The sequence below is a fragment of the Lethenteron reissneri genome, chromosome 27 (assembly GCF_015708825.2).
Source record: "Lethenteron reissneri isolate LAM-NWPU_2019-01 chromosome 27, ASM1570882v1, whole genome shotgun sequence".
Taxonomy (NCBI): Eukaryota; Metazoa; Chordata; class Hyperoartia; order Petromyzontiformes; family Petromyzontidae; genus Lethenteron; species Lethenteron reissneri.
In genome coordinates this window covers 2437616-2665934 of record NC_083805.1, presented here as the reverse complement: position 1 = coordinate 2665934, position 228319 = coordinate 2437616, and the positions used below count along the sequence as shown (strand labels likewise).

At 49.5% G+C, this 228319-nt stretch overlaps 13 protein-coding genes and 1 long non-coding RNA gene across 21 annotated transcripts; 4 read left to right on the top strand and 10 right to left on the bottom strand.

Moving 5' to 3' along the window:
- Positions 1-233: 233 nt before the first annotated feature.
- LOC133348348 (CAP-Gly domain-containing linker protein 2-like) lies at positions 234-31232 on the top strand. Its single transcript, XM_061561094.1, is given in 22 exon segments — positions 234-903; positions 4221-4403; positions 5893-5910; positions 6629-6958; positions 7696-7964; positions 11347-11471; positions 13506-13716; positions 14127-14324; positions 14746-14849; positions 15844-15904; positions 16511-16640; positions 17474-17652; positions 17655-17809; positions 17811-17931; positions 17933-18307; positions 19750-19810; positions 20047-20130; positions 20985-21226; positions 21946-21995; positions 27360-27471; positions 27585-27700; positions 28367-31232. Coding segments are annotated over 22 exon segments (3549 nt in total). The 5' UTR covers positions 234-797; the 3' UTR covers positions 28686-31232.
- Positions 6823-9696, bottom strand: LOC133348349 (uncharacterized). 2 transcript variants are annotated; one of them, XR_009755796.1, is made up of 3 exons: positions 8319-9696; positions 7733-7901; positions 6823-6965 (listed from the first exon to the last, which is right to left on the bottom strand). It is a non-coding gene; the product is annotated as an uncharacterized LOC133348349 (long non-coding RNA). The 2 variants fall into 2 exon arrangements; XR_009755797.1 differs by having other exon boundaries at positions 7733-7868.
- An 11905-nt stretch (positions 31233-43137) lies between the features above and the next one.
- LOC133348250 (uncharacterized) lies at positions 43138-49197 on the bottom strand. Its single transcript, XM_061560964.1, has 3 exons — positions 47382-49197; positions 46280-46335; positions 43138-45121 (listed from the first exon to the last, which is right to left on the bottom strand). The coding sequence occupies exons 1-3, from the start codon at positions 49192-49194 to the stop codon at positions 43175-43177; spliced, it is 3816 nt and encodes a 1271-aa protein (XP_061416948.1). The 5' UTR covers positions 49195-49197; the 3' UTR covers positions 43138-43174.
- Positions 49198-52424: 3227 nt separating this feature from the next.
- DENR (density regulated re-initiation and release factor) lies at positions 52425-58675 on the bottom strand. The gene is made up of 8 exons (XM_061561093.1): positions 58472-58675; positions 56633-56822; positions 55624-55643; positions 55397-55481; positions 54768-54896; positions 54550-54666; positions 53684-53823; positions 52425-52892 (listed from the first exon to the last, which is right to left on the bottom strand). The coding sequence occupies exons 2-8, from the start codon at positions 56697-56699 to the stop codon at positions 52848-52850; spliced, it is 603 nt and encodes a 200-aa protein (XP_061417077.1). The 5' UTR covers positions 56700-56822; positions 58472-58675; the 3' UTR covers positions 52425-52847.
- Positions 58676-59562: 887 nt separating this feature from the next.
- FBXO38 (F-box protein 38) lies at positions 59563-75430 on the bottom strand. Of its 3 annotated transcripts, XM_061561090.1 has the most exons (20): positions 75262-75430; positions 74657-74729; positions 72951-73067; positions 71882-72015; positions 71097-71260; positions 70377-70542; positions 69557-69694; positions 68592-68729; positions 68365-68458; positions 67675-67805; positions 67056-67226; positions 66625-66767; positions 65827-66265; positions 65171-65238; positions 64946-65048; positions 63925-64094; positions 63356-63501; positions 62791-62879; positions 62421-62519; positions 59563-61617 (listed from the first exon to the last, which is right to left on the bottom strand). In XM_061561090.1, the coding sequence occupies exons 3-20, from the start codon at positions 73064-73066 to the stop codon at positions 61514-61516; spliced, it is 2613 nt and encodes an 870-aa protein (XP_061417074.1). In that variant the 5' UTR covers position 73067; positions 74657-74729; positions 75262-75430; the 3' UTR covers positions 59563-61513. The 3 variants fall into 3 exon arrangements, with proteins under 3 accessions (XP_061417074.1, XP_061417075.1, XP_061417076.1); XM_061561091.1 differs by lacking the exon at positions 74657-74729; XM_061561092.1 differs by lacking the exons at positions 74657-74729; positions 75262-75430 and adding an exon at positions 74226-74365.
- A 1930-nt stretch (positions 75431-77360) lies between these two features.
- CCDC92 (coiled-coil domain containing 92) lies at positions 77361-90097 on the top strand. The gene is given in 6 exon segments (XM_061561088.1): positions 77361-77596; positions 84344-84534; positions 86068-86112; positions 88691-89051; positions 89520-89853; positions 89855-90097. Coding segments are annotated over 5 exon segments (996 nt in total). The 5' UTR covers positions 77361-77596; positions 84344-84392; the 3' UTR covers positions 89969-90097.
- A 1016-nt stretch (positions 90098-91113) lies between these two features.
- On the bottom strand, positions 91114-155896 carry DNAH10 (dynein axonemal heavy chain 10). The gene is given in 83 exon segments (XM_061561089.1): positions 91114-92579; positions 93307-93452; positions 94112-94292; positions 95039-95206; positions 96062-96273; positions 97315-97446; positions 98853-99024; positions 99559-99654; positions 100333-100542; positions 101439-101639; positions 102224-102407; positions 102836-102990; positions 103419-103573; positions 104099-104203; positions 105437-105587; positions 106099-106221; positions 106742-106971; positions 107665-107944; positions 108789-108936; positions 109915-110136; positions 111233-111450; positions 112207-112343; positions 113031-113212; positions 114262-114436; positions 115045-115206; positions 115807-116004; positions 116825-116905; positions 118035-118238; positions 118623-118794; positions 119595-119783; positions 120361-120528; positions 121381-121474; positions 121877-122049; positions 122557-122817; positions 123435-123587; positions 124837-124982; positions 125602-125721; positions 126121-126343; positions 126915-127046; positions 127292-127414; positions 127757-127892; positions 128805-128963; positions 129309-129438; positions 130109-130286; positions 130793-130939; positions 131691-131879; positions 132003-132155; positions 132269-132403; positions 132572-132755; positions 133476-133763; positions 134216-134442; positions 134572-134805; positions 135410-135532; positions 136125-136358; positions 137189-137345; positions 137744-137955; positions 138431-138609; positions 138880-138982; positions 139349-139465; positions 139788-139946; positions 141438-141692; positions 142108-142332; positions 142581-142737; positions 143020-143227; positions 144382-144546; positions 145248-145399; positions 146040-146200; positions 146433-146612; positions 147100-147276; positions 147623-147796; positions 148121-148186; positions 148188-148316; positions 148913-149111; positions 150448-150638; positions 151128-151358; positions 151891-152048; positions 152809-152854; positions 152856-152891; positions 152893-152982; positions 153440-153556; positions 154210-154318; positions 154554-154705; positions 155789-155896. Coding segments are annotated over 81 exon segments (13347 nt in total). The 5' UTR covers positions 154267-154318; positions 154554-154705; positions 155789-155896; the 3' UTR covers positions 91114-92432.
- A 2326-nt stretch (positions 155897-158222) lies between these two features.
- TCTN2 (tectonic family member 2) lies at positions 158223-170459 on the top strand. Of its 3 annotated transcripts, XM_061561085.1 has the most exons (18): positions 158223-158435; positions 159318-159428; positions 159552-159637; positions 160757-160907; positions 161939-162039; positions 162511-162713; positions 163166-163328; positions 163591-163729; positions 164016-164126; positions 164855-165001; positions 165131-165214; positions 165341-165430; positions 166012-166129; positions 166607-166725; positions 167935-168082; positions 168581-168724; positions 169483-169571; positions 170310-170459. In XM_061561085.1, the coding sequence occupies exons 1-18, from the start codon at positions 158360-158362 to the stop codon at positions 170408-170410; spliced, it is 2181 nt and encodes a 726-aa protein (XP_061417069.1). In that variant the 5' UTR covers positions 158223-158359; the 3' UTR covers positions 170411-170459. The 3 variants fall into 3 exon arrangements, with proteins under 3 accessions (XP_061417069.1, XP_061417068.1, XP_061417067.1); XM_061561084.1 differs by having other exon boundaries at positions 164861-165001; positions 169483-170459; XM_061561083.1 differs by having other exon boundaries at positions 169483-170459.
- On the bottom strand, positions 169587-175570 carry LOC133348341 (uncharacterized). The gene is made up of 6 exons (XM_061561086.1): positions 174436-175570; positions 174020-174073; positions 173501-173703; positions 172127-172740; positions 171015-171088; positions 169587-170679 (listed from the first exon to the last, which is right to left on the bottom strand). Exons 1-6 carry the CDS (start codon positions 174506-174508, stop codon positions 170669-170671), a joined length of 1029 nt encoding a protein of 342 aa, XP_061417070.1. The 5' UTR covers positions 174509-175570; the 3' UTR covers positions 169587-170668.
- Positions 174812-179614, bottom strand: IFT22 (intraflagellar transport 22). The gene is made up of 5 exons (XM_061561087.1): positions 179158-179614; positions 177766-177848; positions 177212-177301; positions 176384-176586; positions 174812-175728 (listed from the first exon to the last, which is right to left on the bottom strand). The coding sequence occupies exons 1-5, from the start codon at positions 179194-179196 to the stop codon at positions 175577-175579; spliced, it is 567 nt and encodes a 188-aa protein (XP_061417071.1). The 5' UTR covers positions 179197-179614; the 3' UTR covers positions 174812-175576.
- A 1912-nt stretch (positions 179615-181526) lies between these two features.
- Positions 181527-185398, bottom strand: SNRPD3 (small nuclear ribonucleoprotein D3 polypeptide). The gene is made up of 3 exons (XM_061561082.1): positions 185172-185398; positions 182447-182639; positions 181527-181933 (listed from the first exon to the last, which is right to left on the bottom strand). Exons 1-3 carry the CDS (start codon positions 185295-185297, stop codon positions 181872-181874), a joined length of 381 nt encoding a protein of 126 aa, XP_061417066.1. The 5' UTR covers positions 185298-185398; the 3' UTR covers positions 181527-181871.
- Positions 185399-186623: 1225 nt separating this feature from the next.
- GUCD1 (guanylyl cyclase domain containing 1) lies at positions 186624-194632 on the top strand. Of its 2 annotated transcripts, none has more exons than XM_061561081.1 (6): positions 186624-187124; positions 190515-190599; positions 191345-191453; positions 191970-192061; positions 192609-192991; positions 193670-194632. In XM_061561081.1, the coding sequence occupies exons 1-6, from the start codon at positions 187094-187096 to the stop codon at positions 193759-193761; spliced, it is 792 nt and encodes a 263-aa protein (XP_061417065.1). In that variant the 5' UTR covers positions 186624-187093; the 3' UTR covers positions 193762-194632. The 2 variants fall into 2 exon arrangements, with proteins under 2 accessions (XP_061417065.1, XP_061417064.1); XM_061561080.1 differs by having other exon boundaries at positions 186648-187124; positions 191345-191510.
- A 223-nt stretch (positions 194633-194855) lies between these two features.
- LZTR1 (leucine zipper like post translational regulator 1) lies at positions 194856-208998 on the bottom strand. Of its 2 annotated transcripts, none has more exons than XM_061561078.1 (20): positions 208730-208998; positions 208337-208399; positions 207298-207354; positions 206367-206446; positions 206083-206191; positions 205523-205606; positions 204977-205034; positions 204295-204434; positions 203745-203964; positions 203204-203314; positions 202262-202354; positions 201109-201204; positions 200454-200646; positions 199549-199718; positions 198895-199054; positions 198317-198443; positions 197475-197624; positions 196904-197009; positions 196506-196586; positions 194856-195870 (listed from the first exon to the last, which is right to left on the bottom strand). In XM_061561078.1, the coding sequence occupies exons 1-20, from the start codon at positions 208873-208875 to the stop codon at positions 195751-195753; spliced, it is 2364 nt and encodes a 787-aa protein (XP_061417062.1). In that variant the 5' UTR covers positions 208876-208998; the 3' UTR covers positions 194856-195750. The 2 variants fall into 2 exon arrangements, with proteins under 2 accessions (XP_061417062.1, XP_061417063.1); XM_061561079.1 differs by having other exon boundaries at positions 203763-203964.
- Positions 208999-210817: 1819 nt separating this feature from the next.
- Positions 210818-226758, bottom strand: LOC133348335 (uncharacterized). Its single transcript, XM_061561077.1, has 12 exons — positions 226430-226758; positions 224000-224111; positions 222940-223033; positions 221531-221585; positions 217937-218077; positions 216552-216712; positions 215944-216042; positions 214143-214288; positions 213730-213901; positions 213461-213573; positions 213062-213146; positions 210818-212503 (listed from the first exon to the last, which is right to left on the bottom strand). The coding sequence occupies exons 1-12, from the start codon at positions 226542-226544 to the stop codon at positions 212447-212449; spliced, it is 1350 nt and encodes a 449-aa protein (XP_061417061.1). The 5' UTR covers positions 226545-226758; the 3' UTR covers positions 210818-212446.
- Between the last annotated feature and the right edge of the window lie 1561 nt (positions 226759-228319).

Genomic DNA, 228319 nt, shown 5'->3' with positions numbered 1-228319 from the left:
CTTGTGGTTGAGCAACGTTATCAGAACTTGGGGGTGGTGGGCAATAGGCGACGGGGAGTGAGGCAGCGAGAGCAGCGTTGTGTTTGCGGCGTTGTGTTGCCCTGTGCTTATCCGAGGTAGGATGTTTCTGTCGAAGGTTGCAGTGGGGACGCTTGTTTGTTGTGGATTCTGGGTTGTCACGGCTGTTGGAATTCACATGAGAACATGCGTTGCTGTGGTGAGGGAAGGAGGGAGAACGCCGGCATTAAAAAAAATGTTGCTTAGTTTTCAGTTTAAAAAAAAAAATTCACTTATTATTGGTGCTGCTCCGGGCCAGCGCCGCTGCGCTCTGTTTTCATGGATTGTAACAGCGAGATCTCCTCTGTTGTGAAATAGCGGATTCCTTTTCAGCGCTGCCAAGAGTGATGTCATAACAGTCATTTGGCGGTTGGGTAATTGCCGTGAAAAAAAAATAACCGGTCTTTAGAAACTCGTGCGAGCTCGAGCAGCTCCATCTCTCGCTCTCAGCAGCCGCCCCCTTGTCTGCTTGCCCGCTCGCCCCATTTCTCCTCCGCAGGGTGATGCCTAACACTGCGTGGAAGCCACAGAAGTCTACCCCCACGGCCTCTAAGTGGTGGCACCAGCTTCCTCCTCCGCCCCCACTTCCTCCTCCAACTTCACGATCCGCAAGCGCTTGTGCCCGGCGTCTCCCCGAGCTGCCTTCCTGCAACCGGCTGCCGTCGCTGCCCTGCCCTCGCGGCGGCTCCTAATCTCGATCGCCCCCCTCCCGCTGCCGGCGGCTCGCGGTCGCGGCGACCATGATGAACATGCTGAAGCCCAGTGGCCTCAAGGCGCCCAACAAGGTCGGCCGCTCCGGCTTCTCCTTCGGCCGCTCTCCCTCCTCTTCCTCCTCGTCCTCCGCGGGTGAGTGCGGCTCGGGGAGGTTGATCTCTAAGTCGGTTGCTGTCAATCGTTATTGATAGTCATCGACCGCACGCCTTGCGTTCAGTTGCTTAGAGGCAGGAGTCGGTGGATTCATGAGATGTTTGTGGATCTCTCAAAGATCCGCCGGGCTTTTACGGTGTCCAGGAGATGGCAGTGTAGTAAGTGGGATTGTGTGACCCATCTTTGTGGACGCTTGCATACTCTCTAGCAAGGTTGTTTCATCATCATTAAAAATTAATTATACCATGCCTCCCATGCAGTATGCCTCGAGGTGCCAGAACAAAGGGGAATTTGAGATCATTACTCGGGAAGTGATTGTAAACCATTTCTACGTTTAAAAAATAATCTGGTATCGACAAGGTACACAACAAACGCTGTTGAGGTCACTCCATTTCATCCACTTCATTTCAGTTTCTGGGTGTGCTGATGCTCGCTTGCAATCCATCGCTTTGGGAGCAAGGGTTGATGGATCCTGCACACGACAGCTGCCTCGACAGCCCGGGTCCGGGATTTTCTAAACTCCACCAACATTCAGCGCCCGTGACCAAATAATTTGTAATCTGTTCGATCCCGTCGGATCTCAGAAGCTGAGCAGGGTCGAGTTTGGATAGCTCTTGGATGGGCAACCACTGCCCAAGCCAGGTTGTTATCGGTGACACCGGGGTTATGCCACGCCGTGAACAGCGGGGGCCAGTGCAGCAATATCATTCGCTGTGCTGCACTTCTATGCTCCCCCGCCTCCTTCTCCAATGTGCACTGGCCAGCACGGTGAAGTACGCTCAAATAACCCCCACCTCCCCCCACCCCCCACAATCCGCACGCGTGCGGCGTGGGGAGGCCTTCATCCAGCAGTGGATTTACAAAAGGGCTGTACATTGTTCATCACTCTATGTATGCTGAACTTCTTTCGCACCGTAACATAGCCAGCCAACCGTGCTAATCGGAGGTGAGGGGGGGAAGGGTAACGCTCCAAATACAAAAGGGGCAGTTCAAAATCAATCTCGACTGTAGCGGTGGCTAGGGAATTGTGGGGTGAAAAACGGGGCCCCCACATTCATGATTATTCCGGAGCGACCACATCATTTGATTGGAATCAATCGCAAAGCCATCAGACAGCGCCCGTTTATGGCCAGGGGGACAGAGTGCCGCACTGACGCATTCCGCCCCTCGAGGCGGAATTGAAGTCACCGCGCGCAGATCGTGGTTGGTGGGGTGAGCCGGGGTGGTGAGGCAGGGTGGTGATGGGGTCAGAGAGTTCAACCCCTCTGGCCATGTGAGCCAACAACAACAACTACTGTACTCTCTATTAATGTGTAGAACACAACTGGGCTGTCTGATTATTTAGATTATTTTGCTGCTGTAAAAGTCCAAATGATGGGCCACTTTGTTGAGCTATCATTTGTGGTGGTTAGGTCGCTTTTGAAAAATAAGTTAATACCTCCGTGGGCTTTGTTTGGTAGGATGGGGATGGTTTAGTTGTTGTATTTGTATGTGTTTGGGTGATTTGTTTACCTTTCTTGTACTTTACACTCCGTGTTTTTGTATTGTTTGTTGGTGTAACGTTCTTACCCAGCCCTACTGGACATCTGTGTGAAGAAGCTTTATCGCTCATCGGATTCCTTAAGTCTAAATAAATATTCTGATTTAAATACAGCAATCGGCTGCCATATCAATCACCAGTGACTGTACACACATGTCTTATAAAATTTTGTTTTACATTTGGTTTGGCTACATTTGATCTCGAAGAATTGAAAATATCAGTTTGAGTGTCATACAACGACAGTATTCTGCCGTCTTTCATGTAGGAAAGTGCTGCCACCCCGGTGTCGATACGAGGTCACTTCACTGAACGGGATCTCAGAAGTAGGTCTGTGATATCAGATTCTGTGGAGCATCCTCTAGCACAAAGGAGCACTGCTCTGCGCAATTTCTCAATTGATTCTTTGTCTAAGGACACGACGACGATGGCACAATTCCAATAATATTTGGGATGAAGACGACAAAAACTTTCTTTCAAAATCTATCTCTAACAAAGCCCTCGAGGCTCTGCTTCTTTCATCTCAAAAAGATAAAAGTGGCAGAAAACCGGGTCGTCTTTTAAATTGGTTCCGCCAGGAATCTAGGTCAGGGTTCGCCAATTTGGCTTCGCAAATTCCATGCGGCGATGGCACGACCCGTGGCCAAATCTACACCATGGCATTAGGGGGACCGGCGCGGCGGTGCTTGCGCCGGCCCGCTCAATCCGGCGCTGTGATCCTGCCTCGACAGGATTAATCCTCGGGCTCGTAATCCCGATGGGATCAGCATGTCCAGCGGCCCGGGGAATTCCGGGGGGCCCACACGTGGCCTCTCCAAGCCGCTCGCTGCGGTCGCCACGTCGCGAGCTTTCCATCGCACTGCCGTTTAAACCGCCCGATGGCTCTAGATTTTACTTGCGTTTTTATCTTTGTTGATACCCTTCACGAAAATCTGTCTGGATTTGGACCCCCCCCCCCCCAAAAAAAACCTCATTTAAAATCTCAAACATCGACATGCTTGGCATAAAAAATATCTAGGTATTTGTGATTTACGAATTTGTATGATTGAAATGTTTCCTACGCCACGGTGAAGACAGCTCTGAATAATAAACAGAGCACCACCGCCTCTCGGGGCCAAACTAGGTCATGTTTACTGACCGTTTAATTAATTCTAGGGAGGTTGCATTTATCAGTCGGTGTATTCAGGATTTCGCCAAAATATTAAAATGATTATTCGGTTGTAGCGGTGACTGCCGCTGCTTGTTATCATTATTATTGATGCTGTTGAGCGTCCATTGCGCTGGTTGTGGTCGTTATTGAACATTTATCACCAGGGACACTACCAAAAGACAATAAAGCACTCTATTTGATTCGCTTTACCAATCACTATTTCCTTCAAATATGTGTCTAGTTACCTTAATGTAGGCCCATTCACTTACATAGTGGTCTATTCAAATCGTATAGAAGCATGTTCACTTTCCTCCCTGACTGTTCGATTTAACAAAGGTCTTCTCACTTTCATAGAGAGTGCTATTGCAACTAAAGAAATACTAATTCAGTCAAGTAAGTGTCTCTACCCCTCAAATGAGCATGCACCACTGCTCATCTCCTTCGATGACCCTACGCCAGCTGTGGAAAGTCCACGTTCCTCTGGTGGGGGGCAGGGGGGATTCCCATGTTCTCCACCAGAACCACCATTATTATTGCATCTTCCTCCAAGACGTCGATCGTTCTCTCCCTCGATGACGTTCAACGTCCCTTTCTCTCGCTCCCGCGCAGCTGCAGCCACGGCCCCTGCTGCTGCTGCCACTGCCACCACCGTCTGTGCCGCAGCTGCAACGCCGGCGTCGCCAACGACGACGATGAGCGGCACCTCTGCCAAACCGCCGGCGGCGGGGCACGTCCCGGGCACGTCGAGCCCCACGCACACCGACTCGACTCGCGCCAAACTCAGCAAGGCCGGTGGGCACTGACTGCGGGCGAGGCAGGGGGGTGGTGGGGGGGGAACACGCAGGGGACGGTTGGATTGGTGGGCGAATGGGCACAGATATTTGTGGCGGAGAATCGGCCATCACGCTATTGCGGTTGTTGTTGGTGTTGTTGATCGACTGGTTGGTTGGTTGATTCCCAGGATGTGCAAGGTTGAGTGGAAATGCCACTCAATGTTATCCACACCGTGCTGTCAGCCTCAAGTCATGGGACAATTAAACCGTTTGGAACCCTGTGTGTAATGGGAAGATTCACAGAAGTAGATGTCGCAGAACTGCTACTGAGATCACTTCAGGTCACCTCCAGTCGACAGTAGGGGGGCAGCACTTTTCCACTCCTGCTGCTACTGAGAGGAATGTACGTCACGTAACAGTCAAACTGATACTTTTAGCAATCTTAAGAGCTGGAATTTCAACCAATTTATTTGCCAATCCCAATTTTACGTGATGGGTTTTGTGCAGTTATTAGTGACCGAGCTGGGACAATCGTCGCGGGGTGAATGATGGGCTGAATCGATCCCCGTATTTCTTGTCATTCAGCTGCTCGGACGATCACGCCGAGCAGGCAAATTTATAAACAACCAGCTCGCGTTGTTGTTGTTGTTGTTTTCTTCTGCCTGTCGGTGGCGTGCTTTTCACCGTGAGCAATCGTGTGGGGGGTTTTTTTGTTCGCTTTCAAATCGATAATATTGAGCAAGTCTGAATTTGCGAGCTGCCGCCCATGAAATTAGGCGTGGCGTGCGAGCCTTTTTTAGCGAACGCAGTGTACAGCGTTGACGGCCGAGGTCACGTGGCGATCGCGTTGACAAACGCACGATTGAATCGTTTTCCGCAGGAGGGAGGAGCTGCCCGGCAAACGTGGAACTGTTGGGCCAACGTTGGGGCAACATTCGGCTAACATTGCACGTTTACTGGGTGGCCGGCCTGTGGACGAGGGTTGGAGTTGAGGGCGGTTTGGTTGCCGGCTCGTTGGGGGGCGTCTATTGGTTGGCGAAGAGGAGGAGGAGGTGGGGGGGGCACATGAGGGCTTTAAAAGCGCGACACCAAGGCCGGAGCGGCTCGCATGCGGCAGCTGCGTCTGCCGGAGCCATCGCGCAATGACCACCACTGACCCGCGTGGTGAAGTATGGTCAAGCAATGCCCTGCCCGTTCATCCACCCCTGGATTGACAAAGGAGGCTGTCAATCGTTATTAATATTATTTTTAATGAGGCCATTTAAAGGAGAGCTTCGATTAGGCACTTTTGCACAATTAAGCCAAATTGAAACCAAAAATTTCAATTGGCAGTTGAACTCGGCTGGCCTCCCGCTGTAGAGGCGGTCGCCAAGGGAACTTATGAAAGGGTGTTTGAGTGCCCTTCGGTTTATTGGCCGTTACGTGGCGTCAGGATGTAGCTGCGCTGCTGCCAGTGTGGTGGTGACGGGTGATGTAACGGAGCCAAAATGTTTTTTTCTCGACCCTAGCACCCACTGACGACGGAGGTAACGTGGCTCGTCCCACAAGCATTTACTTCGTGAGCAAATATTCACCCATTGAATATTTGCAATAGTAATTGCATTGTTTGAAAAGTGTTTTGTGTGTTATGTTCGTAGAGTATTATAATTATTTGATAATCGTGTTAGCTTGTCACCTAACCTGGCATATTTCCAGCTGCTAGGATTACAAACGTGCCCGTTTGGATTCACGCGGCATGCACTTTTGTAGCGGGGCCTGTGAATGAGAAGGAGCAGTGCCACTCTTAGCGTGGATAAGAGGCGATTGAAGGGACCTCAGAAGTAGTTCTATGACGTCAACTTCCATAGAGGTATTTGTCTAACACTGGGGCAGCGGCGGAGGGGGGGGATGTTACACTGCTCGACAAGAATGTCAAATGCAAACGTGCATCGTCCCGTGGCGTGACGGTGATAGCACGGTTACGAGACCATCGTGTAACTGGGAGAAAGAACAAGCTACGTTTTTCTCAATAGCGCATGCAGGAGGTGATTTCTAGGTAAAAACATTGTCTCTGCTCTGTATTCGTTCGCAACGCACACCTACTTTTCTGTCCAATGCGTTCCACATCGTTTACAGAATTGTTAGCACTGGTCATCAATCGTTTCCTCGCTTTTGTTATTAAATTCCTTCTCGCGAAACTGTAATTTCCTTATTTCGTCTCTGACCCGCGTTCCCGTCGCCGCGACCCCGCGACCCCCACGGCAGACTCGGAGGAGCGTGATGCATTTATCGACGACTTCATCATCGGCGAGCGCGTTTGGGTGAACGGCAGCAAGCCTGGCCACATCCAGTACCTGGGCGAGACACAGTTCGCACCGGGCCAGTGGGCCGGCATTGTCCTGGACGAGGCCACGGGCAAAAACGACGGCGCCGTCTCCGGCGTGCGGTACTTCATGTGCGAGGCCGGGCGCGGCATCTTCACGCGGCCCTCCAAGCTGTCGCGCCGCCCGCTGGCGCCGGGGTCGGCGGTCGACGGGCGCTGCGCGTCTCCCGCAGCGACGCCCCCGCTGCACGGACAGGCGTCGGTGGGCGGAGGTGAGCTCTAGCGACGTGGCGGGAGTGGGGGAGGGGTGGGAAAAAGCAATATACAAACGAGGCGGTAATTCATAATAGAGGAGGTTTTTGTGTTAGATCGCGTAAATATAAATGTGCCGTTAAACCCGCCACCACCCAACACAGCCAATTAGGAAGGTTTTTCACGTTAAAAAAAGTTACTAGTTCAGTGCACCGGTGTGTTGGAGAGTAAACCCTACAGCAATATTGGAATTGTAAATGTTGTGGGTTTACTCTCCAATACATCAATGTGCTGTACTAGTAACGAATTGTAATGTTTTGTTTACGTGACAAACCTTACTAATTGGCTACGTCGGATGGTGGCGGGTTTAACGACACATTTATATTCACGCAATCTCACCCAAAAACCTCTTATGGATAATATTGATCACGAAAGCCTATGCGTTAAACCGAGGCGGTAATTACGAGACAAAAACAATCAGATTCTTGAAATCGAATGTTGACCCCCGGTCATGAAGTTGCATTGAATCTCTTGGGGGGCACAATTTCGATTTATACGGCATCTAAATGTCTCAACTAAGCTGTACACGTCACCCACGACCGGACATCCCGAGTCGGATTTACCAGCCTCCTCAACCCGGAGCTACGAGCCACCGCTTGCAGCCGAAAAAATTACATTGAAGGCCGTTGTGGGTTTCTAAGTGTGATCGCCACCGCGTGGTTTTGTCGTTTGTGTGTTTTTTGTTTTTTTACGAGAGGCGTAGGAGCCCGCTCCAGCTCCACGACGCCGCTCACCACGCCGCGTTCCTCCTGCTCCGCCCTCTCCTCGCGCGACGCCGGGCTCCTCTCCTCCTCCTCCAACGTCGCCGCAGCCGCCGCCGCCACCGCCGCCGCCGGCGCCGCCGCGGCTGCGGCGTCGGGCCCTTCCAACCTGGCGCGCACCGGCAGCCAATCGGTGGGGAACCTGTCGGAGAGCGGCTCCGCCAAGAGGGCGGAGCGCGACCTCAAGATGGGAGACCGTGTGCTGGTAAGCGCACTCCTCGTGCCGCTGCCGGGCCCAGCCTGTCTCTGTCGGCCTCTGTCTGTTGCCGTCTCTCCGTCCGTCTCTGTCCACCTGTCTCTATCCTGCCCCGACCTGTCTCTCTGTCGGGCACCGTTTGTCTCTCTGTCTCTGTCGGGCACCGTCCGTCTCTCAGTCTCTGTCTCCCGCTGTCTCTAAGTGTGTCCCTCTCTGCCCCTGTCTGTGGCTGTCTGTCCACCGTCGTGGCTGTCCGTGCTATTTGCTGTAGACCCAGAATGTCGTCTCTGCCGGATCCGCGGTGCTCCCCTGTCGGTCAGCTTTAGGGGCAAAGCGTGCATCGCACAATGGCGGATCGCTTACGTGAGGGTTTCTTCAACTGGCGGGCCGGTGGGCCACGCCTGGCCCACGGGGGGCCCTCGGAGGAGTGGTCTGCTAAAACCTTGACCTGCCGAGAGATACAGCTCAAAAAGAATTCGAGATAAGATGTTTGCAGAGAAGAGAGATACGGATTATCCAGATGAAAGCAAATAAACAGGAGATAAATACAGGAGAGCTGTAGACAAGAGGCAAGCTGTACCGCGCTGAGATAAGAGAGAGACCTGGAGATAAGAAGGTATGGGGTCGGTGGTTACATGCACATATGTTACAATGTGACGACGTGATGTGACGTCATGCCGATGAGCCAGCATAGTGTGACACTCCCAATCTGATGGCAGTACAGCAAGTAGGTGGCCGACCTATCCGGCCAGATTATGTTTGGAACGATATCCCCTTAGTACGTGTGGGGTTTCCCCAGGTACTGTACTTCTCTCCGACATGCAAACTCAGACAAAAATGCGGTCGCCAAACGGCACAAGTGAAAATTCCTCTTGAAAATGTATCTTGAGGGCTTTTCTGAGTGAGTGAATAAATTGCCATCCAAATAGCCGGTCGGTGGCAGTGCACGCCTCTGATTTAACGCTTCATGCGAAAGGGTTGGCGGATCACGCTCATCGCTCGCAAGAGTGAATTGCGCTATCTCAGGTTGACTGCGATTGAAGCAGAATCAGAATATTTATTTATGCTGGAAGAATCCGATGAGCTTTCAAGCTGTTTTTTTCACAGATATTCAGTCGGGAAACGGGGGTCCTAAATCTTACAACAACAACAGCAAACAATATAAAAACCCGATAGGAAAGGTAAACAAATCACTTACAAAAAATACATACGAACAAAACGAGGCGAGGCGGCCGCTCCGTTGGGAAGCACGAGGCGGCCACGTTGCAAGCGGAGGTAATTCCCGGACTTCGTGTTTTGGTCCGTTTGCATCCCGCGCACCCTGGGGAATTCAATCCCATCTCGCGCTCAACCAGCGGATGCATTTGCCGGCGTCCACTCCCCGCCCGGAGAGATCTCGCCGAGTGTCTCTTTTGGCCTCGTTCCCATCGGTAATGCGATGCTGTGGCCGGTAGCGCGCCGTCTGCATGTGCGTAACGACGCCGCCGCCGCCGCCGCCCCTTCCGGCGCAGCTCCGGTTATGCTGCGTAATTGTTACACGCCGCTCCGCTGCAGGGTTCTCGCCGCCCGCGAGTTCCGGCCTTGTTTATAAAAACCGCCCGCGGGGCGCGGTCCGCAGCGCACATGCGAGCGAGCAGTCGCGAGAGATGGACACTTCGAGCCGTGCCGCCTTTGAGGCCTCGGCCAGCGCCCAGGGCCCGCGCGGGTTCACGCGTCTCTCTGGTTAGCGGCGGCGGTGGCTGCGGTGAGTTAGAGTGGTGGTGGGTTTTTTTCGTCTAAATATGATAAAGGTAAGTGCACAGTCATTTTTGACGTTTAATTTCATCCATTGGCTGTTTGTTTTTACTTATGTTCATGTGGTTTGTGAGCAGCAGAGGGCAGTAGAGTGAGATGAGAGGGGAGAGGTAGGAGAGTGCATGGAGGGGAGTAGAGTGAGATGAGAGGGGATAGGTAGGAGAGTGCGTGGAGGGGAGTGGAGTGAGATGAGTGGGGAGAGGTAGGAGAGTGCGTGGAGGGGAGTGGAGCGAGATGAGTGGGGAGAGGCAGGAGAGTGCGTGGAGGGGAGTGGAGCGAGATGAGTGGGGAGAGGTAGGAGAGTGCATGGTGGGGAGTAGAGTGAGATGAGAGGGGAGAGGTAGGGGAGTGCGTGGAGGGGAGTAGAGTGAGATGAGAGGGGAGAGGTAGGGGAGTGCGTGGAGCGGAGTAGAGTGAGATGAGAGGGGAGAGGTAGGAGAGTGCGTGGAGGGGAGTGGAGCAGGATGAGAGGGGAGAGGTAGGAGAGTGCGTGGAGGGGAGTAGAGTGAGATGAGAGGGGAGAGGTAGGAGAGTGCATGGATGGGAGTGGAGCAGGATTAGAGGGGAGAGGTAGGAGAGTGCGTGGAGGGGAGTAGAGTGAGATGAGAGGGGAGAGGTAGGAGAGTGCATGGAGGGGAGTGGAACGAGATGAGTGGGGAGAGGTAGGAGAGTGCATGGAGGGGAGTGGAGCGAGATGAGTGGGGAGAGGTAGGAGAGTGCATGGAGGGGAGTAGAGTGAGATGAGTGGGGAGAGGAAGGAGAGTGCATGGAGGGGAGTGGAGCGAGATGAGTGGGGAGAGGTAGGAGAGTGCATGGTGGGGAGCTATTTTATGCCGTGCTGTCGCTCCGATGCTGTCACTTTGGGCGTCAAATTCGAGAGACAGGGGCTGCGAGAACAGTGGCTGAACAACCACAACAAAATGTATATGGCCAAAACAAAAACATTGCCAACTTAATATTCTATGGGGAACTAATTGCCGTTAATCAATTGGATTCTGCTTGTAAAACTGGCGTTTTTTTATTATTTAGTTTTTCAGCACCACGGGTCTCATTAATCTGGATAACCGCTGGTTCAAAAGTCACCACTAATGGTGGGCGGCGGTTGGAGCCGTAGTGCCGTGCCACCGGCTTGGATTTCCCCGCTGCCGTTGTCACAGCAACGCGAGCCGCACACGCTTCAATTTTAATCCTCGCCGTGAAATAAAATCTAATCTTCTCGTGCCGGAATCCGCACGATTCGTGATCCTGAGCAGAGAGAGGCTGGGAGAGGGGATGTCTCAATTCAGAGAGAATCTCTCAGTGTAGAGGGATTCTGTTAACCGACCTTCAGGATCGGTCAATCAATGAGAAATCTCAATCCATAGAGATTCTCTCAGTCCAGATAGAATCTCTCAGTCTAGAGGGATTCTGTTATGCCAGGTACAACCAAAGGGATATTTCTCAACAACCCACGCCGACAACAGCATTTTTATAACATTCCAACCGTGACGAATTCCTCCAATTCCTAGTGAAGAGCGACCGCCGCCACTTCGCGCGTCGCATCGCCCGCCGCGTCTCCATCAACCCTGCCGCGTCTCCCTGCCCGGGGCGTATGCAGGTGGGCGGCACCAAGGCGGGCGTGGTGCGCTTCGTCGGAGAAACGGACTTTGCCAAGGGCGAGTGGTGCGGCGTGGAGCTCGACGAGCCTCTCGGGAAGAACGACGGCGCTGTCGCCGGCACCAGGTACCGCACCAGAGAGAGAGAGAGAGAGGGCGAGCGGGGAGAGAGAGAGATCGAGAGGGAGAGAGAACGTGGCGCCTGCTGGAGATGTTCTCGACTGAATTAAAAATAACATTGAAACCGAGAAAGGTAAAGGTGCTTTGCGGAGAAAATGTGATCATGCAGAGATTGCAGCAGCAGCAGTGGTGCCGCATGCCTGGGTCTAACAGAATCTGCATTAATTTCCCGATTGGGTAGAATTTGGCACCGGTTCAACCCGTGGCTGCTGCTGCTGCGGCCTTTCTCGCTCATTTGTGGTTTCTCCTCCTCGAGCCTCTGAGTCATCCTTTCTCTCTCTCTCTTTGAGAGCGAGCGGACACTGCGGCGGAGATGGCGGTGATGCGAGTTACAAGTTTAAATTAAGATTTGGCGATCATATTGGAATCCGTTTGGTAGTCCTGACGTTAACCAGGTGAGAGCAACATTACAATTTTCATACTCGAGTTGGATATGCTTGGCTCAATCTGGATGACGCTTTGCTGGGATAACGCATCTTTGTTGCAATGTTGGTGACGCTGATTTTCCAGGACGAGGTTTAAATCCGTTGCGGCAGAAACGAGCAGCCACGTCGTTATCTTGTCTCGGAACTAATGTGTGTTTTTTTACGGTCGCTGCAACTTTATACAAGATCGTAATACAAATATACAAAATAGTGTACGCTCTCCTTGTATGTGCTTGAACCGATGCAAGACCTTCCGGTGATTGAAGCGTAAGTGCCTCACGCCGCTTCGGTGCTGTGCTCGCTCCAATATGATGACACCGTCCGCAGACCTGTCCGGTGTGTCTTCAGTGCGACTGCATCTCAGTGCACTCTGCGGAGAAAGCGGCGCGTATCAATTTTGCGAGTCGAGCAACCTGTCTCTCTGCCTCCATAATAGAGCGGGGTTTTTGCCTCTGCCTCACCGTCGCAACAAGATACGAAATTATTATTCGCCCACATTTGGTGAATTCTCACAAATTCGCGACCGTGCGTCGATTTCATGCTTGATTAGTTTGTTCCGTCTTGTCTGTACAGTTTCTCGAGATGTTATTGCCTCATTCGTTTTGCTATCTCATCCGTTTCACTTCGCGCTAAAGCCACATTTGTGTACATTGTGAGTTCGTCATAAATAACCGATTTACATCCGTCGTAATTTAGCAATGAGCCTAACCATACATTTTTAACCAAAGAACCGATCAATATTTTACATGCCTACCCACTACCTCCAAAGACATAGGTTCCCCATATAGCCTTAGCATACTGTTGGGGCAAGTGCTATTAGTGAGTATCTACGAAGGCCGGCACAGCACAATGAGAGGGTGGTGTGGCTAGGAGCACATCTGGCCCCCTTCGTCTCCCCAGTGCTGATGGTTACACATCGCACCAGCTACTCTTTTAGGGCTGAGTCAACCTAGCGGAGGACCGTCACTCATATTATCCATGACTGGAAATCAAACTCAGGTCACCGGGTTTATAGTGCAGTTGTGCTAACCACGGTGCCATTGTCACGGGATTACAAGTCGACCTAGGGGAGTCCCAGGGACCGGTTAAGACATTCATCGCCTATGTTGGCTGCGAGCGGCAATCAAACTCGCCGCCGTGGCACATAACTACCTCGCCTGGTGTACAGGAGGTCGTGGGTTCGATCCCGGCCCTGTGATGCCTGCTGTATATTTGGAGTTTGCATGTCTCTCTCCCCGTGGTCACGTGTTTTTTTTTTCCGGGTCCTCCGGTTTTTCCCTCCACATTGATAAACATGCGTGTAGAGTATTTGGCTGCTATAAATGTCCACGTGATGAGCCGCTTGTTTGAGCTATCATTTGTGGCCAGGTCGCTTCTGAAAAAGACTTATATAGCTCAGTAAGCCTGACCTGGTAAAATAAAATAAAAACTTTTTTATAGCTTCAACTTGGGACGCTGGGTTCGTAGAGCAGTGCAGCACGCTAACCGCTGTGCCACGGCTCCCCGCCTCGCGCCCCATGCGATCTCTCGCCACGCACGTGCGCGCACACGCGCAGGTACTTCCAGTGCCAGCAGCGGTACGGGCTCTTCGCTCCGATCCACAAGGTGGCGAAGATCGGCTTCCCGTCGACGTCGGCGCGTCGCAAGATGAAGCGAGCGTCGGCCTCGGGGTTCTCGTCGCTGCGCCACAGCCCCAGCAGCTCGACGGTCAGCTCGCTCAGCTCCGTCGCCTCGTCCGTCGGGGGGCGGCCCAGCCGCACGGGCCTGGTGAGAGCGGGGCGCTGACACGAACAGCGACGGCAACGATCAAAATCTTTCATTCGACTGTGGAGGAATCCGATGAGCTATGAAGCTCTTTTTCACAGACGTCGAGTAGAAAGACGACGACGACGATGCTAGTGATAATAATGATGAACGTTTTACGCGCAGGTTTTGGCAGTCAGTGTTTGCGATCCGCGATCGATTTTTGAGGTAGCCCAAAGGGGGAAGAGAAAATAAAAATCATAAAGAGAAATGTAGAATATAGATTTAGGTCATAAGTAGCCAAGCAATTAAAATTGTCGCACATACCTAGCGATTTACTATTGCTCCGGCTCACACGCCGGTGAGATTAACACGAATCCCTAATGGTCGGCCCTCCCTCACTCCCACCCTCCCTCCGTCCCTGCCCGCGACAGCTGACGGAGACGAGCTCGCTCTACTCGCGGAAGATCGCGGGCAACACGGCGCTGCAGGAGGCGCTCAAGGAGAAGCAGCAGCACATCGAGCAGCTGCTCGCCGAGCGCGACCTGGAGCGCGCCGAGGTTGCCAAGGCGACCACCACCGTGGCGAACCTCGAGCGCGAGCTCGGTGCCCTCAAGACAACGCACGACAAGGTGGCGACGCGCCCGCACACGTTGCGACGACGATCTCCCGCGCGCGTGCGCACAACACGCGATTGTCCGTCCATCCATTTGTTTGTTTGTTGCAGCCCGAGAAAAGGTAGCAGGCAGGCGAGGTGCACGCACATCTCTGGCACACGCGACAAACGCTTAGTTGTTTGATAGTTCGTCCGTCTGTCCATTCATTTGGCTCGTTACAGCACTTGGCGAGCTAGGGGCAGGGCAGGTGTCCTCGTTTGTGCAACGCAACCAACCGTTCATTTATCGATTCATTCGTTCATTCATTCGTCTGTCCAGTCACATCTTTAATTTTCCCATCTCTCTGTCCATTCCAGCGACACCGTCCAGATGTGAGTAAAGGCTACGGTTGTGTCAGAAAATAACCCCCGTCCGCCCGCTTGCCCTTGCCCGACAGTCCACCGCGGAGATGGCGATGTGCCTGTGCGAGCTCAAGGCGGCGCTGGAGGTGACGGGCAGGGAGAAGGGTGACCTCATCTCGCAGCTGGAGGAAGAGCGAAGGTGAGGAGGAAATCTTCGCCAGTCGGTCAGGTGTCGAGACTCATCACCAGCCGTGATCCATCCACCGCCATACGTAGGCCTCCCCGTGCCGTTGTCATACCTCGTAGTCTCGCGATGGCACCATCCGTCTCGCTCCAACGCATGAGCTGATCTCGCTGATCTATCGCCCCCTCCCCCCCGCAAGTTCTCTCCTTTGGCTGTTAATGCAGTAACATGATTCCTTGTAAAAGGTTTCAGTTTGGTGTTTTAACATCTTAACGCAGCTGTTTGTTGCCAGAAAAAAGGGGAAAACCTATTCTCATGGCTGCAAACGCTAAAGCCGCTCTCCTCTCTAGCTTCTCTCTCCAGTGCCAAATGTACCGATCATGCCGTCCTCTCCACTCCTCTTTTACCTGCCTTTGGCGTTTCACGGTCGGGTCGGTCGGAGGTTCACAAATCCGCGTGAACCGTCGGCCCTTGTTTGCCTCCAAAGCGTCGGACGGCAGGCGCGCGCCACCACACGCCGTTGCTTTTCACTGCGTCGGTGCTTCGTGCTGCGCGTCGTTTGGCACGACGTCCTGGCGATTCGCTCCTCGTGCCGGGAGCTTCGTCACGAGCTGAATTGTAGCGACTCACTCTGTCGCACAACGACGATCGACGTCGCTGTCTCGCCGTTGCCGATGTTACCAGTTCTGGATGTTGGCTCGGCTCGGCTCTTTCCCGACGTACGCCGGTGGACCACTGTCGTTATTCTCTGTCTGGGAGGAAACTGGAGCTCCCAACACGTGGCGCGAAACGTCGGACATCGTGCCGTACAACGCGCAGTACCACCCGAAAACACATCGGAGAGCACCTCACCTTCTGTCACCTCTGACCCGATTAGAACGTGTAACCATTTGTGGTGGCGAATAATCTTTCCCCACGGGCATTGAATGCTCTGTGACTCGTGTTGTCCAGTTGTAAAACCCCACCCCCCCTTCTTTTCTTGGTTACATGGAATCTCCTGGGTGGCCAGGAGAGTGGAGGACCTGCAGTTCTGCGTTGAGGAAGAGTCCATCACGAAGGGGGATCTCGAGGTACGCTTTGCGACGCTTGCTGGACGTGTGTATGCATGGGCCAACAGAAAAAAGACTTGAGGCATAGATAATGTGCCTTGAAATGTAATTTCTTCATGTTCACTCCAAAACATAGAAGCCTTTGTTATTTTAATGCGCCGAAGTAAAAAAATACTCTGAACTCTTGTTAACTCCGTTAGGGAATAGGATTTGGGTTTATGTCTTTGATGCTATACTGAGCAACTCGTTCACGAAGAAGTTTGGAACGCGATCTGAGAAAAAAAATTCAATTGAAAGATACGTGGATATGGACTCGTGCACAAAGAGAGATTGCGTTGTTGAAAGCAAGCGTTGTAAATAACAATTCGCAATATTACGTATTAATTTCTTAATCTTTCTTTGCATAAAAGTCTCTATCAGGAGGAACCCGCACACCTGAATTTCCCTCTCCTTGGAACGGTTGCGCATTTTGGGGGGATGAACTGTACATTACCCTGACCCCACCCCCCCTGCCCCGGCGTTCACCGCGTGGTGCCATCCTTGGGGGCGGTCGCGCTAGCCGCGCGGACGCACAGGTCGCAACGTCAGGCGGCTACTCCACCGCACCCACTCTCCTCCTGTCCGCAGGCGCTCACGATGAGGGAGAGGTCTCGTATGCGGGAGCTGGAGGCTGAGCTGGCGCTGCGGAGGTCGGAGGTCGCCGAGCTGAGGGCGCGGCTCGGGGAGGGCAGCGCCACCCCGTCGGCCCGCACCCCCGGTCAGAGGCCCCCCCACCCTCGATTGTTTTTGCCCTCGAGCTCCCCTCGTTAATTCCACGCGTAGGCCCGTTTGTTCCGCGCCTTTTTAACGTGAAAGGTCCGTTGAATGGGGCGGCCGGGTTGCGTCAATAGAAACTGATATTACTTTTTCAAGAAATTAAATTTTTTTGTTAAAACCAGGTAAGGGCCACTGAGATATGTAGTTCTTTTTCAGAACGACCTGGCTATCACAAATGATAGCTCAACAAAGTGGCTCATCATCGTGTGGAAATGTATTGCAGCCAAATACTCGAAACGCATGTTTCTAAATGTGGAGGTGGAAAACCGGAGGACCCGGAGAAAAATCCACACGACCACGGGGGAGAGAGAGAGACACGCAAACTCCAAATATACAGCAGGCGTCAGGGTTGGGATCGAACCTGCAACCTAGAGAGATCGGCATTGTATGTGGTTCAAGCCGTGTTTGGCCGCTTTGGCAGCTTGCCCCACTGAGTGCTCGGCGTATTACCAAACGCTAAATTGTCATTTATCGTTGTCGTTTCTCTTCCAGTTTGTAAACGTGACGGACATTCACAGAGCTGGATGAAGGTTAAAACTAACAAGGTCTTCGGCTTTGTTTCGGCACATTACTGGTAGTCATACAGATAGTGTCGCTAAGACCGTAATTGCCAAATTATTGAAGCAGGATATATTTACTTGTTTATTGAGGTGTAGGGAGGGGCGGGGGGGGGGGTCCTTCAACATCAGCGGCAAGCCCCTCAAGGGCTCCCTTGCGCTGGCCCTGCCTGCGAGAGGGCGCCGTCGATCAACCGCATCCTTGTCGCCTTGACAGACGGCGACGGCGTCGGCGCGGACACCGGCGGCATCCTGAGCCTCCAGCAGGAGCTGGACGGGCTGCGTGAGCAGCTGCATGCCGTGAGCCAGGGCCACCAGCAGGAAGTGAACGTTCTTAAGGAGCACCTGCTGACCACCCAGCGGGACCACCAGGCCGAGCTGCTCAAGCTGCGATGCCGGCCAACGAGCAGCTGTCGGAGGAGGCCAAGATCCTGCAGGCGAGGTACGAGCGCGCCGGCAGGGAGAACCAGGAGAACCTGGAGCAGTGGAGGGGCCGGCTGGAGGCCTTGGCGCAGGAGCACCAGAAAGCCACGGAGGATTTGAGGACCTCCCTAGGTGTCCGGCTGCGAAGGCCACCGCAGGGAAATTGCCGAGCACAGGTCCGTCGTTGAGAGCTTGAAGGCCGAGGGCCGCCAGGAGCTGGAGCTCTTGAGGGCCAAGCACAGCGTGGAGGCGGGCGCCTGTCGCCAAGGAGAGGGAGCAAATGCGTCGCGAGCTCGAGGAGGTGCAGGAGGAGAAGGAGAGGGAGATCGAGCGGCTGAGGGCGCAGATCGAGCTCATCACGGACCAGCACCTGGTGGAGCTGGAGGAGACGTTGAGCAAGCAGCACGACGCGGAGGAGAAGCTCAAGGAGCTGGAGGAGCAGCAGGTGGGCGGCCAGGAGGACGGCGACGTCCTCATGTCCCTCCGCGCCAAGCTCGCCGTGGCCGAGCAGAAGACCAAGGACTACGAGAGCCTGCGCGAGGCGGAGGCCCGCGGCCGCGAGGAGGTCTCCAGGCTGCAGGAGAAGCTCCATACGCTGGAGGACATCAAGGTGGCAGTCAACAACAATGTAAGTGTTCTGGTTGTTTTTACTCAAATCGAAAGCTTCTCCAGTTCTGAGACGTGTGTGAACGCTTCGGCTTAATTGCCAACGGTCTGCAAGAAGCGGTGAATGCCCTACCACAGTACAGCCTCGTGTTTGGATAAAGTAGCCTGTTGAAGTATGAAAAGTAAGAGGAGGTTTTACCCTTTCTAGCAATTAAACAGGAGGTGTTAAGATGTTCATGCACCAAATAGAAACCTCTTGCAAGGCATAAAGTCTGCAGTCTGCATTAAGCACACGTACTTGCGGTGACCATGCAAACAAACTCTGATCATATATAAGCATTGTCTTTGAAACTGATTGGTCTACTCCAGAGGCAGCCTTGTTCTTTAGGGCCTAGTCTCACCACCAGTGTCAGACCAGAGAACAACGCCACAAGGTGAACAGCACAAAGACAATGCACGTATCAGAGCATTCATAGCTCGGGGTGAGTCATTGCAGACATCTCTCTCTCTGTCTCATAATGTATCGGGGGCTGTTCTCTGACACTCGGTGGAGCCACTGTTCAACGTACGTTGAACTTCTTTCGCGCCGGACGTAGCCAACCGTAGCGAATTCCAAATGGAAAGTCGTTCGTCCGATTGCGAGAGCGTTTAGCGGACCGTGCGGGGTCACGTTGCGGCGGGGTAAAGTGAGAATACTCCCACCAGTTGCAAGCCATCCGGCCGGCGTGAAAGAGTGGGCCGAAAATACCCTCGAAGTGCCCCCTGTCGTTTTGCGGAGGCCCCTACCGCCAACAGTGGCAGTGAGCAGGCAGTTGCAGGGCTGCGCTTTTACCTCCACCCTGACATAGCAGCAAGTGACATAATTGGAATGTCGCTAGGTGGAAGGGTAAGGAAAGGATAATGTAAGGATAATCATCTTCACTTATCCGATTCTGTTCCTCCCTTAAAACCCATCTCTTCCCTCTAGCCCATCCTACTGCTACTCGCTGTCCCCACCCCACAACAACGACCAGGACCTACCCCTATCACTACCCCTATTACTACCCTTACTACTACCCCAAACCCTATCACTACCCTTGCCCCTATCACTACTCCTATTACTACCCTTACCACTACCCCTACCTCTATCATTACCCTTACCACTACACCTATCACTACCCTTGCCCCTATCACTACCCCTATTACTACCCTTACCACTACCTCTATCACTACTCCTATCACTACCCCTACGACTACCCCAACTCCTCCCACCCATTCTCCTAACTGTCACCATAACTACACCACCACGCTTAATAAACCCCAACTATTTATCTCAGCCACTGTCACCTCATGTACCAGTCTATAACCGTTGCAAAGCGCCTTGGAATAAGGCGCTCCATGTGCACCTACGCAAGATGTAAGGAGACGGGATAAGACGAGAGAACGCGCTCCGTGCATGGACCTTGGCTTGCGCGTTTGCCGCAGACGGAGGACATGAACGGGACTCTGGAGGGCGGCGACCAGAAGCTGGAACACGCCGTGAAGGGTCCGACGCCACCCCCCACACCCCCCGACGGTCCCTCCGCAAGCACGCATGCCCCCACGCATGCCGCCACGCACGCCCCCACGCACGCCCCCCCGCAAGCACGCACGCCCCCACGCACGCCGCCATGCACGCCGCCACGCACACCGCTCCACGTTTGGCGCTCTTCTAAGGACGCGCTTTGCATTGTCGTTGGCGCCGCTGACGGGAACGCCGCCGTTGCGTTGTTCTTCGTGTAGACCTGCTCTCGAAGCTGAGCAGCAAGGAGGAGGAATGCAGAAGCCTCGGCCAGCAGCTTGAGAAGGCTCAGCTGCAAGTATCAGGTACTCGGGAAACAATGTAATTTCTCTTGCATTTGAAAAGCTCCGGCTTAGCTTCTCATTGATTCATCATGGATTTGTGGGTTAGGCCACGTCATAATCTAGGTAAAGATCTGGCCAAATTTGTGTCGTGTGACCCTCCACCTCCTGACAGCACCAAACAAGTTTAATTGTCACGTGCAGAACAAATCTGACATTTATTTTTAGAAATCTGTATCTAATAGTTAAATATAATTGTGAGAATTGTTATTCAACTTACCGATGAGGTGAAACAATAAAAACTGGTGCAATATTCAATGCTTGTACAACGTGTCAGGTGATGGAGGCTTTCACGACAAAAATCTGGCTAGAAATCGTTTCATAGCCAAACCCCTAAAACAATAGCGAATCATCATATTGCGGCTCAGAAAATCTATGTATTAAACTAGCTTCTCATTAATTTGTTTGTTTAGATTCACGAATAACACTCCTTTCATGGCAGGCGCAGCGAGTGGTGAGATTTAAAGAATTACCCGCGAATTTGGAATTCCCAACGATCCATACAATTCCTTCGACTGTGCGGCACAAATTGTTTAAGAAGAAAAGTCTACGCTTGAGACGTTGACCGTTGAGAACGGCTGCTGTCACCTCCGCATGGCCGGGACACTGGGCTCACGCATCGTCGTTATCATTGTCATCGTCATTGTCGTCGTCATTGTTGTCATCATTGTCATCGTCATTGTTATCATTGTCATCATCGTAATCATTGTCATCGTTGTCATTATCGTAATCGTTGTCATCGTCGTCATTGTCGTCATCGTTGTCATCGTTGTCATCGTCGTCATCGTTGTCATCGTCGTCATTGTCGTCGTCGCCAGACGTGAAACAGAAATCGGCGGCGGGGGCCAACGAGCCGGCCAGCCTCAACGGCGCGGTGCCGGAAGCCGCGGTGGCCGAGCGGACACCCCCGCCGCCCCCCACGGACGGGGACGCCGCCGGGGACGCCGCCGTGGACGAGCTGGGATCGGACCTGAGGCTGCGGCTCTCCGAGGCGCAGAAGATGCTGGAGAGCTCCGAGCAGCGCAACCAGCAGCTGCAGGCCCTCCTGGAGGCCTTCCGGGTGAGCTCCCATCGCGGCACGCCAATCACGTTCGCCCGCTGTTGCGAGATGTTAACTACCTCGCCTGGTTTACAGGAGGTCGTGGGTTTGATCCCGACCCTGATGCCTGCTGTATATTTGGAGCTTGCGTGTTCTCCCCGTGGTCATATGAATTTTTATCCGGGTCCTCCGGTTTTTCCCATCCACATTTCAAAACACGCGTTTAGAGTATTTGGCTGCTATAAATTTCCATGTGATGATCAGCCACTTCGTTGAGCTATCATTTGTGTTGACCAAGTCACTTCGAGGGTTTCTCCACGCCGAGTGGGGGTTGCGGGGTTTATTTGACCGTGGCGTCCACCACGCTGTTTGGTGCCGGTCGGTGAAGGGAGAGGGCAGGGGCCCAGAACCGGTTCTGGTAAGCAACCAGCGTTAGCCGTGGGCGGCAATTGAACTCGAGTGGCCGGATTCGTCGCTCCAACCGCCGAGCTTGTCAAAAAAAAACCCAGCTATGAATGGTGTGGGGAGGCATTCATCCGACAGTGGATTTAGAAACGACTGAGGCTTGTAATTTTTTTGCTAGTGTTATTTGATAACGTTTGACTAAACCATGAGCTCTGTCTCATGCCCGGGGTTATATTCTCTTGAAGCTTCTGAGAACCTCGCATAATTGCAGTGTACGCACACGAACAAACACACACAAGTTTCATTGAAACTCGGCTTTGTTGCGATTTTCCCAGAGTGCCAAAGACAGGCAAAGCGCTGCCGACTTGGAAGACGGCGTCCGAAGGTAAGCTTTTTGATGTTTGTGTTTATAGCACCTGCACGTCACTTGTTGAATTAGCGCGATGCGTTGCCGGACGGAAAACCCGCGGGGGACTCAAAACATTCTCTTTATAGCTTTCCAACCGCAGTCGTTGAGTGCAAGACAATGTCCGCGCAAAAGGTCATGGCGTTGGAGCGTGCTCATGGCAGGCCATGAGAACCGTTCACATATCCACTCGGCTCCGCCACCCAGGCGTACTGCGGTGGAAAGATGTTATCTCCGTCGCCTGGTATACAGGAGGTCGCGGGTTCGATCCCCTGACACCTGCTGCTGTATATTTGGAGTCTCTCTCCCTCTGGTCGTGGAGATTTTTCTCCGGGTCCTCCGGTTATTCCCTTCACATTTAGAATCGACATCGTGCATTCAGAGTATTTGGCTGCTGCCATCGTTGAGTTATCATTTGTGACCAGGTCGCTTCTGAAAAGGAGCTTAGAGCTCAGTGGGCCTTACCTGGTAAAATAAAAAATAAAAAAAATAGTTAATAGTTTTTTCTAACAGCTGGCACGAGCACTCTCCCTTGGCGCCGTCGGCCACCGCGCATCGCCACGGGGAGCACTGCCGTCGTACCCGCAGCACCCATCACACCATCACAACCGCAACAACCACCCAGCATGCACCACTGCCGCTCCCACACCGCTGCCGTGCCGTGCGTTCTGAAGCCAAATGCGAACAAGAATCCCTCGCACACCTGTGTAAAAGACATAGGTAAAAGCTTGGGAAAACAAACTTGTTGACCTGAAGCATTTTGTTCAAATGTCTTTTAATTAAGCGCAATGTACGAGGGCACTGCAAAGATAATGCCGATCGTCATCGCTGTTGTCATCGCAGCAGCGAGGGAAGCTACTGAACTAGAGATGCTGTCGGTGGCTTTCAAAACTTCGGCAATCCCTCAAAGTAACTAAGTGTCCCACCGCACGCCGCCCGGCAAATGTGACCCATTGAACTTGACACGTTTTACTGTGTCACGACCACTCTTTAGAATTTGCACGCTCCCTACACAGTGCTCGCCGCGCCATCCTTCCGAATTAATCCGTGTCTTTTTCCCTCTCTTGTTTTACGTCGTGTTTTCTTTGTTTGGCTTGCACTCTCTCACCTTGCGATTCCTCCACCATGGTAAGAACGAGCGAAGCAGACCCTCACTGACCCCGCCACCCACCCGCCTCCCGCCCCGGCCACCCCGGCTGCCCCTCACCTCGGTCGCCACCCCACGTCTCCCTCGCGACTCCCTCCATCTCCCCCCCCCCCCCACGCACGCACGTTACAGACGAACGGCTCCTGGGCTGTAGCGCGTATAGTGCCAAACGCTCGACAGAGCACCACCCTGCCACCCCACCACCATCCCTACTTCCCCCTTCTTTCGTCTGTTTGAGTAGGCGCCGCCACAAGTAATCGTGCGTTTGTTGCAATTACAATACAATTTGTATTTATATAGCGGTGTGTCTAAATGCAAGCGTATTTCAATACACTGTACGGCATACAGTGTGCGTATTTATTTTGTAGAGAGGGGCAGTCAGTCATATTGCAAATGAAACATGGAAGGATCTTGAGCTTGGACTTGAACAGAGGCAGGGACTTAACAGCACCAACGGCTGGGGAAAAGGAGTTCTACAGTATGGGGTTGCAGCAAAGGAGAAGGAGCGACCTCCCATCGAGCGACGGTTGAGCGGGAGTATTTTATAGACTTCCTCGATTGTTGGAACGGAGAGCTGGCCCGTTGTCCTTTTGGAGTCATCTGTGCGTCTTTCCTGTCTTTGCCTCACTTCCTTGCCTGGCTCCTCACTCACTCATTCACTGTCTGGTTAGAGGAGGTGGTGGTGGTGATGATGATGATGGTGATGATGGTGGCCATCATCATCGACTGAGCAAGGCCAGAGTTGCCAAGTGGCCGGGTTGAATTGTTCGTAAGCACAAGTGGCCATCGTGGGTTATAAGCTCACGGACACCAGTGGCAAGCGCTTCTCATCTTTGCCAAACTGTTCATCAACAAAACAATGCTCTGTGCTCAGCGTGCGAGTAACTAAGAGATAATTGCCAGGCCTGATGAGAGGGGATGGAAAGGGGGTTGGATACAACTGCACCAGGGCCGCAAGCACATGATGGCGGGGGCAGTGGGGGGTTGGGGACACAAACATTACAATTATTTCTTTGTCCAGGTTTTACGGGAAAGAATTGGGACCCATAGCCAACATTCTACTGGCAGGGTGGCTTTGCGGTAGAGCGAGCCGCTCGCAATTGGAAGGGCATGAGTTCAAATCAAGGTTTGTGGATGACTCCTCCGATCATCCCTCCGGGGTAGATAAAATTCTTACCACTTTGTGGGCGAAGTAACCGTTGGTTGTCCTATGGATAGAATCGTCCCCTGCCATAAAGTGTGGAATTTCCGACCACCCGCTCAGGGCTGTGAACAGGAGATAAGCACCAATGCCTCAATGCTCATTAAGAGAAAGGAATCAGGTTGTTTCTTTTTTACACTTCAGCCAACATTATGCACCGGGGAACCAGATTTCTCTCGAAGGGACTGGTTATCGCCAAGTTGCTATCGTAAAACACGAGATTTTCGAGTCGAAAAAAAAACTCGATTGGTTTTTTGCCTCCGTTGGGGAGGCCGGGGGTGGCTGCCCAGGCAAGACGTAGCGCCGATCCCGTGGAGAAAACCCAGACGCCAGCACCAAGCAATGTGAATCGACATCTCGTAAACGGCGAGCGTGGTTTCCCTCGCTTGAACCATTCTACTGGCGCTGCTTCGTGGCGTCGGCTGCGTTGATGCCGTCCGGTCGTCCGGACCGAGTGTTTGCAAACGATGGCCTTAAATGATAATTGTTTTTTTACCCTTCTATCTGGCAACAAAACTGACACCTTTTTTACAAGGAGTCATGTTTACATAGACCACACGCCAAAAGGCGTCATCTGGTCCAACCCATGTGAGACTAGGCTCTAAGAAAAGCTGTCTCGGGTGTGGACCAATCAACTTCAAGGACAGTGCACATTATCAGAGTTATGTTTTTTGTTTGCATTATGACTGCAGGTATTGTGGTCTATGTAAACATGACTCCTTGTAAAAAAGGTGTCAGTTTTGTTGCCAGATAGAAGGGTAAAAAACCAATTATCATATTTTTACTGGCAAATGAGGTTCCAATGGTGATGGCCTTAATTCTTTTGAAAGTGCTTGCGGGGCCTGGTCGTGCAGGCTCGCAACCATAGGCTGTCCCTCCATGCGCAGCACTTCAGGTTGGACTGCACGTTGGCGCATTTTTTCACTCAAGCTTTCGCCACGCACCACTGAGGGCATCTTCATTTTTCCGCTCCTGGACTTGAACTCCCGACGGTGCCCACAGTTGCACGTGGTGAGGACCTGAGAGATGAAAGGCTCGGCACATAACCCAACCTGGAAAACTGCACCCGGACAACGTACGGACAACGTGTGGCTGAGGGAAAAAAACCTTCGTGCAACCATAGGTTGCTCTGTTAAGCAACTGCGTTCCCCCGAAAATTGCCTAATTGTCACGTGCCACTTTTAAATGAGCAATTAAAAAAAAATCTTTTAATATTTGCGTTACGAAGAAGGAAGAGAATTTGCGGCACAGCCGTGCCCCCGATTAGCATGCTTGACAAGTAAATAAAGGATATCATCCACGAGGATCAGCGATGCAGTGCATTGAACGCCTTCGCCCAAGATGCGCTGAGACTTGTCCGACAGTTCAAATGCAATGAAACAACACAAAAACAACAACCGATTAAAATATTCGTGCGAAGCGAGTCGATCACGAACAAAATCGGCCCATTTTTTTTTTAAATAAACGTTTTAAAATGTTTCTGTCGTTCGCCGACGCGCCATGGAGCCCGCGAGCATGGCGCCGCCGATCGCACGGCCCCGTCCATGCCGCTGGCCGCGCCGCGTCTGGTGCCGCACTGAGCAGCGTCTTCTAAAGACCGCAATGAGGTTGCAGCGTCGTCGGGCGACCGACGCGGGTAGAAAACGCGTCGACTGTGTAACCCCCGACCCCCGACCCCCGCCCTCGTTCGTGCGAACCCTACGCCGCTATGACGCCCCTTGCATGTGTCTTTCTGTCTCTGTGATCCAACGGTAAAATATTATAACGTTAGTCATTTATTAATCAAATAATAATCAGAACGGTAACATCATCACTGCAAGACGCGGTAACACGTTTGAGCGGTCAGCGGCGGTTACATGGCCCATGCCATGGATGCTTGGTTTTCCTCTTACCGTCGTAGCGTAAGGGAGCATGGGACTTTGCATTTGTACAAGGCCCCCTGGAAACTTTGGGTTGGTGTGTTGCTGTGTTGTGTGAGAGAGAAACTGTGTGCGAGTTTATACATCTCCAGCCCACCTTGTTACCAACACCACACCTGCATTGTACATTACATCACAGTCGTCACTAATTTATGTTGTCCTTGAGTTACTTCATTACTTTCATCGCATTTTGAGTCGTCAGCGAATCCTTCACGCGCTCCCCGCGCGTTGTCGTCAGCCACCTCGCTCGCGCGCTCGCTGCACTTTCGTGCAATTGTAGCTGCGGGTGATCGACGCTCGTTTACTTTTAAACGTTCTCTACGCGCTGCAATGCATGTATCCTCGCTATATTATCTGCTCCTCGGTAGTAAAGAGTAAAAGATGATGATGAAGACAAAAACAACGATGATGGTAAAAGGTAAATAAAGGCAAATATTTGTAAGGACTTTGGTGGCGGTGGTCTCTGGTTGCACGGCATTGTGGTCCAGTGTCTTGACAGCTGTAAATGTTACAAAAACACCATTGTGTACAAAGCGTTCACGACCTTTAAATGTTTAGAGGAAATCTTCAAGTTTAACATTGGCTACAAGCGGCGGGGTCAAGTGTGGGCATCCCCCACCTCTTCGAAGATGTCTCGCCAGCGTGTCCCCACTTGAGCAGTCGTTCTTAACGTTTACTGCAGCCTTGCACCCCTTTGGTTCCCAATCGTAAAGAATTATAATGTTAATATGTACATAGAGTTTGATGAAACAAAGTAGTTGTACTTACGTGCCTCTGCTTAATTTGTGTTTCGTTTATTTACCTTCTAACAAAAAATCTGGCCACGTCTCCCATCCCCAGAAAGGGCATCTCGCACCCTCAGGGGGTGCAGCGTGCACCTCAGGTTAAGAAGAAGAACCGCTGCTGTAGAGGGGGGGGCTCTCTAGAGCCCCCCACTCATGGTGGCGAGCTTGCGCTGTGTGCAACACCGGGGTAGGCTGCCTCGAGTGACTTAGTCGGTGGTCGCCCGCAGGTGAACGAGGCGTGCTAACACGACGCGCGTTGGAACGTGCCGCTTGACCTCTTAACCCCCACAGTGAGGTGGTGGTGAGACAGGAATCGAACGAGAACTCCCACAATGCATCGCAACCGACGGATACCCCGAAGGATGCTGAGACGGATGCGGTTCAGAGTCCCACACGTGGAGAGGTAAGGACGTTTAGTGATGAAGCTGGCGATTGTTGAGATGTTGGTGTTTGCCGCACCCTGGACCTTAACGCGAATCTGGTAACATCCCCCCGCATGTGCCTCGTTGACTCCAGGTTTCATTTCTCAACGCCGTGATCGTGGGACTTCAGCAGAAGAACGAGGAGCTCAAGGGTAAACTGGAGAAGCTGGTGGAGGCGTCGTTGAATGGAGATGACAAAACTTCACCATCGTGAGTCTTGCTGTCCATTACTGGGTTTTCTGTCGAACTTTCTATGTCAACGTTTGACACAATGCATATATTGTTACCATTTAAATTTTCCATTCGTGATGTTGTACTCCCAGCTCAAAGGGTGGTGTGAGAATTAAAACTAGAAACAAATATCATTTAGCAATTGAAACAAAATGAAACGAAGTTGGGCAAGACGTAAAATGACAGTTGCGGGTTAAATTAACAACGGCATGGAGGCCGATGAAGAGAAGGAGCAAGAGAGGTGGGCAGGAATTGAGATGGTGAGACAAGGTTAGACGATTTGGAGGTGCACGTGGCATAGATGCAGCAACTGATCGTGAAGAGTAGGAGACCCGGAGCGTTGCCATTGAGAGGTATATTTATAGCAGCCGTGTGCTTCGCAAATGTCACGCACCCAAGGATCATTTCACAGCATTACATAAAACTTTATTTGAATTTCACTCGGATGCTCATCCGTAAAATTATTAGTTGCGATCCTGGTTTGGCGTCACATCCTGCATCTTGCTGGTATTGGCCTCTTGTCGCGTCAGCCGTGGCTCAGCTTGCATCACTTCTCAAATGCTGGTGTCCCCTCCTCTCCCCCACCCCCCCCTCGAGCGTTCAATTCCTTCCCGATTGCCCACACCCCCCCCCCCCCCGCCGCAGGAAGTCCAAGTCGCGCTCTCGCCGGCCGCCACCCCGAGTCTTCTGCGACATCTGCGACCGTTTCGACCTTCACGACACCGAGGAGTGTCCCACGCAGGGGCCGCCGCCGACCCTGCCCGCCGGCCCGTCTCCGGCGGCGTCGCCGTCGTCCGGTCCGCCGGCGGCGCGGGCGGCATCGCCGCCTCCGCCCTCCCCGTCGCCGGCGTCCCCTCCACACTCGGCGCACCGAGGGCCGCGCAAACAGAACCGGCCCTACTGCGACGCGTGCGAACTGTTCGGCCACTGGACGTCCGAGTGCAACGACAACCAGACCTTTTGAGAGAGGGAGCAGGCCGCCCGCTTGCGCGCCGCGTCGTCCCACTTCTTGTACTGCTGCTGCTGCTGCCGCCGCCGCCGCCGTACGGTCGCGGAGAATGAGCTAAACCTTCTTCTCCCGCTTGAGCGTGGCTCTCTATAGCGAATCTTAAGCCCATGTCTGGGCCCGATAGCCCGAGCCCAGCCTCGGTGAAGCCGAATGGATGTCTGTGACGCCTCCGCTGAATTTAACCGAGGTGCACAATGTTCTTCGCTCCGGGCTGGTCAGGATTTCCACGGTCGTATGCCGCCGGAATTTCTCTGATTATTTTTTTTGTTTTTATTTCCGCGTGGATTGCCGGTGTGGCCGCCGCACCGGCCGGTCCAGCGTACGCCGTTGCTTTCGAGGCAGGTCCAACCCGTAACGAGCTAAACCGAACAATTATCACAAAACTTGAATCGGCATGACCCAGTCGAGTCTGCCCTGTGGTCGCGCGTAATGGCACCAAGCCACCTGCCAGGGGTGAGGCTCCCAACGAGGTTTAATGCCTTTTCTCGAAACGTCTGGCAAATGTGCTTAGAGTTTACATTTTTAGTTTTATTAATTTCATTTCTGATTTTTTTATTTTGATAAAATAAACTTCACTTGTATCAAAGTGGTAGGCGTTCCTTTCTAAAACAGAAGCTTGTTAAGGTGTATTTTTTATTTTAAAGACGTTAGCCAGTACTAGTATTTACACTCTCCCTCCCGAATGTTCGTCACACGCTAGATGTGGTATAGAACAGGCTCGTTCATATGCGAGTCCAAAAAAACATTGTAAAAACATTCACCAATACCAATACCCTCTATTCGCCACTAAGTGACGGTGACGTCACCACGGCGCCTATGCCAGGCCAGGTGCACTTTGAGGCCACTTGAAATGTCGAAGGCATCACTGACAGGAGGTCTCGGTACAGACCCAGGTGCCATGGGTTGGCTGACTGAGATGACTGGTAGATGCACCAGCTCTACCCCCTACTGTGCCAAATTTCTGCATTTTAGCCACTGGGTGCTCTGCTCATTGTTATGAGCGTCGCTCCTCTGCCTTCCATTGTTGCTGGAGGACGACTGCCTCCAACTGCCCAGTAGCGTCCTTCACAAGCCTCCTCCAAAGAGACCGATCTTGCCACCGCGGACACTAGTCGTTGGCAAGTCCACACAGCTCCACATCCTCCTGTACCGCCATCAGTCCATCTCTTCTCCAGCCCATGTCGTGCCCGTTTAGCCCCATCTATGCGGCCAAACAGAAGTTGCTTGAGCATGCGGTGGATGGGCATGCGGGCTACATGACCCAACCCACACACACACACACACAGCCGCAGAATGCTCTAAGTGTGAGCTGACCCCGTGGAAATTTGATCGTTTCATCGAACGGGGATGGCTGAGTTACTGAAAGAACAAATCAATGCACAGTGCCGTCGTGACACGGAGACCACGGAACGCTCGCTTATTGTGCCGCACTGCTGATGCATCCGGCCAGGTCTCCCTCCTTCATTGTTCTCCTCGTGGCCTGCCACCACTGTCCTGCCACCACAGTCAGCTCGCTCTTCCGCCGAGTCACCCGTCATCCTGCCAGGTGGCTCGGCGCCAAAGCGAGCGGCTCGCAATCGAAAGGTCGCGAGTTTCGAATTCTGGTTGGCGGTGGCGGGGAAAGAGGGAGGATGGGGGGGGTGATTTAGTTCATCATTCCGTCAGGGGGTCGATAAAATCAGCACCAATGAGAACCGCTTTTTGGGGAAAGTCCAGCGTGGTTGTTCTATGGATTGGACTCATCCCTGCCGTGGGTACGTGGAATTTCTACCACTGTCACAGGAATCGCCCCATTTTTTTACCGACACAGTGGTCCTCTGTGGCATTCCTTCGCCACTACAGTATTGCCCAACCGTTCCCCCCCCCCCCTCGCGACTTCCCCCCCGGCAATTCTATGACTTGCCATGAATCGAGTGGGGTCATGATTTTTCTGTTGTGGTGAATGTAGCGGTCTCTAGTGGAAAGAGGGTCACGTGCACCCATTATAAATAAGGTATTATTACAGTCAATAAAAATTGTTGACATTCAGCTTTCGGTCGACGATCCACTGCTGGAGGAAGGCCTCCCCACGCCAGGTCAGTCAGCAGAGGCTGTTTGACCATACTTCACCACGCTGGCGAGTGTGGGTTGGGTCAAGTTGCGCCACACGGAGTGATGCTGGTGCTGTGACTCGTAACTGTATCTCTAACGGGGGTGATATTCACCCCACTCACTCCGTCTGCCGCAATCCGTCTCTCCTGAAAGTCCGTGTGTACGCTCCTGTTAAGTTTCATTAATATTTCCGCGTCGTTTTGGTTTCCTCTCATGTGTATAAATGCTCGTTAAGTGGCTGGAAATATCTTAATATATATAGCGAGAGGACTGCAGAGCTTTGGCAATTGTTGGTAGTGCCGGCTCACCGCCTGGCTGCTGCCTCTAAGCTTTGGCTCCTCGGTGATCGTGAGAGATGCAGTTTGCGTGAACGGCAAATGACGCCGTAGATAAAAACTAACGTGTACAAACTTACAGCGCCTGTTTTTTTTGTGAGCGCTGTATCCAGTATGACGTATAACAATAGGTTTGACCCATTCTGGCAATGAAACGGGACATGTTAAGATGTTCAAACACCAAATAGATACCTATTGCAAGGTATCAAGTGTGCATCAACCGCACATACTTGTGGAAAAACATGCACACAAACATGCTCTGATCATATGCGCATTGTCTTGATTGGCCTATACCAGAGACAGCCTTCTCGATGGCCTTGGTGAACACTTCAGTGTAAGTCTCATTCTTTATGGCCTTGTCTCTTAACTTGGTGAGCACTTCAGAAATAAGTCTCATTTTGCAAGCGTGACCTGGGCCACCAAAATGACAAAGCAAAGCGAGTCAAGCGAAGCGAATAGAAATCGGAACAAACACAAAAAAAACCAGACAAAAGACACGCTCGGGCACATTCCCGGTGACTTTCCCCACCAGGGCCCTCCAGAGCTGCCCGAGCGGGACTGGCACCCCCCCGCGCCCCACCCTTGGGCCCTGGATTGGGTTCGCTAGAGGGTGGGCGGCTGGTGGTGGCAGAGGCCCTCTGGACATGGGGAGTCGGAGGGCCCGAGGTGCGGTTGTGACTGGTCAGAGCTGACCTTAGCCCAGCTCGGTCAATCTGCTGACTCCACACCACCAAAAGGGTCGTGGTGGAAAGTTCGACATGTCAACGTTTAAGGGGGTTTTCAAGTGTTATGTTTTTTTTTTATTATCGTGTTGTTTAAATTGGCTTAGTTGAAAAGCTTCACCTGACGACTTTGCCTGCCGCCTCCGCCGCTGCTGTGGTAGATAGAATGGCGAGTGTCCCGGTGAATTTTGATAACCCACAAGAGTGCATCGGAGGTCAGGTTTTGTTGAGAGTGGGGGGATGAGGTCGGTGAAAGTGAAGCCGTTAGGTTCACCGTGTGGGCCTGCGGTGGGTTGGGGGGGGTCAATTAAAACGAACACTAGTGGATTTCGATTTAAAGCTTTCGTGACTGCAGGGATTCATCTTCTTGGTTCTTTCGGTAAAGTCACGTAGAATGGAAATAATAAAATAATAAAAATATAACATAATTAAATAATTCTCACGACGTTTCGGCCACAACGCAAGCAGCCGTCCTCAGGTGAACAACAGGGCTGTCGATAAGACAAGAGTCTGAATGGATTGTCATGCGGTTCAAGGAAGACAGCATTAGATGTTTAAAATGTTGATACTGCATGTGGGTTATCGAGTTCATCCAAGATAGTCCTCAAATTTTAAGAAATGGAATTACACCCCCTCCCCCGAGGTCTGTAATTTTGCACTTTTTCTGCATCTGTCTGGGGTAGATAGCATTGAACATGGCAATGAAAATGGTGAGGGGTTTTACAGCGGAAACATTATCGGTGATGACAAACGCCTGTCTGTTCCAGTTGTCATTGATGCTCTCCCTTGAATTTGTAGAGTTATTCGTTGTTATGTTTACGCTTGTTTGCCCAGGAAATCCTCACTAAGTCTCAGGAACGCCGGAGAGTCCTGCCAGGTTTTCAACCGAGTAATTTGCGACGTAATTTTTCTCATTCGACAATTTCTGACCGTGACGCCAGCACACAATGGCCGACCCTTGCCAATGACGCCACATGATTTTTGTTGTTTTTAGATCCACTGTGAAGCAGACGGCAAATATGTTACGGTTAATACAGAACTGCAGTAGTATTAACCAGGGCGGCCGCTGGATTGGAGCCGGGAACCTCTGCATCAATCGGCGAATGCGCTGGGCCTTGTTTATAATTACACGGAAGACGGACGACAGCAAGTTGTTCTTTTCTTGGAAAATATGGTCACATTTCTTCTGCGGCGAGGTGGAAAATGTGGCTTGAATTTTGATGTTATTGACCCTTGCAGTTACGACCGCTGACAGTGGCACACCAAGCCAAACATTTCAGAGCGGGCAAAATCAGCTTTCTGACAAACAGTACTGTACCAAGTTATTTCGATCAACAAAGTTCATTGCATGTGAAGTACATTTTTATAATATAATATTCCATAGATCTGAGTTGAAACGTACGTGCGTAAATCTTAATTTATTAATTCATCATCTTTTTACATTCATGAACAAATCTAAAAACATTTTATCAATGACATACAACGGGGCCTGTGCGCCTCTGACCGTTGCAGCAGCCGGTGGCGTTTGCCAGGTTCAAGACCGATTAATTTCGTCGTCTTATTAATAACTAACTCCCCATCCATGCGCGGTTATTAATTCCGTCAAGACGATGGGCCCTGTGTGTGCGAACTGTGAGCACCACAAACAGTCTCCAAGCGAAAATGTAAAAGTCTCTGCGTAGTAATACGGTGTTGAAGGGGGGTAAGCAAGTGTAAGGACGGAGCATAGTGTCCACCTAAACTCTCGCACCAACCCTGACCAGACAGGCAACTGGCCACTAAACCGGCCCTCGCCCTGATCCTAACTGATCCTAACTAATCAACGCCAGCCTTACCAGTGACCCCAATCACGCAACTTTTGAAATAACCAGCCATTAGTCCCAGCCCTCTCATCCACCCTAACTTTTCCTTGAATTAAGCCATCCGTTCATCCACTAATATGTCTCGCGCTGGCCATAACTCCCTACCCCGGGTTCAACTCTGGAACTTTGTCAGAATTCATTTTAAATTTTGTTCGTTTTTCAATGATCTTGGTGTTCACAGCGAATTTCGTGGTACTGGGAGCGGGGGGGGGGCGATTTCGTTTTTGCGTATGCGCTACCCAGAGGGTCCGTGACTGCACGGCACGGCAAGTACTTGATAGTCCATGGGTCAGAGCAGAAATTGGTGCCAGGTCAGGTGGTACAAAGGTCAAAAGATCATCACTGCCATTGATATCGCATTCCCCCCTTCCCATAACTTCGGCCAGTTCTTGTAGAGTTCACCCCTGACCTCAGGTCGTGGGCGGGGAGGGGGTGTCTGGTAGAACACTAAACAGTGACTACTTCTATACAAGTGTTTGTGGTTGGAACGTTGGATCAACGTTGTCCCCACATACCATGTTTGTTGGGAACCTGCTTTTACTAGTTCTGTGACACAAGTGGTCCCGAATCCCTAGCTCCGTATTTCACAGTTCCAGGTCATGAAAGTCCGCCTCGGGTTGTCCAGTCGCAGGTGATGACACAAGCAGTTGGATTCGGTGAGAAATCGGAATGCTCCGGCTCTGGCCTCATCGCACACAGCCCACGCAGTCTTCAAGGGGAACCGATCCGGTGGAGCTCAGCACTGGAGGCTGCCTTTGTGCTCTAATTGTCCATTAGTCCACGTGCATGCGACATTGTCAACTGGGACTGGAAACCCCGAGGTGGACTTTGTAGCCTCCTCAACCCGGAGCCACAATTTCGCACTGCCCTTGAGCCTCGACTTGCCACCATACCCACCTCCCTCTATGATGACGATTGGGGTTGGATGCCAGGCAGAACCACCAAGCGGAAATGTCTGGTCTGGGCTCATGGACTCTAACTCGTGCCCCCCCCCCCCCCCCCCAAGAATATGTAAAATATTTGACATGAAAGGGCGTCTATAATTGTTTTAAAAGACCAGTGCCAGGTTGCCTGTAAATTAAATGTAGTGTGTACAGTAAACATTAATACATGCAAAACGTTGATTAAAAGCGTCAAACTTATTCATGGGGGTTTCTTTCACTTCTTTGAGTTTCGTTCAACAAAAAACGGTGGGCTCTATTTTGTCCGTGAGAACACCTTAGGAACGGCCGTGTTCCGAACAACGGGGCGGACCACCCTTATCGTCTGTCGGTAGGATCATTGTGAAAGCCGCAGCGAGACACACACCACCACCCGTAAAAAGGGCGTCGTGTGTGCGTATGCAAGGGTTTGTTTTTTACACTTAATAAGCACCCACTTTCGTACACGTGCAGACACAATTGGATCTCGGGCTGGGTACACCCGCCCACCCCATTTAGTCACCCCAATTCACCATTGTGCCTCCAATGACACCCAACGTAAATTGGCCACCGGCCAAACACAATCGACGCAGCGCACGAAACGATGTGGTCGAGCAGCTGCCAATTGTTGCGAGGGCCCTTGTTTGTTCGCAGTTACTTTATTTAGCACGCACAGAGAGAGAATTCGTGACACTTTACAACAAAATACACGATAATAGGGGGGGTGGGTGGAGGGGTTGAGGGAGAATTGCAGACGTTAGGTGGAAACGTGGGTTGTTCGCAACCAATGCAGAGTGCGTGACGCGGTGAAGCTCGGGGCAGTTTGAGCGAAACTCCGTCTTGCGTTGATGTTGCATTCAGCCGCGAGGAGTCTCAATTCACCACAGAGGGGAAGGAAGGAGGAGCTTTATCGGACAGAATTTGATCGATACATTGACCACGTATCAAGAACTTATATATTTGTTATCGTCACGATCTTAATTTGTGGTTGACGGGGTGGTCAATGAAAAGACGTTTGGCAGAGAACTTTTACCAAACGTGGCCTAACCCAGAAACAAATGTGGACCATCGCTTTCGTGATGCCCACTCACAATCACGAAGCCATGCGAGGTGTCCTCACATCCAGCTGGTGGGTGGTCACCTATTCCAGGTAAATAGGGGAAAGTGGCCCCATTATCCCTGTACAGGTGTAGCGATTGGTGTTGGGATCCTCGCTTCCCCCTGCTGCAGCCCGCTACCTGTCCAGCATGATTGCATTCGTTGATGAGGAAGTGAACTTTATCTTGTTGTGTCACACTCAGTGCTCTCGCTGGGTACTTTAAACCTGAGCCCTTTGTGCCGAGCACACGTGCATGATTCACGCGTGCATGCACAATACAACAGCCACGTTCGGTCGCCATGTGTCGGACCACAAAGCGTAGTTTGGAAAACATTCCGAACTTGAAGTTACTGCTGATTACACAGATAAAAAAATTAGTGCACGGCGACAGAGGTTAAAAGACATCGTTCAACAAAGTTAGTGCCCTGTATGTACTGTGTAAGGTGTGGTGGACATTGTTGAGCGTTTGGCCAAAAGTGTATGTCCATGGGCCACGATGTCGATTTTCAGATGGATGGGATCCACTGTGAATATTTATTTCACATCTCATACGATGGAAGGTGTTACTCCGAATTAACAACGTTGGTATCCTGTAGCCAATACAAATATGCAGCTTTTATTTGTTTGTGCCCGTGTTGTCCAAGCAATCCGGGCCATTCATGCACATCGGACGTTTTGCAATTTGCAAATGAGAGTTGCAGATTGGCAATACATTGACTCGCCACGTACATTATAACCGAACCTTCGAGTCCTTTCAAGGTTGGGTGGAATGTGTTATTGTCGTCTTATTAATCGGGGATGGGGGAAGGATGTCACTGATACAGTGGTTCTTTATCTTTACTACAGCCTTGCACCGCCTTTGGTTCTCAAGCGTAAAATTTGTTATAATGTTAACACATACATAGGTCTGATGAAACAAAGTAGTTGTACTTACGTGCCCTTGCTCAATTTGTGTTTAGATGATTTACCTCCTTAATAAGTATAACCAGTAAAAACAAAATTTTTCACTATAAATCCTTTATATGCGTGGCGGCTAGAGTCCTCTCGTCCTCTGGCTTGAGATGGCTGCCACCTATGGGTCAGATGATTGCATTGCACCATTAAGCAATTGGTAATTCAATCTAATATTTTTGTCCTAAAAAGTGTAAAATTTTGGAAAAAATTTTTCACGAACATTAATTGTCACGCACAACGAGTCTGTGTGGAAAATGTCAGCTCGATTGGATCACGGGAAGTGAGTTAAAAAACGACCGAAAGATTTGCACGGTCCTAAGCAAGCAAGCGAACTTAATATAAAAGATTAAAAAAATTAACCCGTAAAAACAAAGTTTTTCATTCGAAATCCTTTATATGCGTGGCGGCTAGAGTCCTCTCGTCCTCTGGCTTGAGATGGCTGCCACCTATGGGTCAGATGATTGTCTGCCAGCATTAAGCAATTGGTAATTAAATATTTAAAAGAAATTCCCTAAACAGTGTAAAATTTTGGAAAAAAATTTTCACGAAAATTAATTGTCTCGCACAACGAGTCTGTGTGCAAAATGTCAGCTAGATTGGATCACGGGAAGTGGGTTAAAAAACGACCGAAAGATTTGCACGGTCGTAAGCAAGCAAGCAAGCACACAAGCAAGCAAGCAAGCGAACTTAATATAAATGATTTAAAAATGCTGCCCATGTCTCGGCACCCCCAAAGGCTGCATGCACCCCAGGTGAAGAGCCACTGCTCTAATACAACACGCGTGTACAACTCGTTGGGAATTGCGTTCATACCGCTTTCAGAAAGTGAACTCAGCAGCCGCTTTAGATTTTTCATAAAAGTGAAAATAGGGTGAAGGAAATGGATGAAGGTTTTTCATATTTCCTTAAGCTCTCTGTACATCACCGACACATTGTAGTGCGCCCATATAAGCTGTTGAAGAGCCCGTCACAATATTGCAAGAGATAACATGAAAGCCACCGCTGGATGAAGACCTCCCCACACCACGTTTGTTATGGCAGTTATTTGACCATACTTCACCACGCAGGTCAGTGCAGGCTGGTGAAGTGTGGGATGGGGGCAGGGGACCGGTTCAGATATCACTCGGCCACTCACGTTGGTCGCGACCAGGTACAGAAGACGTTAGGTCGACGGATTCGTGCAGCGTTGTGCGACAACCACTGCACCACCGCTCCACCTCGCAAAGCAATTACAGCATTCGGGCCTGACTCACATCTCGACAGAAGAGCCGACTGAGCCACGCGGAATCGGACGAAGCAGTCGACCGGTGAAGATCAGACGATGCCTTGGTCATCTGATCCAGCGTCGTCTGCTGGTTGTCATTGATCTAAGTTTGGTCTGATGGACACAACATTAATTATGGAATTCTAATCTCCGCGCGTAAGGCAGAAATACGTTCAGAAGCTACATTCCAATTGTTGATTTTTGTTGCTGGCCAGGAGACAGAGGGCTTCAGGAGTTATTTTTGCTGTTCCTCCTGTTAAAGAGAGCCGTGGTTTATTGTATACCAGTGGTTCCTAAGCTGGAGTGCACGCACCCTCTGGGGGTGTAAGATGTCCTTTCGGGGGTGCGAGACATGGACAGATCTTTTCAAAAGGTAATTGATCGAAAACACTAATTCAACACGGGCACGTTAAGTACAACTACTATGTTTCACCAAACCCCGTGGTATGTATTGACATTGTTCATTGTTTTATTTCGATTCAAAGCTTTCGTGACTGCAGGGATTAATCTTCTTGGTTCTTTCGGTAAAGTCACGTAGAAGGGAAATAATAAAATAATAAAAATAAAACATAATCATTATGTTTTATTTGTATTTGTATTATTTCAAAGTCACGTAGAAGGGAAATAATAAAATAATAAAAATAAAACATAATCCTTATGTTTTATTTGTATTTGTATTATTTCATTATTTCCCTTCTACGTGACTTTACCGAAAGAACCAAGAAGATTGTTCATTGTTGTTTACGACTGAGAACCAACGGGATGCAAAGCTGCAGTCAATGTTAAGAACCCACCGCTCTATTGCGTCCATAGTTTGGGTTTCATGGCCACAGTCGCAACGCCGTGGCCCGTGTCTTTGATTTTCCATTCATGAAGGAGACGTGACCGCGCATCGGGTCCGTTGGATGTTCTGGTGCGATTGACGGTTCCACCTCCAGGGTCTTCGACGATGAGGAGGAATCTTTTTGGTTCTTTCGGTAAAGTCACGTAGAATTCTACGTGACTTTACCGAAAGAACCAAGAAGATGAATCCCTGCAGTCACGAAAGCTTTAAATCGAGATGAGGAGGAAGTCAAATGACAGAATGGACGAGTGACGAGAAATTGGAAAACTGAAGGCAAAGCAATCACACGACAACAAGGAATAAAAAGACTGATTTAAAATTACGGCAGAGTCGTTTTATTTTGATTGCTACTACAGTATTCTTCTAAAGCTGCTGTTAGGTTGTTTTGACATTTGGCCGAAGCGTACAATGTTCGACTTGCTACGAAGACTTTGTCACAACCGACGCACGAAGGTTCCAGAACAAGGAGACGCAATAAATAGCCTACAATGTCACTGTTTCAAAAACGAACGTCAAATATACACACTTTTACTACACGGGTACGTAAACTTGAACTATAGGTGATAACTGAAAACAAATATAGTGCAAATTATACGAATGTTAACATTTTTTGTTAATATTATATAGTCGCGTTTACATAGAAATAAAGGTGGTCATAGTGCACGATTTAAGAGAACAAGACGCGTGGACACATTTCAAATGTGCGGTTGGAATAAACATAAAAAATGTAACCCTGATTTATGCCAATTCAAATAAAAATGACCAAAGGGGGGGAGGGGGGGAGTGTGGATTTTGAGTTCAACTGCCGTGCCCGCGAGATTGAACCGGCGTGGTCCGTGAGTCCAGGTTGCTGACCACAATATCGGCCACCGTGACTTTATTTCGGACTTGCAGTGATGCCTTCTTCGAACGGGGCTAGGACAGTGCCGGATTATCCCAGTAGCACAAGTAGCTACTACTGTAGTAGCTACGGGCCCCGCACTTTCAAGGGCCCCGCGCTAAATGCTTTCAAGCTATCAATTCCGGTTCAGCGATTCTGCACTTGCTCTATTACTATAGCACTATACCGCCTTGAACTTTTATGAACGACTGGGTGTTTAAGGTTAGCGATTTGTCGTTTTAGGCTGTATAGCAAATGAAAAAATACAATTACTTTACTATGCAAGCTAAAAATTTGTGTTTTAATATTTCTGTGGTTTTTTTTATGTTGGGCCCTTTATAACATAATATGATACAGGCCCCACAATAGCTTAATCCGGCACGGGGCTTGGAGTATAACATTTGGCACACACATGCAGTGGTTCATGCTTTTCCCTACACCAATCGACGGTGGCTAGGAGATGTTAACTACTTTGCCTGGAATGAAGGAGGTTGTGGGTTCGATCCCAACCCTGACGCCTGCTGCTGTATATTTGGAGTTTGCATGCCTCTCTCATGTGGCCGCGTGGATTTCTCTCCGGGTCCTCTGGTTTTTCCCCTCCACATTTAGAATCAACACGCATTTAGAGTATTTCGCTGCTATGCATTTCCACATAATGACAAGCCACTTCGTTGAGCTATCGTTTGTGGCTGCCAGGTCGTTTCTGAAAAAGCGATATGGCTTAGTGAGCCTGGTAAAATACGTTTTAAATAGTTTAAATCCAAAAAGAAAACATTTCCGAAATTACACCTCCCCCGCCCACCCTCCAACCAATACAGCCGGGAGGGAGATTGCTTCCACTCGTAGAGATTATGGTTGTTGTTGTTGTTTTAAACGGTAACCGGTAACCATTTCGGGAGCCCGTAATCGATTCCGGTGGAATTTTAGTCGGGAAGAGGCGGCCGTGGAGTCCACAGACAGTGCACGAACTGTACAGAGGGGATATTCGGGCTACCCTCCCACGCCGGTCATTGTGCCTTGATTATAAGATGTACCCACACTTTGCCCCACCGCGCCGGGAGATGGAATCAAACCGGCGAACCGCTGGATCGCACACGCCGCGCGTTGCAAACAAACCATTGCCTCACGTGCGGCACAGTGTTAATATATCTCTCCGCATGGGTCTCGTTCCAAAGGTTTAACATGTCAACGTTCATTTCTTAAGACGTTTTAACGTGCTTTGTACCGGTTTTAACCGATTAATTTTTTTGTATTCCTAGCTGTTCGCTGTGCTAATGTAAAAAGAAAACGATTCTAACAAACCTGACAATAGGGATACCGGGTTGACCGCTTAAAGTCTCTTGCTCCAAAATGCAGTGCAGTATGTACAATCCCGATACGGTGGACCAAGTAATTCGCCTGCAGGGACATATGTGACGCCGAGACCCCCCCCCCCTTCCCAACTAGTGAGAACGTTTCGCGAGCAGCACTTGATGTTAACTTTTGAGAGGTTTTATTTGGACCAGAACGACTATACCCAGTAACCATGCCAACGTTTGGCCCAACATTGCTGGGCATCGACTAAACCCAAAATAAAAAAAAATGTTAGAAATTCGATATATAAAAAAACATTGACTTAAAGCTTTCGTGACTGCAGGAATTCATACAGCAGGCGAACTGCTGAAGAAGAAGAAATATGTCATATTTCTCCTGTCTCAGAAGTTCACCTGCTGTATTTTTTGTACCTGAAACGTTATTTTTTTTTTATTCTATCTATGTAACTTTACCGAAAGACCCAAAGAGTATTAAAAAACATACCTGTCGACCCATACGGTTTACCCGTATTCTTGTACAAGGGAAATTGAGTTTTCAGGTCCATACGAGCGTACACAGTCGTTTCAATAAGGGCAAAATATGTCTATTTGTGTGCGTTTTTCCCTTGTGATGGGACTTTGTAGGATGAACGTTGAGATGTATAAGGGGCACGGGTGACCAATAAGGTCCGAATTGGTCGGTAATCAGGTAGGGCACTGAATAGGGGGTTGACAGACATGAAAACAAAGCCCTCAATATTTCAAGAGCCACAATGTGAATAACGTCACGGAGCAGCTCCAGAGCCACAGGTTTGCGAAATGACTCGCAGAGTTATGGCGCACGTCCCGTACTCCGTCATTTCGTTTTTTATAGTCAGTCCCCATTTTATGTCGGACACTCGTTCGGTGACGGACGCCCCACGAGTCGGCTGAGCAATCAAATCTTCTGGTCGTAGGCATTTTTGACGACGAAAGTGCCCCTGTTGACGAGCAACAGCAAGACCAGCCCTGCAATGACAGCCAATGTCACCCCGGCCACTACGGCCATCGAAATGGCCGCAATCTGCGCAGGGGAGAGGGGCGAGTTCCTGTCCGACAAAGTGGATGGCGGCGACGACGATGGTGATGATGATGGCGATGACTCGACGGACGTTAACGTGGAGGAGGGTGGAGGAAGGGTGGTGACGAACGTTGTGGATGATGAGGGACTTGAGATGGAGGTGGGTGATGAGGGACCTGAGGTGGAGATTGGAGAAGGAGAATTGAAGCTGGAGGATGTGGGACCTGAGGAGGAGATTGGAGAGGCAGAAATGAAGCTGGAGGATGTGGGACCTGAGGTGGAGATTGGAGAAGGAGAATTGAAGCTGGAGGTGGAGGATGAAGGACCTGAGGTGGAGATTGGAGAGGCAGAAATGAAGCTGGAGGTGGAGGATGAGGGACCTGAGGAGGAGATTGGAGAGGCAGAAATGAAGCTGGAGGATGTGGGACCTGAGGTGGAGATTGGAGAAGGAGAATTGAAGCTGGAGGTGGAGGATGAAGGACCTGAGGTGGAGATTGGAGAGGCAGAAATGAAGCTGGAGGTGGAGGGACCTACGGTGGAGATTGTAGAGGCAGAAATTAAGCTGGAGGTGGAGGATGAGGGACCCGAGGAGGAGATTGGAGAGGCAGAAATTAAGCTGGAGGATGTGGGACCTGAGGTGGAGATTGGAGAGGCAGAAATGAAGCTGGAGGTGGAGGATGAGGGACCTGAGGTGGAGATTGGAGAGGCAGAAATGAAGCTGGAGGATGAGGGACCTGAGGTGGAGATTGGAGAGGCAGAAATGAAGCTGGAGGTGGAGGATGAGGGACCTGAGGTGGAGATTGGAGAGGCAGAAATGAAGCTGGAGGATGAGGGACCTGAGGTGGAGATTGGAGAGGCAGAAATGAAGCTGGAGGTGGAGGATGAGGGACCTGAGGTGGAGATTGGAGAGGCAGAAATGAAGCTGGAGGATGAGGGACCTGAGGTGGAGATTGGAGAGGCAGAAATGAAGCTGGAGGTGGAGGATGAGGGACCTGAGGTGGAGATTGGAGAGGGAGAAATGAAGCTGGAGGTGGAGGGACCTACGGTGGAGATTGTAGAGGCAGAAATTAAGCTGGAGGTGGAGGATGAGGGACCCGAGGAGGAGATTGGAGAGGCAGAAATTAAGCTGGAGGATGTGGGACCTGAGGTGGAGATTGGAGAGGCAGAAATGAAGCTGGAGGTGGAGGATGAGGGACCCGAGGAGGAGATTGGAGAGGCAGAAATGAAGCTGGAGGATGTGGGACCTGAGGTGGAGATTGGAGAGGCAGAATTGAAGCTGGAGGTGGAGGATGAGGGACCTGAATGGAGATTAAAGAGGCAGAAATGAAGCTGGAGGATGTGGGACCTGAGGTGGAGATTGGAGAGGCAGAATTGAAGCTGGAGGTGGAGGATGAGGGACCTGAGGTGTGGGTGGAAATGTAAAAGATGCCACTCAGCATTTCGATGGATGGTGTCACGACTGTGGGATATGATGCTGATGACGACGATGAAGACAGCATCCCAAGGTATGAGGTCTGTAGCAGAGATGATGATGGTAATGATGATGATGATGGAGAGGAGTAAACGGTCACTTGGACGGACGACGTGGATGTGAATGCCAGGACACTGTTTAAACTATTGCTGTTGTAAATATCCGTAGTGGACACCGTTGGAGAAGTTATTGAGGACAGCTGTGGTGTAGCAGTGCCCAGCGTGGCAATACCCATGGAGCTGGTGATAGCCGTGGAGCTCGTAATGGTCACAGCCGTTGGGTCAACGGTGCTCGATGCCATCAGAGAAGTAATGGTGGACGTCGAGGTCGTGCTGACTGTGGAGACGGGAGAGAGCAGAAGAGCACTTGCCGACCCCGCTACTGACGTGAATACAGCTGAGATGATCGACTGAGATGGCGTTGGCACCATCGGCGCTGTGGACAAAGACGCCGAAGTCGCTGGACTTTGGGATGAGGTCAAAGCCAGCGGTGGTGTTGAGGATACCATTGTTGGCGGAATAGACGAGGTAGAGGAGATGATGAGCGATGGGTCGGTCGATGATGAAGCCTGCAGGCTTGAAGAACCCAACGGTAATGCCGGGCTGCTCGATGCTTGACTCGTGGAGACCCTCGACTGAAGGGCACTGGGGAGAGGGGATGTGGCGAGATTGGGAGAAGTAGCAAGCGTCGGTGTCGGCATCAAGAGCGTTGAGGTGATGCCCACGGAGCTGGCCGCTTGAGCCAGAGCCACAGATGACGCGGACACTGGAGATGAGGTGATGGAGCTGGCAGCACTCGTCGACGTTAATATGGACGGGAGACTTGACGTGGCGGCGGAAGACAATGGCGATGATGGCGTTGTTGACAACGATGGCGACGACGGACCTGGAGATGAAGATGGTAACGATGAAGATGTCGCCGCTGGCGTAGTAGGAGGAGTTGTTGGGGCGACCGTGGGGGCGAAGTAACTGGCCGGCTGGTCTTTCATCTTGGTTCCACGGATTGAGAGCGGCAACATGCAGATGACGTCCTGCGGCACCGTGACGTTGGTGTTGTTAAGCCAATTCCACAGGTAGCTGTTGGAGGAGTCACACGTCCACTGATTGCTGTGCAGCGACACGAACGTGAGGGCTGGCAGAGACTCGAAGAATCCCTCTTTCACGCTGGACAGCTGGTTGTTGTTGAGGTACAAGCGGCTCAGAGATTTTAACTTTCCCGAGGCCCATGGGTCGACGCTCAAGATCACGTTCCTGGTCAGGTCCAGCGATGTGAGGCTTGGCGGCAGCCCCACGGGGAAGCCGCCGAAGAGGTTCGTGCTCATGTTGAGCGACAGGAGGGTGCTCCAGTTGGCGAACACGTTGCTGACGTTCACCAGGAGGTTGTTCTGCAGCAGCACCTCGCTCGCATTGGGCACGACGCCGCTCGGCGCCTGTCTCATGCCGAGGCCGGCGCAGTTCACTGTCGCGCCCAGGCAGTCGCACTGCTTCCACAAACTTGTGCTGACACATTTAGTAGCTGCGCCGGAGTCTGGCAGCAGCAGCAGCAAGATGCACCAAGGGAGAAGCAGGGATCGAGCCATGGGTCCTTTCGTTCCCTCCTGAAGCAGAGATTTGATCATCGCACCGGTGGCAAGTGAGAGGAAGTGCGAGTGATTCGGCAGAGTAAAACTTGACAGCAAATGTTCTCGTAGTCAATAACAACGATGATCCATCCACGCAGTATTACCTTATTATGACGAGCCATGCTTTAGAACGACCCCCCCCCCCCTGTCTTTTTTTTAAGACCAACGTACCCAGTCAACAAGGAACATTGGTCCAACATTAGCCCAACGATTCCAACCGCATGTCAACGTTTGCCCAACGTTGACATGTTTACTGGGGTATCAGCGGGAGCGCATATTACCGTGTGGATTTCGACCTCCATACGGCGATCACGCTACGGTGACGACCCCCGCAGAAAACGTTACAAGCTGACAAATAGACAATCATCGTTCGATGTTTCTCAGTGTACTATGCAGTACACTGTGCTGTGTGGTGATAAGCGTGCAAGTGTCGTGTACCTGTGTGTATGTAAAGTGTTCCGTTGCCGTGTAACTGGGAGTCCCACGCAAATATAAATGTGCACGTACGAACGAGTGACACGAATGGGGAGGTTTTCATTCATTCACACAATCGCTGAAGATTACTATTGTAGCGGTGATAAATGACTTTAATTACAGGCTTAGGTGATATTAGGTAGAGTATAGCCAAGGGTTTCAATGTTATTTTCTTCGCGTTCTTACTTTTTTATATTTAAGCCACTTGAATTATTTTTGAATCAAAAGATGTATTTAAACTGGAGGAATCCAATGAGCGAAAAAGCTTTTTTTTAATATAGATGTCCACTATTGCCTCTGCACGATGTGCAGTGTCTACCTTGCACCCTGTGACGTGTGCTTTCACCCACCCGATGGTCCCACTCACAAATCTACTTAGCCCAGCCACTCGCCGGCTCACTGTTGTACCACTCACCCACTCATTGGTCTCACCCACTAACCCAGAGAATCACCCTCTCACTGATACCACTTCACCCACTTGCTGAAGCCAGCTACCCACCCTGTCACCGGTACCTCATTAGTCCCACTAACCCGCTCACTTACCCAGACATTCATCCTCTCACTGCAGTACCACTCACCCAATCATTAGTCCCACTTACGAAACAGCTCACTAACCCAGCCACTCATCCACGCACGCACTGGTCCCATGCACTCACTCACCACTCTCGAGATGTCAGGACGCGTCCCTTGCTGGCTCCGAGGGCTCCCTTGCGTAGCTCACGTGGCAGCAGTAGTTTGTGGCTGAGCAGAGTGAAGTTTCACCCCTTTTTCAACGCTTGCTCAATCTTGCTCGTGCGACAATCCCATTGAAAACTCGGACAATGACATGACAAGAGGGCTGGGCGCGGCCGATGTGCGGCGCTGACCCCAGCCCTCCCCGCATACCTTCACGGACTCTGTGCTCCACGCACATTCAACCTTACAGAGCACCACCCAAGCCAGCCATCGACGAGAAATGGCAACAACAACAACATCAGAAGTAACCAACACACTCTAAACCGGATAACATTATTTTTTTTGTAGCCCACTCATGTGTGCAACAAACCCACTAATGTCTCACATCCTCTCAAATACCCCAGTGCGCATGACAACGTGGGCCCAACGTTCGGAGATGGTTTGAAGCTGTTGGACCACCAGTTCCCTGTTTACGATTATGGGACCTCTTGACCAGTGACACTATTTTGTTATCCGTTCGAAAATAAGTAACTTATGTCTAATAGACTACTTATATCCAAGGTGGTCCAAACGTTAGGACAGATAGGGTTATTTATGTTCACACTGGCATTAATACCTTTTAATTGTTTTTAAGTTAATATTGTGTTTATTATCATTATTTATATATAATTTATTCCTTGTGGGGTCACCTCAAATCCGTCATTCACAAAACTCGACATGCGAACGTTTCGTCAACGTTGGCATGTGGTTGGAACCGTTGGATCAACATTGACCCAACGTTCCATGTTTATTGGGTATCATCCAACGACGCGTTCCGAAATGGCTGTTAATCACGATTACGTTGTATTTACATAAAGGTTAACATTGACCTTCGGGTTCTGCGAGCCAACGAACAAAAAACCAACACTTTCAACAAACATTTTATTTCCTTTGCAGCCAATATATTTACATGATTCGGAACCGCATCTCTCTGCATGGAATGTGTCAAATCACACTGCGCAATGTTAAATGGGCGATGCACACGGCAGTTGGCCAGATGGCGCCTGCCGCTATCTGTCCACCCAGGCTTCCATGGGGAACACTCGGCCTCGGGGTCCCCTCCCTGCTGCAGCTGCAGCGGGTCGCACGAAGCAAGGCCACAGCACCAGCCTCCAGCAGAGCACGGCCAGCGCGCCCACCAGCAGCACAACCAGCACCATGATGGCTATTGTCCTCTTCTGCCGAGCCGAATGGCCGCCTTGGAGGGGGAGGCCTCCCCCGGGCGTCCCCGTGGCCCTCCAAGCCGGCGTGGCCTCGGCCACCGCCGCTTGCGTTCCACCTGCCGGGGCCGAGCTGGGCTCCCCGTGGGCGAGCGCGTGCGGCGTCCGCGTGGGCCCCAGGGGGCCCTCGGCAGTTCCCCACGTAAACGAAAGCGGTTGCGAGACGACGCCGCTGCTGCTGCTGCAGCTTGCTCCGCAATCGGAGCTCCACGGCTGCTGCTGCTGCTGCTGCAACAGCGAGGGCCTTGGGGCCCCAGCGGTCGTGGAGCGGGACCCGTCATCCCGCTCATCCTCCTCCCCGTCGCTGAGGTTGCTCTTGAGAGAAAAGCACCGGGCACCCTTCTTGGTGCCGTCGCACGCACGTCCCATCTCCGGGATGGAAGGCACGGGCTGGACGTGGTGACGCGGGTCGGCCACGTCCGTGGAGGGAGGCCCCCTCGCCGTCATGGTCGACCCGTGCCAGGTGGAGGTCACCTCCTGCGGGGAGGGCGGGGAGGGTGACCATTGCATGGATTGCTGGGCGGCAGGGCTTGGCGAACAGAGCCCCATGGATGGCATCAGGCTATTCTGCGGAAACTCTCGCCCCGACCGCGACTGGTGCAACTGCGGCGCGGCTGTCTCTGCAGAGGCTCGGTTTTGCGGCAAGTAACCGTGCACGGGAATACCTTCGATGCTTTGGAAAATCGTTGTAGACAACGGTGGAGTATTCACGACGAGCCCGGTCGAGTCTCGTACTGCGTCCACGTGGAAGCGCTCGGAGATTTTGGTGGGAGAGAGCGCAGGGGTGTGCGTGGAGAGTGTACTCGTGACATGATCGTCGGGCGGCCTGTCTACTGGACAGATGTCGCCCAGGGACAGTGTGAGGAGTGCCCTCAGCCTTAACCTTTGAGGGCTGTCGCACACAACCCGATTCTTCTTTCTCGTGTCCCACAGCCACTGGTAGAGGTAGACGATGGCACAATCGCACACCCAGGGGTTGCCCTCGAGCGAGATTCGGGACAGGCTGGTCAGATGGTCAAAAGTCCTCTCGGGGAGTCGCTGGACAGCATTGTCACTCAGGATAAGAGACGCGAGGTTGAGTAAGCCCCAGAAGACAGCACCAGTCAGCTGGACAATATTGTTCCTTGACAGATCGATCTTGACGAGCGACGGCGGGAGATTGGCAGGGACGCTTCTCAGCTGGTTCCCGCGGAGGTTCAAGTCCTGCAGCCCCCGCAGGTCCGAGAACGCCCGGTCGTCCACCAACGTAATCTGGTTCCCCTCTAAGTCCAGAGTCCTCAGCGACTTGAGTCCGGCGAAGGTGTCCCTGCCGAGCGAAGTCAGATTGTTGCCTTTCACGTCGACGCTGGTCAGGGATGGCGGAAGGGCCCGCGGGAAGGCCGTCAGCCCGTTGCTGCCCACATGGAGGCTCCGCAGCCACGCGAAGCACCTGAGGTCGAGGTTGTGGCTGGCGATGGCGTTGCGGTCCAGGGAGAGACGCACGGTGTGCGCGGGCAGAGCCGACGGCACGGACGTGAGGTTGGCACTGTCGCAGAAGACCTCGGAGGTCCTCCTGAAGCAGGAGCAGTGCGGCGGGCACCCACGCACCGCCGGGGCAATCGCGGCCAGCAGCAGCGGCGCCAGCGTCAGGAGGGGCTCCATGGCACGGTGGGCACGGTGGGCACGGCGGTGGCGGTGGCAGCGGTGCGGGGGCTACAGTGGCATCACCCGGTGCTGCGGAGGAGCAGGGCAGCATGCGTAGCAACGAGTTAATCCATACAACCAGTCACTCTGTACAACAAGTTAATCCATACAACCAGTCACTCCGTACGACGAGTCACCCTGCAACGCGCTTAATTTACTTTGGCTCTCCCAATTAATATACAAACGTACATGCGGATAAATTTTCACGTAGAGATTATCTTGTGGGGCTGTGCCCATTGGATTGTAGGGAAATTGTAAAGCATGTTTACGCTTTGAGCTCGTGGTGCGCTCTGCTGCCTTTATAACTGCTCGTGTCACGGAGTGTCTGCAACAATGAGACATCGATGGCCTGATGCCATATTTGATTTAAGTACACTTCTAAACCTCCGTCGTGGGCTTAGATTTTTCAAAAACATTAAAACATTGTTGCCCCACAAAAAATGTTTGGGGGGGGGTCTTTAGATTTTAATACTTTAAAATCTGATGGGTTTTTTTTATCATTATCATAAATACAGACTTTCGTGCGTCTAGGTAACAAAGCAAATGTCCCCCCTATTTTGGGGGGCGGCTAAATTTTTTTTAATGTTGTATGTTCCATTTGAAAAACATAGAACCGGCTAGAACTTTTGACGATAGAGCAGAGACAGCTTTTGCGAGTGTCATTCCCTTGTAGGCCTAGACATTGCTCCAGGCACTCTCTCGTTACCTGCCTACACACAAAGGCCCTCATTAATAAGGAAGCCGCTGGTCCAGGACACGATTGAAAAAAAGTATTGAGATTCAAGGAAGTTTTCCTAAATAAATATATTACATGATGATGAAAGAGGCGTCTCGCGTAAAATGTAATAAAAAAAACTGTGTGATTCTTTTTCTGTTGGTGGAGACAGAAATCAAAGATATGAATTGTTTAATCCGGCTGCTTTTGTTATGAAAGAGATCAGCTGGTCAAAAGCATTATCAGCTGCTTTCATTGTTATTGACCTCAGGTAATCGTAACATAATAAAGCCATGAAACATTTCAACAAATCCAGCAACAATTCACCTTGCGTACGTATAAATACGTGCGTGTACAACATGTCAGCGATGTGTGTAGCGCGATCACCATTTCCCAAAACGCTGTCGGTCAAAGGCCACACAGAACGTGCATTTTCGGTGATTAAGAGGGGAACGTCAAATCTTTCTCGGCGATCCCATTACGAGAGAAGGTTACGCGATCTCCGTCAGCGAGGAACGCTCGGCGAGAAACACCGTGGGATCAATTGACGCATAGAGACCAACCGGATGAATTGAACCGATTGAGTGTTTCACATTGTTTGACCTGCAGCGCGTCACGTTCCGACGTGACAGCTCCGCTGTTGATCTCATCGGCGGGCGCGGGGCACAATGGGCGAGAGGGGTGTTGGCTCAAATTGAGACCCCCCCCCACCTTGTCTGCAATTTGCCAAATTAGCAGCGGACAGGTATGCGGTGGTGGTTTTTTTTTCTTTGTAAACCTCAGCTGGCCCATGAGTCAAGAGCTGAGGATTTTGTAAATCGGAGTGTCCTCACTGTGGTAAACATTGCTTTTTTTTTAAAGAGTTTTTTTTAAATGGCACGCAAAAAAGAAATGAACATTTATATTTGAATTGGCTCACCTTTTTTTAATGTTTGCGACTTGCAGCAGAACGCGTTGCACGAGGGGACCACCTCGTCTAAATTAGCCGTGACTTTATTTTCCACTCTTGACATCACTACTTTAACCACCTCTTCGCAAACAGGCGCGACATCTCGAACGGTCAACACCTCACGCACCCCCCTCCTCGAGAGTCGAACTCATACGAGCTGACTGCGCAGCCAAGACCGGGTCCCTTTCCCACGAATTTCCCTGCCTACCTCACACCTCGGTTGCCCGTGCGTGCGCGAAGCCAAAGCGAGGACGACCACTCTCCCCTCACCTCCAGGCAGTGGTGGCCATCTGAGTGCAACTCCTCTGCGTGGGAAGCGAGTAGCACCGAGCACAGCATCGAACGGGCAGCGAGGAGCCGAGCGTCGTCCCCCAAGGTGCCCAGACCCTCCGCGCATGCGGGCGGGAGACGTGTTTACTGCGCCGGCGCCGTTCCTTGTTGTATGACATCCCGATCCCAGATTCCCAGTCGTGTAACGAGCGACACATTATAGCCAGCCTCCTGCATTAGTGATAAGGTGGAAGGCTATCGCTAGATTGTGTGGCTGCGGTCGCCTTTAAAAAATTCATGGGTTTCATGGGTTTCGCTCTCCCGTGGGCACTAGATAGGACCGCGCGACGCAGAGGAAATCTACATTGGGTGTCGTAATTCCAGTGTCTCAATGTGACACGTCCTAGACGTCGGCTGCGTCGATTATCTTCACTTTTCTTTACAAGGTCTCACTGATGATTTATTGCGTGCGGTTCTGGCTATTTGTGCCTTGCGATCTGTAGAGGCATGTCAGTGAAATTTTAAGATGTGGGATTTACAGATAATTGTCACCCTTTATAACTGTAGTATTTAGTCAAAGGTACAATTTTTTCCGTGTTCTAAATAAAATATATATTTTGTGGGGCACTGGTAGAGGAGGCACGTGACCAGTAGCCACAACCATTCTGAGACGAATACCGTGTTCTTTTCGTCTGTCCATCAAAGTAAAATGTCTTTGCAAAGTACAGGGGGGGCTTCCTCGAGCAGTGGACAGAACAAGAGATGTCGTCTGCATGGTCTGCCTCTTGTCACATCTCTGATTTTGTGGAGTAGTGCCATGTGGCCAGGCTGGATCTTGATCTGCCGACTTGGGTGCGAAGTCTGTTTAGAGTTTTTTCCATGTGGTCCAAGCCTGCGGATTGCCCCTGTGGAGAGGCATTCACTATCCTCGATGCCCATGCTGTTGTCAGCACCAAGGTGTCCAAGTCGCTCACGCCGCATCTCCTCGCACGTGGTCTCAGGTGTGTTAAGTGCCTGTGTTGCTGTGAGGGAGCTCCTTCATCAGTTGAGGTGTATTGACTGCAGATCTGGACTGGGTGCGGTATCCTTAAATATAGAATTATTTCTTGGGCGACTAGCCCAGACTTGGATAAAATTCAGCCCTGGTCTCGTAATAGGCTCTCACTTGGACATAATATATATTTACCGATAAAAGGTACAATGAAAATGATGCAACGTGCTAATTATGTAAAAATACTACGGCCACATCAAACCCCGTGTTGAGAAAGTCATTTATTGTTTTGCACAATTCCAAAGCATAAACGGACTTTTGCAAAATAAACAAACATGCAGAGTCAAATAAAATTGGCAACATAAGTCAAAGTTTGGGGTGCTTTTTTTTTCAAACACAGAAAAGGAAACCTATCTCGTAGCAGATGTGTCATTATTACTTTATTTTTTTTGTTGCTCGACAATAGTTACAGATTTCCAGAAAACTGAACTCTAAAGTCACGTTGACAACGATGCGGGTTTACACCCCTTTTGCGTCTAATTTACGTACGGCCCCGTGCGTTCCGTGCATACCCACGCGGTCTCCGCTACGCGCTCCTCGACAGTAGTGTGGGCACGGGTACAGTCTTATTTCTTGTTGGTTACGATGTAAGGAGGGGGTTAGTCCGGGTCTGGATGCCAACGCTGTTACCGCTTCACCTCTCCCAGGTCTTCTATGCTGTCATCGTCCACCTGCAGATAGAGACAAAGCGCGACCGTTCGATTAAGCAAAATGTTTCTCAGGTCCCTGTACTCGCAACGTACCACGGTCCCCGCCTATTATTTATGCTTACAAAGCTTCCCCGTTGAAACATTACTTAAAGGTCGTAACACGCCTCGCAAGTAACGAATTGAAGACTTACCAAAAAATGGCAACCGTCCTTTTCTCTCTCTTTTGTAAAAAGACAAATATAAAAAGGCACTCATTACTATCATCATCCGCAGCAGCCATGTTCTATCCACTTGCTGGATGAAGGCCTCCCCACACTCACTGCCTTCTTAGCTGCATTAAACGAGTACTAGGAGGGAATAACTCCCACCTGCCAACAACACACTTTCTGATACCAGCACAACCAGTCACTCCTGGTCACCTTTTTTTATGCCCAGTTGACACACGCATTCTTACACGCGTCATTATTGGACAACCACGAACGTGCCTGGCAATCTTGATTTGAAGTTTTCGTGACTGCAGGAATCCATACTCTTTGGTTCTTTCGTTAAAATCACGTAGGTAGAAAATAAAATAAATCACGAATTTCAGGTGCAACAAAAGTGTCCGTCATCACCGGACGCTTGTGTTGTGCCAGAAACGTCGTGATTTATTTTATTTTATACTTACGTGACTTTACCGAAAGAACCAAAGAGTATGTGCCTGACAATGTTGTAGCCCCCCCACCCCGCCAAAAGGCGTTCCCACAGTCCTGCCTGGCTTTCGGCAAGGGAACGGTTTCCCCTCTTCCCTACCGCTGCGTTACGAGACGCACCTCGGACCACTTTTCTTGAATGACGTCCATGATGCTGTCGGTGACGTCGCCCTGGATGGTGATCTCATCCTCGGCCGTCACGGACGCGCCGCACGAGAAGCGTTGCGCAAACAGCTTCTGCGCCTCCTTAAGCTCGATGTCTGTCACCAAGTGAGGAAACCGTACCACGCCCAGAAGCTTCATACGATACTAGAAATCACGCAGCTCAGGCAATGCCTTTTGGCGTCCTCTGGTCTAGTACTGTTTGAGACGAGGCTCAAAAGAAAGATGTCTCTGGTGTGGAACAATCAGTTTCAAGGACAATGCATATATTATAATCAGTGTGTTTTTTGTTTGCATTCCGACCACAAGTATTGTGGTTAATGCAGACATGATGCCTTGTAAAAAGGTTTCAGTTTTGTTTCCAGAAAAAAGGGGAAAAACGTATTCTTATATTTTGGTACTGGCAAAGGAGGTCCTATAATGCCTGCTAAGTTAACGGTTGGCCACACAATATTATTCATTAAACCGTGACTTTGAAAAGGAATCGGCTAAACACCCCAATGCTGAACACTTCTGAAAAAAAAACTTTGACACTCAGTCACGCTTTTCTGAATGACACTATATTTATTCTTGTGAGTTAGAATATTTACAAGGCAATTTATAACGTGCACAATATTTCACGGACACAAATGACGCGTGACTGAGGTGCAAAACCAAGCTCACTGTCACTCGAAGGCCAAGCGAAGAGGTGGGGCTTTTAAGAGACACCTAAAAGCAGAACATTGCTGCGAATGTTGCAGCAAAAGTGCAGCGGGAATACATAAAAGTCATAAAAACAATTTCAAGAGGCTGCTGTAGTGACACAGAGGCACGTGGGCACTCACCGAACGTTGCAAGGCCGCACACTCTTGTGACGTACTTCTTTTTGGCGCGCGGGATTTTTGCAATTGTTATTTTCTGTGGGACGGTCTTCTTTTTCTGCTTAATCTGCCCTTTGCCACCTGTTGAAACCCAAATGGTCATTTTGCAGCATATTTTGGGGAAGAGTATTCAGTGTCAACGTTACATTTTGAAGTCCGCATTTCGTACGATCAATACAAACCTCGTTTTTGCCTCTTTTTCTCATCCTCCTCGATGACACCCTCCTGTGTCTCTCCTCCGCCCACTTCCCCACCTTCGCCTCCTCCTCCTCCTCCCCGACTTCCACCTTCATATGTCATTGGAGTGGACCCTACCGATCGCCACAACACCCGTGTGCAGAAAGACACCGTTACCTCCGTATCATAGGCGACGTGGCAGCATCTCTTCCAACAGTTTTTCATTTCATTTGGCAAGTGGCATCGGTCAACTCATCCAGGTGGACTTAAAGATTGTAGTGAAAGCGATTACTACAGGTGGTACGCTGCTTTTGACGGATGTGTAAAAAATGGAATGGATACTTATTCGGAGCACACGGGTATTGTACGACGCTCAAAAATAACGACATCAAAATCAGCTTGTGTGCAGGTTGCTGGGTGGATTATAAAATGATTGTGAGAAATGGCGGCGGCTTGTGGAGGGCATTCATCTAGCAGTGGATTGATCGTGACTGATGATGAATAGAGATCAGAAACACGTAAGGTGCAATCATGTTGTAAATGTGACGAGCGTGCAGCATGTTTTGTTTGAAAGTGACACTCATGGGATATGTTGGTGGTGCCACTGGATATTAAAGCTCCGTGTGAAACTCACCCAGGTTGAGCTTTGCAAACTCATCTGGAAAATTTCTCTCCCACCACTGCTTACATTTGGCATATTGTGGCATGTATTCGCAGTACTGCAAATCGAAACGGGACAACACAATTATGCTATGGCATTACTTTTCACAGTATTTTACAAAAAATCCAACCAATTATAAAGTGCGTTCAACACGTTTACAGTGACATTTACAACAACATGAAAAGCGAACAAATGCTTACCTCGATTGGTAAGGAACATTCTGCGAAGAGAACAAATTCAAAATGTGATTAGAGCAAGAGAAAAGGTGATCACATCACACCCAAACATCAATTGTTACTATTAGCACTTTACTTTTATGAATAAAAACACAAGAGTGTACTTAAAATTGCAGCCTGCGCACCTCCGAGTAGCACGGTTGGCTACGTACAATGCGAAATGAGTTCAACATACGTACGTGTGAGTTTAAGCCATGTGGGTTTCCAAAAAGTCAGTTCCTATAAACTGCACGCTCCACAGTTCTAGTCTCACAGTTCAACAATCTCTCCCGCCCAGATGTAAAGCGATTATTTTCATTACGCTTGTTTACCCAGAAAAAAGACCTCACCGAGTCTCAAGACTCAGGAGGGTCATGCAAAGTTTACGCAGTCGAGGTGACGATTGCTGTTCTTCCCAGTTAAGTCATTTTAGAGTCGTTAAAATTTGGCAAATTTCGACGCCGGCACACAATGGCCTACTCGTTTTTTAAATGACATCAGGGGATCTTTAACATTCACTCTGAAGCTGAGGATGGCTATTTCACGGTCAATATACCAGCAGCATTAGCCAGGGCGGCCTGTCAGAATCGAAACGTGACTCTGTGCAACAAAGCGGTGAACCCACTACTGCCAGCCAATGGCACCACCCCTAATAAATTAAACTGCCGCCTTTTGCAAATTCAATGCTGAATGAAGGCTTCCCTCATGCCATGACCACGTTTTACGACGCTGGTCAACCGGTACGAGTTGTCGGTTCAGATTCCACTCGCCTCTGACCTAAGCCGTGGTTGGGAATCCAAGTCAGGTCACTGGGCTCATAGCGCAGTACACAAACCACTGCGCCACCGCTCTGCCCCAGAAAATCCAAAACGTGGAAATAAACGTGGAGAAGCACAAGACTACAGTTGGGAGAATAGAAACTAAAACACAAATGGCCGATGTTTACATTTTTTATCACACTACGCTACTGCACCGTAGCCCTGAGTCGACGTACCTCCGCAGTAGAGGACCTTCATGGGGTAGGAGACATTGGCCTTGGCGGGTTCTGTGGAACCGGACATCTTCGGCTATGAATGCGAGACGCACGCTTGGTCTCGACTCTCTGCTCCTGCCCCAGCGTTGGGGCGAGGCGCGGTGGTCTGGGGTCGGCGCGATGTGTGAGCCGAGCTCAAAGTGGGCGCCCCCTGGTGAGTAAAAGTGACATTTAAAATCCGAAGGCAATGGAACGGCGAGTTCCGGCGGTCGAGACTTTGACGGAGCAGCAGCCAAAAGGATGGATCAATGGCATCGTATCGCGCGAAAGTGGTTAAGATGGACATGGACTGGATGAATCGCGATGCCGTGAGAGATGGTGACGGCTTGGGTAGACATTTATCCAGCAGTCAACAAAACAATGCGTGGTGTATCGATGGAAATCGATTCACACGCTCGAGATACAAGCACGTAATCTTAATAGCACGATTAAAACAAATTGCGATTGAACAATGGTGGTACTGTTTGGAATGAGCCACACTGAGCTTTAGAGGATTAAACATAATACTATACTACACGTACAACCTAGACAGTAGTAGCGCAGACCGTCAAAATCAGACAGTACAGCCGAGACTGCTAAGACTTATAGGAACATGAATCGATTCTTAAATCCCCACAATGTAGACAGCAGAGTGGAGGGTGATTTGTTACAAGGACAGGATTGGGGGGGGGGGGGGGGGAATTCCACTTTCTTATGACCGAGGCCAGTACATCTGAAAGACAATATATAGTACTGTACAACGCCACTTAACGTTAACCGGGTGAGACAACGTTTTTTTAATGTAGAGTCTTTCAACCGAGACATGAGCAAACAGTTGTTCCACACCGGTGGCGCATAATGCACGGACGCATTCGTATGATGACGATGACGTCGCCGTCGTTAATGCCAACCTTGCAGCAGACGGCAAAGCTTTAATACAGAATGTCATTTTACTTTATTACAGCACAGCGATGATGGATGATAACGGCCAGCCGCGATAGATACTGCGTTATACCCCCCGTGCAAAGTTATTCCATAGAGAGACAAAAATAAAACAAATGCCACGCCATTCAGGCGCCCATTCTCACCTGCGTTAAATACAAACAAATCTTATCACTGTCGTGGATACGAGAAACAACAAAAAACCTTAAGGATAACTAATACTGTATACGAACGCTGCGATTTAAATGAATACCACTGCAGATGCAATTCTAAATTAAAACTGCACAGAGGTCGTGGATTACGTGTCGGCCTTGCAATGCGAACCAAACCACACCCGTAAAGAGACTCCCCCACAGACCCACGAGCTTCTTGACAACAAAAATACCAATTAATTGAATCGCTCGCTGACGTGAGCGATTTAATTCACTGCAATCAACCCACTACGTAACTTCTCGCGACGACGGTGGTGGCAAAAACACAAAAAACATCACGGGAAGGAAAAAAAAACTCAACACGCTCCGTCAATAAGTGTACATGAACATAAATAAAGACCGGACGTTTCGGGCAATGGTCCTTGTACATGACGCACGCTTGTGTATGAGAGAGAGAGCGAGTGTGGTAGGAGTCCGTGTGGTCGGAACGAGATCCCCGCGCCCACGTGAGGAGGCGGCTCTCGTCTGGGGCCCGCTCCGAGCCTCCCCACCCATTCAATCTTGCGGCGACGTCCCCGTTAAATGACGACCCGCTTCACAACCACCGTGCAAATGTTTATTTCGTACTGTAGTTCATCTCTCTTAAGTCGTTCGTGGTGGTAAACGAAACGCCGCCGAGTTTGAGGCCTCCTCGTCCTCGTCCACCACCACCACGCGTTGCTCTCACCTTTACCAAATCGCCGTCGATTCCAAGTAGCTGAAAGCCTCCCCTTGAAGTGGACCCCGGGCTCAAGATGTTTATTGACCGCCTCCGATCGTTTGTGCCCCGCTGTGAACCTCGCGATTATTCTCCGCTCGCCGCTTCGAGCGCACAAAATTCAAGCAAAAGTCGGCACGGCGCTCCGTCCGCACGCGTCACGCTGACCTATGACCCCCCCCCCCGTCGCCCTCGCCGCGAGGACCCCGCCCACGGCGTTGTGGTGGCCGCGGCGCGCGTGGTGCCTGTACGGAAAGGGTGGCTCCACGAAACTTTTATTTTTTTTAAACATTTTATTGTTTCTAAAGAGGAACGCGCAAACACAACCCGATGATGATGATGATAATATTAGTAGTAAGAGTCGGAATTCTCAACCCGACGCTGGCCCCTAACTCTGAATTCTCAACCCGACACTCGCCCCAGACTCTGAATTCTCAACCCGACGCGAGCCCCGGACTCTGCATTCCCAAACCTGCCACTCGCCCCGGACTCTGAATTTCCAGACCGACGCTCGCCCCGGACTCTGCATTCTCAACCCGACGCTCGCCCCGGACTCTGCATTCCCAGCTCGAAGCTCGCCCCGGACTCTGAATTTCCAGACCGACGCTCGCCCCGGACTCTGCATTCTCAACCCGACGCTCGCCCCGGACTCTGCATTCTCAACCCGACGCTCGCCCCGGACTCTGCATTCCCAGCCCGACCCATGCCCATCATGACTCGTCACCGATTGGGCGGCGAGATGCAAGCGGCAGTTGTGTTGTTGCGCGTGTTACATTGTCACGCAAAAACACACACACCCACATGGTCAATAAATCATTATCACAGTCCATTCATTCACACCTTCAGATGCAGCACTCTCAGGGCACAACTTTTCAACGCGGAGATGAGAATCATCGCAGCGTCAAACAACGTAGAGCCAAAACATCACCCCGTGCTCCGGAATACAAACCAAATTAGTAAACCGTGTCGAGCCGAAACACGCGTTCGATAAATCCGCGCTGAGCGAGGTTCTGTATTAGGTAGGTCCACACGCAACATATAGGGACACTCACAAATCCATACACAATGCGTACTTTATTTTTTTAAAGAAAATTATTGTGGTCATTGCATCAATATGCAATAAAAGCCAACTTTTGGAAATTTCATGGTTAAATGCTAGTTGTATTGCATAATGGAGAGGGGGGGGGGAGAAAAAAATGTAAGACGAGTATTTTTTTTAATACAAAAAAATATTTAAAGCCATATTTAAAATACTGGCTTCCCAGTAAACATGTAATGTTTGTTGCCAACATTGATTCGACGGCTCCAACCACAGGCCAAGGTTGGCCCAACATTGCATGTTCTGCTGGGTTTTACCACTGCAGTCTCAAATTTGGAGGAAAATATGTAAAACGTAGCCAATTTCATAAAATGTGTCACGTGGTGACCCAGGTCACTCTTGCAAATGAGACTCGTCCCGGCCTCTTCTGGTTACACAAAATAAACTTGAAACCTGTTTTTTACTTTTCTCAGTTTCATGAATCTTATAAGAATTTTGCCACAGCCTCGAATCCACACACCACATTCACACCCACCGTGCTACAGTGAAATAAAGTCCATCGCATGACACTCAAACCAAGACTAATACTTCTCAGTCAGAGTTTTCCCAAATCAATTAAGTACAAAACTAAAATTAATTGGGGTTTGTTTTTGTTATTGGTTAGCTGAGCTGATACCACCGAATCACATTTAAGAACCCAGCTTTATTCACGGACAGCTGAAAGTTGCATTTGAACTATGGACTACAGCAGTGCTAGCTCAGTGCTCTGAGCTTGGAACCATCACCTGCCATTTGTTATCACAGTGATGCGAGATTTGGCTGGGGTGCGCAATAAAACAGCACTGTTACTTTTTGTCCTTTAAAAATAGTTTGACAAAAAAAATTTGCATATAAATTACATTTTAAGAAATAATTACAAAAATGGGCTAGTTTTAGTAGAGCAGTCATTCAGGGAGGGAAAAAAAATAAACAAAAAATACCATCACTTTTTAACAAATAGAAGCCCGTCTCTGCTCCAAGCACCTGAAATTACCTCCCCAGTCATCCGTAGTGCGGAATCCTCGCCCATTAAAGTTCACGGTCAAAGCTTTTCTCTTCCCTGCTACGACCGTCCGACCGTCTTCTCGTCTTTTACGCGGTGTTTTCAAATGCAACTTTTCATGCGACATTTCTCGTAACCTTCCTTTTGCAGTGGTCCCTACGATGTCGAGACGCGGTTGTATTTAGACTCCCGTTGTATTTCTGCGTGCACACGCAAATGTGAGAATGTATGCCTGCCCTCTTCCCCCGCTTCGCATACTGGTCTCGTTTGACGTATGCACGTGTATGCGAACGTGTCGGTATGTACACACATTCGCACGCATATGTACATGCATATACATACGTAGTTGCACAAATACACATGCATACATAAACATATGTACGCATATGTACACGTATGCAGAATCTCACAAATACAAATCTGATGTACAACCACACTATCTACACAAGCACACCTGCACGTACCGATAGAGATGCGTGCAATTTTATACGATTCCAGGCAAAATTTAACGTGTTGATACGCCATTATTTGAGTGCATGGACATTTTCACGCGATTGTTGGTTCAACCCATGACAAACAAGACTATATAAATGCTATATTATAATATGTACAGTATGCATAATGTAAAACACAAGTATAGAAAAAAAATTCACACAAAAATGCATGAACAGCAAATGTCAGATTTTCTTGTTACATTTTTGGTTTAAATTAAAAAAAAAGAGGAAATGTATAGGGGGCTGTGTATATTTCCGAGCAATAAATTGGAAACCACAAAATTGAAAACGTTATGCAAGCCAAGGTACGTGTTTTTTTTATACATTTAAGTTACAAACATTGCATTTTTAAAATAAATATCTCATCATTTTGGTTGCGGGCGCTTTATCCGCATCAACCCAAGCGTCATTGATGAGCGCGCATCCCTCTGAGGACGTCAGTCATCTTCAGCCGGGACTCCGTGCTGCAGGACAGCCACCACCATGTGTTTGGGGAAGTGCATCCGGCCCAGAAGCTTGCCCAGCACTTTCTCACGCACGCCTGCCACAAGCACAAAAACAAAGATTCCCCCGTATAACCGTGCACCGTGCGTAGCCAACCGTGCTAATAGGAGGTGCCTGCTAAGGAAAGTGCTGTTCGTGCATGATTATTGTCCTCTGGTTTTTCCCACCACATTAAGAATCAACATGCGTTTAGAATACTTGACTGCTATACATTTCCATATGGTAAGCCACGTTGTTGAACTATCATTTGTGGCCAGGTCGCTTATAAACAAGAGCTGTATCAAAAAAAAATTAAAATTTGTATAGTTTCGGTTGATTTATTTATAAGGCTGGCACAGCGATGTGACCAGCACCATGCCCGAACCAATGCACGTTATAGTATCTAACAAACCCTCCTTTGTATTCTATAACGCCAATTATTGCACACCGCAACAGATATACACTTATGCTAAGTCGACTTGGGTGAGGTCCAGGCTAGAGTTCAAATACAATTTGCCACTGATGTTATCTGTGCCCGGGAATTTAACTCAGCTGGCAGGGATCGTAGCGCTGTACGCCAACCACTATGCCAACAGCAGCAACGGCCGCCAGTCGCCACGAAGTGAAGGTGACGCCATCACAGCTCTCACACCAGGCTAGGTACACTTTCCGGCCATGTGAAATGTATCAAGTTCGCTAGCAGGTCATGGAGCAAACCCAAGTGTTTAGGGTCGACCGATTGAGATAACCGGCACACCCATTCTCCCAACACGTGCACCAAAGTGCAAGGTAAATTCACGGAGGCTTGGTATGTCAACGTGTGAGCACACCCACATGTATGTGCATGCGTGCGTAAGTCACCTTCTGGGATGGCACAGCTAGGGTTGACATCTTCCAACTTCACAAATTGTAGCCAGGGAAAGTCGGTCGCTAGCCGGTAGTTTACGCCCTCCAATTTGCCTGCGGACCACGAGCAGAATGAGCGCAGATCACACTTGTGAAAATCACACGTCGCACGGGCAGTTCTTTACACGAGTCAGAACTGTCAGTGTCAGAACTAGCAATGGGAGAATAATTATCACGATAGTTGATCGGGAGGTCATCATCACCCAACTCACACACACACACGTTCATGTGTTCACGCAAAGGTCACACACGTGCACGATGGTCCGCACAACATCACCGGACGTGTGACGTTGCTGGCGCGGTGCAACGGCGGGCGCTCGGTCACCTTGGAAGATGCGTTTTCCACTCTTTGGACAATTCAGCAGAGGCTTCGTATTTGCAGGTTTCGACCAACCCTGCGACTGCAGCAGCTCCCTGAGTGTGAGCGAGCATTGACGGGGGGGAGATGGGAGGGGGCGTTGTGTGAACAGGTCACCTGAGCACAGTGTTTCAGTTTGTACGAAGAACATGGTGGATTCCTACATTTTTTTCCTTGAGCACGGTAAAAATAACACATTCTTTGTATTCCCTGAGAGCACAGCCAAGGGCATTCATCAGATGCCAAGAACAGACGCTGACAAAGAGTTTACAAAAAGCCCTTGTGTATTATGAACCGCTAAATCACCGTGTATCTAGCCAAAAACAAAGACTGCATTTGTAAAAAATAAAAAATCCTACACGCAGAAGACGGGGACTGACGGCTTTCATTGAATGCCAACCAGTGTCCACCCGGGCACCTGCATTTCTAACGAGCCTTAGCTTATCTTTCTGTGGTGCCGATGGCTTTACGCGCATGTCGCTGGGCGTTTGCGACAGGAAGTGAGCTCCCGTGTGCGTCCCCCCTCCCTTACCTGTGCGCCTTGGCCAGGGCCTCCATGCGCTCGCACACAAATGTATTTGTGCGTACGTCAGGAATGTCGCTGAACGTGTGCAGCACGACCAGGTAGGAGGCACGCTTGCACGCAAACGCCTCCTTCTCGATTTCGATCAGGGGCACCTGTTTTGGATGAGACACGCCCATCCATTTAGCATCTAGGCTGTGGCAGAGACGAGCACCGTTGGTGAGCACCTGTTAAATATGGCACGGCACATGAGTGGTGGCATGGTGTGGTCACGACTGCCTCGTTGCCTTTGCATCCTCGGTGTATGTATGTTGAACTTCTTTTGCACCCGTACATAGCTAACCATGTTAATCGGAGGTGCGGAATGCTTACACTATTTACCACATTGTATAGTTCATTAAAACCAAGTCTGCCTAGTAGGCCTAGGACAGCTTCAAATATACTAGAAGCCACCATGGCCGTGAAGCAAACACACGCACAGAGACAAGATCCCTCCGGTGTGGCCTACACAGACCGTCTGCGAGGTAAGGTGCTGTTCATGAGGCCGTTGGCATGGCACCCACGAGAGAGGCACTCACGTGAGTCAGGATGGTGAAGCACAGGTAGCGATCGGCGGTGGCAGGGAGCCGCAGCGCTGTGACCATCAGGTCAACGGGAGACATGTGGCGGCAGCGGGACACGACGAGGCGCGACGTGCTCTCGCTCGCGGCTCCCAGCGACACGCGGCACAGCACGGGGCACCGCGACGCTGCACGCGCATGCAAAGGGGCACGCGCACAAAGTGTACAGCGATTAATAGATTATCGTACATTTGTTACGCTCGCGACAAACGCATTGTGTTTAAATTTGCGTGCGGACGTTATGTCTATGGTAACGGAATGAACGAGACGGACGACGAGCAGGCATGCAACGATTTATACTCTAACTCCGTTCACCCACCTGCACCCAGTGACCCTGATTCGGGGTCACGATCCGTTGAAAGAATGTATACATTTTTCTCTTGTTTTAACCGTCTCGTTTGCAATGTCTCTAATTCAAAATGTTTGTATGCTTATGCAACTAAATGGCAATGTTTGCAGAAATGTTTAAAAAAAAATCATGCGCATGATTCAATGCATGTATGATGAGCGCACGAATCAAATTCACTGAATTAATTGACGCATCATTGCATGCCGACAAATGAGACAAGTACACACAAAACCAAAAACAGAATCGATTTTAAAATCCAAGCATGACCTTGAATCATGACACGTGAATGGTGGAGTCGGGGGGGGGGAAGGTGAATTAAACTAAACGTTTTGTTTTACCAGGTAAGGTGCACTGAGCTACAGAGCTCTTTTTCAGAAACGACGTGGAAATTTAGAGCAGCCAAATACTCTAAACGCATGTTTCTAAATGTGGAGCGAAAATCTGGAGGACCCGGAGAACTCCAAATATACAGGCATCAGGGTCGAGAAAAAACCCACGACCTCCTATATACCAGGCGAGGTAGTTAACATCTCGCCACTGCAGCGCCCCCAAAGAGAGAGAGAAAGAAGGGTTGCTTGGCATGAGGCGCCAAGGAATGTGTAGCGGCACGGAGCAGTAAAATTCCTGTACCTTGCACGAACTGCAAGCGAGGGCAGCTGACAAAGCTCAGGTCGGACAGCCCGCAGGCCAACAGTGTGACCCCGAGCAGGGAAGAGGATCGCAGCTTCAGCACCTGAACGCACTCGCAAAACGAGTTCAACAGCGAGTTGTTAAAAAGAGTCTCCACGTTTCCCCTATGCACACCCACAGAGACCGATTTCATGCAATGCACATGCACGCAAGCAAACACCTCACCTGTGAGCAGTCCGGCGTGACTGCGCTCCTACCAAGACCCCGCCCATCTCGCCCTCTCCCCGAGGCACCTACGCAGGGTGCAAAATGAAATTACCCGAAATAACTGCCAAAACAAACAAAAAAACAAAGATGATCCCCCCCCACCCACATACAGCCTTTAACAGACTGTTGGGGTAAGTGCTGTTAGCGAGCACCTATTGAACGCCGGCATGGCACACCTATGAGAGGGGTGTGGGGGTTGTGGCCAGTACCACGAGCAGCCACCTTTGTTTCCCAAATGCCGATGTTCACAGACCGCATCAATTGGTACTCAATTGAGGCTGAGTCAACCTAAAAGAAGAAGCCCAGAACCGGTTCGCATATTCGTCACTGATGTTGGTTGGCCACGAGTGGGAATTGAACATGGGTTACTGGATTTGTAGCGCAGTACGCCAACAAGTTGCACGGCACATGCACGAACACACACACGCGGATAAGGGTCTCCCCCCCTGCCATGTGAGTCATGGTGGGGGGTTATTTGACCATACTTCACCACCCTGGTCAGTGAAAGGCCTGTAACCTCCAACAACTGACCGTGCATGGAATTTGAAATCCTCTTGTTAAGAACCAGAAATATATTCCCAAAATCTCCGCCCACGCCGGGCCGTGCAGCTTACCCGCGAACAGACGGCCGGACTGCTGTGCCATCCTCCTGGTGACCATGTGCCTCCTGCCAGCAGGCGCCGGCGCGTTGTCAGCTTGCCCCGCCGCTACGGCCACCTCCATGTTCCAAGCGAAGAGGGCGTCATCGTTGTCGTTGGCGCCGCGCGCTGCGGCCACCCCTGCCGCCGGCGGTGCCACGTCATCGTCAGCGGCGTCCCCGCCACCGCCGCCAACGCCGCCACCGTCGTCGTCCCTGCCGTTACGAGGGGGAGGGGCGGCAGCGGCGGCAGCGGCCGCCACGTTCCTCACGTGCTCCGCTCCCGCGAAGTTGGGCAGCTGGTGCGGCGGCGGTGGCGGCGGTTGCTCAGCGGGCACGCGATTGTCGTGGTGGTTGTTGTTGTTGGCGAGCAGGTCGATGCCTGTGCCCGCGCTCAGGTTGACGCGAGCGCAGCCCTGGCGAGAGAGCGACAGATCACGGGGGCGCGAGTTCACACACAGCGGCCAGCGAGAATGCGTAGCACGCGAGCGGTGCACGAGGGCCACGAGCATGCCGCTGCACAGTGCGGCGTGCGAGACCTCTGTCTGGGTAAGTTTCCCTCTCGGTGGTATCCCAGTCGTGCTATCGACGTCACATCACTTCAGAACCTGGGTTAATCCACAAGGCAGCTGCCCATATTGGAAGCCAGGAGCTCAGCGGGGTCAGCTCGGTGCTCTGACCTCTGGACGCGCACACTCACACAAACGTGCAAGGTCACGCCCGGCTGACGGGAGGGTTTGGAGATGCAGTGTGTGGGGGTTATTCCTCTTCTCACCCTGGGTAGCTCTCTGAACATGTCCTGGAGGGTGAGGTACATGAGATTGCTCAGACGCTCCACGAGGCCGGCGAGTGAGGCCAATCGCACTGCGTGGCACTTGGTCAGCGTCAGCTCCGTCAAGTTGCGCCAAGGAGCCAAATCTGGGGATGGGGCGGGGGTGGGGGGGGCAGCGAATGGAGGGAGGATGGTTCCACGGTCACCGCGGTGAATAATTCTGCTGTCGAACGAAACGCCACAGCCATTCAGGATTATTCACATGTACGTACGTACATTCATATCGCGGGTGAAACTGTGTTTATAACCAGGTGTTACCCTACCGCGCCACTCTGCGCCCCTATAAGACGCGTCGACGAGCCTTGAGTACAGTGTCGTGCGGTTACCGCCTGAGTACGTCACGGTCGGGTAGGGGGGGGGACGCGCTCACTCACTTGTCACCCAGCTCTGCGGCAAATGGAGGTGGGGGCAGTTGTAGAGGCTCAGGTGCTTGAGGGTGGGAAACACCTCTCCGGCCATGTTCACTCCCAGGTCGGTGAGCGTGCACGGAGACTCGGACACGTCAGCCAATCCCAGTTCCACCAGCTCGTCGGGAGTATACCACGCTGTCAACACACAGTAGTACGACGACGGCTGATGCTACGCGATTATTTTAGTCATCGATGACTCTTACCGGTTATGGGTTCAATAATAGATGAAATAGGGTTAACAAGTCCGGGATGCAGAGCCAAGGTGTGTTCTTGAAAGATAACTGATATTTTGGTTTGCTGGGTGTGTCTTACTTTAAGATATCATAATTGCCTTCCGTAAATTTTCATTGGGGATCATTTACAAAATGCGATATTTCTGAGTTGTGATACCGAAACACAACAGCCTGGCCTTAGGAACGACTTTACGGTGCGCTTTCAAGTGTAACATACGGTCGGACTGCTTGCTTTAATTAATTCTGCAAATAAATCACGGCGGCTACTGTAACAACACACAATAGAAAGGGCAATGCCACTGAAGACTATGATGATAAAATATACAACGATGATGAAATCGAGGGCTCACTCTGCATATGAAAGTCATCTGTGTGGCCCAAGTGGAGCTCCTCCATCTGCGGGAAGGACATCGCGGCCATCTTCAGGGCGGTGAACACACAGTCCTTGCTCAAGTACGGCTGCATCCTGACCTCTTCCAGGCTGCAGAGACGGAGGGGCAAGGAGGTGAACAGGACAATTCCGCAGAGCGCAGCAGCGGCTCAGAGGTCAAAGCACTGCACTGGCAAAGCCGAGATCCTGGGTTCAAATCCAGGTGGCCGCCTGTGATTAAACCAAGTGCTCAACTGTCGAGACCAACATCAAATTATATTTCGTTCTACACTTAATGTGGATAAGTTCCAGCTCTGAAAATAAAAGAAATATGGGTTTGACTGGCCACCATGTGACAATTTACACTCTCAATGGCAGCTCAGGTGGGGAAATGCTGCCTCCTACTGTGGACCAGAGCTCACTTGGGAGAGTATCTCTGTGATATCCACCTACATAGGCCCTTCTAAAACGAAGAATTGCTGTGAGATTTTCCCCAAGGGATACTCCATCCCGTGATGCGACGCCGATAACCCAATCGGGATAAATATGCAGGGCGATTACGACATCCAAGTAAAACGCCCGACTGAACACAACGGTGACAGCATTCGAGGAAGAACACACACAAGGGCCCTTCGTACCGAGATCTCGTTTCGTTTCCATAGCTACAAACCTCTGTGCAGAGGCGATGGCCAGGTACCCCAGGTCAATCTCCAGGGCGTACTTGCAGGCTCCAAACACGATGCACTCCAATGCACGGAACGCGCCTGGCAAGAACACACACCACAGCGCGCTGCACGCCGGGCACAACACCGCACGGCGGCCGGCAAGCGAGCCACGACCCGCGAACACGTGACGCACTGACGGATGTGCGAATATGTCACGCAACGACAGACGCACCTGAACGAATGTTGTCCTCCACGTTGTGCTGGAAAATCCCGCCGGGAAACGGCACGCGGACCAGCTCCAAGTGAGTGAGGCGGCGAGCGGCGGCGAGAGCCGTTACCAGCGCGACGTAGCGCGGGGAGCTGGTGGGGCCTGCACCGTCAGGCGGACACACGAGCGCTGTATGTGTGCTTCAGACCCCAAACAAACACAAAGATCCCCCCGTATAGCCTGAACAGCCTGTTGGGGTAAGTGCTGTTAGCGAGCACCTATAAAGGCTGGCATGGCACAAGAGGGGGGGGGTGGCCAAAACCATGCCAAAACTACAAGACGTAAGAGTAAACGTGTAATATAATTTATCACAGATTCAACTGTGTAGTATAGGAGCTTTATAATTATATAAATTCGATTGTTACAAAAATATGTATTCAGAAGAGCCACACTGAGTCCTAGAACTCTTTTTCAGGAGGGTCCTGGATTGGGTTATTTTAAGATATGTTTAGGCAATCAATGATGAGTCTTTAAACATGTAGGAGGAAACCAGAGCATCTGGAGAAACCCCACACGTGCGAGGGGCAACACTCTATCCCCATACAGATGAAAACAGATGGCGATTAGTCCATTCACTGTTACTGCCTTGTCCTGGCGAGCCAGGGTATGGCACCTCAACGCCCATGGGAAGGGACTTTCACAGCATTTGTGGAATCCACCAACCCCCCTCTCTGCCTCCAAAGTGCTGAATCACAGGCCACATGCATAGCCACCACCGCCCGACTAATAAATGCATCGTGCTTAACCATCTTCACTTGAACTTTTGCTGCTTCTCATATTTAAGAAGAACGGCCGCGTTCCGGGCAATTTGGTCATAGGCTCGCAGAGATGTTACGTCGTCACAAACACGCGGGCTATCGTGTTAAGTCACACTGGGTTAGACAGAGGTGTCAGAGTGCTTCTGTGGACATGCGAATGCAGACGTGCACCTGCGCAGTTGCTCATCGTGAAGGAAGTGAGGTTGGGGCAGTGGAAGTTTATGAAGGGCTGCTGGTTAGTGAAGCGAACCCACTTGAGGTGCAGGGAGACCAGAGAGGGAATTGAAGGCAGCTCTGGTATGGACACTCCTACACGTACACACACACACATACGGTGATCGATTAGCATTTTGATGAATTACACAAGGGGTAGATTTAAAATATATGGTTCATAGGAAATGGATTTGTGAGTCGAATTAAAATGCAGTTAATAACGTTTAAATTTATCAGAAGTGCATGTGCCGTAACACTGAGATAGTTTTGCATGAAAACAGATATTCCATTGGTTTAGCATGTAGTCGGCTTTTTTTTGGTTTGATCGCGAAAATGTGTCGTTAAACCCGCCACCACCCGACACAGCTAATTAGTAAGGTTTGTCACGTGAACAAAACATGCCAATTAATTACGAGTACAGTACAGCCGTACAATTCTGGCTGTCGCCTGATTACTCGTTGTATTTACTGGTGAAACATTGTACTCGAATTGTAAATGTTGTGGGTTTACTCTCCAACACACCGGTGTGCTGTACTAGTAATGAATTGGCATGTTCTGTTTACGTCACATACCTTACTAATTAGCTGTGCCGGGTGGTGGCAGGTTTAACCACACATTTATATTTACGCGATCTAACCCAAAAACCTCTATTATTGAGATATATTTTATTAGCATAACATTTAGTATAACTAATAATTAACATGAACATGGAAGATGCAGGTTGAGGTGGTTTTCAGTTAGAGATTACGTTCAGTAAATCAAGGTGTAATTTTCATACCCACGAGATGCAGTGCTTGAACCCTGGCGCCACTTGGCACGCACAGCGTGTTTTCTCTTGGAATTGGAAAACCTCCATTCCGGTTCCGAAATTTTCCCAAAATCTCCACATGCGGCAGATACTTCCAGATTGCCTCGGCAACCTGGAGGTGCGAGGTCTCCACGCCCTGAGCACACGTGCATCACACCACAGCGATGATGTCACAATAGCAGCACACCAACAACAAAAAAGCACTGCACATCACAAAGAGCATAATTAATTTGACACCGTGCAAGGCAAACCATGCCTCTGGAGGCCACCCGACAGCTATACATAACACATCGTGACCCTACCACACTACACATTGCGGTGTTACGTTATGATACAATGTGGATTTATACAGCGCCTAAATATGACCGGATCTAAAGACACCATACAGAAATAGCGGTCATATTTTATTAATACGCTCAGTCACAGGCAGAGGATAAAGGCAGTCGACAGCATCGACTATTGATGGAAGGGAGTTTCAGACTTTTGGGGCGGAAGGGGAGAATGAGTGACCTCCCACTGAGCGAGGATCAACTGTGGTCTTCGACAATAAGCCTCATTCGCTGGAGCAGAGAGTGCGTGGAGGGAAGGTGAGTGAGATGAGAGGGGATATGGCAGGCAATTGGCCTCGTCCGCGGAGGATCTTGAAAGATTGCGTGCGAACTGGAGATAGAAACCATGCATCGCACTCACAGCAAGGCGAGGGCAGGCCTGCAGAGCCTGCGTTATCCCGGGTATGCTGAGAGTATCCCCCACACGCGTCCGACGTGGATTCACACTGTAGGGGTGCAGGCCGTAACACCACACCAATGCCGGCGTGTGAGACATAAGGGACAACAGAGGGCCATCTGTCAATCCTGAGAAAACACACACACACACACCAGATGAGAGAAGCAGGTCATCTAACTGCTGCTGATGGCATCTAGGAATTTTCCAAAACTCAACATCATGGCAATCACAAGCACTGCACCTAAGGGAGCAGTGCAAAAGAGCATTTGCTACCACTGCACCTTTATGATGGCCTTTGCATGTCAGATAAATGTTCTTATTATGAAAGTAAAATTGTTCATAAATAGTGAAAAAATATTTATGTATCTTGATTTGAAGCTTTCGTGACTGCAGGAATCCATACTCTTTGGTTCTTTCGGTAAAGTCACGTGATGTATATTTAATGTTAAATACTATAATATAAAAACAGGGTTAGGTAAACTCCAACTTATTATTCTTGACAGAAAAAACAATTTCTTTCTGACAGTTTTACATGGAAAAAAATCCACGCAACCATCGGAATAAAATGCAAACTCCAAATATACAGCAGGCGTCAGGGTCAGGATCGAACGCACGACCTCCTGTATTACAGGCGAGGTAGTTAACATCTCGCCACCATGGTGCCCTCAGTTGAGCTTATTAAGCACCTGGCTTGACCCATACACGACGCACACCGACCGGGAGTTGCCGAGCGAACGGGCACAAATCACCGGCAGGCATGTACGTCCACCACCGGCCCCCGCACAGGTCCAATGACGGCGTGACGCGCAGGAAGAGAGTGGCAGCATCCCTCAGCTTGCGGCACAGCGTCTGCATGGAGACCACCTCGCGCAGGGAGAGGTGCCTGCAATACAAGCACACCGCGTCAAACCGGCCTCCCCCACGCCCCCACTGCTCCGTCACACGCCTTCCAGCTCACCACATCACACGGCACATCATCACAGTGCTAACGGTGAAAATCCCAACTGATACAATGTGTGCAGTCTAAACGTAGGCTGCGAGTTTCGTGGTGAACAGCCGAGGGCAGTGTGGAAAAAAAATCCACTGTTATAATATACTCCTATGCTCCCGCATCGAAAACAGTAACAGCTTCTAAGCCACACGGTCAAAATACTTTCCTGCTTAAAACAGCATGCGGGAGAAATTCCAATCCTACAGCAGGAATTAGTGAATCCATAGGGCAACAACTGTTGACTTCCCACTTACATAAACAAAAATAATCAAATGTGAATATTTTTTATTTAAATTAAATTTGCGCTTATCTATATATCTAAATCAGCCCAAGCCTCCAGTAAACCACGTGCCTCACGCCACACCGAATGCCCCCCCCCCCCCTCTTCCTGACCCCTGTGAAAATAGATGCTGCTCTGTGCAGCTCATTACTGCGAACTCGTTCCTTTTCTCTCCCTTTCTTCCCTTCCCTCTGTCGTACAAAAATTGGCCTGGTCATTCCTTCTACCACCCCCTTCCTGCCCAGCCCTCCTCCTACTTTCTCCGCATCTTTAAGGGTGCCCTCTTTGTCCATCTTGTGGATATTCCACCCCGCATCCGTTTTCTTTACCTTATTTCATTCATTACTCCCCTTGCCATGGTGTGCCATGGATAAACAGTTTTATACACAGCAGGATACATTATTTAAGATGCAGTGACAGCGACTCCGATGACCACTGCTGATGATGCACTTTGCATTCTACAATGATGTTTATGGTAACCGCGGTGATTATCAATGACAGTGGTGCTGCTCGTGATGGTGGGAGTCACAGTAGGCGAGTTCCTCACGCAAATATCTTGCACAGGATCTCGTGTGAGAGAAGAGCCAGCAGGTCGAGGGGATCTGTCGTCTGCGTCGTGGCCGCTGCTGCGGCAAGGCCATGCCGCTTCTTACCAGTGACCATCCTGCGGCATACATTTGCAACGTTATACTCCAGACACGCACAAGAATCTACGACGCTAAACAGGCAATGCGTTAATTGTGTGTTGACCGACTCTCTGTGTCGTTTTACATAACATTTCGATACTTTGCTAGGTTATTTAATGTAGTGTGTTCTGTCTCCCTCTAAGCCTGCTTACCTTACTCCCCTCCCTTCGTACTCATTGACATGTAAATGTTTTCCCTACCCCCTCCCTCTCTCTGCCTCCGCCCCCCTCTGTCTATTTAAGGCCACCCCACAGAGACGATCACCTCTCTCTGTACCTGGGTTGCTCTCTCTATGTATCTTGGTGATATCTGTCTGCTTATATGTCTGTCTATAGTTTTCTGGTTATATTCTATGTCGCTATTTCATTATACCTGATGATGATTGCTTGTGTTGCAATCGAAACGTCGTATGCTATTATTTAATTTATTATTTTATTTTTATACGTGACTTTACCGAAAAAACCAAAGAATAATTCCTGCAGTCACGAAAGCTCCAAAATTAAGATTTAAAAATGAATTAAAACTAAACGAGGTGACCAGAGAGCACTGAGCTGGTACCGCTGATAACCTGGGTTCAAATCCGGGCAGACACACTGCGACTAAACCGGGTTTCTCAAGTGTAGCGAATTGATGACCTCGGTCCGGTCACCAAGAATTCCAGGCACAAAAACAAACAAACGAAGGGCGCTCGGAAGCAGTTCTGAGATTTCATCTTCCGGGGGACATTCTCTGAGAGACATGGGGTAATGTTACGCTGCTTTTTGTGAGAGTTACAAATGGGAATGTGTTCATCTCATGGCAAAATGGCATGCCGCGCTTGCAATGCGAATGGGAAAGAAAATAACATTTCGGTACAGGGACCCCGATTTCTGAGGTGGTGGGTGGGGGGGGGTGCCAATCTACACATTGCCCGCAACATTAATCACGATCTCATCACTTCCCAAAATAGGTGAATGAGTAATCACTGTACTGATACTCATCGTTGGTTTACAGGAATTCATGTTAATGCCTGCCGGGGAAGCGGCCACTATGCAGAAACAGGAAGACAATCAAGCTAAATGGTATAGCGGCGCAGCACACGACAACTTAACCGCGTTTCAACTGTAAAATAGTCACTTCACACAGTTTAAAAATACCTTCACACCGGATAAATCGGAGTGGTGAACCTGGCCACCTATGAGTTCGATTCCTGACCCACGACTGTTGCACCACAAGCCCGCACCAACAACCATAGTGAAGTATGGTCAAACAAGCCACAAGACGCGGCGGATTGACAAAAGGGCTTCACGTGTACTAGTAACTCCGGATTATCTGTTGCAATGTGCAGTATTCGTGGACACAACTGCCACGCCTGTGCTGTAGATGTACAACCCCTATAATAATCTGTTAATCCACTGCTGGATGAAGGCCTCCTCTAACGATCCCTCGGACGCAATAATCCACCCAGCACCTGGACACGAACCGAAGTCGTCGCTCCATATCCTCGCACGCGTTAGATTTTGTTTAAAAATGTGCATGGGGTATAGTGCGAGGCCTGGCAGAAGCCACGGGATCGGCTGGAGCCTACCCTCTTGCCTGGATTCTCAGCCGTGCTCCCTGCACTCGAGCTCGGCCACCCTCAAGGCCCGATCGTTCCGAGTCTACAGCAGCAAATACATAACAAATATACAGACGGTAGTAATTAGTACGGCGGCTACATACGATAGCTTCCGGGAATGATATGCTAATTCATATTTGAGTTATCTAATAATCTAGAAGCCCTTTGTCAAGCCACTTCTAGATATGAAGGCCTTTCCTCTCCGCCGGAGGCTTTTTGACCATACTTCACCACACCGGTCGGTGATAATTGTGAGTTCCAGGACCGGTTCGGCTTCTCTTTGCCAATGATACTCTCTGTGACCGGGATACCAAGTCAGTATCACAGCTTCTCCAATCGTCAATGTATGACAGAGCAGCTTGTGCATATGTACATACACAACCACGATGCAATACTGTCCCCTTTAGTACGGTATTAAAGCGGCTTCGTATAGCACTTGAGATTTAGAACAATGTTTTAAAAGTAACCAGCAACACAATTGAAGTGTAGACATTTCTTAGGGAAGCAATGTTTTATATCACAGCAGACCACCTTCAATACGAAAGGGTTATACACTGGCAGCTTGAATTACTTACGTCTCGCGCGCAGACTTGTGGCTGCTAAAACACTAATTTTATACACTCACAAGAACGTGCTGTTGTTGTAATCCATAATTGTGATTCGTTCTTTTACTTTAGATTAAAATGAAATTGATGTCTCACGCGGTCACCCTTCCACGCTCTCCACTACAACAGCTGATCGCAGAGAGCGACACCGAGTCATCGATTCCTACCGATTCGCAACAATCAAATCGATTCCTCTTACCCTCGATTTACTAGATACGCAGAGTAATGATGGGTTACTGCCGATTAATATAAGCTCCGCGCCATCGGTAAGTTTACTATTCTGTGAAACACGTGCAGCTATCGTGGCTTTTTTTAGCATGTACCGTGGTGGCAAAAATAGAATCGATTGTTAGGATCGAATCTTGTTCGGTATTCGCGCATCACATGGAATAGACGCGTGGAATCGTGGTTAACGGAATCGCTGATTCACGATTTTACGCCCAACTCTATGCAAATGATACGCATAAGTACTCGCTAATGATGTGTCGATGAACAATTTGGGTTGATGTGGGAATGTATTTAATAACAATAAAAATAAACGAGACAAAAACTACGCGTTTCTTGAATTGCGACTTGGAATCGCGTCGACGGGAATCGTAGTGTACGAATCGATACGTGCCTCGAAATAACAAGCAAGAAGAGCCATGCATACGCATGGGTCTGTTCACGATTTCCAGCCACGCGTTTCTGCTCCGTAGTATTTAGTTTTTTTTTACGAACGCGTACTATCCAGTGAACGTGCAAACGTTGGGCGACCGGTAGACCTCGCATGTTTATTGGGGTTTCTGCTGTGACATCCCAGTAAACATGCAACGTTGCTCTGCGCATCACCTTGGGATGGTAAGATCAGAAACATGATCTAGATTTGAAGTTTTCGTGACTGCAGGGATCCATACTCTTTGGTTCATTCGGTAAAGTCACGTAGATATAAAATAAATTACATTAAATCACATTTTTAAATCATATTTTATTTTATACCTACGTGACTTTACCGAAAGAACCAAAGATTATTAAAAACGTGGAAAATATCGCCGAGCTTTAGGCGAACATTTGTGAATATTTTGCCGGTTTTCTAGAGGGTTAACCACTCATAGACACACAACCTTAAAATAAAATAACATTTATATTGGATCAACCTTACAATAGTTGCCATAACCCCATGTTATAGACCGACACAATAAAAAAACTATCATCCTACGTTTTCAGCAGAGGGCAATTGCAGCCTAAATCAATTGTTGTACTGCAGCTATACCCCAGCGTCTATGCCCCACCGCCCTCACAAGCCCACACTGGGCCAGCGTGGTGAAGTATGGTCAACATAGCACAGCGTGGGGAGGCCCATATCCACCGGTGGATTGACAACAGGACTGACATAAACTTCAATTGAATTACGCACACACACACCCAAACGCGCATGTGCTTAACGGGTTAGCAAGCTGGAACTTACAATCCGAATATCTCCGCTTCGAGTCGATCTCCCGGTGGCGAATTTGAATCGCCACGGTGCAAGTTTCTCAGCCAATCAATTTGGTCGCGTGTGTTGGGAGATAAAGCGTTGGGCACTGCCAACTCCCCCTTTACACTCAAGACGCACATCGTCAGCGTGCAAGGAGTATCCAAAACACCCTCAATAATCGACACAACATTGTATATGGTCTCTCTATCTATCCTCCCTCTTAGTGTAAGCCCAGCTGCTGCGAGCAAGTGATGTGAGCAAAGCACTTGCACTCTTAGGTTTTTTCGGTAAAGTCACGCAGGGAAAAATATAAATAAATAATAATAAAATAGAAGTAATAATAGAAATAAAATAATAAATCATTATTTTATTTATATTATAACTTATATTATTTTATTTTTTATTTTTTCCCCTACGTACCTTTACCGAAAAAACCTAAGAGTATGAATCCTTGCAGTCACGAAAACTTCAAATCTAGAAGCAAAGCACTTGCAGGGCTGCGCCTTCATCTCACCCCCCCCCCCCCCCCCGTTATAGGAGCGCAATGGTTTCGCCCTGCGGACCCGGTCGCCATGGTGACCGCGGGGGGTCGCCATGGTAACCAAGGGGGGTCCCCGCACAGACGCAGCGCGGGCGGCGCTGCCCCCGAGCGCTGCTGGGTCCGGCCGCTCGCCCTCGTCGCTCCCTCCTCATCCTCGTTCTCCTCCGTCTTCTTCTTCGTCTTCTTCTTGTCGCTGCCGGCAGCAGCCGCACGCTCGAGCTGAGCGACCGGCAAGAGACGGTGGAGACGGTGGTGGAGAGGGCGGCCCGGGTGCAGCAGCAGCAGCGGCGACGACTACGACGACTACGGTGAGCGGACGTACCCGGGTCGGCCGGTCTCAATAATCATCATCATCATTCATCACCGATCCATAGATCCATCGATCTATCGCACTCCTGCGCCTCAGCTGACTTGCTCGCTCCGTCTCCTGCGGGGTCGGTGCGTTGCGTTCTCGCTCGCACGCGTCGATTCCGCGTCCTTTGCCGGTGTCAACGAAGCACGCTCCTCCATTGGGGAATTCGATTAAAAATGAGCCAATGACCCCCCCCCCACACACACACAAACGCCGCGCCCCCCAATCAAGGGGGGTGCTGGATAAAGGTTGCAATGTACTCGAGGCGATGTTGTGTGTGGTATTGAACGCGACTGGTCACGGGTTTTTTGCCCCGTTGTCCGAGTTTCAGGCGTTGTTGTTAGTGGCGTTGTTGTCTGTGTTGTTGTTGGGTGGTGTTGGGTGGCGTTGTTGGTGGCGTTGTTGTTGTTGGTCGTGTTGGGTGGTGGTGGTGTTGTTGTGTGGTGGTGGTGTTGTTGTGTGGCGTTGTTGTTGTTGGTGGTGTTGTTGGGTGATGGTGGTGATGTTGTTGTTGATGGTGTTGTTGGGTGGTGGTGATGTTGGATGGTGGTGGTGTTGTTGTGTGGTGGTGGTGGTGGTGTTGTTGGGTGGCGTTGTTGTTGGTGGTGTTGGGTGGTGGTGGTGGTGGTGTTGTTGGGTGGTGGTGGTGTTGTTGTGTGGTGGTGTTGTTGGGTGGCGTTGTTGTTGTTGGTGGTGTTGTTGTTGGTGTTGTTGGTGTTGTTGGGTGGTGGTGGTGATGTTGTTGGGTGGTGGTGGTGGTGTTGTAGGTGATGTTGTTGTCAGCGCGCTGCGTTACGAACCCGGCGACCCGAGTTAAATACCCGCTCATGGGGAACAACACCCAGTGACGATTATCTGAACCGGTCCTGGGCCTCCCCATACATCGACTCAGCCTCAAATGAGTACCCGGTGCGATGTGCAAAACATCGCCACTGGGGAGACAAAGGCGGTCGGGCGTGGTGCTGGCCACCCACCCCCTCGTGTTGCGTGCCAGCCATCATAGGTGCTCGCTAACAGCACTTGCCCCAACAGCCTGTAAAGGCTACACGGGGGATATTTGTCCTTGTTGTTTTGATGGTGGTGTTGTCCACAACCATACGATCATAGTTTCTTTTGTCTTAAATATCGTGGCTGTCATCATCACTCATCATCACTGCCATCTTCAACATCATCACTGCCACCACCCACAATCATCGGTGTAGCAATCATCGCTGTTATCGTCATCATCACCGTAACCATCACTGTCGTTATTAAATACAACTTGTAATTTTAACATCACAGCTGTAGCCTTCAACATAATTAATCTCGTCGTCATAATTGCTGTCATCATCATCATCGTATTCTCAACGTCGCTCTCATAAAGTGAATGGTTATTAATTGCAATGTAGAGATATCTTATTGATGTTCCTCCTGCCTTGGCGCAATCGTTTCACCTGAGCAAGACGATTTATTTGTCTCGATGGTAGCAGTAGAATACAAGTACCGTACGATATCGTACTGTCCATAATGTACGGTGTATTAATTTCTGTGACCGTATTGTAACAATAATCTATTTCGAATGAACATCAGCTGTTATTGGTTTCAAATCAACATCAATCATTGCAGTAGAGGAGTAGTAATGATGCCAATTATGCCATTGTAAAAAAATATATCCATTATCAATCTTGATCTCCTTTTCGGTCAGCATCAAAACATGATCGCTGTCATTTTTACTCAATAACATCACTGCCATCATCACTTCTGCCATTGCTATTCCTGTTGTAACCATTGCTGTAATCAACATCATCTCTGTCATCAACATTGTTTGTTATAATCACTTGCATCATCATCACTCACGTACTCATTATTACTGCAGAGTCAGTTGAAGATGTGATGTAATGAAGGTTACGATGTCTGGCCTATAGGTCTCTTGCACTGTAACGCATTGTAAACATAACGTGTGTCTAAATGTGAGCGTAACTGCGCCACCACCACTAACCACCGCTCCACCCCAGGTGATGCAATGGCAAGCACATTGCACTGTAAACCTAGCGACCTGCGTTTAATTAACGGCCACAGCTAACATCGGTTCCAAATCATCTCGGAACTGGTTCTGGGCCTGTCCCTGCAACGACCCACACACACACCAGTATCGTGAAGCATGGTCAAATAACCCCCGTGACTGACATGGCATGGGTGACCTTATAGGTCAAGCAGTGGCGTGGGCTGTAAATTATCGTGTGATCAATTTAAATGCCCAGATATAACTATCTGCGAGCAGTATTGAAATACTGCATCTGTGATCTCTTTCGGCAATGGAGACTTGGTGTGTTTATTTTCAATTCTACGATCGTGGCACAAGTGTTGCAATGGATTTAATATTTTGCAGATGATGATGTCACTGGGTCGCAGTGCCGGTAGTGATGGGGGTGGTGCTGGGGTGGGTGGCGGAGTGGTCCCTGCGCCACCAAATGTCCCTTTGGCACCACCCAAGTTCACTCTCCCTCGCGGTATTTCACCGTTATGGTGACCTCTCACCCCACCACTGGCCCCGTATCCCAGATAAGCTGGAGCCGGGGGCTGCTTCGTCTTTAAACTTTCGGACATATAAAGCAGCCAACAACACTCCGATTAATTTCCCTGAAGAAATACGGTGCAGTGCAGTAATTGGATGGCTTTACCGTAGTGGCACAATCAACACAGCACAGGGTCCTGCCAGCATCACCATAAACCATTTTTTGTATCCACTGCTAGTTAATAGGGAATATCCATGCCATCGCTATCGCTCCTGCACCACGGCGGTCCTGTCCATCTCACTCTTCTGCACGTGTCCTGATCTCATCGCTCTATCTCTGTGGTAGTTGCCCTCCCGGGCGTGCTATCCGTTGGCCACCAATTCCACCACTCGACTTGTCCACAACAACCGCTATTCGCCACTAGGTTGCGGTGACGTCACCACGGCGCTTGCGCCAGGCTAGGTGCACTTTAAGGCCGCGTAAAGTGTCGAACGCCCGCTAGCAGGTCACGGGACAGACCCAGGTGCCATGGGTCGACGGACTGAGATGATTCGGTCAGTCGACTTATCCACACCCACACTTGACACACACATTCTCGTATACTGCTGTAGACGTGACAATTGGTAATGGTTGGACACAAGGTATACAACATTCCACCGCCTCAGTCGTCCTGCGTTTTCGTGGAAGTTGCTTTAGGTGGGTGGTGGCGCAATGGTTAGCGCACTGCACTATGAACCCACCATCATCCAAAGTTCGATTCCCGGCCACGGCTAACTTCTGAGCCCCTCCCTACGCAAACCCTCACTGACCAATATGGTCAAGTATGATCAAACCCCCCACTACATGAGGAGGTCTTCATCCTCATCCACTAGAGGATTGACAAAATGCTGCTGATTATTGTTGACATTGTCATGAGATTTGTTCCTCGAAAGAACACGACAGCAACTAATTCTGGACTGCACGCGGCACAGACGTGTGGCACAGGCGTGTGTCGTGCGGCGTGTAACACCACACGCGGGTGCTGACAGATGACACCGACAGAAACTCGCTTTGTAAAGCACCTTGGCCGCTAATTGCGGCGAGTGATCGCTGCAAACAAAACGGGCGGTTTCCCTGGGAATCTGCCGGCAGCTCAAGCTCACGATGGTTTGCACGAAGCTCGTGGCGGGGTCACTCAGATCTCTTATTGATAGCTGTGAAGTTTTATTAGCAATAATCATAATCATAGACTGCATGCAAGCATTAACAACAGCTGTGCCATACAGCTAGGCTCAACTGCATCGCACTACAGTATACCGACGATGCTCACAAGGAGTCTTCTTTAGATTGATTAGAAGATGGTTATAAGTACACCCCTTGGGAACAAGGCCAGCTGTGCTTATATGAAAAGTAGCACACTTGCTTCGGAATTGCCCTTCACCTTACGTCAACGTAATGTAAGCACGTGTGTTGATGTATCAAAACTGTGCTGAGCTTCTGGTGTACTTTTAGGAAAATATTTTGCCGAAGGGCTGACGCTTGGAGAACACGTGAGCGTTGTGAGCTTTCGCACACCCGTGCAGAAGGTGACGCGACGGTTCGATACCATCTTCGGCACAAGCCCACGAATGGGCGTGCAGGGAAACCCATGGCCTGGTGCCTTGAGCCAGGACTGGCAGCGGCTCACGTTTGATCAAGGAACTGCAGCCAAGAGAGATCCGGAGCCCCTCAGGAGCACTTTTAATTATTTTCGGTGCCACCAGTGGGGAGCGCCACTGACCCCTGTCCCCACCTCCCTTTCGCGTAAATGTTTGGAACACAGTAATAGATTTCACATGTCAAGGTTCACGCAGCTTGAAAACCCCACAGACCTGGCAGCCTGCGTGTTGCCTCAACTGGATCAGACAATGGCAGTTACGGGTTTTAGAACTAGACCTCTGGTTGTTGCCACCCGCACTGCCTCGGCTGCTTAGCTGGTTCCCATGGGAAATGAACACAAACCGTGAAGGCTGAGGTTTTTTTTTTCTCCTCCGATCTAATGGAGATGTCAATTCCTCGGAGGAAAGAGGGCGGCCGTGGCTTAATGGTGACTGCACTGTTGTTTCCCGTACCCCTACGGCACGCTGCGCAAAGAGAGAGAGAGAGAAAAAAAGACTGTGCGCACGTCTGCGAGCGCACGGATTTGTCCTTGCCGCACGGCCGATGTCAGACACCCCTTGCAGCGGCGCAACCTAAATATTTCGCTCGTTTTTCACAAACTCAGCGAGCACGTTCGACGTTACCCCTCCACCCTCCCGACAACGAAAAAGAAACCGCCTCGCGCGGAGTTCCAGCGTCCATCACCGGCGCGTTAGCGCGCATGTTGTGCGGACACGACGCAGGGCCCGTGTGAAGCATTACACACTTTCTCCCAAACGTAGTGCAGCGTTAATGCGGGCGAGTGCTTTACCATTTGACAGCGCTTTGAGGAGAGTACGCGCTTGCCTCAGGGAAGGTTATACGACTGGTCGCTTGAGTAGCCTTTCTGCACAGCGGGCGCAGGATTAATCATTTGTCAGGCTGCGGGCTGAGAGAGTTGGCTGTTTGCGTTATTGGCTGCGCTTTTACCGGCCCAGGACCCTTACAGCAGCTTTATTTGTGCGCTGGCAAAGAAATCCTCTGACTTCAAACCCACCCCCGTAATTTCAATTTAACTCCGCACATCTCACATCACATCAAGAGAGAGTGTATTTTTTTTACAGGCTGCTCACTTCCACGTTGGCTAAATTAACTGTCACATCCTGGAATGTCCTAACAGCAGTGGGTACATTATATTAACCAGCATTGGAATTCATTGCACCCGCATCGAAATTGGATGCCCTTCGTTTGAGAAAAAAACTGTCTCTGCTAAAAATATATAAACGAATTTGGGGGGGGAGAAACCTTTCTTGACGTGAATGGGAGTACTGTATTCCGTAATTCCAGCGAAAAATTACCCATGCGTGTAGGTGGCTTCCTTGTTTTTGTCTGTTTTCCTTCGATAAAAACACACAGGCATGGGCACATCGGCCCGAGAGAGGCAAGATGGGTTGTTCACATCGGTCTATTCCCCTCAGGGCCTCAACAGCTGAAATGTGATTACCGGGACGGCAGCGGGAAACAGTCACGTTGCGGCTGAAATTGTATTTGAGCGCAACGGCCCATTAGCCCATCCCTAACAATGCAGCACAGGGTCTACGTCACAGCAAGAACAGCACCAATGCTGCACAGCGCATATGTGAGATTACCAAACGTGCACGGAGAGCAGCGGATCAAGCCCACTCCATCACCGCCACCGCAAGACACACTGTGTGACTGCTGATCTTTGAAGCAACTGCTAAGTTGTTTGCTTATACAGTAATCATCTGATTTAGTATTTGGCTTTAGCTCGCTGAGCCAATTGCATGCTAAGCTGGATTTGATTAAGAGACACGGAAGGCAGTGGCACGGATTCTTACGTCACAACTTTTTAAAAGGCATTTGCAGATGTTTGACGATCTGCAGATGGATTAACAGATTAATGCCTCATTACGTGGGTTTGAAATGGATTGCGAACGGATGATCTCTTAAGCACAGAACATCTGTTGTTATGCACCATCTCCTTGTAATGTATTAAAGTAAAAATTACTCTGCCAGGTGCATGAACTGTCCTCTGCTCTCAGTGACGCACGTTAGGTTTTCGGCATTTGTTCTGTACAGCTCTTCGGTGTGTTTTTCGAGTCATACCACTCGTTACAGCCATCTCTTAGACACACTTAGGCGGTTGTGCTGTCGCTACGTTGTCCCCACCTGAAGAAGGACGCTTGTGTTGCGCCCGAAACGTCGTGATTTAATTTAGTTGTTTTTATTTTTTTTATTTTTTTACTTACGTGACTTTACCGAAAAAAACAAAGAGTATGAATCCTTGCAGTCACGAAAGCTTCAAATCTAGAAGTACCACTCGTTGTTTGGCACGATGTCCAACGTTTTGCTCCACATGCCGGGCGCTTGTTTAGCTCCCGCAGGTTTTCACGAACAACGCGCGGTACATCGCGACAGAGGGCCGAACTTTCTAGTTCACCCCCGGTGCTTTCAATTTTTTTGCTGAAATCTATGGGAAGGCGCCAAGGACCGCGGCGACGCTCCACGTCAGACATGCTGGCGCCAACGTGCGTATCAGCACCACGGCCAGTGCGTGCCAACCGACAAGTGGGTGTCTAAATTTCTTGCAGGAGGACGGGCGCACGCGCGCACTTTGTGTCCGACAAAGGGGAGGGCACCATGGCGGCGGCGGCGGCGCTGCAGCCCCTCGAGATGCAGGTGCAGAGCGCCCGGCGGAACCTGCTGTTCCTGCAGCAGGAGCACGCCGCCACCCTGCAGGGCCTTCACGTCGAGATCCGCAGCCTGCAGCAGCGTTGCACAGGTCGGTCAGCCGGGTGTAGCAGGGGTGGAGGTGGACTGGGGGCGGGGGGTGGCAGCCGGGGACGAGGGAACAGGTGCTTCATGAAAGGGGCTCTGGTGCACGGTAACATTTTGAGTATAGTCCATGAGCACAGAACAGACATTTCACTGAAAACACATTCGTCAGTAACACTGTGGCCTTGGCTTTACTTCATAGCACGTAAATAGAGAGGCGAGAGCGTTCGAGTGGATTATACGAGTTGGAGACTGCACTTGGCACCACCATGGGGCCTGATGAGATTTACACGTAAAAAAGAAAAAATTCACTTGACGGTGCCACCTGCAATTTATTTTCATGGCCAACAACAGTGAATTATGAGATAACCATTTGAAATTAGTGACTCCTATCATTCACTCTTTATCAGCCTTGTAAATAAATCTGTGATGCTGAAGTATGAAGGGACTCGAAAGCATCACCGGTTTACTTATTGCCCATGCACAATAGCTTCGTGATTATTTAGCTTATGACCACCTCACCCGGAAGGTGCCTAATCTCGTTCAGTCTCGGAAGCTGAGCAGGGATGGGCGACCACGATAAAACAGTTGTCATCGTCTGCTGCGGGGCTACATCAGGATTGCTAATTTGTAAGCCGTCTTCATCGCACGCCGATTTTTTTTTTGCACGAAAAAATTGCGACAAATATCTTATGGAATTTATAAAGTGGTATGCTCTGCTTTGAAAACCGGTTTGTGGTCGAAGAGAAAATCGGGAGCTTACCGTGTGAAAATCTGGTAGGATCGGCAAGTGTGTATCGGGAGTGTACTTAATGTGAAAACATAACATTCTGGCAGTCTTAACATTATGAGACCACGTTAACATTTTTAATGTACATTTTCGCAATAGTTACCACTCTTGAGGTACGATCATATATTGTCCAACTGGAATGTCACTTTAGGCCTTCAATATATCCAAAAATGTAGACTGGTGTGACATTCTTAAGTATCTCACTTTATCTCATTCTCACATTTTGACTGCCCTTTCTACATTGTCATTCATTTATAGAGATAGTTATTTAAAGATATAGTTGTAGAGATAGGAATAGCTACTTGTAAGGGTGCACTCAACACTCACAATGGGTGCCATGGTGGCGAGATGTTAATTACCTTGCCCAGTATACAGAAGGTCGTGGGTTCGATCCTGACCCTTACGCCTGCTGTGTATTTGGAGTTTGCGTGTTCTCCCAATGGTCACGTGGATTTTTCTATGTGTCTTCCCTTTTTTCCGTCCACATTTAGAAACATGCGTTTGGAGTATTTGGCTGCTATAAATATGCCACTTCATTGAGCTATCATTTGTGGCCAGATCACTTCTGAAAAAGAGCTATGTAGCTCAGTGGGCCTTACCTGGTAAAATAAAAAATCGTTTAGTTTGTAGTTTTTACAAGAGCCAGCAGGAACTAATGGACAATTGTACCACTCGGGCAACTTGATGGGCCTTCCTTCACTGAAGCGCATGTCGTGATGTCGTGACTGATGCTTGTCATTCTTTCTGCAGATTTGACCTTTCAGTTGGCAAAAGTCAAGTCTGAAAATGAGCCAGGTGAGATCCATTTCTGCGATGGCCGTCGGTGGTGCCACGTTTTATCCTTCCGAGGTCGCTGGATTGCAAATTGATTTTCCTAATGGTCTGGCGGCGGTATCGTTGCAGCTGCCCCGCCTTACTAGGGAGCCTCTGTTGTCAGATTCGTATCACTTTTAACGTAGATTAGTCACCGTGAAATAGATACTGCACGCTTACAGTGCGCATCGCTTACAAACCGCTGGCCCCGTGCAAGACTCCTACTCTCAAATGCTTGCAGCACAACACAACACCGTCAATAAATAAAGCATTAAAATGTCGTAACTTAATAACAAATTAATTATTCTAATAATAATACATCTGGGGCAGGGGGGGGAATCGTTTTAAAATGACACGGATCGATTTTACTTTGGATAGCCAGCAACGCTAATGCATCGTTATCTACTCTGGTGTGGAACTGCAAGCATTAGGCACGGAGCAGCTACAGCACTGGACAGTGCCTATTATGCCCATTGGATAATACGGTCCCAGCACTGCGCACGGCTAAAACACTGCATGGGCAGGGCTGGACTGCGGCAAGGCACAGGGCAATGTCGACTCGCCCCGTTGATCCATTTTTATTTTTGGAGGAGAATGATGTCAGGATGCGGAAGTAGCCTTTGGCATCAGCAGCCTTCAGTCGCATCAATAATTCACGCCGGGTAATGGGTTGCTGCGCTGTCGCCCGGGAGTCTAAAAACGTAGTCTTGTGACACCTTTACGGATTCGAAATCGCCTTTCACAAAAGACTGCTGGCTACACGGCATGGGAGCCGTGGGTTTTTTCGACTGCTGTATGCAGCATGCTTGGAGTACTTGGGGGGTGCAGGGGGGGGGGGGTTATTTGGCAGTGAGAGTTCACACGACTTGTGCGGATGATTCAAGCTTGCTGCGTGCTGCAGCATGCATTATTCAACGACGCCTGCCCGCTGTTCAGATCATTCCAAAGTAGCTCCCACGGGGTCCCGGGAAAGCTCAATGCGAGCAACTGGCATGAAAACAACACACGCATGCTTTAAAGTAATGGGATTTTTTATCACAAAATTTGACCAATATCTGGAGCTCGGAGACTGACAGTTTTTATGCAATGCGACACCGCACACGGTTTTCGGTGTCGCACACAAACTCATTATAACCACAAATGTTAAAGAAACTCACCACCTTTGTTAACTTTTCCTTGTATATAATGTAGAAATGTTAGGCTGTTTCAGGAAATTGCCCGTCTTCAAAACAGCGATGCCCAAATTGTTATTTCATTTTAAATGTTTCTCTTTTAAGTGATATTGATGAATGTGGTGAGTTATTTTTTAATCATGCATCTGCACTGTCGCCAAAAAAAATACCCATAATTATTCGAGGTGTATTTCTTGAGGCAATTATAAGTAATGCATTTTTTTGCCCGTTGGTAGCCATTTCGTGTTATTTACGTGACATTTTAAGTGAATTAAGTTATTTGTTTCCTTTGTTACTTTCAAAAGTTGCTTCTTCTCTTGCGCATACTGATGCGTTGTCATCTCAGGCCTTTTTGGTCACGCCCAGCCTTAACATTAGCGGTGGGCAACCCGGGTTGGCCACTGAGGGTGGTGCAAAGCTGCGAGGGATAGAAAAAATGTACTTGGCGTACAAATGGAGGTACGCAGCAACATTAACACAGTGAGAAAAATACATCAAATACATAAATATAGACACTGAGAAATATAGAAAGACAGAGAGGCCCAGAGAGACACCGAGAAACAGAGACACTGAGAAACATAGAGGGACATAGAGAGATACAGAGAGACAAAGATACATAGAGAGACACTGATAAACATAGAGAGACACTGAGAAAACATAGAGAGACCGAGAGAAACCCATAGAGACACACAGAGACCCAGAGAGACATAGACCACCTGTTCTCCCAGTTATAAACCTGAGAGGTGTGTTGTTTTTTTTCCACCCAGGGCACCGTGTATGTCAAGTAACACGTGATGTTTCACTTCCCCGCAAATTAGATTTTCACGATTCCAGGTATAAATGAGAATCAAAGAATCAATATTTTGTCTTATTGGTCCCATCTCATTTCTATTGTTTGTATTGCTTCTTTTTGGGTTTTTTTTAGGTTCTCCGGTTTCCTCCCATACACAAAAGCACATGGCAGTTAAATCTTGACTTAAAGCTTTTGTGACTGCAGGAATACATGTTCTATGGGTCTTTCGGTAAAGCCACGTAGATGGCAACACAAGCAATCGTCTTCAGGTGAGAGAGGGTTGTGTTGGCCCAACATCCTGAGGGAGAGGACCCTCCTGAAATAAAGTGCTCAGACTTTGGTGTCTTTTTTTCTCTGTAAATAACGAATTATGTTTGTAATTAATTATATTAAACTAAAGAGACATAAGCATAACTGCACATATCATTTACGAAAATCGAAAAATATGTATTTTTTGACGTGCGCTATGCTGTGCACTTATTGTGGGCGTACGAATCGATTTTAGTTTGTGAATTATTACACGGCTTGCATGCAGGCTGGCCCTGTCCAGCAACACTATGAAATTAAATTGAATGTTCCACCCATTTTGCTGCAGGCGACCTGCAACAGCGCCACCAGGAGCTTGAAGCCAAACTGCGGGCACAGGAGCAGGAGAATCGCTCACTCAGTGACCAGCTGGAGCAGACGACTGCCCACCTGCTGGCGCTGAAGGCGGGCGCCAGCGAGCGCGAACGGCGGTACCTGGAGCAACTCCGCGCCAAGAGCCACAAGCTGAGCACGCTGTCACGGGAGTTGGAGCAGAAGGGCAGCACCATCGCTTACCTTACATCACAGCTGCACGCTGCCAAGCGCCAAATCAGCGTCAACCAACCGTCCGTACAGGCCGCGGAGACGGCGAGAAAGCGCGATAGCCAAGGCCCAGGAGTCCACGCTCGGGAAGTTGCGTTCTCCCAGAGGTACGGCTCTTGACGGTCATTGCGCGGCTTCCGTAAGCAAATGCCCCACAGTCTCGATTTAAAGCTTTCGTGACTGCAGGGATTCATCTTCTTGGTTCTTTCGGTAAAGTCACGTAGAAGGGAAGTAATAAAATAATAAAAATAAAACATAATAAAATAATTCTCACGACGTTTCGGCCACAACGCAAGCAGCCGTCCTCAGGTGAAGACCAGATCTGTGGCTTCAGCGTCTCCCCGACAGACCTGGTCTTCACCTGAGGACGGCTGCTTGCGTTGTGGCCGAAACGTCGTGAGAATTATTTTATTATGTTTTATTTTTATTATTTTATTACTTCCCTTCTACGTGACTTTACCGAAAGAACCAAGAAGATGCCCCACAGTCGTTCGTTCGCAACGCTCGCGGCTGCACATGAGATTTGGCATAGCGGTGTGGCTGGACAGGGCTTTGGTTTTTGCGTCCGCGGGCAGGTTTTCTCCGACGCCGCCACCGTCGTCTGCAAGACAGCGGTCCGCCGAGAGCGTGCGACGGCGATCGGTGCGAATGAGCCCGACGACGGGCGTCCTCGACGAATCCGAGCTGGAGGCGACGGCGGCGACGGCGGGGGCGACTGCGCGGAGGGATGTGGGATTCGTGTCCGTGGCGCGACGCGACGGGGACGGCATGCCGGACCCCGCGCCTTTCCTGCTGCTGCCGCCGCCGCCCCCCAGGCGTCCGCCGCCTTGCGCGCCCCTCGAGCTGCGGCCGGCGCTCATCCCGCCCATCTCTCCGGCGCGCACGGGGGCGCGGCCGAGGCACCGCACAGGCCCAGGCGGCGCCTCCCGGACCGACGGTGCCGGAGGTTCACACCCTGGCCGTGGAGCCGCTGAACGGCGCGAGCGTGCTCCTCGCGCGCGGAGAGACGGACCGCTCCGTGTGAGCTGCTCCCCATCATCCCCTGCAGTTCCCGTCCCTCATCCCCTCTATCCCTCGCCTCGCCGCCGTGTCCCTCATCCCCGTCACCTCAGCCTTCCCAGATCTCCAAGAGCCGCCGTATTTCGTGGTAATACAACCGCATTGCCACGCGATAAAAATGGCCAATGCTATGTGGTGAGGAGATGCTTTTTTATTACTGTGGCTTCATTGTAGATAGAAGGACGTTGCCACTTAAGGGGAGAGCAAAACGTGATCTGAGAGGGCTGAGGCTTTGTCATTTAGCATGACCCATGGTTAAATTTATGCCAGCACCTTCTGCATTTACATGTTTTTATACGTTTGACCTGATCTTTGAATCCAACGTTTAGAGTTTTTTTTATTTTTGTCGTGATTTTTTTCTAACATTTTGAAGCCGTTGCACTGATACCTGTTTTCATGTTTTTCGTTATTTTCGATGCAGTTAGATAATCAACTTCTTCTTGCGTTGGCAGATTTGTGGGTGTTGCTAGATGTCTTCTTTTGAGCCGTCATATTTTGCTACATTGTTGTGCCTGGGTATATTAGGTGAGCTAAGATTCTGATAAGTTAACGCTAACATCTATAGGTATATCCCAGTAACCAACATTACGTCACAACTTCTCAAAAAGGTAAATCCTTAATTGTGCTGGAGCTAAGGGGAACCAGGTGGAGTCATATACAAGTTAGAAAATTGTTACTCCACCAAAAGACAAATATCTTAAATTGACTGAAAGCTGCAGCTCATGACTAATTATTTTAGCGTTCGTGTTGTTTTTATCTGTTTGTATTTATTTCTGACAATATTAAACTCAAAGCCGTCGCATGCTTTGCAGGTTATAATTGACATTTTGAACGCTCTCAGAACGTTTCATATTTCCGTCCTTTCGACGCTCACTGCAATGCAGCACTGATGCCCGATGGCCTTACAAATGCTTCTGTTCACTCCTTGCAAAGTCGGCACGCAGTGAGCTTGTAAATAATGGACTCCCAGGTCCCTTGCACTACCCGGGTATCGCTAGCATAGGCGTGAAGGGCAGTAAGCGCGTGCCACGTAAGCCCTGGCGCAGTATGCAACGTGGCCGTTTCTCATACCGACTGAGATCTCTACGCCTCCGTTTCAGCGCCCGGTCAATCTAATTCTTTATTTAAGTCGACCTAGACACGGTTTGTTTTTTTACTTACTCATGATTTGCTGTATGCTACGTAGTAAATAATAATTACAAAACATTACGATAATGGTGATGATAATTTAAAAATGATTCAAAATAAAAAGAGCCAACGCCTTACACATTTTGCTTGTGAGAGTTTATGATTTTTTGCAATGTCTTCTACACAGCACCTTGCGACATGATTTACATTTGTATTAGAAGGCATGATTCACACACGCACGCAGCACTGATGAAGACTGCAGCGGAAGTAATAAAAAATATTGTTACGTGAAAGAGGATAAAATTACTACTGCCGTACAAAGCTACAAAAAGAACATACACAACATATTACTGTTTGTGTGCAAGCCAGCCTTACAATATACATTTGCAAAAGTGCATCATTTGAAAGGGTCATAAGTGGGTAGTTGGGCTTTTGAAAATGCATGCTTTACATTCTGGCTTCAGGGGACTAGTACAATGAACTCTGTGGCCATTGCGGTCTGAGTTATTGCACTTTGTCGAGCGCATGATTGTTTTTGCGAATTAGGTCCTATGATGCTATCGGTGTCATGTTACGACGCACATTTCCATTCGGAACTCTCAGACAGCAGTATATCTGCCCATGTTAGAGAGAGACCTTTGGAAGATGATGTGACAGACATACGAATTAAGTCTCTTTGCATATTGGCCTGCGACAGGAGATGCTTTTTGCATGGCAACCAGGTGTCTTTTAGCCGTTGGAGCTGGAAAATGTACTGAATTAAGTAAAAACCAATTTAACATGATAGTTTTTTTTTTTTACTCGTCATTGGTGAATGGGCAGAGACCATTATCTCTGCACTTGAGAACCTGGTTTGATCACAGAAGGCTGAGACCCAAGGCTCCGAAACCCAGGATCTCAGCAGTACCACCGTCTCATTGTTCTGAACACTGCCTTGGCTCCTCTGCGCCACCCGGCCACCGCACAGCAGCATGTATCACGATGAACAGCGTATCACGATGAACAGCGTATCCCTCTACTACTTCCTGTCCTTTATCATCCCCCCCCCCCGTCCCCTTCTAACCTCGCCCCTCCCTTTTCCTATCATCACCCTTCCTTAACATCACCTCTCCTCCCCAACACTCAAATCCCCTCCCTTTTCCGCATCCACCAATACTAATGTATCATTTTTTATTCTTGTAAAGGTCTTTGACAAAAGTGCTCTATAAAATCGTGGATAAGATAAGAAGAGCGAGGGGGCAAACATCTGCACCGAGGGGGGGGGACTGTGCATCGGGGCGGCGTCATGCACAGCTGAGGTCCTAGTCGCAGTTGAGGGTGAGGCAGACGCCCTGCAGCACCCAGTGGGACGGGTGCTTTGTAGTGAAGAGGTCGGCCTCGAACACCAGGCCCACGCCCATCGCGTTGCGGCGCGTGGATGTCGTGTAAACTGGCGTCCGCAGCGTGCTCTGTGAACAAAACAAAAAAAGCGCGTGCCAGTCAGCTGGCAAGAGTGGATTAAACCCCGCACCCCGAGACAATAATTAGGCGAGGAGTCCGTGGATAACCAGCGGACTACAGCTGGCTTAGCAGTGGGGTGGAAGCTATATGTGGATACTATTCAATTGGGCCCGGACTGAAATTAAATTAGCAAGACACGAGCCGTGCACTTAGCGGGCCAGAGCATCAAGCATAATTGAATGTGAGGTAGCACTAAATGTGTAAGCGCCATTGAATTTTAAGAAAAAACTCGGTACAGTGTATCGTTTGCATTAGTATGTGTGTGTACTTATGTGTGTGTGTACATGCAGCGGCACGCAAGCAGATGGCAATGGGGACAGTCAACTCATTTTGCCCGGGGTGTGTGCGGTGGACATGGTGTGATAACACAACACGATGTAAGAGTGCTTGTTTTTTTTGTCCCAACCGGAGTTGCACGGCACAGGTAAAGCAGCAGCCAGCGTCGAGCGAGGTCATACAGGAACTTTCCAAAACGAGACGACAGGAGGAAGTTTCCAAAGTTGACCAGTGCAAGGGAAGAATGAGGAAGACAATTGTACAATCCTGCAACTCTAGAAGCTGAACTCAATACGGAAGGGAGGCCACAGTCAATCTTGTTGAAGAAGGAATCACGTTTACGAGGACAATGACAACAGAAGGGCAGTGATGTTCGGTCCACGTAGCAATGTGACGCACCTGGAGTTTGAGGCGGTGCGACTCGATGGGGATGATCTTGAGGACCGGCAGCTGCACCATCAGCACCTTGGGCTTGCTCCGCACCAGGCAGCTGGCCTCCACGTCCCAGTCGGCCCCTTCCAGGAACAGGCCTGACACGAAGCACCCTGTTCCACAGACAACACTAACATGAGACTTCTACCTCAGTGGTCTCTGAATGCACAACACAGAGTAAATCCACTGTTAGATTAAAGCCTCATCAAAACCATGTCGATCGTGGGAGTTGTTTGACCATACTTCACCATACTGTTCACCAGTGGAATAGCTATCGAGCATGCAGACAGTGCAACTGAACCGGGGCATGTTGACTAAAGGAGTCCAGGAACTGGAATACGAAGAGGTGGGAAATTGGGCAGTGGCGGGCCCATTTCATTCCTTGTACTAGGGCCCATGTCCACCACACTATGCTACTGCTGGTCAGTAGCATAGTGCAGTTCAGATATCACCCCCCACTGATTTGAGCTGTAGCCACGAATCGAACTCGGGTCACCGGGTTCAGAGCAAAGTGCGCTTACCACAGTGTCACTGCTCTAGCCACTAGAGGTGCTACATTCACCACAATGGCAAAACAATAATATTTGTGCATCCCAGCCAAGACCCCTGAATTGTGTCAACTAACAAAAAACTATATTATTAACATTAATTTGTATTCGTCCACTTTTTGTGATAATTCAAAATCCCTCGAATTATTGGACTAGAGAAGTTCGTCGCATTTAAAGCTTCAAGCGGCGGCGGTGAGCGTGGTAATTGTGGCTGCATCGCTGACCTTGCCCGGGCCGCTCGGTGACCTCCTCGGGACCGCGGAAGGTCGTGACTTGCGTGTAGAGCGTGGAGCGGTCGAGCGGCCAGCCGTTCTTGCGGCACGTGGCCTGCACCAGCGCCGTGAGGTAGGACTCGGGGATGTGCAGGCCGGACAGCCACATGACGGTCGGCTCCCCGTCCTCGACCTGACGCGCACCATCACAAAGACAAAGATCCCTCGATAGCCTTAACAGACTGTTGGGGCAAGTGCTGTTAGCAAGCACCTATGAAGGCCGGCACGGCACATGAGGGGGTGGGTGGCCAGCACCACGCCAGACCGCCTTTGTCTCACAAGTGGGGTTGTTTACACACTGCACCAGGTACTCATTTGAGGCTGAGTCACCCAGTGATGGCCATCCCTAGGTGAGCAGGAATTGAATTCGGGTTGCTGGGTTTGCCGCGCAGCACGCAAACCGCTACACCACTGCTCCCCACACACACACATGTACACAATGAGCAATGCGATCATGCTCAGAATTTGTAAACAAGAGCCCAAGGGGATATGTACATTATAAATATTCAAAGACGCCTACGGAAAGTAGAACATCAACATGCTGAAGACCAACCCTCTATTGGTCGACATTGGTCTTTATATTTACAGTGCCGTCAATCCACTGCTGGACAAAGGTCTCCAAACGTCATGTAAATCATCGTGGTTGTTTGACCATACTTCACCACGCTTCTTCGCGCACTTTGCTGTAGACGGTGGGCACGCGATCACTTTATACAGTCTGTCACTCACCACTCACCACTGATGTTAGCTGTGGCTCAGAATCAAACTCAGGTAGCCGGGTTCTTAATGCAGCGAGTTGACCACTGTGCCACTGCTCTACCCCAATGAGCTCTTACCTGATTTTAAATTGTATGGAAACAAGCAAACGGGCAGGCCTACCCATGCCGAGTACTGCTGGTGCCGCTGGTGGAAGTGCACCATCCAGTTAGCGAGAGACTTGAGGGTATCCGGAGCCAGGCGGCGCCAGATGGCCGGGATCGTCCCGTTGAAGAGGGCGCGTGCCACCTCATCCAGCTCCCCGCTCATCCCCACCTCGCCCGCCAGTGCCTGCGACAAGCAGAGGCGACGGGAGGAAATAAACAAAGAGGCAAGCGTCTGATCTCGAGTGGCTATACTCCGAGGCTACGAGTTTCAAACGCTCTTAATAATAAGACAAGGAATGTACTGAGAAGCTTCAAACTCTTGTTGGTAATCCTAGGATATATTCTTTGGGTCTTTCGGTAAAGTCATGTAGATAGGTTAAAAGAAAATAACGAAAAACTACGACGTTTCGATCGCAACACAAGCGGTCGTCATCAGGAAAAGGGACCCCCCCTTTTCAGGCAAAGGGGGGGAAGGGACCCCCCCTTTTCCTGATGATGACCCTTGTGTTGCGATTGAAACGTCGTAGTTTTTCGTTATTTTCTTTGAACCTATCTACGTGACTTTACCGAAAGACCCAAAGAATATGAATTCCTGCAGTCACGAAAGCTTTAAGTCAAGATTTAATCCTAGGACACTTAAGTAAATATATCTATGAGAGATTATTTTTAATGCTTTCCAACTAAGGTTAAAAGTGTTGATGCATAAGCTCTCGCCGGGCCGTCCATCCATGAAGGGGGACTCAATAACTCTCGTTAACCTGATCCAGAATGCCGTGCGGGACTTTGCCTCTTGAAACCCACCCACAATCAAAGAGATGCCCAAAATGTGGAGACACACACCAGAGCAAAAGTAACTCGTTGCATACTTCTAACTAATGATTCCAAAAACAAAACGCATTTTGGCAATCGTTGCTTAATCCGTGCACGATTTTCACCGACGTATTTTGTCGTCGAACCTTCCGTTAAAAAAACGATGCGCGGTGGATAAACAAAACCACCCGCGACTTATTCCCAAATGCTGCCCCATCGCCGGACGTACCCTCTGCAGCTCGGCGAGCGAGCGCGCCATGCGTTGCAGCAGCGCATTGAAGCGCTGCATCTCCTGCAGCAGCACGACGGCCGTGGGCGACAGCACGGCGCCCAGCTGCTTGCGCGTCTGGCCCAGCTCGAATGGCAGTGGCAGCCGCGCCTGGATGTCGCGAGCCACCCCCGAGATGAACTCGTCGCGGCTCACCCCGCTGCCCGTCTCACCTGCAGGGGAACGTTTGTTTTTTCTTGTTGTGGTAATATTCATCTTCAAATTTTTCCCCCCCAATTAAATTTCCAATTGTGCAATCGGCTAAACTCATAATGTGAAGGATCCGTTTGGAATGTCACCGCAGAGAGCAACCCTGGACGCTGTTGGCGTCACAATACACCGAGCCAGATGCACAGTGTTGTCACTCGTGCGTGACTAAAGCTACCAAATCTTTGGGAGGCTCAACCAGGACACGCAGAAAACTGGCGGCCCTCTCTCTTCATCAGCATGGGCTAATTTTAAATCGTCATGTCCACTCAACCGCCGGGCCCTGTCCACAGTGAGTGGCCCCGCCATTTCTGGTACAACCTACTGCTCCAATGGCTCTTCTTCGTGTGTTATGTGAGAGAGCCGTTGCCCAATACGTCGCCTATTATATATTTTTTCTCTTTTTTTTAAGGCAGTGTCATTGACGAATGAGTTGAGTGTTCTTGTTACTGCTCCCAGACGCTGCCAACTCCTCTGCCAACTCAGCCTTTTCCTGCATCATGAACCAAGCACAAGGCCAGATATTGTTAAACAGTGAGTAAATCCCAAGTTTCGTGAATGCATAAGGACACTCGAATGGCCTTTATGAAACCAGGCCTATCTCGGCCAACGTTGGAAGTTTGGTAGCCTTATTTTTTTAGGTTATTTTGCTGCTATACATTTCCACGTAATATGCCACTTTATTGAGCTATTATTCGTGGCCAGGTCGCTTCAGAAAAATAAGTTAATAGCTTAGTGGCCTTTACCTGGTAAGATAAAAAAATACTTTAGTTTTATTTATATCTTTTTAAGTGATGTGTTTACCTATCCTATACTCTCGTGTTTTTGTCTTGTTTGTTTATAATGTTCTGAACCCACCCGTACTGGACATCTGTGAAAAGAAAAGCTTCGTAGCTTATCGGATTCCTCCAGTTTTAATAAATGTTCTCATTCTAATTCTTCTTATGGATGACCCCCAACTGGACACGTGGCTTGGACACAAGCTAGCCAGCTAGCGCAAGCTGCACCTGTCTGCGGCTGCAGGTCGACCAGATGCCTCCACATGGCGCGCACTGCCTGCGTGTAGTAGCCGATCTCGGCATTCGAGTGGAGCCCAAACACCTCGGGCGTGTTGGCCAGCGGAAGCGACTCCACCTCAGCTGTGACGCGTCACGCACGCACACGTACACACACGCACGCACACGTACACACACACACGCACACACACACGCATACGTACACACACACGCACGCATACGTACACACACACACGCACGCGTACACACACACGCATACGTACACACACACGCACGCATACGTACACACACACGCACACGTACACACACGCATACGTACACACACACGCACGCATACGTACACACACACGCACGCACACGTACACACACACGCACGCACACGTACACACACACACGCACACATACACACACGCACACGTACACACACACGCACACGTACACACACACGCACGTACACACACACACGCACACGTACACACGCACGCACGCATACGTACACATACACACGCACGCATACGTACACACACGCACACGTACACACACACGCACACGTACACACACACACGCACGCACACGTACACACGCACGCACACGTACACACACGCACGCACACGTACACACACACACGCACGCATACGTACACACACACACGCACGCACACGTACACACACGCACACACGCACGCACACACACACACGCGCACACACACGTACACACGCACACGTACACACACGCACGCACACGTACACACACACACGCACACACACGCACGCACACGTACACACACACACACGCATACGTACACACACACACACACGCGCACACAGACAGAGGTCCCTTGTATAGCCATCCAGAATGCTGGGGGGGGGGGGGGTGCTGTGAGTAGGTGGTGTGGTCAGCACCACGTCCTTAGTCTCCCCAGTGCTGATGTTTACACACCACACCAAGGAGTCATTTAAGGTAGAGTCAACCTAAGGGAGCCTTAGAACAAGTTTAGATGTTATCGTCCATTGGTGTTATTCCTAGCTAGGAATAAAACCCAGGTTAGTGGGATTGTGGCTATATGCACTAACCACTGCGCTAACACGCCTCGCAAATCGATCCCCCGTGCAGCCGAAAAGACTCGTGCAGGAGATGCTGTTAGTGGCCACCTGCACAGAGCACAAGGGGTTGGTGTGGCCAGGGCCACGCCTGACCACCTTTGTCTCACCAGTTTTGATGTTTACACAGAGCAAGAGGTACCACTCCGTTCATGCAAACACACACATATGTATATTGAACTTCTTTGGCACCGTACGTAGCCAACCATGCTAATAAAAAAATTCCACGGTCACTCAAGAATGGAGCAGCACTCCCGAAGAGGCAGGAGAGTGGCCCATTGATCAGGACGTGGTTCTAGAGATCAGGGATCAAAGTTTGGGCTTGCAGGTTCGATGTTAAAGTGATGATAGGTTCAGATACAAACAATAAAATGACGCTGAAGCCATAGGGTACTACAAAAATATAGAAGCACGAGCGGCCTCACGAACCGACGTAGGCATCCTTGGGCCCGTCTGGCGGGAGGCGGTAGTCGGTCTCGCTGTTGCAGAAGAAGTGGAACATCTGGAAGGAGTCGAAGAGGAAGTCGCCCAGGTACTCGTCCATGTAGGTAGTCAGGATGCGCCTGTCGAAGCTGTCGATGGCTCTCCCACCGTACATCACCTGCGCCGCGGTAGGTGCACGTGGGTCCACACGGCGTTCGCATTGGGAGAACAGAATCACGCAAAGGAATCAGTTTGCACGCTCGGGCCAATCGTAATGCTATATTGCGTTTGCAGGAAAAGAATGGGACTCGATGGGTTAGGGTAAGTGTAGTGCTGTAAGTTAAAGAGTTAGGGGTAAGGATGTGAAATCGAGGAAAGTAAAATACTAGAGGATTTTTACTTCTAAAGTTCCTCAATGTGAACACATCTCAGAGCGCTGTAAATGAAGAAAGGCGTGCGCCATCATAAGATTGAGGAGTTGTATAGAGGAAGAGGATTTCTGAACTGAATATACATTTGGACAGATGGGCATGGTGAGTCGTAGCCATAATAGAAGTGGAAAGCCTTAAGCCTGGACATATTTGTTCAACTGATTTGTGCCGTATAAAGGTCAATATTACTCTCACTCGCACATTGCTGTGAAGACCAAGCATCTTAACACGCAGGTCAATTTCCGTAAGCACACACGAGATCGCTCGTTCGCGAAGCTCACCTCGCCAATGAGGTACTTGAGGCTGGCCCAGGGGATGCGTCCATTGGCCTGCTCGTGCGCCTTGCTCAGGTAGGTGCAGAGAATCTCCATGCACACCTGGTGCAGCACACGGCCCCAGCAAGGTTAGGGGAATGGGACTTGAGCTGTTTGATTATTGGTTGGTGTAAGGTTATTTATTGTCATTTACTTTATCCAGGTGTTATAGGCTGCTGTGGGACTTTGTGATGGGCAGCAGAGGGCAGTGCAGCAAAATCCATTGCTGTACTGTACGTCTATGCTCCCCACCTTCACCAACTCACACTGATTGGCATGGTGAAGTATGGTCAATTAACCATCACGACCTGCACAGTGTAGCGAGGCTCTCGTCCAACAGCAGATTCACAGGAGGGATGTACAACAGGGCTACATGTATACGTCTTACATTTATCCAGGAAAGCCTCTGAGGTTCAAGCCATTTGCTGTGCTGATCTCTCCAGGTCACCTTGCAGTCCACATGGTTTGGGAGTTTCACTAATGTACGTGCGCCACCAACCCTTCCTGCCAAAGTCCTGGGTCACAGGCGAGCGCTACCGTGCCTGGCTCAAAGCTAGAGCAACAGATTGTCTTTTTAAATGTTAGAATATTTGGCTAGTTATATTAGGCTATAAACTAAAATGACTCTCGATTGGATTCAGTAAGCCTACATTTGTTGATACGGCAATCGACGTAAAAATTTATCAGAATTCCGTCTCCGAACGGCCCTCCACCGCCTCCGTGCTGGCCACCCCACACCACCTGGAAGTCGGACTCGTTGAAGTCGTACGGCACGTTCCAGCCCAGCTTGCCGTACTTGCGGCGCTCCTGCACCACGGCGTGGAAAAACGCGAGCGTGTACACGAGCGGCCGGAACGCCGGGTGTGGGCAGCCGTCCAGCGCCTCGTGCGACACGCGGAAATAGGTGGCGCGTAGGTTCAGCTTCAGGCCGTTGGGTGGTTCTGTCACCACCTAGGGTGGACGGGGGGGGGGGCAGCAGCAGCAGTACCAATGTGGAGTGTGTCAGTACTGCTTCTGAGGTCATGTATTTGAATCTATGGTTTCAGTCACTTCTGATTAAGCTACATTGATAGTGTCACCAATGACAGAATAAAATCATCATAGATAAACTCGTTTTTTTAAAGTTAAGTCCACTTATTCCACATTTGAAAAATAACAAGATGGGAAAAACAATTAAAAAGCGTCCTCCTCATGGGCACCACGGTGGCGCCACAGTAGCGGGATGTTAACTACCTTGCCTATAAAACAGAAGTACGTGGCTTCGATCCTGACTCTGACGCCTGCTGTATATTTGGAGTTGGCATGTTCTCCCCATGGTCACGTGAATTGTTCTCTGGGTCCTCCGGTTTTTCCCTCCACATTTAAAAAGATGCGTTTAGAGTATTTGGCTGATATAAATTTCCACGTAATTAGCCACTTCGTTGAGCTATCGTTTGTGGCCAGGTCGCTTCTGAAAAGAGCTCCATAGCTCAGTGGGCTTTACCTCGTAAAATAAAAATAGTTTTTAGTTCAAGTTTAGTGTGTAATAACACATATTGAAGGGACTTCACCAGTAGTCCTGTGATACAATCTCCTGGGCCCATTCTCTGGCACGGAGTAGTGCACTACTTGCTGGGAGATTTCCGAATATAAATATCTTCATATCGTGACACGACGCCGAAAGCACAAATGGAATGCATTAAAACGAACAATAAAAGATTACTATTTAAAAATAAGACACAAACACAATTCAAAAATTCTAAATAAAGAAAAAAACACATCTTCATTAATCCACCCTGCTCGATGTCAACCCGGCACTCGATCGCCGTGCAGGCGCCGTTTGTGCGCGAGCGTGTGCCGGCCAGCACCTTCAGCGAGCGCTGCAGGATGCCGATGGGGAAGCTGGGCGTGGGGTCAGTCGTCAGCCAGAGGCGGAAGTCCGGGTGCGGCTTCGAGATGCCCTCCAGTGCCTTCTCCAGCTCCTTGAGCCAGCGTGGCAGCAGGTGGCAGTTCTGCAGCATGAGCCAGTGACCGCGTGACACCGCGTGCCCCAGCAGCTGCAGCGCCACCTGCTCGCGACCGATGGACCGACCAACGCCAGGTGGTCGCAATTCCGTCACTCCCGCTGTCTTTAACCCTCGCTCCCAAGCGGCGTAGCCATTGAGTGTGCAGGCGGTGCAACTCTACCGGCTCCTACAACGGGTCGGGGGGGGGGGCCCTGGTGGTGGGCTATGGAGAGGGGAGAAGTTGAACCACCCAGGGTCCACGACAACCGCGCTACGCCGCTGCTTCCTCTGCCGGACTCTTGCAGCTGTGCCTGCCTGCTAAAAGTGTCACTGCCACGCTTGAACTTGTGAAAGAGATGGCAGGTTGTTGAAATTAAAGACTGAATTTTAAAACTTAAAAGAAAAGAGGATCTTAACAGACCTGAGAGCAATTTTCTCTATTGGTCTCCTGAGTTGATGATGTTAAATTACCTCTTTAACTCCACCAGTGTGACTCACTCTCTCCCACTCACTTCAACCTCTTCAATTCTACTGAACTAATTCTTCTAATTTAGCCCCTTCCTTCACTGCCAAACCCCACACCACCACAGGGACCTCACAACCCACAACAACCTCTACCACCGACCCTAACCCTGGCTCCCACTCACCTTCTCCTGCCCCTGTCCCATTGCCAGCATTTTCAGGCGGCTGCCGCTGAAGCCGGTCCTCTCGGCGAGCTTGGCCAGGTCCCCGGCGGGGTCGGAGCCGGCGCTGAGGATGAAGACGACGGGGGACATGGGCGAGCTCTGCTCCAGCACGCCCTCCAGGTTCACCACCGGCGGCTGGACATACCTGCACATTGCAAATGCCATCATGGACGTGGATTCGCGAGAGAATGGTTGCCACTTTACCCCCAGTGCCCCCTGGGCTATGGCTCGGTGTAGGGATAGATTTAGATTTTTAGGTCAAGAAATTCTGATCATTGAGTGCTAAAAACTGATTGGTTAGTGATAAAGATCACTTGGATAACAAATCTCAATTGTACAGGTGCTGTGGATCTCTCATTGGTGATTGGTTGGCAGGAGAGAACGCCCACTTGTAATTGGTGGAGACTTCTCACTCACCACTAGGTGATGAGGACTGGTTATAACTGTTCGTATGGAGAAGACCGCTCCTTTAAGATTGCTCAATGGTAGAGGCCTCTAACGTGGTCGGTGGTAGAGACCGGCAACCAATCGCCGTCCAATCAGTGATGGGCACCAAGGACCAATGGGCCCTACCTCTCCCCCATGGTGCTGGCCACGTAGTCGGAGATGGCGCGGTACACGCGGTCCACGCGGAAGCAGCGCAGCACCAGCAGGTGCTGGAAGGCGGAGAGCGAGTGGGCGTAGCCGTCTGGGAGGGGCGCCTGCTCCGGCGTGTCCAGGTCGAACCACTGCAGGATACACCATCATCACCGCACGGGCAACTACATTGCCACCACTCGTCTTGTACCGTCATTGTTATTTTGTGAACAATGTGGATGAATTGTTACATTGCAGCACCATGAGCGATGGCTTGTGGAGCCCTTCATCCAGCAGTGGATTCATCATGGCTGATGATGATCACGATGATTAATAGCATACAAATAAGATCATGTATTATTTTAATCAAAGGTGAGATATGTGTAACCTGTCCATGGTACACGTAAACTCGTATACATGAACGAATATTTAAACACAGCTTGGGTGAAAGGATGTAGACACAAGACGCAGCATTCTAACCACTTGCTATGACATCCCGCCACGAAGCCCGTCAATCTCAGTGACAGCGAGCGACGCTCGGGCCCGAGTGACTACTGCCCTCGGGGCACGGAGGGGTTACCTGTCTCCAGGCCTCCCCGTTGCGCTCCACGTGGTCGGGGAGGGAGGCGAAGGCGTCGGGCGACACCTCGGCGAGCTGCACCACGTCCTGCCAGCCCTGCTCGGGCAGCCAGTCGAAGGGGCGCGCGCGAGCGCTCTTCTCCAGGGAGATGTTGCCTGCAGCGCGCGCACGGAACGAGGCACGTCGCTCGCTCCTCCGTTGCGCGACCGAGAGCCGCCGCGGTCGATGTCGCGTCGATGACACGCACGCATGTGCACACACACAGACGCGCGTGTGTTCATGCACATTCATTCACGTCTCCTTTCCTGCACATGTGTTCTAGCAAACGGGTCGCCCGGGGAAGTCAACATAATTGCCACTGAGCCACCGTGCAAAAGAGTCGATGGATCAATTTCCAATGCTCGATAGGAACTTCTGTGGGGAATTGTCAAAACGTTTAAAATCTGCTGCAAGGTAGACGTCAAAGACCCTGGGATAACCTTCACAGGGGTAGGCCATTGGATGCTGATGGCACAGCTCAAATGTATTTATAACTCACAGGAAATAGTACTCTAAAACAATCAATAACCCCATGGACTTGGGTGGCCATCTGCCAACATGAGAACTACAGCTGTGAAATGTAGCCGAGTGGATTTTACACGTGGATTGTTTGCTCTTGGATTTTCACGGCAGATCCTTACCCTTGAGGAAGAAATCCAGCTCACTCTGAGGGACGCGCTCCTCGGCCTGCTCCAATCGGATCGCCATGTTGAGCGAGAACAGCAGCTTGTGCTTCTCGAAGAGCCCTGCAGAAGTGACGCGGGACATGCAGCGGCGGCATCACGATACTTTGGGGCTCACTGGTCAAGTCAAGTCATTTTTATTTTTGCTTTCTGGCCAGGGATGGGAAACCCTTTTCATTACTGAGGGACAAATAGGACTTTCAGATGCCTGTGGTGGGCAACCACCATTGAAACATACAGTCCTAGTGTAGTGACATCGCGGGATGTCACTGTGTAATGCCGGCGTGCGGTGTAACGACTTTGCGGACACCACGAGGATGCAGGTGCAGTACCGGCCCTAGAGGGGCTCGGTGAGAGCTGATTGATCGCGCTGGATGGCACCACGCTTGGCGTGCAGTGCCGGCCCCTACAAAATAGGGTGTGGGAGTGCCGGCCATGGAAATGGGGTTACTAAGGGCCGTGGCACTCTGGTTAACCCCAGAGGACACGTGACCGGTTAAGTCTACACAGGGGCCCCAGGTGGGGGCTAGGGGTGGTCACGTGTCAGGGTTGAGATCCTGCTCGAGGATGCTGGAAGGTTGTCGTGACCAAAGGCGGAGCCAGCCACGCCACAGAGGGTATAAGCCGGGTCCCCCAGAGGGACTGGGAGCTGTTGTTCGTCTACGTTATACGTCCTACAGAGTCTCCAACACGTGGACCTGGACCCGAGCTGTGGTCCCGGTCCGTAGTAGCTAGTTACGTTCTAATTAGTATAGTTAGCCTGGTGGTCACCACCATTGGTTGTTATTCTGTTAAGGGGCAGTTACCCCATGTGTTGGTGTTAATAAATGTGTACGTCTGCGACTCAGTTGAACTCACTACACTAGCATGCTATGATTGTATGTGTTGACAGTGTGCTCAGAACTACTTCAAAGACAACAGGCTACTGAGCACACTAAATTTAGAAACACAGTGTTGGCCGGTCGAAAATGTGGCGCTCTAGTACCTGAATAGTGCAGCTAAGATGCTTTTCAGCGATGGAGGAATGTGGTTTGCCGGCCGATCGAAACTGGTAGGCCTCACTTGGCCGCGAGCTGTATGGATCGCAGTCGTGGGCCGCATTCGGCCCATGAACCTCAGCTGTTACCACCGACTCAGTGTTCTGATCCCACTATGAGCCAACCAGCCACAGTTTAGCCTTGAGAGATTCTCACGGGAAACATTTTCAAGCAGACGGGAGGCTAATATCTAACCTGGACGTGCGTCTGCTCTTGCGATTTTGCGAGTGTGCATGAGTGTGCGTGTGTGGCACCTCACCTGTGCAGCCGTAGTTGTAGACGTTGTGCGTGAGCGTGTCCGTGATGTTGACGAGCCTCTTGGGAAGCGCGGTGTCCGGGAGAGACTTGCGCAGTGACAGGTCGAACACGCCGAGGAAGGCGGACAGCGAGTACTGGTACATCCCGCTCACCTGGGCCGTCACGAGCGCGCATCCCGGGAGACACGAGCACACGTATGGTATAGCGGTGCGTCGCAGCTGCTACTGCTGCTGCTTTTATCTAACGCCGATATCAACTGTCGCTTAAGTATCAAGTTAACTGGCACTCACGATCACTCATTATGATCCAAGATATGTACTTGAGCCACACGGTTGTGTTAATGTACACAATTTGGTATTGGTGGTGGTGCTGGTACTAGTGTTGTTGGTGGTATTGGTAGTGTGAGTATTATCGATAGTGGTGATCGTGGCGATAGCAGCAACGGTGGTGGAATATATTTCCCATATTTCATTACTGCACTGAAGATGCGCTCACATAAAACACCCCACCACCGCCATCATCATCATCAACACCGCATTGCAACAGCAAAACATACGGCAGCCTAACATTCTGGGCAAGTGATGCCTCATCAAATTTTACGCCGGAGCGAACATGACAGCGCCGCTACGGAGTAGCTCGAACGATGGCGGACCCCCTCCTTGCCTGGGCCATGTCAGCGAGCGAGAAGAACAGCAGGGCCCCGCGCTTGGCTGCCGGGCGGTAACCGTCGCGCAGGCGGTCGATGTCCAGCGCCGTCTTCTCCGCCAGTGCCAGCTTCTCCGCCACCTTTTGCGACAGGGCGGTCAGAGGGTAATCTGTGAGATTTTAAAGCACGAGATTTGGCGTACACGTACATATACAATATACAGTGAAGCCCTTTTGTCAATCCGCTGCTGGATGAGGGCCTCCCCAGACCGTGTGGGTCGTGGCAGTTATTTGACCATACTTCTCCACACTGGTTAGTGTGGGTTTGTGGAAACAGGGAGCATCGGCATTCGAGCGCAGAAGCACAGGACAACAATGGATCTTGCTGCACTGCCCCCATCTCTTGCCCACTGCGTCACCCCACAGCAACCTATAGCACCCGATGACAACACCAGCATGGTGGTCGCCCACCCAACCCTTCATAGCTTGTGACAACAACGGGGCACACTCCCACTAATTTGGACGTAACCACCGGAACATATCACCAATGCCATTTGTCACACCCAACACTCTTTGATTTTCGTCCCAGGTCAACAATCGAGGAGTTCACCCGACCTCGTCGTCACCGCCCACTCTCGGCGGCGGTGCTGCTGCCGCGCACCTCGGTGGCCTTGGCCTTGGTGTCCTCCAGCGTGAGCACGAGCTCGGCGTTGTCCAGCATGTTGCCCGTGGAGGTGGCGAGCTCGCGCAGCAGCGAGTCCTCCAACTCCTTGAGCAGGCGCTTGTTGTGGCTCGTCTCCTGGATGAGGCGCTCGCGCTGCTCCTCCAGTTCGCTGCGCTCAAACGCCACGATCACGCTCAGCAGCTGGTCCTCCAGGCCCTTCAGCGTCACTACACGTGACCGGGAGATGCGTGGACACAGGGAGGGGCAGCGGCACAGATGCACAGTGGCATGGATGCAAACACGCACGCAAAGACCTGTGGATGGCCACTTGAAGTCGCACTATATGAGATCTGATTATGAGCTCAATGCACGTCACCCAATGGCCAATAGTGACAATCAGTCGTGGGTTTATTCAGAATGAGTGGGGAGGTGCAATTAGTTGGTGAATTGCAATAAGTTGCTTTCCAAGGTTGGCCCACAACATAATGGCCTCAAGCATTCACGAGCTTTTCAACTCCACGAACCAGCGCCAGCGTTATGCCTTTTGCCATTGCCATCATCAGCCATGATTTATCCACTGCTGTATGAAGGCCTCCCCAAGCCGTCGCCATCTCTCATGGTTATGCGACGTGGGCAATCCATCGCGGTCGTGCACACTAGCCGATTTAATCGCCCCTTCTCCACGGTGGACATCCTCTTCGGCGAGTTTTTTGTTTTGGTCGCCACTCCGTCTTTGGTCTGGACCACCGGCCATCGCCCCTTCTAAGCCACGATGCGTCCCGCATGAGCTCACTTACTTTTCTTTCTTAATAGTCAACGTCATGCAACAGTCGATATGCCTTTCATACCCCGGCACAAAATCCGAATTTTATTTTTGCGACTGAGCTGCGTCGTAACGTCGAGCAGCGTCGAGGCGTTACCCGTGTAGTTGATGACCATGGCCTTGCCGAAGATGGACGGCGAGAGCCTGGGGTTGGCGAGCTTCGTGTTGAGGTAGAGCCTGAAGCTCGGGTCATAATCCACCTCCTTGTCGCCCAGCACCACGTACTGCCGCCCCTGCTGCCCCTTGATGTTCCGCTCGAGCACATTGTCGATCACGGGGTCGATGTAGTCGTCCACGTCTTGGAAGAGGAACGGGAAGCCATACTTTATCGCCATCTCCAGCTGCTTCAGGAAGTCTGGGTCGTTGAACGATGACACCTGCAGGAGAAGCGGGTTTCGTTAACGCCACGCTTTGGCACCGCTTGTTGTATCGCTGAGGCGTGCTGCCTGCCTGTCTCAAGAGCAGCTCATTGCTGATTTTAATAATAAATTAAATTACTCGGCTCTGATTCCCCGAGACTATTCCTTCTTCTATTTTCTCTTCTGATTTTCCGTGTACTTGGTCACCCCACTTCACTGCTGCTTATCTTTCAGACTCATGTCAAAGGAAAGCATTGTTAATTTGCCAATGTCTCTTGCCTGTGCATTTAAGAGCACCCTAGTAACCTTGAAATGCGCTTAGCCACTCTGGAACACTCGCTCTTGGGCAGTGCAGGTATTCAAAAAAATCGATGTGGCACAGTGTATATTATTATCAATGTAAACATTTATGGAAACTGAGGACTATAGCCTGACAAAGAGCTCACCCCAGCCAACGATGATGCCCATCTGCTGCTACAAAAACACCATGACCATCCGTCATAACCCATGACATCTCTGCTCTCACCAAAGGTATCACACAGACATAAAGATTCCCTATATAGCCATTAACAAACTATTGGGGCAAGTGCTGTTAGCGAGCACCTATTTAGGCCGACATGGCACACGACGGGGTGGGTGGCCAAAACCATGCGTGGCCGCATTTGTTGCTGATGTTTACACACCGCACCAGGCATTAATTTGAGGCTGAGTCAACTTAGGAGCAGCCCAGGACTGGTTAAGATAATCGCCGCTGCTGTTGGCCGTAAGCGGGAGTCGTAGCGCAGCGCGCTAACCGTTACACTACTGCTCCCCAAGGCGCACACCACACACGCACGCACGTGCACGCATATCCATTGCCCACCTTGAGGTTGTTCTTCTGCTCCTTGCGGCGGATCCAGTTGAGGGCCTGCTGCTGCGGGTCGATGCAGAGCGGGAAGCGGCTTGCATGCGTCGTCAGGATACCGTTCTGCACCGACAGCTCGTCGGGCGGCAGACCCTCCGAGCCCCACCTGTGGCGGTGGCGGGCACGGGCGCATGTCGGCGCACGGACGTTGGCACGCGCACGCGACTCACAAGCGCATTGCGAGAATAGCCGCGGCACTACCACGCGACCCTGCGCAGAGATGCAGGGCCGAGCGTCGCCGTCAGCGTTCAAAAGTGGTGGTTTGAAAAACGGTGCCTAGCATAGAAGAAATACACGACATAACGATATTCTATTGCACTTCACTTGATCATTGTATCCAATAAAATGTATTCAAGTGGATTTAACATTCATTATAAACGACATAAAGTGTTCTGATGAAGTTTAGCATATGAACCTTATGGAGGTACCCCGGGTACCAGTAGTTCCCCGGCTCTCGCATAATGTCTGTGATGCAGTCAACTTTCAGTCTGTTGATGGTCGGTCATGCGGCAGTTGACTCATCTCGACGAGCTGTACACGATGCACTATTCAAAGTAGAATTTTTCGATAACGGATTTTTTAATGCTAATGTTTGGCATTTCGATATTGCGGAGTAGCACTGATTTCAGATTGATTGGTGCCCCAGTCGCGAAATTAAGTACACCCCTGAAAAAAATAGTATCCCAGAAATAAAATATTTAATTGCCTCGGCCATTTTGTATTATTTGTTAGCCCGGGGTACCGCCATAAGGATCATTTATTGGAAAGTACATAAAGCATTCTTGTGCTTTTTAATATACATTATAAACTATATCATATAGCCTCCCAAATATCTCCCAAATAACCTCCCAAATATCTCCACCTCCATGCGAGGTGTTACCATTAGGAGCGCACCGCGTCACCTCCTGGACATCTGCGAAAAATAGCTTTGTAGCACATCGAATTCCTCCAGTATGAATAAATATTCCGATACTGAGACACTGGCTCACCGGGACGTCATATCGTCCATTGCTTCCCTACCGGCATGCGTGCCAGCACATACCGCCCCACTTTGACCACCTCTCGGCAACAACGACTGTGGCACCTGCTGATCTCCACGTCGTCGGTGAGCAGGGACTCGACGCGGAAGGGCTGGCTGAGTGGGATCTCCCGCTCGCGCACCTCCTTCTCCCAGGCGTCGCTCAGCATGGCGCTCCGGAACTCCCAGCTGAAGGCGCCCGAGTAGCAGAGGAAGGCGGCCGACAGCACGCAGTCGCCCAGCAGGCGCACCCGCCGCTGGCGCAGCTCCTGCAGCTCGCTCATCCACCTGCGCTCGTCGCCGACCAAGCAATGCACCGGTTCATTATGTTGCTTGTTTAGAAAGATAGAAAAGGGCTATAAAAAATACATACATCCCCGCTCGTGGTCCCAACTCGGTGGGGCGGCAAGCCCACTTCCCCCACCTGCTTTAAACCCAGGTGCAGTGTTCGAGACTGAGGTGCGCGGATTTTTTGTACCCCCTCTCCTCGCGTCGCAGTTTATGCTCCATACTGGGCTATTATTGAAATACAACAAAGCAATTTTTTTAAATATTAGATTTATAATAAAAAAATGTGTTTCTTACTTCAATGGACCTTACCGGAAATAAACTGATTGACTGACTGACCGACAAGTGAGTCATAAGTGCGGTGTTGTTAAGCGATGGAAGACATTGTCATTGTGAGCTCTCACACGTAGCATCACGCCGTGTCAGATTAATGGCCCCCAGTAGACGCCAGTTCTATATTGATTTCAAGAGGCTTCTTAATGATGCTAGATAGCACACTTGATCACAGTGGGCAAGGGTCGTTTGTTGCAAGGCTTTCAGAATGTGTTTTTATTTGTAAGAATTAGATGCTCCTAAGTGATGGGCACAGAAGGAAAGAGGCTCCAGTCCCACAGGTAATGGATGTAGCTACTGAACAAATGCATTAATATTCCGATCTTATCTTGTATATATTTTTACATAGAGCCTTATTCCAAGACATTCATAACAATTATAAAAAAAATACGTAAGATGATAGTGCTTGAAATAAAGAGTGGGGTTATGAAAAGTGGTGGTGTCGTTATCGTGAGAGGAGAACAGGTGGGAGTGGTTAAGGACGAGTTGGGGTAGGGGTAGTGATAGGGGTTGGGGTACTGATCGGGGCAGGGATAGGCCTGCTCGTAGCTGGAGAGCGGGGGCAAGGGAGTAGTAGTAGCAGGATGGGCTAGGGGAGAAGAGATGGGGGTAGTTGTAATGAAAGAGTGGAAGCAGCTTAACGAAAATGATTGTTTTACGTGCACTGCGAGTTTGTTCCAGTGTAGGGGAGCAAGGGAAAAGGAATGACAGCGCGACTGGGCGCAGCGTGCCCGGTTGCCTCCGCTCGTCACTCTGGCCGTACCGCGCGTTCTCGGAGCCCAGGCCCGAGATGAGCTTGTCGGCGGCGAGCAGACGTCGCTCCATGACCTCGTTCTCGGCCTGCAGCTGCTGCCGCTCCAACATGGCCGCCTCGTACTTGCTGCCCAGGGCGGCGAGCTCCGCCTGCAGAGTCGCCAGCTCCGCCTGGATACGCTCCAGCTCGCGCTTGCTCTGATAGAAGTCTCGCTCCAACCGCGCGACCTGCGTGAAGACACAGCGACGGGCGGCCGGTGAGAACCCAGAGGCGTAGCTATCGAGCGAGCATGCGTGCGTGCTTTGCAACCGCGCTGGGGCCCACGGGCCGGAGAGGGCCCAGGTAGTCGACTGCAAAGGGCGTGGGGAAGGCGTGGGCGAGCACTGGTGGTTGGCAGAGAGACCTGGCAGTGCTGGCTTTACGTGTGGGCAATGTAAGCATTAGCCTAAGGTGGGAATTGTTGGGACATGGAAGGGGCAGCAATATAGGATGGAATAAAAAAAAACTAATAACAATTCAGAATACTTTGCCAACATATCATTCCGCATTTCATCGACACAGTGAATGTTTTTTATCAATCATGAAATACATGCAACAACCTACCACTTAGCATACATTATACGGGAAACGCGAACTCAAGTCATCACGTGAACTCCGGTCATTCTCTCAGCGTTTTTTTGCTAGCCATCGAACAAAAATGGTCACTGATGCGCTTCTACGGCCGTCTGGAACGCTCTTCCTTCCGATATTAGGAAGCCATTGGAGCTTATGCACTTTAAAATCGAAGTTGAAAACTAATTTCTTTAGAACTGCTTTTTGTGTTTCGTTCGTTGTCCTTCACCCGCACCTCCGATTAGCACAGTTGGCTACGTACGGTGTGAAAGAAGTTCAACATAGATACATACAAACATAGGCAAATGCCAACAAGGTGAGTGAAAAAGAGTGTAAGAAGGCCTCTTCGAACGCGAACGAAACTGGGTAACCTTGTCTCGCTTGGGCTTGATCTCGCGCGCCACCTCGCAGTAGCCCATGACGGCCTCAACAAACTTGAGCATGCCAGCGCCAGCACGGCTAATGGGCACCATCTCCTCGTAGGTGGTGCCCAGGCTCTTCAGAATCCCTGGTGGAAAGAAGGCCGGGTGGATCAGGAGCCTGATAGTTTGTCAAAGACGCATATTGTACATGTATCAGATACAATCGATGTTGTTATGCAATGCTCACTCTATGCTAATTATACACTGTATGCTGACTGGAGATTGTATTCCAATTACACACCGTACGCTAATTGCACATCGTGTGTATGTCATCATCATCATCATCACGATCCATCGGCCGATAGTCCACTTCACCATTTGTTTCCACTTTCCTCTGTCTTGTGCCAGTACGCTCAAGTAGTGGCCACATCTTGCTGGCACCAATCTCTTACGTCATCGTCAAGCCATTCTATGTGTGTATTTATGCATGCATATAACACGAGCATAATAATCCCTTGTGGGACACTTTAAGAGCTTTCCTTGAAGGACTCGTGGACTGTGTAACAAGAGGATAACTGAAAGCCAGATGGTGGCGATGAGACTGTCAGAGCAGACCTCAGAGGTCGAATGTAGACTGAGCAGCAAATATCGGACTTGGCAAAAGGAAGGCCGCATTAGCGAGGCTACGTGGCATTAATGACATTTGGCACGATGACCTCTTAAACTTTAATCCTCGTTACACGCCCTTTGACTAGAAGCCTCCATTTATAATGAACAGTCTGCCTCTAGAGTTGAGATACAAATGCTGCGGTTTTGCATCTGTGATCACCGACCTCGTATGAGCTTGACCTGCCCTTGTCCTATGGCATCGCAGTCCATCTCCATGAGATTGCGCAGGAAGTTAGACTCCGACATCATGCCCTTGGCTGCCTTCCAGCTGACCTCCTTGTGGCCCCGCATCAACAGGATGCACTCGCACACGGTCTGCACCTGCTTGGGCGGCGTGGCAAACGACCTTCAGGAAACGGGGTCAGGGGTGAGCGTCGAGAGGTCACCGTTAGTACGCAGGGGCCCGGCGACATATGCAAGTAACTTTCATTTATTTATTAAAGATCAACAAAATTAAACTCTCACGAGCATTCCAGGACCGGGGAAAAGGTCGGCTGGAGTGCCATATCCAGGGATGGGAAAAAGGGGAAATGGAAAAAGGGAAACAGCATTGGCTGGGTCCACAGCAAAGCACGGCAAAATATCGCCAACACGGAACCGTACTTACATTTGTCTCCTGCGAAAATCCCAGCAACGGAACGAAATGACGCAGTGGTAAATAAGGCAACGGTTATAATCGTATCGATCCCCGCAGGTGGAATACAAGAGGGCAAAAAGAAAACGTGGCACATCGTCGAGTCATCAATGAGCTCAATAGATTAGTGGACTTACCGGGCACGCACACGTGTGTGCGTCCCTTCATGGAAAGAAGCAAGCACGCACATTCAGTACAAGTGTAGTGAGTCCAACTGAGTTGCAGACGTTGTCTTGGGAGCAACACTATTTATTTCACCAACTCAACATAACATAACACAACCTACACTTGGGCGTTGAATACCCATCTAGCCACGCTACGGCAGAACTAGACATGGTTCGCTATCCCGGCCCGGACCACAAGCTGGGTCCCGGACTGCGTGGCTAGAGGCTTCTTCTCCCTGACGTGGGTCTTCTTCACCAGCAACACGAAGAACTCCGAGGCCCTCACAGGGCCCCCGTTATATCCCCCTGGGCTGGGCCTGGCTCCGCCCCTCTCTCTCTCCCATGTTTCACCTGTCATGGTCAAGCTCCATCCTCTTTCTACCATCACAATTTATTTTCGTAAAGCATATTGCGGCGCCATTGCATTCAGATACCACACAATCTAGATTGAAAACTCATTTCTTTAGAACTACCTTTTTGTGTTTAGTTTGTTGACCTTCCCCCGCACCTCCGATTAGCACAGATTGCTACGTAAGGTGCGAAAGAAGTTCAACATACATACAGAATCTTTATTTATGCTCGCACGCATCTCCATACCGGATCTCTGTGACGTCACTTTTGTCGAGCTCCTGCAGGGCGCGGCGCGCAGCCTGCAGCGCCGGAAGGGCGGCCGCGAGTGCCTCCTCCGCCTCCCCCTTCTCCACGGCGATCACGCGGTTCTGGTCCTCGATCTCCCGCGCCTTCTCCTCCGCCAGCTGCTTCTTCTCGTTCACTGAGGTCACGGTATCAAAATGGCCCGGAATTCATTATCGTCATCATCATTAAATTTTTGTTACCACACTTGTGTGGTTTGTAAATGGGGCTCACGTCATGTTCTGTCCTGTTGTGAACGTTAGGGTTTACAAGCGGTGCTGGAGCCGATCAGCTAAATCAGATTATCAGGTAATTCTTTTCGTGGTAGTTTTGACCTCGTTCACATAAGTTGAATATCACAAGCTTTCAAGTGACTCCTCATTCGTTGAAATTAGTGGCGATGTCTCGGAGGAGTTCACCGGACAAATACACAAGCGTAAAAAATGATCCACCTATTCTGTCGATGGCCTGGGCAGGACACGCTGCTCGAAGGAATGATGGCCAATGGTCAAGACTAGAGTAAGAGCAGCAGCCAAAGAAGCAAACACACCTTACAGGATGTCCACAACAGACACAGAAGCAATGAAATCGGCTCTCTGCAGGAGCGAGATGGATTGTTATATTGGTGCAGGATCATGAGAGATGGCGACGGCTCGGAGAGGACATCATTTACCAGGGGATCGACCATGGCTGCTGCTGATCATCAAGATGATGGCCAAAGAGGCATGAGGGAGCAGCCTCGCTCACCTGTCTCCGTGCTGCGCGAGATCTCCTCCAGCAGGGCATCGCACGCCAATGATTTGGCCGCCAAAACCACCTTCTGCTCGGCCAGACGCTCGTTAAGTTCAGCCAGTTGCACGCTTGCCTCCGCGAGCTTGTCCAGTCCCCCCTCCAGACGCTGGCACTGACCTGCGAGGCACGAGGTGATGGCACAGTGGGCAGGGAGCAGGGTTTAAGTTCTCACTTAAATAATATCGAGGTCGCTGGTAGTAGAATGTAGAAGACACGTGACTAGTAGCCCGAGCCATCGTGAGAGGTATATCTAATGTCGAGTGCTCGGATGGAGATTAAGCCCTGGTAGGGAAGTTTTTTGTAAATAAGCAGAGGCACCTGAGTTTTACTTGTTAAGTGAGCCGACAGAAGTGGCTGATCGGCTCAATGGTTTAGACACCCTGAGCCAGCACCACTCAGATCCTTGGCTTCAATCTGAGTTTCAGTCACCTGTCACTAAACTGGGTTCTCAAGTGGAGCAAGTTGATTGATGGTCTCAACCCATTCACCAATGTCTGTACAATGAAAATCTTTTTTTTACAGCTCTTGAGAAATATGGCTTTCAGTATTTTTGGCATGTGACAAATACTCTTTGTGGAGGATATGAAATATATATCTCAAGTTAGGCCCAATAATGTAAGCACATTAATAAGCATTCCTTAGGACGTAGTTTAGACCGGCTGCAGGAACCCATTGATGGGACATCTCCCATTTCGGCCCGGATCATGGGCCACTCACCAAGGATGTACAAGTCCTTCTCCTCCAGCAGCCGGGTGTAGGTGGCCAGATAGTCCAGGTAGTTCTTGGGCGTCACATAGTTGCTGCGTCGAAGCTTGCGCTGGAACTGGACGCTGAAATCACCCACCGAGCAGTGGACGCTCACCACGTGGCTTACCACGGCGCCGCGGTGCTCACTGGGGATCATCGGGTTCTCACCTGCAGAGCACGCGCACACACACACACGTTACACGCGCACACACACACACGTTACACGCGCACACACACACACGTTACACGCGCACAAACAATAAGTCCTCGTTTAACGCGGTAGATGCGTTTGTGAAAAGTGCCGCGTGAAGTGAAAGATGCGTTAGGCCAAAAAAAAATCCCCCAAAATTACATAACAATAAAGTTTGGCGAGATACGATTTACGCACACGCAGTGAGATGGCGGAACAAATAACTGAGGGTACGTCGTCACGTTACTGTATCATTCCGCGTAGTGTATCACACTGCTCAGCTGGGCAGTTCAAGAAAGTAGTTCGTCGTCGACCAGTCGCGAGTTGGGTTGTCACGGTGCGCATTCCGTGTTGTGCGAAAAGTGCTCCCGAATGGAAGAACCGCGTTGTAGCGAAAACGCGTTACAGTGTGTACACCACGCGTTAAGCGAGGACTTTACCGTACGTACGTGGGAACAAACACACATGAGGGCCGGATGTGCTGAGTTATGTTGAGGTCTACTGCCTGATGTTTTAAAATAATTCCTACGAACCGAGCTTTAAATGCTTATTAAACAAAATTTACTGTTCTTTGTCAACCACTGCTGGATGAGGAACTTCCCGTGCTATGTCGATCGTGTCGTGAACGTCGGGTGTCATGAGAACAGACTCACCTCCGCCGAAAGCAATGTGGAATTGCCACAACTGGCTCACAAATGTCACCAGCAGCTGAGGGCCATTTGAGCCGGAAACCATTTTCAGTTTAAAACAACTAAAGTCTGTCGTGGCCATCGCATCGCAAGCCCGGCGTGCTCGTACCCAAGAAGGATTGCGCTACGGCCAGCAAGGCCTGCTCGGGCCACGGCAGGAACCAGTCGATGCATGTGTTGTTCACCAGCCCTGTGGGTAACATGACGAAGTCAGAATCAGAATCAAAATCGTCATTTAAACTGGAGGAATCTGACGATCTCTGAAGCTCTTTTTTCACAAATGTCCAGTATGGACACAGGGTCAGCAAGTTACAACAGCAAACAATACAAAAACACGATAGGAGTGCAAAAGAAAGAAAATGGTAAGAAAGTCACTACATATTAATAAAGAATAAATGATTTCTGTTAGTCCGATTCGTCAAGATTGAGCGAGGCAGCAAAAACAAAAACAACACAGTCTCAGACCACACCAAGATAACACCACGCATTAGTCCCTCAATAAAATGGTACATCAACACTGAACTATTGATACACAGGTAATGATCAAAGTTACAAATCACATTCGCAAAGGTGACTGTATCCAGCACTAATCTTCTCACATCGCCACAGCCACACTCTGGCTGATAACCCGGCTATGGTGGTCAGAGATTACTTTTTGAACAACAACGCGATGACAATGATAAGCGATTTTTTACAGCACGTTATCAATCCCACTGCTTAATGAAGCCCTGTGGATGGGTTATTTGACCATATTTCGCCACATTGGTCAGTGTTGGTTGACAAAGGTGGTGTTGTTGCACGACCGGTTCAGATATCGCTCGCCACTAATGTTATCCGAGGTCGGGAATAAAGTGCGCTAACCGCTGCACCACAGCTCCAGCCTGCCAACATAGCCGTCAACAATTTTTCACAAAAAACCCACGTGCGCATGGGTGGCTGAACCCGCGTGCGCGTACACGTGGACTCCGGTCATCATCCCCGCAAGTGGTTTTTGGCCCGCCACTAAACACAGACGGTCACTGCATCGCACTTTCAGATGTGCTTCTGCAGCCGTCTGGAATGCTCTTCCTTCTGATAATAGGAAGCCACTGGAGCGATGCCCTTTTAAATCTAAATTGAAAACAAATTTTCTTTAAAGATGCTTTTTGTATTTAGTTTGTTGTACTTCTCCCTGCACCTCCGATTAGCGCGGTTGGCTATGCACGGTGTGAAAGCATACATCCGTACGTGCCCACACGTGCGTGCCCACACGTGCGTGCCCACACGTGCGTGCACACAGGTGCGTACGGATGGCCGTCTGGTTCCCTTCACGTCCGCACCTGGGAAGTTGCGGCAGCGCGTCCTCAGCGTGTCCCCATCGGGAGACATGGCGAGCACGATGTGCAGGTTGCTGGCGCACTTGCTCACAAAATAGTGCCACACGCTCTCGCGAGCGGGGCCACAGCCGGCCCGCGCCGCCTCGTCCCGCACCTGCCCGATCAGAGCCTCCTTCTCGTCGTCCGGAAACAGCGCCGGCACTATGCCTGGGTAAAGACAAATATGACGAAGATCCCACCCGTGTAGAACTTTAACAGACTGTTGGGGCAAGTGCTTGTTAGTGACCGCCTATCAAGGCCGGTGTGGCACACGAGGGGGTTCGTGGCCAGCGCCACACCCAGCCGCTTTTGTCTCCTCAGTGCAGATGTTTACACAATGCACCGGCTACTCATTTGAGGCTGAGTCGACCTGTGTCCAACACGTACACACAAACATGCAGCAGACGAGTACAACCAGTAAAACTCATACTAAACATTCATAAGTCATTGTCACTCCCATATCATCATCATCAGCCAGGGTGTGGATGCGCGTATGTGTGTGCGCACGTGCGTGTGTGTGCACGCGTGCGTTCACACGCGAGTGACACCGACCGGCCGTCAGCATGTTGTTGATGAGCTCTAGGAATCCCTCCTCGACCACGTGGGCGTCGGTGAAGAGGAAGGCCGTGGGCTTCCCCTCCACGCCAAGGCGTGTGTACAGGGCCTTCAGGTCGTCCCGCAGGCTGCTCTCGTTGTAGCCTCGGCTCAGGGTAATCTCAAACACCTGCCAATCAACACCGATCACCAGCAGAGGAGTTCCGCGGCTCCGAGTTAACAAGACGATAAGCTCCAATCATGATTTTTCAGTTGATACAGGCAGTTGGTTTATTTCATCAACTTATAGGATGTAGCTGTGGCTTTATCTGAGCCTTCTCTAGCAAATGGCAGAATTGAAAGCTAAACTGTAACCTCTCCCAGGTGACAGGCCACAGTGTATAGTAACAGCCTGATAGTGGTAAGCTCCGCTTCATCTCCGATTAGCCCGCACCTCCAATTAGCACGGTTGGCTAAGTACGGTGCAAAAGAGGTTCAACGTACATACATACATTACCATCATAGATTTTGTATGACGCTCGATTCAACAATGATCCACCTGCTCCTATAATTTGGCATGAGAAGACCTGAGGTGGCATCTTTCACCTCCTTAAACCATGACGAATCATCACCTATCACCACCGTCGATCTACCTCGATGGAAAATGACAAATAGTTATCAACCGAAGATGAGCTGGAGGGTGAGATGGAAGGATGCATTGAAACAAGATATCACAACAATAGATATCATCAGACTTAGATACAGAAGAAAAGTACACAATGAATGAATATCAAAGCAGCTGGCCACATGCAATAACGGGACTTTCAGCTTAGAAACAAGAGACTATCAGAGGACAGGGGAGAAGTGAGATACGCAGGAACGCCACCCCGACGAGTTCACCCCGACGAGTTGACCTACGAGGCTCACTGAGCGTGCGTGTCGTATTTAGCAGCGGAACGGCGCAGCGCCGGCGATGTGGGCGGCGCTCACCTGGCAGCCGGCGGCATAGGCAGCAAGGCGCGAGAGCGACTGCTTGCCAGAGCCGCCAACGCCGACGAGCAGCGCGTGGCCGCGCTCCATCCTCAGGGTGCGGTGGACGCGCGTCACGTGCTCCAACGCGTCCTCAAACAGCACCAGGTTCATGGGCGTCTCGCTGCTGTTGTACTCCTCCAGGATTTCCTGTGACGACACGAAAGTAGGCAAAGGGTATCGATCGGCAGATGTTGAGGGGGGTGTGAGACGGTGGCGTAGCCTTTGAGTGTGAATGCGGGAGAACTGCACTGGGACTGATCGGCTGCAAGGGCCCAGGCGCCAGGCTATGAAAAGGCACAACATTGGACTGGGGGCTCGACTTCGAGGGCCCATTGTTAACACTTGGGGGTGCGGTTCGTTAAGTGCTTATTTAACCAGAAGATAAACTAATAAAAAAACATTATCGTTACTGAGCCTCCGACAAAGAAGGACACGTGGGAGGGAGTGTGGCACAGTTTGGCGCTAGCTATCATAGAGTGCGGTCGTGCCGCTGCAGTTCTCTGCGATGAGTACAATGTCTTTAAAAACAACGGCGCTACGCCTCTCTAAAATAAAATTAACGCTGAACCCCTTGCGCTTTCCGAGATTCAGCAGTGAACGGGACCCACCCTGCAACTTGCAGACGTCTCGGAACGGGAAAGGGTTAATCACTACACCACCTTGCCAGATGAAACCCGGCACAGGAATGTGGTAGGCAACCCCAGGTGCACGCCGGCGTTCACACCTGGAAGAGCGCACGTGCCGCCTCGTAGTCCTGGATGTCCTCGTAGAGGCGCGGCTCGCCGGGGCTCAGCGCCGAGCGGTAATCGCCGAAGAGGATGGGGTCTCGCATGGTCACTTCCACATCGTGCGGAAAGTGCTCCTCCAGCAGACGGCGCACGTGGCGCTCCACCTGGTGTCACGCACGTCAACGGCCAAAGGTCGTCGCGGTTTCTTTCCTCGGCTCAGCTTTTGCACAAAACCACAACTTACTCAAAGTACATCTGTACGTGTAAAGACGCCTCACCAATTCTGTAACAACTACGCTGGTTCATTGTTAAAGCATGGAAAGTTTTTTTTTTAAAGATTAATTCAGTTCAATAATTATACTTCCTGCCATTGCATCATTACATCTACAGCAGGGTCCGTTTCATCGATATCCACCTGATTTCTCATGAACCATTTACCTTTATCTCAACAGGTGAATGAATATTGTGAAACGTAATGGCTCCATATCTCACAGAGCTCTTTGTTGAAAGACGTAATACGTTGTATTGCACAGGTCTTACATTGACATGCTAATCTCTCACAATACAATGGCCACCCCCACAGCTTCGTCGTAGGTATGGCTCAGCTCTCCAATCTTACATTTACATGCAAATTTCATCTCTAGCCCCGCCCATTTACCCTTGGGCTACACCCATCTCAAACCTATATAACATCCTGCCTCAGCAGCTCTCCCGCTATATTTTTTTCACCTGATGACGATTGCTTGTGTTGCGATCGAAACGTCGTGATATTTTTCTGTCTACGTGGCTTTACCGAAAGACCCAAAGAATATAAATAACACACAGAAGCTTGGAGCTTATCGTCTCTATAACTTCTGCCTAGTTATTTTAGCGGGGTATAAATGGATCACCCTGCATCATTCACATCATGAAATAAATGAAACTCATCATCATCAACGCCGTTATGCTCGTACAGGCGGTGATTATGAACACGCCACTTTGGAGGAAAATAAACGTTTGGGGAACACTGCCCGAACCAGGATTTTGTCGTCGGTGTTGATGAGACGGTCGTGGAACACACGCAGGCACTCGTTCCTCCACAGCCGCACCATGTGACCAACGGTGGTGAACCTGCAGCTCCCACACGGAGAGGAGAGAGCTTACAAGATGTGGGGGTGGGGGGGGGATGACACTTCCCCTGTACAGAGATCCCGCAAGACAATAGCAAGAAGGCGTGCGTGATTTAACCAGCGATGGGCATTACTTTTGTAATTTTTATCTACATAGCACGCCACAATGTCATTGGTAATTCGCAAGCAAAATACATTACCCCAGTCGTTTGCACAATGTGATCGTATTTTTTCCCCATCGCTGCACGTGAACATGAGATATGTACAATTGTTTAAAATATATATATTTTTGCTCTAACCAGGTTACTGCCATGTAAACCTGTTCCCCCATTGAACATGTGCATTATTTCTCAATGGGTATTTACATGTGCCAAAATAAACAAGCAAACAAACGAAAACAAACCTTTCAGGTGTGGTGAGGCAGAGGCCCTGGTAGATCCGGGACAGGTCTCGCAGGTTGAAGATGTAGTGGAACTTGGACGGAGTCGGGGGTAGCTCGCTCACGGCCGCGTGGTACAGCTGCAGCGTGCAGGACGTCAAAAGGTCGCACGCCGCTCGCACCTCTTCCGAAAACATCTGCCCACAGAATCGAGCGCGCGCACGCAGCCAGATACAGATCCACCCGTGCAGCTTGCGCCGACAAAGGCAAGGCTGTTGGGGCAAGCGCTATTGGTGGGCATCTATGAACACAAGAAGGTTGTCAAGGGGGAGGAGTTGTCTCTGCCACGCCCGGCCGCCATTGTCTCCCCAGTGCTGTTGTTTACACAAAATAAGTACCCTTTTCAGGACTGCACTAGTTTAGATATCACTCATCACCGATGTTAGCCGTGCGTTGGAATAAAACTCACCAGATTCACTATGGGAACACAAACAATGCCGCAGAACTCAAATCTGCCTCCTATCTGCTCTGCCATAGTTGAGTTGGCGAGCTTACAACAAACGACATCGCAACAGCAGCCACCATCCGCCATCGAGCGATGGTGACGTCACAACAACGCTTGTGCCAATCTACATGCAAAGTGCAAAGGCAGCACGCACTCACGCCCTCACGTACGCACTCACACACGCATGATGGATCCTCACCAGGGTGTGCCCACGTAGAATAGAGGTGTAGATGTAATGGAGCGATTCCTCGGACGGGAAGGTGATGTGGAAGACCGTGAAGAGCGAGAGGAAGCGAGGGTCCACCTGGTTGCGGCCACCCCCGGCCTTGCCCATGGCTGCAACGTAGCCAAGGTCCCTGAGTGTCTTGCAGATCATCTCCTTGCCGCGGTCGTACAGGCTGCCCCTCTCCAGCAGCAGCTTGAGCAGCGCTATCGGCTGCTGCGTGCCATACTCATCCACCTGGTGGCACAGTTTACATCGGAGAGGGTGACATGAACATGGAGTAGGACTTGTTTTGCATTGACGGTGTTAAACACGTACAATCCGACAATGGACATCATGGGATTTCCCAGAATGCTTTACAGCCGATATCGGTTTAATCGCTGCATGTATTACTTCATATAGTCACACTGCAAGCGAGAAGGCTTACCGACAGGGGGGAATGCTGTACTAATCCAAACAGGTAGTTACACCTGTACACAACTGTACAAACATGCAACAGCATGCACAATAGTGTACATAACACCACATCGGTTGTGTAGCTATCTAGTATGCAACTGCACCAGGCCCCAATGGACAGGGGGCCAAGGTACTGGGACGAGGCACCATGATCCATGGAAACCACGCTTACGCCAGTTCTGCACACACACACGTATGTTTGTATGTTGAACCTCTTTCGCACCGTACATAGCCAACCGTGCTAATTGGAGGTGCGGGGGCCGCAGAAGTGCACCTGCACCAGAAAACACGCGATGCAGTGACGGTCTTTGTTCGATGACTAGCCACAAATCTGCTGCTGCGAGGATGGCCGGAGTTTGCGTGACCGCTTTTGCTCCTTGACAACAATCGGCACACACCCTCGGCATGTTGAGGTCGTCCATGAAGATCAGCAGGCGTTTTCCGACCGGCGGGCCGTACGTGTCCTTGGTCCTCTTCTCCACGCTCGCCTCCAGGCTTCGCTGGACGTCGAGCGAGGAGGTGCGTGACGAGAAGTTGATGGGCAGTAGCAGCTGGTGGAGAAGCGATGGGTGAACGAGACCAGAGCTCTTAAATAATGCCACTGATAGCCGCTGAATTGTGGGTAATGTTTTTTAAAGTGAGTTATTCACAGCAGAGTTGAGTATTTTTGAAGAACTTAACAAATCCTTTCATTGTGTTTTACCTACACCAATCATCAATTGCACAGAAAATTAGTTGCTAAAACCTTGACATGGCATGGCCAACTAATGATTTTTTTCTTAACACATTCGTCAATAACAGTGCTCTAAGAGGGAAGGTATATCATTAGCAACATTTTGAGCAAATTACCTTTCTTCTGTGCTATAAAGAAGGGCTATTGCCCATGTTACCTGTTACGTATTTTTCACACGGTGTTATTGACGGAGATGTTATTTGTTCTTTGCGCTTGTGCACCCCTACCCACGCAGTATATCACCAAATACGGCTTGAAAACAATCGGCATACAATAATTCCGTAATTTATCGATTAAAATACACTGTTACGCTCACAAAATACGTTTCGCATCGAATTATATTCGCAGCTATCATTTCTGATTTCAATACGTCGCATGTGATCAACCCCGGCAACCCACGAGAGACGCGATATTCGCCACAACGCAAACACATTTTGATCTCTCTCCCGAATTGTAGCAAGACAATAAATCATGCAAGAGAAGCATTATACGCCTTACAAATAAGATTTTTCAAAAAATATTACACATCCTCAATTTTAAACGGTTGGACGTTCCCATTCAAATATGTTGTAGGTTTTACCAAGCGCTGGCTTGGATGAACTTAAAAAAAAACTATTTTTTTTACTTCATCAGGTAAATCTCACTTAGCTATAGAGGTATTTTTCAGGAGCGACCTGGCAACAAATTATAGCTCAACGAAGTGGCTTACAATGTGGAAACTTCAATCAGCAAAATACTCTAAAAGCGTGTTGATTATAAATGTGGAGGGAAAAACCGGAGGACCCGGGGAAAAATCTGCACGACCATGGGAAGAACATGCAAAATCTACATATACAGGCCTCAGGGTTAGGATCGAACCTACGCTCTCCTGTATACCAAGCAAAGTAGTCAACATCTCCTAGCCACCGTGATGATGATGAGAGAGACACGCAAACTCGAAATATACAGCAGCAGGCGTCAGGGTCGGGATCGAACCCACGACGTCCTGAATACCAGACGAGGGTAGTTAACATATCGCCACCGTGGCGCCAAACTTAAATGTCAACGGGTGGCGGTAGCGGCCTCACCGTGGTATCGCTGTCGAGGCCCTTGAGGAAGTTGTGCGTGGTGGCTGTCTTGGAGGTGCCCGACTCACCCACCAGCAACACGGGCCGACGCGTCCGCACCATCTGCTCCAGCAGCCAGCTGGTGCGCACCGTGTCCACCGTGGGGACTTGGGGGCGCAGTCGTAAAGATCTCCTCGTTAAAACGATACGCTATTGCGGTAAGTGCTGTTAGCGAGCACCTATGAAGGCTGGTAATGAAACCAAAGTCACCACGATCATAACGTAGTACACAAACCAATATAACAACAACAACTGCCATTCGCCACTAAGTGGCAGTGATAAACCAATATACCACACACACAAAAATAAAAAAATAAGAAGATCCCCCGCATGGCCTTCACAGACTGTTGGGGCAAGTGCCATGAGCAAGCACCTGTGAAGGCCGGCACAGCGCACAATTGGATGGTCTACCCAGCACAATGCCCGGGCTATCTTTGTCCCTCCAATAGTGATGTTTAAACACTGCGCGAGGTACAAATTTAAGGTTAAGCTGGAAGATATCTCTAGCTGGAATTCAAACCCAGGTTATCCAGATCTTCTTAAAGTACATGCACCAATACACTAAAAACAAAGATTCTCCGTATAGCATTACAAACTTGAGCGAACACCTATGACCAATACAATACCAATCGCCACACGGATACCCTTGAAAAAAGGAGGGCAGCAGGTGACTGGGTATAGTGTGTCTCTAAGCCGATGCACAGCATGGCAAAACGGCACACCCACCCAGGATGTCGCAGAAGCGGACTTGTGCATCGTACACGTAGGCTGGAACCAGGCGACTCCAGGGAACCCAGCTCTGACTCTCTCTGTCAAAGTGGTACTCGAACAGCGTCGGGCACTGGCCTGCAGGGTGCACAGTCATTTAATTACTCGCTCACTCGCCATCCACTCGCGCACCGTCCATGCAATCGCTCACTCGCTTCTTCCATATACTCAACATTCTCTCAATCGCTCTCTCCCTTATTCACTTACACTCCCACCCACTCAACTACTCACTCACCAACTCAGTAACCAACCCACACACACCCACTGATTCAACAACTTACTCGCTCGCTCACTCACCCACCTGCTCACCTCACGCATTCAATCACCCATCCAATTATTGCACATGACCCGCTCGCCCAATAGACCTCCAACCCATTCGCTCACTCACTTTCATGCTATTGTAACACATCGTTATAGGGGGGGCAGCTTCGCCGCATCAATTCGGTGCTAAAACAGGTGAATCACGCGGGAAGGCACCGGGCAGCTCGCCGGGCTGGGCGCCGGTCTTGAGGTCGTCGGCGACGGTGGTCATAGCAGAGAGGCCCTTGACGTGCGAGTCGAAGGTAGCGCGCGCCCCCTCCAGCAGCGTGGCGCCCAGCGAGCAGTAGAGCGCCTCCAGGAAGTGGCACTCGAGCACGGCCGCGTCCTCCGCCTCCTCCTCGTGCAGTACCGCGTTGAGCATTGCGCACAGCTGGTTCACCTGGACCATGAGATGCGTGGGGCGGGGGGCGGGGGGTGGAGGGCGGGGGGAGGGGATGATTTAGCGTTATCACAAACACAATTGAGAATCGTCGTTATTGTGGAGTTTCACGATGTAACGGTGTTTGGCTGTTGTTGTGGCCTATGACCGAGTCGCCCGGAATACGCCAGACCTCGTCTTAGTTCCCGCCATTTGACCGTGCTGAACCATGCTGCCCTGTGCTGGTTGGTAAAGGGGGAGCACAGACAATGGATCATAAAAGACCAGTGCAACAATGGATTTTGCTGCACTACCAACTGCTGACCACAACACAGCAGCCTATAACAACCCGTTGACTGCAACGTGGTCGACCATTCAAACGCTGTCCAGACTCAATACTGCTTAGCTTCCGAGCATTCCAGGCGAGCCCACTGCCCCCTATCGCCTCCCGCTCCCCCTACACATGGCTCAGCCCCCTCCAGCCCTGACCGATACCATAGGGCTGGAGGTGCACGTACGGCTGACAATCACGCAAGGACAGGGCACGACAGAGCCGGGGAGGGGAGCGGTGACGCCGTGGGCACATACACACCATGTTGAGGTCAGTTTGGGGAACGATGGTCTTGAGTGGCTCCCCTTGCCGGCCGTCCACCACCCCGTCCACGATCATCTCCATGCACGACGGCACGTACTTCTCAAAGAGCCGCTGCAGCTCCGCTTGGTCCTGTCAAGCGCAAAGGGCGCAAGGGGGGGGGGTGGGGAGGGGGATTTGCTCAGCGATGCTTGGTGAAGGTGGTGCCCGGGATCGGTTGAGATGTCGCTCGCCACTTTTGTAAACCATGGCTGGGAAGTGAAGTCGGGCGGCCGGGTTCGTAGTGCGATGCACTAATCGCACACTGTGCCACCACTCCACACCACACATACAAAGACACACACACACATAGCCACACGCACAGCATGTAAGCGTACCTTGGCGGGGCGGCTGTTGCGCCACCGCTGCCAGTATGGCTGGTACTCCAGGTTCTTGGGGTCCACGTAGACCATGCCGCAACGTGACACGGTGGCCGGAGATGCGTACTGCAGGTCTCCCACCTGGATGGAAGAAGAGAAAATGGAGGAAATCAGGGCTGACGAGTCCATTAACATCAAAATCATCATCATCACCAAGCATGATCGATCCACTGCTGGATGAAGTCCTCCCGAAGTCAGGAACTACACAGAGGGCCACGAGTCAGAGGGACCCAGTGTTGAGCTACGAAGAGGGGGAGAAATTGTACCAGGTCCCAAGCCAACCAAGCTCTGCTACTCTGCAGACGTCCACAGCAAACATGAGACGTTTGACATCAGCTGGCTCCGGTGTGGCTCTAATATCAAGCAATCCCGACGGGCCGAGCGAGCCCGCGATGGCTGGGTCCTCTCGCTCTCCTCCCTCACCTCGAAGAGCAGCGCGCACGTGTTCTGCAGGCGGATGCGTTCCCCGTTGGCGAGCGTCAGCAGCTTGTTGTCGTCCATCACCGAGTTCATGTTCTCCACCCACAGGGCGTCCACGTCGCCGTCAAACAGGATGTACCTGCGCGGAGGAACACGCGGCAGAGCAGTTTGAAGCGCCCGTCATCGATTAAGATCACGATTGAGTTCACTCAATAGTGCGCGCAAGAATGGATTATTTATTAAATTGCTGCCAAGGGACTGAATCGTTAAATGTAAAGTATATGTACATGTAGAACCCGTTTTTAAATCCTTTATATTAAGTTCGCTTGCTTGCTTGCTTGCTTGCGTGCTTGCTTGCTTGCTTGCGTGCTTACTTGCTTGCTTACGACCGTGCAAACATTTCGGTCGTTTTTTAACCCACTTCCCGTGATCCAATCGAGCTGACATTTTGCACACAGACTCGTTGTGCGAGACAATTAATGTTCGTGAAAAAATTTCCAAAATTTTACACTCTTTAGGGAAAACAAATTAAATATTTAATTACCAATTGTTTAATACTGCAGACAATCATCTGACCCATAGGTGGCAGCCATCTCAAGCCAGAGGACGAGAGGACTCTAGCCGCCACGCATATAAAGGATTTAGAGTGAAAAACTTTGTTTTTACGGGTTATACTTATTTCTAATACACTGCTGGATCGTCAGTGTGGGTTGGTGAAGTCAGGGAGCAAAGATATAAAATGCAGAAATGGATTTCTCTGCACTGCACTCTGCTGCCCACAATGTAGGCCCGGAGCATAGTGGTCGCCATGGGGGGAGTTTGGGGGAAGGCACTGGTGGAAATCGCCCCCCCCCCCCCCAAACTGGACACCTTTCGTAATTTATTTTCAGTAGTTTACAATTAGGATGAAAAATAAATGTATTACATGCGAACCCCCGCGCCCCCCCCCCAAATATAGAATTCAAACTCCGCCTACGGTGGTCGCCCACCCAACCACCTTGCAGGCCCCACTCTGCTGAGCTTCCCGATTCTGACGAGGCCAAGCTCGGACCTGCGCTCCTGCTTGTCGGTGGGTTTGTTGATCTCGCGAAAGATGTTGGAGAGAACGCCGTCGGTCCAGTCCCGCGTGTTGGGGTCGAGAACGCCGTACAGCTCCACCACGCTCATGGCCTTGGGGTTGAGCACGTAGAGCTTCGTCACCAACCCCAGCCTGAAAGCACAGAGGGCAGCGCAGGTGTGCCAAGACGCGGCACGTGGGAGGGAAGCTCAGGCATCGGTTGTTCAATTAGCCCGATGCACGACCCTCCCGAAAAAATATTTTAGAAACTCGGGCAGTCTTTCCTGGATAGACAAAGGACATTTTTATTTTATGTACATATGTACGTTGAACTTCTTTCGCACCGTACGTAGCCAACCGTGCTAATCGGAGGTGCGTAATATTATTGTTACGTTTATCACCAACATAACAACATACTTCTAAGCTTAACCCTTTAATTCCATGCTATTTTTAGATTTGGATGAAACCCCACCACTGGTTTCATCAGTCGGCCCTCACCTCGTCTGAGCCTGGCACAGAGTGTTGATGACCACGGACTTGCCGCCACCCGTGGGCCCCACCACCATCGTGGTGTGCCGAGTCATCATGGTCTCGTACATCTGCACCACCTTGTCCACCTGCGTGGGGGGGCACGGGGGGAAGCAACGGTGGCCTTCAGTGGAGAACCGAACAGCAGAACCACCAGAGGATTATAGACACTAATGGTGAAATGTTCAGCCTTTTAGAGTGCAGAACTGGCACCGTGCATTCAAAATCAAAACATCACCGATGTATTTCTAGTGCCAGGAAACACACGTCTCCACAGTCATCCTTCAAGTTTATGGTGAAAACTCCACATTCCTAAGACGAGAACCAGTTCTTACGTAGCACAACCATAGCTGACTTCCGAGCAAATAGTCCTCACCTCGTGGTACTCAAGTCCCTCGTACGACAACATGGGTGCACATCACAACTCGACTTGAGTGAGAGAAGCATATCGTTATCAAGCATAACATCAAGAGTCGGTTGTGACTTACGACCCTGCCCCATGACTCGTGACCCTGCCTCGCCCCGACCCTACACAAGGCCATGTCATATTAGGAAGCCACTGGAGCTATGCACTTTAAAATCTAGATTGCAAACTAATTTATTTAGAAGTGCTTTTGTGTTTAATTTGCTGTCCTTCCCTGGCAACTCAGATTAGCACCGGTTGTCTACATTTGGTGACAAAAACGTTCAACATACACACACACACATACAGGTCATTAGGACATTGTGTGAGCCGTGTGGCCGCAGCAGCTCGCCTGGGAGGACAGCATCAAGTATCCGCCCTGGGCTGAGCGTGGCCTCCACGGCGTCGTGGAACTGAGGGTAGCGCACGCGCGGGCAGTCTAGGCCCGGGAAGAGGTCCGAGATGAGGCCCAGGAAGAGGGGAACGTCGTCAAACACAAACTTGGGCAGGTTCATGTCCCGCAGGGCACGCATCAGCACCACGTCCTGCAGAGGGATGTGCACGCACAGACGCACGCACGCACGCATTTACACGTGCACAATAAAACACTTCAACTAGAAATTATTGGAGTATATTATGTAGATAATGAACAATTACAAATTACCAATTATCCGTGTGCCTGTGTAATTTAGATACCAGTTACAATTACAAATTAATATACATATTTAAAATACATGTAATTTACACACTGCAGGTATCTGCGTATTCCACAGCACGCCAAACTAGCAGCACTGCGGATTAGGAGCACTCCCCCCCCCCATTGGTAAGAACTTAGTTTCTCATGGAGCCCCCGCCAACCCCCAAAATCCCCAGAACCCCCCCCCACCACCCCCACCGCCCTCCCCACAACAAGTTGGAGGGAAGTAGGGAAACATTTTCCGGGGTTCAGCCCCAGACGACTTCGGCTGAAACTAAGCCCCGCCTTTGGAGCCGGGCGTCACGGGTGCCTTGTCGGGCGTCCGCTAGCGGCGTAGCGAGGGTTTGGCCGCACCTCGCTGAGGTCGGGCGAACCGCGCTTGAGCTCGCCGGCCATGACGAGCACGGACTTGAGGGCGCGGAGGCCGAAGTCGTAGTGGTGCTGCTTGGAGAGCTGCTCGCGCGCCAGCTTGTACAACACCGTCATCTTCTTCGCGAGCATCTGTGGTGGTGTTGGTTGGTTGGCGGCGGCGGCAGCAATGATGGTGTTACGTTATGGGCAGAACACAAAAAAAATCTAATGGATTTTATGTGGTACCAGTGTACCTAGGCTTGTGTCGTGGGCCGTCAAATACACGTTTAAAGTTTCGTCAATGAATCTAATGATGTTAAAGTTGCTTTCTTGAGGACCGCTGGTAACACACTTAACTCATGCCTCAGAAGTGGGTTTTTTTATTACTATTATGTCACTTGGTGATTTTAATGTATTTATTTCTCATTAATAACAGTCTATTTATGTATCGACAAGATATAGGATATTTAATGTGAGCTGAATTAGCGATCAGAACTGAACTTATACTAAGAATGTTTAACGTTTTTTTTCAGAACATTTATTCCATGCGAATAGTCGATGTGCTCTCATTGTTAACTGTCCCTGTCTGAGCAACATGTCCAACCCTGACAAATACAGCCAGACGGGTACACAAACTTTAATGCAGGGCATGACATTAATTCAAATCTATTATGGACAATTTCCATGGACGTCCACTTTTGTCAACAAAATGGTGGGTCTCTTACAGATCATTCCAGGTAGGGTCACCACCATACAAACAGATACAGAAGGGACAGATGAAGAGATGCTGAATCAGACAAACGAATGTAGACAGACAGATATAAAAAGACAGAGGCAAACAGCTGTACAGAAACACAGAGAGACAGAGAGAGGGGAAGAGATACGGTGAGAACTCGCGCACCTTGGCCAGTAGAAATCCCTCTGAGAAGAGCATGATCTCGCAGATCTGCTGCATGTCGGGCACGATGACCACGACGGGCCGGAAGAGAGCCTTCACCGACTCGGGCAGCTCCGTGCGTCCCGCGTAGCCCGGATTCATCGTGATGAAGATCCCCACGCGCGAGTCAAGCGCGATCTCACAGCCCTCAAACTGCTCGCGCAGACGCCGCGCGCTTCCTGTTAAATCCGCGTCGACTCTAGTGACGAAATACAATTTGAAGAAACCCCGGCAACGCAGATGTCCCGGCCATTCCAGGTAAACACGCGCACTCGCCTGGAAGCGCTTGAGGTGGTGGATGAGCGCATTGCGGATCGTCTGGATCTGGGACGAGATGACCGAGAGCACCGACGCGTCGATGCGGTTGAACTCGTCGAAGCAGCCCCAGGCGCCGCACTGGGCCAGGCCCGAAAAGATCTTTCCCATGGCCTACCGCCAGCAAATGGGAGCAAAGTGGTCAGGGCTTTCGCTCATCTAGTAAAAACATATCTTGGTTGCATGGTAAAAACCGCAGAGCTTTGTCAGGGAAAGTTCGGCCTTACCTTGTAGTCCATGCCTTCGCCGCAGTTGGTCACAACACAGAGCAGGCCCAGGGCCTTGGCCAAGTCCTTGGTGGTTTCCGTTTTTCCCGTGCCCGCCGGGCCTGCTGGCGCCCCACCCAGGAACATGGACAGTGCCTGCAGAAAGCAAGGAGGAGCGCGCCACATTGGGGAAGATGGAGGGCATCGGTCACCGTGTCCTCGATACGCTCTGCTGCCTACGCAGGTGCCATCTCGCCAACGGCCACCTCACATTTGTCCCTGGCCCTCTGCTTTGCGCGCGTCCCGGACAGCAGCTCGGCTCACCTGGGTGAGGGTGAGGTAGATGCGGTCGGTGAGCGGCGTGATGACGAGCCGCCCGTTGAGCCCCATGTACTCATAGCCGTAGCCGAAGGTGCCCGTGCACTGGCGCACGGAGAGCTCGTCAGCCTCGCGCTCCCAGTAGAAGCGCAGCTGGCTCTCCCACTCAAACTCCCGCGCATCCATGATGCTGCACTCACCCCAACGTCCCACACATAAGGCACAAAGAAACACTTTGATCATAGTACTATTTTGTATGTACATATGTATGTTGAACTTCTTTCGCACCGTACATAGCCAACCGTGCTAATTTGAGAAGCGGATTTTGCCACATGTGCACTATAATGCGTGCAGTCTCTATGCATGTCCTTGCAATGCTCTTATCAGAGGGATTTCTCCTGGTCTGTCACTCTCTGTGTCATCGTGTCTCTCTGCGACGACACGTCTCTCATGGGCATCATCTAGGGTGCATTCCCTTTGGTTGCCACTGCATCATGACACTTCTAATGACGTGACATGCCCAAGCTCATATTTACTTTTCTTTAACAGTCAATATGATGTCTCTAACGCCTGTATGCTCTCCAATCCACGTGTTCAAAGAAAAGGAAACAAAAGCTGACAATTCTGCTGACAGACAGAAACGAATAATAGTAGAAATACCAATACATGAACCAATGTCATTTTTTATTTCACACCAACAGCCGAAGACTGCGTGCTTGAATTCAATTCCCTTTTTTTATAAATATACTATCTCACCCCCCGCACCTCTGATTAGCACGGTTGTCTACATCCGTTGCGAAAGAAGTTCAAGATACATACATACATGTCGGCACCAATTGACTATTGCCTCATTCAGTTAAAAGGAAGTTCAAACGCAGCGACGGGACCCTCGTTTGACGAGGAGCAGCACCTGTCCCTGACGAAGGCGTCGACGATGTCGCGAGCGTGCACATCCACGATGAGCACTGTGTTGATCTTCTTGCGGTCGTTGCGTTCCAGCGGCTGAGCGATGCGCGTCACGAGCTCGTCGATCTGCAGGTGCAGCCGCTCCGCCAGGTCCTTGACCGCCATCTTGTCGCCACCCGCACTGCCGCCCCCGCCCACGACCTTGATGAAGGCATCCTCGACCTCCCAGGTCCACCACACCTGGCAGCCGGCCAGCACCACCATGCCCTGGTACTGCAGCATCCAGTCCACCCTGGTACACGGCCAGCATGGCGTGATGGAATTATTACAATGGGATGGAAAAATGTGGATATAATTACGAAGTAAATATCAAAATAAAGTAATCCTGTTGATTAATTAATTGTTTAAAATGGGGTGTTATGCTCAAAATAATTGCATCAAATTGTTCACGTAAAAATGTACACCCAACGAGATGAGGCTAATGGCATTAACAAGACTATAACAATGAGACAGAAGAAACAAACATCAACGCAAACGAGATAGACAAACAAACATAAGTAACTGAATGAAACTGCACACCAAATCATGACAATTCACTGAACCATACAACTAGAAAATAACAAACATAATTATTTTCAAGTCGTAGTTCACATGTGGATGTACACCTGGGACAACAATCACGAGCCTGACCCCCTCCTTCTGTGCCTTAAGGCGCGTTTGCGCGTAACGCAATGGCACACCGACCTGCCACAGTCCTTGCAGTAGTTGAAGACGGCCTGCTTGGTGAGCAGCCGGTTGGTGCGCCGCATCTCGTGCAGGACGGCCGTCATCCAGTCCTCGACGCGGCCCTCGGCCGCCACCGGTGTCCGGAATTCCATACGTTCCCCTTCGGCCGACACCATGGCTGTGGCGAGCACGCCGCCACCTGCGCCGCCAGCCTCCAGCGTCAGCGATGCTACATTGTCGAACATCTGCACAAGAAACACGTTACGTATAAATGTACGTATGTTGAACTTCTTTGTAGCCAACCGTGCTAATCGGATGTGCGAAGGATTTCCTGAGCGAACGGAGTCAAAACACGCAAAACACATGCAACGCACCTTAATCATGTGCTCCTGCACACAGGAAGGGTCCCCGCTTCCCAGGATGCTCAGCAGCTCGTCGTCGGAGATGAAGAAGAACCTGGGGAAGGCGTTCCGCTTGGAGTCGAGGTAGTCGTTGAGGCTCTTCTGGCAACGCTCCAACCCCTCGCTCAGCCCCTGCAGGTCGGCCAGGCGACCCGTAGCCAGGCAGCAAACCTTGATCACGGGGTTACGCGATGTCTCCGACATGATCTGGGCGAAGGGGAAGGAAGTGGAGGAAGAAGGTGCAGTGGGAGGGTGCGGAGAAGGTATGGAGGAAGAGAGAAAGGGGATCGAGAAAGAGAAAGGAGACAGCAACAGTCCAGGAGTAATTAAGTATTATGAACGTTATTAACTATTAGCTAGGCATGGGGATGCACACCTGTAATCCAGCACTTTCAAAGCATGTGTTTGTGGATCACGCAGATTTCTGGAATTCCCGTATGAGCTGGGCTACAGAGTGACTGGAAGATGGCAGTACAGCAAGGGTGTTTGTGACTCCACATGTGTAAGCGTTTGATTGTTAACCACTTGTAAATGAGCGCTTCAGCTTTCCACACACATGACACTGCCAAAAAAAAAATTCCAATGCAGAACCCTCTCGAGAAAAAGAGTCTTGAGACTCACTGAAGCTTTGCTGGCTAAATCGGTGGCGTCATGAGAAATGTGCCGCCGTTCCTCGCACCTCTAAGTCATCCTCTCTTTCTCTCTTCGACAGCGAGCGAATGCTGTGTGGAACATTACAGGTTGATGTTATTACTATTAATATTACTACACGATACGCATTCTAAAGGTTGGAGGCCGTCGTGAGATGCACCTTCTGAAATTCCTTGTCGATGGCATCAAATTTGTTGGCCTCCTCGGGCAGCTGCGCCCGAATGTCGCCCCCGATGAAGATGCTCTCCAGGTACATCCACTTTCGCTGCACCACCATCCACACCTACACACTCGCGCCATCAGCACAGGATCAGCGTGCTCCCACCGACGGTACAATACGATCGATCTTTCGCATCAAGTCCGGGGGGTATATGTTCTCCCCTGAATATGCACACATATATTATTTATTCAAGAATTGATGTAATTTCAGGAATATCGGATTCTCTTTCGAATATTCATACCTCCTTATTTTTTGTAACAAAATATTGTTTAATTCAATACAAGTTCGTGCATGGGCATCCATGCATTTTCAACTAAAACCTTATTTTTAGGAGAACTTTACATGGTCATCAGTTAGGACCACACACAATAATTGATCGATTTTATTTATTTACGTGGATAAGTAGCATTCAGCCGTAAGCTGATTTACATAATTTACATGGTATGAAATTAAGTGAAACTGAATCAAAAGCATGTGGAGCAACTGTTATACAAATTAGTTTGGTTAAGTGGTCATTAAATAAGCATTTTATTTTAAAATGCATCACTAAAGACTTAAATCAATAGAGCATGAGTATCCTTTGGTTTCGGGAGGATGGCAGGAGTGTGTAATGCTGGTACCTCTGACACCCCCTCTTGCGGCTACGGCAACACACCTGTATGACCTCACTAATGTGGGAGAGCGAACGCTCCCAGCCCTGCACGGACGCCAGGAAGGGGCCCACGTAGCGGCTGCCGGCCATGCTCTGCAGGTTCATGCCGTGGTCATCGAGGGCCTGCAGCACCTCGTCCACCGAGCCCAACACGTGGCCACGCTCCCTGCCGCCCTTCGAGTAGCGCGACACTGTCAGCTTCATGCCCTCCCACGTGTCGGCCACCTCGCGCACGCCCTGCAAGCAAACAGTTGAGAATCAGAATCAGGAGTTTATTTGGTTCTTTCGGTAAAGTTACATAGGTAGGAAAAATAAATAATAAATCACGACGTTTCGATCGCAACACAAGCAATCGTCATCTGATGATCGATTGTATTTAATTACGTGGACGATTGTTTGTGTTGCGATCGAAACGTCGTCATTTATTGTTTATTTTTCTACCTACGTGACTTCACCGAAAGAACCAAAGAGTATGGATTCCTGCGGTCACGAAAACTTCAAATCAAGATAGAAGTTTATTTCCCGAGGAAAGCCCACTGAGCTAAGAAGCTCTTTTTCGAGGACGACTCAGCAGGGGGTGCGAAGAGAACGCAAGGCGACATCACGGTGACGTCTACAATGACCCCACAATTAGCACGGTCGGCTATGTATGGTGTGAAAGAAGTTCAACATACATACAATTATAAGGCCAGTACGAGCCACAACTACAAACCAAACACAAAGCTTACCCGAATTGCAATACCAACACAAAACCAGCTCTAAACTCAACCCAAACCTTAACTCTAACCCAACCCTGACCCCAATCCTATCTGAATCTCAATTGACCTCGAACACCAACCCAACATTAATGCTCATCTTGATCGAACCCAAAACGTAATCCCACCACAAACCTCAATCCGGACCCCCAAGCTGTACTCAACCCAAACCTAACCATTACCCCAACCCAACCCTAACTCAATTCCCAAACTAACTCAATCCTAAGCCTGACTCAAAAGCAAACTCAACCCTCACTGCAGCTCGCTCCACATAGCCCAGCGGGTGCGGTGATTCCTCGTCAGTGAGGGCACCTTCTCAATGCCCAGCTCCTTGACGGCGGACGAGACGATGGCGCCGATGACCTCCGCATGCCGGTGCAACTCCATAGTGAACATGTTCTCCAGCGTGAAAGTCTCCGCGTTCATCTGGAAGCGCTGCCCAGTCTTTTCCATCAGCTCCTGCCAGTGGCTGCGTGCAGAGACAATGGCGGAAGAGACAGGAACAAAACACACGTGAATCGTAAATAATCAATTCTTACACACACACAATTCGATGCGTGTATTGTAAATATGAGAATATATTTAAGTTGATGAAAATCTTTTTGTTGTTGATGAATCTTTATATTCCTACCACAAGTATACTTTGTGTTTATGTTGAAATATTTATTTATGTGTATTCATGGGGCAATTCAATGAACCGTAAATATCACGTGACACAAGTTAATACCATGTGACACACGTTTCTCACGGCACACTGCGTTCAAACAAATACCCGCACGTTAATATGGCACACACGAGCCGCCCGCAACGTGCACGCTGTTATTGCCGCACGCGATTGTCGCTTAAACACCGGCGGGAGACACGCACCGATCCCTCATCGCCTCATTCTTGATGTCCAGCAGAAGTGGGATAGAGTCGCGGAACTCCTTCATCTTGGCCTCGAGGTGGTGGGCGGCGGGCAGCGAGCGCACGTCACGGGGAAGCCGCTTCAGCGTCTTGAAGAGCCCCTCCGTACCGCCCTGCAGCTGCGACACGTCCAGGTTGGCCCACAGCGTCTGGGACCACTCCTCCTTGGAGGACTGTTCGGGAAAAGACAAACAAAAATCCCCTGTATAGCCTTTACAGACTGTTGGGGCAAGTGCTGTTAGCGAGCACATGTGAAGGTCGGAAAGGTACATGGCGGGATGGGTGGCCAACACCTAGTGGTGAGGTTTACACATCGCACCAGGTACTCATTTGAGGCTGAGTCGACCGAGGGGAGGCCCAGGACCGGTTCTGATAATCGTCACTGGTGTGGGCCATGAACGGGAATCGAAATCGGATTGCCGGGTTCGTAACGCAGCGCGCTAACCACTACACTACCGCTCCCCACACAGACACACAGACACACAAAGACAAACAATTAAGCTCCCCTGTGTAGCCTTTGGGCTGATGGAGGTACCTACTCTTCATCTCCCTACTACCATCTCCTTGAGTCGACAGTGAGTAGTCCCACCTCTCAGCCAAGTGGCTCTGTGAATTCTCACCATGCCTGTCATGTCCACAGGCGCTCACCGTGAAGGCCTGGAAGATGTCGTAGATCTGGCGAAGGCCCCGCACCTCCCGCTGCAGCTGCTGCAGGTTTGGGTAGGCCGTGATGGACAGGTCGAACAGCTTCTCGGCGTTGGCCAGCTCCTGCCGCTCCTTCTCATGCTCTGCCAGCTCCTTCTCATACTCCGCCAGCATGCGGAGACCTGTGCCCAGCACCCAGGAGTTGTGCAAGGATTGAGGAGTGAGTGACCACAATAGAGGGGTACTTAGGGGTCACGAAGGGGTACAGGAGGCACAGGAAGGAGTAAAGGGACGAGGGGAGGGAAGAGGAAGAGAATGAGCAATAGAGGGTGAGGCTTTAGGAGAGGAGGGGTGCAAGGAGGGAGAAGACCCAAAAGCCGCATGCACACTCTCAAAGTAGCGAACACTTGTATGCTTTTAAAATAAAATAAAATTCAAGCAAGAAAACTGACCGCTGTCGAGGTCAGACCCCACAGAGCCCGGCCCCTCCTTGTGGAATCGATCGGCAAAGCTGCCCACGACCGTCTGGAATGCCTCGATCTGCCCAGCCGTAATCTGCGATGTAGAAAAAACTGATAATTTGTAAATAATACTTTTTAAAATCAGCATTTGTGATTACACTCCTCTTCTTTATTCCAAAAATAGGATTTACCCCACACCATCAGGTGCTACCTTTGCTATAAAAATGATACAGGCATTTAGAAAAAAAGAAATAGGATTGTGGGAGCCGACAACGATAAGAAAAAAAATCCACTCCATCACGGAAAACCTGAATAACACGGCCTCTGCCATCTTCCATGAATCCAGGCCTCTGCATGTCTTCCGAACAATAAGGAGAGTCAAGTGACCGGACCATGTGTCTTGAACACTCATGTTGAATCCCCAGCGTACTCACAGTGGCACAAATTCACCATGCCTTACCTGGGTGAACTGCTTCTTAACGGAGCCAAGGCTGAAGTCCACCTGCTTTGACTCAAGCACCAGGTCATCCCACGCCTCCTGGATACTCCCCACCAGCTCCAGCTCATCCTCCCTGACCTGCGGGAAGCACATGTCACGGCCATGATAATAAGTATCCTATTTAAAAAGCTTGAAATTTCAAAGTTTTTTTATATCCGCCTCTGGGAGTAGGCACATGGCTAGTCGTAGCCACGGCCATAGCGAGAGGCATGATGGATACGATTTTCCAGGTGAACAAATATTTTCATGGTCGCCAACTCGGATAGACCCAATTGACAATGAACACCTCCAAGGAAGTCATCTCTCTGTGGTCGACTGCTCTTTAATTATAGATAAGCTGTGGTCGAAGCAGGCAGGTTTTTCTTTTCACAGCACGAGTAAACACATCAACTCCACGCACCTCAATGTTGTACATGGCCAGCGTGCGGTACCGCTCCTTGATATCGCAGATACGAGCCTCTACGGCGAGCGACACGTCTCGGATGTTCGAGATGTTGGCGAGGACGCCCTTCAGCTCCTCCAGGCTGTCGGGACTTTGCCGCACACCCTTCAGCAGCTCCTGACACAGAATCGTAGGAATGAGCGGAGGGGTTAGGGTTAATAATAAAGGCGGAAATAATTTTACATCAACCAAGGAAAGAAGAAGTGAGAAAGACGTTTGAAAAGAACTAAAGAGAGAAAGTCATTTTAAACAGATACGTTTCTAGTGGAAACCTCGGTAGAGCACCATTCATTTATGAATTGTATTGTATTACAGTACAGTATATGAACGCCTTTAAAATGGAACAAATCAATGATTGAATTTGTATAAAATGACATACATTCCTCTGTCAATCCACTCATAAGTGAAGGCCTCCCTACATCATATCAGTCGTGGGGGTTGTCTAACCATGCGTCTGCCGCACACCCTTCAGCAGCTCCTGACACAGAATCGTAGTCATGAGCGGAAGCAGAGGCAAAGAAGGATGGCACGATCTCAGTAAGTGCACCATTCATTTATGCATTGTATTGTATTACAGTATATGAGCGCATTTAAAATGTAACAAATTAATTATTGAAATTGTTAAAATTACATACATCCCTTTGTTAATCCACTCCTAAGTGAAGGCCTTCCTACATCATCATATCAGTCATGGGGTTGTCTAGTTATGCTTCACCACGCTGTCAAGTGTCGGTTGCTGAAAGGAGTGCCCAGGATTGGTTCAGATGTCATTCGCCACCGTTAGCCGTGGCCGGGAATTGAACTTAGGTCGCTTGATTCGGAATGCAGTGAGTTAACCACTCTACCACCGCTCCACCCTCATTAAAAAATATATTGAATTCAAATTAAACTTTCTATTCACTGTTTATTAATGGCCGTATTTTTGACAGTAATTGAAAGTGCGACTACATAGTATATACATGTCACGAGACAAACGAAGTTGCTTACTTATGCCAGAAAGGGTAATACATTTAATTTATTTTATCTTTACTATCTTGATATTGGCAATAGGGGTCCCATAGAAGTTGCTTATAATATAGATTGATACCAAATTAACATTTTACCACTCAGGTCACGATTGTATATGTATGAATGTTGATCTTCTTTCGCATCGCACATAGTCAACCGTGCTAATCGGAGGTGCTGTAAGCCTCCGCACGAAGCAGCTCACAGCAATAACGCTCAGGTTCGGCACGCCGAGACTGGTCACTCAGAACGCAGAATCAGAATCTTTATTTATACTGGAGGAAGCCGATGAGCTACAAATCAATTTTTCGACAGATCTCCAGTAGGCGCAGCTCAAAACATTTCAACAACAAGACAAAAACACGACAGAACTGTGGAGAGGGATCACATTCTAGATTTGAAGCTTTCGTGACTGCAAGGATTCATATTCTTAGGTTTTTTCGGTGGCTGTGACGGTTCCACCTGAAGACGGAAGCTTGTGTTGCCTCTGAAACGTCGTGATTTTTATTTTATTTTTACTTTTATTAATTTTAATTTTTTACCTACGTGACTTTACCGAAAAAACCTAAGAATAGGGATCACGTTCATCGACGAGGCACCCACCTGCAGCTCGTCTCTCAGCCCGTGCAGGTCCTGTCGCGCTGACTCGTTGAGCAGCTCGCCGAGCGAGAGGACCCAGGCGCGGGCGTGCCTCCGCACGGCGTCGACGAGCGGCGCCAGGCGCAGGAGGACGCAGTGCTCCGTGCGCACCGCCGGCTGGCCGCCCATCTCGTCGCTCACACGCCGGTAGTACTGCAGCTTGTCGTCGTACAAGATCACCGAGGGCCGGCGCGACGCAAACTTCTCCATCTGTATAGCCTGCGGTGAGGAGGACGAGGAGGAGGTCGAGCAGATCGGGGACAAGGTCAGGGTCGAAAACAGGGCTTCGGGTTACAGCTATGACGTTGCAAGTAGAGCTGGGAGGACTGAGGCGGTTAGGTTGATTAATCGGACAAAAACTGGAATCGCCTCCTGTTTTTTGTGATCGATTACTTGGCCCCAACATCCAGGCTACTGAAGTTGGGACACCCCCCACGAGCGGCAGATGATGCCAATGATGTCACCTCCCATTCAGTGGCACACGTAGGAACACAGGTGACACCTTCCCCTCCCCCCCCAACTATTCCATTCCATTTCGCACTAATGACACATTCGCAAATTCTTCCAGTAACGAAACTGATAATCGGACGAGTAAATAATTACTTCAGTAATGGGATAGAGTGTGCCAACATGCCTTGTCCATCTTCCAGAGCTGGCGGTACCGTCCCCAGCGCACAAGGGGGCGCGTCAATGAATGCAGCACACGCTGCATGCCCTGCAGGGCGGCCTGAAACAGCTCCACGACCGCCGGGTCCTTGGCCACGTCGGCGAAGAAGTTGAAGATGATGGGCTCGTCCTCCCCACGCACAGGCTGTGGTGGCGTCTCCAGGCACGTGCCGTGCATCCAACGCACAAAGTGCTACGACAAGGAGTGCACAAAAACATCTCTGAGGCAGCTCTGATATATCCGCTTCCGTGGACCGTTCTCTAACACGGCACGGCAGGGGGGTGGGGTGTGTGTGTGTGTGGTTTTCTCTCCCCTGAGAGAGTTACAAATGAATTCTTAAATCTCATAACATACCGCAATCGCGAAAACAGTAGTTTTCAAACATTTTATCGAAATAATAATTCTGCGCCGGGCATTTGGGAGTCCCATGGGGCCTGTACCTTGGTGGTCTCCACGCAGCCACTGGCCGAGTGAAGCACGAGTTTGTAGACCTCGCCGGCGGCCGGCTGCAGCACTATGTCAGGCGCCGAGAGGGCGACGTCCAGCGAGAACAGTGGACGCTCGCCCAACAGCAGAGAATTCAGGCGCTGCAGGTTCCTGCGGTAGGAGGGCACGCAACACCGGACGGCAATTCACAATTGTCATGAGTCACTCGCAGTAAATCACAACTATGAACGAGGACGCAATGCAACTTTGCAATGCGAGGTCACAAACCCACTTGCTGTACTGCCATCTCTTGAGCAGCCCGTCAGGTTTGGGAAATTTACAATTTCTGTACATGATCCACAAACCCTCGTCTCCAAAGTACTGGATTAAAGATAGACTACAAGGGCATGCCTCCAAATCTGGCTATCGACCCCTGGAGCAAATGACACGTACCTCAGCACCATCTTGCGCAGAGCCTCATAGGCGCGACCCTCCCAGTACGCATAGTAGGCCCCTAGGCGTGGCGAGCGGCCCGTGTTGGTCCCGGCCACCACACCCTCCACCTTGGTGAGCAGAGGCCCCACGGCCAACCACCGGCGGACCAGCACATCCACGTCCTGTGCCCGCGCTTGCTCAACCCTCTCAAAGAATTCCTTCACCCCTGTGGAAGAAACAGTCGCGCTTGCCTCTTCCCGTGTCGCCAAAACAGACCCCCATAATGCCTTGCTTCTCACGCTTTCCAATGACAGCATTTATGCATTTGCTTTGTTGTCCATCATGGAGGGGGAGGGGGTGGTGGACGCGAGTTGTAAAGACAATGCAATATGAATCTTGACTTAAAGCTTTCGTGACTGCAGGAATTCATATTCTTTGGGTCTTTCGGTAAAGTCACATGCGATCGAAACGTCGTAGTTTTTTGTCATTTTCTTTGAACCTATCTACATGACTTTACCGAAAGACCCAAAGAATATGAATCAAATATGAATTTACTTGTAAAATTTGTCTTGCTATAAAGGACTTACACTCTTGAAATCCTGCTTAATTGATCAGAGGACTGTCCAAAACCTCAGTGACATAAATCAGTGCAGAAATTACCAATATGCACAAGTGTTTGGCCATGAGAGCAACACGTGGGCTTCTATACTGCTAAATAAATACCTCCGCAGATAAACGCATGATGGAAACATTGTGCAATCCATAGGTAAAACATAATTTTTCCCTAACTTGTCTTTAAAAAAATTATCATAATTCATTTATGGATAACACGAGATCAATGATTCCAATTTCAAACTATCACAGCGATCAGTGAATCACCTTGTGCCATAAAAACCTCTCCAGTAAATTACATCGCAGAAACTGCTTCACAAGTCATTTCACAAGGCCTCTTTAGGTCATCCTCCTGGAAATAGTACCCTACTAAAATACAAATCTGTTATTAGGCAATGCCAACAATGATGGTTGTCAGATTTGTGTCAACTTGTGCTTACACATAGTGGTGCAGTGTTACACAACAACAGCAGCTGCCGCCATTCGCCAATACGTAGTGGCAACATCACCACGGCGCTTGTGCCAGGCCAGGTGCACTCCGAGGCCAAGTGAAGTGTCGAATGCTCGCTGATGGGAGGTCATGGGACAGACCCAGGTGCCATGGGCTAACTGACTGCCAGATGCACCACCTGTGCCCCCTACTGTGCGAACTTGCTGCATTTTAGCTGCCCGGCGATCCGCTCCCATTGGGAGTGTCGCACACGTACCAGTTTGGCGATCCAGATAAGCAAGAGAGAGAGAGAGAAAGGGAGAGAGTGGCACGCCTACCTGGGACATCATCGTCCGACTTCGCAACGGGGAAACGGAAGAGGTCGGCGGACTCGATAAGCGCCAGCTTCGAGGTCACGTCCCTCGCATTCTTCTGCACCTGGGCCACAAGTGACTCCAGCTTGCTAAGCGCCACCTCACAGCGCGAAATGTAGTCCGCGATGCCTGCACAAGGATCACGGTGATCGGCACCATTTAAAAACTGAGGAAAAAATATGCTCTTGGTACCCCTTTAGGAATCATTTACAACCCTTTGTCCATTTACGTCTGAATCAAGGCATGAACCACACCATGCCAGTCATGGAGACTGTAAAACCACACTTTACCACGCTGGTCAGTTGGTGAAGTGCGTGTTGGTGAAGTGGGTGGGGGGGAGGAAGGGTCCATGGCTGCCTCAGACATCACTCAATACTGATGTTAGCTGTGGCCTAAATTGAACTCAGGTTGCCAGATCTATTGCGCGGAGCGTAAACCACTGCATCACAATTCGCCCCCAATGCCTGTGGACTGCTTGAGTTAAATCTCATTTGCAAGACCCCATTAAGGCAACCAAAGCCTCAATAGCGGATGGTAAGGCCTACACTGGTGAATGGACCTAGGTGAGGCATGATTATGATGATGACGGTGATGTTGGCAATCACAATGATGATCCCACACCTCCGATTATCACGGTTGGCTACATACGGTGCCAAAGAATTCAACATATGTACATTCTCATCATGACGACGATAATAACAACTACAACAACGACGATATAATTATGATGACAATTAGAACGGAGATGACCACAATGAAGTCGATGGCAATGGTGATAGATGATAATCAACACGATGACGGTGATGACATCGATGAGGAGATTGGCTTACCGAGAGAGTTCCAGTTGAGCCTGCGGTAGCCGGGCAGCAGCACCTTCCACAGGGCATGAAGGTGTTCGTCCAGCAGCTGTGTCTCTGCTTCGCTCGCGCTGCTCAGCACCACCTGCAGGCTGCCCAGTAGCCTCTTCAGGCCTTCCACGTACCTGCACACACCGACCACAGAGACCAACACTTTCACACAGATGAATCTGCGCACGGAGACAAAGATCACCCCATTGAGTTTCATAAACCACGGGAGCAAGGGTATACGAGAGAGTGGTGTGGTCATCGCCACACCCAGCCAGCTTCCTCTTCCGAGTGTTGATCTTTACACACTGCACCAGGTACCCATTTAAGGGTGAGTCGGCCAAGGGGAGACCCAGGCCAAGTTCTGCTATAACTTGTAACTAATATTGTCCATGATTAATAATATAATCGAACTCAGGTTACCAGGTTCGCAGCGCAGTGTCATAACCACTATACCACCACCCGCCACATGCACACACATTCACACACCACATGGTGCACAGGTGCGCACATACTACACGCGTATTAAGTGAATGCAATTAACATGTTTGTGCCAACTTCTCTGTTGCAGTGTCCCCGTAAATGTTTGGATACCGAGAACAAAATGCCAGATAACAACCCCTCCTATGCCCCTTATAGATTTTATGAGTCTCCCTCGGATCTGAGACCAGGAGAAATCTGCCCAACCCGGCCCCTTCCCAATCCCTGCAGCCCTGCACCGCCGCCTCCCTCAGGCCATACACCCTTTGAATTCTCCTGCTGCGTCGCACCACTCACCTGTGGTACTTGTCTTCCTGCAGCGTGACATTGCGCGCCAACTCCGGCACCGTGTAGCCCAGCGCCTCCATGCGCTTGGACTCGGCCATCTCTTCTAGCAGCTCCGGGGCGAAATTGACGGCATAGCGGGCTCCTCGCGGCGGGCAGTCCTCGCCGTACTCCTGCACGCGGCATCAACAGCAGCCAGGCCAGGGGTAGAAGTGTGGAGAAGGGGGTTGGAAATGGAAAGAGATGTGGAGGTGAAGGAGAAAGTTTGAGTGTAAAGGAGGAAGCGTTATCCGCGTTGTTTTTTTTTTTATCCGGGCAATCCCAGTAGATAATCGAAACTGACTCCAAGTGTTTCCAGGACAAACTTCAAATTGCAAAAAGATAAACCCCCAAGGCACGTCTTACACTGCTGCTGCTCTCGATGATGGTTGTCCCTTGCTCGGCGGAGTCGACGGTCACACGGCACAGCAGGTTCCGGCGCAGGAGTGCCGGCAGGGCCTGCTCCGTGTCGCGGCGCCACTGCTCGTGACGAGAGTCCTCGTACTCCTTCACCACTCGCGCAAACTCCACGTACCGCCTCCTCACCTGCAGCGGGGCCACGACGCAGTCGCGTTTAGACGGAGTCGCGTGTGATCGCGTTTGGACAGCACTACGTAAATAAATCCATGCTGTCTTGTCACCCAGGACGCACACTCTCAGTCCAGGTCACTCTTGCAAAAATTTGACTCTCTTGGTCTCTTGAGTTCTCACCTGGTTAAGCAAAAAAAGACTCGAACCTGAAAAATGTCTGCAAGATTAGAGGCATTCGTCTATTGGGATGCATCTTCCTTTAATCCATGACGAAATTGAACCAAAAACGAAGGGCATGGATACTTAAAAATACTCGGGCAGGACAGGCAGTGGCGTAGCTATCGAATGTGCAGGCTGTGCAACTTGCACCAGGTCTCAAGGGCTGCAGGGGCCGTGAGGGGTAAGGGTTGAGACTGTATGGGGGGCGCAATTTTATTCCGTGCGCCAGGGCCCATGCCAATCGCGCTACGACAATGCGGGCAGGTGCTGCGGGCACACGTACCTCCTTGCCCTGCTCGGTGGCCAGCATCCCCTCCGCCTCCTGGAAGCGCACGATGGGTCGTTTGGCGCGTTGGAACAGCGACCTTGCCCACAGGATGGCGCCGGCTGCGGGCGGCTCGCTCTTACCCACGGGTGGCTCAGATGCGTGCTTCGTGAACAGCGCCTGCACGACCTCCAGCTGGTGCCGCCATACACAAAGGGGCGCACGCACGCGCGTGGATGCGCACACAAAAACAAACACAAAGAACCCCCGTGTGGCTGTTAATAGACCGTCGAGGCAAGTGCCTTCATCCAGCACCATTTAAGTCTGACACGGCGCACGAGGCATCGAACCCAAAAAGTGCCCTTTTTAAAAGGTTCAAAGGTCACATGATTGGCTGTTGAAGCATCTGGAAGAAGAAGAAACTACAGTTGGAGAAGCATTTTTTGGGTTATATCTTTCCTTACCAATAATTGTTTCATTATTAACACTGGCGGGCTGGTCTTCAGTGGGCATGAGAATGGTGTCTGTGCGGAAGCCCCACCTCTTTGCAGTACTGATCCAGAATGTCGTTGAACTTGTGCATCATCTGGTTGTTGATAGCGCGGCGCGAGCGACGGATGTGCCGGAACCGCTGGAGCATGTCGAAGGCCGCCTCGGCGGAGCGCAGACTCCGGAACGACTCGTCTATGAAGCTCTTAGCCTCCTCCTCGATTGCCTGCGTGACCACGGCAATCCCCCCCCCCCCCACGGCATAATTTGCCACCGCGAAAGGCAGATACTGTAGATGCTCCCTCGTTATTCCTCACATTGCTCAACTGTCTATCAACCCACTCGTGTTATTCACATGTCTTCTATATGTGGGGGCACAGAACAGAGTTCTGCTTATATACATTTTTAAAAGATTAAATTGTCATTAAGGTTACTTTTTAATAAACCAGGTGTTTTGTTTAACCGGGTGTTTAAACAGGTGAGAACGGTATGTTCTCAAGAGACCAGGATAGTCGCACTTGCAAGAGTGAGCTGACGGAGCGAAGCTCACCCTGACTTGGCTGCGGAAGGCCTCCATGACGAGCCGCCACGAGTGCGTGTGTCGAAGGTCGAAAGGGGTCGAAGGGCAGGTCGCGGAAGGGCACGGCGAGCGCGTCCACGCGCTGCACCACCTCGTCGATACGCCGGGCGTCTCCCGTTACCGCCTTCAGCTCCGGCCCGAAGATGTTGTAGAACTCCTCCAACACCTGTCCATCATCCGGCACACAAATGCAAAACTATTCGTCGAACAAACATTTGAACATGTGCGTGTTTTCATTGATATATAATACAATTGCCATCCTTGTGAGGCCGTGGGTGGCGTCAGGTATGTAGTGGCTAGGCAGCAAGGGCTGGGTGAATTGAAAACTAATTTCTTTAGAACTGCTTTTTGTATTTAGTTTATTGTCCTTCCCCTGCACATCTGATTAGCATGGTTGGCTACGTACGGTGTGAAAGAAGTTCTACATACATACAATGAGCACGTCATTATTGCTCTCCAGGATCACAATCTTTATTTTAGACTGGAGGAATCTGGTGACCTATAAAGCTCTTCTTCACAAATGTCCAGTAAGCTCACTCCATACATTTTAAGGTCAAATATTATATACGCTATCAAGAAGGACAATTGCCTCAACGTCGGTTATGTGCTGCCCACAGTTTCTGCAGAAGATTGAAACAGAGCACCCTGGTAGTGGGGTCATCGTCACAAGTCAAACAATTGTGATGGTGAGCGCGTGAATCATTTACGCATCTACAATCCGGGTCGGCGCTCAAAAGAACCAAGCGGTGATAAGCGACGTGCCTGTACGACATCGTGCAGGTCCTGGCAGATGGACGCCATGAAGTCGGTGCTCTCGAACAGCAGGCGGCGGTCAAACTCCCAGCGCTGGTCTCGGCCCGACGCCTCGATGCGAGCACGCACCTCCAGGTAGGACTCCCGCCAGAGCTCCAGCACGCGGCGAGCCTCCAGCGCTCGCGACATAGCCAACTCGCAGTCCTCGCTCGGAGACAGGGGGTGGCCAGTAGAGGTGGGGGGGAGTGGAGGAGGAGAAGCAGCAGGGCGAAGCGGGATCGAGGGATGGTGAAGAGCAGGGCACGCAAACTCAAAACCTTGATGCGGAAAAGGGCATTATTTCTGTTCGTTCCGCACTTTGGGACAATACGACGAATATTTTCGGATTAATTATTGCACATTTAGGCCTCAATAGACCAGGGGAAGATGCAGAATATCTTTGGAATTGGAGCCTGTTGTAAACTCAACACCTGGCCAAAACTAAAGGTAAATGGATATTTGAAAGTTGAGGCAACCAAGGGGAGGCCCAAGGCAGGTTCAGAAACCACTTTCAACTGAAAAATTACGATGATGATGATGATGATGATGGCCAGGAATCAAACTGTCATCACCATAGGCCAGGGTACAGAATGTGGTATGAATTAGGAGCACCATCGTAGGTGCAGTCAACGAAAATATTTCTAATAAATCCAAGGAAAATAAGTGCTCATAATTTCGATTTAAAGCTTTCGTGACTGCAGGGATTCATCTTCTTGGTTCTTTCGGTAAAGTCACGTAGAAGGGAAGTAATAAAATAATAAAAATAAAACATAATAAAACAATTCTCACGACGTTTCGGCCACAACGCAAGCAGCCGTCCTCAGGTGAAAACCAGGTCCGTCGAGGCGACAGAGTCTGAATGAAACAGCACACGAGCTTGGTGCATATATATAAGCTGGGCGCATTGACAAAGGAATTTGCATATCAAAAGGAATTTATAAATATGCTAAATTCCTTTTGATATGCAAATTCCTTTGTCAATGCGCCCAGCTTATATATATGCACCAAGCTCGTGTGCTGTTTCATTCAGACTCTGTCGCCTCGACGGACCTGGTTTTCACCTGAGGACGGCTGCTTGCGTTGTGGCCGAAACGTCGTGAGAATTGTTTTATTATGTTTTATTTTTATTATTTTATTACTTCCCTTCTACGTGACTTTACCGAAAGAACCAAGAAGAAGTGCTCATAATGTTACGAAAAATCACAAAAGGGGTCAGGCCATATGTGAAGTGTCGAAAGCTCACTGGCAGGAGGTGTTGTATGAATGTAGAACTTCTTTCGCACCTTACGTAGCCAACCGTGCTAATCGGAGGTGCGGTGTGACGGGTAAACTGACTGAGATGACTAACAGATGCACCACCTGCGCTCTCCACCGTGCCAATACAAGGATCTTTGACCAAAAATATCTCACACACACGCACAAACACACATTGCGGGGGCGGCAGGGTTGGGGGGGGTTAACAGGCAGTGCACGAAACGACGAGAGATGGGCCCCGGGGGACTCACCTGAAGAGGTCGCGCACGTTGAGCACGCGCCGCACACGCTCGCCGATCTCCCAGGCGATGCGTTCCATGAGTGGCACCATGCGCTCGTCCTTGTTGTAGTGGCGCGAGATGATCCACACCATGCGGAGGGCGCCCATCATGCACGGCACCGTCTCCAGCAGCACGCCAAAGCCGCTCCCGTGCGCCAGGTTCTGCCCCCCGTCACACGCCGCAATGCCACCGTTAACATTACCATCAAGCAGGAAGCCCCTCCGCACGGTTAGACTTCGAGCAATCTGCTGTTAGACACTGTGGGTTGTGTGAGATCTACTGCCGCGAGGATATTCAACATCGCTCTTCGATGTTTTTTTGGGTTGTACCAGGAGCTGTTTGGAATGCAGTCCAATGTGTCACTCCACCTGTATCCAAGTGATTAACAGCACAACCACGAAAACCTAAGCAGTATATTCAACAGAGCACAATAACATTTGAAAATTGGTGTTTGCTAGGCTAAAGTATTCCCCTTCCTCCAAGACGTGATTAGTGTGACTGAAATGCTGGCAGTGGTGGATATATATATGTGGTCGCGGGCCATATGAAATTAAGTTGTGGGCCACGTCCAGCCATGGGCTGTAGGTTCCTTATTGCTGCACTACGGCACCACCAGCCTCTCGCCCGCACCTGCCCGCTCGCCCGCTCACCTTAAAGTGGCGCTCCAACGTGGAGAGGAAGCGCACGTTGTCCTTGGCCTCCACCTGCAGTGCCGCCAGTTCGGACGCCGTCAGCTGGAAATTCTGCAGCGCCACGGGCTCGGCGTGGCCCAGGGCGGCGAGCACGGCCAGGGCAGCTGGCGAACGCAGTTGCTCGCACACGGCGCTCAGCACTGCGCAGCGCTCGCGCCAGAAGTCCACTTCGGCCAGGGGGCCCTTGCCCTGTCCATGACAGTGCTGTTAGTGCTTGCGCCAGGAGGAGTTGCTGCTGCTGCCCCCCCGCCCGCCACCCCACTTCTCATTGAACCAGTCTACTCGCCCCATCACGGTCCTCTACCGAGATTGAAGCTGCCACTCCTCAGCGGTTGCGAGATGCAATTTGCATGAACGATGCAATAAAGAAGGCTGTCTCTGGTGTAGGCCACTCAGTTTCAAAGACAATCCATATATTATCAGAGCATGTTTGTTTGAATATTTTGCCACAAGTATGTGTGGTTAATGCGGACTTGATGCCTTGCAATAGGTACCTATTTGGTGGCTGAACATCTTAACACCTGATATATTTTCCCATCATTTTTATGCTGGCAAAAAATTACCCATAGATGATTTACTTGTTTTATTTTAGAGCACAGAACAATGCGATGATAGTGTTTCCCAGGGATTATATTACTGTATACAAACTGTACCTCATTCCACATGCACGTGTGACTTTTGAGTTGAGGTTTTAGGTTTTAGTCATTTTCACCCAGCTTGCCTGCGGCGTCTTGCCCAGCAGGCTCTCCAACAGGCCAGAGATCTGGGTTTGCCAGCCAGTGACAGCTCTCTCCAGGCTCGCCACCACCACAGGGTCACCTGCCAGCTCTCTGGGACTCCGTCCCTGTTCCATCTCCGGCATCTCGAGCCGCACCTTGCCTGCGAACGCACACATTCCCATACCCTGTGTCTGCTGCATCTTGGTATGCGTGTGTTCATTCGGTGACCAGTCATTGGCGAACAGTCAATGAAATATATATATTCTTGGTTCTTTCGGAAAAGTCACATAGAAGGGAAATAATAAAATACTACAAATATTAAACAATAAAAAAAAATCCCTTCTACATGACTTTACCGAAAGAACCAAGAATATGAATCCCTGCAGTCACAAAAGCTTTAAATCAAAATTTAAGTCAATGAAATAGCTAAGGTTTACCTGAAGGAATTCACAAATTGTTTTGGCAGTGCAAATTCAACAGGTTTAGTCATCATTCTTACAAGATACATATTTCTAAAGTCCTGCTGATTTTTCTTTGGCTTATACCATTTCATCAAACCTTGCATACTAAATCATGTGTATATCCAATATAAATAAAGCCATTGTTTATTACACGAAAACTTACTTATAATGCTCAAGAATTAGGACACACTGTCCTAATATCCTCTCACAGTCCTTTGTCAATCCACTGCTGGATGAAGGCCTCCCTATGTCATGCCAATCATGAAGAATTTCGTTTGACCATACTTCACCACACTATCAGTGCGGGTTGACGAAGTGTGGCAGGGTCTGGGACTGGTTGAGATATCACTCACCACTGAAGATAGTCCTGGCTGGGTCACCAGGTTCAAAGCAGAGTACGCTAACAACTGCGCCATCAGTGAGCAAGTGAACGAATGAGCGACGGACAGACGGACTCACCCTGCAGCTGGTGCACCGTCTGCTGCACTTGCTGAGCAAACTTAGGCCAGGCTCATGAGGAACTCGTCTCGGATGGTCAGCACGGGAGTGCGGCTCGACGGTCCCCTCTGTGGCATTGCCGCGCCACCCCTCTCCCTGCCGGTACCGCGAGTAGGCGAGCAGAGGCGCGAACACCTGGGCCGACACGCAACGCAGTACGGTCTCCCGTCGTGATGAGGTCTGAGCAGGAGGTTCTAACAGAAAGCAATTGTGGTCTGCCGTGTTTGAAATATGCTGTCCAAATTGATCTCTGTTCAGGACATTGTAGAATAATGAATGTACTGTAATTCACTGAACTGGATTTGAGTTTTATTTTACGTGAAATTGTACGAACGGATTAATACACGAATTAAAATGTAACACATCTGTTAACCACGCTGTGCCTTATTACAGAGGTTATATGACTAAACTTCACCACGCTGCTCAGTGTGGGTTGATGATGGGCAGATCCTAGACCTGTTCACGTTGTTTGTTGTTTCTTTGTTGAACTTCTTTCACACCATTCGTAGCCAATCGTGCTAATGGGAGGTGTGGGGAGGGGGAAAGGACATCAACTACTTACCCTTATTATGCTATAAGGTGTAGCGGTTACCTGCGTGAGTGTCTCGTGCAGGGAGGCCAGTGACCCGGCACCCAGCAGCCCCACCTCCACGAGGCGGGGGAAGCTCACACGCGGCCTCCTGCATATCGCTCGGCTCATCCAGGCGTTCTAAGAGAGACGGGAGGAATGCACGGAGCGGCCCGGTCATTAATACGAGCTCAAATCATAGCGTGGCTTCTTGCATTTGCTACCGAAGATCGATAGACAAATCACTCAAGCGCTTTGATTGCCACGTCATCGAGTTGAATCAACCTTTTCATTACAACTTTCTGGCCGCCATAAAAGGGCAGTCCTCGACAATGCGGAGGGCTGTTTGTTGAGCACGTGGGGCTCATATACCAAGATGATGCCAAATCACCATGCAAAATTCACCGTATGCATGTTGAACTTATTTTGCACCAAACGAAGTAAACCGTGATAATAGGAGGTAGCCACACATCTATTTATTAAGCCTGATCCAAGGCCATCTGAAGAGCTGAGAACTATGTACAAGTGTAACTAATTTGTAGTTGAGACGGAAGTTGGTCTGATCTGAATCCCAAACTTTCTTCCAAGATTTACGTGGGAACATGACAACACAGGATGGATGCGCATTATTTATATTTTAAAAAATGCCTCGAGTAGATGTAACAACCCAGACCACCAGCCCAAAAGAATGAATGTGTGGGCATTTTGTCATTTTGACCACCAACTCAAAGAGTCGAGAAAACGTGTCAATTCCAACAGCCTAGAACAATGATGTTACAATGGCCCAGACATACCTTTGGCGTCCCGTAAAAAGTAGACGGCCTGATTGTCGGCAAATGTGTCCGGCACATAGTTCAGGCTCGTGTACAGCACCGTGTGTAAGTATGTCTCCACTACTGTCTTCTGCAGGGTGGATGGAGGGAGGGGGGGGACATAGGAAAGTGGTGAGAGAAGACGGTGTAGTACAGATGAATTTATTACAACAGCTGCAATCATGCGGAGTAAATCGTGAACAAGTGACTATCGTTCGATGAGCATACAAAGATCAAATTAAAGCACTGCAATTATTCTGTGTGCATGTGTGGTTACACCAGTGCCAAATGCAACAACACACACCATTATGCCACAAGTTGCTCACCGTTATGTACTTCTTTTCCACCACTTCCTCGGGTGCTTCCTTGCCATCCTGTGAGATCGTGCCCAGGGCTGTGTTGCGGCCGCTGGTTATGAGGACGCCCACCCCATTCTCGCTGGGCTGCTCTGGTCTATCCTCATTTTTTCCATTGACAACTGCCAATACCAGGCAAACGTGGGCACGCACAATCGCGTCAATATTTACGCTGCGCACTGCACCTGAGTGGTACTGTTTTTGTTGTGCCAACACCAGGACTCATCGACACGTTCAACATCTTAAATTAACTCGCGTCAACTTTAAAAATCGTCATGAAGTATTTCTGGATATTATCAAAAACCATTGCCTAAAAAGTAACCATAAAAACAGTCCAATGCAAGACCCTCCTGTAAATGAGTATTGAGAGTCAGTGGGTCTTTTCTGGATAAATCAGTTTCAAAGACAACGCACATACTGTGAGAACATGTTTTTTTTGTTTGCATGTTCACCACAAGTATATGTGGTTAATGCAGACATGATTCCTTACAAAGGTTTCAGTTTGGTGTTTTAACATCTTAACACCTGTTTTATTGCCATAAAAGGGAAAACCCTATTATCAAGATGAATGCTACTTAAAAAAACGGATATATCTTTAGGTCATGACACTGTGTAAAAAGTGCTAATATATGAAGTATACCATATAATTGAAATATGATAACAATAAAAGTATCTTCTTGTCAATGACATGTACGTGGACTTTTGTGGTTGTAACGTTCTTCCACGCCCCTCCTGGACATCTGTGAAAAAGAGCTGCATAGCTCATCGGATTCTCTCGTGTAAATAAATATTCTGAATCTGAGATACAGTACCTCATTTAATGCATTACACACACCATCAGGTTGGCTTGACCTGGCAGCTAAACTTCCAAAAGCGTCTGTCTCTGGCTATAGCCTATCCACTCCTGTGAGTGTTATTCTCAGTTCCAGACAATTTTCTACATTACCCACTGCTTGGGGTGTAATTTCCAGTTTCAGACAATTTTCTTTTGTTTTTAAATTGTTAATTTCGTCCTTAGATGTGCTCTAGTCATTGTTCCACTGATGTTACCATACAGGACGCTATTGGGAAATGTCTCTTCACCCCTCCTACGAGTATAAAATCATCGTCTCCTTTGTTTGTCTATGATGTCCCTTATGATTGAGTAAGCACAGGGCTGAAGGTGAGCTTCAATCACTGGTACAAGGTGTTGACTCTTTTCTGACCAGTCTCGGGATGTGGAGAATCACGCGGATCCTCGGGAAGGACCGGTTCCTGGGTGCCTCATCCTCCTGTGCCTCTCCTTGCTCAGCCCCATCCTCCTCCACCTCCTCTGTGTATCGTGGAGTGCGCAGAAAGAACGCAACACTTTACAGCCAAAACAAGCACCGCCAAACCGAGCAGTATGGAGCTAAGTGCCCCCAATGTGCAGTTGCATTACGTGTGGATCAATTTTCTAACCATTAGGGTCAACTCTACTTGTCGTCAAACCGCCTGGAATATACCCAATCTCATCAGATCTCCAAAGCTAAGCAGGGTGGAGCCTGAATAGTTCTTGGATGCATGATCACCATGAATTTGAGTTTGTAGTAGGGGATATCAATCAAGGCCATGCATTTCAGTATTTTGAGATATTCTTATTTCCATATCTCCCAGGTTGTTTTTCTGCCTCAGAGGTGGCAACCCTAGCAAGGCCCATGGACCAAAGAGGCTCAGGTTCCGGGCTACAAAAATGAGAGAAATTGTAAAGCGGCACCCATTTCATTCCTTGAACCAGGGCTCATGTGAACCACTCTACGAAACAGTCTCCTTCCGTATGACCTGTACACGTAAATAATGCATCGCCACTCAAGAGAGGACCAGTGGAGAGCATCACGCACCAACGACTGATGGTGAACTTCCCGCTGCTCCTCCTGCTGCACGTGAAAAAAGAAGAGTGTTGTGGGTCGCTCCTCGTCCGCCGTCTCGTTGAAGAACTTCAGGATGGTCTGCTCGTGCTCCCCGCGACCCCGTGTCAGCAGCTCCTCGAAAGCATCCTTTCCCGATGGTGGTGTCCACACGTACGTCTCCTCGCCTGCATTCGACGGTGCGGGATGGAGCCTACCGATGTTCCTGGGTAAGGGGTCCTCGCTCAATCCGAGCAGCGCCAGCAGCCGCTCACAGGTCCAACCCAGCCGCGGGTCGTCCGCTGCCATGGTCAACCCTCTCCCTTGCCGATCGCTTGCTCGCTCTCCTGGTGCCTCGCCCCGATGTCGTTTTTGATCAGCCGTCAGTCAACGTGCACCCGTCTGCGAATGGGTTTGTGTGTGTAAGACAAAGTAAGGGAGAGTTGATGCAGTGAGTGGTTATTATGACAGTGAAGTGAAATTTGTCCTAGACATCCCCTGGATTGAGTCAGCCTCAAATGAGTACCTGGTGCAGCGTGAAAACAATGCTGAGAAAAACGCGGCTTAACGTGATCCTGGCTACGCCACATGCTAATACACCATATCGATATCTGAAAAGCACATTCCTCATTCATCCAAGTTGAGCAAAATCACGAACAATAAAGAACACGTCCGTGACCTTTCGTTCACGAGGTCGCTATTTTAAATATCGCTCACGTACCACTGGGCAGTACATTGAAATCTTAACCTGAAAAATCACGAGGCGAGTCTGACAACTAATTATTACAATGACGGTACAACTATACACATCCTTTAGCGATTCCGCTTTGGCAGTGGTGCACTGGCACATTTAACAAACAAACAAAAAAGCGGTCAACACATTTAAGGTACCATGAAGAAGGGCCATTTCCCGAAACGTTTGCTACAATGGTACTGTACAACAGCTCAGCCGTCGAAGGTTGCGAGTTCAATTTCCACGGATGGGGTGGTTGACTCAACCCATCATCCCTTCGGTGGTCGATAAAACAACAGGTACCACTTTGTGGGGAAGTCCGCAGTGGTTGTTTGTTGTATGGACAGACTCGACCCCGCTATAGGAATGTGGAGTTTACACCACAGGCTCGGGGCTGTAAACGTGTAATTAGATTTGTTTAAAATCCCTCTGACTTTAACTCAACAACCTCATCTGTGTTCTTGGTTCTCTCGGTAAAGTCACGTAGAAGGGAAGTAATAAAATAATAAAAATAAAACATAATAAAATTTTTATTTTATTTTATTACTTCCCTTCTACGTGACTTTACCGAAAGAACCAAGAAGATGAATCCCTGCAGTCACGAAAGCTTTAAATCGAAATTTAACCTCATCTGTGCTCTGTTTGCCATTTTAACAATTAAAAAAACACCACAGACGGACCCGGCTCGAGCGACCTACGATCAATAACAGTCATCGCATCAAACAATTAACGTCGATTGATTAAATGTTACGTTGCGCCGACGACTTTGGCGTTATAAGTTCATCGTCGTGCCCGACATCTTCTGCCGCGCACCGGGGGTCCACACTCTGTCGCGTGCTGCTCAGTCCGGTCGCCATGGTTACCGCGACGCCGCCGTCTCATTGGCCAGTCACCCCGAGGCGTCTCTCGACGCGATTGGTGCATTTAGGGGGGGGGGGGGTCCCGACCCCGCCCACTCGCCGCCCGTCCACCAATCCAGCGGCTCGAATCGTCGGTCACGTGCTCGCGCGGCCTAAGTGGTTGCTAGGGAAGCCTTCGCATTTTCCTTGGCGACTCGGCGAAGCGCACGTGGACGCACGGAGACGGGGGAGTTTATTGTTGTTGTTATTCTTATTTACGGAGTTTATTTGTTTATTTTACAAAAAGTGACATTAAGAGTGAGAGATATCGCACTCGGGATGTCTCGCAGGGCGATTTTCGGGGGAATCGCGATGCTGTTGTTGCTGCTTCTGTGCGACCGGGCCTCGGTGAGAGGTGACGATGCTGTTGCTATGGTTTTTATTGTGCAGTAGTTAATGTAACTCTGATATGTAATTTAGCAGCGTTGCCTCGTATACATCCAGTGCAGCAAAAATCCGCCGTTGTACTGCACTTGTGCTCACGCATTTGTGCTCCGCGCCTTCACCGACGCGTACTAACCCAGCGCGGTGAAGTATGGTCATTTCTCCTCCCCACACCACGACCCGCAGTGTCGACTTACATGAGGTGCTCACTAACATCAAATGCACCTAGTCTATTCCATTGCATATCTGTCAACCCATACTGTTTACCCGTATTCTTGTACAGGGACATTTTCAGATCCATACGGCGTACAGCCGTTTCAACACGGGCACAAAAAGTGTCTTAGTTGTTTGTGTTTCTCCCTTGTGATGTGACTTTGTAGGGTGAACGTTGAGATTTATAAGGCCACGGGGTGATCAATATGGTCTGAATTGGTTATAATGTAGGCACTGATAAGGGGTTGTCAGGTATGCCATTACATGGAAGATGTGTGCGTGTCTGCATGCATCCACTTGGCACTCGGTCAGAGTGAGCATGCGTTCTATACAAAATTTACTTATCATCACTGAAGTGTATGCGGATCAGATAAACGTGGACATGAGGTAGACTAAAAACAAACTACCGCATTATCCAGATTACAGGACACACCGGAAAGTAAGATTTAATTTATTTTCTTTCTACGTGACTATACCGAAATAACCAAAGAGTAATTCCTGCAGTCACGAAAGCTTCAAATAAAGTTTGTACTGTATGTGTCAAAAAAGCCGCATCGCTTTAATGAATGAGAACGCAACTTAACACCGTACTGCTATGAAGATAAACCAAAGACGTTTATGTGTGTGTGTGTTTTAACAGCGCTGGAATTCCAACCGCGAAGCATTCTGATGACAAACTACACTGCGGATGTAATGCTTGTGAATGCGGATGCAGCAACATCGTGGACATGCGGCTTGCACCTCTTGAATGGTGCGTGAACAAGTATTGTACAGTGGTCGCATTCGAGCAAATTGAATCAGTATAATTTTTCACCTTTCACAGTGCGAGAATTGTATTCGAGCATTCTCTCCCGGTGGTTCTGTTATTTTTCAGAGGCGAGTAACAGCAGCTCGCCTTCATGTGACTACAATGCATCAGAAAACTGGACCGTCACATACGATCCACAAAATTCTCCAGTGGTTTGTATTACTTCAACAGCATGTTTTGTTCTAGCATATCCACCAGTTCATAAATACTCAAATAGTATTATTCTGACAGTAAATTTGTGTACTTTTATACAAACTCAAGCGAGCATTTAAGTAGTGCTTATCTCCTGTTTGCAGCCCCGAACCGGTGGTGGAAAGTTAAGTTGTGAAAGCAGGAACGAGGGGATCTATCCATAGAACGACTTCCGTTTGCTTCCTCCATAAAGTGGTACTCGCTTATGAACATCAGGCACTGTCAGTGTTTAAGGACGATGCAAATAAAAATTCTAAGAGTTCTTGAAGACACACCAACCATTGTCGTCACTGCATTGGCATTTTATTTAAGCATGTGAAAGTCACATCACAGTGAAGTCACAACATACTTGGCTATCAATTTTAACAACAAAGTTGTAAACTAATGTTGGACAGCTCTCCACACATAGACTGGGTATGTATACTGGGTTGCATATTTAAGTAGCAAAGCAGTCATCTTGCCAATGTTTAAATCTCCCAGACCAGTTACCTTAATAGAGGCTTCAAGCCCAGCTGTTCTATGGAAAAGTAACAAGCACCAATTACATCTTTTCCACTACGGTACACAACCGAGCTGCACCGGGGCCAGGTGGTTTTTCAACTGCAGCATCCGAGCCGTGCCGTGTCGCTGTCACACACAATGAATGAGGCAAGACTCCTGTAGATGATGCTGTGTCCTCTCGGTACTGAATGATGTCACATGCAAAAATCTCATCGTCCCCGCTGCTGGCCCCGCTTGACTCCAAGCCAAATTCAGATGTCTTGTGCGGCCAGTGTATCATACTCTTTGGTTGTTTCGGTAAAGTCACGTAGGTGAAAATAAAACAAAATAAAATAAAAAAGACAACATTTTATTTTGTTTTATTTTCACCTACGTGGCTTTACTGAAAGAACCAAAGAGTATGATCATTGCAGTCACGAAAACTTCAAATCTAGAATCAGTGTATCATAGTTTGGCGTTGGCTTGGCATGGCAAATAGCCAGTGCTATATTAACTGGAACCATGAGTGACCTGTGCTGGTTCTGTTCGGGTGTGCCAGTGGGAAAGGTGTAAAAGGGATTGCGTTATCCTTTTATCAGGTTCCGCTGACGCTGACACGGATTCCAACGGACCCCAAGGTTGTAGTGGAAGAGGCGTTGGCAGTGAGATGCTGTCAGAGCGACAAGACTGCCACCCTCCTGGTGCAGGTGTCCATCAGGCCCTTGGAAGCACGAATCGATGGAAACATCTGTACGCAACACATCGCAGATAATACTAAATTCCACCCCGCACCCCCTTCATGCACAGCCAATAGACATGTAACAGTTCACCCCCTGGTAGTTGTTAAACAAAGGAACAGTGACAGTTGTTAGCACACTGTGCTTTTAACATGGTGACCTAAATTCGATTCCTGACCATGGCTAATAACAGTGTCGAGTGGTGACTGAACCAGTCCTGGTCGCGCTTTTACCAACAGGCATAGAGTGGGACCATGTTATTGGTTGGAAGTGTTCACTGCCTGGTCGAGTTTGTTTGGAATGTGATGGTTAATCAATTTATTGATCAAAATGTATGCTTAGACTCACAATGCATGCTCCATGTGTGTTTGATGCATAGCACCCACACAGTTAATATTTATTTTAGCAACACTGACACAATTATATTCTTTATTCCATTGTTTATTACTTAGATTAAAATCACTGTAGATTCTACATGTACAGAAAAAACACGTAGAACTGGTTTATGAATGAAATCATGACCATTGTGACAATTCATAAAACGGATAGATGCATATCTATAACTTGTCAGGCAGTGGTGGCGTACGCCTGTAATCCAGCACTGTGGAGGTGAGGGCCGGAGGGTGTTGAGATGCTGTGCCCTGGTTTGCCAGAAGGCAGTAGAGCAAATGTGGACTCCACCTGTTCCATCTAAATGGGATAAAAGTGTTGCTCCCTTGCACGTGTGGGTTTTCTTTGGGTGCTTCGATTTCCTCCCACATGTAAAACATTAATAGATATATAGGCGACCGCAGAGCTTGGGCATTGTTGGCAACAGTTCACCGCCTGGCTGCCTTCCTGCTCGTCTGTGGTTTCTCACGCTTCTGGGTCATTCTCTTGGAGAGCGAAAATTGCATGTTACAAGTTGGAATTCTAACTTGGATGCCGGTGTAATTTAACCCAAAGTGTGGTTGAACAGGGTAGCATATGATACGCGATTTTCTGTGATGAGTAACTAGCGAGGCTTTGCTGCAACCTTACAACACACCCTATGTTGCACTACAGCCCTGGTGACGGGGCTGCCCAACCCAGCGTACGTCCCGCTGAGCATGTGCCCCTGCGACCTCACCCAGAAGGCCTGTGACGTCGGCTGCTGCTGTGATCATGTGCGTGACCCTCCCCGCCCCCACTGGGATAATGTGAATGGCTGCAGGATCCTGCCTACCTCTCTTCTCCCCTCTCATCTCTCTGCTCCACTCCACACTCTAACCTGCCTACTCTCATCTCGCTAATCCCGTCCACACCTCCTCATACCTCTCACTTCACGATACCTCTCCACCTACTCTCTTACCTCTCCCATGTCATTTCACTCTGCTCCCTTCCATGCACTTTCTACTACACCAACCAAGTACTTCTCCTTTGCTCCCCCCACAGTCGGAAACCGCCTTCTAGCCATCAGTGCTGTCCACACCCTCCCTGCATCAGTTTTAGACCTTTTTCCCTCTGTGACTGACTGCCTCTCTCTTACAGTTCATCAACGGACCACACACATTCTCTCAAATGTACATACAACTCCCTGATGGATGTTTATCTTGCATTAAATAATTATTGCCACTCTCTTGTTCCCCATGCGACAGACTTGCACAATGGGAAACGGCGGATTGCTTTCATCGTGCTTGCCGGGAGTGTTTGGGGGGCTTGTGTCGCCGCCATTTGAGCACCTGTGCTCGGAGCAGCAGGCACGCAATGCCCCGGACTGGTTCCCGTTCCTGTGTGTGCAGTCGCCCGCCGCCAACAGCCCCATGCTCGGCCTCTTCCACACCGACAGTCCCGTCCTAATGTGAGCCTGCGCCTCACCCTCCAGATTCCTAGCATGGGACATAACGTAAACCAAGAAACTTGTTAAGACTGGCCTATAACCAAGCCATCCTAGAATGTGCTCGATCTCAACAGATCTTCAAAGCTAAAGCACGGTTGAGCCTGGATTGTGCTTGGATGGGTGACCACTGCACAAGGTTGTCATTGGGGCTTGCGGGGCTAGGTATTGGGCAGCGGAATAAGTGCAGAAAAATGCATTGTTGTATTGTACTCGTATGCCTCTGCATCTATGTGCCCACCTTTACCGACCAACACTGTCCAGTGTGGTGAAATATAGTCAACAAATGACCCACAAAGAGCATCTTGAGAATCAGCAATTGAGACGCCCATCCATAATATTGCAATGTTCTAGTGGTGGTGCCACTAATGCAGGCATGAGGCTGACGACAAACATGCATTCCATCAACCCAACAGGACGTTAGATGCACTGAAGACAAAGTTGGACCAGATTCCTGTGAGCCCTTCGTTTGCCAAGGAGAGAACAGGCCAGACAAACGCCCCCTGCTTATCGTCAAACGGCAACATGAAGCAGGGCAGCCCAACATGCGTCCAGAATCGTCTCTTGACCTTGCCGCAGGTAATGCTCAAAATGTACATTGCGCTCAACTCACACAAGCTTGAGTTTTACAAGACAATCTGATCGAGTTCATGTGAATCGCATGAAATGCACTAGTCTCTACTTAAATAAAAAAAAAATACAATTTACAAACAGCAACCCACAACACCAGCAACTAATGTTCCTCATGTGCTCACAAATGCGTGCTACCTGTGCTTTCAAGTAATTAGGGGAACAAATAAAATGTTTTGAGAGATTGTTTGATTCTGGTTTCATTGGCCAGGCCACGCTGGCTGGTCACTGCTTGCAGAAAGCCCCCGTTTCCTTCCTGAAGGACGTCACCTCTCGCTGTGTGCTGCGTCCACCACTTCAGCTGCTGTGTACAAATAACAGCTCGCTCAGCATTGACGCCTACTCCAAAGGTAAAAGAAAGTCACTGCAACTTTTATTCCAAGGCAACATGCTGTCACCGCACGTGCTAGAAAGGCCTGGGTCCCATTCTTTGAGCAGTCGACCCATAATTCCTCTATTTGAAGGAGCCAGCTATTGAATTCACAACAAAAAAATACGCAAAGTAACGGGTTTGATTGTTCGTTAGCTGCATAGTGCTGGAAAATAAAATGTTTCACACTCGGGGTAGAAAACATACAGAGGTGAATGCCGTTTACAAATGTGCGTGTTTCTGATTGTGGTGTTTGCCGTTGACAGATGTGGACACAAAGACGTGCTCTTTGTCAGTGCTGGGAGCCTCCATGCAGCTCAGTCCAACAAATGTGTCTTTTATCCCCGAGGGCATCATACAGAGCACTCAACAAAGAGGTTGGTACTCGGATGTATGCGCAAGGCTGACACCACGCAGAAGCCACCATTTCCATCATGTTGATATATTGTTGATGTACAGTAAAACCTTGGATTGCGAGCATAATTTGTTCCAGAAACGTGTTTGTAATCCAAAGCACTCGTATATCAAAGCACTCGTATATCAGTTGTGATCACGTGACGCTCGGCAGACAAAGCGTATACGTACTACACGTATTGCAAGACCTCGCTCGTTTATCAAATTAATATTTAAAAAATTTGCTCGTCTTGCAAAACACTCGCAGACTAAGTTACTCGCAATCCAAGGTTTTACTGTATTGGCTAAGTTGTGATTTGATACACAAGTAGATATACAAATAAAATAGCAATATGGACATCCATCTAGCCAACAAAAATATTACCAAACTTGCATTCATGATTGAAAAAAGGGCAGGACCTACATCCCCTCCCCTTGCCACGTGTTTCATCTCAAAGGAATCTATGACTGGATTTAAATTGAATGCAATGGATTGGTCAGGTGTTGCGCCAATCGCAGATGTGTAGCAACTACTGTGGCAGGTCCACAGAGGCACAAAGCATTGATATTGTCATCTGGATTACAAATCCATGTGATCCATCAACCATTTACCTTTTCCTCTAAAGCATTGGATTAAAAAGGTGTGCCAGCACATGTGGGTGATCGATGCACATGCAGTATCATTCATGACCGTCTTGTCCCTGTCATCCAGTTATAGCATGCTTGCAGGTCCGCAAATCCAACGAAACGTGCATTGACGCGGTGGTGGCTGTGACTTACGAGGTGACTTGGAAGAACTTCTCGGTGCGTCACATTCATGCCAAGATAACTTTGGCGAACGTCAGTCTTGCGAACGACGGTCAGCAAATCCTCACGCACCATATTTACCGTATGGACACCTTCAATGAGAGTTTTCAATGCACTAATTTTGTTTGCACTCATTATTTCAATGTCACCTTTTGAATGTTGTGATTATTCTGCATTCCAGCCTCGCTGGTACAGGAATTCTCGGTGCAGTTTATAAATCCTGTCAACGGATCGCAGATTATTACACCTCGATCTGGAAACCCGGGTGGGTGCTTACGCATATTTGTGAAATTGATTTAATTGAAGGTTGAACTTTTACAGAACACATTTATGTTTTTTCAGCGACTAATCAGTTAAAATGTTTCACTGTTATCATTCCTTCCCTCCAAAGGATACCTAGTGGGCAAGCCGCTGTTGACGGCTGTTTCCAACAACAACGGGAGTGTCAACCTAACTGAGGGACTCCACATTTGGTACCCAGGTGAGTGCCTCTTACTGGTTCCCCCCTGATGTAACAATGTAAATATTGAGCAATTGTACCAGATTTTGCCGGTCGTGTCGAATTGCTGTCCGATGTATGCCCGGTACAACCCAATATCAAGAGCAGTGGAGGCTTTGGACTGATCGTGAGGCCCATGTTAAAACGCTGCTCATTGAGGAAACGCTTCGCGTATCTCATATCATATATCAGTGGAGTTCGTATTGTGCGATGACATAACGCACTCTCCTCTGCTGTGATATCAGTGGAGTTCGTATTGTGCGATGACATAACGCACTCTCCTCTGCTGTGATATCAGTGGAGTTCGTATTGTGCGATGACATAACGCACTCTCCTCTGCTGTGATATCAGTGGAGTTCATATTGTGCGATGACATAACGCACTCTCCTCTGCTGTGATATCAGTGGAGTTCGTATTGTGCGATGACATAACGCACTCTCCTCTGCTGTGATATCAGTGGAGTTCATATTGTGCAATGACATAACGCACTCTCCTCTGCTGTGATATCAGTGGAGTTCGTATTGGGCGATGACATAACGCACTCTCCTCTGCTGTGATATCAGTGGGCTCCAGCCTGTGCGCTGAGGCCCAAACGACGCAGGTGAAGTTCGGCGAGAACTCCATATCCGGGTGCCTCCTCCGCCTTGGATTGACCGAGCTGAATAATTGCACCAACATCAGGTGCATGCTAATTGTGGATTATTTGATGTCTCGCGCATATTACCATGATTATTAAATGCTGCAACGATCACCCAACTGTGATTATTTATGGTGATAGACAGTAACAAATGGTGATGAATGTGATCTCTACTCAGCAATGTGTATGGATAGACCTTTTGTCAATCCACTGCTGGATGAGGGCGTCCCCACGATATTCAGATCGTGGCAGTTACTTGACCATACTTCACCATGCTGGTCGGTGCGGGTTAGTTAAGGTGGACAGTAGAGATACAGGAGCATAGTACAGTACAAATATGGTTTAATATGTCACACTTCTTCTGCTGCCCACAACGTAACCACGCAGCAAATGAGATGAAAATGGAAGTATTAATTAAATGTGTAATTCATGACGTTGTTGATACAGAACCTCTTTATGTGAATGATTGATAAAGTGCCCAATGAGAGATGCCATCGTAACAATTGTGTTGTTTGTTGTAGGCATAATATCCTGCAGGGATGGAATCGCCTGCTTTCTGCAAATTTGGTTGGCCGACGTGGCAACTCCAACCCCAACCCCAACGACACCCACACTGATTGGGTCACCATAGACAACAAGAGTATGTTGCTGCACTCTCTGAACTCCGTGGCACTGATGATGATACAATACAATTACACTTTGCATTTATAGAGCATTTAAATGTGACCGCACCTCAGGATGTTGTACAGAAACGGTGCTCATATTTTATCGTGGAGAACGGGAAGGTTTTGGGCCAAGCCTTGAACAGGGGAAGGGAGTTGACAACATGGATGGCTGGGGAAAGAGTTCCAGACTGTGGGGGGGGAGGGGCAGCAGAGGAGAATGAGCAACTTCCCACTGAGGGAAGGTTGACTGGTGACATTGACCAAAGGCCTTTGTTGCTGGAGTAGTAATGCGTGGAGGGGAGTCGAGTGATAACAGAGGGGTCAGCAAGGGCGAGTGTGTCAAGGATTTGAAGATATTTCGATTTAAATCTTTCGTGACTGCAGGGATTCATCTTCTTGGTTCTTTCGGTAAAGTCACGTAGAATGGAAATAATAAAATAATAAAAATAAACATAATCAAATAATTCTCACGACGTTTCGGCCACAACGCAAGCAGCCGTCCTCAGGTGAAGAACAGGTCTGTCAGAAAGAGGTCTGTCTTTTTGACAGACCTGCTCTTCACCTGAGGACGGCTGCTTGCATTGTGGCCGAAACGTTGTGAGAATTATTTTATTGTGTTTTATTTTTATTATTTCCATTCTACGTGATTTTACCGAAAAAACCAAGAAGTTGATTTGAAGATAGAGAGGGTGATCTTGAAATAGATCTGAGATTAAATTGGGAGTCAGCGAACTGCATATTGCAGTTATATGTTTATGGGTGTGGGTAAGGAGTTTTTTTACCCATATTATCTGTACATTGATTGCATATTCTAGATTTGCGCAGTGAAATACTACCTTCGCTGACCTTTCATTCATTTTGCACTTACTAATTACATCTCCACGGCATCGCCTATTAGGCTTAAACTGTCAGCTCGTGATGAGAAAACTGCAGAATAGTTTGATGTGGTAGGGTTGAGGCGAAATATGTGCCCAAGATGAAATGCAGCCTTGTTATAAGTGATGCAGGTGGCACCCTGCAGATGAGGCTTCACGAGAGAAATGGTTGTATGCACGAATCCGATTCACTTCACCACAGAGCGACCCACTCAGGTCCGAGGCAACAGCAGCACGGCGCTTGGAGACCAGCTTCACCTGTGTTCCATGGTAACGCAGAGACGATTATTTGTGACCTCCATTCTGTAGTCCCGAAAATCGAAAACTTAACAAAGTCAACCGGGAGGCCTGGAATGTGTGCAGAAGTGCCGGCTCGCCTGCACATCCGCGTGCTCACCGCCATGGTGGGAAACGTGGAGAGGGAGCCCCAGATGGAAATAGTTGCTGTGAATGTCAGGTAATCGATCGCACCGCACCCTTACCCGCCAGCCCAGTGCTTCCCCTGCTGCCTTAAGCTATTACAGCCTCGTTTATAACCCACACAGCTAATAGCCTTGCCATCATACAGCTGTGCATGTATGTTGAACTTCTTTCGCACTGTATGTAGCCAATCATGCTGATCAGAGGTGCGGATGTGAGATTGCCGGAGGTAAAAAACACGTAAATAATACGTTATTTATCCAGAATGGTCTCACTGGGTCTGAATACTGTCAGGCGAGTCCTTACATTTTAAAGACCATTTTGCTTATAGGTGGAATCCACATTACCTGGCAAAAAAGACGTATGCATGCATACATGGTAATAAAACTCAAAGGTGTGCACAGACTGGTTTACATTCACTTGATGGCCACTTTGCAGCCCACGGAGGGCTCGTGTGAGCATGGTGCAGCGGAGCAGTGTTACTCGCGCGTCCTCGCACGATGTGTTCTGACCCCCAGTGTGTTCTGACCCCCAGTGTGAGCAACGTGACGTGGCAGCTGTCGTGTATTGGCGCCGAAGGGGCGGCGTGCGTGAACACGTCGTTTGTGCAGTCCTTCCAAGTCACCAGCTCCGTGCAGTTTATCCGCGTGGCCACAACACTGACATCGTCGCAGACCAGGTACTGGGGTCGTTTCTCCACTACCCTCATTCATCTCCCATCTCCTCACTCCACCCAGCCATTCAGGAAGATAGGTAGCTGTATGTCTGAATGCGGTCTCGGAGAAAATGGTAAAACGTTAACACGAGAAGAGCAAGTAGCATTTAGACAAGGGTGTCCAATGTGTCCCCACGCTTAAACAAGCATTGGGTGATGGTCATATCAATTTGGTGGTGCTGAAACAGCTATTAAAATTCCACCTTGCGATGGAGATGGCCAGTCTCTGAGTAGAATTCCCCAAAGTGGAATATATTTTATCGACCCCGAAGAGGTGATGCAATGGTCAGATGTGAAAAGTAAAAGTTTTTTTTAATACAGTTTCTCTTTATTTGACAAAGGATGTGTGTGTGACAACAAAACTGAAAATCAGGCCATCCTGGGATAGTGCTAGATGTAGGGTAACGAGTAGGGTGTTGAGGGTGGTTATTTGGTTAGGGTTGGAGGTCGGGTTAGCATCCGGTTAGCGAGGTATCCTCTGTTCCAAAACAGCTTGTTACTTATACTCCTTGTTACGTACAGCATTTTAGGTTTTTTGGCTGCTTTTTTTTGTTTGCCGTATTCTCATTCAAATGAAATGTATATTTCGTAGATTATTTGCACAATTTTGCAGATGTTTTTATTACCATAAATTTGGAGAAATTACCAACGGAGAGAATGTGTTTCGGCCGTTTCATCAAAATGGGAATCCAGGACCACCACGTCTTTCTCCCCCACGCCAGGTTTCAACTCAACTACACAGAGTTTGACTGCAGCCGAAACGACGTGTGCTGGCCAGAGCTCGCCCTCCCGTTCATCACCACGTATAAAGGTAGGCACGACCCTGTCCCGTGCGTCAATTTATTCAGCTTCAGATTTGAAATGCCCACAGCTGCAATTTTCACCCCAGGCTGGTGCATCAGTATACGAATACAATGCGTGAAGCACATGCTCGCTTGCGTGCGCGCTCACACACACACACATTTGGTAAGGTCTTAGATGTAAAGTAAAGGTGCAGCCCTGCAATTGCGTTCCCACGCTACAGCTGGCGGATGCGCCTCCATTAGGGTGAGCTCAAGAGAGCCACTATATAGAGGATATCAAATGGCTTGCGTATCAAAAGTACCCACACTTTAACCCACCACAATCGACTTGTTGAATTGACCGTGGTGGTGCACACGTTTAGACTGCTAGCTGGACAGGTTGTGGGATTTTATGAAACGTTGCACCATTGTTTAAACTGTCGTGACAAGAGATTGAACCGGCGACCTCTGTGTTGGAAGTCAAATGTGCTGTCCTTTACACCAGGGCAGCAGATTGCTTATATGTGACATTAAAAAAAAAACACCCAGTGCCTCTTATGTGGGTTGGGCGATCTATAATGTAAACCTCACGAATTGCAATTATTTTCTGGACTTTTAGAGGGCCCACTCTCGTATTGTTCAAAAGGGAACACTGGCCATCAATGTGCTTTATAATTATGCATGCAGTAATATTTGACAATTGTGTTCCAGTGTTATAAGCTCAGGTCTAATTGTATCTCACCATGATTGTGCTTTTCCTACACCAGGCCACCCAAACGGATACGCAATAGCCCAGGGAATGATCCTGGTCCTGCTGTTTGTGTTGGCGGGGCTCCTGGCAGCCCCTTGGCATGCGATATTTACGTGACTATCAACCGTCGCCCTAATTTTTGAATAAAAAAATTATAATTTCTGTATTTTTTTTTTATTATGCGGGTATTGAGATATTGGGATAAATCGTTTACATTATATGTTTAAAGGTTAATTGTCACGGTTTACACAAATCTACTGGTGATGGAAAAAATTAAGTTTTGTGTGTGTGCGCTTATATAAACCAAATCGGTATCGTCAAATGAGGATGCTTTATAAGGAGAACTGTTCCAGTGTTTTTTGTCCACTTGAAGCTTCATTTTTGTACTGTAAAATAAACAAAAGGTATCTTTTAAATAAAGATGTTTATACTATTATTAAAGTAGTAAAACAATGCCATTTATTCATCCAGAAAAGCCTCAGTCTTAAGACTTCTTCAGGAGATTCCTACTTGGAGATGTTTGGCCAATCACTTTAAAATAATTGCTTTGCTTATGGGAGGAAACGCACGCATACCAGCGGATAAAAATGGTAAGCTCTGCACAGATGGGTTTGTGAACTTATTTGCTGTATTGCTAAATACTGGAAGGTACTCTTGACCAATACATCTCACGTGGCCACAACAGCCACTGTAACACTGCATGTGCAGTGCAATTCCTTACCTACGAAGATGAGTGTGGACAGAACGCTCGCCAGGAGCACCAGGGCGCCGGGATCATGAGTGCTTCTACACGAGCTGGGAAGAACAAGACAAGAACCTTCATAAAAATCTACTGAACAAAGGCCCAGATCAGCGGGCCAGCATGAATTAGCACCATTGATGGTATAACAGATGAGAGTTAATGCATCCCTTGAATGAAGTAAGGTGCATGGGACAGTGTTGTTCCATCGCAAGGGATTATCTTAAATTAAGAACTTTTGGAAAAGAGACGATGGGTGGGAATTTCAAAGCCGAGCAGTGCGAGAAGAGAAGCAGAATGAGACAGCGACAAAGACCCCCCCCCCCCTTAACAGACTTGGGGCAAGTGCTGTTTGCGAGCACCTATCAAGCCCGACACTGCACACGAACGGCTGGATGATCAGCACCACCTGGCCACTTTCGTCTCCCTATAATGGAAATGTTTACACACCGCACCAGCTACTCATTTCAAGCCGAGTTGATCTTAGGAAGGCCCAGGATCAGTTCAGATCTTCACTGGTGTCGGCCATGAGCGGGAATCTACCTCGGGTCGCCAGGTTCGCAGCTCAGCTCACGAACCATTTCACTACACTACCGCTCCCCAGCCACCTCCCCTTCTTACACAAACACCTCTCAGTTCTTCATTCTCCTACGCTTTTTCAGGTTGCACCGCATGTTGTTTGTCATGATGCCCGATGTTTCACTCCATGTACTTTCTAAGTTTCTTCAGATTGAAGGAAGCTCCCCGCACGTGGAGCAAAACATCGGACATCACGCCAAACAACAATGCGGTACATCCTGAAAACACATCAGAGAACTATACAGCACAACCACTAAAACCTACATGAGCAGAATCTCCATTCACAATTACCCATACAGTTATTCTCGTCCATAAGAGGTTTTTGGGTTAGATCGCGTCAATAAATATAGAACATGGCATGTTCTGTTTACGTGACAACCCTTACTAGTTGGATGTGTCGGGTGGTGGCGGTTTTTAACGACATTTACGCGATCTAACCCAAAAACCTCTTATAGATATTGGTCGCGAAAGCCTACGTGTTAAACTAGTTATTCTCAAATTGCATTTAAACTTACCGTCCATTTAAGGCGAGCACGAGAGCGTTCTTTGGAACTATGCCACCAAACTGGGCCTGTGCGGCCCTTGTGGAACTGACTTGGAAGGTTTTTCCAGGACTGGCTGTGTTATTTTGTCCAGATCCAAGTTGGCTGGCCTGTCCAAACACCGGTTGGGTGTTTTGTTTCGGAGCTGATGTGGGATTCTGCCTCGAAGCAGTTAACTGGCCGGCCGATTTCGTGGTTGTTCCGGGCACGGGTTGATTGTTTTGTTTCGGAGCTGATGTGGGATTCTGCCTCGAAGCCGGTAACTGGCCAGCTGATTTCGTGGTCGTTCCAGGCACCGGTTGGTTGTTTTGACTCAGAACCGATGTGGGATTCTGCCTTGAAGCAGGTAACTGACCAGTCGATTTCGTGGTCGTTCCGGGCACCGATTGTACTGTTGGCACAATGCCCAAATTGACCTGTGGCACAGATCCTGGCTGGACAGTGTTGGAAGGGGACCCGAGCTTCAGCGAGGCGACCGCTGGATAGGAGCAGGAGAACTCGAGATGGATGCGTTTGGCTCGCCACGACTCGCCCACGTCCTCCACGCTCACCACGGCGTTTCTGAAGACGATGGATGCGTTTGTTTCCTGGAAAAAGGGGCAGCACAGAAAAACGGTTGTCTCGAAAAATGTATAACCCACGGCATTTGGTATTCGCACCATTCTTATAGAGCAAAGCTACCATTAAGGTGCTTTGTTTCACATCGTCTGGTAGCTTGAAAGTAGGGGGCGACGCTTCTGTGTAATCCGAATTGAGTTATTTTCTTGCAATTTAATTTGGACCATGATGCCGGCACACAATGGCCTACTCGTTTCGATGGACGGCAACGGATCTTTAACATCCACTGTCACCCGCAATATTAACCAGGGCGGCCTGCCGGATTCAAACTGCGAACCTCTGCAACAAGCTGAGAACGCGCTACGTCAATGCCCGATAATGTACAGCCATCATCACTCCACTGCTAGATGAGGGCCTCCTCACACACCACGTGGGTCATGAGGGTTATTTGACCGTAATTCACGCTGGTTCAGTGCGGGTTGAAGGCGTGGAGCGTAGATGTGACTAGTATCATCCAGCATTGGATTCTGCTGCACTGTCAACATAGGCTTTCAGCAGCCTATAACAGCCGAGGTGTGGTGGCATCAACAGCTTTTGGCCTTCATGACATCACGATCTTGAAGAGAAATGGCAGTGGTTTGGGGAGGCCTTCAGTCAATAGTGGATCGACCACGGCCAAAACAACGATTGACGATGGTGAAGTGGCCTTTAGCGTGCGCGAGCCGATTGCGACACAGCCCCCTCTGTAGTACCACTAAGCCCTCCCTGCCGCACCCCCCTTCGCCTTACACTCAGGGTGCTGCCGCAGGGGTTGTCGTGCGGCACCAAGAAGCGCACGTAGGGTTCGCCGGCATAGCAGGTTGCGCTCGGTGCACAAGCCGGGTTCGCCAGCTGTAGGTCGGCGCCGGTGTGGCCCAGGGCCTCCAGCACGCAGCGCCTGAGCAGCACCGTCATCTCGGAGGGGCCGCACACGACCACGGGGTTCAGCGGCTCTGTGGGCAATGTACAGAAAAACAAACGTACAGAGTTCATTGCTTCGAGGTAAATACATTCAAATGATTGCTGCCGAGGTGAAAGTTCAGTTCACATGCACCACAGTTGTAATATTCATTAAATGTGCCTTCCTCTGCCTGCCTGGCAGTACAAATGAGTCCACCGGTTAGACGATCGGCAGGTGGCATGCGATGGGTTCAGGGTTTTCTCGTCTACAATGAAGTGTCCCGCAACGAACACAACTGTCAAGTTTTGACTTGGGCTCCAGTGCCCCTGGGAATTCAAGGCAAGGGCTCTTGAACCAAAGCACGTTACCAGAGCTGGAACAGATTTTCGGGTATGGGCAGTCCTCTGCAGCAGCCGCTGTCTCTGTAAACACAAGACGCACAAATGTTACTACTACTACGTACGTTTTCACAGTTATGCTCCATAGCTATCCGATGGTTAAGGGTTGTTCAGTGTTGTTCTTGGCATGATGTCCAACGCTTTGCTCCATGTGCTAAAGCCATCCGGTACTACACTCTAACCAATTCTTCCATTATATATCCCCCCCCCCAGATTTAAATTACCCTCTCCAGCACATGCAGCAAAACGTCGTCAGACACCACGCAGAACAACCACACAAGATACAACCTGAACACATATCGGACAGATGCACGTGAATGGTGAGTGCAATCACTGGTGGCGTCACAGATTACGAAACGTTTAAGGTCTATGTGCATTTTACTCACGTCCGTCCACAGAATTACCAGTAATCCAACAAGAGAGGCTGATCAACATGAATATCCTCATCTTGGACTTCATTGGATCGGCGAGGAATAAAAGAAGACAATGTACGCACTGGCACACACAAACCTTGACGTCAGGTGACTGCGGCTGTGCAGACTCGACAAAAAGCTGCACTGAATTTGATTTAGTTTGGACCACACACAAACACACACAGGCGTGCGTCGGCTCAACATTGAAATGAACTCTAAGGAGACGACAGTTTTCAATTCAAGACCAGTTGGTCAAGTGTCAAAGACACACGCCCCTTCTCCGAGGCCTGAGGCTTTCCCGGGCCACAAGACATTCTTTCTCGCAGTTACCACTCTGCCATGCAAGGAATGTTGCTTACACTCGTTTAATGTGTTAATTTGGTAGCGCAAAATTACAGACATGCGATATGCGTTTACAAACTGAACACGACAACAAAGCTGAAAAAAAGATTTTCTCTTTATATATAATTTTGAACAAGACAAAACAGCAATCATGAACGTCATCACTAAAAATCAAAACTGTCTGACATACGCATCACAAGTAGATCGGTCTGTTCGAGAAAATGACACCAAAGCACATTTTTTAAAGTACACACTTAAAAATACACCCTTTGACAGTGCCTCAGTAGTGTCATTTGAATCAGCTTTCACACTCCCATTGTCAACACAAAAGCAAAACATTACTGTTAATTTAATTCTGATATTCAATGTATTTCTTCCAGCAAGTGTCCCATTCCCTCCCATCCTTTTCATGTAACTTCGTTTTCGACGATGTTGGTTACGTTACAAATGAAAGTTGCTGTTTTAGACTGTAGCAATGAGAGGTGTGCGCTCAGTTGCGGGAGTGGGCGTAGGGTTGCCACCTGTCCTGATTTTTCCCAGCACCTCTTTTTGTGAGATAGTTGGTCCTGGGATATCTATCCGTCTTCCTGGGACATTATAAGACTCGGATTTTGTCAGTTGTGCAATAATACACCACTCAAGACAATGAATTTAACAAGTTATTTTTGAAATTCTTCTTCCCATTAGTCCTGGGTTTTGTGTACATCTGGAGGCCTGGCAACCCAAGAGGGAGGGGGCTGGTTTTGCCAAAGAAAATTTTAGTAGATATTTTTCACGAGCCCACGATAGACAGCTCCTCCCGGTCACGGCTGTCGGACATGCTGCTCACGAGCCGCCCCAGGAAGGCGCGGAACTCCTCACTCAGGCTCTCTGGTACTTCCTCCAGATCGGATATCACCAGCGGGAGCTTGGAGAGGGCCACCCCTGTTGTTGGGTAACAGGGAGCAGGGCAGACAGAGGAGGAGGAGGGTGTGTGAATGTGCAGGAGAGTTCAGACTAATGCGACCATTGAAAGAGGAAATTATGGTTTGTCCCTCAACAATTTTTATGATCATTATACATCGCATTTTAATCTTCATGCAATTCCATCAATATGAGGAATGGATTGTATTACGAGAAAAAATGAATACTTGTATATATAAAGCACCTCAATGTGACCTGCATAAATAATATGGAAGACCTTTTCCAAAGTAGAGGATGTGCCAGGCAGGAACAACTGCTGCAGATATTGAGTGATTAAAACAGTTCATCTGAAGGAGTACCATAGGACCGCAAGAGATGGCAACATCCAGCAGTGCACAAACAGCTCAAGATGAAGAGAGTTCTTTGCCCAGAAAAGTCTCGAGACTTTCCCAGGAGAACACTACTATGGATATTTGGTGCATTCAAACAGAAGATAAATACCAGAGGCAAGCAGAGCTTCTGCTGTTCTGCCTTCTACAGTCCACAGTGTTTTACACACTCGATAATCGTAGCATGATCCACCAACCTCTACATGCAAAGCACTGGCTTGTAAGGTGCGATGCGTCATTATTATCACCACCACCACCGTAACATCCAGGTGGAGTGGCACGCTCACCGAGGCCTGGCAAAGGGCGGCTGGCGTCACTACCAGGCTTGCGGTGCGCGACCAGCAAGCACTGCGATTCCTGCAGGCGTGGCTGCAGGACGAAGGCGGTGTGCCACGCCTCCAGCTCGCGCGCATGGCTCGCCTGCTCCGCGTCGAACACCAGCATCACGCCGCTCACGTCCCTCTGCAGCGCCGGCCAGCAGGCCTCGAACCTGGTGGCACGAGCATTGCAGCCACTTCACCCAAAGCCAATCGGGCACCCCACGCATCAAGTCAAGTGTGGGAGTGTACGCCGAGGCAGGGTGTAGAGTAGCATCCTATCCTAAAGCGCCAACACCCAGGGTCCCTCCTGGCAAGCTTCTTTGAACTTATTTCTCACCGTACGTAGCCAACTGTGCTAATTGGAAGTGTGGGGAAAGACAACCAACAAAACACAAAAAGCAGTTCTAAAGAAACGAGTTTTCAATCTCGATTTAAAACTGCATAGCTCCAGTGGCTTCCTAATATCGGAAGGAAGAGCATTGCAGGTGGCCGCAGAAGCGCATCTGAACACGCGTGATTCAGTGGCTGTCTTTGTTCCATGGCTAGCCAAAAGCCGCTGCGAGAATGACCGGAGTTCGCGTGACTGGTTCATGTTCCTTGACGAGACTCCCTTCCTAGGAGTCCCGTCCCTCCTGGCAGCACCTCCATGCAAGCTTCCTTCCGAGGGGCCCCTCCTGGTGGCACCAAGTGAGCTCCCTTCCGATTCCTGAGTCTTGATGATGGAGGTCGTCCCCTCGGCCTCCAGTAACCTAGTCCGTGTGAGGTTTGCCCATACAGTGGGGCTGTCGGACTCACTTCATGTCTCCACTGCAGTCCCACAGCTCCACCTCACAGGTCACCACCCTCCCACTCACGTCCACCGTGCCGCTCTCAAACTCCAGGATGCTGCATGTTTGATAACATAACAACATCACAGACAGGCAATCGACAATCTCACTACAGATTATTGCAGTCATGGCTACCATACTCTGTAGTTAGCTGAAAGAACAGGGAGGTAGCACATGACTAGCAGCCGCAGCCAGAGCCATAGCGAGGTCTAGTGGATGTGGTGTGCCAAGCGCATACATATTCTTCGGGTCACCAACCCGTAAAGCCCCAGCTGAAATTAAACCCCAATTATAGTGAAGGTTTTCTTGTTTACTTTTGATTTTGATGACGTCCCAAAACTCTGCTCATTACTTCTCGCCGAGTGGCACACTGTTGAACAGATGTGAGACGTTTTTCTCCCTGCTATTTTCACGTTATCCGCTTAGCCGAGTAATCGATGCCTTCAAATATTCGGATAGCCCAGCTCTCGTGACCGATTACAGGCATAGTAAACAAGGCAGGAGGAGAGTTCTGAAACTCACCGCACGCCCTGCGTGGGGCTGTATTCACCGCCCACCGCCTCCGTGGCATCGCCTAAGAAGTTTGCCAGGGTCGTCTTGCCGCTCTGGCGTAGGAGAAGACACAGGGGCACGAGACACAACATCTTACATGGGTCTCCGTTGCAGGTGATGTCATCAAGGGAACATACATGTTACACACAGAGCACGTTTTGTCAATCCGTTGCTGGATGCGGGCCTCTCCACACCTGGGCTATCTGACCATATTTCACCGTGCGTTCAAGTTCTAAGTTCATTTCGTTTAACCGTGTGGGAACTCAATTGACCAGGACAGTCTCATTTGCTAGGGTGACCTGGGGCATCAGTCTGCCAGTCCGCGGCAATGATCACGACGCATTATAATGTGCACGTCATTTCACAACACGGCCAATTTTCGATTTAAAGCTTTCGTGACTGCAGGGATTCATCTTCTTGGTTTTTTCGGTAAAGTCACGTAGAATGGAAATAATAAAATAATAAAAATAAAGCATGCAAATTATTTTGTCAAGGCGCCCTTCCCCCCTCCATCCCTGCTTAAATAGTCGCTACTCGACAGACCTGCTCTCCACCTGAGGACGGCTGCTTGCGTTGTGGCCGAAACGTCGTGAGAATTATTTTATTATGTTTATTTTTATTATTTCCATTCTACGTGACTTTACCGAAAGAACCAAGAAGATGAACACGGCCAATTTGTACCGTGATGCCGGTACAATGTGGCCGGCTTTTGCGAACGACGCCAGGGCATCTTGAATGTCCACTGTGAAGAAGGCGGCGCGTGGTGGTAGTAGTAGTAGTATGATTAGTAATGATTAGTATTGTTAATATGTACCCCAGCAATAATAATCAGGGCGGCTGCTGGATTCCAACCGTGAAACTGCAACCAATGAGCGATGCCTTGGTTCGTGCGGGTTGTCATATACGTGGGCGCACAGAAGTACAGCCAACAATGACTCGTTCTGCTCTGCCCACCAAGCCCGATGGCAATCTGTCTGTGCATGGTGGGTCAGTGGGTCACCCGTTCAACTAATATTCCACAGCCAAGAAACTTCAAAGATTAGGCGCATTCTGGCCGTAAAGTGAATGCATTTACGTTGTATATTACTGTAGCTTAGTTCGTGATTTTTTAAATATTTCTTTTCAATTTGTGTTATTTGTTCGACATTCTATTGTATTGTGGAGCTGACGACTCAAGCATTTCCCTGCACCCGCTATAACATCACCTTCACGGTGTATGCGACCAAATGAAATCGTTGAGTACGTGACCTCTGCAAAACGCTTTGAGTTTCGGTGGCACTTTAAGCGCTCAATAAGTGCAAATCATTATTTGCGAAACTATAGTATGTACTGTATTACGAGATCGTGTAGTACTGTACTTACCTTGACAGGACCCACCACCAGTACCTTGGCCTTAAACATGACGCTTTGTTGTTATCCAGCGATATCAGACCGACCAGACTGAACACAATTTTTTCAAATTTTCTTGCTGTGGATTTTTATTGTTTTATATTTATATTATTTTAGCATTTCCCTTCTAAGCGACTTTACCGAAAGAACCAAGAATATGAATCGCTGCAGTCGCGAAAGCTTTAAATCAAAAATTAAACTTTTTTACAACTTTACAAAACCCAAATCCACATTCGGCAGTCGCCCTGCGTGGCTGGCGCCCCAAACTATCCGAGCGCCCGAGGTCTCGACAACTCCCCGTAGGCCCTACTTCGACTTACGAACGTATGATTACACTCGCATTCGTTTAGATCGATATATAAACAATAAAAATGATTAAAAACTTCGTGAAAATTACGCCGACACGCGCGTAATGCCACTTAAAGCAGTGGCTGCTGCACGCGTCCCCGTGCGCATGCGCGGTTGTCATGGTGATGAAGGTAAACGCGTCGCCCTATTACGCCGCGGCGACATTCGTCTTCGCGAACAGCGGCGGCCACGTTCGCAAACCGCACATTCGCCGCCTGCTTCTTCGTCATCAAGTCGTGGGTCAAATCCACCGCTGGTGGATGAAAGCCTCCCTAGGAGTCACGGCGAACTTGATATCCCTCCCGGTCCCTGCGATGCGATAACCCATCCGCCTGTCCAGTTCAACGCTCGCGACGCCAGTTAGCAAGTTCACGCAGAATCAGCTGATAAAGCCACGCTCGATTTCAGAGTAATTCACCCGATGCAGCCCAGAGGTTCGCATGCCGTGTCACACCACGTGGTTTCGCTCCGTGTTCTTGGGAGGGAAATTTAGTTTTCAGGTTCATACCGCGTACAGCCGTTTCAATACGGGCGCAAAAATGTTTTGTTTCTATCTCGATTTGAAGCTTTCGTGACTGCAGGAATCAATACTCTTTGGTTCTCAGCAATGTGAGACTAGGCTCTAAGGAAAGCTGTCTCGGTGTGGATCAATCAACTTCAAGGACAGTGCATACATTATCAGAGTTGTGTTTTTGTTTACATTCCGACCGCAGGTATTGTGGTCAATGCAAACATGACTCCTTGTAAAAAAAAGGTGTCAGTTTTGTTGCCAGATAAAAGGGTAAAAAAAAAACAATTATCAGGTTTCGATCGCAACACAAGCGGTCATCAGGCTAATCAGGCTTGTGTTGCGATCGAAACGTGATTTGATTTTATTTCTAACTACGTGACTTACCGAAAGAACCAAAGAGTATATTGTTTCTCTCGTGATGGGACTTTGCAGGATGAACGTTGACACGTGTAAGGGGCACGGGGTGACCAATACGGTCTGAATTGGTCTGTAACAAGTTAGGGGCACTGATAAAAAAAATGGGACAGGTATGGTTCTAGATTTGAAGCTTTCATGACTGCAAGGATTCATACTTAGGTTTTTTCGGTAAAGTCGCGTAAGTAAAAAAAATAAAATAAATGAAAATAACTAAATTAATTGGTATGGGTTTGAACTAACCGTGGTCGCTATTGCCAATGTCCGTTAAGGAACACATTCGAGACACCGGTGACAATTCTTGAGCACTCAAGATAAAATGACGAGATGTGAATGGGTTTTCTGCTTGTGTTATGCCGTCAGTTAAAAGGTGCGAACGTAACTCGTTTTTATTCATGTTATGCGCACCGAGCGTGTTGTATCATTAGCATCGCCGTGATGTCACCATATGAAATCACTTAATCGCGATACTCGCTTTCCCATCACAGATTTTGCTGCTTGTTCACATTTTTTCGTATCGCTTTGCTATTTTTTAAAATTGTTTTCGGATTGCCAGTCTTTAAATCGGCACATGAAGGTTTATAATAGAAACAACCCAGCAACAAAGTCAGTAATACCAATATAACTCAACGATATAAAAAGTTGAATTACTCATTAAAAAGGGGCACACTCCACCTCGTAACGCATATCTGGGCCAAACCATGTCAATAAATGCAATCTCACCACCCTACACATTCCACGAGGTTAAAATACCGACACTACAAAATGTGTGTTCACCAATGAATAGTTTTAAATTAAAGCGCTGCATTCATTCAGTCCCACCAGATGAACGGTATTTAGTTTGAATACAAATCGGCCTTTTGTCCTTATTCTGATCCCATTTCCACCAGTGATCAAGACAAGGCCACACACTGACCTATAACTGGGGCCATTTCAGTTTGGTTTGCGTTTTATCGTTGCCTTTCCCCAATTTGTTTAATATGTAATAGTCGACTTAACAAGTTTTACAAAAATACCAGCTTTCATTCAGCAATGGCAAATGGTACACTGCGCATTAACACTGACAAAGTCCTTTGTACAATGACACTTTAATTGAAATTAACATACAAACGGGAACAGCCAGTTTGGCTAACTTTTATTGAAAAATGATATACCATCACGGTATGTATGTTGAACGTCTTTTGCACAGTACGAAGTCAACCATGCTGGTGATAAACTAAGCTTTAATTTCAAAATAATGTTTAATGTTGAAACTCAAGACACCTTAAGTGTGGCTATGAAGTTACCATCATCCAAAACGTTTGTTTACAGAAATAATGTTGTATAAAACAAGACATCCAAAGACTGCAATTCTACAAAATCACATCAATTTTAGTAGATTTTTCGCCTCTAGGTCCCCCGTCAGCCCTCCCATCTATCGTCGTTTTTGGAAGATGTTTCCGCGACTGAAGCCACCACGACCTCGGCCTCTTGCCACTGAGAAAGAGAATAGACGGCGTATTAAACGTGATAGTAGTTAAAACACCTGTACCGATTATGTCACAACACGTACACACTCCAATCACGCCGACACCACGCTACACACTCTTACAATAAACGTTCAGCCACATTGACAGATCACTGCAATGGAGAAAATCGTCATTTGCCACCGAATGAAAACTAGGAAATTAAAACAAATTAAAATGTAAATCCTACATGGTTCGCATGGGTCTTATATTTCCAAACTTGTTCTCGCTAGGAACATTTTTGGACACTTATTGGCAAAAACATAATCTATTTAACAAGCACCATAACAGTTAAATTATGCAATACAGGACTAGAAAGTTTTAATTATATTTGCATAAGTTACTGACAAAACTACAAAAACAATCCTTGGATCGAATGACCATATAAATTCTGACTCAGGTTCTCAAATTACACAACGCCAAATGAACAATGCAAACAGCACTTAAAATCAAGACACCACCAGACCACCGCCACAAGTCTTACCCTGTGCCTTGAGGATGGCTGCCTTGCCACGTCCAGCTCCCGCCGATGGGTTTTTGTTTTTGACAGACTTTAACATGGGCGCGTTCTTGAGCATGTCCGGTAATATGAGGAAGCGTATTTTGCTGCCGCGGATGTAGACGTGCTCGAGCTGGGCCACGCGTCCATCCCGGAATGTCACAGTCACGTTTGAGATCTGGGCACATCACGCGGCGCGCACTATTAAATTTACATTAACGATGTAACGTTCCCGATACGTTCCATTCATTGGCTACCACATTCTGATAAGCCCCTCCCCTCCCTCCCCCCTTAACTGGTACTTAAGAGCTTACATCTTGAATCCCTCCCTCACTTGATGCAGCAAATCTGGCTGTGACGGTCCCACCTGATGACGGAGACTTGTGTTGCCTCCGAAACGTCGTGATTTTTATTGTTTTATTTTTATTAATTTTAATTTCATTTTTTACCTACGTGACTTTACCGAAAGAACTAAGAGTATGAATCCTTGCATTCACGAAAGCTTCAAATCTAGAATTACATTAACGAGTTTGTTCCACTAGCTCCTGCTGAGAAAATTATCGACACTTCTCCCCCCCCCCCCCCCCAAGTCAATGTGTGCAGATACTAATAGGTTGTACCTCAAAGTTCAGACAAATGTAGGCATGTCCGCTTACAAAAGAAACCTGGATTGTGTTGTATGTAGGGTGTGTAGGCATATGTCTACAAAATAGATCATTCGCACGGACTAATCGTTGTGTATCAGTGTCCATTTACAGGAGACATTTCGAATCCATGAGGTTTTTTGGGTTAGATCGCGTAAATATATAAATGTGTGGTTAATGGCAAAGCGTCATACTCAGATTGTAAATGTTGTGGCTTGGCTCTCCAACACACCGGTGTGCTGTACTAGTGACGAATTGGCACGTTCTGTTTACGTGACAACCCTTACTAGTTGGCTATGTCGGGTGGTGGCGGGTTTTAACGACACATTTATATATTCACGCTATCTAACCTAAAAACACCTATTATGGAAATTGGTTGCGAAAGCCTACGTGTTCAAATGACATTTCCAATGTTTACGATTACCATATTTGGTATATTTTGGGTTAAATCGTGTAGTTATGTCAATTAGTGCTATAGCCCTCCACCACCCGACAGAGCTAAACAATTCAAGTTGGAGGGAGTTTCAGAGCAGGTACAAATATATGAGAACCCAATGATCAGAGGTCAACTGCGAGTGTCATCAGAAGGCAGTGGATTAAATGTATCTAAACTCTCAAATGGCAAATCATCTCTGCACAGATATTTATTTAACCACACAACACCTCCGATGCATTTCTTAAATCGAATTAAGCCACGTGTTAAGTTTCAAACCTTAATTTTAAAATATGGTAGACATGCAATGCTGGTCCGAGGTTGGCAGTGATCAATTCATTAACGCAATGGAGGGCTGACATTTAACGTTGGTCCAATGGTAAACACTACGTCGGATTAATGAACTGATCACTCGCATGAACGCAACTATCTGGCTTGCCACTGATGACAGTTTTGGTAAAATGTACTCAATTATGGCACCAACTTCGATTTTAAATTAGACCACTTCTACGTCTGGTTTTAAGTCAGGCCTCAAATCATAGAACCTTTAGACGTTTACTATCATGTTAAGTCTGTCTTTAAACCGTCCCTCTTAAGCACTGTTAAATATGATCGTAATCATTGGTTAGAGTACCTGCGTGAACTTCGTTCACGGAGTGTGACGTTAATGATGGGGCGTTTGTAGTGTATCTGTATGTGGAGTATTTGTACTTAGTATAGTATATGCAAGTACTGCATATTAAGTTTTCTGGAATTGCAGGGGTGTGCAAGCACAACACCGCTATGGAAAATCAGAACTTCCGTATAACAGGCTGCGTTATATTTTTCTGGACAAAGACAGTATGTACAGTGTACAATCGTGACGAGTTTCTGTACGTATTATCGGTGTACATGTATTGAGTACGTAAAGTATATTTTTATCAAGTAGCCGAGTCGGTTAGGGTTTTAGTAGAAACACGTTAAACACCATAACAAATTCCAGTCTGACAAATAGGAACATTTGCGATCCTTGTATGCACGTACTGTATGCGAACTTTTTTCGAACTGTACGTAGCTAACCGCGCTATTGTAAACTGTAACTTTAAATTAATTACCGTTTTGAAAGCCATTCGTGTAGCAGTGGCTAGAGTGCTAGACCGTAATAAATTATTGCGTGCAGTGTGTTCACATTAAACACTGTTGGGTAACTATCACAGCTGAATAATGTACGTGCTTCAAGATGCATGGGATGGATGGTCTTCCTACGCCGTTTCGGCCGTGGTGGACTACCCAATCGGACTTCACTACGCTGGTCAAATTCGTGCTTGATGAAGAGACGCACCCAAGGACCGGCTACCACTTCTTCATAAGTCACAACTTTGATCTGCGGCCTGGAATCGAACTCAAAGACAAATCAGCGTAGCGCTGTGCGCGAACCAAACGTGACTAAGGCGTACCGGCAAGACAGGCCCTTTCATCCAGCAGTGGATCGATCATGGCTGATGGCTGACTAAAGGCAACTCGAAGAGAGACGCAACAACACAACCACCACGCGCCACTCGATTTCGTTCATTCATTGGTCGGGGCCTAGCGGGTTTCAGCACGCCGCGCGCAGCCCGCGCCTTGCCTAGGCGCTGGGGCCCCGCTTTCGCACCTGGCAGTTCATGTTGTCCTCGGCCTCCACGAGCTTGCCGCGGTACACCTCGCCCGTGTTCGTCTCGCACGTCACGATGTGGCCCTCGGCCTCGTGAAGCACTTTGATGGGGACGCCGATCGACATGGCGGCGGCGGCGACGAAACGAAGCGGGAGATTGGAAGCGGAGCGAACTCAACGGCGGAGGCGGCGAGGCGCGTGACGTCGATCGGCCGCGTGACGTCACTAACTAAATACAGACAAATGACGTCACCTCGTTTAGTTTTGAAACGTGGCGTCACTTCTTAAATACACAATGACGTCGCCGACTTAAGTTGTGACGCGTGACGTCATTGTGTAGCAATTAATTCGTCAACACTGTGGCCTTAAAATAAAATATCTACGGTATTGTTTTATAGACAAAGAGTCGTTGTTATTTGAAACGTGTGGTGGCTTTCCTCGCTTACATTATTAGGCTGTTAATGATTTTGTTTGCATACCTGTCAACCCATACAGTGTACTCCGTATTCTTGTACAGGGAAATTGAGTTTTGAGGTTCATACGGCGTACAACCGTTTCAAACGTGTAAAAAAGTTATTGTCTATTTGTTTGTGTTTCTCCCTTGTGATGGGACTTTATAGGATTAACGTTGAGATTTATAAGGGGCACTTGGTGACCAAAAAGGTCTGAGTTGGTCTGTTATAAGGTAGGGCACTGATAAGTTGTTGACAGCTTATAGTAATAGGGTTTTACCATTTTAACTGGCAACAAAACTGACACCTTTATACAAGGGATCATGTTTGCATTAACCACAACACTTGCGGTCAAAATGCAAACAAAAAGACAACTCTGATAATGAATGCCATGTTTGTTTGTTGTAGTACGGAGTTAGACTGATGGTCTTAATCTAAGTTGTCTTGTGGTTGTTATTGTTTGACTTGCATCCCACTGGGATTTGTGCACACAGCGTTGGTGTACGGTGTTTTTTCTGCAATTTGTTTTGTCTTTTCTTAGATTTTCAGTTTGCACTTAGCCACATATTCACTTTAAGATGTTTTCTCGTTCATGTTTTTGTTTTGTTGCGGTTGCACCCGATTCAAGAGCCGAATGGCTCACAGGGCTCTACCCAAATACAGTAAAACCTTGGATTGCGAGCATAATTGTATTCCAGATTTGAAGCTTTCGTGACTGCAAGGATTCATATTCTTAGGTTGTTTCGGTAAAGTCACGTAGGTAAAAACATCAAAATTAATAAACATCAAAATTATTTTATTAATTTGATGTTTTTACCTACGTGACTTTACCGAAAAAACCTAAGAATAGCATAATTGTAATCCAAAGCACTCGTATATCAAAGCACTCGTATATCAGTTGTGATCACGTGACGCTCGGCAGACAAAACGTACTACTCGTATTGCAAGACCTCGCTCGTTCATCAAATTAATATTTATTTTTAAAAAATAGCTCATCTTGCAAAACACTCGCAGACCAAGTTGCTCGCAATCCAAGCTTTTACTGTAAATGAAAAACTAAAAAAACTGAAAAAACGTGTCCATTAGACACGGGGCGGAAGTCTCCTTCGCACCGCAGGCCGCCTCCGGTGACCGCATGCGACGTCTATAGACGACCTGGGGGTGGGGGGGTGGTGGTGGTGGTTGTGTGAAGAGAGAGAGAGAGACAAAGTTGGTCGAGGCGTAGGAAGCGAATCGTGGCCGTCCGGGCAAAGCTCCCGGGGCACCGAGACCGCGGGGCCGGGATGAAGAGCGGCGGCCCGCGACGACCCAGCGCGGAGCCTCAGCCCCGGGAAGTCCGGAAGGCCTCGCTCCCCTCGTCCCAGCGCCGCCGTCTCCTCCTCCTCCTCTCCCCCAGCCCCTTCTTCTCCTCCTCCTCTCCCCCAGCCCAGAGCCCAGACAGAGATCGGAGCCCGGGGGCGGCGAGGCGACATGAAAGAGGGCGAAGCGCGGGACGAGACCGGTGCGTTGGCCGTGGCCTCCCCCCCCCACGGGCTTCGTGGCCTTCGCAGGGGCGGCCTGCCAGGGCCCCTGGTGCTTGTGCGGGCCACGTGGGCTGTTTTGTGATGTGCTGTCTGTGGTGTGTTGTGTGGTGTGTTGTATTGTGTGTTGTGTGTCTCACTCACTCGTGGGCTGTGTGTGTTGTGTGTCTCACTCACTCGTGGGCTGTGTGTGTTGTGTGTCTCACTCGTGAGCTGTGTATGTTGTGTGTCTCACTCACTCGTGGGCTGTGTGTGTTGTGTCTGTCTCACTCACTCACTCGTGGGCTGTGTGTGTTGTGTGTCTCACTCACTCGTGGGCTGTGTGTGTTGTGTGTCTCACTCGTGGGCTGTGTGTGTTGAGTATCTCACTCACTCACTCGTGGGCTGTGTGTGTTGTGTGTCTCACTCACTCGTGGGCTGTGTGTGTTGTGTGTCTCACTCGTGGGCTGTGTGTGTTGTGTGTCTCACTCACTCGTGGGCTGTGTGTGTTGAGTATCTCACTCACTCACTCGTGGGCTGTGTGTGTTGTGTGTCTCACTCACTCGTGGGCTGTGTGTGTTGTGTGTCTGTCTCACTCGTGGGCTGTGCGTGTTGTGTGTCTCACTCGTGGGCTGTGTGTGTTGTGTGTCTCACTCACTCGTGGGCTGTGTGTGTTGTGTGTCTGTCTCACTCGTGGGCTGTGCGTGTTGTGTGTCTCACTCGTGGGCTGTGTGTGTTGTGTGTCTCACTCACTCGTGGGCTGTGCGTGTTGTGTGTCTCACTCACTCGTGGGCTGTGTGTGTTGTGTGTCTGTCTCACTCGTGGGCTGTGTGTGTTGTGTGTCTCACTCACTCGTGGGCTGTGTTGTGTCTGTCTCACTCACTCGTGGGCTGTGCGTGTTGTGTGTCTCACTCACTCGTGGGCTGTGTTGTGTCTGTCTCACTCACTCGTGGGCTGTGTGGGCTGTGCGTGTTGTGTGTCTCACTCACTCGTGGGCTGTGTGTTGTGTCTGTCTCACTCACTTGTGGGCTGTGCGTGTTGTGTGTCTGTCTCCCTCGTGGGCTGTGTGGGCTGTGTCTGTCTCACTCACTTGTGGGCTGTGTGTGTTGTGTGTCTCACTCACTCGTGGGCTGTGTGTGTTGTGTGTCTCACTCACTCGTGGGCTGTGTGTGTTGTGTGTCTCACTCACTCGTGGGCTGTGTGGGCTGTGTGTCTCACTCGTGGGCTGTGTGTGTTGTGTGTCTCACTCACTCGTGGGCTGTGTGGGCTGTGTGTCTCACTCGTGGGCTGTGTGTGTTGTGTGTCTGTCTCACTCGTGGGCTGTGTGTGTTGTGTGTCTCACTCGTGGGCTGTGTGTGTTGTGTGTCTCACTCGTGGGCTGTGTGTGTTGTGTGTCTGTCTCACTCGTGGGCTGTGTGTGTTGTGTGTCTCACTCGTGGGCTGTGTGGGCTGTGTGTGTTGTGTCTCACTCACTCGTGGGCTGTGTGTGTTGTGTGTCTGTCTCACTCGTGGGCTGTGTGTGTTGTGTGTCTGTCTCACTCACTCGTGGGCTGTCTGTGTTGTGTCTGTCTCACTCGTGGGCTGTCTGTGTTGTCTCACTCTAGAGTTCTGTCCACGTGTCCTTCGTCTTGTCTGTGTCTCATACAAACAGTGTCTCTCTCGGGTACTGCCTGCCTCTCTCCGATAAATGTCAGTGTCTCTGTGGTACAGTCCGTGTCTCTGTGGTACAGTCCGTGTCTCTCTTGTGCAGTCCGTGTCTCTGTGGGACAGGCCGTACATCTCGTGTTGCTGGTGTCTCTCACTGGTACTCTGTCTCTGGTATTGCCCGTGTCTCTCTAGTACTGGTTATATCTCTCTCTGTCTGATGCTGTCTTTACTATTGTCTGCCTCTGGTACAGCCCCGTGTCTCTACCTGGTAGTCTGTGGCTCTGTCGTGCTGTCTTCCTCGTTCAGACCGTGTCTCTGGCTGGTGCTGTCTGTGTCTCTGTGCTTGACATGCTTCCTTGATCGTGTATTTATCTCAGAGCTACTCTGATACCAGCTGGTCTTTTCCCCGCCTGTCACTGCGCCCTCATCTATCTCCAGACCTTTTCATATATCTCAAGTACTGCCCTTGTTGCACGCCAGGTGTTTATCCATGTCTCGGCTGTCATCCCCATGTAGTTGTGTGTTGCTGTGCCCTTACCTGGTCCAGCTGCGACAAGCCACATTCCTGGGCTGCTTTTTGAGCTTTTTATCCGAGTTGGTTCAATGTCGTTTAAGTAGATTTGGACATAAACCCATTATGTCCTTATATAATCAAAGCCTGTGTAGATCAGGTGGTGCGGACGATTATTTATTTGCAGTAGCGCGTACATCACGAACAATTTTGCACAGCCGTAAAACATTAAAAATAAAATCTTACATTGTGGGCAACGACCCTTTAAGAGTGGAGGGCATCTAGGCACGACTTGGTGTTGGAGAGCACATTTTACAATCTGGTTCCTTAAAAAAGTTTTTAAATTAATATATACTGTCATTTGCATGATACATTAGGGTTAGAATACATTTTAGGGGGAAAAAAACACATTAAATACCAAAGAACGAAGTCATCAGAAGCAGAGCCATTCGTCAAAACTTTATCCTATTACATATAATTTGTAACTCGAGGCTGTTATAAAGCGGCGTAAATAATAACTGTAGTGAGGTTGATACGTGCTCGTATGCTACAGCCTTCACACTCCCGTTTATTATTGTGCTCGGCTTAGCCGCGGGACATTTAATGACGTGGAATTATTGTCCTTGACAGCGGCAAATTTTAACGTCCGCTACTCGTCACCCGCAGTGGGGAAATTCTGCAAGTCACACTCCCCCACAGAGTTTCTCTCAAGGTCGGTCAATATTAGCTCAAGAACTGTAACAGTACCTGGAGGACACGGGTCTCAAGGTAACGAGATGGGGACGCCAGGCGAGTCGTTCCACGGTCGAGGTGGCTTCTGCTAACGAAGTGACCCTGCTTTGGTGGCCAGGTGGCTCAGATGTCAGCGTTGAATCTGGCACCGCTGCGGTCCCGGGGTTTTGAATCCAGGCAGTTGCTTGTGATTATGCCCGGTGTTCTATCTAGTGTAGCGAGTTCATGGTCTCAGCACTATCACCAATGGCTGCAATAAAAAAACAAACACCCATGACATAAAAAATGTTCCACGCATAATTCTGATAAATTCCAGTTATGTGAGAATTAAAAATATCGGTTTGTTACGCCCAACGATTTGGACCAGAGGTCACTTAAAGTTACGTCAGAGGTAGCTCTGTGAAGTCTGCCTCCGTCGACCATTGTCTAACATGGAAAGGGTTGCACAATCTGAAACGTAATTTTTGCATTAGGAATTGCCCATTGTCTTTGTCGTTCACAGATGACTTTGTTCGGCTGCCTGTGCCGAAAATCCAGCAGGTCTTCCACTGGGACTGTGGCCTCGCCTGCGCCCGCATGGCCACTCAGTGCGTGCACGGCGGATCGCGGTCCCTTTTCAGATCTCCTGCGGTTGTAGTTTTGGTTTCATCAGGATGGGTGGCTGTCTGGTCGCAGGGCTGGACTCGCATTCACAAAGTTGCGAGTTCAAATCCCGGTCTGCGGTTGACTCACCTATCATTTTCTCAGTGGAGTTGATAAAAAAATGAGTATCACTTTTTGGCACTTAACCATTATTGTCCTATACAGAGATTAGCTCTTGATTGTGGTAATGTGTAATATCTACTACCACTAACTCAGGGCTGCTAATGGGAATGGGTGCCATGCTACTTTGACCTATTTGAGATTTACATTGCCTAGACAATTGTCTTTCAGTGCATATTGAATGTTGTCCTCTCATATATGGTGTCTCCAGGCACCTTGGTTTCTCCCACATGCCTATACTGTAGATCACACAGCCCCTTTGTCAAACAACTACTGAATGAATGTTTCCTCATGCTTTGTCGGTTGTGGGCGTTGAACATACTCCACCATGCTGGTCAGTGTGGCTTTGTGAATGGGGGCAGGGGGCAGGGACTGGTCTGAAGATCACTCACCAGTAATGTTCGCTGTGGCTGGGAATTGAACTTCGGTCGCCGAGTTCATACTACAGAACACAACCGACTGTGCCACCACTCCCCCTCACATATGTACTGAAGGGGAATTCGTCAAAACTCTTTTGACAGACGATTCCTGAGACTCACCGAGGGTCCCCTGGGAAAATGTTTGGTGTAGGTACGTGCGCGGAGTGGGCGAGGAGGAGTTCCAGGGTGCGTGCGAGCGGCTTCACCTGCGTGACAGTGTGTGGACCATCGACCTGGCCTACCTGCTGGTGGCACTCAATGTGCGGCACCGCTTCTGCACGCAGACGGTTGGCGTAGACCGCGGTTACCGGAACCAGGCGAGAGCTCCTCCCAGCTTCTCCCTCACCTGCGGCCTCTTGTCTTGTTCCCTGAAAGCTATGCTCACGCCCCATCCATGTTGTTGCACTGTCCCATACTGAGCCCCGTCTCAACGACTGCATCGTCAATACAAAGTCTTATGGGTCGTGGATGGCCTTGCTTTCCTGGGACCGAGCCTTGACTTACCATCTTGCCTTGAATTAGTCTTTGTCCCATCACTTGAAGCCTATTTGCAAAGTGCAGTGTCCCCTAGTTTGTGTGGATAAAAGTGGTCACTTAAAGTGATCTTTAAGTGACCACTTTTAAAAAGAACAATACAATACAAATGTAAAGACAAGTCAATTCACAATTGGTCTGGGGAGAGAAGCATTGACACGAGACACTTTGACGAAGTGGCGTTGACAACCATTGGATCCATGGCTCTTATCACCATCGAAATGTCACGTGCTATTTTGCAGAGCTTTTACCGCCGGCACTTTGAGACGGATGAAGAGAGGGTGAATCGGCTCTTTCAGATGGCTGCCTCGAATGGAGTGGTGGTGGAGAAAAGGTTTCAATAAAGTTCTCTTTGACACTCGTACATCAGTTTTCATGTACATTCAAAACAAGTCATTATTTGCAGAATACAGCTCCTTAGCTTGATCACAATGCATGGGTCGGGAACCTATGGCTCAGAGGCTCAATTTGCCTGCGACTTAATTTCAGATGACTCGTCGCCGCACGAGATATACCAATTCGAAATTGCACGAAAACAACATTTCTCCATCGCTGTAAGCAACTTAGCGGCACTTATCAGGTACTAGAGAGAAATATTTTTTTCCTGGCAAACATGTGGTTCTAATTTTAGCACTGGCAGCTACTTATATCACTGCAAGCGGCTCTTGCAGTGACAGAAGTGACCGAGATGTGTGTTAATGTGCGACCCGTCAAGGGGTCTGAAAGTTCCATTCAGCCCAAGTTAACAAAAAGGTCCCCTCCACCCCTACCATAATGTACACGCACACTACCATTTAACACGTTGTCATTGAGTGTTAACTACCGCACATTGTCATTGTGGGTACGTGCTTTTCACGGTGCGCCGCCGGTTCTTGCATCAGGTCGGTGTCAGTAGGAGAGGTGGAGCGCCACTTAGCGGGCGGCCACATCGCCATTGTCCTCACGGACGCGTCCGTGCTCTCCTGCGACCTGTGCCCCCCGTCCGCCGACGCGGGCGGCACGACGGCAGCGGTGGCGGTGTCCGGCGGAAGCCCGTATTCGGAGGCCGGCGACGTTGGCGACGACGTGGACGGGGGTGCCGAGCGACGTGCCGGCTGGTCGTCGAGCCTCGTCTCCGGCTGCTGCTGCTGCTTGCCTGCGCTGGGCGCCGGCTGCTGCGTGTTGTGCCAACGGCGCCAAGAGTACCAGGGCCACTTTGTTACCCTGTGTGGTTACAGCCGCTCCGCACGTGCCATCTTCTACAACAACCCCGCCTTCTCAGACCGTGAGCCCAAGCTAATTGAGCTTCCTGGACGCCACCAGTACCGAACGTGTGCATTACAACCTAAGACGATTTTGATTTAAAGCTTTCGTGACTGCAGGGATTCATATTCTTGGTTCTTTCGGTAAAGTCACGTAGAAGGGAAATAATACAAATATAAAACAATATATTTGCAGTCACGAAAGCTTTAAATCAAAATCGTCTTAGGGAAATAATAAAAATATATGTATATTATTTTATATTTATATTATTTTATTATTTCTATTCTACGTGACTTTACCGAAAGAACCAAAACCTAAGACGATGTTTCTCAAAATTCCGCCCCTCGTGACCTGCCCCCACCCGCCGATTACCCAATGTTTGTCGTCTAACGGTAGTAGTTATGGTAATCTGAACCGAGAGTGGAAGAGAGGACTGGAGTTTGAGAAACACAGACCTAGGGACGCATGCTCATAACCCAAGTCAAGAATGAGATGAGGTCGTGCTTTTGCTCGCTCCTCTCCATGTTTCCCTGCGCTGACCCAACCCCTCCTCTACCCAAAGGAAGTTTGTCACCTTTGCAGTATCTTGAGATGCAGTCGCATTCAGACATCTGTTTAAATAATTGCGTCTTATTTTGTGATGTCTAGTTGCGTGGACACAATGTGACGAGAGTGACATCTGCGTTTGCGATTCACACAGGTATGTGCAGCTGCACTGTGAAGAACTTCAACGACTCAAGGAAGAGTTACGGCACAGACGAGGACATTCTGTTCGTATACAAGGATTCCTAGCTCAGGTCCCACTGACCCACCCCTCGACTACACCACAAACTACCTGTGACATGGCTGCTCAGTTGGCAGTAGATCCCAGGCTCTACTACTGCGAAACGATCAGCGTGTGATTGTTGAAAATTTTCCTTATATATAACAGGGCTTTGACACTATTGGAACAGTTAAGCTGGCTATTCATTAGACATGTAATGATTCATTTGGGCATGTTTTGTCCCGTTGCATTTTTACCATCCCGTTCTGCCTCAATTAGTTTAAAGCGTTAACTTGAAGGGAATTCAATCAAAATGTATATCCTTAAGACACCCGATTTGGTCGATCGAGCATCATAGCTGATCCGTGCCTACATAGTCATACTTACAAATGTAAGTGCGACTGCCCAATCAGATGCCACTAATGCTGGGTAAATGTTGAGCGGTTAAATCGTTAAGGACCGGCTCAGAAGCCAGGCAGGATAACCCCGGCCAGCAACAGGCGTCAACCACGTGCCATTCATAACCGCTCGCCCACCCCATCTCCTGCGGAAGCGGAGGGGCTCACCCATCCCGTACCACAGTTTTTTTTTCCATTCCAAAGCTACGATTTGGACAGGCCGGGCTCTCCTATCTGTAAGGAATATAACACGAGCCAAAAAGCACAGGGGCTGCTTCCATCCCAAAAAACTTGCACGTATGTGGGCGCGCGCGTGTGCGTGTGCGCAGGGACACACTTAACACTTTAGGGTCTATTTTGGACATCTCTGTCATAGCTCTGCGAAGCCGTCCATCTGTTGTTATTATTATGCACTGATGTAAGCTGGCTTTTTTGTTTTGATTGTGTGAAAAAGGGTTTTGGTTTGTTCTTTGATTTCAAAATATCGGTTTTGTTTGCCATGTCCAGTCACTACTTATGCACTCGCGTGTGTGGCTGTGCTAGAGTCGCACAGCCAGTGTGTGCATGTGTGTTCAGGTGTGAGGGAGTTCACACGTTTGCGAGCGTGCGTGTGTTTACGTTTCGTGTGCGCTGCATGCGTTGCCTTGTTTGCCAGAAAAATGCAGACATTGGGGAAAAAAAACTGTGAAAATGTGTCTTCACCAAAACCAATGTACCTTATCGGATCTCGCTTAAATATTTTAATAAAAGTTTTACATTTATCAAAGGAACAAAAAAAAACATCGACATCAATTTCCAAGACTTACCACTGAAACGTACGTAAATATTGTTCCCATTGAGGCCATTCTGCTCGTAAGCTTATAAAGTTCGCTGCGCATCCTGAACGCAATCCGCTCATATACATTTTACACCGTGTGTATACTTTGTCTATTAAAAGTGCTTCAGACGGTGGAGGGTAAGACTAGTACAGCAGAAACAGCGATGGGTTTGTACAAATGTAATAAGTTAGATTAGACCTAAATGCTCGTGTTAGTGTGAGGGTGGATGTCCCAGGCATGAGTAGGTGAGCTCCGACATGCTTAGTGCCGCATGACATGGGTTAACAGCTTGCTGGTCGATGAGCCCACACCAGATACTTAAATTGTTGGTACCGCCTGAGATTGCAAAACCTTCTGAGGTACCGAGTTATTTATATGGTGAATATGAATTAATTATTTGATAACCCCACTCATTTGAAATGGTTATCACTGTTATTGGCCTTCTGTTTATATGGATAATATGAATTCATTATTTTAGAAACAAACTTATTTGAAATGTTCATCACATAATTCACGGTTGTTGGCTAAAAAAAGGTAGAACCACTCCGGTGAAATGAGTAAGGTCATATTAATAACTAAAGTTTTACTACATTAGGTGGTACCAATTTGTTCTCTGGCCCGTAGACAAAGTAAGTGCAGTTGTGGAACGACCATGTAGCGCTGTACCGCTTTCTGAGTGCACGACCCATAGCAACGAGGGTATGTGCACGTTTGTGTGCGCGTGCGGGGTGAGCTAAGCGCAGTACGGTTACACGCGCACGGTGGTGTGCTCGGTCATGTGTGTCGGTACGTGCTGGTGGAACTATATGTCGGGACACGCGATGTCCACACACTGCCTCTCCGTGACGTGCTCCGCTAGCGAATCGATCACGTCCAGCAGCAACTCCCGACTCAACGAACGGAGTTTGGGCAACTTGGACACCTTAACGCAACACAAGAAAACAAATATACGAGAAGCATGATGAACGGGCAAACTCAAGAAACGGCAAAACTGAACCAAAAGTTTACAAGTCGTGCTCAAAACAAAATAGTGAGCAAGTGCTGAAAAGGAAACGAGCTCAGCACTAATGGTGAAATAAATGTCATACAAGGTTTGTGCCTTAAAGTGCAGGCCGGTGAAAGTGCAGCGCAGTGCCATGCATAACTCGGGATGGGTTAACTCGGTCACACGTGGCTGGTGGGAGAGCCACCTGGTCTGAGTGGCGCCATAGCCCCCACTGCCAGCAACTGGCGCAGAAAGCGCAGCGTGGCACATTTGACGCGCGCGAGACACGAGGCGACGCTGTCCTTCAGGAGCTCCACCAGTGCCCTTCCACCCAGCGCCGCCTTGGTGACGGCGCCCCCGTCCGGTGGGGCGACAAGAAGTGCCCCCGTGACCCCCGCGGCAGGGGGGCCACGGCAATCGCTTGGCACCACGCAAGTGATGACGGTGTTGAACGGCGGCGTTAGCCGTACGGCGCTAGCGACCGGGTGGGGACGGGTTAGGGGACCGCGGTGCTGCTGCTGCTGCTGCCGATGTCGGCACCACCGCAGCTCATGCCCTGGGGGGCGACCCACCTTGGTGAAGTGGTGCACGATGATGTGTAGGCAGTGCTTCTTCATGTCGACTGCCTGCGTCTTGTCGGCCGCCTCCAGGATCTGAGGAGGTGCCTTAAAGTTACGTTACCCACAGCTGGTGTGGTACATGCCAAGCACAGCCAACGTAGGCACACGCTCGAGCTCTTTGTAGTTGTGATTTTTTTGAAGTGGCAGAACAAAACTTCTATCGTTTCCACCTAGTGTGCTGAATTATTGAATGAAAATATTTGCAACTTTTATCTCAACTGAACGGCATCTATAATGCATGAGCAATCATTTACGAGAAACAGTCCAGCTGACATTTACACACGCTCAATAAGTAGGCCAACAGGAGGCACGAATGCCATTTACCAAACTGGCTTTGCTCACGCACTCACCTGCAGCACATTCTGGAAGGTGACGTTCATCTCCAGGTTCTGCTTGCAGTATGCCTGCAACCGGTTGTTGGTGAAGCCGTAGTAGTACGGTGCCGAGAACAAGTAGCTGTGCAGTGGCTGAGGGTCAAGGGTCAACCGCAAGCGGTACGCATCCCAAGGTTCAAACGTCCCTCATTGCCAACATCGCTGTTTTTATTTTCAAACAGCCAATTGTTTCCCTCTACAAAAGAGTAATTTTGTTGGTGGCTTTTATAAATTACACTAAAAGGCATATTTATAATTGCCTGAAACGTTAAACTCAATCGCAAGTCAAATTGTAGTCCAGTAATTCACCGATTGAAATTACAAAGAGCACAATTTAAACTCCAAAATGCTTTAAAGGAGTCTTACATTGTTGATCCAAGGGAAGGAATGTGCCTGGGAGGACGTTAATTGCGATTGATGGAATCATCTGGTGCGCAGGTGTTGCTATTTCGCAGGAACATGACAGACGGTCACCCAGCAGATGACCGACCACGTCCGAATCACCCTGAACATCGGCGCTCACTCGCTCACTCACACACGAGGATACAGAGAGTCCTCCGGCGGCATGTTGACGTCGCCGTAGTAAATGTAGCGCAGCATGGAGGCGAAGGCCTGCCGGCTGGGCACCATCTCGCCGATGGAGATGTTCACCTTGCCGTCCTCCGGCATGAAGGAGCGAAACATCGCCTCGAAGTAGCTGTTCGCAGGGCACCGGCGAGACGGGGGACAGGGCGGCGGGTCGGCAAATGAGGAACGTGCGCGACCGAGCTGCCTCGACGTCCGTGTTCACAGCAGCTCGCCCAGTAGGACGGAGCGGTTGAAAGCGTTGGAGAACAGCGGAGCCTTTCATCGACAAGTTTTATGTGTTGCCTAAAGGGTATGCATTCGTGTGTATTGTGTATAAGAAATTGGATACGTTAGCGTGTGTGGGATAATGGGTGCGTGGGTGGAGCGGGATCATTGCCGAAGTGTATGGCGCACTACTAACCCGGTAACCCGAGTTCAATTCCCAACCACAGCTAAAATTAGTGCCGAGTGGCACCATAACTGGTCCTGGGCCTCTCCTAGGTCGACGCATAATTAAATGAGTACCTGGTGCAATCTGTAAACATCAGCACTGGGGAGACAAAGGTGCCTGGCCTTGACCCTAACCACACCATCCCCTGGTGGTGTGGTTAGGGTGTTGAAAGCTACAGGGAGGATTTTCCTTTGACCTTTTAGAACAAAGATCAGCGTGGGTCGTCATGTGAGCAAATACTGGCATTGTATTATAATGGATGTTCACTTGAGGGTCAAATGCAAGGTCACAGCTTCGAGCCAGCGTGCAAGTTTGCTTCAGCGGCAACCGGAACACAATCACAGGTTAATGCATGCAGCAGCATGGGCCACCTGGAGCGTGCGGCAAGGATGGCCTTGTGCGCCGGCGACGGCTGTCCATCCAGCAGCAGCGTGATGTCACAGAACTCAAGGCCGCCCCCCTCCAGGTAGCTCTTCATGTCCTGCACCAGGGACGTTCCTGAGAGCAGAGATGACGAAGGCCAAGCCGGCCAGCAAACCGTGGTGAAGAGTGAGAGCCAGGGAATAAATAACGTACAAAGACAAAGATCCCTCGTATAGCCTTAAGACACTGTTGGGTCAAGTGCTGTCCAGCGAGCACCTATGAAGGCCGGCACAGCACACAAGGAGGTGGGTGGCCAGCACCACGCCTGGCCACATTTGTCTCCCAAGTGGTAATGTTTACACACCGCACCAGGTACTCATCTGAGGCGGAGTCGTCCTAGGGGAGGCCCAGGACCGGTTCGGATAATCGTCACTGGTGTTGACCGTGAGCGGGAATCGAACTTGGGTTACCGGGTTCGTAGCGCAGCGCGCTGACCGCTAGGCTAACCGCGAGAGACAGGGAATAAATAACGCACGTACACATGCACGCACTCATCCCCCGTGCAACCACATGGGCGCGTCCTCACCGATGTCGATGGGCTGCTCGGGCTGGCTGCTGCGCGGCGGAGGATGTTCCTTGCGCCGGACGATCTGCACGATGAGCGCCGGAAACAGGCTCTCAAACTCTCGGCTCATGATCACCTGGCTGAAATGGGAGTCCTTCACCACGAACTTTAGGCAGTACTCCTGTGCGGGGGAGGGGGGGGGACGCAAGCGAAGAGAGGGAAGGTCATTTGATTTGAACGAGGTAAGCGTTAAAAACAGGTGGCCTCAGAGCTAACCGGGTGGCACACAGCGAAAAACACAACCAAGGTAGATGGGTTGCTCAAAGATCAGGCGAGACAAAGATCTCTCGTACAGCCTTAACGGTCTGTTGGGGCAAGTGCTGTTAGCGAGTAGCACCTATGAAGGCCGGTACGGCACACGACAGGGTGGGTGGCCAGCACCACGCCCGGCCGCCTTAGTCTCAGAGGTCAGAGAGCACTGAGACAGCACCAGTAAGGTCCTGGGTTGGAATCCAGGTGGCCACGAGTGATTCAGCGAGCGCTGGATCACCAATTGATTAAGATGTGTCAAATCCACAGTCGTTTTTTGTCAATCCACTGCTGGATGAGGGCCTCCCCATTTACAACGCCACTACCCACCGACATGGCGCTCCGGCGACGCCGACGCCGCCGTACCTTGAGCATGTCGAGCTGCAGCATGTTGGCATTCTCCAGCACGGCCAGGACGTTGCCCAGGTCCACGGACGCCTGGATGTACTGCAGGCACAGCTGCTCGAGCCGCGCCAGCGCAAAGCACAGCGCCAGCCGGTACACGTCGCTCATCAGCAAGACGTCTTGCACGTGGCCTGGTGAGGTCACGCGGTGCCGTGGGGTCAACGTAGGGCGACGAGCGAGCGGGGACGGCGAGGGGGTGGAAGGGCGCAACGCGGTGGACGGTCGGCACCTTGCACGCAGTCATCGAGCTGCTCAGTTCGGTGACGTTTATTTTAGCATTGCGAGTCTGTAGAAGCTAAGTATGGGGGGTGTTTTGCAAGAAAGATGTGGGTTGCCTGTTGCTTATGGATATAACAGTTCAGTCTCTCGACGATTCTATCGTAATGCTTTGGGTCACCATCCGATCCAAATCGTTGATTTTTTCACCCTTGTGTGGCACTTGTGGAATCTACAGCGGCTGCGCTGTTTCAACAAACCAATCACGACGTGTTTCTTAATCGGAAATAATTCACTGTATTACATTTCGCTACAGTATACAGGAGTTTGTGGGTTCGATCCCGGCCCTGACACCTGATATTTAGAGTTTGCGTGTTCCCCCCGTGGTCGCATGGAAGGATTTTTCTCCGGCTCCTCCGATTGTACCCTCCACATTTATAAACATGCGTTTGAAGTATTTGGCCGCTATAAATTTCCACATGATAAGCCACTTCGTCGAGCTATAATTTGTGGCCAGGTCGCTTCTGAAAAAGAGCTACGTAGCTCAGTGGGCCTTACCTGGTGAAATAACAAAAATAATTTTAAATTGAATTCTATTCCGTGCGCACGTACAGAACGATTATTTTTAAAACGAGCGAATAGAAGGAAACCTTTGCGCGGGTACTGTATGCGGTCCGTGTAGAGGAACTGCAACAGCATCTCGAAGGGCTGCGCCTCGGCATTGCGCACGGCCACGCGCAGGGCGGGCGATGTGAGCGACTCGGGCGACGGTCGGCAGCCGGCCGCCTCGCGCAGCGACAGCGTCAGGCTCTCCTTCTCGCCCTTGCTCTCCTCGTTCTGCTTCTGCCGGCCGCCAGGGGAGAAAGCGGAAGAGAAGGATATCGGCCGCCGTCGCCGCCAATCACCACGATCATCGTCGTCATTGTTGCCATCCCCTTCCACAGCAGGTAGACGGTAATGGCCACCGGAGAAGAAAACAGTCACCTTAATCGTCATCAACCTCACCATTAACCGTGACCATGACAGGAAAATAACCATTATCATCAATGTAAATGCCATCGTCAATATCAGAGCAGGATGATAGACATCATTAACTTCACCATCATCCATCACACACAGGACGAGTCATCACTGTGATCATTAATGTCCTAAACCACCATCACATCATCCTTATAATCTTCCACAGCAGTGACAGCCATAACCACCACAACAGGGTAGAGACCGATGATGCTAACAGCAATGGTGATGGATCGCCATAACCACCATCACCACCATGTGCTCGTGAAGCCGCGGGCGTTGGCTTGCCTGCTTTGCGAGCTCCCTCGCCTGCACGATCTTCTTCCTCAGCCAGCTGCTGCGTGCCGTCACAATGGCGATGTGGGCCCTCACTCGCTCCTCTTTCTGTTGGGGCGGGGGGGTGGAATGGGAGCACCACGAGCGAGCTGAGTTTGCCGTGCCGTCGTTTCAAGCACTCCAGTTGCCTCCACGTATAATCACTCATTGTCTGCAATTATCATCTTAATACATAGAGGACTAAAGCGCTTGGGATTTTTTGGAAGTGCAGACTCCCTGCCTGGCTGCTGCTTACCAGATTGTAACAATTCTAGATTTGAAGCTTTCGTGACTGCAAAGATTCATATTCTTAGGTTTTTTCGGTTAAGTCACGTAAGTAAAACATCAAAATAAAAATAAAATAAAAAAATAAAAATCACGACGTTTCGGAGGCAACACAAGTCTCCGTCATCAGGTGGGACCGTCACAGCCGAATTAGCTGCATCAAGTGAAGCAATGATTCAAGATGTAATCCCTTATAAGCAAGTTGAAGGGAGGTGGAGAGGGGGGGGGAGAGCTTATCAGACTGTGGTAGCCAATGAATGGAAACGTATCGGGAGGGAGGAGGAGCGGTGATCAAAGACTGCACGCAGTGCTCAACACAATGAATGGAAACGTATCATTCATTGTGTTGAGCACTGCGTGCAGTCTTTGATCACCGCTCCTCCTCCCTCCCGATACGTTTCCATTCATTGGCTACCACAGTCTGATAAGCTCTCCCCCCCCTCTCCACCTCCCTTCAACTTGCTTATAAGGGATTACATCTTGAATCATTGCTTCACTTGATGCAGCTAATTCGGCTGTGACGGTCCCACCTGATGACGGAGACTTGTGTTGCCTCCGAAACGTCGTGATTTTTTATTTTTTTATTTTTATTTTATTTTTATTTTGATGTTTTACTTACGTGACTTAACCGAAAAAACCTAAGAATAAGATTGTAACAATTTTGTATGAACGGCTATGCTATAAATAAAACTAAAACATGATAATAAAAATCCACATTCAACAAGGGAAAACTCACAATAATCCAAGTTCAGTGTGCAGACGGGCATTCGATGTACTGGTGCGTGTCTACATGTGTTCTTGCGTGTGCGCTGGTGCGTGCGTGTGCCTGTGCATCCTTCACCTCCCCCACGATGAACTCGACGTCGCAAAACTGCCGGTTCTCCCAGAGCCGCCCGTAATCCTCGTGCAGGGTGCACTTGGGGTAGGAGGAGAACTGCGCGGGCAAAGAGATCAACGCTGCTCGTCAGGTGGGGGAGGGGGGGAAGCGTTCCACTTTATCAGACCGTCAGTGGCCTCAAGCGATCTGGTATTACGGCCATAGGCCATTCAATGTGTGTTTTTTTTATTGGCAGGACAAATTCACTGCTGGATGAAGGCCTTCCCAAGCCAAGTGGGTCATGAAGGTAATTTGACCGCACTCACACTGGTCAGTGCCAGTTGTAGAAGGCAGTGCTACAGCGCCCTAGAAAAAAAACAATGCATGGCGATAGATTGAGAATGGAGAGGCAAGACAGAGTTCATACGGAGGCAGGCTAAGATACAGAGGTAGGCAGGGATGATCTTGAAGACAGTCTTCTTCTTGTCGTGTGCCTGATGCAGATGCGAGCAACAAGCACAACTTCACATTCATGTAGTCAAACCAGATAACCGTATCTGGAGCAGCGGAGTGTATCGCTGTAATGTCTCCTTCGTACTTGTGGATCGGGCATGACGTCATTATACGTTGTACGGTCAATTCTGAATGACCGTAGTTTTTAATTTTACATTTGCGCATCAGGTATCCGCATCTGCCATGATTTGTGCAGATGCGATTTAGGGTGGACCATGAGCTTTGTGGAAGATCCAGACAGTGAGAGCGAGCTTGTAGTTATTCTGAGACTGGACAGGGAAGCAATGCACGGGACTGCGGACTGGCGTGCTGTGAACCCGTTCATGAGAATATTTATTTAGATGAGCGAATGAGAAGCCTAGCTTCCTCCAGACACCAAGACGATCGTCATGGGGATGTGAGCGGGAGGGTGCGGTGGAGGGGTGGAATATGGGGCAGGGGGGCGGGAGCCACCTGGAAGCGGTACATCTCTCCGCTGCGCGTATTGTTGTCCACCGTGCCGCCGAAGATGTACATGGCGTCCCCGATGACGGCCGCCGCGTGGAACACCCGCCCGCTCGGCAGCTGTGCACACAGTGAGGTCTTACAGTGAGGTCTTACAGTGAGGTCGCGCAGTAAAGAGACGCGGCCCAGACACGGCCAGCTGCCACAGAGGTCAGAGCGCCGAGTTGGCACCAATGAGATCCTCGCTTTCCAATCCAGGCAGCTTGACCGTGATAGAATCTTTTTTGCGACCACCAATCTTTTCTACTTGTACACAAACTTTACAGCAACTGCACACTGCACCCACCTGATAGTTGTTAGACAAGGGAAGCAGTGGAGTTGAAAAACACCGCTTTGAGGAATCCTAGCAGTAGCACAGCATGGTTGGCAAGGGCCCTTGTGCAAGCAGTGAAATGGAACCCCTGTATCAACTTCCCCCATATTTGTACCCAGTCGCTCGGCTGCCCGTGCTAACTAGTCTACCCGTACCCATGTGCCCAGCAATGCTCACAAGCATCGCGTCGATCACCTCGCTGTCCGGGTTGGCCTGCACCACCTCCCAGCTGCGCGAGTCTGTGTCATAACTGTGCAGCTCGTTGGGCAGCGTGTTGTCGGCAGCGCCGCCAAACACGTACAGGTGCCGGTCAAATGTCACCATCGTGTGGCCGTAACGGCGCTGGGGTGGTGGGGGCGACCCACGCAGAAGGTGCTCCGTGGGGATGCGGCTCCAGCTGGGGGTCGGCAGGGGTCGGCAGCAGGGGGTGGGGGGGGGAGGCGAGATGCAGGTATAGGGGAAGGGGGGGAACAAGGGAAATCGTTAATAATTTTCCCATCGAGGAGTTTGTCACTGGCGACCGTTTTGGCAAATAACTTGGAAAAATATAAAAGGCTGGCCGTGCTACAGTCGCACGATTTAAAAAGGTTCGTGGCAGCCGAGCACGGAAACGGTGCTACGAGTTAAATGAATTCGCAGGCGACGCCGCTGTGGCCGTGGGGCTGCAGCTGCTGAGGGGCGCGGCGATGATAGCGAGGGACGGAGGGACAGAGGAGGGCCGACGTACATGCGCTGTGTGAAGTGGAACTGGAAGAGGCTATTGGTGATCTTGGCGCCACTCTGCCCGGAGAAGACGAACATGCGGTCGCGGCACACGGCCACGGGGAAGTTGCAGCACGACGGTGGGATCTCCCCGCTCTGCTCAATCTGCGTTACGCACGGAGACACAAATGCCGTTAGCAAGCACCTATTAAGGCTCGCACACGGCACACGAGGGGATGGGTGGCCAGCCCCTACACCCAGACGACGTTGCCTCTCCAATGCTTATGTTTACAGACCGCACCAAGTATTCATTTTAAGGCTGAGTCGACCTTGGGAAGCTCCAGGGGACCGGTTCAGATATTCGGCATTAATCTTGGCTGTGAGCGGGAATCGAACTCAGGTTGCCGGGTTCGTTGCACATCGTGTTAACCACTACACTACCGCACATGGCAAAGACACGTGTGCACGAAAAATAAACCTTATTTATTCTAAAAAATCTCATTTAATATTTAGAAAAATGTTGCTGCAAGAGTAGGTCATTGTATGCCGGCGTCACTGTCAAAAGTTGCAAAATTACTCCAAAAAATGACCTGCAAATGACTCCATTGGAATATACATAGCAATCAACACCCCCTACTGCAGGACCCTCAAAACCTTACAACCAAAAACAAGAACCATTTTCTGGATGCACAGACCGTGAGCCTTACCTCTTCCCAACAGGCCGCTTCCCGATTGAGCAGGCATATCGTCCACATGTCGTTCAACCTGCAGTCATAAACCGAAAGTGCACACACCAGCACTTTACTTCCCAATGCTTAGGTTAAAATGGAATGCAACACAATTTGGATTTAAATAGCGTCGCTTCTAAATGCGACGGCGTCTTAAGATACTGAACAGAAATAGTCGGGACTATTTATATTATGCAAAAAAGGGGGCAGACAGGCACTCAGTCAAGTGGCAGAGAGGAAAAAAAAGGGCGTACGCCTTCACTTGAATAGACGCTGGGGGCAGAAAGCAGATAGCCGACGAAGGAAATTCCAAACTATGGGGCAGCAGAGGAGAACTAATCACACATTCCAATGCAATAAAAATAAACTTTTTATTGCATTGGTATATTTGTGAAAAAAATTCACATTTTGATGACTCTTAAACTTCAATGTGAGCTCATAGAGTCCATTAGTGGAGGATCCTTCCCATAAATGTCTCGACTCCTTTCTATCTCTCACTCTCTCACACCCCCCGACATCACTTACCGTGCATTGCCGTCGTATCCGGCAAAGATCCACAGCTTGTCCTCGTAGACGGTGGCGCCATGTGCGGAGCGAGCTACGGGGAGCCTGCACGCGCCGCACAGCGTCGCTCAAATGCCGCTCATTCCGCGCGCAGCATAACAATCCGTTTGTTCAATAAGAATATTATTCATTGGCCAGGGATGCTGCCGTAGTGTAATGGCTAGCACAATGGAATTAGAATCCAGAGGTCGGTGGTTGGATTTTCCAGTGTGGCAAGTTTCTTGAATAGCCCGCCTCTGTCCAACCAGCAGTGTCAATGGGGAGACCAGTTAGTTGATCGGCAGGTCGTGTGTGGTGGGATAACGTGTGCGTACTCACATCTCAATCAAACTGTCTGGACAATGTGGAAGAGTAGGCCAAAACATCCTCTACAGGGGCTCACTCAAGCGGAAGGGTCTGTTGTTGAGGCCCTTCCACCAACAGTGGCGTCAGCAGATAATTGCAGGGCAGCACCTTTAACTTTACCTATTCTGAATTCTCATGTAAACATTAACGGTGTTCACCAGGCCCTGCCGACTCACCGGCCTTCCACTTTCCACTCGGTCCACTGCCCGGTGGCGAACTTGTACTCAAACATGTCATTCTTGTTCTTGAGGTTGGAGTTGGAGTAAATATCGCCCGTGTAGCCGCCTGAAACGTGAACAAATGCCCGCAATTAAACATTCATAATTAATCACTATAAGTCGAATCATTTCAAAACACTGGAAAATAAAGCCGGGACACAACAACAGTGTGAGCAACACTGGTGTCATGAGAGCGTGAACACATTCACAGCGCGAGCGGGAGGTGAGAATGTGCGGCCCACCGAAGACGAACATGCTGCTTCCGTGTACGACCGCCGAGTGGTGGTAGCGTGGGGCAGGCGGGACACCCATCGTGAATGCCCTGCAATGCACACGAACATGCATGTACAGCCCTATGTAAATCTACTGCTGGATGAATGCCTCCCCATGCTGTCTGGGTCATGGGGGGGAGGGGGGTGGAGGATTTGACCATAATTTTCCATGCTGTGTTTTTTTACTTTATTTCCTCAATTTCATTTTTTAGAGGCGAAACAAACCCATGTCTGTGATTTTTTTTCATTATTAAACTAACGGTTTGCCATTTTTTTCCACAGCCTTAGAGCAAAAAAAGATCACTCCTAATGGAATTCTATGACACGGTCTACATTCATATATTCAAGTAGAGCAGCGGTGGTGAGCCTTTTATGGGGCCAGAATAGGACTTTCAAAAACCTTTTTTGTGGCTATGCATTAGCACGAATCTCTGTCACGACTGTCACAAGAGGCACTTGCGGTGTCAGAAATGACTGAGCTCACTAGAATTAGAAACGCGGTGTTGCCAGGTCGAGAAGACTCCCCTCTAGTACCCAATTATCAGAGCACTCAACACATTCCACATGACACTACTTTAAAAGAAAACATACATAATACATACTATACGACGTTTCTGCCACTGATCCTTCTTATTAGCACGTCTGCTCTCGAGAAAGGACTTTTAAGGCAGTGTTATCTACAAATGTGTTATTTACGCTTGTGCTCAACTGTCAATGCAACATGACCAAATAATTAGTACCCAATTAGTGCAGCTAAGAGGCTTGCAGTAATGGCTAAATAGAATCTACATGATAGTGCTCATGTCGTCAAGGGATGGATGTTCCCAACCCCTGCTGTGTAGGGTTCGTCTTGTGATTCTGACTACTGCAGTCATATTACAAACACACGAAAGAGACTCACCTCCCCCAGGAGCAGTCCTTAACATCAAACCTCAGCAGGTCGTTGAGCATATTCTTCCTGCATGAAAAGACAAAAATAAATGGTGACCCGGACCATAACCCACCAACGGAATGACATGTGCAATTAAAACGTCATACCTTAATCCACAGCCCTCTATAAATCCATTGCCGCGTGAAGGCCTCACCACACTGTGTTATTCGTGTTGGTTATTTGACCAAATTTAACCACCCTGGTCAGTGTGGGTTGAAGGCAGGGGTACCCCAAGACCGAGGTCAGATATCACTCACCATTCAAGTGAGACGTGGCCTGGGATCAAAACTCAGGTCACCGGATTTGCAGAGCACCGCTTTGGATAGGAACTCAACAAATAATTTCCCCCCGATGAATGGACTGATTGCCTATCACTGCAGGAGCGTAATTGCTGGCAGTGTAGAACCGCGTCCCTCGGCTCGTTTGAGCGGGGAGTCATTCTCACGTTTGCCTTTGGTTGGGAAATGCAATTGGGTCAAGCCAAGACCTGCTGTGGGCATCACAGGGCAGTGCCGCCAAACTGCTTCACCTGTACTCCTCACGCTGCCCTGTCTATCCACCCGTCTTTAACCCGCACAGACCAGCACAGCTAAGTTTGGTGAAATAACCTCCACGATCCGCACCGCGTGGAGTGGGCCCTCATCCAGCAGTGGATTGACAACAGAGCCGTACAAAGCACGCATCCTCGATGCATATGCAAAACCCGTCAGCAGTTCTCGGAGGAAGTGCATTTGCCACATACAAAACCAGATTTGAGCAAAAGACAGCCGGTTTCCATCTCATCCGGACTCAAAGTCTGCCTCTGGAAACCACTTCCACACACACACACGCTACGAGGACCCATGGGCTTGGCTAACATGAATACTATAGGCGGGGAAACCATAACGCTTATCTTTTATGGTTGTCCGGCCGTGCACGACTGCTGTAGTATTCTGTGGGGGGTTTTCCCCCTCATCGTTGACAAGATTTCGACGCGTAGTGATAAGAAAAAGTGGGCAAAGACCTTTACCCATTGTCTCCTCCAAACACGTAGATGGCATCTTTGTAGGCGACAACGGTGTGTTTGCTCCTCCTGGCAGGGGACGTAAGAAAATGTAACGATTACTAAACCACAAGCACCGGCTACAAATCATTGCCTGTTACTGCCCCCTGTAACGATGTCACCGATTATATCAATGCAGACACCAATAACAGTACAGTATATCGCTTTAAAGTATATATATATTTTAGCTTTTCCTCGTTAACGGAGCTTCAAACTCCTTATCTCCCAAGAGCATACCACGCAAGCAAGAGGAGCGAGGTTCAATAAATCAAAAGCCGCGTGAATTGTATCTATTTAATCGCAGCGACGTTACACGTGCGGCCTAACACCGGACACGGAGCCTCGGCCTCGCCTGCTCACCTCGCCCCGACGAACTCGTCACAGGGCGGCAGGCGCCGCCAGCGATGCACCGTTTCGAAGGGCCCGAAATTCAGCGTCAGATACTCGACGCAATCCGAGCAGCTGTGGTCAAAGTCGACGTTAGGCGCCACGTTGGTGGTGGACATGGCGGTCCGTTTGGTCCACTCGGTTTTTTTGCTCTAATATTGGGTCGAAATGTAAATTCGCCTCGGTTTGTTTTGGTCGTGATGCGCGGCCATTGTCGGTGACGGCGCAGGGGGCGGAGGCGTAGTAGCCCCCCCCCCCATCCCAGCCCCCCCCCCAATCCCCCCCCCCCAATCCCCCCCCATCCCATCCCCCCCAATCCCCCCCCCAATCCCCCCCCCCAATCCCAGCCCCCCCCCCAATCCCCCCCCCATCCCAGCCCCCCCCACCACCGTTCCCCCCCCCCCCCCATCGCCAATCCCCCCCCACCATCAATAGTACGGAGTTAGACTGATGGCCTTAATCTAAGTTGTCTTGTGGTTGTTGTTGTTTGACTTGCATCCCACTGAGTTTTGCACAGTGTTGGTGTACGGTGCTTTTTCTGCAATATTTTGCTGTCTTTTCTTGGATTTTCTATTTGCACTTAGTCACATATTCACTTTAAGATGTTTTCTTGTTCATGTTTTAGTTTTTTGTTTGTTGCGGTTGCACCCGATTCAAGAGCCGAATGGCTCACAGGGCTATGCCTAATAAATGAACTTGAACTTGAACACCCCCATCCCCCCACCAACCCTCCCCAATTGGCCAAGGGGGTGGGGAGTCCCATGACGTTAGGCGGAACAAAACTTTTTTTAAAGTTTCGCCAAGAACCGTGGACAAAATTGCACGCTTTGGGAGTTCTGTTGAGACGACGAAGACCACTGGGAGACACGGATTCGAGAGCGTAAGCAGGCAAGCGTCGCGACTTTCAATTGTTATGGATAGTCAAAAGAAAAATGGGCAAGAAGGGTGTGGGTGTGTGGACTCAAAGTGCACCTGGCCTGGCACAGGCGCCGTTGTGACGTCACCGTCACTTAGTGTTGGTTAAGAATGATGAGCGGGAGTGGCAGCCCAGGAATGGAAACACATCCGAGATAATGTCGGGAAGTCAGTAGCGAATACATTTAAGTGGAATGTTGCACCGCGGGGGATATAAGCACCGGCTTGGTTTGAGGTGCTGTCATCCAGCAGTGGAATGATCACGACGGATGATAAATTACACACAATCTTAAACACCATTAAAACAATTACTGTAACTTTTTGCTGGGCCATAAAATCGAAACAGTTACGCAATTGGGCCGTAACTAATCTTGTTCTGTGAAGAAAAACATCGTACAGGATCTGAAACAGTTCCACGGATCACTTCCTCCGGCCTAAAGGACGAGAGGTTGGCAGAGCCCAATCACTATCCCAGGCCAAAACCAAGTGGGGGCTTGCCACTTCTGATGACGGCCCAGTCAACTCCGCCAAAAAACACTTTAGAAAGACATTTTTCGATTTCAAGCTTTCGTGACTGCAAGGATTCATATTTTTGGTTCTTTCGGTAAAGTCACGTCGAAGGGACATAAAATAAAAAATTTACGTAATAAAATAAACAAATAAAATATTTCCCTTCTACGTGACTTTACCGAAAGAACCAATAATACTTTAGAAACACCTCCACTTTGCCGACATCACGAATCGAGCCTCTCGATGGCTGAACATTTTAAACTGGGGGAAAAAAATCGCACCTTTTGCAAATACAGGGACGGCCTTTCCGAAACTGTAGCAGGACTGGTAAAACCAAGACGTTTGGCATCTTTACATTGCCCCCCCAACCTCCGTTGGTCGCACGAAACTTTTTTTATCCACTTCATAAGGTCTGCTCCGGGGCAAAAAAGCAGACTTTGTGAACAATCCGATTATCATTTGCAATCTCCTTAAAACGGCGAATACGTGGATTTCTTAACTTTCCGTGCGGGAAATATCACTGCACTCGCTTACACATCCACCAGAATAGAATAACAGCATAAACATGCCCACCAACCTCAACAGCCCTCTCCGACATTACCCTGCTCAGTACAATACAGCACGCGACAGACATGATTGCGTGTTTTTTGTTTTATTACAGATCAATAGGTCATCCGGGGCCGTTGCAGAGAGGATATGAACTTTATGGCAGTACCCCGGGCTCTCGCACAATGTCCGTGATGCGGTCATTTTTAGTTTGTTGGTCGGCGATGCGGCAATCGACTCATCTCGACGAGCTGTACACGATGCACTATTCAAAGTTGCATTTTTCGATCACGGATTTTTTATGCCATTTGGTGTTTCGACATCGTGGAGTAGCACCGGTTTTCGAACGTAGTGGAGTTAGGTACACCCCGGGAAAAAAGTGTCCCAGAAATAAAATATTTAATTGCCTCGGTAATTTTGTATTATTTGGTATCCCGGGTAACGCCATAATGATCATATGAATAACGCGCAGATCTGTTTCTCAATTCGTGGCTGCTATCAAACACCACGCGCTTAACAGCAACTGGTCAGTATTAAACAGCGGACGTGTATTAAGTTACTAGGTTGTAAAAAAAATAATAACTATCAATCTGCGACGTCAAAAAACCCACCGTAGAAAATTGGCTCAACCTGGTATCGATCGAAAGAGCTGCACTTAGACTTACTGCATTCCCAGGGAATGTCTGGAGTCAACATCCAAGATCACGATATGTCACTCATTTGAAGAAAAAACACTTTTTTAAAAGTTAGTCAACCATTATTAGTGAGAAAAATACATTTTGGCCACGGTTCCGTAACGTCATATACCGTCACAAGTGTAAACAGTTACGACAGTTATGAGTGTTAAAACTAAACATTTAGGGCAAGGCATGTGTCATGGACGGCATGTTCCTGCCTGGCGTAGTTGATCCACCCATACAGGTCTCCATCGGAATCACGAAAACAGACCTCCATCAGCAAATGGGCAGTCCGCCTACACACAAACCAATACCTAAGAAATGTGCGTATTTTTCTAATCAAATGCGATGTAGAAAAGTGTGCGGCAGTGAAAATCCAGAACTGCAGACCCTAGACCCACCCATGTGCATCTCGTACATATGCACACAAATGCCATCTGTTTATTGAGCACCAACTAACCACATCAAAATCTTCCTCGCGATTCGAATAAAAGAATAGTGTTTGCGCGAAAAAGACATTATTGCAGCATTCCAGGTCCGATAATTCCTCGCTTAATGCGTGTTCACACAACGCTTTATCGCTATAACGCGGTTCTTCCATCAGGGAACACTTTCCTCGCAACGCGGAACACGTGACCCTGTTATAAAGGTGGTTTCTGAGCGGCCGACGACGGCTTTCTTGAGCTGCGCGGTACGATACAGCATACGGAATGATTCCTTGACCCACCATCTTGCCGTGTGCATACGTCGCATCTCGCCAAAACTTTAACGTTACATTATCTTCACTTGCATTACGGATGGCCATGAAAATCTACACGTCCAATTGTTACACAGCATTGTCACGGCTAGGGAAGACGAGATAAAGGGGGTGGGAATTTTTCTAGCTGCCCAATGATACCCTGCTGGAGGGGTCTTGGGAAGGGGGGGGGCATGCAACGAGCTTGATCCGAACACACAATGTACACCGGCAGAGGTCACGGCGAGGTAGTGCGAGAGGCTGCGGCGGTCCCTTTCGGGTCGCGATGTCACACGCCTTCCTCCCTCAGTCCATGTCGTGGTCTGCGACGCTCTGCCGGAGGTAATCTTCGTACAGCTTCCTCTGTCGAGTGGGGGAGACGCATTGGCTCCATGTCGTCACTCGGAACAAACAGCTCAACGATGACTGCACATTTGCATGAATTTACATACAACGCACAGCCTCCCGCGTTTTAATGGATCAGACGCAGTCGAGGTGATTTGGTCGCAAGTCCCACAACAGCAATAACTTGTAATACTTTAACAACAGGCAAGAGGTGTGACCATTATATTTAAATAAAATACACTTTGTATCAATAACGCTCAAAACAAACGCTTTCACAATTAACTGTGAACCGACGGACCTGCGAGGCTATCCAACCAACGCAACTTGAGAACCTTAACATCCAATTAAAACAGCAAATATTTTTATGTCCTCACCAAAGCCTCAAACTAGGAAACATTTTGAAATGGGGAAGAAATCCAAACGTCAAAATAACAGGGGGACGGGCTCTCACTGTACGAGGTAACAGCACATATCTACACTTTCTGAAGGACAAATTTTCGTTCTTTCAAATCTTCCTCTTTTTCTATTTCTGTTCTTTTACTTCACGGTACTTTCAGGACACGCTCAATGCTTTACCTTCTTCTGCTTGACGACGGTCTGCACGTACGTGCGTTTCTCTTCCAACTGCCGTCGCTCGCGACTGCTGAGGGTGACTTGTGACCTGCACGACAACACGCGAGAGCACACGAGAGGAGACGCGTACAGGCGCATTGCACGACAAACTCGACAGCCGGTCGCCCAGAGGTTACCGTGCCGTCACATGCACTGCCACTCGAGAAACCGACCGAATACGTAAGCAGCAATCTTGAACAGGCGTGGAGATTTTTGTTTTTAGAAGTGCACGGGTTACACCGCAAATGGATATCACAGGCTCAAATGTTCCCGCTAATGGAAGGAGAGACTGAACGAACAGATGGATGGGCATAGGGCAACAGCTGAGAAGGAGCATTGGCGAGAACCCTGCGATCACCATACCTGCAGATATACTTGGCGATGAACAACAGAATGAGCGAGAACACGACGACACCCAGAATGAAGAACGTGTGGTTCTCCTCGTGGATCCAATCCCAAATCACCGCCAATGGCGCCTGCATCCGCAACAACCACACACGTGCCGACAAAAGATTACATTTCATGGTCACATGTGTAACTTATTTGGCTTCTTAATTACCGAAGCCTTGCGCCAACATGTTATGTGCAACGCGACGCTTAAAAAAGTGCCGTCAGCCGTCCGTAACACGCACCAGCCCCACGCGCACGGTATCCAGGGTCTCCCGGCCCAGCACCGATGCCAACACTTCCTGCCCAACGCTGGCCAACAGGAAATTGGCGAAGAGCATCGTGGGTAGGGCGAGGGACAGTATTCCGAGAAGCAGACCCTTGCAGCGTGCGGTGCGGTTGTGCCTGCTCGCCTCCCTGCGAAGGAAGGACAGAGCAGTTTGTACCCAATGCGGTGGGGTAGTAGTGAGGGGTGTCCAATTGCTGTGGCAGCTTGCAAGAAAGACGTATTGTGGCAGACCGTAAGAGCAATGGCAGTGTGCGATTGCTGCGGCATAATGTGACTGATGTGGCAGTTTTGTAAATCGTTCCAGTGGTTTGCGATGGATTGCTGCGGCTGCAGTGTCAGGTTAGAGTTGATGAACACCCCCGGTCGGACCGATCATTGTGCAGCTTGCGGTCGATGGTGCTCGCAATGAGCTCGCAGTCTTTCTCCAGCGTGTTGAGCGTGTTCTGAATCGTCTGGTTGATGGTCTTCTCGATGGACTTGCACACCTCCTCGATCTGGTTTACACAGCGGCTCGGCTGCACACAAAACATAAGAGCCTTAGCAGACAGCTCGGGCAAGTGCTGTTAGCGAGCACCTATGGAAGGCCAGCACGGCACGAGGGGGATGGGTGGCCAGCACCACGCCCCGGCTGCCTTAGTCTCCCCCCAGTGCTGATTTCCCCACCGCACCAGGTACTCATTTTAAGGCTGCGTTGACATCGGGAGGCCCAGGACCGATTAAAATATTTGCCACTGTTAATGGTCCTAAGCGGGAATCGAACCCGGGTTGCCGGGTTGGTAGCGCTTTGCACTAACCACTGCACTACTGCTCCCCATAGACGGCTGTAAACAGAAACACACACATGCGCGCACACCCAAGGAATGAGCGTGGGGTGGGGCAGGGGGTCCTGATCCTTTGACAGGGCCACACTTTTATCCTACTCAGTAGGCTTATTACCATGTCAGAGCAATCAGGGGGCATGGCTGAGAGCCTGGGCTTGAATGTGAATTACAACCACCTGCGATTAAATGTCACGGCAGAAAGAGGGCAGTGCAGCAGCATCCATTATATAACCCCCATATCTTCACCAACCCTCACTAACCAACACGGTGAACTACAAATCAAGGAACCACCACGACGGATGCGATTGCTCGGAGGAACTCATCCAGCAGTGGATTGAGCAAGAGCAGAAAAAAAATTACATCCTGACAATAGTGCATTTCACGATGGCTAAGCCACCAGTTTCGCGTGGATTAAAAGAAAAACCTAAATTTTACAGCGACCACCGAGGAGACGGGAAAGTCCTCTGCATGAAGCTCGCTGGGATTCGGGTGGAACATTCCACACGTCTCGCACCACGTTTGGGCGGCTGGCCCAAGCCTGCCTGCATGCCCGAAACCCGAGTCACCTTCTGGACATTTCCAACAGCTTTCAAAACAGGGTGTAAAAGTTTACACAACTATCGCATTTACGTTCGAGGGTTTAAAGTTACATGATCATAACTACGAGGATTTAGATTCGCAGGGGGAGGGGGTGGTTAAAAAAAATGTCACCGATAGGATTAGCATCCACGTGAGCAACTCCAAGGGCAATGCAAAGCAATGGGTATTATACTTAACTCGTGTGTGTGTGTGTGCGTGCGCTGGGCTACCTGATTAGGAATTTAAAGCATGGTGAGCGGAAAGAAAAAGATATTTAAAGTCACGGCTAAGTGCAATTATATATATAAAAAAATCTCTTGACATTGCGCAATTGATATGTGTGGAATGTTGGAGAGGTAGTGACCTCATTTGGAGGGTTACACAGTTACAGATCACCAAACTGTAACTTTCAAGTATTTTTATGTCTTATTAACAGAACATTAACACCCATGTATTGCAGCCCAGGGGGGACAGCCTGGGAGGCGCACGTCTTTAAAAAAATGGAAGCATCACCATTTACGGTTGTCATTGCTTCCACAAAGCACTTCCAGTGTATACACAATGACAAATTTACTTGCGATCACCAACGAGTGAAAAACCACGTTAACGCTTTCGTCAAAAGCGCATTCGTCCCCCGCCCGCTTGCTTGCTTGACGATGTTAAGCGACCGCTGCAGCGGTGCAGCGAGAGGTTTTATTTCTTTTGGCCGCGAGCCAGGGTTGTGCGATGGCAAAACCGTGGCGCCGCGCATGGCGTGAACGAGACGGCACCTTGTTGGGGTTAGGGATGTAGATTGTGGGCATGTCGAAGCCGCACTTGTTAAGGCCGGGCCGCTTGCATAACTCCTGGACGATCTGCATCATGACCCTCTGGAGGACGGGAGAAAGAAAAATAATAATTGAAAAAAATCACTGCACAACGCCGTGCACAAACAAGAGCACAACAGCAACAGCTAAATGGATGTCAATGCTGCGGCAATGTAGGACAAACTAAAGGGAATGATTCATATGGCTGGCAGAGGAAGTTTCTGCAAATGTTTGGTGGAAAAATGGAAAATAAAACATGTTTTTATCAAAAATTGGCAGAGAAGTGGTTCAAGCCAAACGTATGAATCACCCTAATTACAGAATAAAATAAATTACCACTTCTGTCACGAGTCCCTGCCTTGTATCACGGAAAATGTTTTTTTAATTATGCGGTGTTTATGACATTAATAATTACAAGGTTAATTTTATTTGTGCTCGTATACCACTCCACCATGGTTCTCAGCAGTGCCAGCCTGGGTGCGTCTCTCGACACGGCTTTTAAAACGCCCCAACCCTAACCCCATCCCGAACACGGACCAGGCCTCTCTCTCCCACTCTCTCCTTTCCCTGACCTGGCGGTCGCTCTCCGAGCCGGCCTCGTCCGCCTTGCTCAGGTAGAAGCGGATCTTGTCGCCGTGGTTCTCGTTGAGTCGCTCTACGATGTTGAGCGTGCGTTTGCACAGCGCCTGCCCCATGGGGTCGAAGAACACAAACAGCAGGTCCGACAGCTCACCTGCCGGTCGGACACACGCACACACGTTAACCAACAATGGCCAGCACCTCGCCCACCAAGCGATGGTGACGTCGCCAATAGTGCCTTGCGTCAGGCATCGTCTTGCGATGGACTCTGAAGTCGCTTGACGCGTCAAAGGCCTCGCCGGGTTAACCGACTGAGATGACCGTCAGATTCACCGCCTGTGCTCCTCCCTGTGCCAATGCACGCACGCATGGACACACCCTCAGCATGGCCTTTCAATCCTGTTAGCAAGCACCTTTTAAAGACAACAGGGGTACACACAAGAGAGTGGTGTGGCCAGCACCATGCCTGGCCACGTTGGTCTCACCAGTGCCGATGTTTACACATCACAGCAGCGGGCGTTAACGTTTTACTTCGTTTGTCATTAAAAATGCAAGAAAGGATTACAGTGAAACAATTACCGAAGGTCATACATGCAACTGGCCAAAGGTAATCACTTATGTCTTGGTTGACCTACAAAATGCCCAGCGGCAGCTAATGACACTGCACCATGGCCAGGAATTGAATGACAGGTTGCCAAGTTTGCAAAGGACTGGGGGACAGTGCGCGAGACACTGTACCCTACTGCTCACACCTCACACACACGCCAGGGGGATGTTAATGAGACGTCAAACATCACATTTCTAAATAGTCGCCGGGAATTAAAACATATACAAATGCGCGCGCGCACACACAGACCACAATAATAATCTGAACTTGTACAGCCTCTGTGCAAGACGATGTGCAAGGCAACTACATTGAAACATGAATAAGAACGGTAAGCACGCAAAGGAAATGAAACAAAATGAAAATGTTAAAACAAAAACACAAGTGGAGCAGATTGAAGTGGAAAAAACACACCAAGCATAATCTGTCTAACCCCACACTCATGATTAATGTACTGTAATGTACATGCATATCCAAATCCACTCAAGCCTCCCATAAATCAAGTGACGTGTGGCCGCCCCCACCGAATCCCTCTCCTCTCCTACCTGCCCCCTGTGAAAACTCTGCTCCGTGCAGCCACGTCGAGGTACTGATGTAGCCTCATCTCTCCTGGTCCTTTTGCTCCCATTTTTCCATTCCGCTTATTTTCCAATCTTTCTCTTCGTCCCTTCCCATTCCCATCTCTTTTGCCACGCATCATATCCTTTGACTCTACTCTCCTTCCTGTGGTGTGCCACAGGTAAAACTATTTTATCACGAGCAAAATGACATTACCTAGCCCCAGCAGGGCCTTGTCGACATCAAAGGGGTACTTCATGTCACCGTCCACTAAGCCAGGCGTGTCTATGAAGGTCACCAGGCTGAACTTCTTCTGCTTGGATGTGGAAATCTCCGTGCACAGGTACTCCGACACACCTGAGTGTGCGGAGTGGAGCGGCGGGGAGGGGGGGGGGGGGTAGAGAGGGCAGGGAGGGCGTGCACATAAAATGACGCCACGCCGCAGCAGAATGGCGGTGCAGAAAAAAAACACCCCCAGCGTGATGGCAACAAGCTGGTCTCCACCCAATCCGACGAATATCAAAAAAATCCCCATACCGTTGTGCCATTCTAATTTTGGCAAAATTCCAGTGCTGAGAATGGAACACATTGGTTAAACGGACATTGCTCTCTGTGGCGAGGTCGGTGGGCCATTCACGACTGTACGCACACCAGAGGTCACTTGGAAGGTTTCACAGGGGTAGTTGTGTAATCCACTTCTCGTGGGCCACTCAATAAACTAGTTACTAGAGTTCCAAATCGATTCTTCATCTCATGATACGACACTGACGATATTGGCGGCAGAAAAAAAAACCATCAAAAATTACACAAAGGCAACAATGTGTTCTACCCAACAAGGCAAGCACATTTTTCTCGGGTGAATCATGCTGACGTCACGAATCTTACAGAGGCAGGAGAATGGGGACACGCCCTTCGGTTTTCGGCATTTACAACCACCCAGGTCCAGCAGCCAAAATCCTGGCAAAAATTTTAAACGCCTTCACAGGTGTAGGGAGCATGGCACCAAAGCAAATATCGAGGCCGCAATTAAATAGTATACGTACGCACAAACAAAGCCACCATGGTGTACAAACATCGCACGCGTATCATGGAAACAACGTGCAAACAGACCGACCGTCATTGACGGAGAGAGCGAAGCATTTGCACCCGACCAACAACGGAACATGACGCAGCCCGGAAAAAATAACATCGTGTGTGACTGTAAGCGAGTGATGGCGGTGGTAAGCCGCTGTCGTGGTGATGGTGGAGACAGCGGAGCCGAGTCCATCCCGCGTCGGGTTGAGCGTGGCCGCCCACTATAGCTCTTCAACTGGCAGCTTTACTCGCCTCGGCCGGAACTAAAGCTGGCCAGCGAAGGGCTGCAGTGGGGCGGCCAGGGAGACGAGCGACGGCCGGCTTCATTGTCCCGGATTTGAAATCCCCCGTCTGGTCCGCCGAGGGGAGTTTCCGTGAGTTTCTGCGTATGCGGCGAGCGACTCGCACTCACTCCGGCGGAGATGTCAGCAATTGCGAAATAAAGGGGCGGCTGGTGAAGGCGCGAGGGGAGGCAGTAGCTGAGAAGGGAGAGCGCTGCGCGAGCTGTTACCGTGCCACGGTAGGAGCATCCCAGTACAGGATCCTCCTCGAAAGAGAGTTTTAAGAGGCAGTGAGGCTTCACTGCATAAAGGACGTGATTATTATTCTTACAAGTACAGTATTCAATACAAATGTAGGGTGGGGAGTTGAGATAACATTTGTCTACTCGTGTCCTCGTATATACATATATACACGCACACACTATGACATTGCATAACCCTCCCTCCATTACATTTCCAACGATAGATTTTTTTTTGTCCGACGGTGAAAGCACAGTATGGGTTAACATTTTTTTTTTTTACACGGAGGCGAAAGGTTTGGTTTGGAAAGACTGTTGCGGCACCGCTTACACAATTACACGAAACACCCCGACGTCGAGACGTCTCTATTCATGCACAGAAGCGCAAATTACGCAAGCGACGGTTTTACACGTTTACTCATCATCACCAGCACAATGGGCGCCCCCCCGCCGCCGAATGAGCACGCACCTTGAAATGCACCCCGGCGCCAGGGGGGTCACACGGCGCCCGGAGATATGTAGCATTTCTGCTCTGGCCAGGGTTTCTCGCCCCACATATGCTTCCAATCCTACCCCGTTACGCGTAATGCAGTGCAAGTTCACGAAAACAAATACCAAAAGTTACCGCCGATCCGCTGTAACCCCCCCCCCTCCAACTCCCCACCCACAGATTCGGAATCCTGCCCGTTGGCAGTTAACGAGGTGGCGCTGCCACGTTGCCTTCACGAACAACGCCGCCGATTACGGGCCAATAAACGGAGTAAAGCAGCTCCAAAGACAACGCAATACGAAAGGGCAAAAACAGGAATAGAGCGGACATGTATACATAGATACGTAAAGAGGAAAAAAAATTAGCTGCACGCACATCACTTCAAAATGAGTTAATTCAACTCGATAAAAAAATACTACTTACCAATCCAGAACCGGCAACGCGAGACCATCCATTTTTTTTTTCTTTTCTATCACTTTAAAACATTAAAAAAAAAATCTATTTTGTGTCGCTGGTGTCCCCCACAGCACCCGAAGCCAGACAGTTAATGCGTAGTGAGTTTAAAAAAAAGCCTCGGGGGGGGAGAAAAGGGGCGGGAGGATGGGGAGGGCTGCTGACATCAACGTCCCGTCAGCTGATGGCTGCGTTGCCACGGAGACAGTGACATCATCTGACGCACAACTAGTGCGTGCGTGGCCCCACTCTGGTTTCAAATGCGGGTGGCTGCGTGTGCGCCGGGCGTGTGTGCGTATGTACGCGAGCGTGCGCACTCGCGAAGGGCGTACTGCTCGGCGCATGCGCCTGTCCACCCGCTCGCCAGTCGACGAGTTGGATGAGTCACCACACTGCCGTGCACCACCGCCACCACAACCGCCCCCCCCACCACTCCACCCCCAACCCCCCCCCCTCATGGCCAGTGCCAAATCCAGGGGAAGACGGCTCGCCATGTACGGGAATTTTTCCACCAGACAATCCCGAGATGAAAAATGTGTCGCAGAAACGGGCCCTCTCCAAAGCTGGACACACCGCATTGCACAAATACCGCTGGCCCTCATCACGATCGGCAAATGCCAGCTCACCCCCTCCAACAAAAATAAACTCGAACCAAACCGATATCTAAACACATACCTTCACAACATCCCTTCACCTTTACACCAGTAGCAGCCATCTCGTCTCTAAATGACCGCCAGTCACAACGGATATGCTTGCCACAATGCAGACATGCAAACTTCGAGGCTTTCTTTTTGCGGTGTAGATTTTTTTTGTACGCCTTGCTCCAAAATGTCACGATATTATTCGTTGTTAAATATTCTCGATACACGATTATATTAACCCGACCCTGAATGTTAGCACGACTTTTTTTTTTGAAAGCCACATGTGGCTCAATTTGTGCGGTTATAGAGCACTCCCTGCTGGACAACCTTGATACTGTTAGTAAAGATCCAAATGCCACTCACTATAATTTAACATATTTGGAGTGAACTTAATAATCAAAATGTTAAATATCCGTGGCATAAGAGTAACAGAACATGTACTATGTGGTATCAAAGCGCAGCAGTATATATATAGACACACGCATATATTATTCATGCAGCAGTACAGAATACAGTGCCAAACGCCACGTTTTCATTATGGTAATGTAATTCTCAGACCCGTCCAGCTTCCGTAACTGCCGTAATTCACTCTCCCCGCCAGCCAACGCCCTTCCTGCACAGACGACGCCTACCTTCAAAGTTCTGCAGGGCCTTGAAGTGCGGGTAGAGATGGAGTGTGGCATTTCCCTGAAAGAGAAGCAATTTTCAAGTGGATTACCCCTCTTGCAGGGTTCGCAGCCTCCAAAATCTACGCTCGACCGCCACCGCCGCTTGCGACGCGTAACCATCGTCAAGGTCGCCGCGGCCCCACTCGCCAACCGGCTTTCGCTCCGCGCCCACACGCTCGGCTCCGGTAGAATTTGCTGGTGCATCCGAAGTGCAGCCGAGTGGCAATACCGTGGCTGTGACCTTAATCGCGGGCATGAAGTAGAGTCCGCACGCTAAAATTAGGCCGGCTATCCGATCACGCCGCACCTAAATAGCTCCCCGTCACGGCTATATGTAGCCGGCGTCTGACCCCCCCCCCCCCCCCCCCCGTGTCGTGAATAAGGCTGAGCCACCACGTCTGACGTGGTCGGGCAGCCGAGTGAGCACTCCATGGGCACCCTGGGCTAACTTTGTTTAGCCAGTTACAATGAGAGCGCTAAATTTGGGGGATGTTGTTACCAAGCGTTATCCCGTCCAATGCACTTGCCGACCACGGGGGCACTGCCACAAACGAGGGATTCATCTTCAGTGGAGATGATCCCAGATAACAAACTTGTTATGAATGAAATTTTAAAAATTGCGTCGTTGCCTTCATTAAACTTAAGCACCAGCAAGCCTCTGCGCAGTGAAGTTCATCATCTTCCGCGTGTTTTATTTAGTATGCGTTGCTGTGCCTCCGATATAAATCGCCCAGAATGCACTCGATCTCATTAGACTTCGGAAGCCAAGTAGGGTTGGGCATGGAAAAGTGCTTAGCTCGGTGATCATCCATGCACACAACAGGTTGCTGTAGGATACAGGGCTAAGTGGTGGGCAGCAATATTATCCATTGTGGCTCTGTTCTTTTATGGTCCCGCATCCCATGCTCCCCCCGTTGCTTTTCACCAACCGACACAGACCAGCACTTGTCAAGGGTTGTAATATATGTATGACATACACACCTCCACGTGTGACATGAAGCTGTTTATGTCATACATACATAATTCTACATGTGCATATATATTACGAAATCTCTGCTCTTTTTAAAGGACTTCCATGGCAAAAAACAGAGGCGTTTGGTCTCAATGGGATCACACTTAGTTGTAAAAATAAAAATCACTCGTACATTCCCCCATCCCTCATTACATCGCATCACAAAACGTTTCATAATTATTGCAGTAGCACTTGCTTGCAACTGGATTTCCACATCCGACGCCATTTCAGGTCACCCCATTTCCGACGACGCATCCCATGGAGACATTTCTAAACGTCCCGTAAAAAAAACCTACGCCGCACCCTCAAGGGAAAGAGGCAAGTCGAGCAGGCAACAATACACGCATTAATCACGGCTCACGGTGAGGGACTCCCGCTTGCGTCCGCTCGTGACGAACGTGAATCCCTGGGTTTCTATGGCGACTCCGGTCCTCTGAAGGTGTTCCTCCACGTACCTGCGACAGCACAGGCAGGGCGACATGAGTGTTTGTGAGCGTGCGAGCATTTTTACATCAGCCGATCTTCAGGCACTACCGCCCCCACAACAGTATAGATGGGAAAAAACGTCCATCTTCTTGCTGTTTACCTCTTCCTGGGCTACCACAGCAGATCTGTTCTCAATTGCGATTGAATCGAATTTCTGCCAACTATGCTTCCGTAAGTTGTAATTTTAATTTACCACTGGTTTTCGGGAGGGCAGGCTGCAGCGAGGAGCGCGTTAAAACTGGGTAACGGCGGCTAAGGAGGGCTGCCGTGCAGGGGTTTGTAACCCTCGGCAAGCGTGTGGTCTGCTATGAACGTCCACATAGTGATTGCGCGGCTTGCTCTACCGATAACTCAAAAAAAAATTCTGCTGAAATGTTTTCCGCGACAAAAGACACCGACGGGAAAATAAAAAAACACCCAAGGCTCAATTTTAGATCTGCAATTGACGAGAAAAACGTACGAATTATTCACGTTTCATTTAAAAGCACGCATACTTCCCCCGCAGGCCCAAAGTTCTTAACCTTGTTCAACTCAAGAAACGTATTAATAACACTTTACCTATTACACCTTCCAATAGTGTTGTTTTCTCATGGCTGCCTCGTGTTTTTTGGGCCATTGTTCCTGCACTCAGCAACCCTAATAATATTTTTAAAACGTAAACGTACAGTCTGTACCAAAGAGACACAATTTCCAAAGTTTATACCGAGCTGGGCGTACAGCAAATATTTCTAAAATTACAAACATGCAAAAAAATTGCGCTAACCGTGATCCATGCCAATTTGGGATCGCCGCGCAACTCCAGTCATGATGCACGGTCGAGGCGGGCGCCTGGCGGCCAAGGCCCTGCAAACTGCGGCACCGCCACTCATCACTCACACGCCCAGCCTGCCCACGCACTCTCTCTCCCCTGCACCAGCTTCCGTCGTCACTCTCACCAGTTGATAAAGGAGCTCTTGCCAGCGGAGTGATTTCCCATCAGCATCACCGTGATCTTCTTCCGGGGCGGCAGCAGACTGAGGCCAAGGTCGCCCGCAACCTTAATGAGCCCTGCACGCGCAAACGCACAGACACCCGTGCATGTACACGGACACAACAGCGCACGTTCAACATCAAACTTAAGTTATACAAGCAAATGGTCAAAGTACAGAATTTACATCCTTTTTTGGTTGCGTAAATGCGCAATGCCATCATCGGTATGCCATCGCTATTTTATCGCCTTCTTTTTTTTGGGTCCAAGTTGCCAGGCAATAACCTGCAATAGCACGGCGCCCAGTGGTTATGATTTATGCGACCTTGGAGGTCACATGACAAACTCGCTGCCGCTGATTGATGCGCTCTCCAATATTTATTTTCTCCCCAAGCAATACTGTTTTGTGTTGTCGTTGGTTATTTTTTAATGGTAACAATAAAAGCCATCATCTTTCTCCCACCCCCCGACTCCCCATGTTTCTTTGTGTGTATACCACCTGCAGGCTGCAGATGATGACATTCGCCAGCTATTTTGTTTAGCAACATTAAACGGCGTAACTTTCCGACGGGAAAATAACAAACTCCTCGCCTAGGCGATTAAATGGCGTGGCATTTTCTTTGCTCAAAAGGTGCTTTAGAGCCAAGCCTCAGACTCATTAATTTGTCCAAGTCACACTGGGTGGCATCTATAACCCACAGGGAAAAATATGGCTGTGTGACCGATTGCATAAACCACTTTAGGTGGAATTTTCCACTCAATCTGTCATTTGGAGTGGTCGTCATCATCGCCCCAGATCAATCTACTGCGAGATGAAGGACTCCCCATCATCGCTATCATCCATGACCAATCTACTGCTGGATTAAGGCCACCCCATTACCATCATCGGCGATGGTCATATACTGCCGGATGAAAGCGGCACAAGGGTAAACATACTTCAGGTTCTATGAAAAACAAGATCCCATGATACTAAGAGATGCCATGAAAATCATCCCATGATTAGTTTCATCCCATGAAAAAATAATGCCCCATGATACTTCAGGTTCCCAATGCATCTGGAAATATCACAAACCCCACGGACATGGTTATTTAGGCGTGTTCACACCCTCCTCCCCACATGGCATCTGTGCTGTCAACGAGGAAGGCACGAGATAGCCAAGAGCATGATTAAACACGCCACGTGAAATAGCTCCCTCAAAGGAAATACCCCCCCACCCCACCAAAGGTTGTGCATCCTGGGCTGTCAGACACGAGTCAAAAAAAACTTTACTCTTGAGAAAATATTTGAAAATCATTGTCTCTGGCATGCAGCCATAGCGCGCTCGTGACGTCATTGCGCTTAAGGCGAAGTGCCATGTCAGGGAACCGGGGCAGTGACGTCGGTCAGTGTCTGTCATGTCACGAACCTCTAAAGTGATTTTAAAGTATTTTTTTTTATTAACGTACTTTCAAAATAACCTTAAACAGCCGTAAACACACACACACGGTGCCCATAGTTATCTACAAGATAAAATCAACGTGGTTTTTTTGGAGTTGCGCCTTTAAACCAGCGGTGAGTGGTGAGGTTCTCTCACGAGAGACCGGCAGCCAATGGGCGCGCAGCGATGAGCCTATCCCCAACTCTAACCTCCCACCACGTCTCTCAGCCATGACCCCCGAACCGAGAACGTGGCAGGCTTTATGGGGCGGCGTGCCACCCACCGGGGGGGGGGGGGGGGGGCCTTGGAGCGCCACGTCACCGCGTCACTGCACCACCACCACCACCACGGACCTCCTCCTACTCCTCCAAGCTCCCGAGGGGAAGGGATGGGGCGGGCTGGACAGGGAATTCCAGGGGGCAAGGCGGGTCCCAAGTCGAGCAGGGTCAGGGATTATAAGGAGGGGAGGGAGGTGGTTCTGGTGGTGGTGGCGGTGGGGCATGCGAATAATAACGGGAAGGCAAAATGTGGATGGCCTAGTTGAGAACGACGTGGGGGGGGGGGGGGGGGGGCGAGAAAACTGGAAATATTAAAGGCCGAGGCAGGGGAATCAACTGGGTAAGGACAAGACGGTGGTAGAAGTGGTAACGATAGTCAAGGCACGGGGAGAGCAGGGCAATCTAAATGATAGGCAACAGGGGGAAGAAGAGCAGAGGGGCAGAACGGAACAGGGACGGCGGTAGACGAGGCCACGTAAGCCAGGGCAAAGAAGAGGGTCAATTCAGGGCAGGACAGGGCATGACGAAGCAAAGTAGATTAAGTGGAAGTGCCATGTCAGGGGGGAGAATCCAAGCGAAGGCATTGGGCCACTGCGGGCAGGTACGGATGGGGAAGGGCAGGGGGGCAGCAGTAGAGAGCGCAAGGCCGCCTCACTGCCCCGCCCCACGGAGTGGAGGAGGAAGGGAGGGGGGGGCACCCACCACTGTCGCCATCCGTGTAGAGGACGTGGCACTGCTTGAGAATCTTCTCGTTCAGCGACGTGGTGGCCTCTTCGGCGGCATTGGCCGAGCTGCGTTGCTTCAGTTTGCCGGACATGACTGCCGTGGCTTCTTCTTGTTGTTTTTATAAAACCGCCCAAAAAAAAGGTCGTCGTCGCGAGTTCTGCTCACACTCCTCTCTCCCTACCAGCGTGAGTCTAAGAGAGAGCGAGAGAGCGAGCGATGTTGGCGTGGTCCCTCCCGTTGTGGTCCCAGTGAGGTTCCCCGGCTCTGTCTGCCACCCCCCCCCGGCTCCGTCTGTGCTCGCGTGAAGCCGGCAGCCGCTTGTCACACCCCCCCCCCCACGCCTTTTAAAGAGAACACCCAAGGGGGCGGAGCTTCGAGCGAGCGGCGCCTGCGATTGGTCGAGCGCGGTGTGGCGGACCAATCACGAGCGTCGAGTCTGGGAGGGGGCGGAGGGAGCGCCTGCGATGAGTCCAACGCGGTGTCGCGGGCCAATCACGAGCGTCGAGTCTGGGGGGGGTGGACGCCTGTGATTGGTCGAGCGAGGTGTCGCGGGCCAATCACGAGCGTCGAGTCTGGGAGGGGGGGGAGAGAGCGCCTGTGATTGGTCGACCGCATTGTCGCGGGCCAATCACGAGCGTCGAGTCTGGGGGGGGGCGGAGCGTAATGCGAAAGCGGCGGCCCGAGCGCTTAAAAACTCCTCCGCGTGTCACCATCCGCCGGCCCTTTTAAAATGTATTTATATTTTGTTTAAAATTTATATAAATATAATTTACACTATGGCTGATCAATCGATTAAGTGTGTCGTCGGTTGTGTGTGTTAATAAGGGTTTGTTTGAGATGTTAGCACTTGTTAAGTACAGTATTTAGAATTGATGAGCGGGCGGTTCATTGGGTTTCCCCTCAGATAAACTTTTTAAACATTAACAAAACAAATAATTGTTTACTTTCGCGATTTGGTTGTGGAAAGTTTTTCTAGGTGTCGTTTAAGAACTGAAAAGTTGTTTTAAAAGCAGCTCGAAATCGCACCGTCATGGGTTGCAGTTAAAGTTAAATGCCTCCAGAGGGCAATGTCATGGCCAGAACGCAATGGTAGTAAACTCTTAGGTTTTTTCGGTAAAGTCACGTAGGCAAAAATAAATAATGAATAATAAATTAAAAAAGCAATTCTAACATTTATATAAATAATAATAGTGTAAAGTATCCACAGCGAGTTTCGTAACATTTAATTAAAACGTTGTGTGTCTCGTAATTTGTGTGTTTGGTAATTTGCTTGAGGCCCATGGATACCCATAAGCACAATTCACATTGGTGAGCAGCATGAGTGCACAGCACTAAGGGGCCGCCCATAAATGACGTCACGCACCTAGGAGGGGGGGGGTCAGACATTTGTGACGATAATGTGGCGCTGCACTCTGATGTTGTAGGAGAAAACATTTATTAAAAAGTCTATTTAATTAAGTAGAACGTGTTGTCTATATTTATTTAAAGTTGCGCATTTTGATGTGACGTCACATTTCTCACCCCCCCCCCCCTCGTCACACATCGTCACAAATGTCTGACCCCCCGACCCCTAGGTGCGTGACGTCATTTATGGACGGCCCCTAAAGCAACACTTATACCCATGTGCCTGAAGCAGAGCGCATTTAATGGGTCTACGTTACCTGCGACGGGCACAATGATCGGACACGTGGACACTCACGAAGAAAATTGAATTTAAAAAAATGAAAAGTGCACACAACAGCGCATGCAGCTTCACCCCCTCCCCCCCCTGTCCTCCTACTGGCAGCAGTCGTTCGTGAACCCCGCAATGTGCTTTAGTCACCTCCGCACACATCGAGCTCGTTGGAGCTGGAACTTGAGACCAGG

What these genes read in the sequence shown, in the direction of transcription:
- LOC133348250 (XM_061560964.1), bottom strand. Translation starts at nt 49,194, where the DNA reads ATGGAGCCCCTCCTGACGCTGGCGCCGCTGCTGCTGGCCGCGATTGCC. An exon ending in AGCAGGGAGGGGACCCCGAG is followed by an intron (nt 46,336 to 47,381) that starts GCCGAGTGTTCC and finishes CTGCCACGTGAG; the next exon opens with CTACGCAAGGGAGCCCTCGG. An exon ending in GTCCTGACATCTCGAGAGTG is followed by an intron (nt 45,122 to 46,279) that starts GTGAGTGAGTGC and finishes TCTCTGCTTCAG; the next exon opens with GAGGGAACGAAAGGACCCAT.
- DENR (XM_061561093.1), bottom strand. Translation starts at nt 56,699, where the DNA reads ATGTCCGGTTCCACAGAACCCGCCAAGGCCAATGTCTCCTACCCCATG. An exon ending in AATGTTCCTTACCAATCGAG is followed by an intron (nt 55,482 to 55,623) that starts GTAAGCATTTGT and finishes TTCGATTTGCAG; the next exon opens with TACTGCGAATACATGCCACA. An exon ending in GAAAAAGAGGCAAAAACGAG is followed by an intron (nt 54,667 to 54,767) that starts GTTTGTATTGAT and finishes GGGTTTCAACAG; the next exon opens with GTGGCAAAGGGCAGATTAAG.
- FBXO38 (XM_061561090.1), bottom strand. Translation starts at nt 73,066, where the DNA reads ATGGTCACTGGTAAGAAGCGGCATGGCCTTGCCGCAGCAGCGGCCACG. An exon ending in TCACGCCGGACTGCTCACAG is followed by an intron (nt 65,049 to 65,170) that starts GTGAGGTGTTTG and finishes GAGTGCGTTCAG; the next exon opens with GTGCTGAAGCTGCGATCCTC. An exon ending in TAGCTGTGCCATCCCAGAAG is followed by an intron (nt 61,618 to 62,420) that starts GTGACTTACGCA and finishes TGCTTGTGGCAG; the next exon opens with GCGTGCGTGAGAAAGTGCTG.
- TCTN2 (XM_061561083.1), top strand. Translation starts at nt 158,360, where the DNA reads ATGTCTCGCAGGGCGATTTTCGGGGGAATCGCGATGCTGTTGTTGCTG. An exon ending in ATCCACAAAATTCTCCAGTG is followed by an intron (nt 159,638 to 160,756) that starts GTTTGTATTACT and finishes TCCTTTTATCAG; the next exon opens with GTTCCGCTGACGCTGACACG. An exon ending in CTGACATCGTCGCAGACCAG is followed by an intron (nt 168,725 to 169,482) that starts GTACTGGGGTCG and finishes CCCCCACGCCAG; the next exon opens with GTTTCAACTCAACTACACAG.
- LOC133348341 (XM_061561086.1), bottom strand. Translation starts at nt 174,508, where the DNA reads ATGAAGTCCAAGATGAGGATATTCATGTTGATCAGCCTCTCTTGTTGG. An exon ending in CCTGCGGCAGCACCCTGAGT is followed by an intron (nt 172,741 to 173,500) that starts GTAAGGCGAAGG and finishes CCCTTTTTCCAG; the next exon opens with GAAACAAACGCATCCATCGT. An exon ending in GTGCTCGCCTTAAATGGACG is followed by an intron (nt 171,089 to 172,126) that starts GTAAGTTTAAAT and finishes TGTTCTTCCCAG; the next exon opens with CTCGTGTAGAAGCACTCATG.
- IFT22 (XM_061561087.1), bottom strand. Translation starts at nt 179,196, where the DNA reads ATGTTTAAGGCCAAGGTACTGGTGGTGGGTCCTGTCAAG. An exon ending in AGCCCCACGCAGGGCGTGCG is followed by an intron (nt 177,302 to 177,765) that starts GTGAGTTTCAGA and finishes TCAAACATGCAG; the next exon opens with CATCCTGGAGTTTGAGAGCG. An exon ending in CCGCCCTTTGCCAGGCCTCG is followed by an intron (nt 175,729 to 176,383) that starts GTGAGCGTGCCA and finishes ACCCAACAACAG; the next exon opens with GGGTGGCCCTCTCCAAGCTC.
- SNRPD3 (XM_061561082.1), bottom strand. Translation starts at nt 185,297, where the DNA reads ATGTCGATCGGCGTCCCCATCAAAGTGCTTCACGAGGCCGAGGGCCAC. An exon ending in AGGACAACATGAACTGCCAG is followed by an intron (nt 182,640 to 185,171) that starts GTGCGAAAGCGG and finishes TGATGTGCCCAG; the next exon opens with ATCTCAAACGTGACTGTGAC. An exon ending in AGCCATCCTCAAGGCACAGG is followed by an intron (nt 181,934 to 182,446) that starts GTAAGACTTGTG and finishes TCTCTTTCTCAG; the next exon opens with TGGCAAGAGGCCGAGGTCGT.
- GUCD1 (XM_061561080.1), top strand. Translation starts at nt 187,094, where the DNA reads ATGAAAGAGGGCGAAGCGCGGGACGAGACCG. An exon ending in TGCGCCCGCATGGCCACTCA is followed by an intron (nt 190,600 to 191,344) that starts GTGCGTGCACGG and finishes TGTTTGGTGTAG; the next exon opens with GTACGTGCGCGGAGTGGGCG. An exon ending in CAACCCCGCCTTCTCAGACC is followed by an intron (nt 192,992 to 193,669) that starts GTGAGCCCAAGC and finishes CGATTCACACAG; the next exon opens with GTATGTGCAGCTGCACTGTG.
- LZTR1 (XM_061561078.1), bottom strand. Translation starts at nt 208,875, where the DNA reads ATGTCCACCACCAACGTGGCGCCTAACGTCGACTTTGACCACAGCTGC. An exon ending in CGAGGGAGCTCGCAAAGCAG is followed by an intron (nt 200,647 to 201,108) that starts GCAAGCCAACGC and finishes GGCGGCCGGCAG; the next exon opens with AAGCAGAACGAGGAGAGCAA. An exon ending in CATACAGTACCCGCGCAAAG is followed by an intron (nt 199,719 to 200,453) that starts GTTTCCTTCTAT and finishes TGACCTCACCAG; the next exon opens with GCCACGTGCAAGACGTCTTG.
- LOC133348335 (XM_061561077.1), bottom strand. Translation starts at nt 226,544, where the DNA reads ATGTCCGGCAAACTGAAGCAACGCAGCTCGGCCAATGCCGCCGAAGAG. An exon ending in ACATCCCTAACCCCAACAAG is followed by an intron (nt 214,289 to 215,943) that starts GTGCCGTCTCGT and finishes TTTTGTGTGCAG; the next exon opens with CCGAGCCGCTGTGTAAACCA. An exon ending in CCGTCGTCAAGCAGAAGAAG is followed by an intron (nt 212,504 to 213,061) that starts GTAAAGCATTGA and finishes CCCACTCGACAG; the next exon opens with AGGAAGCTGTACGAAGATTA.